This window comes from Fistularia commersonii, chromosome 16 (genome assembly GCF_037954325.1).
Source record: "Fistularia commersonii isolate RoL2024-O1a breed Wild chromosome 16, RoL_Fcom_v1.0, whole genome shotgun sequence".
Taxonomy (NCBI): Eukaryota; Metazoa; Chordata; class Actinopteri; order Syngnathiformes; family Fistulariidae; genus Fistularia; species Fistularia commersonii.
The window spans coordinates 9,934,342-10,162,913 of NC_141299.1; the positions used below are offsets into that span (position 1 = coordinate 9,934,342).

The 228,572-nt window shown below is 40.4% G+C and overlaps 5 protein-coding genes and 1 long non-coding RNA gene across 18 annotated transcripts; 3 read left to right on the forward strand and 3 right to left on the reverse strand.

Moving 5' to 3' along the window:
- Window positions 1–3,042: 3,042 nt before the first annotated feature.
- s1pr3a (sphingosine-1-phosphate receptor 3a) lies at window positions 3,043–6,418 on the reverse strand. 2 transcript variants are annotated; one of them, XM_086162300.1, is made up of 2 exons: window positions 6,180–6,418; window positions 3,043–5,600 (listed from the first exon to the last, which is right to left on the reverse strand). In XM_086162300.1, exon 2 carries the CDS (start codon window positions 5,511–5,513, stop codon window positions 4,314–4,316), a length of 1,200 nt encoding a protein of 399 aa, XP_086018426.1. In that variant the 5' UTR covers window positions 5,514–5,600; window positions 6,180–6,418; the 3' UTR covers window positions 3,043–4,313. The 2 variants fall into 2 exon arrangements, with proteins under 2 accessions (XP_086018426.1, XP_086018425.1); XM_086162299.1 differs by having other exon boundaries at window positions 3,043–5,603.
- Window positions 6,419–32,655: 26,237 nt separating this feature from the next.
- On the forward strand, window positions 32,656–50,278 carry mier2 (mesoderm induction early response 1, family member 2). 3 transcript variants are annotated; one of them, XM_086162326.1, is made up of 14 exons: window positions 32,656–32,741; window positions 33,807–33,972; window positions 36,536–36,649; window positions 36,875–36,983; window positions 37,466–37,545; window positions 38,234–38,300; window positions 38,397–38,486; window positions 39,158–39,309; window positions 39,424–39,505; window positions 41,113–41,207; window positions 41,354–41,484; window positions 41,833–41,975; window positions 46,349–46,445; window positions 47,784–47,920. In XM_086162326.1, exons 2-13 carry the CDS (start codon window positions 33,946–33,948, stop codon window positions 46,402–46,404), a joined length of 1,146 nt encoding a protein of 381 aa, XP_086018452.1. In that variant the 5' UTR covers window positions 32,656–32,741; window positions 33,807–33,945; the 3' UTR covers window positions 46,405–46,445; window positions 47,784–47,920. The 3 variants fall into 3 exon arrangements, with proteins under 3 accessions (XP_086018452.1, XP_086018449.1, XP_086018451.1); XM_086162323.1 differs by lacking the exon at window positions 46,349–46,445 and having other exon boundaries at window positions 47,784–50,278; XM_086162325.1 differs by lacking the exons at window positions 38,397–38,486; window positions 46,349–46,445 and having other exon boundaries at window positions 47,784–50,278.
- A 944-nt stretch (window positions 50,279–51,222) lies between these two features.
- Window positions 51,223–53,576, reverse strand: LOC147225866 (uncharacterized). The gene is made up of 3 exons (XR_015107317.1): window positions 53,541–53,576; window positions 52,010–52,065; window positions 51,223–51,735 (listed from the first exon to the last, which is right to left on the reverse strand). It is a non-coding gene; the product is annotated as an uncharacterized LOC147225866 (long non-coding RNA).
- A 15-nt stretch (window positions 53,577–53,591) lies between these two features.
- On the forward strand, window positions 53,592–74,275 carry plpp2b (phospholipid phosphatase 2b). The gene is made up of 6 exons (XM_086162455.1): window positions 53,592–54,133; window positions 66,727–66,878; window positions 67,118–67,380; window positions 67,501–67,558; window positions 68,679–68,855; window positions 69,824–74,275. Exons 1-6 carry the CDS (start codon window positions 54,058–54,060, stop codon window positions 69,983–69,985), a joined length of 888 nt encoding a protein of 295 aa, XP_086018581.1. The 5' UTR covers window positions 53,592–54,057; the 3' UTR covers window positions 69,986–74,275.
- Window positions 74,276–87,857: 13,582 nt separating this feature from the next.
- On the forward strand, window positions 87,858–125,394 carry tle2a (TLE family member 2, transcriptional corepressor a). 7 transcript variants are annotated; one of them, XM_086162456.1, is made up of 20 exons: window positions 87,858–88,406; window positions 100,145–100,305; window positions 111,017–111,080; window positions 114,369–114,413; window positions 116,251–116,313; window positions 116,731–116,835; window positions 117,244–117,454; window positions 117,752–117,771; window positions 118,535–118,630; window positions 118,943–118,987; window positions 119,393–119,554; window positions 120,281–120,407; window positions 121,271–121,470; window positions 121,669–121,748; window positions 122,312–122,561; window positions 122,653–122,900; window positions 123,941–124,088; window positions 124,229–124,379; window positions 124,637–124,713; window positions 124,922–125,394. In XM_086162456.1, the coding sequence occupies exons 1-20, from the start codon at window positions 88,383–88,385 to the stop codon at window positions 125,027–125,029; spliced, it is 2,385 nt and encodes a 794-aa protein (XP_086018582.1). In that variant the 5' UTR covers window positions 87,858–88,382; the 3' UTR covers window positions 125,030–125,394. The 7 variants fall into 7 exon arrangements, with proteins under 7 accessions (XP_086018582.1, XP_086018583.1, XP_086018584.1 ...); XM_086162457.1 differs by having other exon boundaries at window positions 117,755–117,771; XM_086162458.1 differs by having other exon boundaries at window positions 116,731–116,805.
- A 2,095-nt stretch (window positions 125,395–127,489) lies between these two features.
- tle2b (TLE family member 2, transcriptional corepressor b) lies at window positions 127,490–212,569 on the reverse strand. 4 transcript variants are annotated; one of them, XM_086162465.1, is made up of 20 exons: window positions 211,681–212,569; window positions 192,194–192,291; window positions 191,635–191,698; window positions 175,259–175,303; window positions 155,643–155,705; window positions 152,360–152,434; window positions 150,251–150,431; window positions 149,058–149,074; window positions 146,167–146,304; window positions 144,858–144,911; window positions 140,786–140,953; window positions 140,406–140,565; window positions 138,869–138,969; window positions 138,120–138,196; window positions 137,217–137,466; window positions 136,589–136,836; window positions 135,921–136,068; window positions 134,238–134,388; window positions 133,997–134,073; window positions 127,490–130,177 (listed from the first exon to the last, which is right to left on the reverse strand). In XM_086162465.1, the coding sequence occupies exons 1-20, from the start codon at window positions 211,702–211,704 to the stop codon at window positions 130,070–130,072; spliced, it is 2,247 nt and encodes a 748-aa protein (XP_086018591.1). In that variant the 5' UTR covers window positions 211,705–212,569; the 3' UTR covers window positions 127,490–130,069. The 4 variants fall into 4 exon arrangements, with proteins under 4 accessions (XP_086018591.1, XP_086018590.1, XP_086018589.1 ...); XM_086162464.1 differs by having other exon boundaries at window positions 138,869–139,038; window positions 150,251–150,428; window positions 211,681–212,568; XM_086162463.1 differs by having other exon boundaries at window positions 138,869–139,038; window positions 211,681–212,568.
- Window positions 212,570–228,572: the final 16,003 nt, after the last annotated feature.

Genomic DNA, 228,572 nt, shown 5'->3' on the forward strand with positions numbered 1-228,572 from the left:
GACCATCCCTGGGTTCAGCTGTTCATGTTTCTAATGTTAACATATTGTTGTTGTTTATGAACTTCTAGCCATTTAATCAAAGTGATCTCAGCAGAAATAACACTATCAGATACTACTTTACTCCATTGTCACGCATGTGGATGAAACATAAAACCAATTTGTTTTCTTTGTCCCCTGAACCAATTTAGGATACCCCTTTTTTAAGTTTACACTCAGGCAGAGACACAGGTAGTGCTAAGTTTAAAAGGGTAAGAAAAAAAAGGACATTTGCACGCAACATTGGTGAATGATTGATAGGGGTATTGAGTTATGTGCTAAATGATGTAATGGTTGAACATATAGGACATGTTATAAAAAATAGATGGTCGAGTTGCCCTTAAATCTGTTCCTGTGGCTGTAGTTAGTTTAAACTTATAAATCTGTCTGAGGTGAAAGGTCACTAATGAAATTTAAACATTGCCAAGGTTACTATGTTTTAATCTAGCTGTGCACAGACTTTCAAGCTGAGCTAATATTCAGTTATACTGTATATAAGCACTCATTGATTTTGCCACCTTTGGCTCTTTTTTCACCAAGTAAATACTGAACCCCCCAGGACTGCTTGCATCCACAGAGGCAGAGAGTTAGCCAGCTGTGTGAGCATGTGTGCACATGCGAGAGACAGGGCATGAATGTTAGACTAAAAGGCTGTCGACCTCCTTCTTATCCCTTATCCTAGACATGCTAATCCCTACAGTTGTGACGGGACGACATCAGAGTGATGGATTTGGGGTTAGACTGAGCAGGTGTGCTTATGCCTTGCCAGAAGACTGCAACTGGAGATGTTTGCAGAGAAGGCAGCTGCTGTTTGCAGAGATGTTGGGACAGTTATTTTGAGAAAGAGTTTTGGATCATTTATTCACTCCTGCCATCGTTGAGTTATTTAAAGAAACCACTTGCTGGTCACCTGCTATACAAAATAGTTGTTGAACCAATAACCTGGATTATAGTCAGGGAAAAATAATTATTGATGTTATTCTTTATAGCGAAACAATTCCATACCAATGAGTAAAAATAATCAAAATATTTTTTATTCATGAACTAAAGAGATACATTCAGAATGCCAGTATCATTCAATTCTGCGCCTTTTACGTCTAGCGAATCAATATTTTCTTTACTGAAGGAAAACGTGTAACATACTGTGGTGGTTACTGTTTTAGATAATAAAATAAGTCAGTTTGAAATATTATGAGTATTTCTTTACTACACCAGACAAAAGAATTGATGGCAAGAGGGAGAATAGTGGGAGCCTACCGAGCCAAATCTCTCGCAGCTCTTTCAGAGATCCTCCTTAGTGACCTTTGCCTTCACTCCCAAAATCTCCCTTCCCGCTGCTCCCTCTAGAAAGCCCTCTGATTCCTACAGAGCTTATCACCAAAGTCTGCTTGCGTCCTCACTTCTATTGTTCCAGGTGTAATTACATTGTATTGAGTGGGAGAGCTGTAGAGGTGATGGTAAAGAAAGAGAGTCATTACACAACAGAACGTGTGTGAGACATGCAACACCACTGAATCGAGAATGGCTTCAGCGGGAGCTCCCTGCAGGTGTAGTAGCCTCCAAAAGGGAACCCCTCGCCTTTCTCTGCCTAGCCCTACTCCAACCCTGAGCGGCTTCAAATAAGGGCTCGAGGGTGACAGAAGTGGTTCATCCTGGCATATTGAGTGGTCCGGGCCAGATGGAGCCTTTGTTCAATCCAAATAACCTCATGCAAACATACATATTTGTCTGCAGGAACACACACAAAATGTAGCACATGAAAAATACACAGACAAGGAAACACACTAACTTACTTACCTCACAGCTTTATAAAGCCAGGATCATGATGTCAGTGGGGTGTTTGATTCTCTTGTCCTCTGTCGTGTTCACATTACTCATATGCAAATCGGCATTGTGCTTTGAGAATGACATAAATCCACCATGTCTAAATCCTCAAACAGGACTGGTGACGGCTATTTAGTTAACATGATTTATCCAGGTATTTGACCCAATTAAGAAACAGCGCCATTTATATGTTAGGTAAGGAGAGAATGAGAAACTTGAGAGTATGTAAGTACGAAAATAGGAATATGTTTTCTAACTGCAGCCAAAAAAATATAAAAAAAAACGGTCTGGATCAACATAATGATAGTGTTGGAGCAAGGGAAAAAGGAAATCCAGCCGGACGTGAAAGGAAAAAATCAGGAGTAGCAGGAAAGGGCTTTACTGACAGCATTGACGCGACACCTCTCACACATCAAAACACTCCCTTATGTTCCAAATGTCATACGGCCACGATCATTCTTGGCAAAACCGAGGAGGAAGTGTTCGAACATTCCTGACAGGAAGCAATCGGAAACCTTTAAGCTGTAGCTTCTCAGCTTGGCTTGCTATGTATGCTTGATGTCTTTTTAAAAAAGAACAACAAACAAGAATTCGTGGAACAGAGACGCAAACTTCCAACTTCAACTGTAAAAAATATATTACTTTTGTCCAGTAAGTTAAACACGGTCCAGTAAGGTTTGATGTGAAAACTCCCAGGCTTTCAGTGTTTAATTACATATTTCAATGGCAACATAATCAACCAGTTTGGATATCTGATTGCAGAAATTGGCTTTGGCTCCCTTTATTTTTCCACTTCTCATTCAAACACAATGGTAACAAAACACATCGTACTGATTTACCTCTCAGGACTCAAAGCTTCCTGACCTCATCAGGCAAATACAATAAATATCAAGAATGTTTCTGCATTATTAAATCTGACCCGAATCTCCCTGTGAACGGAAATAAAATTACATGAGTCCCCTTCATGAGGGGTTGTTAAATACTGTAACTGGCTAAGATGAATGACATTTCTCTCCTCCTGTCTGAAACTGATAAATTACAGCAATAAAGTATGAATATATTTATGGCTTATATTTTAATGGGATCCTTGATGTCAGAGTGATATGTGTGAATGTCTACCATTTATAGGGATGAAAGGAAATGACAGATAAGGGGACAAAACAAAACCACAAAATATCAGCCTTTTGGATTTTCATTGTGGCTGTTTATGTAGCGGACTAACAAACAAAAGCTTGGAAGCAGGCAAGTCATAGATTTAGTATTACAACATGACACATATTAAAATCTCATAAAATAGACTAAGATCTTATTTTATTTGCTATATAATGGTACTACGCCACCCGAGGCAGAAAAACCATTTACAATCTACCATTATTAAATCATTCACATCCAACACTCCTGTTATCTAGTGGTTAGTTGATGTGAGTGGTTTCGAGATGTGCCGGTGAAATAAAAGCATAAAAAAAAAGTCAAAGAGTGCAGTTAGCCGTTAAGTTCAGCTCACGGTACGGCTCCTGTTCAGGAAGAGGAGCTTGGACTGATAAACGCTAAACTATCCGTGGGAATGAATTAAGTGGTAATGTCGAGCAGAGCTTGAAATACAGGTAGTCCCCTGTTCATCAGGTGAACCATTCTGATTTCAAGCAACATCACTCTTCCTCTGATGCCACCATCAGGTCAAACGTTATATTTTTACCATGCTGGTGGAAAAATGAGTAAGAAAGCAGTCTCAACTGGTAATTTGTTTCACCCCACATCATTTGTTTGAGATGAGCACATCTCTATACCTTCATCTATGTTTTCTCTCACAGTGTTACTGAAGTCATAACAAATTCAATAATAAAGTCCCAGTACCATAAAGGTTTTATGCACACAAAGCACAAAGTGTACCTTAACGGTTTATACTAAGGTGACAAATGTTTTCACAGAAAATAAATAGTTAACCATAGTTGTGGTGGAAAATGCATGTGTTGTTGTGCTAGGGTATAGTACATGCAAAATAAAAGTGCCCCAATGGTGTCTGTATGATAAATGTACTATTAAGAAATAATACCCATGGGCACGATACAAACAGAACGTATTCTTTGCTGATTCTTTGCTTTCGAGGCATTAATAGAACGTAGTTTAATTTATTCAACGAGAAAAGACTGCATACGAGACTTTTTTTTTTACCGTGAATCTATCTTGTTATGCTTCATAGATGTTAATAATAAATCACCATGTAGGTTAGCACAGTATTTCCTTCATTTTGGTAAAGTCATTTTGGGACTTTCTGCTACTAGTGGCTGAAATCAACAATGTGGATTCTTTTGGCTGTAAGGGTATTATCACAACTACATGTCATCCATGCGAGTTCTACCCTGGTGTATAAACTAGAGCTAGCCCTCAGCAGGGCTCTGTCAGTTTTTTGTCTACTTGTTTGAGGCTGGAAGGCCTCTTTAAGGTGCTTTTGCTCAGAACTTGCTTAGGGGCGGGAGCGCCCCTGCCTTCACCAGCACCGCTGAGAGTAGGTCTGCAGGCCCCGTGGGGTGTGGCACCGCGGTGGCCGAGGGATCTCCGTGCTTGTTGTCCGAGTTCATGGGCGCGGAAACCTTCCCTCTGTTTAGAGTAGATTTCTCTGGCCCGCTGCCACCGACCCCACCCAAACTTGTCTTGCTGTTCTCTGCTGTGGGGATGACAGTGCCCAGATGGGGGTTTCCCACCATCGGGGTCCCAGTGGGCTCCATACCGGTCTGGCAACAGCATAGCAGCCGGAAAAAGGCGGCTCTCATCTCCCTGCTGGACAGAGTGTATATGAGAGGGTTGAGGGCAGAGTTGAGCACCGCCAGGGCGATGAACCAGTCTACCTGGTAGAGAACTGGACACGCATGGGGGCTGCAACCCACATCCATTAGCAGCAGGAGGAAAAGCGGTGCCCAGCACATGACGAACACTCCGAGAACGATAACTACTGTTCGCAGCAAAGCCAGCGAACGCTCGGATGGCCTGCTGCTGACCCTGCGACCACTAGAGGTCACTAGGCGATAGATCCTGATGTAGAGGATGATGATGGCCACCAACAGGGCGCTGAAGACGCTGATGCAGAAGGCAACGTAACTCTTAGCGTAGAGCGGCAGTACTGTGGAGCAGGAGTTCAAATTGTTCAGGCAATTCCAGCCCAGGCTTGGCAGAGCGCTTAGCAGCACTGACACCAGCCAGCAGGCGGCCAGCAGTCCCAGGAGTCTCCCACGACCCGCCGTCTCACACGGACGAAGTCGCACCATTGTCATGTGCCTCTCAATCCCAATGGCCAGGAGGCTAAAGGTGGAGGCGCTGAGGGCTACGAACATACTGCCTTCCCTGGCGAGCCACTGCCCCGGCGTCAAGAAGTAGGTGTTGCTTCCAGAGGTAAAGATGTTGACGACATAGGCCACGCCGGCGAGAAGGTCCGACAGAGCCAAGTTTCCGATAAGAAAGTACATACGGCTGTGGAAGCGCTTGTTCCTCCACAGAGCCAACAGGACCGTGATGTTCTCCAGCACGATCAGCACGCAGATGAAGAGCAGCACGGCTGTCTTACAGGCGCCCCCAATCCGAGGCCTTTCCCACTTGCCCGTGTGATTGTAGTGGTTGACGATGACAGTGTTCATCCCCTCCTCCATTATGTTCGCCATCGTGCCTGGCGTTCCTCGATCACGCAGCAGAGGGCGCCGCAACACAGAGCAAAGCAGAGCCCGGCATCCTACAGCCTCCTCAAGGACCTGCTGTTCAAACGCAGTGCACGATTTCAAAATTAATCTTAAAATCACATTAAACGCTCCCAAGTTACAAAGGTTGTTTCTTAGAACTTGCTTGTTGCAGCTGCAGACTTTATTTCAATATCCAAGTAAAGGACGCGGCTGTTTATATTAAATAATAATAATAATTATTATAAAAAAATGTCTATGGACAAATCAGCCTGTCCTTTAAATCATTCTAAAGATGTACTGAAAGAATTGCTAGGCTTTTTAAAATCAAATATGAAACAAAAACAACTATAACACGAACGAAAAAAAGATAGATTTTGATTTTAAAAAAAAACAAAAAAACCCGAGGCATATATAACAATACAAGAAGAACAACAGGCATGTCTAACTTCCCTTTCAAGTAAATTATAAACTCAGAGCTGAATAAACTCTAAAGACGAAGTTATGATAAAGGATTTAAAATAACTTTAAACAATTACTATTCATTACTATATACTGCAATTACAACATGCTATTCAGTCCAAATATACGACACAGGTATCTTAATTCAACATAAAAAGTTATGAAATTTCAATAAATTGTTACTAATCCTACCTTTTCAAGTAATTCGCCTCATTGCAATATCCCGACAGGTTTGCACAACTTTTTTATATACTTCTCCTCAAGATTTGTTTCATCCACGTTGGATGAAAATAAGTTGGATAAGTTGGATGGAAAGCAAACGCGTATAGTTAACAGTCCGTGTCTTATTTAAAAAGTTTCCATGATTTCAGGGCAGCCAGAAGTTTCCAGACATCCAGCAACTCCCGGCTTCTCTCTGCTCTGAAAGCTGCTCCTGCTGGACTTCAAGCGTTTACACTTTGGGGCGGGATTTCCCCTCTCACCTCTCTGTCTTTTGCCATTTCAGTCAGAAAGTCTCACTGCCAGATACAAATTTAAGAAAAAAAAAAAAGAAAATGAAGGACGTAAAAGCTGGCAGTGCGAGTTTGGTTTAATTTTTGAATTTTTATTACTGTTATTAATACATTACACTGCAGTTGAATAATTTTTAAGTGCAGATTTGGTGAGTTTATTTTGATCGAGAATATCTACCATGTGTTTGGTGATAGTTACTTAATTGTCTGTCCCATTGTGAAGCAGGCCTGATCCTATGAATATTGCAATGTTACCCCCCTCATGAATCTTCCCAAGCTCTCACCTTGAAGAGGATGTTCCTTTTCCAAAGCACTTCAACACGGACGGTTAAGGGGAAAATTATTTTTTAGTAGCTAAATCGTTTCCCTGCTGGATCAGGAAACAGGTGAACTACCTTCTCAATGTGCCTGTCCCTGTAAATCCTTCACACCCCACCTCGTCTACAATTCCTTTCCATAAAAACCATAAAATTACATTAAAAACGATGGATGCGGATTCTGTCGTCGGATCCGAAGTTGCCCGAAATATTCCCAAATAACACAAACACGAGTGTCTAACTCCCTTTTTATGAGAATCAATTACCTCCATGACTCAACAACAAAGTCTGGACCTCTTTTATATCAATAATTACATGAGTCATTGTTTTTCGTGTTTATAATGAAAAAGATGACTGGTTCCCTTCGGTCCTTTGGTGTGTGAGATAGGTCAGACCTCTTCCACCGAAGTAAACTGGAAAGGACTGGACTGGAAGAGTCACTCAGTCATGCCCCCTTTTTTTGCATTATGTAAAAAACTTTATAAGACTCTTAAAGAGTATGTCAGTCTAAATGTGGCGTTGCCATATTTGGAGGTTTTGTCTGCAACTATTTGTGGATGCAAAGATCTGCAGGTTTCCATCGTGTCTGTTGATTTATAAGAATTATGACACATTCTGAAAAGTGAGATGACAACACGAGTTAATTGTAAACTCTTGTAAGAGCGCCGTCAGAAAAAAAGGCGAGTACATGTCACAGATGAGTAATTATAGAATAGAAGCAAAACAGGTTGTTTTGCACCATTTCACATGTCTTCAAGTACAAATACTTCTTGCCATTGTTTCTGTGAGAACCAATCATGTATTTTTTTCTGTTAAAGACCCAGAGGGGAACAAAAGAGTGACCACAGCTGGATAAAGGAAATAAGGAGCTTGCAAACATGCTCATGACCGTGTTAGACAAACGAAATCCCTGTGACCGCAATTTGTATCGGCTGCATCGTGTGTGGCAAAAAAAAGACATGGTGTGACTAATTATAAAGGCTGTTACCTCTCAGGGATGTTAGAATCATAGTAATTTCTGGTATTCAGCTAACTTTATCTTGGAATATTGTTTCAGATACCAACTTCCAGTGGAGGATTTTTCTCCTTCGGGGGAGATATGACCGGGAAATAGAAGGTTGATAACAAGACCAAAGTGACTTCTCTATCCAAGATGTTGGTTTGTGAAGGGTCTGATATTTTGAGTTATTTGTGTTGTCACATGCGTTGCAAAAGCACATGGCATTTTGCGGCCCAACTGTGCAACAGAGTCTACTTCTCTTTGTTAAACTTTAAAACCTCAACCTTACAGCTGGTGACAGATGAATATGAGTTCCTGCATTTCCACATTGAAACTGATATCCAAACAGCATGAAAATCAATTTTTTGAACTCCTTTTTTTTTTTTTTTTTTTTTGAAATGATTTATTTTCATAACATTTTGCTTCAGCACATAAAACAAAATAATCCCAAATGAATATAGCTATTTTGGAAAAAAAAAAAAGGAATTGGGACTTTCTGACGAAGAACAGATCTCAAAACAAAACGAATGATGGACGATAGTACTGTCAACAGTGAGTGACAGCTTAATAATGATAAATAAAAAAAAGGAGGAGGGAGAAAAAACAGAGTAGAAGCTGAGAAGAGGAAGGCTGGAGTGCTTTCTTGAAGTTTCTTTAAAATTCTGCCTCCTGGGTATCACTTATCGTAAGGTGTTACAGCCACTTCTTGCACATGTTGGTGGCATTGTAGCGAAAATAAATCACAGGACCTCAAGAGCAGTTGACTTTGCCCCAAGCAGTAAGAAATGTACAGACATGGTGACAACCCATTTATAACCATATGGAAACACTCTATAAGGACATCGGTGTGTGTTGTTGCAAGCTGGATACAGACTTCCTGGATGTTTGGTTCTGTGGTGCTGAGAGTAAATGTAGCTTCAGGCCAGGGCATCACTCATTAAATAAAATTTCAGTCAAGGATTTTGCCATCAGTGGTGATGACAGCAGTGGGTTGTTGTATGTGGCCTCTGCTCTTCTACGTTTGCACAAGTGTTGTGAGTCAGGGCACTGTGACGTAAGCCCGAGGGGTGAGTTAAAAGTTTGGGAATGCGAACTGCAGTGGGAACAAAGAAATAGCTGCGGTGGAGGAAAAGGAAGGCCTCTCGGGGCGTCAACTCACTGCCCCCTACCCCTGTATTTCACTCACACTCACAGAAACCCATCCGCAGGACTCATACAAGAATGTTGCCACTGGTACAGACACACTATTATAGCAGCATTATATTATAATACACACAATATACACACAAACTACACATTTAGATGTAAAGCATATTCATACCTCTTGGCAAAGGTTCAACAGCCAAACACAGATTATATAAAGTATATCGTATAAAGAACAATGACGATGATGCAACTGAAAATCCTTCTGCCAAAAGAGTTTGCTTGGTATCTGAGTGATTGTGGAGAGCAGAACCATAACTGGGATTATTTTGAAGCGTTGCTACGATATCAGGATGCTCATTTTTTCAGGGACGCCAAATTTCCTGGCAGCACCCCTGACTCTATGGAAAAGATGAGTTGGTGAGACTCAGTATTAATTGTGACCACATCCTGTTGATACTGGGCTATGACAAGAAAATACTCACACCAGAGCAAAACGCTTCAGTGACAGTAGCAGGTATCAGTGCCACTGAGCAGGAAAATAGAATCAGTAAACCAGAAGAACACAAGATTTTTTAAATTATATCCTAGATTCAATTTTAGGTTCTTTGACTGGGGTAGTGCAAAATTCGGGACCATTTTCCAAATTATGGCCAATCAGGGCCATTTCAAAAAAATAATAATGTGATTGTTATGACTTCACCTTGTTTTCCAAAATAAATTAGATTCCTATCCTGTTAATCTAAAAGAAAGTGGCATTTGTGCATTGTAATTATAGTTCGCTATTTCGCAGAGATCGCTATTTTGCCCATTTATTCTGATCAAAATTATCTAAACATAACACTTTCTACATAAGCTTACATCATCTAAACAGAAATGATCCTGTAATTGAATGACACACTATTTCTTAAAATATGGGGCATGTCTCTACAGGAAGTCTTGAGTTGAGCTCTGAGGGCTGATAATGTGTCTGATATCATGGTGCTACTGGTCGGTTATCTGTGGGGGTTTTAGATCTTTCAGGGCACAAGGTGACTGCTTGTCTGACAACCGGCTTTGCTCCTTCTATTAGATAAGCTTTTTATCTACATCCCGCTCAAAATAGCAGAGGAGAGATGGCTGGTGTGTGTGTGTGCATTTAATGTAAATGAATGACTTAGTTAAGGGTGGGTCTTTGTTGTGTAAAACTTAAACACTGTTTGTGTGAATTTTTTCTGGTTGTTTGCAGTAATGAGGGAAGTCAAAAAATTGAGAAATGCTAACATAGTTTACCACCACATTCCTCTATCCTCCAACCTTTTCTGGAAATTCCTAGCTTAGCACCCTCCTGGTGTGTGTCCCATCTGTGGTAACTCTAATGGTGGAACTGTGTCCAGACCCTCCCAGTTTAACACTGATAACACTGACGTTCATCAGGGCTCAATCCTGAGACATTTAGATTTATTTCTCAACATTAAAATACCAATCATGGATTCCCAAAACAGACCAGACTGCTTGTCCCTTCACTTCTCGATAATGGTGGGTCATCTCACGCCTTCATCACTGCAGGGGCTCAGAAGTCACTCATCCCAGGTAATGCTTGTCCTCGCTGGGAACATAGTAGTCATCTCTCACTTGTAAAGTGTTTTTGAGCATCATGAAAAGCGCTATTGAAAACCTATGTATTATTATTATTATTATTATTATAATTAGTTCTGATCTCCCTTTTTGTCCTATTGAACAGTGGAAACACTGCTATGCTTTCGACCAAAATAAAGGACACACCCCTTTGGGTATATAAGGACACTTCTTGAATGGTGTTCTTTCTCTTACATGAAAATTGCTTTGACTATTCCTTGTTATGACTTTTTAAAGTATTACCTGTTGAAGACTGTTGCACAAAGCTGGTGGGTAGTCAGTTAAACGACATAACATACCATAAGGATGTGAGATCTTTAGACTTTATATTAAGTGATAATTGTTGTGGAAGTAGATCAGTGCAGGCTGCAAAACTCCTGGTCCTTCCCTTTGACTGGGGAGGGGGTTGAGTGACTGAACTGATGATTTGATGCTGTGGCCACAAAAAAAGGGAACCTGTATCTGGTGGAAGCGCATGAAAACTGCAAGATTATTGGATACCGACAGTATCCAAACTGGTAAAAATGGGATTTGGAAGATTTTGAATGTATCCTGATACCACAAATTCCAATTTTTTTCTTTTTTGCATCAGTGACTACAGCTGTTTTGTAAGTATGTGATAGTTAGGTTTTCTGCCTGTATAAGTAAGTGTTAAGCATGGCAAGTTTTCTTCTGGAACGATAGGACTCTGTTCATAGAAAAATCTTGATATCATATTGATGCATTGATTTACAGACCAGTGTTAAAAACCTGCGCTTGAAACAAATAACCCAAGCGTGTGGTCTTTCACTGGACCTTCTCTCATAGGTCAACTGACCTGGTATGTCCGCTTGCAGAAGAAATGCTTGCAAAGGAACAAATAATTCCACTATGAAGCATAAAGACAAATCTGTAATGGTGCAGTGTGGTACAACTGAGAAAAAAGAAAAATGTTACTCTGAGTTGCAGCGTCTTGAAAATTCATGAGTGTTACCCAAATTCACATATGTACATAAGACAAACAACATGCACTCAGGGGGAATACATTGTTTCATGTTTTATTTATTTATTTGTTTATTTATTTATTTTCTTACTCCCAAGAAAGGAATCAACATAACATACAATCTTTTTTTTTGACATATTTCTGCTGATGAGTCCCTTTGTTTGTGCCTCGATCCCCTGACGTCTCTTACTCCCGTGAAAGCATTTCCGTCTTTTTACTTGGTATTCACTTTCTTTTGAATATCATTGTTATTGATGTTGTGGTGTATTTCGGCATCTCTATTAATTCATTATTTCAGTGTACAACCAAAATATGATGATAAAATTGAATGTGCTTTTCTGTTATACGCATAACAACTGGTTCAGCGTTGTATCTTGCCCGATTCTTTTGCAAGCTATGTTCTGCCACCTATAGGAACACATAATGAGTACCCGGCAGACTGAGCTTTGTTAGCCAGTTATGTTTAGTATGTAACTGAGTAGACAAAGTTTTTACTGTTCCACTATATTTGTCCCTGGAGGCCAATGGGCTAATGCAGAGTTCTGTAGTGACTTCTTACCCATGGATATATAAAACAATTTGGATTGAATGTCTCAGCTGGGTTCCATTCATTGCAATGAAAAGCTACTCACTGTTAGAAATTGCAGGAAGTGAAGGTGCCTCCATGTCCTTCACTTTATGAGGCCTATCGAGCAAGCAAACATCTTTTCTTCGCTTTAGCTGCTTTACTGGTGGGAGGATCATTTCATCTCATTAATTTTGCCTAAAAAGTTATTTGTGGGGTTTCACTTTCAGAAAATATTTTCCTGTCTTTCTGTCTTTCCTTCTCAAGCTAAGACTCTAAAAAATGTCTTTTGGAACCAGTCGACAATGACATACTCGCAATGTCACAGTTTGGCCACTTGAAATTTGCTAAACCACCCGTTGCTCTCTCTGTCACTAGGTTTCTTAATACACTGATGTGTGTAGAAGCCAGTGATCTGCCAAAGATGTTCATTGCAACCCCACATCAGACAGAGATCCACTGCAGGGATCCATAGTGGTCATGGGTCAGGTTTGAAACCTGAGCAAGACCTAAAGCAACATCTATTGATTTTCCTTTGTGCTCATTGATATGTCTTCCTTACACCAATACCGTTTGCAAAGTGCATCTTCTTTTAGCAACCCAATCTATCGTAGGAGGTAGATTACTGAAGACATGAGGTCGTAGAATGGACCGCAAGGTCAGTCAACTTCATGTTATCTGAAGACAATAAATAGAAGCTTGAGCTCAAACCTTTCCAAACGAAGACAACACAGTGACACTCTACAGAACCCAAAGCTTTCTCAGAGCTTATTTGGGGGAAAGAGACTTAGCTGTGAAAGACTAATTTGTAACATATGGATGACAATACTCCAAGAGGCCCTCATAGTTGCAATGAAAGATAACCAGAGCAGGCAGAGTGAAAAATGCAGAATGAAATATGCATACATTCATATCTCAAGTGAACTTTGTTGACTTGCTTCTGTGCAGTGTCTTGGAATCATATTGATAATGCAGTATTACCGTATATAAGTTAGAACAGTCAGATATCTGCATATGCTAAATCATGATGGCCACACTGACAGACAATATCTTTTTAGATGCAGACAGTGGGGCAAATATGGATGAACATATCTAACACAAGCTGTGATGGATTGTATAATTCAGCCATAACATCACATTTGAAGTGTTTACACTTCATATTCCAGTCATTTTGGTGTCAGGAGCTGCAGCTACTGATAACCTCAGGATAAACCCTGTAAGTATCCTTTAAAATAACTGAATTAACGCAATCTGACTCAGTTTTGTTTACAGAGGAGTGTTTGAAAAATACAGAATATTGCAAAAGAGAGATTAAAAGTCAGCAGTAGATATTTACATATTTTACAAAGTTTCAACATGAGTTTTATGTAGAAGCATTCTGGTGAGTTTTAAAGGCATCAAGTTCAGGCTTTAAAGATTCAGGGTGAAAGAGCACAAAACATTTCTGGACCACAAAATAATATAAAGTATGTGAGTGAATATGGGCTCTGAAGTCCTCACCACAGCGTGTTTATCATTAACATTTCACCATGTCTGCTCTCACTCACACAATCACTCTGGAATTTACAATGTCAAATTCTGTATGCTATTATTTATTTCCCTTATGATAGGAAACAACACTGGATAGACCTCAAGTCTTTGGCTTGCCAAATATGATGAAAATAACTTGAACCTCAGTCATGTAAACAATCATGCCCGATTTTCTCAGAAGTGCTTTTCTGATCTCTGGGAAAGCTTGTACAAGACTCCTCTCCGTGTGTGTGTGTGTGTGTGTGTGTGTCTGTGTGTGTGTGTGTGTGTGTGCTTGTGCTCATGATATCTTTGTGATGAGTTGTAAAATTTAGCAGTGAGGACATTTTTTGGAAAAGGGTGGATTTTGTTTTACACACCATACAACTTCTGTTTGCCATTAAAGATAGAATGTATGTGCATGTGTAATTGGACAACCAAATATTGTATAGCATATATATAATAAATATTGTTTCTAGAATGAGAGCGGCACAGTGGTCCAGTCATTAGCGCTTCAGGCACGAACGAACCTGGTTCGATTCCAACAAGGGGACCTTTCTTTCTATGTAGAGGTTGCATGTTCTCCCTTTGTCTGCGTGAGTTTCCTCCAGGTTCTCTGCTTTCCTCCCACAGTCCAAAAAACATGCAGGTTAGTTGGAAACAATTAGGAAAATTGCCCCGAATAAGTCAACGTTGTCTGTCTGTATATGTGGCCCTGTGATTGACTGGCGACCAGTCCAGAGTATCGCCTCTCACCTGATGACACCTGGGATTGGCTCCATCATTCCCCATAACCTGAGTACAGGACAAGTGGCAGACGATGGATGGATATTTCTAGATTAGTTGTTTTCACAGGGCCAATGGTCATAAGGTCTGCTTGGACCACATATTATTTAAGAGAAGGAATAAGCAAACACAGTGTCACTCACTTGTGCACTCCTATTTTGCAGCCATCCCACTCTATCCTATGTTAGGAAGTAAGCATAATGAAAATGGGGCAGTCCAGCTGGAGTGTGATACAGTGTAACAGCCAGATGAATAGCAGAATAAAATAAATATTATTATTATACTATCCTTTATTTTATTTTTAAAGAATTAAAAGGTATAGGAATCTGTGAAGGATTTTCAAATAAGCATGGATTTATTAATGAACATTTAATTCATTGTAAATCGTTAACATTCAACATTTTAGTCATACTGCTCAACTTCCATCCATCCATCCATCCATCCATCCATCCATCCATCCATCCATCCATCCATCCATCCATCCATCCATCTTCCCCCACTTATCCGAAGTCGGGTCGCGGGGGCAACAGCCAGAGCAGAGGAGGCTCAGACCTCCCTTTCCCCTGCCACATGGTTCCGCTCTTCTGCGAGAAACCCCAAGGTATTCCCAGACCAGCCTAGAGACATAGTCTTTCTAGCGTGTCCTAGGTCTTCCTCGTGGGCTCCTCCTAGATGGACATACCAAGAAAAGCTCCCCACTGGAGGCATCCAGGAGGCATCCTGACCAGATGCCCGAGCCACCTCATCTGACTCCTCTCTATACGAAGGAACAGCGATTCTCCTCCGAGCTCCTCCCAGATGACCAAACTTTTCATCCTATCTCTAAGAGAGAGTCCAGCCACCCTGTGGAGAAAACTCATTTCGGCCACTTGGATACGCAATCTCGTTCTTTTGGTCACCACCCACAGCTCATGACCGGAGGTGAGGGTGGAAACATACATGGACTGGTATATTGAGAGCTTCACCTTCTGGCTCAGCTCCCTTTTTAACATGACAGACCGGTACAGTATCCGCATCAATGCAGATGCCTGTCACCCTCATTCGTGAACAAGACTCCGAGATACTTCAACTCTTCTACTTGGGGCAGGACCTCTTCTCCAACCCAGAGTGGGCACGCCACCCATTTCTGGTTGACCACCATGGTCTCGGATTTGGAGGTGCTGATCCTCATCCCGGCTGCTTCACACTCTGATGCGAACTGCTCCAGTGAGAGCATCATGGCCGGATGAAGCCAACAGAACCACATCGTCTGCAGAAAGCAGGGACTTGATCCTGCGGCCACCAAACCAGACCTCCTCAACGCCCTGGCTGCACCTAGAAATATGGTCCATAAAAGTGATGAACAGAATCGGTGACAAAGGGGAGCCCTGGTGGAGTCAAACTCTCACCGGGAACAGGTCCAACTTACAACCAGCAATGCAGACCAAGCTCCAACAACAATCATACAGGGATCGCACAGCCTGTATAACAGGGTTCGGTACACCATAGTCCCGGCGCACGCCTGAGGGACACGATCCAATGCCTCCTCCAGAGCCCCAAAACACATGTAGTCTGGCTGGGCAAACTCCCATTCCCCATCAAGGGCCCTGCCAAGGGTGTAGAGCTGGTTCACTGTTCCACGACCAAGACAAAAACCACACTGTTCCTCCTGGATCCGAGGTTCAACTACCCGGTAGACCTTACCAGGGGGCTGAGCATTGTGATACCCCTGTAGTTGGAGCACACCCTCCGATCCCCCTTTTTGGGAAGGGGGGTCACCAACCCGGTCTGCCAGTCTAGCGGCATTGTCCCCAACATCCACACATTGTGGTCGAGGAGTGTCAGCCAGGACAGCCCTACAGCATCCAGAGCCTCGAGGAACCCAGGGTGGATCTCGCGTCCAGGCAAAGGACAATTGGATTGCCTTTGGGTGATCCTTCCAGGGGCATAAAGCCCCCGACAACATAGTTCCCAGGATCAGTGGGACACGCAACTGCTCCACTATGGTGAGGTGACAGCTGAGACAACTCAGCTCAACTTTTAATTATTAATTTGTGTGAATACCAATATCATATCTTTTACATGTAATATTAACAACAAATGTATTAAGAAAATGATTTTCATTAAAGTTCTGCATAAACAAGAAGAAACAAAGTAAAAAACAAATTTAAAACAAAACATTCATACATCCATTTATTTTCCATAACGCCTATGATGTAGTCAGGGACACTGTGGGGGTAGAAGTTTCAAGTTAACCTGCCACAAGTTTGGGTAGAAACCAGTCAACTCAAGGAAGCCTAAGTGGGGAGAACAAGCAAGCTCCACACAGAAAGACCCCCTGTCAGGACCAATCCAGGGACCCTCTTGCTGTGAGGCAAAACTTAAACTTTAAGGTGCTTAAATTGAAACATTATGGTAATAACAACAGAGCGTACAGGTTTGCTTGCCAGTAATGTTATGTTGTTGTTGTATTACTGATAATAGTGTTATGGTGCTGCTGAAGTATACATGGTGGCTTCCTGGAATAAAAACATAACACAATGGGACATAACCCCATACAAACAGAACTGAGTATATCTTCAAGGTTCAGTTATTTGATCATAAAATTTAAGTCCCCCCAGCAGACATGGTTAAACAACGTCTGTTTGTGACATTCAGGAAGAAAAAGGAAAACATTCCAAATCACACGGGAACTGAACAAGGCCGTTGTGTCCGGATATCAGGTGGTATAAAAAAGTAAACACTGTGAAATATCTTACAAAGTGAAGGACAATCTGTCAATTAAGTTCACAAATACAAAAAACAAATCACACAAAGATAGACAGGAGGAAAGGAAAGGCGTACATATAATGAGGAAGGGTTAAGAAAAGGGCTGGAAAGAGAGACTAAGCACACAAAAAAGAGGGAATTGCATTAAAAAAAACAAAGTTGTCCAACATTCATAAAAAACACATACCAAAAACTAAAATAAAAAATATGCGATTTCCTTGGTTGGAGTTGTCAGCATTACACTTTTTCAAACAGGTAGAACCCAAACATTTTACTGGAAATGATCTATCTCCTTTTTATTCATATAAATATATCTGTCAGAAGTCATTGAAAAAGCATCACCATAATACTTCATCCCCTATGCAATTTCTCCTTATGTAAAGTGTATGTGTTGTCTGTTTTCTTTCCTTTTGGCTTTCCCTTCCACTCCACACTATGCTAGATTCAGGCCTTGTACGTACACAAGACTGAAAATAAGCTTATTAACCCACCTCTTGTTTGTAACTTTGAATATTTTGACTGCCCTGGGGGCTGGGGAGGTTGAGGGTGGTGGGGGTGTCTCTTGAGACGAGAGGTAATGACCATGCAGTTGACTTGAGACCTCCACACATGTTCCATGACCTTACTCAGGGACCAAAATCCACCTCACCAGCAGAAACAAGCCTGTGATTACAATAAGCATCCGGGAGCCTGGTGCAGATAAAACACTATATTCCATATGCAAATGCCACCAGGATCCATTTTAACTTTCAAAGATATTTAGATGTGCCTTGATGGTACTCACCAGGTTTTATAGTAAATTTTGCAAAGTGAGATTTCAAGCATGCTCAGAAAGAAGGAAAGATATATTAAAAAAAAAAAGATACCAGTCTTTGTTTTAACTAACTGGCACTTGGGTAGCAGCACTTGGGTAGCTTCATATTAAAACTTCATTGCGGATCACAATGTCTAGTAATGATGAATCATAGTTTTCAAATAATAACCAGTCACTGAAATTTGTCAAAGACATGATTTGTTTCAGACATGCCCTCCTTCCCCCATCCTGTTTTACTACTCCCTTGTAGCAACACGATAATCCTTCATTAAATGACATGGAGAAACATGTTTCTACTAGCCTGAAGTAATGTATAACTACTTTCCAGTTGCACATGGCAGACAGCTAGAACAGGAATGGATGATTTTTCCAAAATATTTATTAAAAACCCATCCTACCACACGATGGCATCTATAAATAGAAGTCACCAAGTTCTCATCAACTTTTTCAAACTTTTCCACAGTCAACCTCATCTAGTAAACAGAATGCCCACAGCATGCAGATGTATTCTCCCACCATGTGATCCTGTTATGGTGACGGTATTGAAATGAACGGTGTATGTTTTTGAATGAAGTATAGTTGAATGGCAGTTGGTCATAGCTATGCTAATAGTTTGTCACTGACAGAGGGCTCTGAGGCCTGTGTGACGCGGTGATGTCGCACATAAAGAATGGCTTGATAGAGATCTGCAGAGGTAGTAAAGGCTACCATGGTGACCGGTCAACCAGCAACAACAGTAAGACAGGATGGCTATGGTGCATGGTCTTCCTAAAGCTCACAGGCTCTGGAGTCACGCTCAACAAAATAAAAGCTAAAAACACACACTTCACATCTCATTAGGCAGGCATACTGTGATAGCTGACCAAAACAGGTCACCCCCCCCTTCAAGTACACCCAACAAATGTATATGAGTAAGTTGAATGAATAAAAAAACACCTGAGCTGGCAGAGTTTTTGACATCAATAACTTCTGAAATTGCCATCCAAGTCCTGTTGCTTCACAAAACAGTGCTTCACAGTGCTCATCGCTAGGACAAAGCCTGCAAATTATTTTGAGCAACAAGATGTACTGGATTATTCAGTTTTGTTCAAAGACTATATAAATCTGAATTGTCAAATCATGTCTTATTTATAGTAGAGAAACTAATTTTCATCGCTTTTGAGAAAATTAGAGAGAAAATCAATAATAGAATCCCAAAAAATCGTGAAAAGTATATACACTTTCTGAATTGCAACATCTGATGCAGGTATATCTCTGGACAGAAAGGTACATCGCATGAAAAGCAAACATACATAGCTAAAGTGAAGTGAAGAGTATCTGGCCATCTGTACGCCATTTGTCACAAACACACACACACACACACACACACACACACACACACACACACACACACACACACACACACACACACACACACACACGCTACATTGGATTTCCTGGCCTAGCACTCTGTCGACACCCTCTGTTTATAATTCTGCCACATGAAGGTCCAGTGAATTACTAAGCTCACGCTGATTTCCTTCACCTCCCACACAGACCAACCCACATCTGTCCTCCCGCCCTTGCTGTGTAGGGTTTTTTGGGCTTGTACAGGTTCCAGAGGTGTCCCATACACACATGCATGAACAGAGGACAAGATAGGTGGGCTGTTTCAGCAAAGGGCTGTTTATTAATGGAGAATGTCTGAGCAAGAAATGTGAAGGTGGAGTGCATGACGGAAGGCAGTGAGAAAATAACCTTAACTGTCAGCAATAGGGCCAACAATTGTGTGTCAGATCCAGGTCTGAAAATTTAGTGCCATCTGTATAAACAAGATGGAATTGTCTCCACCCTGAGATCATCCTTTCCAAAAATCTGAAATTTGGACTCGGCCGGACCACTACACTGCCAACAACACCACATCCTCTTCATGTTAGAGCAAGTTGAAGTAAAAGTAAGAAACACATGCACAGAAATACATACACCAGGACTTTGCCTTTGCCCCGGGCCTGGGCAGCTTTTCCCTGGAGTCTTAGCTAAAATAATCAAACCACTAACACAAGAAATTTAACATATGACTCCAACACATTCCTCACCTGCACTAAACCACTGAAAATGAAGAGAACCACCAAGACACAGACATTAAAAACATGGTCCTCGCGGATAAGTTGATATTACAATATCTCGAAATGTAAGAGTTTGCAAATTTGATAGACATCTTCCTATTGTTGCTTGACTCTGAGTCTTCATATCCTACCATGCAACAACTATATTTATTTCAAACCTTGTGTTTATGCATATTGTTACTTTTTTTAAACAAATAATCAAAGTGGAAGGAATGAAACTTGATTGAAAGTTGTATTTTTGAGAAGTCTAATACTTATTGGGCTTAATGTTTTCTCTGCAGCTCTCACTCCGATGGATTGTTTTTCATGGACAAAAACCAAGAGATAAAGACCTAACCTCTAAATGGTTCGCAAGCACTTCAAGACCATCACCATAAAAGCACTAACTCACACATGCTCTTGGCATTCTTGAAAATGTCAGTTTAAATATAGGCTCAGTAACTTTTGAAAGGAGAAGACAGGTTAAATAAACAAATTGCTGTTGTTGACAATCACAGCTGATAGACCGGAAGGGTTGGTTTGTTTAAAATGTTGCTTTTGTGAATGAATATGGTTAAATTGGTAAAATTATCAAATACAGTAATGATAAAATGATTATCGGAAGATGGTTTGATGTCTCTGAGAGATCAAACTCCAACAGTTTTGGACACATTATCAATAACTCAAGTGAAAACTGGAAGGTATGTGGAATTGTTAGGAAACTTCTTTGTTAAAGCTAAACCCATGAATATTTAGTTTCATAGTTGGATGGAAAAACCATCACAAGATTTACCGGAAAAAAGTCTTGAAAACCACTGACCGTTGAAAAGTGATGTAACATTCTCAATATCCACTCCTTGGACATATGATTGTGTGGAAGGTAACTGTTTATGATTGTGGATTAACGGTGAATTCAGACAGACGGCTGGTTGTGTGCCGTATCTATGGTACATGTGTGTACACATCGGTGAGTCCTCACTGTGAAAGGACTGTGTGTCTGGGCGACCATGACTTAATGACACCACTTACTGGCCTAATTCACACTCAGGCTCTTGTGCATATTTGAAAAACAACATGCAAGGAAATCCTGCCAACAGTGAATCAGTTGTGTCTGTCAAAATGGAGGTGAACACTTTCAGAGTTCATGTTATATGCCCTTTGATCTACAATGGGAGGCAAAATGGAATTCCTTGTTTCCTACAGGCCCAATTTTCAAAGTTTCTCACATTTGCAACTTGAAAAATGACACTTTTCAAAAAACTGCACATTGTTCAAACAAAGACAGTCCCTTGTGAAGTGTATTAGGGCCATAAATGGCAAATATTGCCAAGGAAAGGAGGGGTTTAGAGGGTGGAAGGAAACTGAACAGAACAGAGCCACACATATCTTTCCGATCCCACGTAGTTAGTTAGTTAGTTAGTTAGTTAGTTAGTTAAATAATCTAAGCTTGTTGCATTTCACAGGAAATGCCATTTTCTGTTTCCATGAGGATGTGCACAGTAAAACAAGAGAGCAGATGGTATAGCATTGCACTGGTTTATATCCTGTTATTTTTTTTAATGGTAAATTGCTTCACTCAATCCTTGAAATAATGACTATCAGCTCAAAATTTCTTAATTCCTTTCTCTGGAATGTGTCACTTTCTCTGTGCTTGGTCCGAGGCACTATGTTGTGCTCTATTTTTTTTTTTTCCTTGAACAACATTGTGATGCCATGAAACAACTTGTTCTCATGACTCATGATTCAGATCCTGTGTTCCACAAGCCTCTGCCCAGGCGACTGATATTAACTGTCGTGAGTTCACACGCCACATAGCACAATACAAGGAAACCCAGATCTCCTGAGCCTTATGACCATTAATAAAGTGTGAACTATTCCACCAAATACCTCGATCTCCACAGGCTTTAATTGTTTGCAACCCTGTGCTACCATCAAACTAATATTGTGATTTCTTTTGTGCACAGCTGTCCTCACAATTCTTTAAATTCTACTCCTCTTTAATGAACATAGATGATGGGGCTAGCTTGAAAAAAAAAACATGGGACAGAGGGCAGCTCAAAAGTCAAGGCAACAACAGCTGAGGGGAAGCATGCTGTCGGCAGCATGACCTGTGTTTTGCTGTCTCTCGCTGTGTGTTGGTTTTGTGGGGACTCCGAATGGAAGCCCTAAATCCCAGTTAATCTGTCACAGCGTTGGGAGAGCTAGGCACTCGAAAGCCACGCTATCTGATCATCAGCTTTGTATGGTTCTGCTGCCCACTGAGACACAAACATCCTGTTTGAAGAGGGAGAGGGGAAAAGGGAAAGAAAGAAAGAAAAATGCCTGTGTGAATTGTCAGTATATTAAAAAGACTGGAACAGTGACTGGAATGTCTGTGCAAATATGCAATCAAAGTCTCATGGTGCAGTCTTTGCCATGTTAAAATTCATTGTTGATTATTGTGCCAGTTTTTAAAAGTTAAATTTACTTTACTTACGTTGATGGCTCTGCTATGTTCGCATGCATTCAGAAAATAACTGATCAAACAGTCACTACTTTTATAATTTGCTCAATCACACAATCTACACAGCTGGGCTTGTAATCTCCCTCCATCTGGGCCAGTTACGAGAAAGAATCAAACGGCAAATGTAGAACTAGCAGAGGACTGCAGGCTAACTGCTCACTTGAGACGATTACCACAGCATCAAACAGGGATTTGAAAATTTGCCCCCCGATTCCTGTGGATAAGTTTGTAAAACATGCAGGAAAACTTTTCTGCCATGTTGACATTTTTCAGTTCCTCAATTTTCCAACACAAAGGGCAGCATTGCCCCCTGGTGGCATGGTAGTTACAGCAGTTACAGCACCTTCAATCTGACAGCATTACAGTTTCATTAAAAATTTCAATAAAGCCTTTAAAATATACTGAATCATGGTATGATAACAAAAATAAGTACCGAACCTAGAAGATGTACATTCCCCCAGAGGCGGTGTGGCTCAGGGGACTAGAGCAGTTGTCCTTCGAACCAATCATTCCTGGTTTGATTCCCACGCACCTCCTAACCAGCAAAGTGTTGTCGAGCAAGACACTGAACCTCTCGCTGCTGCTTAGCTGCCTTCTGCTCATGGTTCATCCATGATTGGTTAAATGCATCGGTCTAATATCACTGATTTTGTTTTCTTTGTATAATGTGACAATAAAGGGATTGTGTTCACAGAAAGATAATTTCAAATATGCAATAATTTAATTCATACATTTTAAGACAGGTTCATACATATAAACAGACATGAATTTCCTCAAGTCCAGTTGCCAGGACAAGAAGATTTCGACAAGAATTCAACATAACATGAATGACTGAGAACCTCTACAGACATGTAAACAGATATTTGTACCTAATGTTAACCATATCTGTTGGATAGAACTTTGACAAATTCCTACGAGACAGAGATCCAAACTCTTGATTTTACTTACATGTTATACATGAACCCATCAAAACACTTTGAAAAATTACTTGTTCAAGTGAACAATTCAAAAGGTGGATGGTCAGTGCCATGTTGTTGCTTTTTAAACTTACTTTATGATGATGGGGGGCATAAAAACATACAGTTTCCTTTTTTAACATAAAATATTACTCAGTGGTATTTCATCGAATAAATGAACCTTTTTGTGTTTGTGTGCGTACGTGCCTGTGTGCGTGCACATGTGCGTGTGTGTTAGTGGGTGGGTGTGTATGTGTGATATAGTGGTTTTAAGTCATGCTTATGACTGCATGCTTGCTGAAGTCAAGAGGCAAAAAAAAAAAAAACATCAGTCATGTCCAGGAAGTCTGCTATAAGAAAGAGGAAATTACATGAATATATTCCCCTTTAAGATACCTACATGTTGTTCACATTAATGATCCCTAACTATGGTGGTGTGGCTCATTTTGAATTACGGGAATTACAACTGAATTAGTGAAGTACCTTTCAATTTCATGATAAATTATACAGCCTGGCAAAGATATGCCACATGGACAGATATATTTGACATTATTGTCGAGGTTAAATAGCAACAATATTAGTTGGCGGGACTAGTGTCACACAATATCATATTTTGTCGCGTATAAGACATCTTTCTGGGAACTTGTGACCGCTCCATTACTCTTGTGGTGACTTGTTCACAAGAGACATGAGAGACAGGAAAACTGTACTTTAAATCTCACAACACCAAAATTATGTTATTATTATTATTATTATCATTACCATTATCACCACTACTAATTAATTAATTGTGTAATTTTTGTTTTGTTGTCCTAGCAAACATACCTGAGTTTACAAATAGTATCTTTTGCTTTGGACAGTTGAAGGGATCTACCACAGATAACTGTCTGATTGCTAAATGGGTTTTAGCCACAGATAGTGGAAGTATAATTCTCAGAATTTGATATCTTATCCCTACTTCCTCAAGCACTGTATGCACATTGTATTTGGTCCTGAAATAGGAAAAAAATGCCCAGAAAATAAAATCACACAGCAACATCAGTCTATATAAAGTGTGTCATTCTTTCTGTCTGGGATTCTTATCAGTGCCTGCCAGTTTACCAGAAAAGTTGTCAAACAGATACTTGTTTTTTAGTTTCTATTCTTGTCTTACATTATGTCATAATGTATAGATAATGTATGTCAACGTGGATACATTAAACATTGGACAAAATAAAAGTCTAGTAAGTAACTACCACCATAAAGTTTGAGTGACGGATTTACAATTGTTGTAGGAGGTCTTACTGTGTGGTGTTTCCATGTTGTCTGCATGAGATTCCTCAGGGTTCTCTGGTTTCCTCCCACAATCTGAAAACAGGCTGTATGCAAATTGGAGACATCAGAATAAATTTTTTTTTACAAATTTTTCACCCAAATGTGCGATGCAAAAGTGAACGGTTGTATTTATCCATATATAGCCCTGGTGTTCAATTGGCATCCCGGTCCAAAGAAAGTCCCGTCTCTTGCCCAAAGACAGCTGGGATAGGATCAAAACCACCAGTTAACGGAACTGCTGAATAAGTGGGATAGATAATAAATGAACGAGTGAAAATGACAGTGTTATCACAGTTTGATACTTTATAAACATATTGTTTTTTTTTAATCTTAAGGCTCACAGGTGGAAAAATCCTTAGATTATTCTTCACCAATTTGAAGTTGCAGATGGTTTATTAGCAATGCATCAGACATTTCATCCCAAAAGTTAAAAAAAAAATTGTAGGCATTTAATATAACAGTATGATATTGCAGTAGAGGGGACAATAATGAGAATAATATATTCGGCTCGTACTTTTTCCCCTCATATTTAATGTAGCTTAACAATAAAACCAAGACTTGGCTGAGGAGATATACAATAATTGGTATTGAGGTGGAAGTAAAGCGGGTATGTTTGAGGACGCTTTGGGTTGTCAGCTGTATGTGGCTGCAGCTTCCCACATGCAAGTATTGCTTTTGGCACTGGCACTGGTTTTCCAGTGAATAGTGAAATCAAATTTGGTGGTTTTTTTGCTAGAGTTGTGCAACAGCCATTCAGAAGCTTTGTCCATGATCATATATATATCTGACATTTTCTGAGTATGGCTGTGTCATTTGGTTTTCATGAAGGTGTTATGTAGATGAAATGTGTAATTGTTTGTTGCACTCACGTTTATTCATATTGTTGTTGTCATTATAGAGCTCTTCATTATTGGTCTTTTGTTAACTCCTTGCTTGTATCATTTATTGTCATTCCAATTGCGTATCTTCCAAGAATTAAAAAGGCCACAGTTTGAACCGGAGGATTTCTATGAAAATGACTGTAACCCACATGTGGTTACCAAACTTTAATAAATGTAAACTATGGAAGCTGATGGAACATTTTGAGGTAGAAGTCCCAGAGGATGTGAGGTAACATGAACTAATGCTGAGAATTGTGGCTCTATGTTACCCTGAAAAAGAAACAAATTTTAGCACTGAATGAAAGAGCATATGTAAGAATCCAGGATGATGCAACTGCCAACAACTTAAAGGCAGATACTAAAGACGTAACTTTGCTATATAAATAACAGAAAATTAAAGAATTTGGGAGTAAAAAACAAAACATTAATGATTGAAAACTGAATAATTAACTGAATTAAGAAAAACAAAACCCACAGGAATCTCCAGTAAACAGGATGATGGAGCAAACATAGGTAAACAGAGGATCTAATAAATACAGAAATCCAATGAAGAGGACAGAAGATAAAGGAACACACAAGTGGCGGTATTACAAAATAAAGCAGGAAATAACGAGATTCGACAACACACAGAAAAAATTTAACCCAAAAATAACACCGAAAAAAAGTTGGGAAACAAAACCAAATTCAACCCTGCTGTGACCAGGTTGGCATTTCAGGCACAACAAACAGTTTTTATCAATATATTGGTAGAATCCAACTAACTGGCAATCCAACAGGCAGATACAATGGTTGCCAGTTGGTGTGAAACTTGCATGTGACAAACTCATGGGGGTGGAGGGGTGGGGGTGAAAACATGGCTGTGGAAATTCACGTTGAAGATGATGTGTTCATGTGTCTGTCAAGACCCGTTGATATACCTGGTTGGCTCTTCTACTGAGTAACGATGAAAAGAAACACCATTTGCTAATGTATTTTAGCTGGATCTATCAGGATGTGGCCAACCAAACCTAGAAGTATTAACAGGATATTTGATATGAAGCTTGGCATATTTTAACTTGTCTCATGTCTGTGGATGAATCATCTTCTCGTAGCAACTGGTCTTGATTGTCTATTTCTATTTGAAGAAAATCAAGTCCTGTTGCTATGGGAAAAAAAATCAAGTCCAGTTGCTACGAGAAGAATTTAACAAAAATTAAATTGTCTGACTTCACGTCTACTCCCGAAGAGCACATGAATGATTGCTTAAAGGGCTTAAAAGAATATGTAGAAACACTGAGTCAAAACAGCTTAAAAGAATATGTAGAAACACTGAGTCATCCAGTTTCATTTTTCATTTTTGCTTTTCATTGTGGGAGATTCTGAGTGAGTCAGTAGGTTTCATCTTCTCTAAACTTGACTTTATCCATGAGTGTAGGGGTCCGCTGGAGGTATCCAATGAACAGCTGCATCCCCAAGTTATTTAACTGTAATACAGTTTGATCCTGATATTAAAGTTTGCTTGTGGTCTGCTCGATCAGCTGCCAGGAAAAATCTTTTGCATGAGTAACTAGCCTCAAGTCTCATGGCATCACATCATGGGGCCCAAGGCAGCATAAGAGACCACCATTTGTCAACTACTTGGAGTTAGAAGAAGACCACATTCTGTCACATCTTAATTTTCAAGCCATTTTAGGGTTCACCCGGCCATCTAATACTTGCTGGTCTCAAGCAGAACTGAACAACGTTACAGGAATGGCCTCCCTCCGGTGCTAAACACTGTCTCAACCCCTGGATTTGGTTAGAGCTCAAGGGCAGTTTTGAATGTTGCTTTTCTTTTAGCAATAGCAGTTAAATTTTAGAGCAAATGTGTGGTAGAGTGGTCGTCCTTGAAACTGAACTTTCCTAGGTCGATTCCCGGTTCCTCCTAGCCCAGGGTTGGGCAAACTTTTTTTCTTCGGGGCTACATAAACTTTTAAAATTTGACATACGGACTGGGTCAGTACAACATATTATACATAAAAAAAAAAAAAAAAAACACTCGTCTGACATTTGCTTTGAAAATAAAACCAGCTTGGTTTTGAAGGCTCTGACATTTGCTTGCATTTCATGCACAAACCAGTTTTTCCCTTGTAGCTTCACGTCCAGCTCATTCATGTGTCTCAATATGTCCACAGTAAAGGCTAAATCACAAAGCCAATCTGTGTCATTCATCCCAGGAAAATTCTCAAGTGTTTTCAAGCAGCTCAAAATATGAAATAATCTCCTGTTTGACCTACCACGTTCATTAATTCAATCATTCACTTCAAGTATGAATTCTGTATCAATCTTTGGTGGGCCGGATTAAAAAGACCAACGGGCTGGATCTGGCCCGTTGGCCGTAGTTTGCCCACCCCCTGTCCAAGTGTTGCTGAGCAAGTCACCGAACCCCTAACTGCTTTCCTGGCACTGTTCCTTAGTTGGCTTCTGCTCATGGTGCATCCATGATGGGTTAAATTCAGTGGTCAACTTCCACTGATGTTGTGCTCTATTTATGTCACTCTATGTGACAATAGAGGCATTTCATATTCAAATATCCACTACTATGAGAAAATGCAAGTGCTGCAAGTTGTTACTTGATGTTGCCTGTGCTATGCAGGGGGTGGGTAATTCAAGCTGCATTAAAAAAAAAAAAACATTGGTTTGTGATTAATGTCAAAATTGCAAAAAAAGAGCAGCATATTGTCAAGCAGCCAAAGTAAATGTTGTAAATAATACAAATAAGTAATTATATACAATGTGCCCATTGTATAATTTAGTACAATAATCAAAATTTTGTTTGCAAAGCTGACAACATTCATCAAATGACCAGGCGTCCCCAAAACCCAAAGTTGAGATCGTTAGTACTTCTTTGATATTTGTAAGAGGAGGAGAAAAAAATCTAGACTCCTACACTTCTGGGAAAGTGAAGGACATAAAAATCGGTTTCTCTTTTCGCCGCAACAAGAAAAAGGAACCAGTATTTTAATTTTTTTTCTCACAAAGTTGAGATCGTTAGTACTTCTTTGATATTTGTAAGAGGAGGAGAAAAAATCTAGACTCCTACACTTCTGGGAAAGTGAAGGACATAAAAATCTGTTTCTCTTTTCGCCGTGAAAAGAAAAAGGAACCAGTATTTTAATTTTTTTTCTCACAGAATATTTACATCCGCAGTCTCTTGCTGTATCACCTGCTTTACTGCTTCTTGACATGTATGAGTTGAACTCTGTTCAACCTCATCAGGTCACTGACATAGAGATGAGATGAGATGAGATGAGATGAGATGAGATGAGATGAGATGTACTTTAATTATCCCATGCTTGGGAAATTGTTTAATACACCATTGTCTGCAACAAATGGATTTGATACCTCATGTTAAACTTCCACTAACTTTTGTTACCAACAAAGCTTTTGATGTGCACAATCAGCCCTAAGGGGGAGGGATATAATTTAGACACAGGCAAGTGAGTTTTGGCAAGTCATGGTTGCTACTATATCGACTGTCTTCTATCTGGCCCAAAAGCAGGGGGAAAATTTTGAATCAGAATATTGCTTTGAAAGATTGTGATAGGATTTCTTTGGTGACATTAGCTTCTATACATGCTTCATTATCCCTGGTCAGACATGGTACTGCACACTCAACCTACATATGGCGGATGTCATACAGCTGGTCCCAGATGATAATCTACAATTCATAATACCTGTACTTCAGATGTAGTCTCAGTTAACATACACCAACCCAGTTTACATCATAACATAATTTTTACATTTCATCACTCCTTTGAAAATATTTGTCCCATCCTATTTCAAAGTGGATTAAGTTTAATATGTTGTGCTTCTATGATGAGTGTCTCATGCCAGCCGTGGAGATTGTTAATGCTATACAGCTCGCCATTTCCGATAGTCATCTACTCACCACATCACCCCTTGATGAAACTGATTCCCTATTAAAGCTCCATATTATGTCATGGGAGGCTTTGTGACTAATAGCATATGTACTGTGATGTAAAATCCTCTTACAGTGATCGTTTGAATGAATGGAGTTAAATATGGGTAATATTACATAGTTTTAGAGTTTCACATTTATCTTCACTTTTCCTTTGACAAGAAATAACAGCTTTTTAAGTACACCATTGTTTTGAATTTGGTGTGCAAAGTTTTTCCCAACAGTAATGCAAGTCTACTCTGGTTTCTCTAGAATCAAATAAAGTGATCATCACTCGTGGGTATCCTGAAATGTTGGGATGATTTCATAAATTAACAACAAACAGCTATTGTCATTATTGGATTGCCACAGTCCAAGATGGAAGACCTATATGTCTTTTTTCCCTACCCACACTCCACAAACCAAAGATGTTAACTTAACCAGGATTATAGGTGTAAAGAAGGAAATATTAAAAGCTAGTTATTTGGACGCCCAGAAAAATTTGTTACTGTGTTGATCTTTGATCCTCATTGCTTCTATTCACGGCATAAAAGTCAATCACCTAAGGAAACTTGGTGCTCGTTTGTTGAGTTTGCCTATATATTCCAAAAAAAATTTGAAAAAAATCACCAAAATAAAGTAGTTGCTTTTTGACATCATTCTATAACAGAGCATTAATTACCGGTAATTGGAATAAGAGAGGCATGAATAAAATAACAAATGTATAACACTAGTGTGTAATGTGCTCTTACTGTCCACTGATGACTTGTTTGAATACTCTCCGATATCTCATCAGCAGACATGTTAAAATGTCTACCTCATCCAGTAGTTAAAAAAGCAGTCCCAGAAAGACGGAACTTGAAGCTGGCCATTTCCTTTCATCTAAATAGATTTTCTGATTTAAAATGTCCCAAAAATGAATGAGAATGCAACAAAATAAATGACCATCAAATTTAGAAGAGGTACTCGATTTTCTAGCATTTGCATCGTCCGCTATATGTCTTCCTACATTCCTTTGATGTTTTTTTTCCTCTCTCATCTGTCTTGTCTATTTAAGGGTTTAAGGTATAATTTGTAAGGGGATAATTGTACCCTGAACAAACTAGCGCCAGTGTGTCTTGTTTTGTGAGAAGAGAAATTCTTGAGGCTCTAAGTGTAACAACCATGGAATCTAAAGCCCAAGCGGAATAATGAAGTCCACCATTATGGACTTTACAATAACGGGGCAGCACAATGCAGTACACAACAGTAATGTGCTCTAAAGAAAGCGGAAACAAACACAGCTGAAATATGCAATGTTAACTTGAGGTTGGTGGACCAAAGTACAATTTTCGATTACTGGATTATTTTAATTGAAAGTACACTCTAACAGAATAAGAGGATATAATCTTCTAGAAGTGTCACAAAAAGGAAACTACAGTGTCTCAAGGAGACACAGAAGAATGCACAGAAATGTCAAGAATACAATGGGGGAAACACACATTTTTAACAATATACAGCTGTGTGCAACAAATAAGTACTGTATACAATGAATCAAATGAAACTGGCAAGAGAGGATCTATAATCTGACAACAAACTATATAGATACTATGCATATAATGTCCGCAGTTGAAAAATATTTCCTTTTTTGCTATGCAGGAAGGTTCCTACATCAGTGAAATATCCTTGAATTATAGGACAATTCTCACACCTGGCATTTCTGTCAGAGTACTATGACACCCCAGTGTCCACTTCACCCTGCAATTTTGCAAGTGTACTAAAGAATTTTAGATGGCATACCTTCATCCTGTTGTCATTCCCCATGGGAGCTATGTGTTTCTATTCTTGATATTGATTGTTTTGCACATGGGCATACATGTAATGTTGACATATTGTTATTTGGTATGCACCTTCTGTTTGAATAGAGTAATGGGAGAAATAGAATGAAATGCTTCTCTTAACACACAGCTGTGCTATTATTATGTTTGTCTCTCTACCAGCTATAAGGAGGGAAATTATATTAGCATCAGGCCTATTAAGTTCATAATTGATCTGAAAGCAAAGACCGTTTAGAAAGTAACGTCAAGACATAAGCTTAATGGCCTTTATGATGTGCACCATATCTTTTTTTGGTGCTTTTTATTTTTGTTTCAGATGTGTGTGTGTGTCATTTTGGCAATTTTGTTCAATGGCTGCAACAGTGAATGAAGACTGCGAAGCTGACTTGTAAAATAAAAATGAAATCATGGTAAATGATGGACATAGTAAAAGGGTTATACATTTAATAGTTCAGGACAGCTCTAAAGTGAAAACGTTTTGGTCAAACATTGCCTCCTATTTTTACCCCTTTACATCTTTTGCCTTTGTTTGAATGACATCCAGGAAAGAGCACCGCTGATGAAAAAATTGAGAAAAAAAAAAAAATTCAAACACAAAAACAAAAACTAAAGGTGGCATCAGACAAATGCGTGTGCGTCCATAAGGAAAGATGCAGATCATGTTTGTTTGTTTTTTTCTCAAGCTTATGTCCCTCTGGATTTCTCCAAACAAGTGATTGGAATTGGTTGATCAGCTGTCAATAATCAAACTAATAATAATCTTATAATTTATCTATACATCATAATTTTCTAGTATTTACTGACTCTGGAGAAGTTTACAGATTTAATTACTGTGACCAGCAGGTTCAATACCCTCATTCCGACCAGAACCTATAGAGTAGTGTGTGCTGGGGGTGTCGACTAATATTGTGAATTGTTTTTATGGATTAATTCAAAATATCTTACTTTGTTTAAAAGCCGAGAAATGAACAGTAGTTGATATCTTTGTGTGTGAGTGTGTCCCATAATATATTTGAAAAATGTAACAGCGGCAGACGCCAAAGTTTTGAATTGCCGCCAGTAGGGAGGGGTATTGGGAAAAAAAAGCGAAATAAAAAGGCAAAATATATTTTTCTCTTAACTTTAATTTTTAAAATGAGACTCCGCTACAAAATAAACTGCCGTCAGGGAGTCCCGTACCTGAACTAGCAGTGGCTGCTGAGTCGCAACAAACAGAGCCGTGGAGAAGAGTAGACCTACAACATCCGGGCAATACTCAGCTTACGCAGAAACGGAATGGCGGCGGAGGTAAGTGGGCGAAAACGAGGAATGTAATGACCCAGATGATAGGGGAACTGGCTCGATTTTCTAGGCTTGTGTCAAGAAGGACCGTACCCACGACCGTCGGCGGTTTCTCCGGGAAGCGAGCGCGGGGGGGAAAGAAAGCTACGGGGGATTTAGAGCTAGAAAGGAGAGGAAGAAATGGAGAAGCTCTCCGGCGTATCGTCTCTCTCCGCGTTCTTGGCGTTAAAGAGCCATTCCCCCTGCCTTGATAGTTACACCGTAGAAAACAATAGGCAGCCCGGCGGGGTCTAACACCGTGGTGCTGAACTATTTCACCGAGTAGGTCGGGTGAAAAAGTTGGGAGAGGGGACGTGACTTAGCAGGCTTCAACTGCGAACGACTCTCGCGGAGAAATTGAGAACTAGTTATTTCCTTCTTGCGCCACTCGGAGTGAGCCGGGGAGAGGAAGAGACGTTCAGCACCAAGTCACAGGAAAGCGCCCCTGGTCAGACAGACAGCACCCAACGGACTGGGACAGGAACTTCGCCTAAATAGTTCGGTTGTTTTACAACGATTCTTCACTACTGCTTCTCCTACGAAGAGTGGCGTCTAAAGTGCAAAGTAACTCGTGGGGTATGAGAGCAGCATTGGATTTACCTCAGTAACTCATTTCTCTTCGGCTCTGAACTTTTTTTGGCCTCACCTGCACGCCTCCTTTGTCGATGAATTATTGTGGTCTGAATTCGAGGTTGAAGTGTCTCCTCGTTTTTTGGGGAATAACTATTGTTAATAGCATATCTTTAATGCTACATGCATAAAATGCGTTGTTGACGGTGTTAAGAGGATTCCTAACGTTTGCTAAGTGACAGTCTGATGGGTTGGCTACACTTGTTTTAGCACAGAAATGTCATATAACAAGGATCAGAAATCAGACCCCCCCCACACACACACAATGTCTAAAATTGGATCCTTTATATGATATCTGTGTGTAAATGGGCATGCATGTGCTTCAGATGCACTTGGAGATTTTCATACATCCCTACACGCTGTTTGACACGACTTCTAATGTGGACTTTGAATATCTGTCAGGCCCAAAGGAGGCTGAAAGGCCTCTAAACCCAGCTGCAGAAGTCACAGCCCAGTAGAGATCCTGAGGCCCAGAAATGAAGACCCTCAGCAGGAGACGCGGAAGTCTTAATAATAGTTGGAGAGGATCTCTCCTTACCTCATGAAGATGGCAGCACAACCCCAGACTGTAAGTTCAATTCATATATTGTCTCTGTGCATAAGTTAGCTGCAGGATAAGACCCACATTCTCTTCACCCAAGTACCTTCTTTGAATACTGAAAATAGTTAGTTGATTCAGCTGCAGTACTCATTGCATTTAGAGTGGGTATTATTTTGCCCCTGGTTTCTAAAAACATGCAGTGGGTCCATTGGACGTTCTTATCTGCATGTTCTTACTTTATTATATTGAAAAAATTGTAAAATTCTCTCACAAGGCTTAATTTGACTCAGAAATTTCAAAAAATACCAAATGGGTTACCTAATAAGTCTGTGATTGCCATACAGAACATAACAAACGAACAAACAAAAGACATACAAAACAACCTGATTAATTAAAACCCTCTTATTCATGATAAAAGGGCCAACTTTAACGGTCAAATAAAGGTGACAGAGCAGAAAAATCATTGTATTACCTGAAATCTACCAATGGGATTTGAAGCAGTGTTTCAAATAAATCGTGGCATAACCAAAAAGCAGCAATAACCAAAGTAGTGGAAAACTGGCGCCAGACTTTATAACGGATACTTTTGTTTTGATAGAGAATTGCAAACTAAAAAACAATAAAAAATTTACAATTAAAATTTACAATTTTTTTCATTGATTTTTGTTGAATGAGACAGATTCGACAGGCAATTGTGAATCAACTGCAAATAAACCCTGCGGAGTGGGCAATGGTCCATGTCAAAATGCATGTTTTGCTTTGATATTAAATCATCCAGTGAGTCGTGAACTGTTTGAAGTGCAAGCATTTACAACTCACATTAAGGTATTCTGTGTCAGTTGCCCACCTGAAACAGTACCTCCTTGTTACATATGCAAATAAATACAGACACTATTTCCTTTTCCAAGGACTGAATGTGTTTTGAACCTCTGTGTTAATTTAACAAGTTATATTCATTTCAAGTTTAATGTAGGGGTCACATTATCTCAAAACAATCATATCATTTCTATTTCTTGTGTCAACTATCACTTCTATCCAACTCTAATGTAAAATTGTTTTCAGTTCTTCTCATGGAAGTTCTGTTGTGTTTTGATGATAGAAGGCTAAGAGAACTGGAGAAAGCTGACTGTCGATTGAGCTGGATTATATTCATTAATCAATAGTGACACATTGATTCTCATTATACATTTATGAATAGTCCATTCGAGAACTATTCAGACCCTCTTCAATTTTTCAATCTTTGCAGCCATTTGTGAAAGTCTTTAAAGGTCATTTAAAGTCATAAAGGTCAAAAAAATGAAATTCACATGGACAAAAGTATTCAGACCTTGTCCTGTGACACATTTTACTGTGGTGTGTTCCACTTCTTTTAAGCGTCTTTGAGATAAATCTAGACCTTCATTGGAGTTCAGCTGGGTTTAATCAAATTGATTTTGAATTATTTGGAAAGGCACAAACCTGCCGGAATAAGGCCATACAGCATAGTGTGTCTTAGAGCAAATAAGAGCCATGAGGTCAAAGGAACTGCCCAAAGAGCTCAGGGATAGAATTGTAGAAAGGCACAGAGCTGGTCAAGGCTACAAAAAAATTTCTGCCGCATTGAATGTTTCTAAGGGCACAGTGCCCTCCATAATATTGAAATAGAAGAAGCATGGGACAACCAGGACGCTCCCCTGAGCTGGCCGCCCAGCTAGACTGAGTAGTCAGGGCAGCTGAGCCTTGGTAAGAGCGGCAACCAAGACCCCAAAGATCACTGGCTGATCTGCAAAGGTCCCGTGTGGAGAAAGGTGGAAAAATACAACCATTACATCATCCTCCACCAGTCTGGGCTGTACCTGTACTTTGTGCTTGGCTGCATATACATGTATGATTTGAATTGAAACAACTTTAAATAAAAAAGCAACAATAGCACAGAGTTACAAAACATCTTGCCTTGAGTAAAAAGTTTTTTGAACTCCACAAAGCCTAATTTCACTTACATTTGATCTGAGCCAAAATCAGTCATGAACAAAAAAGGCAGGAATATAGCACAACAGTGAGTGGTCTTATGCAGTAAACTCTCATCCATCATTCATACATCTCATAAAGGCTGTTCATTCTTTTCACCTTTTATGTAATTACAGTGATAATATTTTTCAGTTTCGACTACAAATCCTTTTCGTATGGTCTGAACTTTTGGGTAAAAAAATATTGTTTTCTTAACAGCACCCTGGTATCACAGGGGCTTTGCAACACTGAAAGTAGTTATGAACTTCTTCCTTGTGCAGTTGTGGATGTGTTGTAATTCAGAAGTTAAATTGAGTGAATCTTGTGTATCTTGAAGCAAACACCCAGTAATCACCAGTTTGGATTGATGTTTGTTAACTGTACGTCATATTTCATTTAGTTGTGTTTTAAACATTTGTCTTCAGCATGTTGCTGAATTTCTTTGTTTAAAAATTCCCTGATCTTTCAATAATACTACAAGTTGAGAGTTCAGTGGAGGGTATTTTCAAGAAGTATGGAAAGAACAATTGTAAACCATATATTTTGGTCTAATTCTACATCTTCCCTCAACCATTCATAGCTCTCTTTCATTTGTCATTGGTAGGCTAGTGAGCTTCCCTTGGAGAAGCTGCTGGCTTTATATGGCTATACAGTGTCAGATCAAGAGAAGCAGAACTGTCAAGGGGCTACAAGTCTGCCAGACACAACACTTGACAAGGTGAGGGACCACATGAGGTGCACTATCCCATACCTTGCCCCTAAATTCCATTCATCCAATTCATTTACTTTATTCACACTGACTTAATGAATTCTGATTGTTGGAGGTCAATACATATATTAATATAAATATTAAATATATATATATATATTACAAATATATATATTTGTCTTGTCAATGGCGTTCTTTGATGGATTACACAATTTGGTGGGTCTGGTGTCTTAGGACCAGTTACCTGAGAACCTCTTTCCCAGAGGGAAGGAGGAATTATCAGCTAATGATCTCACCCCTTCGGTCACCTCAAACACCTCAGATCTGCTGTATCAACTCCAAAGTAAGTCACAAAAAGGTTAGAAGGTTTGCAAGAGCATTTCATTAACATGCCTAACACCAAACTTAACATTGTAGGCAATTTTGAAGTGAAATAACTCAAATGTATAGCCCAGAAAAATATCTGTTAAACATCTTAATTTAATCAGTCTGAGATGCTTTATATTTAAATACATACTACAATTCACTGATTTGACTTGGAAGAGTTTATAATGCAGGGTATTTCTTGTCTGTTTGTTTACTCCTTTTTTTATTCTAAGTTCAGACATTCTTTATGCCAACATATATGTTCTCTGCCCAAACAATTACATGACATCAGATTGTAGAAGTGCCAGAATAGTTGATAATATTTCTCTTTCTTGCTTCACTTTATTTGAAATTTAGTGTTTGAACATGATTTAGGAGTTTTTCCCATGCCAACAAAGCCTTGCTATTGCTTTTTATCACATGGATTTACTTTGTCTTCTTCTAATATTGTCTTTTCAGCTGGAGACAAAGACACCTTAGTCAGCTCATCAGAAGAGGACTCTGATGATGCCTCTCTTCCCACCAATGAAGAACACAAGGTAGATAAATGATAATATCACCCTTGTTTCTCACTGAAGTATTGGAAGGAATGATGTATGAATACAGTTATGCTTGTTATTCTGAGGCAATAAACATAAAAATTATATATGATATTAAAATCTAGACCTGAATGTGTCTGATGGGAAGGCTGACAAAAACTTTAGTACTAAGATTGAACATTAACACAACTTCTAAATTTCTCTCTAAACCTGGTCTCACTCACCTTGTTTTTCCTGAGTATTTTTTTTTATTTGGCATTGTCCTCTTGTTTATTCTTTGTTTTGAATACATTTCTGCTGCATTGAAATGCATTTAAGCAAATAGAATCTCTACTTATTACTACCGTAAATCAATCAATGATACAATAATTACTGATTTTACCAGCAGTGACTGGTTTGGATGCTTGAAGTTAAATGGAAATATGTTCTATTCTCCTGAACTGTGCATAATCATAGTCAGGAATAGTTGACACTTATGAAACACGGGTTGATGAAGTCTAGAGTAAATCTCCCTTCTATGTAGAAAAAAAAAAAAGACTGCAGAATGTGGCCCTCATAAACAGGACAATAGAGGATCCTCAGCACAATTTATAAGCCTATTGCTTTTGCAGACTTACACAATTTACAATACATCTATTAGTTATGATGCATTTTACTGATTAAACTATTCCTTTGATCTCCTTCATAGGAGATCATGGTTGGCTCTATGTACCAGGCAAAAATTCCTCCACTCAGTCTGTATAACCAAGAGAAAGGTGAGCAACAGTTGTGTTTTTTACTAGTGTAATGCAAAAGTGCTGTGCGTAGATTGTAGAAAATTCCAATGTGAATTTGTTGTATGACCGTTATAGAAACACAGTCCAGCTCAGATTATCCACAGGCTCCTAATGATGGTTACCAGGACAGTGCTTTCATCTCTCCATGCAACAAAAATATAAGAGGTTAATGAGGCTCCTATTAACAACAACAATCTCATAATAATACTAATCACACTATAAGTTGAGTTAAATTGCAGGCAGCACCATTTTTCTTATGTTGACAGTAGAAGCCAGCACAGTTTTTCTTGCGATGACAGTTGCTATAAGTTAGATTCGTGTCTTGAGGGTTTCCTGGCTGGTGGTCTGTCTCCATATTTTTGTTATCCTTGACTAAGTCATTAGGATAGTTATTTTTGATAGAGATCTTCATTTTTTTCTAAAGAAAAGTTAATATGCAGCAACTGTGTACTAAGTTTAGCAAAGCAAGCAGTGATTTTTTTCAGTCACATATGTCTTTTGTAAACTAAATTGCTGAAAAATATTTCTTTTCAAAAATTGATTTCCTCTGCATGCATATACTGCACTTGTGTACAATTTCTGTAAGAGATGCCCACAGTGTAATTATTGTCAAAAATGTTTGAACTCTGTAGAATCTGTGAGCTATATGTACATTATCTAAGCATCGGGAATTATCTCATAATTAAATTTGGCCATCAAAAATGATCCTACAAAAAATGTGTGATTTGAAAGACATTATTTTCTCTAAAAAAGCATTTTGTCCACCCTTTACCATCTAACTAGTTTATATTTTCTGTATTTCTTTGTGTCATTCTCTCCTCTTTTACTCTGCTCAGTATACCATAGTGAGGACCAGTTGTTGTGGATGCCAGATGTTCTGCCTGTACAGGAAGTAGAGAACTTTTTGTTTAATGCACAGCGACCCTGTGGCCAGGAGAGGGCACCCTATAAACAAAGCCTTGGCGACACAGTACGAGACAATGAACAGGTAGTGCTTTTAGAAGAGGATGCTGACTTTCAAAAATGATGATTTTCAATTCTATTTTTTTGTCTTGTGTTTGTTTTGGGAAATATCCAAAATTCCTTTTTTCTCTCTTCCTAGGCACTGTATGAATTAGTGAAATGCAACTTCAATGTAGAAGAGGCACTAAGACGATTACATTTCAATGTGAAAGTTTTCAGTGGTAAGATGCTTCTTCTTGTTCAAACTTATTTTTATACTCCATGCAAATATATTCAACTTGTCAATTTAACTCAGTCATCCCAGACTTTGTCTGAAGGGTTTGAAAATACTGAATTCACAAACTTCAGACTTGTCCAGTTTCCTAAAATTGCAGTCCAGGGTTGGCAAGTAAATTTAGAATTTATGGGACTGTTTTTTTTTCAAGTTGTCTCAAACTTACTTTGCAGGGGGTATTGACTAGAGATGACCAGAATTTCTATTGGGCTAATTATCAAGTGAATCACTGTTAAATATTAAATTGATGCCTCAAATCTACACTGCCAGTCGACATTTCGTCCCATAATTTTCAGTAGACTATTGACTGCTTCACACCATATGCTTTTTGTCATTACACTACTTTAAAAATTCTTGAATGGTTCGATAATTCTGTAATTCTGTAAAACTTAACCGAAAATCACTAAATCAAGTGAGTGTAAAATATCTCAATGTAGCATTAAGGCTGCTAATGTATTCTGTAGCCCAAATTCAAAGTCTTACTTCATATTTTAACAGCCCATTTTTTTGTTGCAAACAGTTTGGTGGTTTGTTGTTGCTTGAACTGAGGCTCTGTTGTGCTCTGTTGCTATTGAGGCATCCATGCAGTATTCATGCGGACACGAGTCAGTCACACTGGGCTGAGAAGCTCTCAATTGATCCATTGGACTGATTGATGAATGTACTTAAGCCGCATAACAGATTGTTAATTGCAATTAGGCCTGCTTTCTGCAACACATTTATTTTTTCGCCCTCAAGTTTGTCTACTTGCTATAGTGCCTATGTTCTGGCTGGAGTTTTTTTTACAAAAGAGGTCTCACAGAAATTACATAAGAATAATTTGTAATTTTTCTCTCCTGTTCTTTAACTCTAAATTTTGAATACCTTTTAAGTGTATTTTTATCACCTGCTCAAATAAGAAACATACTCCCATTAACATGCCACAAATAAGTAACACACAGTGGGTCTCAGACAGTTAAATTTACGGCATTTAATGTTTTATCAAGTAAATCATGATCTGCATAGTGCAGATGTGCATAGCATAGAGCAGAAACATGGATAGGAGAGTACTAATTCATGAACTGAAAGCACACATTTAAGTTTAGTAGATGATATGTTGCCAGTATTTGATACCGTAATATCCTCGAAGTCCAATGTGGCATAAAATCTGAACTTATCTTTGAGTTTGCAAAAATGCATACTGAAGAAAATAAATGGAATTTTAGGAGAATCGAGTTGAACAAATGACCGTTACTGCAAAATTTTACCATGTACAATCTCCTACATAACACCCGCTGCAGAGGAACAAATCACTATAATAGTCTTGCGGCCTTTTAATCCTGAGTCTCGATGGAGTTTATATATGAAGCCCAAGGCTGGAACTTGGGCAGTGAGGGTGGGGGACTTCAAGATATATTATGTAAATCAAAATGTAACTTAAGTAAATTAAGCAGTAAAATTGCCAAAGTACTTTTAATTGCATTTTTAAAATTCTTCTGTTTAATTGTTACATCAAGTCATTTCCACTGAAATTATATGTCCATAATTCTGAAAAATTTGAATTGCTTTCATTAGAAGAGCTTTGTGCCTGGAGTGAAGAGGAGTGTAGGAACTTTGAGCATGGCTATAAAGTTTACGGGAAAAACTTTCACCTCATCCAAGCGAATAAGGTAAGAGCTAAAGAGAGATTTGACAGTTTTCCTTTTACCTTTTCCTTTTTCCTCTGCTATTTTTTTTTGTGGTCTTGATCTTTGATGACCTAAGTATGTATGTGCCAAAGAGAATCAAAGGAAAATAGTGCTTTCCTTCCATTCAGGTACGAACGCGTTCAGTGGGTGAGTGTGTGGAGTATTACTACATTTGGAAGAAGTCTGAGCGCCATGAGTACTTTACACAACAAGCCACGAGGCTCAGTCGCAAAAAGTACAGCTTGCAATCAGGGAGCATGTGAGTATTGCTGTCACACTAATTAAATTACTGTCTAGTCATGCTGTATTCTGACTAATCATATAATGTGTGTCTGGCCTTTCTGATCTCTTGGAATTTTCCATATTTATTTATGCTATTCAGCATGCTACAATGCTGAAGGAGAGTCTTTCAAATAATATAAAGAGGGAACCCAGCATGCAGAGGGATTAGGAAATGATGAAGGCAGAGGAGGGGCTTTCACGCTTGGAATTATTAGCATAACATATACTTATTGTGTTTCAAATTTGAATATTTGATGTCATAAGGCAGAGCCTGGTATGAGGAATAGAACTTATTAGCTGACTCATGTGGTGTTTTGTGTTGCAGGGAAGATGGAGATCAAGATGGGGTGGCTGGGGAAATGGAGAGTAGCAATAATTCCTCTTGCTTATTGACTCATAGTGCAACAGGACCTGGAAAGCTACAGTCCCAATTACCTCCAAGGTCAAGTCTGGACCTGGACAAACAAGGTGAACCTTTGACAATTAAGCAGATTCCACTGGAACCTCATGTAGTCCCTAAAATACTATACAGAAATAAGTAGACTATCAGTATTAAGTTCACTAAGATCAGTCGTTAAAATCATCGTATAATGTCCAAATTCCATTTTGGGGAAAAGTTGAGTAATTGACTGTATTCTTCAATAAAGCATATATGTCTTACCATAACAGTAGGTGGGACTCTTCACAAGTCAAGGAACCTCAGGGTCTGTCCAGCTTGGAAAGCAGCCACCACAGACACCTTTTTTGTTTTTTTAACCAATTAAAGAAAAAGTGTATAAACTGGGATGCCACAAAAGTTAATTGGACCTTCACATACTACCCATCCACATAAGCTACTTTCATTACATGCTCGCAATCAATTTGGCCTTGAAATATTTGCACCCTTCTTTGAAGGGTCTTTATTTTTCAAGTTGGAACTGATAAGTACTTTTACGCATATTTACAGGCGAGGTGGGTTGAGTTATTCCAAATATCGGATACCGATAAACTTTAATTAACAGTTGCACCAAGCGTTAAAATTTATGTTGCAGACTTTCTGGCTTGGGGATCAACACAACACGTGGACAGGAGCTGGTACTCCAACATACTCAGTGGTCAGGTTATGGTTTGGACCCTGATAATTTGTTAATGGAAAAGGTTAAGTGAGCCCCCGTTCTTCCCTTTTCACACCCTAAATCCCTGTTGTAAGTGAATTTTCTTGAGTGGATTTGTTTCTCTTCAAAGACTTGAATGTCCTCCAGTCTGACAAGACTGGGGAAAAGCAAGTTCTCTGTGATGTTAAAAGCCTCACTTTGACCTGCAAAACACCACTTGATCAAGATTTTTCCTCTCTTATCTCGTCCACCTTGACCGTTGCAGCTGTGCGGGAAGCTCTTCTGAGTTGCCGGGGGAAACAGTCCAATGCAGTTATAATGGTGTTACGCAAAGGTTACTGTGCAGAGTACCACTAAAAGGTCTCAAGGGTCAACATTCGATCAGTCTGTCATTAGCTTGAAAATAAAAACATGTTTTTTTGTGGTTGTTGTTGCACCACATTCCTGAGCCCTCCACTTTTTTGCCGTGTGGTGTTACATTGATCTTGGTGGTCAAAAGAGTGATTATGGTTTCATCAGGTAGTTTAAGAATGGCGTTGCCTGGGTGTAAGGCATTGAAGTAACAAGAGGCATTGTTACAGAAATGGTATCGCCTGTGGTTTTGTCGTGATTGAATCTTCACTGAACAGGGTCCAGTTATGGTGATTTTGGGTTGATTTTCTTAGGACTTTGAACAGCTGCTTATGCTCGCCTTACTGGAGGTTCTTGTCGATCATCATGTTTTGAAATTATGGACATTTCTGGTGTTACCCCTCCTTGGGATCATCAAAGCATTTCTACTTTTTATTTAATTGTTTAGCTAAGCGTATGGAGATGAGGTGATTTGCTTTTTTGATTGTTTTCCATCTCTAATTGTCTGTTTTGTTATCCAGTTATTTCCTTGTCCGGATGCTGAAGAGAACAAGTATCCAGCATGTGATGAACTTTACTGTTCATCCAGTTCTCTTAATTTGGATTTTGTGAAATCAGTATTGTTGAAAGCGCATGTGGAAATGTTTTTTTAAATATTCATAATAGAATGGTATTTGGATTCCATAAAAACATCTGTCTGTTTTCAACGCGGTCTTGCAGAATGTATTGAGTTTCACCTCAAAGGAGTAATATTGATCGTTTTGAATCCTAGGGTTACCCTTGCTTGAGTCCTTTTTCTATATGATAGTTACAGGAATGGGAAATATAGTTTGAGATTCTGAAGTGGGGGCAAAAGCCTTTCTGGCTTCTGGCATAATGCTGTCGTCTTGATCCTGTGTCTTTTTCTCTTGAGAAACTATTGTACTAATAATTTTTTGGGGTGTAACATATACATTATCTGGTTTCAGGACATGTCTGGCATTTGTTTGTTTGTTTATTTTGTCATTACTTACCAATGAAACTGATGGCACGATCCAAAGTTAATTAAAGAATTACATTTATCTTGGTCAATAGTGATTTGCTATTGGTGGGTACAATCTCATGTTGAAAAATTAGTCCAGCAGCAGCTTAACTTGATAATGGGGGCTTTCTCTAAAGCAGGTGGACATCAAAACTGTTCACCCTTCCTCTGGTTTTTACATTTGTGTTCCACAAGTAAACTAGCTGCCTTGTGGCCAGTGTTTAAGCCCTAAACACAATGCCCTTAGACTTCTTCTTCTCCATAAATCTTCTCTTTGGTCTTTCTCTAGACCTCTTGCCTGGAAGCTCCAATTCCAGCTTCTGTCCACCAATATATTCACTATACAAAGGTCAACAGACAGGGCCTTGCATTTTGTTATATATGGACCTGTGTAACTGTAGACCAATACGCTCATGATGACCACTACCAAAAAAACCTACACTGGTTACATTACATTGACATCAGTGCGAGACCAGAGAGCAATGGAAGAAGATAGCTTTGGTGTATGAATCATGTCGATGATTTAGTGTGTGTGCATGCATGCGTTCAGGGGTCTTTAGTGCAGTGAAAGGTGAACTTGTACTTTAGTACTGTAATTTCCAGTCTATTGAGGGCATTGTAATATAAGTCGCCACTGGTGAAACAAATAAATAGATAAACATATATATGTGTACATGTAGAGGCCACAAGCTGCAGCTGTTCACATTGTAACATGAGATATTTATACAGATCTTTTCTTTTAATCAAATATATACTGGTAACACACATACTGAAATACTCTTTTCCAAGCAGTGCCTGCAACACAGTCAATGAAAAGATGGATAATAAATAACAAAATGAAAAGTCCATCTATCCATTTTCTATCCCTGCTTTGTCCTACTCCAGCTGATCGCTATCTTCATGTTCCACCTTTACACTAAAACCATTAAAGTTGTTTTCCTCAGTGTTGGAATTGAATGGCCTCAGAATTTCACGGTAATTTCAGTGGTCCAATGTGATGAGGCTAAATGTTTTGGTGGCATGGAGCTCATTAGCCCTAAACAATCCATAAATTAGCCGCATAATAGTTTTAAGCTGCAGCGTTCAAAGTGTGTGGAAAAAAGTAGTGGCTTATTGTCTGGAAATTACAGTACTTTAATGGGCATGTGGTTCATATGTTATGACTGTGTGTGTGTGTGTGTGTGTGTGTGTGTGTGTGTGTGTGTGTTATTTTGATAAATATATGACAAGTTACTTTGTGGCCAGTTGCTTTGTATATACCCGCTCTTCTAACTTGACTATTTCATTGATGGACTAAAGGATTCTAAGCCATGGAATACCCGAAATTGCAGTGGCCTTTATGGCTGCCCTTGTTTACATTGTCACTGCAAACAAACAATTTTCTGGTGCAAATTTTGGCCATTTCAGACCACTTATCTTATCCTGTATCATAGTGTGATTGCTGTGTTCTCAAAATCTAAATAAACAAATATATGGCCTAAAATACTAAAGGTTTTAAAACATGAGCTCTAAAAAGGGCCATGGTTTCCATCTTTCAAAGACATACTTTACATTCCCAGACACATTTTCATATACACGTATACATTTATTTTGCATGTTAAATGGGCTCTTGTGAAAAATGTTACATTCCTGTTTTGCTCAGGTGTCTCCTATTTTTGTATATTTGTCACATTTCCACTGTTTTTTCCAAAAAACCCAAACAGATATGAAGGGACATAATTAAAGTATATTATTTTGAAAATAATTACACAGTTATGGCCATGGTTCTGGGCTCTAGGGTACCACAGTTTGAGCCATGATCTTAAAAAGTGAAGAACCGAGATGAAGCACTTACATTTTGCCTCCCACTAACATTCATCTAAAAGTATAGTTGATTGATTCGTTAAAAAGTAGTAACTCGAATTAACATTTAAAGAAATTCTGGCCTCTTGTTCCTTTGTTAAAGTATGTATGGATGAAAAACATTTTATTTTGGTTATTGCTGCTGAACATGGCAAGGTTTTGGGGGAGGGAGCATTTTTTCATGGTTAGACATTGAATAAGATTTTACCATGCATCAATGGAATGATCGTTTAAAAGTTGTAACTTGTGTTTCCTTATGTCATTTTTATGTTTTAATTGTTGGGGTGATCTGAAACGTTCCAATTTTGCGAAAATAATCAAAAATAGAAGATAGAATACATTTTCACATCATTTCATGAAGTACTATGCATTTTAGTTTCTATTTTGGCGTTCCAAATTTGATTACATAATTTGCATTTTATTTTTACATGTATTCATTATCTGATTCATTTTATGTGTTGTGTTTTGTGCCTGCGTGTGTGTCTGTGTGCATGTATGTTTTTTTTTTCACACATTTTGACATGGCCTTTCAGACGAGGATGGCCGCCCCCGGCGCAGACGAACACCCCGCTTTCTCTTAAAGCCATGACCTTGGTCCAGAAAGGCACAGAAAGCAGGCTGGGCCTGCAGGTAAAGAAGGCTTGAAGAGAGAATGGGTCTCATGCAAGAGCCTCTCATGCCACCAGATGTCTCTCAACAGAGGCAAACCATGATTCATTATCCAGGAACAACTACTTTTGAATACGATTCAAATTAAGTCTTCTACAGACCTCCACAGTTAACAAGAGTGAAGCTAAACATGAAAAAAGGTCCAAAGTTCATACTTTTGAGTTTTATATTTTAGTATTAGAAGTTTTTTTTTTGCTTTAAGGCCAATGTGTATCACCACAGTTTTGTGTACTAACAGCTAATGTCCTGTTTTTCCAGCATATTCTGTGACACATATTTGATATGATTAATTCACGTCTCATATTTATCATCGGTCAATCCTATGGTGACGGATTCTCTAGCATCTAAATTCAAAGGAGGCTGTCTTTTCCCACCCCTTTTTGCTAAAATGGTGTGGCGCAGCCCCAGTGAAATCTAATTAATCACTCTTCTGTTATTGCGTATGTCTTAATTTGTTTTAGTTCGACTTGTGTCATTTCTGGCACTGCTGTGTTTGTTAGATATATCACAATAGCATTTGAATTTGTAGTTATAATTTTATGAATTAGATAATAATCAGTAAAAAAGACTTGAACCATCAATGGCACCCACACCACATCCCTCTGGGATTCTTGTGAAAACCAATTCCATTGTAATTTTTTTTTTGTTTTTCACTAAAGGGCAAGTTTACCAGTATGCATGGGATTAAGTGAATATCATTTTTGAATAAAGTGTAGCAAGTACGATAAGAATATAATGTTCTTGCATGAGGCCCAATGATAAAAAAGTAGATCATGAAGTGGCTGGAAATAAATAGCTTTAACTTTTATGTGCAAGATAATTGAACTGTCATAGTTCAACATCCCACTCTTTTGAAATCACCTTTAAGATGCACCCTTACTCTGCTTTTCATGCCTTTTTCACATTGTAAAAGGTGTCAAATGCCTACTGCATGTCCTGTGAATCCTCATGTACATAAAAAATACAATCGACCACATTTATATGAACTGCAATTATCAACCTGTTGATAATCCTGTTATAGAGCATAGTCCAATAGACACACCTACATTGATAGGAAGATAAGATGTTCCAGAATTTCCATTATTATGTTATAAATCAATTGGTAAAAAGCAGTCTCAAATATAACTACCTTAGTAAATATGACACAATAAATTATAGTACATGTAAAGGAAGTAATTTTAAAAACTTGAACTAAACATGTTTATGTTAATAAAGCAACAAATAAAACTGTAACATACTAAGTTAAAGCCATTTTGCCAAATCCACTATACTTTCAATTTTCTTTTTTGATATTTCTAGATGGTGAGCTGGTGATGGGGCTGTCAACAATGTGTGATGTCAGAAGTCCTCAACAGCTGTTTGCAAAGTCCCTTCTCTCTGCTGCCTGTGAAAAATCTCGAGGATTCTGTCTCAGGCACTTTTCTTCCTTCAGCTGGAGCCCAGCTCCGGTTCCAGCCCTACACACAGAGCGCCCATAGTGTATGCAGCAACCCTTTCTGCCGGCCTGATGATCACCACCTCCCAAGATCTTGCTTCATCCAGCTGCACAAGACTGATGTCTCCTTTACTTCAGGGGGTCCTGAATGCAGCGCTGCCAGGGATAAGACTGACTCCCCTGTAGAATACAGGTGGGAGCTAGCCTGCTGCATGCCTCACCTGCTGTCCCCCCATCCCACCTCAAGGCATGTGCCACCCTGCTGCACTCCACAACCGTCCAGCATCCCTGCCCTCACATACAGTGATCCGACATGGGAAAATCCAAATTGAGTGCGCGTCTGGGTGGTTTGCTCTAAGATCGTGGACCGGTTATACACTGGGATAAACTGAACAAGAACAAAGCCTTTTTTTTCCTTTTGCTGGAAAAAGAAGGATGCACCTACCTGTGTTATAGGGGAACTCTGTCGGACCCTTGTTTTTTTCCAACAACAGTTGAACCCTCATTCCTTTTTGGAATAATGAGGGTGTTAATAACTGCTTTCAGGTATAGACTATCTTTTGTTAGCATTTTATTACTGCAACTTGCAAATAGGCAAGCCTATTGATTGGCCATAATAAAGTTTGAACAGTGCAAATGGTGATGACTGCAGACACTATTATATCAAAAGAGAAGCAAATTTTATTCTTTTTTTTTTTTTTACATTTGTCAGTATGAGAAGGATTCTTGCTGTTCTGTGATAAAATGCGTTAACTGGACTTCTTTTCAAATTGTGAAGACGCATCGATATTAATTGAACCCTTCGGTTCTCCTGTTCAAAATTGTCCCTACTATGATCCCAAATAATTAAATACAGGTAAGGGTTTTCCTATTGCACCTGACTCTCGGTACTGCAGTACTTAAGAGGGGTCATAGGATTGTAGCGCTGTTTTACAGCTGCTGGAATTCCGAGTGCAGAGAAAAGTTTGCCCATCCACCTGGTTTCAAACTAGAATTGAAATGTTTCAAACAGATGGGTGTCAAGTTTCCTGTCAGTTCTTCACCTGTGCTTTTCTTCACTTTTAACCTCTTTTTCCACTCCTGTTGCTGTGATAGAGGCTTGAATCTTCCTCAAGAATTTTGTTTTGATGTGAAGAGCTACTCCTAAAAAATATATTCACCATTTAGGTTTGAATATGAACTTTGCTGGAACATAAAATCCATGTAGCAGGTTTTATTTGTACTTCTTTCTTATTTTTGAGTTTCCATCTTCGGCTCTTTTCTAAGATCTGTAGAGATTTATTATACAGTGCTTTGACATAATATATAATCTCCACTCCTCTTATGTTGACTATTAAGAGCTACTAAGAACCTTTTATTTAACATTTTGCATAATTCATATGAAATAAAATATGTACATTTAGAATTAACATGCTGCGATCGGACAACCACACACATCTTGCTTGACTGATTGAGAGTCACGGGACAGATATCCTCCTCGGGCCTGCCCAGGGGCTGTGGACATCACCTAAGCTACTCCCGCCTGCAAGTGTTTATGATGCACTTTTTCAGGAAAAAACAAAACAAAAATAAAACAAAACCCAAGCTTCTTGATAGTTTTGCATTATATACCGGCGTGTTCCGAGATATGGGTTGGAAAAGGTAAGCTTACGAAGAATGTGTATAAAATGCAAACCTGAGATCTTTAAAGCTGTCTTCACTTAGACAATTTTTCGGCATTCTGAATCAATTTCATCTGGAAAGTGATACACCCTTATTTATTTATATTTCCAGTTATATACTTCTATGATTAATTCCCAGATTCCCTGAAACAGGTCTGTAATTTGCCAGCAAATCCACTTCCTGAACTGGGGTACAATGGCAGGTGGATGATAAACAAGAGATTTGTTTGTAATAAATAGTTTAATGATTTAATATATTGTACCTGTTTCCGCTTACACTGTCCGTTTGGATCCTTGTATGTTCTTGTATGCCATTGTCAACAGTCATACTCAATGAAAGATTATAGGCTTCAGGGAAAGGAGGGATGTCATTGGTGGTTTAGACCTGGTCTTGTGTTCTGATCAGACTTATTTATTTCTCATTTTCAGTCTGTAAATATCTGAGCTTCCTCTGAGATTTCTGGCTGCTATTTACTTGGATTGTTTTGTTTTGTCTACCATGACTGGGTTAAAAGACAAGTCCATGAAAGTAGGAAAACGAATAGTGGTTGCCTTTCCTTGTTAATTTTTGACTCCTGTTTTTTTTTTTTTTTTTACCAATTTATATACTGTTGCACTGCAACGGTTTTGTCTATACTGTTATGAGGATAATTATGTTTTGTAATTAAAAAAATAAAATTAATAATGATGGACATAAACATGTTTGGCTTTTATTTGATTTCTAAGGCAGCTGCCTGCATTTGCTCAGAGAACAGTTTTGTGAACACTTTCAATGTGAATGTTGAATCTGAACTCTGCAGCAAAGACTTGTACATCTGCATGCTGCATGTTGCATTCAAGTGAATGTACTGTTGTTTCTATTTTACCCCTCCCTGCACAAGGCTGTTAAAATTCTGTTAGAAGAAAAAAGAAAAAGCTTTATCAGAGTCAGCATCAAGCTGCCAGAAGACCCTGTAACACAGAGAGAGAAATAAAACAATAATAATGGCCATTTCTACACCCCCTTCACTCACACACACACACCCAGAGAGGCGGATGATTGGTAAAAATAGTTATATATGAATCCTTGGAACCAGCAAGTAGTTGGTAATTTTGGGACGGTGTCTATGATATCCCTGTTATTTTCAAGTGCTAAAATGAGTATATAGGGTGAATGTGATTCTGAAAGAATTTCCATCTGATACACCCATTGTTTCGCTTTGGCAAATGTATTTTCTATTAGTCACAATCAAATATCAGAAAAGTTTAAACCAGGGCTTTAATTTTTTTGGCACTTCTAATGTTGAGAGCATCCCATAGATCATTCACAGTTAAATCGTGAGTTGTAATTCAAAAGGAACCTCTTGGAGCTGGAAATCAAACCCTTTTATGAAACACCACTTCACCATCCGAGCATATTACGGGCTCAACAGACAGCGGTTAAAGAAGTACACTTGACCCCATTTGAAGGTCTCATCATTATCCTTATGCTGATTTTATAAACTATTAACACACTCAATCTGACCTTGAGGTTGAGGACGCCTTTGAGGGTGTCATGAGACAAATGTCGCAAGATGACTAACAGAAAAAAAAAAAGATCATCAGCAGGAGGAAAGTCAACATTTTTAACATGTTGGCTTTTCACGTCTTCTTTGCTTTTTTTTTCTTTGAAATACATTTGATGGATTTTTAAGAAATCATCCAGCTTCTTGATTATGTCATTTGAGATGGAAATGGGAAAATCATTCTGACTTGTTTTCCATCACGCATGCAATTATGACGCGTACACGGCGACACGGTGGCAAAGCGGTTCGTGCATCAGCCTCACCAAGGAGCTTGGTTCTATTCCAACGTTTGGACCTTTCTGTGTGGAGCTTGCATGGTCTCTCCTTGTCTGTGTGGGTTTCCTCCGGGTTCTCCGGTGTCCTCCCATATTCCAAAATGGTTAATCGGAAAAAAAAACTGAGAAAATTGCCCTGAATGAACGAGTGAATGTTGTCTGTCTTTGCATGTGGCCCTGCAATTGACCGGCGACCAGTCCAGGGTGTACCCCGCCTCTCGCCCGATGACAGCCGGGATAGGCTGCAGCATCCCCCCCGTGACCCTGAGTGCAGGATGAGCGCCAGAAGATGGATGGATTGATGGATGATTCGTACACTGTAGAAAGCGGAGAACTCTGAAGATCAGGGGAAAAGCAAAGCAAACACTTTCAGTTTCCAACAGTCTCTGGCTACATGTGTCAGTTGCTCATCAGCTATTGATGACTACAGAGGTTTGCAGACAGTGATTCTCCACAAGTTGAACAATTTCAAAAATGTATAAGAAATTCATGTCAGTCAGGGTTCAATTATTCATAGTTTAATTTATTGACAATTAGAATAAACTGACCTATTTTCTTTTAAATCTGACCAATAATTCTATCAGTCCCTTTCTGAGTATTCCTCCCTCACCTTGCAGAAGTCAACCTTGCCACTCCAGCTTTTTTCAGCGGGTCAGTTGATGTCCTCTGCCAAGAAAAGAAGAAAATCATATCAATTCACACAGGTAATAAACTGAAGTGTTAGAGTAAATACATACATAACCAAATTGCGTCGGATAAAAAAAATCAGGTGAGATTATTATCCTTGTAAATCAATTGGTGACAGCGGTTGTGCGCACTCTTTTTATTGTGTATTTGTCGCCCTCTAGCGGCCACCGGGTGAAGGAGCTTTAACCCAGTTCTGTAAGGTCAGGGGTTATAGTTAAATGTGGGAAGGCCTGGGGTTATTATGTATTTATTCATTTTTACCAAACATTGTTGAATTGTCTTTGAAACTTTAATCTACATAATTCAATATGCTGATGTTCCTTCATCGTATTGAGCAGACATCAGATAAACATCTTTTTTTTTTAAATAATTCACTTGGCCTGTTTAACCCTAGAAATAAAGTCAAACTAAATCCATATTCTCACAAATGTGACTTTTCACAATATAATCATATCAGAGGAGCAACTTAAACACATTTAACTTATGATGTTGCCATTTTGATGACACAGAAACAAATGTAACCACACCCTCTCATGTTATTTGTTTTATTTCATTTTACCATGTAACATCTGTCAACATACACCGGACTGTTCTGTATTCTTACTAGACTGTGTCAAGTTAAAACATTATCAATAATTCAGACTTCTTCCGATTGCTATTTTGTTTTATTTTTATACTGCAGCAAAAAAAAAAAAAAAAAAAAGATTCTTACCAAACCTTTTGTCCTTTGTTGCTCTTACCATATCAATTGCTTACTTATTCTGGGATTACCGATACTTCTGTTTACTTCGTTTGCAATCGGTAATAAGGTCCATCTTGAGGTGATCAAATATCAAATGTTATTTAAACTGAAAGTTGTCGGCAAAAGCCTGTTATCGTGACAAACAACCAGAAGGGGGCAGATTAATGTCTTTGCCAATTTGTCTCTTTTACACTTGCATGGTGGATTTGTTCTGCACTTCGTCAAACTGCGGCGGACGTTGTGTGACAGTCAAACGTTTTCAAATGAACAGAAATCTGGTTCAAACGAATGTTAAAAAACACATGGGCTGCGGAATGATGGGTTTTTGCATGCAGAGCCCTTGAAGGCCTCACTGCGTCGGTGGAGTTTGAACATCCGTCTAATGCATTTTAACACAGAGAATGTCTTTGTTTACTATTTCAATTTTATTATTCTATTGCACTGGTTACCCTTGTGTTGCCAGAACTGTGCAGTTGGATTGCAGCCCCACAATATCTCATCTGTCAAGTGATTATTTTCAGAATTAAAGTCTATTCCACTATGTCTCATGAATCCAAACCCACCTTTAAGCCCCCGACGACAAGGGAAAATTTCCTATATGTAGATTTCATATAGATTTCTATAGTTTCAAGTTTATTTCCTCTTGATATTTAGTGTAAATAGAGATATTTATGATGCACACAAAAAATAAAAGAGGTCACCTCTTCTTCACCTCGTCTAACTTTGCGTGCCGGTGCGTTCAAAGCCCGTCGGACATCAGGAGACGCGCCAGAGGAGGAAGTCGGGAGGAGGGACCTGCACGGTGGCGTGGCTTCTCTCCGTGCGTGACTGGGGAGAAAGTGCTTCCACACCGGATCCTCCGGTCGCCTTCAGCGCCGGGAAATTGTAGGAAAATCGATCCGCTTTTATCTGTTTTGTTTTTCGTTTTTATTTTTATAACATTTCCCTAATTTGAATCGTCGCTCCCCGGAATGCGCGCTCGGCGGTTGTTCGTAAAATCGGTTGCGGGTTCGAAAGCAAATCGCACACCTTTGCTGTCAATGTCAGCGCAGGTAGACAAGAGGATCCCGGAAGAACTCGTAGTGCAGGTTTCCTGCTTGTTTGCATAGCCTGTGCCCCCCCCGCCCCCATTCAAAAAAAAAAAAAAAAGCAAAGCAAGCGCAGATGGACTCGTCCGCACTGCTCTGAAGCCTCTCCACCTTCCCATCTGATCGTTAAAAAAAAAAGACATGAAGGGGGAAAACATGAAGGACGCAAGGAAGAAGCGGCTGTACGTGCTGATGGACGTGCTGTGCGTCTTCGCCGGTAAGTTTTGGGACTAAAACACCCGCCAGCAAGGGGGGAAAGTTCCAAGAAAGTTCCCAGAATATTGTGTTTATCAGCCATGACGGCCACCAACTGCTGTGTTAGGTTTTACTGTGTGTGTTTGTTTGTGTGTGTGTGTGTGTGTGTGTGTGTGTGTGTGTGTGTGCGATGATGCACACTGGAAGGTTCTCAGGGTTCAACTTAAGCAGAGAGAATTGTGTTTAAACAGCAGGGGTATCAGTGTAATGCTATTTGTTTATTGGGATCCCATGGAAATATAATTTCCTGCGTCTGAAACGTGACAGGAAGTAACCTTGTTGCGCTGCAGGAAGCCGCTGCCAGCCCGCAGCTTCTGACTACCACAGGAAGCTGGATGTTTGTGGAATTTTGATAGACATCTTCTGTTTCAATTTTTTACCTCTTCCTGCCAAGTATCCGAGAATGTTCCACTTCCTAAAATTCGGTATATTTTTCCCTCTTTTTTTTTTTTTTTTTTTTTTTTTTATTGGCCTGATTCAAACAACAGTGGTCAAAAATCACAATGTGGTCATTTGCTGATGCAGATAAGACTGAGTAACTTCTGCATGGAATAACTTTTTTTTTTTTTTTCTTTTTTTTTTTTTAGTCTTAACTGTTTTTAGGCTCTCAGCCGTTTAGGGCTGCTTCCTTTGTGAGTATCACATCACATGCACCGGATCTCCGTGTGAATTAACAAAAGCAAGGCAGAGCCAATAGTTTTTAATGATCACAGAGTTCAGTTGGGCAACTCGACATGGTGAATATTTCATTTGAAGTGTAATTCTCATGCCAAAGTGCTCTTATGATGTTTTCCCTACCAGCTTCATCTTCCTGTCTGCCTCTCAACTCCATCGACTTGATAAAACAGAAAGGGAAGGAAGATTTCTATGCTCAGATATTGAAAATCAGACTTCATAATTCATTGCTCATTCCTGCTTGGAAACAAGAAGGCCGGTTAAATTATTACACAATTCTTTTCTAATCCAGGCACACAGTTACAGGTACACATTTAATTTTTCACTAATTTAGAAACCAACATTTTTAATATTGAAAAGAAGCGTAAAGTAGAACACTTTCTCCCAAATCCAAATTTTAAAAAAGAAGTTCTCATTGGGGAGGAAATGGCAGAAAAAAGTCATCGGTTACTTTTCGCTCTCGCCAGTGCCATCGGTTGTCATCAAACAGTTAAGTACGAGAGCTGGATAGTAGGCGATACATTGGCTTCGCCACTGTTCAGAGGATGTTTGCAGATGCAGAATGTACCACTATGATGAAACCACAAACCACTGACAGACGTATGTAGCGCAATGGTTGAGGTTCATATGTTACGTCTGGACCGATAGCGGTGAAGTGAGGGTGCGGATAGCGATGGACGTGATCGAAGCATGTGTGGATCTGCTCTGCTGTGCAGTTTCCACTCCCTGTGGATTTGCGAGAGCTTAGGGGTATTTTTCATCTTTTGGAACATTCACAAAGTGCTGAACTTGATAAGCCGCACCGTTTCACTGCCACAAGTCTGGGATTAACGTCTGGGTCGGGTTCGACTGGCACATCTACACGGTTGCATCCCCCACTTTGCCTCTCCCTTCCTTTCTACCGCCCATGTTACGCACCGAAAAGACCAAGATCAAGTCGACCCCAAGCCTATGTTTGGTTTCTCCCCTCTGTGCAATAATATGTCCGAACTTACAATCATTCCAACCATTAGCCAATTTGGAAAACCAGTTTTTGGTTCGACTGGTTTGTGGGAAGTTTGGCTGCACGTCTACACATATTCATGCATAGAAAAATCCATTTTAATGCAGTTTGGGAGACCCGGTCCATAACTAGGCTCATCTGCTTTAGCTGTTTGAACTGCTGCTCATGCACTGATGATTATTGTCCTAATTGCAAATTAGCCCGGATGGAAAATAGCCATCGCTTATTTCATAAATTTACAGCATTCCTATACCTCTCTTGTAAACAGTTTTTCTTAATTTCAAAGGCCAAATCAAGGTCGATATGCTTTTATTCACACCTGGTCCTGGTCAAACTGACGTGGTCTCCATCATTGGTGGGCGCAGCGTCTCATAATATTTTCTTACAATGTGTCTGACCTTGTGAGAAAATATTTCCTGATCCCCTTTTTTTAATAACCAGCTTACTTTGGTACAACGTTTGTTGCATTTTCTCTTTTTGTAAATATCTAAGAAACCCGATCGGGAGTGTTACCCTTCCTTTCCAAAAGTCTAGGATTGTTGGCCGCAGGGTTCTGAACAGTCGTGCTCGTATCTTTTCTTTTGAAATATTTCTCTTTGGTGTATCCCTCCCTTCCTCTCCCCTTCTGTGTTTCATGTAAGTCTACACTGAGCACAAATAGACGGTGGGTGTTGGCTCAGAGCAAAGAGGAAGGACTGGGGTTAACCTCTCCTTGCCCATAGTGTGCACTCATAGGTACAGTAGGTTTAGGCTGTGTGGTCATCAGAGGTGGAGCTCAGCTCACTGCCATATAAATAGGGATAGGTCACCGCGATACACAACATGAATGGCAAGGAGCTGCAATGAGTAATGCTATCGAGCCTTCTTAATGAGCGTGTGGCCTTCAGGCGACGCATCAGTACAAGCACGTGCTCATAGATCTGTTTTTCAATGTGCGTGCTCTTTGTTATGTTATGAAGGCTGTGCCAAACCAGTTCTGGTGACCGCCTGTTCTATGTCCGATTAAACAGACAACACACAAACCTGTACGTACACAAAAAGTACTGCACGTACAGCATGTCAGCACAGGATTTGCACAGAATAGATGTCACCTGTGGGTTGTGTATTTAGTTCATAAATTTCAAGCTAAAGACAAGTTCTTCTGTAGCTGTAACTGATATGTCATATGACAACTCCCTTTAAAACTTAAGAGCTTTTTTGCACACCTACATTTGTTTTTGGCTCTTTCCCTCAAGTCATTGAAGGAACATGAAAATTGGATTAGGTTAATTTCCGAAAGTGCTTATAAACCAAACGGTTCTAAGTATTCTATTTGTCATAGATGGATGGTTTCCAAGTCCCAGGAAAATTAAAAAGTAGCTTTTCCTCCTATGAATTTAATCAATTTATGGTTTTCATGCACAAAGCCCAATGTTCTGTTCTTCGACCTTGTCAGTTTGTTGGTGAAGCCGTGCAGGAGCGTCTCCAGGGAGCCGGGCCTCTTCTGTGGTTGTGTTGGGAAGGATTATTGTCCTAAGTTCTCAGAGAAAGACACCAGAGATGGTTGATGGGAATTGTTTTTCTCAGGAGAGCTGTGTCATGGAAACCGGAGCTCTTTTAACAAACACACATGTTCCTCCGAGATTTGGATGTTGTTATGTTAGCGTTTGTTCCAATGTGAAGGAATAAATGTAAAGTGTTTGATCAGTCATGCGCTAAATGAATAAAGATGTTAAAAGCATTATTTTTATTTATAGATTTTAAATAGATATCAGGGTGTCAGCTAGAAAAGTTTCACAGCCATGTGGGAAATAACTATTGGCTTGGATCCCAAGCCAAGCAAGAGACTGACTGCAGCATTGACGCTTATGAAGTGGTTGTGCAAATTTTGTTTTTCAAAAAGCAACAAAACATATCAAATGTTACTGCAATCAAAACTTCAAATGTCTTAAATACTATTCCGACAAACCTGTAAATGCCAGTAATGTTCAAGCAACAAATGATGTTGAAATAAGGATATTGACAGCAATGATATTGGCAGAAAGTACCTATTTTAGACGTTATTGAGTATTGTTAATCAGTGACCTACATTTACAAGAGTTATGTGTGTGTGTGAGAAACTCCGGCTTGCATTATTTCCTTTTTGGGGGTTGCCGCCATGTCTGAACTGGTCTTGAGCTCAAGGAAACAGCAAAAGCTGGTTGGGAAATGCACCCTGTCACAAACCAGACTGGTGCCGCATTTTCACCAGTGATCCTCCAGGTCAGACCTGCAAGATTAGAACGGGCAAGAGGATGCAACACTGTGCTGATTGAAATTGTTGTGATTCATTTTATTTTTTAACAACAACCAAATCCACCAGTCAAGCAATACACTGACGGAGCCCATGATATCCCTTTCATTTTTTTAAATCTCAGAACATAAACCTAATGTTTCCCAGAAGTCAGCTAAAAAAAATCAGTGGGGTGGAACAAAAGGCTGAAAGACAATCATATTGCAATAATTTTGACCAGTACTTTTATTTACAAATCAGTTGGTTCAAACATGCAAAATGTCAACAAGTATTTTGGAACTGATGAAAATACCAAAATTAGTCTACAACCTCATCAATTAAAATGAAAGTTGAGCAATTTTAGATGGAGAGTACAAGAGGGATGCTGGATGACATGCTTGCCAAGGGATTTGCATGCCCTGGGATAGTTCATGTACCAAGTGGAAGACTCTGATGCAGCATGGGCCAAAAACAACAACAAAAAAGACCTGAACAAGAGCATAATTTCATCAATGGCTTAGCTGGGCATCAGATTTTCCAAAAATAGATATCATGTTGAATATTTAAATGTTTCTATCCTATAGTTTCAGAGTTTTTAAAGAGGCTGGCTAGAGTGTCTGCAATAATTTTGAACAAGACCGTGTTTTGTGTGGCCTGCTTTACTCACACATGACATGTCTGATGGTTTATTACTAAGGGATACCAAGGAAGGAGCATTATTCAAGTTGCTTCCACACAACCTTCTTTCAACCCTAAATTCTTTCCATGATTTTAAAAGTTTACATCAAAGTGGGATTATGAGATGAATAGCAACTGCGCTTTTGGATTGTTAAAGATAAGATAAGATATATGTTATTGATCCCCATGGGAGAAATTCCTTTGTTCGCGATTATCCACTTGCACAGTGTATAAAGGATTTATAATGTAAAATTAGTAGATCTACAAGTCAGTTTATCATGTTAGAAATACTTTTTGTTAACTTATATCCTCATATTTGAAGATTTGCCCGCAAACGCACTAAAATATTTCAGCAGCTTTCATGATTTAACAGCTGAGGCTGATTTGAAGTTCCTCCACAGACCTTGATGGTTTAGGTTTAAACCTGTGTGGCCTGTTTCTCTGATCCGCTCCAAACCCAGACTCTTTGATTGCCAACTCAGATTTAGCTTCCCTCCCTCCACTCGCCCACGATCCCATCTCCTCCTTCACTGCTTGGGGTTAAGCATGCGTAAATGATGGACGGAGCAAAGCAGCAGGATTAGAAATAAAGAATGGGGAGCAGCAGTAGGATTTGGTGTGACTGAAGTTGGGTGTTCCTCTTGTGAATTTGAATTCCAGAGGCCAACGCCACAGAGCGTTGAAGGCTCAGCACATACCTTCCACATTAGTCAGTCCAGCTTGGGGTGAGACAGGCAGAAAGAGGGAGCTTTAAGATGTTTTGTCACGAGAAAGCCAAATCTAAAAGGCTAGCATCACCCATTCAATATTACTATAAGACTTTGCCACATTAGATTTACTGCTGTTATGTAAACAAATGTTGGAATTATAGTGAGAGACAGATAAAAAAAAAAAAAAAAAAGAGTGGAAATTGTGACTTAACAGTGACCTCCAAATGGAGGGGAAAAAATGTGCCTACGAGCTTGTCCAATGCTGGCAGTGATGAGAATATTTGGAACAAAACTAAAAGCAGGATCGTGTTAATGAGAGGCAGAGAGTTTTATTATCATAAGGGGAAGAAAGAAAGGAGAGAAGCGAGGGACACAGGAAGGAGGAACCTGGATGACCTTCACGCTGGCAAGACATTGAATGGGGGAAAGAAGGAAGGGAGAAATTAGACAAAGAAGTGGCATAGCCAATGTTCCATCTGTGACCCTGAAGGAAAGCTCTAGACCAAGCAGGGCAGGTTTGGGGCAAGTTAACCCCCCCCCCCCCACACACACACATCTAACCATTGTTTTGGGCATTTTATAATTCTGCATAAAATGAAAATGAATGAAGAATATTACCATTCATTTGCATGGTTATGCAGGCACCGCAGGTCTGTCTGAGAAATCAGGACTTGTCAGTCTCAGGTATTTCTAAACAACACGAAGGAACTGTCATCGTAGTTCGAAAACAAACTATCAATTAGGCCAGTACGAGGTAGTCTAGCAATTCAGGGCACTGAAGAGCAGCCAAGTCACACCTCATTCTTTCAGCCAGAGGTTTCCCCTTTACCTATTTCAATCTGTCTCTCCTCCATAGTCAAACAAGGTAGAGATATAATGTTACTGTGGGCCCTGGATAGAGTATTTCACAATGTTGTGGGATAATGGAATCATTTCCTAAAAATACACACCATGTGGTAGGGCCCAAACAGGAACAGCTTCTTATAATAGTAGAAATATGACTCCTGCTGAATGACCATCAGCTTGCTTATGATTCAGTTTTAAATATTCTGATTTTATCTTTACTGAAATATTTGAATGCAAGATATATTGCACTATAATGGCGAAACGTGATGTTGTATGATAACAGTAATCCAATGTTGTCAATTTAAGTCCCTCGAGCAATTTGATTTTACTTCTTAAACAAAGACACAACACAGGAAAAAGGGCATTTCTGTGATTTTTATTTAAATCCCCACAAATTTGTCCAATGTATTGTTTACTTCATTATTTTTCTGCCAGTCTGTTTGTGTAAAGTGGCTTCATGGCTGCTTCCATGTGACGGTTGCAGTCTAAGCTGAGGCACTGAGAGGAAAAGCAAGAGGAAAAGAAGGCAAAGAACTCAGAAACAAAAAGAAAAAAAAAAACAACTCGACAGAGGACACAACAGGCCCCAATTCCAGCCACAGATTGTGGTCCAAATGGTCCAGTATAATTGCACATCTGCCAGCTAAATAAAGCACCATTCCGTTGAGGCCTCTATTCCTACAAACAGGAGAAAAGTGTGGGAGGACACTGCAATCACAAGAGACTCAGTTGGAGTGGGTAAAAAGATGAATGAGAAATGATCAGGGGATGATGTGAATCTGCGGTGGTGAATGAATAAGATAAGGAGTTTAAACCTCCAACCACACTGATGCTTTATGGTGTCAGTGATATCAATTAATGTCCTGGTTGTCACTGATAGTATTTTGCTTTCCGGACTCTATCTGTCAGTTAGTCCACTTTCCATTGCACTAATTCACCCTTCATCACAGGGATACTTAGGGCGCCGCTGAGTGACTTTCAATTTGCTGCTAATTTTAATGAGAAGCCTCCAAATTCCCAAAATGCAGCCGAGCCCTCCAAATTGGATCTTCCTTCATTTGAGTCAGGAAAGGCTGATCCCCGCATCCTGTTACTTCAAACAAATGTCCATTAGGGGCTCAGGCAGGAGATTTCTGACTGGCAGTTGGAGATTAGCTTCCTGGCCACATCACAGAGCGGGAGGGTGTCCCTCCTTCATCCATAAAAGCAGGTGTTTAGGAAGAAGATTCTAAAGTCTAAATAAGTAAATCCTACCTCAAACTCTGTTACATGTTTTCTTTTGGATTTTCTGGACAGACAGGATCTGCTGTTGGTTGGGCTTAAGTCGAAGACACTGCATGGTCTTTAAGTAGTGGCAGCAGTGGAGTGATTTGGGTTGTGAGGTTGTCTCGTGGTGTCTTAGAGGCCTATTTTGTCTGCAGAACTGTCTATTTTTGCCTTTAAGTGGTGCATGTGTGTGTGTTTGTGTGTGTGTGTGTGTTTGTGTGTGCGTGCTTTTTCTCAACAGAACGTCCAGTATGTTTCCTGCAGATGTTATGCACAGAGCAGCTGCAGGCTGAGACACACACTTCAGGTTATGCCATTCGTTTTGCTATTCATGCCAGTTCAGACTCAACATCACGTGTGTGTGTGTGTGTGTGTGTGTGTGTGAGTGTGTGTGTGTGTGTGTGTGTGTGTGTGAATTTTATTAACTTTTTCATTTTGAGGGACCAAAATGACACAGGACAGAGGGTGATACATATTGAGGGATGAAGTGAAATATATATATGTATCATAAAACAAACCAATCCCACCATAATTATCCAGTGATTTTTATTTTTGAATTTAACATATCTATTTGAATACGGCTGCCTTTTAGCCAGCTGATCCAGTTTACCTTGTTTACAATATCTGAGGCCCTGTGGGATTTTACGCAAGCCAGGCATCACGGTTGCAGAAGTGTTTGCAGAGGAATCCCGGAATACTGTTTACGTCACGTTGATATTGTGCTTTAAGCTTAGAGATTCTTCAGTGAAACAAGAAATCCTTCCTGTAGAGCGAGCAATCTACATTATGTTGTTTGATTTTCCTATATTTTGTGTTTTCGAAACTAAAACTTCCTATTGTAGTGACAAATTACCTATTTGTTGTCATCCTTCTTGATAGAGTTGGTTCTGCCACCGCAGAACGTTGGAGCACAAATTTGCACCTGTGTGTTGAATTCTAGGTTGTTGAGTCATTGTTTGCTGTGCCTATTTTATCAAATGAATCATGGGTTTAATCTGGATTAACACGTTCATTTTGACAGTCCTAACATATATACATGCACACATACACACACGGGGGCGAGATGATAATTATGTAATACCTGTTCAGACTCCGCTCTGACCATCTGGAAAGCCGGCGAGCAGTTTAAGAGGATTTAAGACCATAAAAAAACTCCAAAAAACAGATGATTTAACTTAACAAATACAGACAGCCACGATATAAAAAAGGTAATGTTGATTATGGAAATGCAACCGCTACTCAGCTTTTGATGTGCTTGCTAGGTGGAAGAAGTTAGTCTTTCATTCGTTGCTGGCGCTCTCTGTTTAATGCGTATTACTTAATTTTTCTGCCACTATGATGAATGGAGACCCTCTGGCAGGACTTAAAAGTCTCAAAGGTAAAAACAGCACATGACTGTAGTCTAAGGAAAAAAAAGCTGTCTCTCTGCTGTTCTACAATGACATTTACCATGCAATATTACAAAAATAAACTTGTTTTCTTATTTTGTCCAGGCTGATCTTGTGCAAACATTTCAACCTTGCTGTCATGCAGCTATGGCATGTTTCAAAACAACCTTCCTCTGGGTTTTATTTGCAATTAAAACTTGCATTTATGATATGCTGAATGCAAAGACCACATTTCACATACAGTTGTCTCTTCACATACTGTTGCCATGAAGGTAGACATTTCCAGATTTATGTCAGGAGAAAGAACCTGCAAATTCAAAAAAATAGCATAATGGCAATTGTTGAAGGAATTTGCATATCAAATATTTTTTAAACAGAAGAGGCATGGAAATGTTCAGTATTATAACTCGCCGAAACTACTCAGTATCATTCACTTTGACCGCCCAAGGAGGAGGTCAGGTAAATCAGCAGCAGTTGTTCTTTGACTTTCTGATCTGTTTCTTGCCAGCTGGAAGAAGGATGCAGGATACAGATGCAGAGGTCACCATCCAAGAGCCGTGCAAGTAAACCCACATCAGGGTCATCTCCCAAGTGCCCGAGCGCTCAAGACAGGATGTTAGTTTTATACAAGAGGCCCCATATTGTGCTGTGGTTGCCGTCTTCCTCAGAGAAACATCTGCATAATGGGATTTTTTACACCCCGTTTACTGCAGCTTGACACTGCATACAGGAGTGTAAATAAAGGGACTGTGATTGGTTGCGAGTGAGATGCTACCAGGTGTCACCCATATGCTGCTAACAGAGGGATTGGCTGAGATGAACAGACAGATGGAGGGAAAACATGCAATAGATGCATCAGACAGATGTTGGCTGCTGAAATTGCCAACGGTAACAGCAATTAATTCAATAGTACATATTTGCATTGTTTGAAGCTAGAGCTTGACGTTTTGAGTGATACATTTGTTCTAGTTGAAATGGCTAAAATTGTTCATCGGCACGTCAGTAAGTTTTATCTTCCCATGAAAAAGTGCAATCAGGAATATGGCTTCAGTATGTAGCTACAAATTGAACAAAAACAAAGGAGAATCATTTGTTTGACTGTTCTAATTGTTACGTTAAAACACAATCAATGCAACTTCATCCAGTTCCAAGTTTTTATGGCTAAATTAATCTTGGTGGAAGTTGCTGGCAAGATGATTTTCAGCTTTTTAATAAGATTTAAAATCTTTTATTTGGGTATTTGGTTCGTATGAATATAGAAATTGTTTACGGATTTGGGCCTAAACCTTCATAACAGTGTGATGCTCTGATGTTTTTCCATTCTGATGCAAACCAAATAGGATTCCAGAAGACGCCACTGAAATAGACCACAGGAACGATCAAAATTGCAAATGATACAAAACCAAAATCCACTTTTTCCGAGCTTTAGAAACAGCGTAGAAGAATTCAGTTTATCAGATATTCTCTTTGCCAATCGAGATGAATCAAACCATTTCTGTAATTTATGTCTGTCCTGGAATATGTTTCCAAACAATGTACAAACAGTTCTGTGGGCTGAAGGCAGTGAACCTTAGGACAACATTTTTTACAGCAAGCCAGATAAAATGGACGGCCTGCATATCAAATTTGAATAGTCAAAAGTTTATGCAGTGTAGAGGTGCATACCCATGTACTTTGTATGGCCACAATACCCTTAATCTCATTTGGTAAGAATTATAATGTGCAAGGTTTTCCCTTTCTGGGGTAATAATCGTAACATTTGGAATATATTTGTTTTTTGGTTGTCTGTGGTGCTTGGATCATTGACCTCCTTTGACAGCAGGGTCGCTGACCAAATTAAGAGAACCATGCGTGCAAGAGACACGTAAATAAATCTTAAAAAAAAAAAAAGGGTTGGTTGTGGGAAAATGCTCCCTGTTTCTGATAACACATTGTGCATAAATGATGTATGGAAGGTCGCATTTCTTTGTCTCGCTTTCTTGTTTTTCTGGTGCAAATACAGCTAATCCGGGGTTTGGGTACCAGGAGTCGTCTTGCCATGATGTCTTTATCCTATAGAGTGCTATTGTTTTTTCCCCTCTGAACACAAGGAGTCTATTTTGCAGCTGTGTTTCTCACAGAGTCCCCTCTGTTTGTCTGCATTGTGTCTGAGACGAGCACGTGTGCACTTAGCATGTTACCACACAATGTCTGCGCTTGTATCATGTCACCTCGGAAATTCGATGTCGAACACATTCAAACATTAGGACAAGGCCTATCGTTGTTTCTGGATTTTCCCTGACTTCATTTGTTATTCTGAAAATTGTTGCAACTTTTTTTTTTTCTAGCTTTTGAATGATTACGTCAGTTGGCTATCTATAACTTTTCTTTCAGTCTGACTATAATTTGTTTTTCATGCATGTAAGTCCTACTTTTCATTTCCCTGTTTCACAAGAAATTTGAGAATGGTCACACCTCAATTCAGTACCAAAAGTCCAACATCTCACATATTTACTTCGTGCCGCCTCCTCTGGTCTCATTCGCCCTGGAATTCATCAGTGAGTTGTATCAGCTGCAGACATTTTCTTTTTGAAAGAATGGGAGGGGTTCGCTGCTCATTTACAGAGAAATATAATACAGTTGATGAGTCCACTTTCATGAGCATGCACTGCATTCTCACAGCTGTTATTCTTGCATTTAGTATGCCGAGGTCTGTTATTTCCACAGTGGCCCCAGGTCTTGGTCTACCGTAGCTGTCCTGGATAAATGAGATACATTCCTGACTAGACCTGTACCAAAAAAATTATTTCCCCTAATAAAGTAATTATTTCCCCTGCGTGTGTTTGTGATTGCTCTGCAATAATAATACAATTATACTTGAATAAAGTGATAAATGTATTTAGTATTAGTATTAGTACATCAAATAAGGTTATTATTCAATCTGCTGAATGTTCGACTACACATGGATGAGGTTACCTTAAAAAGTCTCTAAAAAAGTTTTTGGTTATAGTCAGATAGTGCTATTCTTTTTAATAGTAATACTTTATGCCAAAATACTATGTGTTCAAATGTTTCCTCACAACATTTTGAATAATTCTGGATATTTAAAAATCTTGTTTCACATACAAAGGGCTGTGAATTGAGCCTGTATGTCTGAGGTGAAGGAGAGAAGACGGTGTGCGGGTATTTCTGGAATGTCATGTTTCATATCTACTCAAGGGCATTGGTTAAACGCCCAGGAGCCACAAGGAGCTATATTTGGTCTTCATTTTGCATGCAGTTTTTTCAGTGTCTACCCTAATGCTTGAATTCACATGTTATTAGCTCTATTTATTTTTGTAATTCCTTTCAGCTCATTTCAAATGTTATTAATAGCGACCAATTTTTTTTCTGTCTTGTGTGTTATTTCATCTTTGAGATTTTAGAAACACGCTCTGAAAATCAGTCTATCCATAGATTAATGTTTTCACTTATCCGCTAGGAAATTATGACATGTCTGAAACCTCTGGAAAAAAAAAGATCTGAAGAAAGAAACTCAAACTTTAAAATCCATTAATTTGATTGCCCTAATCCCTTTTTTCTGAATCCCTTCTTGCTATTTTAACACATGCACCAGTTTTGTCATCTCTTTCAAGCTAAATTTGACAGGATCAAAAGTAATTAAAAGGGATCTCCTCTAATGATTCAGCTCATACAGAAAATTCTACTTCTGAGTTGTTGTTTTTTTTTAATTTTTCTATTTTTTTCTCCTCTTTCCAGCGGCACTGCCCTTCATTGTCATGACCATTGTGTTCAAACCGTACCAGCGAGGGGTTTACTGTGACGATGAGAGCATCATGTACCCACTAAAACCAGACACCATCACCCACGGCATGCTGGCAGCAGTCACCATCTCTTGCACAGTAATCATTGTAAGTAATGCCAGAGCGTCAGTTACCTCCCTGCTTACGAGGACTTTTTTTATCATTTCCCATCCCAGTAAGCTGTAAGTAATATTGAAATCAAACTCTTGGAAATCTCGGGCTCTTTACCCCCTTAATGACATCTCATGTAGTTTGTTCCATTACTGAGTGGTGACTGAAGTGTTCATGTGTGAAAAGGGAAAAATAGCATCATACTACCTACTTTCTCTTTTGCTCCCTTTTCAAAGATCTCGTCCGGAGAGGCCTATTTGGTCTACAGCAAGAAGCTATACTCTAATTCAGACTTCAACCAGTATGTTGCTGCGCTCTACAAGGTCGTGGGCACCTTTTTGTTCGGAGCGTCTGTCAGCCAGTCACTAACCGACCTTGCCAAATTCACAATCGGCCGCCCACGGCCCAACTTCATGGCCGTGTGTGCCCCCAAGGTTTGCACGGGCTACATGCAGCCGATCAACTGCACAGGCAAGCTTCAGGATGTGACAGAGTCAAGGTAGAATCTTGTGAAAGTTTTTATGGGTTCTGACTGGTGGAGAAATAATATGAAGGTTCATTTACCTGATACCTTAAAACACGCATGCCAAGGTTGTCATTTTTCTTTCTTTTGTCCCAGGTTGTCCTTCTACTCTGGTCATTCGTCTTTCGGAATGTACTGCATGCTCTTCCTGGCGGTGAGTCCGACACGTGAGCCTTCGTCCGTCATAAAATGTCCCGCAACACAATGTGTCCTTGTTTTTATTGAATTCTCTGTGATGTGTATGCAAAGTGAACCAGGTATAATAGTCCCCATATGACTTGCTCAAGAACAGGGTCATGCATTTTGATCAGTACTTAATGGTTCCTTGTTGAGGAGAAAAGCCTCATCGAGCTAGCCCGTGCCTGCGGACATAAAAAAGCCAAAGCATTCAGAGGAAGAATTCAGATATTGAAAGAAATTATCTGCAGGCGCCTGCTTCCTTTTTTCCCAGCAATGATGAACGCAAAAATCGTTGGCCGCGTTCTGCCTTCCAGGTCTATCCAGTTTATTACCCCTGGCCTCATCTCTCTGATGCTTAGTGGTAGACGGCGAGCTACAAGTCGCCAAAGCAAAGCAATACTATTCCCACCAAATAAAACCTAGAGGAATTGTCTCATTCTGTCATTGGCTCTCTCCATAATCTTTGTATTGCTGCAAATAAATACAGGTAAAATATAGTCTCCCATCTGCGCGCTCTGTTACTAAAAAGGTGTTGTGTAGCTCTTTGGCACTTGGGCTGTAGCTTGATGCCAAGTTTTGCACCTTCAGCACGTCCAGCAGAAGCTCAGTATAACCAGTTGGCACGATCATCATTTCTGGGCTCAGTTGCTTCTTTTGGGGGGGTTGGGGTTTCCTGGCAATTTTTAAGCCGACATCAGTATTTTTTCATCACCTGTTTTCAGTTAGGTCAGCCACTGCCTATGAGTTAAAGCAACATAAACCTGCAGTCTGATAACTTGATTAGTTAAGTTATTGATCTGCAGTCTGAATTTCTGTTGCCCCTGTACCTTTGTCAAAACATACACTTGACTTTTTCCCAATTTTGCGTTCCTTTCAGAATATTGCATTACATTCATATGATACTATATCAATGTGCCATTCAGGGAGTAAAACCACTAATGGCAAGTTAACAGAATAGTCTTGAGAGGAATGCCATCAAAAATATACAATCCTTCAGATACATACCTTCTATCTCTTCATTTCTTCCTGTCTCCCATGCTTCCCTCATCCTGCCATGAACCTCATCCTTCTTACTCTTCATATTCCCTTGACAGCTGTACGTGCAGGCCAGATTGGTGGCTAAATGGGCCAGACTTCTCCGACCCACCATTCAGTTCTTCCTGGTGGCCTTCGCGGTGTATGTGGGCTACACCCGTGTCTCTGATTACAAGCACCACTGGAGCGACGTGCTGGTGGGGCTTCTGCAAGGAGCGCTTGTTGCTGTGCTCAATGTAAGTCCACTAACCGGTGTCTCAGAAAAATTCTGCTTGCCTACATGATATTTCCATGGCTTGACATTCAGTACTTGTGTTAATGTTAAGCAGATCTTACAAACAGTCAAATCGTGCTCCAAAATGTCAGCTGTCATTCTGCATAATACGAGTTCCACCTAACAAGAGGTCTAATAACAGAGCTGAATGGAGGACCTTGTTTATAGACACGGTAATTTTAAAAATCCACACTAAAGAATGGCATGTCATCATCAGCTCTGTGCCACGGTTTCTTTGTTTTGGATGCTGTTTTCACTATGAAGTAACTCCAGCCTTCAACCTGACAACATTGTAGCAAATTTTTTTTTTTGTGGTCACTGGCTTTCGGCAAAAGAAAATCTGGGTGGTATTTTCCGGATCACAGCAGTGGCATTTAATGGAAATCTTCCTCTTTGCATTCTCCTCAGAGCGCCACACAAAAAACCACAGTTCAGCTTCATTTTAGCCTCACTGTAAAACTGTGCATAGGCAGGAAGTGGAAATGGCTCGGGCGGTAAAGTGTGACTTGATAAAAACCCACACAGTGATGCTGACAGGTTCTCAGGCCAAAGCCCAGTCTTCTCACTTCATTCAGCTTGGCTTTTTTTATTATATGAATACTTCCGTGTTTTGATTGAACGCCAGTCAGCACCATCTTGTGGAAACTTTGGAGTGGCAGCTTGTGTGCTTGTGTGTGTGTGTGTGTGTGTGTGTGTGTATTTGGGAAGTTAGCCAACGCCTTTGCCTTCACATTGCTGTGCTCAGTTAGAAACCCTCCAGGGCATGGGGGGGTTTTAAAGCCTGCCGGGGCCGTGTTCTGTGTTCCTCCTCACATGTGTGTTGATGTGTGAGCATGTCTCTGTGCAGAGCCATATCCAGTCAGAGTTTCCACTCTTTGTTCTATGAGCTCCTCCAAACCTTCACACCAGTCTCTCCTCTCTCCTTGGCAGGTGCACTTTGTGTCAGACTTCTTCAAAAAGCGTCCGCCACGTTGCACTAAACCAGATACAGCCGACAGCGAAGAGTCCGAGAGGAAACCTAGCCTGCAAATCGTAGACTCCGATCACAGCAACCATTACAACTGTCATCACAATCTTGGCCAGGTGTCATAAGGGTTGACGCTGGGTAACAGAAGCTGCAGCCTTTAGACTCCAAACCTCTATGACTGGCAACGCAGAGGCTTGGTCTGTTCAAGAAACTGTCTGGCTGATCTGAGGTCATGCTTTGCGAGATCATATGTGAAAAATCTTGTGTGTCAGATTTTCAGTTATAGTTTGTTTTTATGTGTTCTGCAACAAGTTGTATTCAGAAGTTGAAGCCAAAGTTGCAGTGTGTACCTCGCTGTCTCATACCCCACAGCTGTCTGTTGTCAACCACTCACACAACCCGTCTGTTTACCAGCCACTGGACTGACTGAGGGGGCTCCGTCTTATCGTGAGATGCTTCAGCCCCTTCTCACAGAAAACATGATGACCTCCTTTTCTCCTGAAAGAGAGAGGATCCTTTTGTTTTTGAGATATCATTATCGATGATGAGGTGTTTGCAAACATTAATCGAAAGACCCGGATTCCCCAGTGATGATCCCGCGATATATGATTGTCTCGTCAAATGCTTTTAACTAATGTTTTTGCAGGCTGGCTGCACATGCACGCAGTGCCATCTACCATAGAGAACTATTTGTTTTAATGGCCACATTATGAATGTAAATACATCATGTTTTTTGCTTTTTTCAACCTCCTTTTGTTCAGACCTGGTATACAGATGCACCTCCCATGACCACTTGAGATTGGATGTTTGCCCCCCTCCCCGTTTCCAGTTTATGCCTATTTTATTGTAGAGTATAAGGAAACACTGATTGTTATATACCAGCGTTTTTGAAATATATATATTACAAGCAACACAAGCAAGAGTATTGCTCTCGTCATGTGAAAACGAAATACTATCTTTATAAGAAGCTTTTGCTCTGGATTTCGTTGACCATCATGTCCATTCATTTGGAAAACATACATTTAAATTCTATTTATAGAAATAAAATCGGGTTTGGACAATCTGGCTGGCTGGTTGCAGAGAGACAGACACTCACTGTTGTCGGTTCAAATTTGTTTTAGAAGGAAGCCACAACACGAGATGCAGCAAGTCGCTCCCTGTCCATGTAAATCAGACGGAGAAGTCTGATTTAGAAATGATACAGTCTGTGTCTCGATGTTTGGTCCCTAAAACCATGACTCGCATCCAGATTTTCATGTTTTTGCCCCTGACCATCTCTACAATGGATTTGAAAAGCAGATTCAATCGAAGCGTAGACTTTCTCCTTTAATTCAAGTATTGGAGTAAATACTTCAGCAATTGATGAAGTTGCTGTTTTTTTGTGCATGAAGTCCCTCTCCTTCAGAAGCTCAAAAGTAATAATACAAAAGAAATTGATATTGGAGGTCTGTTGATATTTGGAGGAAAAAAAAACCTTCTTTAGGCAATTACTTCCAACAATTTGGAAACTACTGTTATGAAATTCTGAGTATTGCTGCTGCTTTGGGGTAAGATAGGGTGAATGTCAGCAATCAAGAAGATCCCATTCATTGCCCTTCAGAAACACTTGAGTTTCTTTTGCAGTATGTTTTAGGTCATTATTATCGTACCGCAAAGCATTTTGATCGAGTTTGCAAAATTTGTTACAGCTAAACAGAGACTTACCGCACGGTTGGCCTCAGAAAATGTCCTAATGCTTTTATCAGGAGCCACGTCATTAGTCAACACCAGTAATCCAGTTGTATTTGGGACTGTATTTGCCCGTATATGGCTTTTCCTCGATGCTGCTTGGAACAGGGCGTGGGACACCTCAGATCATGACCCGTTCCTGTCTTTTCCCATACTTTTCTCTTCCCGTCATTCCCTCGCAAGTTTATTTAGATATTGTCCGTCCAACAAATGTCTCTCCAAGCCAGAGAGGCTTTTAATGTTCTCTCTCAGACTAATCTGGATTTCTTGTTCTTGAGTATTTTGGCACATCGATGTAAGCTAAGTGTTCTTGACATAACATTGTGTTACAAGGGAGGTTTTCTTCATTAAGGGGGAAAAAAATAGCATCTAATATAAAAAAGTAGCAAAAAAAAAGGTCTGTAACTCTTTCGCAGGATCGCAATAAATATCTCAATTGAAAAAAAGAATAAAATTGATTAAAAACATCAACTGCTTCACAAATCCATTGAATAGGAAGGCAAGGGCAAATTTACAAAACATTTTGTGCTGTCCAAATACTTGGACCCATATCTTTGTGCTTTTCATCATTTTGGGCTGTGTTGAATAACATTGCGGCAGTTCATGTGCCAAAGAGAGCGTATTTTGACATAAACAAAGGTAATTCGGGGATTAAGCCTTCCTTGATGTGGCTGGTGCCAGATGCTGCCCAGGGATCCTCTGAATGCGATCAGAGCTCCATAAATCCTGTGCATTCAGACCTGAACTTAGAACCATCCAGGTCACCGGATCATTCCGGTTGCATTTAAATACCAGGTTTTAATGGGGTCTGATTCTCAGCGCCTTTCTTGTCATTCCGCTCTGTTACCACTCGCTTTCGCAGTGATCGATGTCTTTGTAGAGTGAAAGGGTGCATAATACTTTAATGGCATAATGCAAGTATGCAGCTGCTCTCAATGTTGTCCAATTGATTTCAACAGCATGAATCAGTGGGCAAAAACAAGGACCTACTGTATCACGGATCTTTGTCACTTGTTATAAGACTGCTGCAAGTGCGATCATCGGTTTCATGTGAAATAGAGGGATGAGGTCTGTATATCATGTCATCAAGATGGACGCAAGAGTGAAAAGAGCAGCTGCAGGTCATCTTTATGCTAAGTGACATCTGCAAAGCCATAGCGACACAAGGTAGTTCACCTTTAGCCAGAAGATGTTTGATGTGACAGCTCGATTAGGAGGCCAAACTATCATCTTTGACAAACACTTAATTAGTTTATAAATATAACCTTTCAAAAAGGTCTTGTGTGGCTATCTGCTAATCCATAATGCAGCCCAATTAGAAATGTATCTAGATAAGACTTCACCGTACACTCTGGTCTTTCCCATATGTCCTGAATGGTATTTTCAAAAGACACATGCTGAGTCATGGAATATTGGACAAACAGTTGTTATTATGAAGTAACTAGGTCCAAGATGTGATTTATGTATGTTCTATTGAAAAATATTACTACTTCTTGTGTAATTTGCTCCTCTAAAATGTATGACCTTTATTCATGTTTCTCCTGTGGGAAATGGACTGCCAAATAGATTTTAAGAACTGCATACCACTAGTATATTGCCCATCTACTATTAAAACATGGGGACTCCTATTTCTTTTATTCTTTTCATCTTTTCTACTTGTTAAATTTCAGTAATTGGAAAAATGTTAAGATGACTTTTAATTTATTGTAGAGAAGTTCTTTATTTCCCTTTTTTTTTTTAATGTTTTTACTCCCAGCGCTGTTCCGGTTATTGTGCAATCCCTCCTGCTTGTAACAATTCTGTATCTCCTAATGCTATCAGACACATGATGCTGTATGAAGGATGTTCACAAATGTGTACCGTATATGATTGTATGTTTACAACATAAATCTGTAGAGTTTATTGGCCGATTCCCTTTCTGATTCTGAGTTGTCACATAAGCGGATCTAATTCCTTAGTCCAAACACAAGCCAAATGCCTTGGCAGAGCTTTTAAAACGCTGTTGTAATGACAGAAGGTTACATACACAACTGTGTTTTCAAAGCTTGAACCGTTAAACCATTTCCACTTCAAATATTTGCCTGTGTTTTTATTTTCTTTTCATATTGATAGATGGTACTAATTTGTGAATAAGGTCTCCTGTACTGTTCTTGCCTAGAAGGCTTCAAGGGATCAGACATACTGCAGATGTGATGAGGCCAGGCTGGAAGTCGGGAAGAATCTAACCTGGTAGTGATTGGGAGGCCTTAAAGTTTCGCAGAGTCTTGGGAAAGGTGGGGTATTTAAAGGGGTGGAGTGCGGGGTATCCCATGGTAAACCTTGGTCCCGGGGGACTTCTACACATTCAAAACAGATTTACAACAAGAAACAGCTGGAATTGGTTTAGCTGAAGTACTGCACACTCCCTATATCTAAATCACTACAGCCACAGGAATAGCCCGAATGTACACGAGGATAAAGACAAATGTTTGATTTCCCTATAGCTCTGTGGAAATGAAGGTTCTTAGCTGTTAATGTGATTCCATGTCTGTGAGGTTTTACTGGATTAGTGCCTTTAAGTCGGCATCGGCTAGCCAATCTCCTGTTTATGTGTCAACTTGTTGGTATAATTCATGTTGTGTTTGCTTTTGCAAATAGATTTTATCTAGGTGCTAGACCAGAGAATTTTAAATAAAAGATGCAATCCATGTTCAGATACTGTTTTCTTCAAATGCAGCCATTTACTCGCTCCGGTGTTATAATTACAATAGACTAAATGATGCACATAATGATCACCAATTCACATTTAGCAATCATAACTTGTAAGCCTGAAGAATTACATAACAACAAATACATAATTGTAGCATTAAGATTGTAAATGTTCTTGACAAAATCTTGATGTATTCAAATCAAAGAACTTACCTTTAAGTAAAGCAATTTTCCTTTTCTCACAATGAACCCAGCAGGATGGAATATACCATGCACTTCCAGACTCGAACAAATTGGTTGATTCAGCATAAACTCCAAGGCATGTTAAAAGATGATTCCCAGTTGTACATGATGGATTAAAGCAATCCCTACTCTGTATACTATCCTTTAACAGACATCCCTGCCTGGAGCACTGAAATTCGCAGTTCTGTCTCTTAAGCACAAATCTCTAAAAAACACATCTGATTCTGATTTGAGGCTTTTGCCATTTAAATGAGTCAAAGAACAGAAACAGTTTGAAGACAAACAACTGCATGAGAATGGCAAAACTTGTGTGGAAAATCACAATAACTGACATGCAGGGCTGATGTGAGCGAGAACGTGAAAAAAAGTCACGGATTCAAATTGTGGGTTTCCGCTGCATTTGGCATTTTCTTTTTTGTTTTTAATGATAGAAAAGCACTGAGGACTCCAAAGGGGGATAATTAAAGCTCCCCTGCTGTGTCTAGAATGGAGAATGGAAGTCTCCACAACAATAACAATGTAATGGAGGGGTTTTGTTGCCATCACAAAAAAAAGTCACCCATCATTTAAATCAATACTATGTACTTTAGAATCACTTACAGTATATGACTTCACAACATTGCAACTGTTGTGACGCATCAATTAATTTATAAGGGCCCACTATCTTGCTGCCTTCACTGAAAAGTCTGTTTGTGAAATCTGAGTGCAGGTTCAATGATGGGAATCGATAATTTGGCAGGTGGAGTCATGACTGGTCACCAAAGAAGCTGCAAGAGCTTGTTTTAAGGACTCGCCATATACATCAAAAGTAGTGTATAAAGATTGATTATTGTGTGAGAAACAAGCTTGAAATAATGAATGGTCCAGTTGTTCTGTGAGTGACACACAGCCGGTGTGGTGAGTGGTGACTCTTGAGATGACTGGTTTGGAGAAAAACCTCAGCACAAGATGCGGAAAAGTATGACAGACAATATCTGGGTGCCAGTGTTTTGTTGCAGCAGTACACAACTCCAGATGATGTTTATTTAACCATAAAACTCACTATGGTTTATGCCCCAGTTGGTGATGGCCATGTGGTTACAAGCACTCGTGGTCATGAATAAAAGTAACGGTTCTGGAAATTCAAATCTCACCAATTAGATGATTTAAAGCCCTCATACTGTAATCGTTTGTAAATTTCCATTTTGTGTGTACATGTCCAAGAATCTTTCATTAATTCAACCCACTTGTGGTTCACATTGGCCTCACTGTATGAGTCTGATAGAGAATAGTTCATTCATATATGATAATAAATCATGGCGCGACATAAAATTCTAAGAGATTCATCAGCGCTCTCTAGAGGAGAAACCAGAGAAGGAAATCAGTGGACCTACAACTAGGGAGCAGAAATAAATTAAAAATGAAGTGTGGACTTAATATGTTGCAGCACCACAGATCCTGTCTTTTTCCCCAACCTGTTAATAAAATTAGCTTCATTAAATGCCTTGAAATAAGCTTGAGTGTTTATATACAATTTCCACCACTTTACACAGGAAATTACCACTAGAAAGTCACACGGGCATCCAAAATATGATTCAACACAGCTGTACTGATGAAATGCTACTGCTGCTCTATCCCCCTTCATTTGCCTTGGGGGGGCGAGGGGGGGTTTAGGGTGTGTCAGTGAAGCCGAGGGCGTCACATAGGCGTGCCAGTTCAGTAATTCAACAAAGAGACTGAATTAATCATCTCAGCCCCACAGTGCTTTCGCCCAGATGAGCAAATCCCCCACATCGTAGCCACTCGAATTACACAAGAGGCTATAATTGACAAAAGGCTCAGCTTTGCTCAAGTTTAACCAATTATTATTATTGTGCTGAAGATCCAGAGGTGTCGAGCTGGCTAACATCTGTTGCTTTCTCATGCTGGAGGCCGGTGGAGACGATTTTAGCCTGGCACACTATTCTAGCAATTTAAATGCCTTCAGAAAAAAACAGTTTGGCTTGTTGCTTTTCTCTTCCCATTATAGTTGGCAGCTGCTCCTCTTGACCGTTGCTGATATGACTCAAAGTTTTGCTCTGCACAAATAAGAATCCCTCCTCTCCACACACCAAAAATGACCACAGTGTAATGCACACACCAATATGCTGTGTGTCTTGCTTGTCTTTGTACATTGTTAACTTTTTATAATGTAGAAGGATACTTATTTTCATATTAAATTCATAATAATATATTACCAGTGCATTTGTTCAGTCATGTGTTTTTCTTTCTGCCTTTAATTATTTTTTGACATGCGTCATGCCTTCATATATGGCTATATATTCAACTAGCCCTGGGAGACAGCGCAAGAGAGAGAGAGAGAGAGAGATCTTGGGGGATTAGGCTAACAGGATTTGAAATAACTGTATAAATATATAAGCGGAACATTAATCCTACAGAGCCAAAATGTTAAGACTTGCCTGCTCAAACCCTTATTTCGGGGGAGTTAGTTTTCGGTATGTCTCAATCTTCTAGAATCCTGGCATTATTAACGTGATAGCCTACCATGTTTTGATAGACAGCAACATAATGAGTAAGCTTCAATTGTCTATATATACTTTTATAATCAATATTCACCATGTTGTTTTCTGATTTTATTTGTTTATTGACAGTGAAGAACATCCAATTTCATTCATAATTCACAAATGATTACACGGCCTCTTTCAAAGCACTTTTTTCCCTTTTGGACTAATTAGTAGAATTATATCATGGAAAAAAAAACTTCTAATCTTAAAGTTACTTGTGCTGGGATGATTTTTTGATGGAATTCATGTGACTATTGCTTTCATTATCCCATAACGTTGATCTAGATATCACATCACTCACTTATTCTAATTTTCTATTTTGAATATCACTACTGCTTTTGGGCTTGGCAATGAGTGACTGAAATACATGTGTATGACAGAGGTAACAGAAGAAAGGGAGCCATGATAGTGCTGGTGATCGTGGCTCATTTGTAGTTTATAGTTTTCTGGGCCCAAAAGTTCCTATTTAGCTCAGTGAAACCTAAAAATATTGCCCACCAAATAATATTTATTCTCATTTAATTCGTTGAAACCTAAAGATATTGCCCCAAAAACAGTATTTATTCTCTATTTGATCTAGCTCACTGTATTTTCTCCAATTTATGGGAAGTAATTACATATACATGTCACTGACAGTTAAATCCTTTTTATTAAAATGTACCAGATGTTCTGAAATATTCAATTATTTACTGACTGATTGGCTTAATAATCTGATTATAGCCTCATGATCATCTGAAGCTACTGACTGAGTTTGATTGAATTATATTAAAGAAGGGTTATGTTGCCGTGTGACCTAAACCCTGGCATCTCCAAGAGGAGCTTTCACAACAAGGGATCTTTGGCCTGACCTTTGCAGGGTTAACCCCCAGGTCCAGTGTGTCTGATTAGTATAACCCTGTAAAGCTTGCTCCTGGAAAAAAAAGGACAAATGCAAATCCGCTAATAGAGGTAGCCTTGAGTACAGTTAGTCTGAACTGTTCATCTGATCTGACTGAGCGTGAATAGATGGTACCAAATGATGGAAGCTCGCTAGAAATAGGACATGGCTTCTAAATAAAGAAGAACTCAAATTTTCACTGTTATTTTGGGTCAAACCATCCAAAGTATTTATATTACCTCATTAAATATTATATTATGTCATATTGTATTATATTGCCACCTATGCCCCCATTAAGAAGAAAATTCCAGAAAATAGGAGCATGCTATTGTTTTGCTTTCCACACTTTGCAACATTACATTTTTATCTGTTAAAGTCTGCTCTGAGTGTTTGTTTACTTGTGCAAGATAGATATTGGACAATGATTGGGTTCCCAAATATCTGTAAGGTCAGAAATCTTACTTTTAGGCAAGTCTGTAGTACAAATTAACATATTTGTATTTTTATGTACCAAGATAAAAGTGTACATTTTGAATTCTTGTCAAAACTCAATTCAAAATAAAACAATGCATTACAATTTTGAGAGTAATGCTCATTTGTAATGATTCGACTGACCTCCTGTGGTTAGTCCTTGAGTATCATTGCATTAAAAGCAATAGAAAAATCCCAAATCCCATCTTTGGAGGTCCCTTGTCTCCTGCCTCATGACCTTGGAAGATGTCTTGGACAGCAGTTTTATGCTAGAGGCCCAGCAGAGAGGGCCATTTTTGGATAATAGCATGTTTCTGTTGAGCAGAATACAGAAAGGAGCAAGAAAGAGAAGAGCAGAAGCTTCTTTGGCTGCTGGCCATGCACAATGCAACCAATGACACCAATGAGGGATTTATATATTTACACACACTACAAGGCAGCCAGGGGTTTGACGTCTCTCAACTGTGATGCTGCAAGTTGTGCTACTTCATAGATTTATGTTCGAAGGGGAAACTTGTCTCACTGCGGAATAGTACCGACACAGGGAATTGAATAAACTTTGGGTACATTGCTGGAGGCTTTGTATGACAGGGCAACTGTTGGGGAACAGCCCAAGGTCCTTTTTCAGGCCCCTATGATGTCATTCCAAAGGGAGCAGCACCTTATAGCGAAGTCCTTGTGGATGAATGCAAGCTGTCGTTACTTTATCATGCATGTGATAATTTGCAAAGGTGTCATCCATATACACAAGACAATCAAAGACTACTATTTTGTTTACATATTGGATGGCCATCATACAGGGACAACGCACAGAGTAATAAGAGTAACCGAACACGACAATATTTTACGTAGCTGTTTGGTCCAAGTTTCAAGACATAGATTTGTTGCATATCATTATACAGTATCATAGAGCAGGTTTAGCCTGAATATAATACCATCTATACATGAAATGAACGTACTGACAAGCAAGCCTAAGACTATTCAAAATCTAAACTAATTTTTACATTTTCATTGTGCTGAGATCCACAAATACTGGCAGAGAACGACACTATTGAGTACGTTTTTGTCAAATCCAAAGCTAATGATCTGACTTATTCACTCAAAGTGGGTTATGAGGATGTTTTATTTCATTCTCACTCAAAATGTGCTCAAATTCTTTCCCCAGACAAATAAAAATCTATTCCCACAGGCCTTTCCTTAAATACAACATGACAATATCTGTCAATGTGGAGAAATATCACATCAAATAAACACAAATACCTGTTCCTGTAACACCATTGCTCCTTTGAATGCTGTTCTTATCTATATTGATGTGTTATAATATGCCCTCTTTTGGATATAATGTGTCCTGGTTTAACAAAGCTCTTTATAGTTTCACAAATGTCTGTGTTTTGTATAAAAGGATATCAAGAACCAACAGTTTATGTTCTCACAGATCAGCTCTTTGCAGTAAATCCCAAAGGATCCTCACTTCCTGGCTCGGACTGCGAGGTAAATGCTCTCCACTTATATAGATAGCGCTTTCAACACCATGCTGTTTCAAAGCGCTTTACACTGGATCTCACATTCACCCCCACACACACACACATGCACATACACACTCAAAACTTGGGATTTAGCGTCTTGCCCAAGGACTCTTGGGCATGCAGACAGTCGGAGTCAGGAGTCAAACAGCCAACCTTCCTGCAAAGATCCTTGCGTGGGCTTATAAGATCTGTCATAGCTACCTCCCGGCAGCTGCACCAGCTTATCCCCATGGCACTGCTGCCCAGACCGCCAGGTCACATGCACAAACCCTGACCTTCCCAACCCCCCAGTGACCTGAACTTGAACCATAAAGCCCGAGGAGCAAGCTTTCCCTGTGACCTCTGCCAGGGAGAAACGTGTGGATATTAACCTGAGACGTCTAACACTGCCTTCAACATGAGCATGATGGTGCCCCCCCCCCAAAAAAAAAAACATACAATACATGGCATAATTCGAAAGCACTACACAGAAAGGCAAGGTCAGCTTATAATCAAATGTTTGAAAGATATTGATCTATTGACATATGCCATTAATCCCTGATGTTCTAATTGGACAGGATATTCCTTGCATGTGGCATCACCTGCAAGAGTTGAGCAGAAAACATGGTATGTCACAACACATGCACATGCACATGCACATGCACACGCACACGCAAATGCACATGCACACACACACGCACACGCACATGCGCAGATGATTACGCTGCTAATGATTATGCCGATGATAACTGTGAAATTTGCCTGAACCCTGTGTGCAGTTTCAGTGGTGGAAAGGGACAATAACATATTTCAATGCTACATTCAGTGATTTGCTTTATGTTTGGTATGTTTTTTTAGACATTTTAATCACAAATAACTTGACAACTGGCTTCACCAGTGATTCGTAATACTATGAGACACTCCAATGACTCACGGAGCTAAAGGCGGAGAAATGGTGTAGAGGAAAAAATCATGTGCCATGTGAATAACCGACTTTCATGTGAATTGAGCATACTTGATACAAAGTAGTTCAGAATAAGTTTTAAGCTTCTTTTAAATAAAGACTATTCCATCACGGAAGCATCTATTCACTGTGCTTTATCACACTAAAGCTTGTCTTTTTCCTTTTTTAACTCTCCAGTTATATTTAGCTTATCACACACTTTCTGATATCATGACGTCATCTGTTTGCTGTTTATTACAGATCGCAGAATGGGTAGATTTTGATTTTATTGCATTCTTACCCTGTATGTTCACTAAGCTGAAATGTCAACCTACTCACAATGAATCAGATAACGCAGTTTTGATGGGCGGTATTGTAGAGTGACTCAACTAAAGTGCACTTCTCCAATAAAACTCCATTTATGACAGGGTTAGGGCTGGGTGGTGGCTGATATTCTGCTATAACTCTCTGTTAAAATAGCCATCAATTGCCATATTTGTTTTAAATACTCCCTACTGAAGCTTTTGAGCTGAAATTTAATCATTATGGAAACAACTGTCAAGTTTGACCCCATGTTAGACAGGGTTTGCTTTCACAAATTGCTTGTAAGTAAATAACACATCCTGATGTGTTGGTTCAATGAATGGTACACATTCAGGTCTAGATCTGTGATTCACACATTGCATCACCCTCAATTATTGGTGTGTTTTGTGAGTACAGTTGGATGTGAGATTACTGATGTTAAAATAATCTTTATTTCCCTGCGTTGACGCGCTCCCCATCCCCCTCATTCACAGTCTATTTGCAACACCGTGTGGTGGAATATATCATTACAGGCTCCTGTCGGAAAATGGCGTCTCCCGTGCAATTTTAACCCCTGGAACCGTTGCGACAAGTTTTTACCATCCTGCTGTAAAAGTCACTGCACCGTCTTTCCTTTGCATTTGAATCATCTAATGGGCGATTATTGTCCGGTTGAGTCGTGTTTACGTGATAGACCCACGGATTCCATGGTTACAGGTAAAATCCTAACAACTAACCTTGACATGGAAACATTAGGCTCACATGTAAAATGTAAACACTAGGTTCCAAGTCCATATTCACTATCTTAAAAACACCCTTTTTTAAACCCATGAATATAAGACGTAATATAAGTGTCAGAGCTTTATCATAGGCTGCACTCCCCCTTCTCTCCAGCAGGGGGCCCTGCGTGGCTGCAGTTTCGGCCCCTAAAGGTAAAGCAGCAACATACTTTCTGGGCCCTAGATGGCATCTCCTCCATCGAGGACTCCTTTGGTAGAGTTATATTTATCCATTGTTTATCATTTCACTATCCGTTTCAGTTTTAACAGCAAGATGATGATTCTTCATTATAAACGTCGAGCCCAAAGAGTGACACAAAATTGTCATTATGGAGTGAACCCCTATCTGATCTCTCCTACTAACCAAAAACGTTTGTTTATTTGTTGTTTTCTAAGGCGCACATTGACAATAAGACAAGGATGGTAATTAAAAAGTTAATGAAATCAAATAACAAATAACACTGACAATAAAAAACAAGCCCAATTGCAGTTTTTATTTTACCTTAATCTGTAAATAGTAATTTCTGTGTGTTTGTTTTTTTTTTTTCCAACAAATTCATCTTATAAGAGCTTTCATTTGATAAGTAACATGCAAGTTGGTTCAATATTGTACTTGAACCTCTCTGGCTCGCTGGCTGAGTTGTTGTTCGTCAAAGATGATGCCATATTCATGAAGCCGGGGTTGCTGAGCAGGCCGGCCAGGTCCACGCCGCCAATTGCGTTAACAAATGTACTAATACCTGACCCTCACTCAGCTCTCCCAACACTCATGTTAAGAGGAGACCTGTGGAGGTAACTGGATACTCTTTTCAAGAGCGAAATACACCTCTGTGAGAAATGTTTGACAGTGCATGCAGAGTGCTGTTGGTAGCATTTGCAAGTCAATGCTCAGATTTAACCTCTCCACTCTCCCCTCAGTGCAGATCCGCTGTCTGAATTCAGAATCACCCTCTAAACAGATGCTTTTCTTACTTTTTGGCCCTCCAAAAAATGAGTCAAATTTGAGAATATAAACCATTGCATTGGCCTTGTTGAGGAATTCCATTGGCTCATACAAAAATAATCTCTTTTCAAAAAGATATCATGAGCAAACTCCACTTGCCAAGAGTCTTCTCCCTTCATCATTACAATGCAGGGGCAGCTTGGGATTTCAGGGCCAAATTGCACACACTGTTACTGATTTGGAAAGTCAAAAGGAGATCTTGTTGCACTTCACAGCGATGAGGCACAAATCACTCCATTGTTCTGTTTAATAAAGAAAAAATGCCAGTGAAAAGGAGAGGCATGCAGCACATTCCCAATCCCCAAGGTTATAACAGGTTATGGTGAAAACAGTGTGTTATATATATATATATATATATATATATATAGTAAAGATGTGGATCAAAATTGATCTCTTCGGTATAGTGCTATAGTTGTATTGGAGGAGGCTCTCGCAAAGAGAAACAACATTACAGCACAGCTCTGGAATTTCTGAGGTCCCATACACACATGCCTGTGGGCGTAAATGTGTCAGCGTCTGTTTTATGTGTGCATACGTGTGTATGTGTGTCACAGAGGGTATTTATTTGTATCTGCCTGCAAGAAGAGATGAGGTGTGTGCCTGTGTGTGTGTGGGTGTGTGTGTGTGCGCACGCGTGTGTGTGTGGGTGAGAGATAAAGAAAGAAGGAGAGAGAGAGAGACACGTGTGCGTATGTGTGCATGTGAGCATAGCTGCTGCTGATGTGGGTCATTACCCCTTCTTTCCCCCTGGGGCCATGCAGCGGGAGAGGACAGCAGGGGAGGGGAAGAGGCGAAGGGGCGGTGTGTGAGAGTGTGTGTATGTGTGTGTGTGTGTGGGGGGGTGCCCGTGTGTGTTTAAGTGTGAGGGGTGAGGGGAGAGAGAAGAGGGGGAGGTGAGAAAATGAAGGGTGGTAAGAAGAGGGCTTGTATATGTGTGTGTGTGGGGGTGTGTGTGTTTTTGTAGGTGTGTGTGTGTGAGAGTGTGTGTGTGTGTGTGTCTAGACCAGGTTACTCATGTTGAGGGAACATAAATCTCTTTTCACAGTCACATCAGTGTGAGGACTCATAACCCTCCCCTGGCCACCACCCCCACCCCCATACACATTCCCCTCCCCCATTCCCCTTTGGGGACCAAAAAGTCTTGATGCTGTAAATCATTAAATTTCAGGATGAATACTTGTTTTAATGAGCGATAGTGCTGAAGGTGAGAGTGCTTATATTGTGAGGATAAGTTTGCAGGAAATTAATTCCAGTCAGTGTAATGTCCTCTGAAAGGATAGAGACATGACTATGTTTGTGCGTGTGTGTGCATGCGCCTGTGTGTGTGTGTGTGTGTGTGGGGGGGGGGGGGGGGGTAGAAACCAATAAATCACTGTGCTGTCTCTACACTGACACCCAGCTTGTCTGATGAGGGACACAAGGATGGGTGGGGGCAAAGTGAGGCCACGGTGTGGGGTGAATGGGGAGGGGGTGTAGGGGAGTACCACCATGACAACACTGTGGCCTTGTCTTCCTGCCATTCTTGACCCCATCCCAAAAGCACTAGGGAAATAATGGGGGGGGCGGGAGTACTGGTGGGGCCAGGAAGGGTGCAAAGAACATAACAGATACTGCAAAACCCAAAGTTAATGACCTGAACCGCCACCTTCCACCGCCATTGTTTTCTGTTGTGCTGCTACTTTTTAAAAACAAGTTTGGCTGGTTTTTAGTGAGGCCAACTTGAATAAAATAAAAATAAATAATTCTTCGACCCACATACCCTGATAAATGATTTGTATTTCAGAACAGAAACTGTTGAGTCCAACTTGCTGTGATTATTTCCTGACCCCCTTGTTATTTTATTCATTTCCTAGGACTCTCAATCGTTTTGATACAGGTTTTTTTTTTTCAAATTAACATTAGATCGGCAGTGTGTTTGATGGCGCCATCGCACTGCTGTTTGTGCAGCTATACTGCTATTGAAAAAATTGGTTTCTTTGGTGTATTTGTACTAGATTCCCACCTTTATTGTTACATAATTATGGCATGTGGGAAGGAAGACCCCACTCTTTGATAATGAAGAAATGTCTGACAAATCAGATGCTTACCTTGAATAATTTACAGTTCAATATTTCAGTCATTAAAATCTGTAGAAGTGACCTGAATAGAAAATTCTAAGGTGATTAAGGTCTTAAAAACAACCTAATGTTGTCCATTCCAAAATGATTAAATTTTCATGAATTTTTCATGAATCATTATTATTTTTTTAAACATGAAATTGTGCACTAAGCTCCAAATTCAAGTGTAGGGATAAATCACAAGACATGTTGAGATGCATTCTGGGCAAATAATAGTAACAATTCCCCTCATTGTTATTCCTTCCAGTAATCAGAGGAGGAAGAACAACAGCACTGGATCATCATATAACCAATGAAATTTGTCCAAGTTTATTATTGCTATCATATCATCCCGGCTCTGGAGTTAAAATAATTTCCATTGCTGTTCGATTTTGGCAGTTTGCTGATCATTTGAGCAGATCACCAGCAGTACCTGGACTGTTTCATACAAGCTGTGGTTCTAGAGGGATGCTGCTGCCTTCCCCTGTCTTGCCCTTTGAGACATGTGCGTTAGTGATCTTGTGTTTGCTTATACTCAGCGCACATATGTCGAGCAGAACAGTCTGTTTACAACCTTGCAGGGTTGAGCTAAAAACCAAAATCTCCTGTAGCATTACGACCATTGTGTGCCCCCTCCCCCCCTGCATCCCCCACATTGTGGGGACCACTTTGATGTCCCACAGCACCAAGCCTCTGAGGAGGAGAGAAGGGCAACTTGGTGTATTTAATCACTGGAGCCCGGCCAACACACACACACGCCAAATACACACACATACAGTACACCCACACATACACCTCGCACACTCCTTCATCTGACCTGCCAATAGCAATAATATCTCTCCTTCAGTTATCATTTTCTATCATCTACATTATTATGCCCCCCCAGCATAATGTGCAACCTCATACATCCAGGACACCGAGGACACCACCTCTGCCCTTATAAATATATATATATATTTTTTTTTAAATACATATTCATACATATATATATAATAAATATTATATATATGCACACACACACGCGTGCGCATAATATAAATGTATATTCCAATGTGAAACAGCTCCCCGTGCAGGGGCAGACTGCACTGCATTCTGCATGACTTTTTATTCTAATAAATGTGATCCCAGAATCCAGGAGGGAGACCAGTGCTGTGCATTAAAATTCATGGGAGAAAATGGCAATAAAATCTTTCTTTTTCTCTCTCCCTCTCTTTCCCTTCTTGCCTCTCCACTCTCACCACTTGCTCCCCTCACCCTTCTCTCCCTTTTTCATTCTCTCACTTGTCGTCTGAACACACATGCATACAAGTGCACAGTCTGCACACGCACAGTGGCATGTACACATACGCCACACACAAGCACGCACACACACACACACACATGCACGCATTTTTTTCATCACTGGCGTGCACTAACCCCCCCCCCCCACTCCCGCTGGCTCGTCTTTCTCAGCATCCCCCCTGCTGTCCTTCATCCTTTATTCTCCTCCTCCTCCTTCCCTCCTTCCCTCCCTCTCTCCCTCCCCCACCTTCCCCTCTGTCTCTTTCTCACACACATACATACATACTCACACACAAACACTCACACATACACCCATCTATATATTCCAACTCCACCTCTGGCAGGCTGTGATTTCCACTGTCAGAAATTGCTTTTTCAATATCTCTCTCTAATTATGAGCCCTGCTAAAGGGGTCTTGCCACCAGAATACCAATTTTTCCACCATTTTTTCCATCTTCGCAAGAATAATTCTCCTTTTCCCAGGTACCAACAATGCAGATATTCAATTTATAGCCCTGCAAGCATTGCGACATTACCACTATTGTATTTCCTTGGCACAGTGAGGTCCTGGTGGGTTCTGATTTAGTTATATTTGGTCCTTTCATGTTTGGTCAGTTCCCCCTGGTTATGAATAATTTTCGACGTGTGGAAACGCATAGGATGACGCGGAGTATGGAGCAAAGTCCATTTATTCCGACATCAACAAGGATAAAATGTAAGATTTTTGAACGCATTGACAGCTTGTGGCGAGAAAAGGGAAAACCACTGAATCTTGATACTAGCCACCACTCAACTCCTCCTATGATTCTCTATCGCTCCTTCTCCCTGAACCAGGAAAGGGTTAACTTCGCAGCGGCGTTGGAGCCCACTTGATTGACGTGCAGAGCCTTGCGCTACCCGCATGCACCAATCAGCGTACGGTTAGTGCTCCCCACGTGGGATTTCTGGACGCCGATTGGTTAATTTCCCCAGCATTTATTGTGCTGAGGCCGAGCCCCACGTGGAGAATTCATTCAATCACTGAACAATTCCTCTTCACCCTAAATACTATTTCGCACTTTAAAAAAAAGACAAACAAAAACAACAACAATAATAACGTTTTAAACCAAATAAAATGCACAACTTTCGTACGGGTGCGCATTTATATTCCGACGAAAATAATTGCAAATACAACAATCGACAGAATAGTTCTCTATAATCATCATCAGGCTGATCGAGGAAAAGCCTTGCGTGTAGCATTTTTGGGTTGTGTTTGTTGCGGTGGTGGTGAGCTGGGGGTGCAATACAAACAATAATAATAATAATAATAAAAAGATAATAAAAGGTTATTCATTTTGATAAAACAAACAGTGGGGGAAGGCAGCAAACCGTGTCTTTAGGTCCCCCCCCCCATCCTTTAAGAAAGCTACTCATATGTTATGTCCCATTGAGGATCAGAAGGGGGGGACTGGGAGTGTTGTGTGTATGTGTTCGTGCGCGTGCATGTGTGCGTGTGTGTGTGTGTGAAAAGAGTGCAGGCCAACGAGCGAGACAAAAGAAGCTGCGGCTGCATTCAATGTGCCGGTGGTGTCCATCTCCGAAGCCACAAGCAAACCACATTTCCTCCCTCCGGTCTTTGTGCCACGGGCGGAGAAAGAACCCAAACCAATATATATATATATGTATATATATATAAACAAACATATATAGCTATATATATATATATGTACCGGAGTGGCAGGGGGAGCAAAAACGCGTTTTGGAAGTTAAGGACTCGGAGGAGAAGCTCCCGCGGACCAGGCGTTCCTGCTCTTCTCTTCCCCCGTCGTCGCGGCACGTCGAGCGGCTGTAGAACAAAGGAGCCTCGGCGAGCCGGAGCCGGAGCCCGCGGAGCAGCGCCCGAGAGCCGGCCAGATGCCTCACTGAGAGCTACCCCCGGCGGGCTACAACGGCTGCTAGTGTTTCTCGACAAAGCTTTCCGCCCGGAGGAGAAGAGGTGGGGGGGAGGGGGAGGAAGAAGGACATAAAGAAAAGAGGAGGAAAAAAAAAAACAAAAAACGGAGACGCACGTCGGCGGCTGAAAATGTTTCCCCAGAACCGACCGCCGGTAAGTAAGCTTCCGCGGGAAAGGGAAGGGTCTCAACGCGTGTTTTTTAGAGGGGTTTTTTTTCTACCCGAACCGCAAAATATACACATTAAACGCCACATTTAATCCAAAATGAGCCTCACTAATCAAGTGAAAGGTGGAAACGTCTCTCCTTCTCATCGTGGCTCTCGGGAGGTGGTGGTGGTGGTGGAGGGGGGGGGGGGGGTCTATTTTCTGAAGGATAATTCTCAGCCTTTGGATCTTGTTTGTCTGCTGGTCATATTAATGTGTGTCGTGTTTGTCCGAAGGTTAGGCAGATTGTTATCCAGGTTTATTGAGGGGGAACCCCCCGACACACACACACAAAACAATGCTTAACTTTGCTTAAATGCCTATGTGAATCTCGAACCTTTGGTTTTCCACCAATACAACCTCTCTCTCACCTTCTCTCCATGCCACGGTGGAGTTGACCCAGATGATGAAGTGTGTGTTTGTTTGTCCCCTTGCTCGGGGGCTGGAGGAGGAGGAGAAGGAGGGGGTGGTGGTGGAGGTTGGAGGGGTGAGTCAGCTTGGCTTGTTGACACCTTCTCTCAACGATCTGCCCTTCTCAAGTACCACTCCTTGTTTCTTTCATTTTCCAGTAGATCGGTATTGTGTATCATTTCTTTGGTTAATGGTACATTTCAAGTTATTTTCCTTTACTTCCTCTTATGTTGCTGTAGACAGGAGAGGGGAGGTGGTACGATGTGTGAGGTTAAGAGCTGAAAGCTGCGCGGCCTCAGTTTGTCTCGGTCAAGTTTAGGTGGAGAGCTTTTTAGTGGGCTGAAATACATAAACCCTGGTCCTCCAGCTGTGTGAAGTATCAATTAAGACATGCTCATTTGCCTAACCCTCATCTTCATCCCCCAGCCGTGCCACCCTGCACTCCACCTATAACGCCCAGTCACTGTTTTCATGTCGGCGTCTGTGCATTGAGACCAGTTCGAGCATTGAAGCTCATTTGTGTGCGTCAGGCTTGAAATTAATTCATTAGACAGGTGAAAACCCAAATCGTAATTTATTTTTTGTGTTGTGTTTCCCCCCCCGCCCCCCTCGCTGGTGGTCATGCTTAAGTGGCACTGCCGTCACATGTTATGATCTGCATTCCTTCCCGCACTTCCTTCTGACTGATCTCGTGAGCCCCCAGGACCCCCCAATTCCCAAACATACAACTCATACACAACACCAGCAGCTGTGTATGTAGTAAAACTGACTGCAGGAAGGCATGGCAGGAGGCAGACTGTGGGTCTGTGGTTTGTGCTGTAAACCCAATCCCTCTCATCCAGCCTTCCCTTGCTGTGTTCCTGTGAGAGCTCCAAACCACATCTTAATGTATGGGCAGGCATCCCAGGGTGAGAGGAGCAGACTGCGGCGGTGCTGGGTGGAAAGTTTAGACCAGCGGTCCTGCTTCTTTTCAACCCTCCACAGATCTCACAGTGCCATGCAAGACGCTCATCTCCTTCCATCACTTGTTTTGGCCACAAAAAAGGGCCAATCTATTTAGCATATTCTTTAATGGCAGACAGGCAAGGTAGCCAATCCACTATAACAGTCTGCTGCATTCATGGTGAGCACGCGGTTCATTGATTCTTTTGTCACCTGCATTTAATCCCACAAAGCCTTAATAACATGTGACTTTTTTTAGCATCTTACCATATTCTTTCACGTTTCTCAAGCAATGTCCACATACCTCTTTTCATCTCTGAGGTCTCACGATGCATTCACTGTATGTAAATGTAAATTACCTCACGCATCTTATACTGACAGAATATGCTTATGTTTAATTCTCCTCCGCAGGTAAAAATAATAACAACAATAATAATAATAATTTACACCAACGTGACACCAAAATGTCAAAATAAAATGAAACGTGCTCCTTCCTTGTGTGCTCTTACAATTTTGGGATTCAGCCTCATGCCAGGTACGTTCAGGAAGAAAGGATGTGGCAGGCGTGACACTTAGATCCTTTCTAAATCTGCCTCATGACGGAAACATATGTTTGTGTTGGTACCGGAAAGTAGCCAAGCCAGACAGTGTAAAATGAAAGTAGAGTAGCCAATATTTGCACAATCTACATTAATTTATTACACATTCAAAATACACCAAAGTCAGATTAAATCCATTACTTAAAAGGACCGTCATTAGCTGGTTAACTTAACATTACTGACAGTAAATGCCTTGTGTTCATCTTTGCTTGGTGAGGAAGAGGAATCCTTTCTATTTGCCACCGTTGGCCTGGTCTCTACAATTACAATATGTACTGTTTGGCCTTGTCAAAGTTTCATCTGATGAGCTGGATTTGTAGATGGCGTAGATAAATAGATAAAAAGAGTTACTCTAGTAAGAAAACTGGCCATTTACGTTTTTGCTCTGCTCGAGACAACAATATTGGTTGTAGTTGCTGACGTCATAGAAAATCTGCAACACAACAATATGACAATACTCAGTGTAACATGGTACATTGTCCAGGCCTAGAAAATAGCTTTTAAATTAATGCTCTCGCAGAAATATCTCAAGACCACACTAACACTTACTTTTACATTTCCTTAAGCCCTTCTATTTTGGTCTGAACAATAACTTGTGTTTGGTTAGGGAAGGGTTTAGTGAGTGGCTACCAATGTGAGATCTCTCTCTCTCTCTCTCTTTTTTTTTTTTTTTTTTTAAATCTGTTTTGTAACCCAACATCTGTGCAGACAGTTGGCAGGGGACCTCATTTGACATCCACCAGTGGTGCTACATTGTTGATTAATTTTTTTTTTTTTTATCTGTTTTTTGAGAAATGTCTTGCGGTTTCATCCTTCATGACTATATGGTGACAGAAATTATTTTCTGACCACATTTAGCTGTCCGTGTTTAACTTTTTGTGGCATCTTGCTATAACAGTTGAAGAGTTGGCATTTGTACTACTAATTCTGGCCGGGTAAAATTATCTCCATAATCATACCTTTTCAAATAGGTGGGATTAGATAATAAATAAATTGGATTTGTGAATGTCCTGTCGCCCAACTGTCGGTGTTGCCCATCTCAGTAGATTATATTAAAAAGCTGATCGTGGAATTCCTGTCGAAGGAATACGAGGCACATTTTCTTGATGCTGTATTTTTCAAACTGAAACAAAAATCTTTCCTTTTATCACATTTCATTTATAATCACACCCAACCTGTGTACATAAGGAATATCAGAAATCAAAATCAGACCAATTGCAGGCAATAACCTTAATATCGTTAAGCATGTAGATCATGGCCTGGGCTCTCAGTTCTGTTGTAATGCCATGTACACGGCTAGAGTCTGACATCGTTTCATACCAGTATGTCCTTGAACCAACACAGACCTGTGGGATTGTGCAATTTTCTTCATTTGAAAAAGTGAAACACTACATACAGTGTTCTCCATCTGAGTCTGTTTAGCGTTAATCATACCAGATTAACACTGTGGTGGTTTGTGGTTCGGATAAGTCACTGAGGTGAGGCTTTGTCTTTCCCATTGCAAAGATGAGGACAAAACGTAGCATGCTTTTAGCTTTTTCATCATCATTGTTGCCCAGTGGCAAGTTAGGCTATCGATCAGGGGAGGAGGTGAAGAGGAAAATGCAGTGTGTGTGGGGGGGGGGGGGCAGACAGGCTGAAGGGATTCTGGCTTACACAAGCTGTTGTGGAGGAGCATCTTGGAGGAAGGAACAAACGAGCCGAGGGGTTACCTAATAAAAGAAGGCACCTCCAGCAATTAAGCCAGCTGACAGGCAAACTGTGGCGCTTCGCTAATGTGGGCTGACAGCAGGGAAATTTGAATAACGAGGCTTGCGGGAGGAAAAGGAGGAATGAGGAGGTGGAGGCGTTTGGGGGAACAGAGGAGGGGGAAAAAAGATGTGTGAAACAGGTGCCTTCCAGCCCCTCCCATAAGAGCAGAAATCATTGAAAGATTACCAGCATGTTTCCCGGTACAGAGCCAAAGAGATGCCTGACATAAAAGGAGGTGGAGCGATAGATTTGTCTTTCTTCATCGCTTGAAGCCTTATTAACAATGCAAATGACTATTGAATGTTGATAGTCACATTTGATTAATTTTTTATGCAGTGCATTGACAATTTTGGTATGGGTGGGTGTGGGGTAGCCAGGCAGAGCAACACATACACAGATGCTATTCTAGTTCAGAGTGTCACTGAATTCCTGGTGGTACTTGGATGACAGAGAGGGAATTCTTGGTGGGTGTTAACTCTGATTGACTCAATGAGCAAGGAATGTAATTAGTGTTCCTAATTATGGGCCAAGCTTATATGAAAGGAGGCAGCAGCACAGCATTTCCCAGCAGGAGGTGATAATGGTGATGAAATGTTAGAAAAAAAAAAAGTTAGTCCAGGTGATGTGGAAGAAAGTGTTCAGAGTTTCATAAAAGCTTGCAACATTGGGCATTTTTCTAGTCAGTGCTTGCAACATGCGTCAGATGTATAGCCATCACATACAGTACATGACTATCTCTGGTCAGGGCTGCTGTTTCGTTTTCTGCCCAACCAGATTATGTATCATTCATCATATTGCCTTATCCACACACTTGCACAGTAGAGGTTGATGTCCACATTGCACAGTTTCAGTAAATTTTAATATTGTCAAAATCAACCCCAATATTTTCACAATGACATTTCTGTTGTAACCATGAGATGTTAAATTTGACATGCATAATCTTTAAATTAGCTCGATAGAATATTATAACATGATATTGAGTATTGAGCCTAATGTTTCTTATTCAAAAATGTGCACTGCTGTTCATGTTGGTACCGATTTTCCAATGGTGTTTTCTTTCGATTGATACAATGCCGCATAGACACAAAGGAAGTTTTGTGCGATGCAATACTCTAAGCAGCTTTCCTTTTCAAGCAGAGAGTTCATGGGTTGACTGGCCTCCCTGTTAAAGAGTTGACCGAAATGATCGGTTTTGTGGGTTGATCTGATACTTCCATGTTACAGATGGCATATTTGATGCAAATCCATGTTGCTGCCCCCTACTGTCTCCCCTATGTTTTGTTGCCTTATTTGAGATGCACTATACTGCATGTACATCCCTGTTCAAGATGGCAGTAGTTCGGTGTTGGTCGAGAAAAAGACAAAACAAATAAACCAACTCTAAATAGCTAGTGACAAACATCAGAAGTGCATATGCCATTGAACATACAATAAAAATTATATCAATGTTCACTCGACAGTGTTTAGTCATGGTAAAATTTGAGGCTCTCCTCAGTTCATTCAATCTCCTTGAGAATGCTTTTTTCAGCCTTTGACAGCAATGAAAGACTTAGTTTGCCTTTCATTGTTCCCTCATGTTACTCCTGTTGTTGCTTTTAAAATCTAGGTACATGAAACATGGAGTAAATCAGGATAAACGTACCTCTGACCACTTTTGTTCACCCCTCAGCTAAACTTATATCTTCACTTGAAATAGTTTTTTTTAAATCAATGTGTCATTATTTTCCTTCAGTGTGCATCTCCTAGTATAATTAATATTTTTTATGATCACGGTCTTCCATGCAGCCTTTTGAAATCTTGTCATTTGCTCCCTCTGCACTTAATGCTGGAGTTTATTTCTGTTGTGTCTTAATCCAACATTGATTATTCACCTCAACTGTTTGTGCTGTTTTTTGAACTCTGAAAACACAGGTGTACAGTTCACCTTTCATATGTGGATCAGAAGATACAATGAAAGATCCACAATCTTGTCATTGCAGTGAGTAGAATAGTCGCTCTGAGGTTTTTTTTTTTTTTTTTTTTTTTTGCAATGGCCCTGAGGTCAAAATTTTCACATCACCTTGGCTAATTCAATTTATGAAGTGTTGGAGAAAGCTTCAGTATAAAATGAAATTCATTCATCTTTCATCTCACTTATCTTGCAAACAGGGGTCTCTGTGGGTTTGGAGCCAATTCCAGGTGACATTGGGTCAGAGGCGGCATTCAACCCAGATTGGTTGCCAGTTGATTCCAGTGCCACAGTGTGACCTATAATCAGTTGTTCTCTCATTCACACCTTCAGATAGTTTAGTTTTCCATTTACCTACTGCATTTTTAAGGACTATGAGAAGAAAGAATATGGCAAGAACTCACACAGGCAACTGGTTGACATGCACTGTTTGTATAAACAGCAACATTTGACAAACAACCACAATTCAAACAGCATAATTACAGAATTAACTTGAAGAAACTAGGATATAATCAGCATCCGGATTGGCGTTCGGGAATGTAAAGAAACTGCTGACTCTTTACCAGTCAGTGTGGAGAAATTTCATTTGTACAAAGTCTGTGCACAAAGAGTTTTGTCCATCTCTTTGACAGCAGACGCCATTTCATTTTCACTGTTGAAAGTCGAAACAGAACAGGAGGATGTGAAAGGACTTCTAACAGAGACCAGTTTCTTGTATAACCCCTCAGGTACATGAACAAAAAAGACCCATTTTAGTTGCATTGTCACACAATTCACACACCCCCTGTTGACCTGATAATGTTAATGTTAATGTCAGAGCAAGTCCTGTGTGAGCGCAATATCGTATGTGTGCTTGTAAATACTTGCGGAGTACTGAATTGCGTGCACATCCCCTTCGTTTTTGTAGTGACTTGTGTGGGCGTGCATTCTTGTCTGGGTGTGTGTGTGTGAGTGTGTATATTTGGGTTCACATTTTATTTTTTTCACTGAGTTCAGGCTTAGAACAAGGATGTGAAGTCATCGTGGTTTGTCTCTTGTGGTGTAATTACTATTAATGCAAAAGAAAACAACTAGAGACTTAAACACTCTAAACGGCCACTTCAGATTTTATTTGTCTACAATACAGGTTATTTGGTCACAATGCTCGACTCAACTCACCCACCTCACCAATATAAACATGCACACAACTTTTACTGCACCCTTAATGTAACTCATTGGTGAGATACACAACAAGCACATGATAAAGTAGATAACTTGTGATGGGCAAAGTATTTACTGTCTATTACATAAGATTAAAAAGACCAAATAATTTTGTTTCGCTTATTCTGCAGCTTAGTATGCAAGGTTGCATTGGAGTCTGAGATCTCCTCCAATGAGTTCTTGTTTGAGATGGCAACTCATAATGGTCTAATTATTATGATAATTGTCTGTGCTCCTCCACAATCTCACTACCTTACCCTATTCACTACCTCACCCATTCTCACTTCATGCCCAAACTCTGCTGTTTTTCTTATCCTTGTTGGTCCCAGCCAACACGCATCCTGTCTATTTTTGTTTATTTATTTTATTCTTGTCATGGCCATTGTCACTCTATTTATATTGTCGTTTAGCTGTGGTTGTGTGTTTTTTACCCTTACTGTTCCTTTTATATTGTCTATTATTATCCTTGATGTTGTTGCCGTTGTTGTAGTTGTTGCTGCCTATTTATTCGTGGATGTCTTGCTACCTTTTTTCGTCTGTCTCTCTACATTTATATTCATATTTATTTTGCTTTTTTTATTTTTTGACATTATAACTGTTTCGCTGCTGTGACAAAGGAATTTCCCCTATGGGGATCAATGAAATTTATCTTATCTTAAAATACTGAAAAAAAGGAAAAAGCAGAGCAGCTCCATAATGGATTGTTTTCAGAAATATGTGCAGCTGCCTTCTGTAATGTTCTGTTGACTTTTAAATAAATTGTTTTTACAGCAACTCATGATTTTGAACTTCATAGATTATGTGAGTTTATTGCTTAACTTAGAACATGTAGAAATGAATAGGAAGATACAACTTCGCAGGGAAGGGTTTCCATTAAAAATTTTACACCTGTTTGGATCTCTATTCGCCAATAATTTGTATCGAAAATATGGTCCCCGTTCATTGACTGTTGATCTCTGACACTTGTCCTTAGCCAGTTATCTGGTAGTCATTAATCTGGCTCAGTTTTCTGACAGAACTTGACTTGATTGATCCCCGTAATATTAACGTAGAGCTTGCTCGTGACTTTCCCCCGCATCTTGTCGTCTTTGCTGTCTTGTGAAAACATCTTGTCAGCTGTTCTCTCGCATGTAAGTGACCTTGGATATAATGAGTGTACTGATTTTACAGACCTGTGCCTGCAACCTATTTGTTTATTTATATCAATCTCTCTTCCTGTCATTATTGGGAAGCCCCCACATATACCCGGTAATCAAAATTGACTGTGCTCCCTGGCCCAATAGTGAGGTGTGCGCTCATGCCTGTGTGTTTTGTCATATGTAGGTTTTGCTCCTGGAGCTCGTGCAGTGTTATGTAGTTAAAACCCTCCCTGATCTGTCTCAGCTACCTTCTTGGAATGGGCCCGAGAAACAAACACCAAGCTGATCAGGCTTGTTACTGAGCTCAAAGCACACAGATCTAGTCTGCACTTGTGTAACGGAAATTTCCGTCTATGTAAGCTTTGTTCAAGGGCAAATTGTGTCCCTTGTTTGCTTTTGAACCGGAACACAGGAAAGAGGGAGGGTATAACTCACTGTGGGATTATCAAACCCCGCTTGGGATCAATCCTAGAGGTCATACTCAAGTCAACTTGATGACCTGATCTCCTGCTGTAAACTCATATCAGCCGGTTCCACAGTCAGGATATGGACAGACTAATAGCTGTCATTCAAGGAATATGTAAAGAGTAAGGAAATGGCAGGGATTCAGTCAACGCTCATCCTGTATGTCTAAGACATTATCTGTCACATGCATCTGATTTAGTTTGGTGTGAATCAACATAACAATTCTGACTAACAGATTAGTTTTGCACAATGTCCTGAATGGCTGAGACACCAGACAAGCACTGTTTCCTGTGTGGAAGGCTAAAAAACCTTTTTCCACTTTGAACAACACATCTATCACCTCTCTCAGTCCAGCCCTCTACTCCCTGTGCAGGAGAAGGGCACCAGCTTTACTATCATGTTTAAACTGAGGACAAGGTTTCGGTGAAAAAGAAAAGCAACACAGGAAGGTTATTGAAAAGAGGATGCACATAATGATACAAAAGAGAGCAAGAAGATTGTTCTGTGCTTTCTTTCACCCTCCGTCCTTCTGTAAAATGGCCTTAGCGTCCCTCTTTCCCCATGTGAAGTTTAATTGCTTCTTGTATGTCTTCAGTCATGGGTGTTTCTGCAAGAGAAAAGGGGAGTGTGTTTGTGTAAGCAAGACTGAGAAATGTGTGTCATCGTGGGTATGCACAATGCTGTGTGTGTGTGTGTGTGTGTGTGTGTGTGTGTGTGTGTGTGTGTGTGTGTGTGTGTGTGTGTGTGTGTGTGTGTGTGTGCGCGCGCTCTAAAAGGGATTTCTGGCCGACAGATTGAGAGCAGCTTGTTAGAAAGAGGAACAATGAGGCCACAGCCCCTCTTTTCCCCTTTTCTTTACTTCTGTTCCCTATCTCTCTTTACTGGTATCTCCTATTTCCATGTCTCTCCTTTTTTTTGAAGAAACTCAGTTTTATGCTGTATGATTTCAACATCCCCAATCTTCTTCATTATCTTCTCCATTTGACCTTTCATTCTGTCTCCTTTTGCTGCCAAAAATACTTTCTACCTTTTCTCCCATCCTCCTCCTGTTCAATATATACACATACTGAGAAACAAATGTGTCCTTGTACTGGCACATTGTCATGCCAGCATGCAATTGCATCTTGCGTCTTCCGAATCCCTTCTTCTTTACAACAATGGGTTAGCATGATTTTGTGATCATGTGCTGGTTAGTGAACAGATCTATCGGTTAAATGTAGGGTATTGAGATAAAAGATCCTTTTGGCAAAAATGGAACATTACTAATGCCCTTCAAGTCTATCATCATGCATATACCTCTTCGTTTTTGTTTTATATTTAAAAAGGAAAAACATGTTTGTTTTCTTGAAAGCCATCTGTTCCCTCATGCACTTCTAGAAACAACGTCTAAGAAGACAACGGCTAACATCAATTGCTCAAAAATTGTCATATTTAAGCGTTCCAAGCTCAGCTTGATTCTAGAATTTTGATGGTAGACGCTCCACTAGTTAAGTTGTAAGACCTAGCAGATACAGCACCCTTTTCCCTTTTCTGTTTGTAAGGTCTCAATCAAAGTCATAACTCTCAGTGGAAAATGTGAGAAATGCTGAAGGGAGTAAAGAGATTTCACTAGTCTCTCACCTTTAGAGCTGGTTATTTCTAGGTTAGCCCTTGTATTTTATAAATTACAAACAGGCCCCATTGTGTGTGCTGGTTTGGTGATAAAGAGAGTTCTTCGCCATTTCCTCAGGTTTTTTTGAATGCTCTTCTCCAGGCTGCTAGAAACCATTAACAGAGTAGTAAATATCAAAGATGAACCAGTTTGCTATTGTAGTTCTGTCTCTGGAAAACAAAGCTGCTCGGAGGGATGTTTAGAAAAAAAAGATCACTTTAATGGTTCATATTTATTCCAGGCTCCGCAAGTAAGTTCGAGTACATTATAATAAATTCCCTGGCAGGCAGGCATGACAAGCCAGGCAAGAATTGTAAATTGAAATATTACCTCACCATGAGGAAGTACAAAAAGTAGAGAAAATAAAGTAACAAGCCAACGTCTAGAAATTCTGATGCTTTTTAAAAAATATTTTTTAATCCCTCTAAAAGAAAAAAATCTGTGTGCTAGTTGGGAAATTCATACCAGAAGTATCCTGGAAAATCTGATCAACTAGCCCAACCATCATACCTGTACATACTATTGATTAAAAGATACAGATTTTCAAGATTAATTATACATGTGAGAAGAATACCTGCTCGAAGAATATCTGCTATTCTGGGATGGAATTAATATTATGTAAACAAAATTTGGAGCTTAAGCAGCCTTCCATATCTGAAGTGGTTAACGGATTTCTTTCATACTTTTTTTTTTTTTTTAAATAAAAATTTGACAGTGTGAGATCGCAAATTCTGTTGCACAGGAAGCTGCTACATCTGGAGGCTCTGTACTCAAGATTAGGAGCAATAGTAACATGGTAGGTATTGGGGGAAAAATAGAGAACATAGTAGTGTGCTGTTTCATATTTTTTGTTTATAGATTGTGTGTAGAAGGAAGTGCTAACAGATAATCTTTGGTATTTAGTAGTGAGAGCTTTCTGCAAACAATTTATATCATTGACCTAATAGTTATATATGACCACCTCAAAGCCTATGGACTCACCCTCTCTGCCTCCCGCAGCTCTGTTACTTTGACACAGAGCCAGATAGACGGACAGACAGACAGGCGGACAGCCCCCTACCACCCTTCTAGCCCAGCTCTCTATCCCCTTTTGTCTATCTGTCTTGCAGCATTATGCCTGTGGTTGTAGTCTCCTAATTGCTCTGGACCCTGCAGAGAATGGGGACTAAAGACAAGGATTTGGAGTGGTCTACAACCATGATGGGGTGCTTTTTCCTCTCATTTTTGTCCCTCCCACTGCTATTATTTCTTTCTTCTACTCAGACTTGCAATCAAACAATGTGTGCTCATTTGGCCAAGAATCTCTTGTACTCTCTGCCCCCTCCAAATCTTGCTGACCCATTCACATCTGGCGCTGTTGGTGATGACACTGTCTCTGCAAACGCCAATCCCCCTGGGCTGGTTACATACTGCATGCTGGCATGTAACTACACATCAGGTCCCCCGCAGCGCCGCTGCTTATATAAATAGATTCGTACCTTCATATCTTATATAGTTCAGTGGGGGACATTATGTTTTCGGTTGTGCTTTTATCACACAAGATGTGTTAATGAGTGCGGAAATTACTTCTCTCTTTTCAGGCACCTCTACAGCCACCCCCGGGGTCGTCAGCCTCAGTGGTGGCAGCAGCGGCAGCAGCGGCAGCAGCATCAGGGACACCCCAGTCACTGAAACTAACCTACCCAGAAACCCTGGACCGAATCAAGGAGGAGTTTCAGTTCCTCCAGACCCAGTACCACAGGTGGGCAGGTCGCTGTTTTACATAGGTATTTTCTCATGCTGCGCAACCACACAATTAGACCTATAAAAAGCAAGATAACCGTATCAGTGTGGACATTTGTCTTAATAATTACCCAAATGAGATCATTATTAAGAATTAACAATTGTATACATTTTATTGTGCGACTCTGGGGTCATTTTTGCCCTTGTTTTAGATCAGTTATACCTTAACAGTTGTGTGCTTTTTTTTTTTTTAAACACTAAAGTCCACCGGGAATATGTTCTAGCCTCTCACTTGCACAGAGTGTTGACAGCTGACTTTGTATTGGCCTGTAGCAAAAGGTGAATTCCAAGTGGACATAAGTTTCTTACCCCATCTGCTGCGTGAATATATTAGTAATTACATTTGCATTCAAAATAAAATCCGGCATTTCTTTTTGCTTGAATGAATATGTGGGTGGTTGGTATGCAGTAATATGTCCAGAATGCCTTTGAATATGGGATTTGGATAGGATCTAGAGTTCCAGCCTTTTCCCTCTCTCTTTCTCTCTCACTCTGTTCTCTTGGCACACCTTCACAGGGTCTCCTCCCCTCACTCTTATCCTATCATCCTGCTTTGATTTTAGTTGGCGAGAATATCCCCTCCCTCCCTTTTTGTCCCACTCCAGCTTCTTTTGTACGGCCCCTTATCCACAGTCCTCTTACCCCCATGGCTTCTGCCGCTTCCAGTGCGTGCATGCGCGTGTGCACCCACACGCACACAGACACAAGTGTGCATGTACATGCAGCTTGGCCACAATTTTTGCTAAGACTGTTTTGAATTGAAAACAACTTTTTTTTTTGAACAAATTGAGAACCTAAAACAACTTTAAGGATATAATTTTGGTCCAGATACGGTCTGTTTTACTTTTTTTTAAAGTGATATGTGGGCATGTGTCTTGTCATATCTGCATACACCATTGTCTGAAGAAGCAATCTATAGTTTAAAAAACATGTACAATTGGGCATTTTAGATCATAGCTAGGTATTTATTTTTGTATATTCTGTTTGAACACTGCTGCTAATGGATACATACACAAGACTAGCAGCTGAGATACTCGCAGCTGCTTTGTTGTATTCTACTATCTTCTTTTTGAGTCCATTAAGTCACCTTCATATGGAACTTTTTTTTTTAAATGTGGGAGAAAAGCAAATGTGTCCAAAACCAAAGGCAATCTCATATTTTCATTTTGTGAATATATCTGAAAATGACAAAAAATAGGCCCCGTGAACCACATTGTGAGTAACATTGACCTAAACAGATCAAGCCATTCTCTGAACATTAGCCACCCTTGGATGTGCTGGTTGAGATTGTGTGATCAGCTCCTTTTGGCAGGCGTTCAACGTTAACCTTGCAAAACACCTGGAGCATTGCCCTCTCACACAGCGTTGGTACTGACAGCTAGCTAGCAGGATAAACAATAAATGAATGATGAGATTAAGAGCACGATTGTGAGCAAGAGTGTGCTTGTGACTCTAATTGCAATGCCCGGCTTCAAGACCAGCATGCTCTTGTAGCAGGCCTGGTTCCGGTTTCCAAGGAAGATTGTATAGCCTCCCTGCAGGCCTTTATTATGAACACAAAAGCACAGCAGACTGATTTTCTGTGTATGACTACAACTGAAAACTAATACTAGAAGCATGGACTGTGACAATGAGAAGGGATTGTGCTATAAGACTTCTATTCACACATATGCTGACGAATAACTATGAACCTGTTAATTGGAATTAATGCTTTGACTAGCTCACCTAACAAAACCGAGCTTTGTTATATTGTTTTACAGACAACCAGATGAGCCTGTTTACCGGCCTAACATCTCACAAGGCTTCCATAATAGAGAACATTGTTCGCAGCCAAAAGCACTACAGTTTGCACAATCTTTTACATTTTGTATCCCTGCCATGTTTTCAGATTCCTTCTCATTGTTGTATCTTATTTTGTGACACCAAGCAAACCCTTCAGTAACTGATGCCATATGTATATCCTCACATAAACAAATTTGTGTTTTAACATGGACTGGCATAATCTCAATATGACACAAATGGCGTGTTGGACCACTGGCCAAAACTACTGCGACTGCTACTTTTTACATTTCTAGTCATTTTTAGCAAAACTAACCTATATAACCCCATTGCTGAACTAAAATGTGGTCGTAATGCACATAATTCAAAATTACAGTATATAATCATACTTTGTAGGGCACAACTCTGCTATCCAGATATGACATGTAAAATACATTCCAATTTAGAATACTAATGTGTTTTCATTTGAAGGATTTATTCGTTTTAGGATTTAGTCGTGATAGTGTAGATGTAATTTTAAAAACTTTAATGCATTTCAAATGACAGCCACAACACTTACTGTATATGAAAGTGATAACGATAGTTAATTTTCCATTAACCCAGGGCGGATCCGTGTCCGTTGCCACCAAGATGCCTAGGCATGTTCTCCTGATTCATGCTATGAAAAAGTCATTAGGTATTTAAAGTTTGACTTTCAAATTGGCAAACAACAACAACCACTTGACTCCTTCAATAATCCACACAAGGCGGGTGTTGCATTGTAATTTTGGTACTGAAGACTGACTGAAAAAAGATCAATTTGGCAGCAGTTTTGGAAAAGAGCAGACATGGCTGTCTGTAGGATTAGCCATGACCTTGTTTGGTCCATCAGCAGACCACAGATACACATCTGATTGCAGGCTACACCTCATGTAATCAGATCCACTTGGCACTATTCACATTGCAGCGGATACAGGACTTGTGTACCTGTAAGACAGGGACTGTCACACTGGTCCTTTCAGACTGATTCCCAATCTAATTCATGTACTTACCACACACTAGCACACATGTATAGGCCGCTCCAATTATCTTCACACACACGAATAGATGTTGTCTAGAAATAGCAGGGCTCAGTTGAGTATTTTGGCTGCAGAGAAGGTGGCTGGATTCTTATAGATGTTGGATTAGACAGCAGGAAAGAGACGGAGGGAAGGGATTAGCGCTGATGAGCTACAACTGTGTGTGTGTGTGTGTGTGTGTGTGTGTGTGTGTGTGTGTGTGTGTGTGTGTGTGTGTGTGTGTGTGTGTGTGTGTGTGTGTGTGTGTGTGTGTGTGTGTGTGTGTGTGTGTGTGTGTGTGTGTGTGTGTGTGTGTGTGTGTAAAGCGATCTTCACAAAATATGTGTGTTGCTTGTTTGTGTGGCATGGTTGGTATGTGGAGACGAAGAAGATTACAAGAAAACTGAAGAAAGCAAAGGGTTAATTAAAAGGGGTGTTAGTTGCTCTGATTTTTGTGTGTGTGTTTTAACTAAACAGGCTGTAATCAGCAGACTGCGGGGAGACAGGAGGAGCTGCTGACACAGAACTCTCATTACTGTAATTTCCTCTCACCACACACACACAGATTGTTCTTAGGGACCTTAGACACACTGACAATGGTGCACGTGTGTGTGTTCCTGTGCGTTTTCGAGGGGTCTGTAGAGCAAGATGGGCTCTCAATTTGTCATTAACGTGCTGCCACTCATCTCCGAGAGACCCTCCACACTTCTGTTTAAATACTGCACACCAATAGTAACATGTCATCTCAAATTGAAAATATGTTTCTTCTTTGGTAACGGCACAGAATAAAAAGGATTTGCACGAGGAAAGGACTTGTGATATTTACAAGTGACCCCATTTCATGTACCTGCTCCTGCAAGGTCATCTCAGGTTTCTTTTATTGTCATTTAGTGGCTACAAACTGAACATCTCTCGTCTTTGAGCTGCTTCTTTTAAATGTTAAAATATGCTCACTGTATAAATAATGGTTTATTTGTTGACATTACATTACAGTCATTTGGCAGACGCTTTTATCCAAAGCGACTTACATTAAATTTGCGATCGTTCTTTTTGTTGTGATATGCATTGCAATTTCTTTTGTCATGGTAAACGTGTCTGCCATGTGTTGAATGCAGTGATGCCGAATGAGTGTAGTCTGATGGTTGTCATAGTAAAAAAAAAAATCAACATAAAAAATTCAGCAGCAACATCTCTCTCTCTCTCTCTTGATATCATGACTCAGCTACTCAGGATAATCACTAGACACCTTTGTCAGCAATTTCCTTGAGTTAACAGGGGCATGATTTCCTGAGAGATGTTGATGTTTTTTTTAATAATTTAAAAGAATTACCTCTATAGAAAACTAAATATATAATTTGGAACGGTGTGATGCACTACCCTGTTAGGATAAAATCAATTTTCCAGATAAGTCTGCAACCTACTCAACAGACTATATCTTTAAACCAAATACAGCTGGACTGGTGGGATGTTTACATATATAATTGCATAAAATTGTCAGGATCCCTCTGTATTTAACTGCTTGTCATCTACTGCCTAAATGAAAGAAAAATGATTTGGGGATCGCATTGGGTTGTGGTTTGTTTATTACATCTTTGTGGATTTTGTTTGCAATATTTGGGTTGGTTTTCACAATGCAACCTCTCCCAGATGTACTTGTGTGTAATGTGTGTGTCTCTGTGTCTGTGTGTGTGTGTGTGTGTGTGTGTGTGTGTCAAACATTTATAAAAAACAAAACAAAAACATGGGCTTTATAGTCAGTCTGCAATAGGCAGGGTTATGATTAGCCTGCTACTGTTCAACATGATCCTAGCTTTGTTTTATGTGTGTGTTTGCTCTTGTACACACCCCTGAGAGATAATGAAAGAGTACACAGTCAAGTTGGGAGGGTCTCTGCTGTGTATCCTTTGAGTGTGTATGCGTTTGAAGAAATGGACTGGGAGAGATGCCGAGTTTTTTCCAGAGGACTACAGACGAAAGGATGATCAATAGTTAATGAGCATACCTGGAGGCTGGAAGAATACTGCAGTTATTACTTTAGACCCGCCTTGGTTGTCTATCACAAGGTTTATTATCCGCAGAGGCAAATGATTTTTAAAGTATCAGTAGCGAATTCCGAGTGGTTATTCATAGTCAACATCGGTCAGCAAAATAATAGCCATTCATTTGTTTTCATTGCATATCTTTTGTAAATGAGTCCTCCAGTCAGTCAGCTAAAACAGAGTGAACGTTGGAAGGGTCACAAGAAATTATGATGGCCACTTGATAGTATTTTAATTAACAAATGACATTTAATTGACCAATTATAATTAGCATCTCATCCGGTAAGCAATAGTAGTTGTAACCGAACTGGCTGTAATTTAAACACTGGGGCTAATCTGCTCATAGATAAACCTACTGCGATATTTCAGTTTTTCATTACAATTAACACAGCTGTTTGTGCCTTATGAAATGTGCTTGACTAATAGCATTACATTTTTGAAAGCATATCTTTCTTTTTATTTGATATTTTCAATGCATGTGAACAGTGCACTGGCGAATCCTTTTACCCTCTGTTATTGTAGTTTGGACTCCAGTTGAAAGAATAATTTGCAACAGCTTTGATTGCCACCCAAGTTAAAAATGTAGGGAAAAAGAAAGCGCGGAAGGGAAAAATCGAAGTGGAACACAACAAATCGAGCAATCTTGCGGTTGATTTGGTGAGCTCAAACTTTAACAGAGAAAGCTTACGTAGTATTTCAGTGCTAAGAAGAACCCTGGCCCCCCACAAGTAACTCTGAACAAAAAGACCAGTGAGTTTCTAAAATGGAAAACCACCTAGTCTGTGGTTGACTAAGTTGTATTGTAACAGGTGAGAATGAGGGAAAGGACTTTGTAAAAAAGCAAGAAGCAGAATGAATGAGACCAGCAACATTTTAAGGAGCCCTAGTCTCACCTCTTGTTTCGGTTATCCACTGACATTTATTAATCATTTTAACACTGGAAGTGCCAAGATTCAAGGTTTAAACCTACATGTCAGTGACAGCTGTTCTATGGGAGGTTTGTGAGTCCTTCAGCTTTATCCAACTGGCCAAAAGCAAGGAGGTTTGCAGTCTGTCTTCTATTTGTCAGTCATGTGATGGTCTATGTGTTCTGATATGAAATTGTCTCTCTCCTAGTATCAGTTTGGATTGGCCTCGATTTCTCTCGAGCAAAGATGATGACTGGATAAGATTGTGTCTTGAGTTGCAAATCACTCAGTAACACATTTAACAAGCTTCTTTCCCTAAAGACAAACTTTTTGATTTATTTTTCAGTTTTGGGAGGAAAAAAACTGAGAATCAATCTTTGGAAAAAAAAATTGGATTTGAGACTAACTGACAAATAAAAGAGCAAAATATATCATGGACATTGTTAATATACCAGTGTCTCACATTGTATACACATTGACTTGCCATGACCTTGTGAAAGTCAGTGGTCTAAAATGTTATTGACAATTACCCAAATACAGTTTTAATCAACTTTCCCCATATAATATTGCTAAATTGTAGGTTTCATTCCGATATTGAAAAAACATACATTGCCCAAAGGTCATGTCAGTGTTTTCATGGCTTGTGTCCAAGTAGTCACCAAGAATAAAAATACTTTACAATCATAAAAACATTGTCAAAGATGGACTCAAAGATAGCTTTTGGCCTTCTTTCATTTATATGTTTAGATAATAAATTCATCAATAAAATGTAATTTTAAAAGATGAAATAGCTGAGCAGGGTGTTGATACCCAGTCCAGGTGCTCACAAAATGATTTTTTGTGTTTAACAGTGCACAAATGACCTGCTGAGAGAGGAGAGAAATCTTCTAAAACTTACTTATTTTGTGGTGAATACCATGTGCTCATTGTCTGAGAGGGAAAAAGTGTTATTCAAAGTCACTCACAAGCAGTATGCAGCTAATTATGTTTCATCATCAGGAAGAACAAAGTTTCTTAGCTGGCCTAATCTCATTTAGAAATGTGCCGGCATCCTTATCCTGCTTATGCTGATGCTTTTGGCCGGGAAAATATTAACATTTGCTTATAATCTATCTCTGTATGAAGAAGGAAAAAAACAGCCTCAAGCAGAGTACTAGTCTTTCATAGAAATAAAAAAAATGGTCTTTGCTCCTTTCAGCAAAATAATCAATGAGGGGGATAGTTAAGAAATTAAGATTAAGAAAAACAAACCTCAATAGAAAAAAATGACATTTTCTCCCCAGCAAACTGTTTCTAAGGTGGAGACTAAATAGGCATTTGGCACATTTCTACAAAAAGCAGTGTCTTAATTAGATGCTTCGCCGTCTGTAGGGTCTCGCGTACGTGCGTGCGTGTGTGTGTGTGTGCGTGCGTGCGTGCGTGCGTGTGTGTGTGTGTGTGTGATAGAGCGCTTGCGTCCATGTGTTTCTGTATTCATGCCAGTGTTTTTATGTAGCTTGAGTGTATGTGTGTGTGCAAGCGTGTGTGTGTGTATGTGTGTGGTTGCATATGTGTCAAATTTTGTGCGCCTACGTGTACTGTGTGGTGTATTGGGTGAGTGTGCTGCCTCAGTGTGTCCATGCCCGTGCGTGTGTGTGTTCCCTTGCAGAGCTACACTGACAGAGCTGTCTGAAGGCTGGCAGGCTGCAGATTTGTAGCGCGTTCGGCTGATCACCTTATCTCTTGTCACCGCCAGTGAAAGATTTGTGGAACCCCCCCCATCCCCACACACAGACATGTACTCACACCATTACACACTCTCTTCCCTTTTTTTTTCCTTACACCCTCACTTTTGTTTTCTCTGCGTTGCTGCTTCTCTCTCTTCATCCTTCCTGCTGCCCCCCCCCCCAGTAAATGGTGCTGAGCCAAAGACTAATTATTACAGGCAATCATTTCAACATGAAATACCCACTTCCTGCTTGCTGCTTTCCTCCTCATCACCCCAACCCCCACCCATCCCCTCCTCCGTTTATCCTCCTACAGTCACATAATGGCACACACACGCACACACTTGCTTCTTTCCTTGAAGTCCATTTTACAGAAAATAGTTCTTGCTTTCTGAGTGTGACCTTGTGGTCTTTCCTGTGAGCATAAAATATACCTTTTTTGTGTTTTCTACAAAATGTTGTGATGGAGTTGTTTCAGAAATGGAGAACAGATTTCATGACGCTCACCCCTTCAACTGCAAGCTACCGCTATGTCTTTATTCATTAGTTCAGCAGGTCATCTTGTCACCATGGTGTCTTAGGCACATTCTAAATGACCTGAAGTTTTATTTATTCATTAATTTTTTACTTATATTGACATGCATTTGTTTTTAAATGACGGAATGTTGTGTTTTTTTTTCTTTTTGGAAATAACTCAATTTTCCATTGAATTAAGTTTCACTAACCACCAAACCTATTTCTGCATCGAAGAGTAATTCTTGTCAGTCTCATTCAATATTTTTTTTTCATAAACTTTTGGTTTAAACTATGTCTTGCATATCGGGGTTTTCGGGGAACATCAAGGATGCCTTTGGCATAATGTCCTCTAGACATTTAGCCACAAATTTATAGTTTTCAATTAGGCATTTGGCGATTACAGACCATCTCTGTGGATATGGAAATGATTAAAGCAATGAAACAATAAATTTGCTTGATATATTTTTGGTGTCGTTGGAACCTTTCAATCTTTTTGGAAAAAGTTGCCAATATACTGCCAAGCTCGACTTGATATGAATAGCAGACGTATTTATCATACCACAAAACGTTTAATTCACCAATCAGTGCCGACGCTTTTGATCGCTGTTTCTTTACAATATTGCATTGCTGTTTTTACACTTTTCAAATGAACTCTTAAGTTAGTGAATAATTAATCCTTTGTCTTCAAGAAGGTTCACCAACACTGGATAGAAAGTTGTGTACTTGTCTGCTGTTTTTCTGGCATGTTCTCACTATGCGAGACAAGTGCTACTCTTGTCTGAGCTCTGCATTCCCGGGTACATCGTGAGGTTGTCCTGACATTCTCATTGCAGCTACGCACCCAAACCCAGACTAATGATAGATGCATTATTTCTCAGCACAGCTGAGAATGACGTCTGCCGAGGGGCAATTCCACTGTAATAAAATCATTGGAGAGGGGTGTTAATCCTTACCACCCTCCACCTTCATTTTCCAACACCACTGTCCTCCCACTCTTCGTGCTGCTTCTCTCCCTCGCCTCCCTCGTCTCTCTTCTCCTCAAATGGCTGGCAATGATAAATGAGTCAATTATGTGTGAGTGCGTGTTTGTGTGTGTGGTGCTGGAGAATGGGAGCGGATGGGGCCGTTATTACCTGTTGCGGCTGGGGGTAATGTTGCGGTATTAATCATATTCCAATTTTCCTCCGCCAAACGATCCTCCCACAACACCTCACCCCCTCATCAATCTATCTGCTGTCCGCAAACAAATCAGCGTAACCTGTCGAGGGCAAAAATATACTACCTCTTTTTTTGGGTTGGGGGGATTTCTGTCTGAGAGAAGAGTTTCACGGGTAAATAGGGAGGTTTCTGTGTCCCTAGACCTGTTACTCAAACAGATTTAGATATGTAGCATGTCTATTTGCAAATCCAGCCATAGGCATTATCCAATTTTAGAGTGCACCAGGAACTGGTTTGCATGCATGGGGAGAGATGGGCAGATGCAGAGGACAGACAGAAATATGTAGGACACATGAGGTAGATGTTAGTGAGAGAGCGAGTGAGAGTGTCATACATTAGGGCGGCTGTGGCTCATACCCATGTGTTAGACTGGGATGCTCAGCCTGAATGCCAATAACAAGAAGGTAGTGATGAGCAGCGTTGCTCCCATATTGCCCTGGGATTATCGTGAGTTACTAATTACTCCTTTAAAAAGTAATACAATTTATAAGAGCAAAGCTGTGAGATAAATCATATTTTTCGTTTTGGCTACATCATCTATGACCACTTCTTTTACTACTCCGTCCACTTTACATGACATAACAGTGACTCTCAGCTGTAGCCAGATGTACCTGGTTTGCAGCAACACTCTACATACAGCAACATTGCAGCACCAGTCTACATACATTTCTATGCTTCCAAGTGAAATGTATCAATGGATTAGATGTGTTATTAGATTTTTGGGGGGCAAATTGAACGCATTTTGCTTTTCGCACACTTTATTAGGTAAGAAGTGTTTATGACACAAACAAACCACGCAAGGTACAAGCTAATCGCAGCCTTGAGTGTGCTTCTGAGTTCCAACCTGTGCACCTGTGGGGAAAAAAACACAGTTTGCATTCTTGAACACTGGGCTAACAGCTGAAAAGGGCTTTGGTTTTGCTGGAAGTTATTGGAGCAACTTGTTATAATCTTAGATAGTTTTGTGTAAATGAAATGCCCCACGCTACATTTGACCCACTTAACCGAGAGGCTATGTAGCTTGGTTAAGACAGAGAAAGACAAACAAGCTGGCTGATAATTAGTGAAGCAACCACGTGGGTTGAAGTGAGAGGACACATGGGAAGATTGAAAATCGCCCAGAATGACACAAACCCCTTGAGCTGCTCTCGCCTGCAGTCTTGGCTGGGTTTCAGGCTTCAAGCGTGACTTTGTCTATTTCTGCTCTACCCTGAGCTGATAATGGGTTGCCTGCACACCACTCACTCTGGTTTCGTCTCCTCCACTAAGTATAGAAGATGTGGAGCAATGGAGAGGATGAAGTGGAGATTGAGATTTTTTTTTCAGTTATGTCACTAATTCCATGGTCTGTTTTTGTTTAAAATGCATAGCAAGCTAAGACAAACAGTTTACTTGCTCTTGTTGTGTTGTTTTCCAATAGGTTAAAAGACTCAACTCAATTACTTTTTTATTTTTTTTTACTTGCAGTTTGAAACTCGAGTGTGAGAAACTGGCCACAGAGAAGACGGAGATCCAGAGACACTATGTTATGGTGAGACACACGAATACAGAAACCACTTCTCTCAACATTCACTCAAACCAAGTGCAATGCCAGGCCCTGAGAATCCCTTTCATCCCCTAACAGCTGCCGAACACTCACTGAAAAACACACACACAAGACCACACACTCTTACCATCAGACTTCAGAACAAATAGCACTTGCGCAGGTGGGCCATCTTAAGAACTGTAATTACACATCTTGTTCTTCAAATCTCACATCTGTCCAGAGCTCGTCTTTAGATAATCTACTCTATGTACCAGTAGAGATAAGTATGGAGGTAATAATTAAATTAAAAAAACTAAACATTGATAAACATGGCACCCAAAATGAGAAAAAGAAGAAAAGGCAGTACTTCAACATTCTTGACTAAGATTGTTCAAGGAAATCAACAATTAGCAGCCCCCTGCCCCAGCCCACAAAAATAGCCCTTCAATACCTGCGGCAACGAATGAGAAAGAAGTCTGTTTTTAATGTTTCCCTTTCAACAATGTGTGCGACCACCATTTTCATTTATTAAAGTGAGGCATCTCCTCCCTGAAGAATGAGATTATTGATTGAGGCCCATGGAGCGCGAATGTTGTTCCATTTCTCCACTGTGCACAGCTCGGGTTCTTCCAGCGACGGAAAACATGTTGACATGCTCAATAGTCCTGAAACTCACAAATGCTTAGTCAGAAACATATCTTGTGATCATGATGGTTCCAACCTACTCACACGCCAGTTGACCTCTATAGGTTTAGCTTTTGGAAATGGGCCGTGGATATAAAACCTGGCACGTTCGTGATAGACTTTTATAGACCCCATCAGAGGGAACACCTGCAATCATGGCTTTATCTTGTCAAAGTAGAAATGCTCGCTGACTTTTTTCCCCCATCTTTTTTTCCAAATGAGGAAAAAAGACTTCTACTTTTTGATTGGGAAAATGTGTATAAACAGTCCGTGCACGGTGGGGATATTACAGCCATGTTATTCCTCAACATGCCCAATAAAATGCATTAAAAAAAGAACTAATGGGGGAAGAAAATTCTCTCGCCGAGCAGGTAGTAGAGGTAGACAGCCATAACAGTGGATTATTTTTTTCCTAGATTCCTACTCTCTAGTTGTACACATTATGCCTCTGTGGAGCACTGGAATGCTAGACAGACCCACGTGCAGGTATTGCAGAATCCAGTTTAAATTGTGGTGTCTGCCCAGCAAGGTGCTCTCCACCTTCGGTTCCAGGAAATTGTGGTTGTCGCAGATGTTACAAATTATAATTCACATCTTAGTTCATTTTTTTTTCAGAATGTATTGTAACTGTTAAATTTCTTGCTATTTGCAATCAAATATTCTTTTATATCGATACATTTTTGTAACTTATTTTGTGCTGCTCCGGTTCATGGACCCAACGGAAAAACGATATGGAGAAACCACAATTGCTCCCAGAATTTCATTATTTCTTACAGAGACGTCAGTGATAATCCACAATGGTGGACTGTGTAGAGGAGGTAATAATGAAGAGTCAAGTGTACAAAGACAGTGTGATGTGCCTGCAGAGTAAAACCATTAATCCCTATTTTGGGTATTTTGTAGTTTTTGTGATCATACGTGGCGTCACCAGGCACAAAAAAAATTCTTTTACAAATTTTTTTTCTGGTTCTGTTTTATCTTCCCACTGAGGGCAGACTCACATCTCTCCAAATAGTGTTTTGTGTCATAGATGTCAGCCAGACAAATGAAGCACACAAATCCACCCAGGTTGACTTTGACAAAAAAAGAAACACAAAACCCAGCAACTTTCCTCTGAGCCTCCTCTGCAGTGGTGCCACTCAAAGGTGTCCCATTGGATATTTTGGCCTCTTTGTTGATCACTTATCCTTTAGAATACAGACCCAAAGTCTTTAGCTCACAAATACCCAGCCTTGATTTATCTGCGATCAGGGATGGAACCACAGCTGACTGAGTGAAGGTTGCCCAGAACCTGCTTTGCCAAAAAGAGTTATGTGGCATTCAAGGCACAAAGTAGGGGACTTGTGAGGGAATTTCATTTTTTTTTTTTTTCTTTCTTCACTGATGAGCGGAGCATCAACCACAGGCTAGGTCTCCTTTTCTGGCTGATGAATTGGAGGAGTTTGGGTGTTGCCAGGCAACAGATGAAACTTGGCACACCAACTGTCAAGCAGAGCTGCCAGCTGCCAAGAAAGGCATCTTTTATGGAGGCACACAGACAAACACAGAGAGAGAGAGCGAGTGAGCGAGAGAGCGGGTGAGAGTGGAGTACATGCATCAAGAGAACACACACTCTGGGAAACGCCCTCGCAAAGCACACACCTACACAGTCGCAAACTTGTGCTACAGATGCACACACCTGCACACATGTGAGTGCCAACTGCCAAGAAGAAGTGTCTGGAGAGAGAGGACCCCTGCCATCTCCTCTCCCATTCTGCCAGAATGTTCCGGCTGCCCAGCTGCCAATCTTCGCTCCACAACCAGCCACGCTGAAAAGCAAATGTCAGCCTGTCACTTTTTCAAGGCATCTGACTTTAAAATGCTTTCCTTTTCATCAACCTCTGAAGGTAGATAGAGACAGAGGAAGGAAGAGAACCTCACCTGTCTCACTCTACCTGTCTGTGGCATTCATCTCTTCTCCTGCAGTGCACACAGCTTCTTGTGCTTTTTTTATAAGAGCCGGGGTCAAATGGCTCAAATTATACAGGATTATGGAATAGTGTTTCACCTTCCTCTGCCTGACTGAGGTTTTTATTCCTCCATTCCTCATGGCCTCCCAAACACATCCATAAGGGTCATCTCACTACCTCTGATTTGCAGTGGAAATTAGTGGTACTGTTCTTTTAGTGACCCATCGGCATGTTCAAATGTAAATCCTCCACTAGCATTCATTTTCACACAGCATCTATGTGGGTGTAGAATGATTTAACAGATATTGTTTTACGTGAACATGACTCACAATTCAAGCAATATAATGCCTGATCTGTTTTCCAGTAAAAACAAATTTTGATTGATTTGGCATTCATGTCATGAAAAGAAAAAATAAACCTCATTTGTAAGAATATTTTTTGCAGTTGCGGCATAAATGATTCCTGATACCTAAGATCATTTTTAAAAAATTTTAATAAACCTATTGTTTTGCTAAAGATTCAACAGGGGGATTCATCGAGTCTTTATAATTTTTTTCTTTATATCAATCCAGGATAAATAATGCAGTGTGAAATTTACTTTGCCTGCTCTACACAGTTTGAGCACCACCATATTGGTTGACTGTTCGTTTCTGTGTTTCAGTATTATGAGATGTCCTATGGCCTTAACATCGAAATGCACAAACAAGTAAGTAAACTTCATATCTCTCTCATCCTGGATGTTGACGCCTGTACCCTTATCGCTTCTCCCTCTTTTCTCTATCAGCTTTGCATGATTTTCTTGTAAGTCTGTCCCCGTCCTGTTGTGTCAGTATCCAATAGTGTAGCGCTGTGTAGGTGTTAATAGGATCCACAAACATAATTAGTTTTGCCAGTATGAACCCCCCGTGCTCCTGACCAGCCTCCTGTCCGGCCCATTACAAACCTCTGCCTGTTCCTGCTCCTTCTCTCCATTTATCCACCCAACACTTCCACTTCCATCCTGCCTGTCTGTTCTCCATCATTCATTTTTCCCCCATTTGCTTTCTCTCCACCACTACCCATTTTGAATGGCTTTCTATCAACTTCCTTGTTTCCCTTTCTTTTTATTGATTTATTTTTCTGTGTGTGTGTGTGTGTGCGCGCGCGCACACTCATGCACACCTCTCGCATACAGTACCATCCATGCTGAATTTCACTTTATAACAGGTCACTGCTTTCCTTTTGTCTATGCACAAACTCCATTCATTTCACCATCTTAATGGTTTCACTTGACAAGACGCTGCCACTCACCCCCCGACCCACTCTTGATTTTCCTCTCTGCCCTCACTCTGTTTCTCTTGTATCCTTCTGTCTCCCCCCACATCCCTGTTTCATTGTCTGTCATTTCAGAAACCAATCTGCCCTTTTCTTCTCCTCTTCCTCCTTTACTTCCTCCACCTCCTCATTTCATTTCCTCTGTTCCATTTTCTCCTCCTTGCTTCATCCTCCTCTCAATTGCTCACAGTCTCTCTCTCCCTTCGCTTTCTCTTGAAGATGTCATTTAGTAGTTGGAGTTCTCTAACAAGAAATCATTGTGTGTCCCCTGGGGGTGGGGGTGATGGATTCAAGGGTTGAAGGGGAAGAAGGGGGGGAGGGAGGGTTAGCACACGCTGCCTGACTGAAAAATGGAGAATGGAGGGAGGTAGACATGTGGGCAAGAAAGAGGAATGAGAGGGAGAGCAAGAGAGGAAGAACAAGAAAGAAGGAGGGGGTGGAAGTTCAGTCCAGCATCAATAAATCACTTAAGCGAGAGAATGGGGTGGGCAAAGCGTGTGTACATGTATACACGTATTCTCCCACATGCTAAGCTATTACACACACACACACACACACACACACACACACACACACACACACACACACACACACACAGTTTCTGTCAACAAGACAGCCCACGGCCATAATGATGCTGTCATGATCTCCACATGCATATTATTACTGGCCTTAACGGCCTTGTTGGATTGTGTGGTGTGTATGTGGTGTGCGTGCGTGTGCTTGCTACAGAACTTATAACACCTATTACCGTCCTAATGTGGGGAAAGGAGAAATGTAACAAGGCATTTGTGAAGAGTGATATATGGATAGAGATGGATGGAGGAGGACAAAATGTGGAAGGAGACAATGCTGACCCCTTGCACGAAAGACATACACTCACACAAGCGCAGAAATCAAACACACACACACACACACACACACACACACACACAAAGACACACACACTCTTTCTCTCTGTGTGGGCTAGCTGTGGCCACAGCAGATGCTGTCCATGAATATTTTAGCCAAACTCCCTGGCAGAGTTTCCATTTGCAGGGACCAGATGTAAGCAGCTGAAATATTTACCACACTGGCCTTGGTAGAAACAGGCCACAGCCACACTGTGTGTGTGTATATTGTTTGTAAGCTTTTATGTGTTTTTTTTGTTGTTGTTTGTGCTCAATCTGTGCTCTGCAAGTGTTTGTGTTTATTCATCAAAGTGACAGTATCTTTTTTTTTTCCCTCCCCAGACGGAGATTGCCAAACGGTTGAATGTGATCTGTGCTCAGCTCATCCCATTCCTGTCACAGGAGGTGGGATGCATACACGTGTGAAGGCGCACGCACACACACACACACACACACACACACACACACACACACACACACACACACAGTTCTGCATTCATCCACTTTCTATCCTGCTCTACAGCGGCCCACGCAGTGTATACACATGCACACACGCAATAAGCAGTAACAGACCCAGACAGTTACAGATGGATAGAACTTCAAAGCACGTTCATTTTCCTTGATGACCAAATGATTGTATCCGTTCATGTAATTCCCACAGCAAAGCATTTAAATATTCAACAATATGTTTGTGGAAGTATGAATATGTTTTCATTCTAATGACATTTAAATTAATTCAGAAAAAAAAAACCATTGGAATTTGAGCCAAAGTGTTTATTTTAGTTTAACTAGCCCTCACTGATCTCTTGGTTTGTTTCACAGCATCAACAACAGGTGGTCCAGGCTATGGAGCGCGCCAAACAGGTGACCATGGGGGAGTTAAATGCTTCGATAGGGGTACGTGGGCTCCCCCCTCTGCCTCATAGCGTGTGTACCTTATCCTCCCATTTATTAATTTTTTCCCCCTGTTTTTCCTTTATTAAAATTGAGGCATTCTTTGACCCCACTCTAAATTCACTCAAATTCATTGGCTATATGTTTCAAAAGGATGGATCTTTAATTCTAAAATGTTTTTTTCTTTTTTTAATGCAAATTTGATTCCTCCATATTTGTCACTTGATCTTCCAAACATACGGATTTGCGACCCCACCGAAAGACCCACTGCCCTGACCTCTGCATTTCTCCTTTTGTGCAAGTAGCACTACTTAGTTCCCTTTTTTCCTTCTTTCTCCTCTTAATCTCTTCCTGTCAAGCCACCTTTTCCTCCGCTTGCAAGTCAACCCAGTCTCCATCTGTCTCCTCTCCCCCTCTTTCTTGTTTCCTTTCTCTCTGCAGCAGCAGCTTCAGGCCCAGCATCTTTCCCAGCATGCCCAGGGCTTGCCAGTGGGCCCACACCCATCAGGACTGCCCCACCCCAGCCTGGCACTCGGTGGAGGGTCTGGCCTACTGGCCCTATCTGGGGCTCTTGGGGCCCAGTTAGCTGCCAAGGATGAAAGGGCCCACCTGGAGGCAGCAGCCGCTGCGGCTGCTGCAGAGCACCACAGAGGTGAGGAAACACCTGAAATAGTTTTTTTTTTTTTTTTTTTTTTAATTTTTGTTTCAGTTTTTGTGCTTTGGATGAAAGCATATACATCGTAGATGATACAGGGATAGTGGTAGACTGGATCGTAATTCCAGTCAAGCTAAGTATTTCTCAAGAGTAAACAAACACCAGTTCATCAGACTATTGATATTAATGATTGGCTTTGCATGACAAACATTCTTCCACTTTCTGTTCTGTCCCTTGTTGCATTTGCTGTCCTGCGGCCATCACTTGGGTGCGTTGGGTTATTTTGCCTGGAAGCAGATCGTGAAGCAGGACCAGTGAGTACAACATCATTAATCATTGAACCCACTCAAATCAAAGCATGCCCAATCTCACATGCAAAATACACTCATGACACCTCACCCTTGATAATTCCTTAAAATAATCTATATTATTTTCTGTAATGGAGATATAGAGACATAATTTATTTAAATGTCATGAAAAGAGAATCCACTACAAAATATTTTTTCACCGGGATGTCTTTTTGCAGCATTTTCTCAGGGAATCCCAGTAGTTTTAACTGGTGATCATTCAGTACAACTTGGTCTGTGCTGTAAAAGCAAGCGTTATTTTTCATTTTATGATCACAGGAAAGGTCTCAGGAGGAGGTTTGGTCAGGTTTTAGACAGTAACTTTTACTTTTACTTTTTAGACTGTGGTAGATTTCTCAGCACAAAATAATAGAAGACTTTTTTTTTTTATTTTATTTTTTTATAAAATGTGCAGCACATACAAAACTACAGATTTTTTCCCTCCCACTGCCTTAAAGAAATTGAGCTGCCGTCTTTCTCTCTCTCTTTCTTCGCTCCTTTAGCGTGCCTGGCGATCGATGGCCGCTGATATTCTTTTATATTCGTCTCCGCAGTTTATGACTCTGACATGATTTATGCAGTTCCTTTCACCTCATTATCGCCCTCTTCCTTACTTTCTGCCCTCATTCCCCTCTCTTCACCCCCCTCCTCCACACCCACCTACATTTTTTGCATTGCTCTTGTCCTCTTTCTCCTTCTATCCTCGATTCAACCCCCCCTCCCTCTGCAGAGCTCCCTGTCCAATGGGGATAAGGGTCGGCCAGCAGACTACCTCAGCAATGGCAAGAAACGAAAAGCTGATGAGAAAGAGTTCATGACAGACTATGTAAGGATGCTTTATGAAGACCCTCTACCCTATCCTCAAATGCGAAAGCATGCTATGTCTGTGATTTATTGTGAGAAGGATCAGAAGGGATTGCTTGTACTCAGGCTTTTATCTTGGAATTTCTTCCAACCTTTAAACATCATAAATAAATGTTTGAACTACAAATTTATTTCACATCACGGCGGCAAACAGGGATCACACGCCGGCCCCCGCATTTCTGTGACTGATGGCTTTTTTGTTACATTTTTGCCATGTTGAATGCCCATCAGACAGCAGTGCCAAATATCTAATCCTTTATCTTTGCTCTTGCAGGGCAGTGATGCAGACAAGAGTGATGATAATTTGGTGGTCGATGAGGTTAGTAGGCGTCTGCCTCATTTTACTGATTTTCACTTGCGTGGAAAGACATAAACACCGAGCAGGACTATTTGAATAATGATCATAATAAACCCCTCCGCCCTGCCTCACCTCTGCTTATCTGCACGTCCTCCTCTTCTGATCTACATAATAATAAAGAACTGATGTTCTATCCTTGTAGTTTACATTGTTTAATGTTCTTTTCCCAGAATGACTGTTTTATAAAGTGGGTGGGGAAAAAATGCTTTTGTAGAGGAAGGGGTGGAAAACTCACTGTTGTTGAATGAGCTAGAAGAGGTTGCCAAATTGCCAAGTTAGTTTAATATGATAAGAGTATCAAGGTGTCCAGTGAGCTCAGAACCTTTTGCATCCATTGAGTCTGATGAATGTGCTCTTTGAATTCAGGACCCGTCGTCCCCCCGCAGCGTTCAGTCCTATTCATCCAGGGAGAACGGCCTGGACAAGATGCCGCCATCCCGTAAGGACGGCCCCCCGCAGGCCAGCCCCACCTCCTTGGCATCCTCCAGCAGCGCTGCCTCCCCTTCCCGCACCAAGGAAGCCCCACAGGTACTGTGCACACTTATACACCATGCCGTCTGTGCTGCAGGGGAATTTAACAATTTTCTACACGCTTTGTGTCATTATTGCAAACATGCTTAACATTCCTCAGCGTTTGTCGCTCCCAGATTGTTTTGCTCAGTTATTGCCTCGTTCAAGCTACTGATTATGTATTCATAAAGAAACTCTGTGGGGCTTTTAGGGGCTTGGTCTGATAAAGGACCATGTTGCTCCTTTTCATCCAAATGACTTGACATATAGTTTATTTATTTATTTATGTTCTTGTTTAGTTTAAAATCTCAAGCCTCAATTTGATCAAAATGGGATTCCAAGGACTCTTTAGTGGAGTTTTTTTTGGTCTCTTAAATCGATATTTCTAAATGATTTGAGCCTGTCTAAGATGTAGATCTAATTTTTGTTAAGAGGCCTGTGTCAGCCTCTTCTTCAAGTTAGTATGCAACCACCAACAATTCTGCTAACACGGGTATGCAGACCAGGCACAATATATAAATAGGATGTCGGCTTGTCCATGCCATCACTGCTACTTCGTGCGGGGTCATTGTTTTCATTATACTTTCATTACCTCCCCAGCCGCACTGCACTGACCTGCAGTCAGATCCACATCTTGTGGCTCTCTCTGTATCTTCCTATAATTGTGCTGTACCTTCTACCATCCTTTTTAATGTTTCTCGCTCTCTCTTTCTCTCTCTCTCTCTCTCGTTATCTCCCCTCCAGAGGGAGAAGTCCAACACTCCAGGAATGAAGCCAGGCACCCCCATGTCTCAAGAGTCAAACACCCCTGGACCCAGTGGCCCCCCGCAGTTCCGGCCCATCCCAGGCAAGCCTGGCGTTGATCCCTTAGGTAACAACCTTGCACTTTCATCTGTTTTGCGCAACTAGTCCAAAGGAGTTGTAGTTGAAAGGGTCTTCAATGGAAATAGTTCTTTCCGCGTTGCTCAGGAGACTGAAAAGACAAATGTTTCCAGCCATGATGTGACCATTTAATTCATACAGGGAAGCAATGGAAAATATGACTCGGTAATTTCAGAGACGGGCCTGTCGTTTGTACTCGCCGTGTTAAATGTAATGATTCCATCAACATTGGACTCAATACTGAGTATGGGTGTCAACCGTCTCCCCACTACCGACCACCATCTGGACTTAATATGCAGCTGTGGGCAAAAATATTCAGCGCTCCTCGGTTTTTAAATGAAAAGATTAGGAGATGTGATTGACTATGACTGTGCACCGGTTCATACAGAGCATCCATTTATTCCAAAGTATTGCTTTCCCACATCACCTGCTGTCACTTTTGTGTGTCCACAAACACAAAGGCTGTGTGCGATGTATGCACATATATGCAATCGTGGATACATCTATTTCACATGACGAAAACAAATGCGTTGCACTAATATGTACACACTGGCTGCAGGGAGGTACGGTGGCCAGCAGGGGTCAGTAGCGGTCTAACACCGCCTTCATTGGTGCCTTTCATCACAGCAGCTTGTTCCCAGCCTGTCAGTCACAGCTGTCTGACATGTATATTGCAAGACTCTGCAGTCACCTAACTAAAATATGGAGCATATTCTAGCCTTCGCTGAAGTGATAGACAAAGCTCTCTGAATTACCGACACACATTCTTTCCCTTCATCAATAATTTCCTCTTTTGAATTATTAACAACAAATTAACTCTCTTGTCTTCTCCTCCTGTTTTCCTGTGAACAGCCCTGGGTCTGAGGAACCCGTTGGCAGTGCAGGGAGCATATCCTCCAGGTGCTTTTGGATTGCCTCCCCCAGGGGTGAATGGGGACCTGTCTGGAGCGGCAGGTTACGGAGCCGGCCTCCACTTGGTCTCCCCACAAATGAACGGAGCGGCGGCAGCGGCGGCAGCGGCTGCTGCTGCAGGCTACGGCAGATCCCCCGTGGTGAGCTCGAGTCTTTGTAGAAAATGTGTCTTTTCAGTCTCACTGTCATATGATACCTCAAACACAAACCCATCAGAGGGCAGCAGAGGGATATATCATCTGCTTGCATCTAATATTGTCCCTCTATGTTAGTATTGGCGAGGTATTTTTCAGTAGTTCTTGTTTTCTCCTCACATAAAGTACCCCTCTTTCTTCTAGGTGGGCTATGAGTCTCCACATCCACATATGAGGGTCCCTGGGCTTGCTGCCAGTCTGCAATCAGCTGCCTCCGGAAAACCGTAAGATTGTTTCCCCTGGTAGCCCTGAGCCAAATCTTCACCTATACAAAACAAACTGCACTAGAAAGCTCAAATTTCAGTTGCAAAATGCTAAACAACTACAAAAGAGACTTTGAATCTAAAGAATCAGTGGTAACAGTGTGAATTAAGTAATGACTTTTAATGCCTCATCCAAAAACACTTACAGCACAAAATAAATTAATAGAAATAAATGAAGTAATAAATAGGCAAAATAAATAGGCTAAGGCCAAAATAAAGGAAAACTGATTTCATTCTTCTTCTCATGACACCTTCAGTTCGATTACCATTAAAATACAGATCTTCAGATGTTAGTCATAACTGTCACATTAAAGCTTTCATGTGTGAATGACCATGTTCTAAAATGTTGAAATTATTAAGAAGAGAAGGTTTTAAGGAATAATTCTGTCATGAAAACACTGGGAAACTTTTTGTAATAGAATAAATGCTTATAATACTTATCAATACTTTATCTTTTACGTTAAATCGGCCTTTACCCCATTTTAGTTCTTCATCACTCTGGATGCATTTTTTTTCTCCTCCAGTGCCTACTCTTTTCACGTGAGCGCGGACGGCCAGATGCAGCCAGTTCCCTTCCCCCCTGACGCTCTGCTCGGCCCGGGAATCCCCCGCCACGCTCGGCAGATCCACACCCTGAGCCACGGGGAAGTGGTGTGCGCCGTCACAATCAGCACCTCGACACGCCACGTTTACACCGGAGGGAAGGGCTGCGTCAAGGTGTGGGACATCAGCCAGCCGGGAAGCAAGAGTCCCATGGCCCAGCTGGACTGCCTGGTGAGCTTTGCAATGTTTATTCTATGAAAAAAAAAATGGAGCTATTTTTTTTCAAAAACAATTCTTTTGCATGTTATTTCTATCCAATCAGAACAGGGATAACTACATCCGTTCTTGTAAGCTGCTCTCCGATGGTCGGACTTTGATTGTTGGCGGGGAGGCTAGCACGCTGTCAATCTGGGATTTGGCCACACCCACTCCTCGCATTAAGGCAGAGTTGACATCGTCTGCGCCTGCCTGCTACGCCCTGGCCATCTCCCCTGACAATAAGGTCTGCTTCTCCTGCTGCAGCGACGGAAACATAGTCGTTTGGGACCTTCACAACCAAACGCTGGTCAGGTGAGCTGAGACTAGCATGATCGAACCCTGCAGGTGGAAAAAAAAACTGCCGTCTCTTCCAAAAGGTATAAAAAGACAAAAGGAGAGGATATAAGAAAGGAGAGAGGCTGGATGATTTGCCCATTAGTGAATTTAAGAATTTCTCAATCCCTTTAGTATGGGTAGAGAGGGGAAACAAACCTGGATAATCAACAGATTGAGCAGTTTGACTGACCTCAGCCTAGGAAAAAATGGACATCCCTTTTCTAAAAATAAACTGTTATCAGAAGACGTTTCATAGCGATATGATTTTATCTGTTTTTATTACCCTCACCTTTTCCAAATGTACTCGACCTGCATTGAGATTTTGTAGTTGATGTTGATCATTTTACTCCCCTTAATAACGGCCCTTAATTCACACATTAGTACGTTACGACAGCTAAAACATTTTTTCTTTAATTAGATTTCATGGAGATACTCTTTATTTTTCTACTCCGTTATTTGGTATTAACTGCGACAGGTAAAGTATATTGAGCTCAAATGAACTGCAGTAAAATGCATCTTTTGCATACTTGAAGTACCTGTCATTAATAGAACCGAGTTCTTGGGTTTTTTTTTTTTCCTTTTTATGGAGCAGTTTAGAGAGAATTTCAAATTTGAATGTGTTTTGTTGGAAATAAGCTCTTTTAAGAGACCAAACTTAGTATTTGCTGGGGGTGAAGATACAAATCATGTGCTGTATAGTATACAGTAGATGTTTTGTATACAACATATACTAAACAAAGGTCTGTCAAGCGGTATATCGAAATCAAAGCATGTAGAAGAAATTCCATGTTTGTCGGGATCCAAATAAATAAATCCCCCTCCCTCACGGAGAAGCTGAAGCCGTTAAGATTTGTTTAGTGAAGCGTTTTCGAAGGGGCCAGAAGAACAGGGCCGAAGAGCGAGATTCCAGCCCTGGGGAGAGTGCGGAAAATGAAGCCAGAGGCTCGAAATCTGACTTATCTGAGGGCGGGGTAATGCATTTAGGTGGATTTATCTCAGATTTGTTTATTTTACAGGCAGTTCCAGGGTCACACAGATGGAGCAAGCTGTATTGACATCTCCAATGACGGCACCAAGCTGTGGACGGGGGGACTGGACAACACCGTCCGCTGCTGGGACCTAAGAGAGGGACGCCAGCTCCAGCAGCATGACTTCACCTCGCAGGTACGAATGAGATGCCAATAAAACTCATCGTGATCTCGACAGATGAAAGTGAAGCAATGCCAATGATACCACCTTCGTTTCGGCTTGTTTTCCCTCATGTCCCCGTTCTTTCTTTGTCTTATTCCTGTTTTTGTCTGCAGATCTTTTCTCTAGGTTACTGTCCAACTGGCGAGTGGCTGGCTGTGGGGATGGAGAGCAGCAACGTAGAGGTCCTGCACGTCTCCAAACCCGACAAGTATCAGCTGCATCTTCACGAGAGCTGCGTTCTCTCTCTCAAGTTCGCCTACTGCGGTGGGTGCACGTGCACACGCGTGCACATACAGACTAGATTGATTGTGATGGTTCGGTTACATCACATTACCTGCAGGTGTTTAATCACACCGAGGCGGTACAACTGTCTGGTTCTTTCATTTTTCAGAAAATTCTGTCGCTTCCTTTTCAAATCAGTTCCTTATAAGAGCTCCACCTCTTCAGAGGTTCCTCTATATCTCAGCCGCCCCAAGACTTTATCAGGTGACGGCTGTGTGTGTGTGTGTTTTGTCCTTTAGGTAAATGGTTCGTGAGCACCGGCAAAGATAACCTCCTGAACGCGTGGCGGACACCCTACGGATCCAGCATATTCCAGGTAGGCTGTAGTCGGTTGTATGCTCTATAAGTGGCCTGAATCATAAATAGACTGCTTATTATCAATGTTGTTGTTGGATTAAATCTTAAAAAAATCTTAAAATGAAAACATTATGCTTTTAGAAAATGATTTCTCAATCAATATTATCAAATTAGATCACAGACATTGTTTGACTGGCACTAATATCGGTTTCTGTCTTCTCGCCCAGTCTAAAGAGTCCTCGTCGGTTCTCAGCTGTGATATTTCCCCTGACGATCAGTTCATTGTCACTGGCTCCGGAGACAAGAAGGCAACAGTCTATGAGGTCATCTACTGAACCGACCAGCCAAAAAAGACGACAACTTTAAAAAAGAAAATAGCAAACCTGTAATCTGGGACAGAGCCGACGCTCCCTCCTGCACCAGTGACTGTACAGGGCATCGTTGGCATGGAAACAAGAGACACTCGAGTTGTAATTTGTTGTTTTTTGTTTACATTTTGCAAATGAATCGAAAGACAGTGAGAGAACAAGAGGCAACGGGGCACAAAGTCACATCTCTGGAAAAAACAAACAAAACTGTTTTTAATGCTCTGAGAATGCTGGTTAGTCTATAGCTGTGCAATTTGTGGGATTCCTCCAAAGAACTTTTTTTTTCCTCCTTTTTTTAACAAAATAAAACCTCTGTAGTGAACAAGAAATTAGCCAAACAAAAAAAAACAAAAAACAAAAAAAAAAAAATATTTTTTTAGCCTTCAAATTTTTCGTGAGCAGTTGGACTGCAAGGAATGGACATGTGAAGAAAACAAGACCAGTGACAGGGGGATTGTGGGAAGGGTTGAGTGGGCTGGACACGCCCTTAAGAAATATACAGTCCAATGTTCTGTGTACAAAGTCTCAGTGCTCAGCCCGGTCAGGCCCAGCTTGGTCCGCAACACGTTATGGCTCCTCGGGGAAAGCAGATGAGTGGCAGATTGCAGGATTGTGTGCTGTGAGGTTTCAGCTTTTTTTTTTTTTTTTTTTTTTTTTTTAATCCTCCCGGTTATGTTTCAGCAGCAACATGATTGTATCATCTCTGAACAAGACAGAACAGGGCTTTGTTTCCTAAAGTGCCCTGAGACTTCATTTGTCACTCTTTTTTTGTTTGTTTTCTCTTTAAGAAAGGACAAAGATATGCTCATGCTAGAGATGTTTTTAAGGACACCAGCCCGGAAAAAAAAAAAAGTCCGAACACAGAGAGGACACGAAACTTGGTCAAAAGACAGGTACTGGTTTTGGAGACCTGACTTCTTCTCCATCATCTTCAGCATCAAGTGTTTTTTCTATTGTATTTGTTAGGCCACATAGGCAGACAGGTATTTTCACAGCTGCATCATGAACCTTGCTATATATGGACATGTAAATAAAGTTCTCTAAAGGCAATCAAGGATGTTATCTGTGACTTGGATTTAATTTGGAAGGAACATGTGGAACAGGGCATTGTTCACCAGTCACTCCACCCCGCAATCTCCAGTGCATAATTAGACGTTCTTATATTAGCATCTTCTATGAAGATGGGAAAATTTTCTCAAAGGTGTCAGTAACAACATTGAAAAGTTCATAAACTTGACTGTTTGTGTCTGAAGAGTTCGGACATTGTTTGTCACCCATAGAACAGAGTCAAGCATAAGATAAACAAAAAATACGGACAACTAGCTGAGACTTTCAATACTTTTGAATTTGAAATGATTTGCTTTAAATCAAACATCAGAAAAGTTACGGCCTCACTCTCGTGATCTCCTGTAAATAATCGGGCCAGGTTTAAGTTAATGTAGGTGTAGAGAGACCTAGGATTATGGGAATAGGGATGTCCTCCTGAAACAAAAGGCTTTAAATGTGGCTGTAAACAGTAAGAGTCTATCTAATTTTCTCTGCAGAACCAAGTACCTTGTGTGCATGTGAGTAATTAGTGAGTGAGCTTTTTAATTTGTTTTGATGCAGGGACTTAAGGAGTTTTCTACTTTTTAGTTCAATATTTTGACCATTGGGAAGATTGAATCGACCATTATCACAGCTGTAAGGTTAGTATGGATTTTCACTGTAATGCATTAGCAAGTAGTGTGACAAAAATGAACAAAAAAACAAGAGCGGTAAAGAAACTAGTAACCACTTGATATTCTGTCAGACCAAGAACTATTGAAACGCAATTTGCATTCCCTGATTAAAGCTTCCTTACCGTCCAAGCAGGATTGTCTCACAGGGACTTGTTTAGACATGGCAGGTTTGGAAATATCCAATAAATGGTAAATTGAGCTTCCTATTAAAACACCACAGCCTTTGAAGATCTGGCGCGTCTGTTTTATGTATTAAAGAAAAAAGATGGGGGGCCAAACATGTCAGCATGTTTTTAAGATTCTACACATATGGAAATCAGCTCCAATATTGCTGCTCTATTTGAGGCCCACAATGTGGTCATGCTTCTGAAATCAAAATGGAATTGGTCAAATGTTTGTGTAATGTGTTTTTTTATTTTTTTATTTTTTTTTGTCTGTGTTTTGCAAAGCCAAAATGAAAAAAACAACCTTGCAACGCCAATTAGCCTTTTTGTGTTTGAGTTGCGGCACACCTGAGCTCTACTAAAGGAGCAAGTTCATATTCACCTTGACAGAAAAAGGTCTGTAGTTGAAGTGATAAGAACCTTTGAATCTAAATTAGACAAAAAGTATGAGGAGGTTTTAGATGGAATAAAAAAAAAAGCTTTTTTTTTTTTTTTTTTTTTTAATATATTTTGGGCTTTTCATGGAAATTGGCACAACATCTGAAAGGATGAACACAAGTTTGGTTTATTTTTTTTCCACACATAGTATTTCTTGTACAGCACAGGGGAAATGCATCTGAAGGGAAGACAGTGTGTTTTTGGGAGGGGAATAAAGACAAAAAAAAAGTTCCTTGGCCTTTTAAAAGATAAACTAAACATGAGTTTATTAAACAAAAGTTTTTACAGTTGGAACAGAAAAAAACAGGAGAGACGTAACTGACAGAGTAAAGTGATGTCCCAAATAATCACTTTATACGACCAAATGCATAGCCGTTATAAAGCAGCATTCTGAGTAGTATTAAGCTTGTTTTAGAGAGTGTCATTGAGGTCAATTGGGGGCTGACAAGCTGAATGGAAGTCTGGGTTGGGGTTGTGGGTGTAGGTAAAAGTATTTAACCGTCTTATTTGTCATTAGTACTGGAGCCATTGTTGAAGTCCTATTCCTTTATCCTCCATTAATGCTACAGAGAGAAATGCCTGGAATACAACTACATTGCATATCACCGGGTAAAGTTAATACTCGAGAGAAACATAAACTTTAGGGAAATTTAGATTTAGTTTGTTTCTCTCCAAAGTAGAAGAACTTCAGGGGCAAAAAATAAAAAACACATTGAGAGGTGGGACTTCTTCAATGACTACGTCAATAACATGTCCCAGCTTTTACCCACCAGACACAAATCGAGGACTCAGTGAACGAAAAGGATGAGATCACTTGAAAGATTAAATAAAAAAATGACCATAGATTGTATACCAACAATTTTTTTTGGGGGGGGGGGGATAGAAAGAATGTCTCCTAAATGCAGGGTCTATTATTTCAGTACAGAGTGGCTGATGCTGCAGACTCTGCCTGTCATCACCAAAAAGGGAAGGGGTCCACTGATTAAACAAACAAAATGTACATTTTTTTTTAACCCCACTTGATTTGAAATGCCTGTGTGTATGCGCGCGCACGTGCACACACCCCTTTCATTTTGCTCCCCGGAAACCAAAACACAGTCACAGGCAAACCCCCAACACAGAAACATATTACATTAGACAAGCAATCACTATTCATAAAAAATAAAGAAATAAATGTGAAAAGAAAAGCTCAAAAAATGTGCTGTTTAGTCTACACAATGGTGATGCGCCTTCTACTGAAGCAGCTCTAATGTACAGTTTGCCTGCCGGTTTGGAATATGATACAAGGATAGAAAAAAAAAAATCTGAATTGGGTTTAAGGTGTTTCGCATCTCAATTAATAGCAATCGATAGCTTATCAAACAGGATTCAGCCCGAGCACTTTGAACACTAACTTATCAGCACGCGGTGATGAAGATAATGACTCTGATTAATGTGTAATCCCATCTGACTCGTGGATGAAAACAGCGAGAAGTTGCATACAATTTTGAAAGGAATCCGCTTAGTTGCTGCTGATTATATTGTAATCGGGTTCTGTTAATTTGCCCTTTTGTCTGCCTTACAGTGAAAATGGCGTGCTCCTGCTTCATCTGGCTGACAGTGCCTTTAATGAGCAGGAGAGCAGCGCCCGGTGTCAGGAGAACAATCCAGAGGAATTAGAGGGAACAGCTCGTCTGATGTTCTGAGTTTGTGTCTCGGGGTCCTGGGAGAATCCCGTTGACGCCGCCGCTCATTAGACGCTGGCTTTGTCACACCAATATAAAATAGATATTAAGTAGTGAGACAGGGAACATTGCGATGAATGTTTAATTGGGTGCTGTGTGCGCGTGTGTGTTTTCCTTTTCCTACAATTGCCTCCAGGGGTGTATCCGAGTGTGTTTTCTTGCCTTGTGATGTGCATCTTGTGTGTGTCCATGTTTCATGTCAGTGTGTGAGTGTGTGTGTGTGTGTGTGTGTGTGTGTGTGTGTGTGTGGATATCTGAGGCGGCACTGTCTCCACTCACATCTACGAAGGCATCGCTCCCCAGCTCCTGACACCTCTCGCTGGGGAGAGCGTGCAGCAGCGTCAGCCTCATTAAGGCTTCCTCTGTCTGGCTAATGAATCGATTGTGTGGTATCAGTGCTCCTGGCTGGCGCTCCCACAGTACCGCTCTGCACCTCCTCTGGGGGCCTCCCTTCCACTGAGCTCTTAATCAGGAAACCGCTCTAATTACCCAGCCTCCCTCCCCCTTCCTCTCCTCCTCCTCTTCCTCTTTTACACATATCTTCCTCCTGCACTTCTACTTTTCTCCTCCTCCTTATATTTCTCTGTATCACTTTCTGACTTTATCTCTATGCTCCAGCGCCCTTTTCCTTTTGTCCTTATCTTGCTGCTTCCCCTTTCTGCTCCCCTCACTCTCTCAGAGGCAGAGGGGGGTGGGAGTGGAGGTGGGTGGGTCATGTGGTAGCTTCCATGAGAGCTTATGTCACAGCAAAGTGGGTGAGAGGGGGTTTGTATTAAGAATGAGGGTCAAGAGGACTCGGTGCTTTGGACGAAAGCAGAGCTGAGACGCAAGTGCTGCTGCCGCTGATGTAAGGAGAACTGGAAACGGTTGTCAGGACAACTGGTTGCTACCTCCCGCCCCAAGTCCCCCCGAAACCACCCCAAAGTCTATGTCCTGTCTCTTCCCATCTCGTCCCGGTCCTCAGTACACCACCTCATACACCGTGGCCTTCTTGTCCCCGGAGCCCGTCACAATGTACTTGTCGTCAGGGGAGACGTCGCAACTCAGCACCGACGAAGACTCCTTGGACTGGGAGCGAGGGGAGGAGAGAGAGAGAGGGAGAGAGAGAGTTAGGAAGGAATACGATTCATCACCTAATACTCCATTATACAAGACATATTTTCGGTTCAGAAAAGAAGGCAATTATTTCTAAACACAACTGTACTGCTCCAGGATGCTGATTCATTTATTCGCTTCAAAGTGAGTCTCTCTCTCTCTCTGTGTGTGTGTGTGTGTGTGTATGTGTGTGTGTGTATATATATATATATATATATTTCTCTACCCTTGCATCTCCCCCCTCTCCTCATTATCTGCAGATTTAAGCATTACTAGCGGCACAAGGCTCATGGTCTATATGAGCTGGCAAAAATCTACAGTCCTCTCTCCTCCTCCATGCCAGACCCGAACACCTGATATTCTAGGGCTCGCTCCTCTGCTCCCCCTCTCCCTCTGCTCTATCATCATTTATCTTTCCAGGCTCCCCACCTCCTCCACTCCTATCTCTCCAACCTCATAGGCTTTCCATTTTCTCATGACAGTTTCTCCTCAACTCTTCTCTCCACCCCTCCCTGCTACAGACACAGCAGGCCTGTCAATCATCAAACCACCAGCAAGAGACTCTTTCACACGGGGCTCCTTCTACTTTACTAGAAGAGTAGGCAGGGGGGTTGTGTGTGTGTGTGTGTGTGTGTGTGTGTGTGTGTGTGTGTGTGTGTGTGTGTGTGCGCCGTGAGGGGATGAGGAGGGGTGGGGGGGGGTCAGAGCGGAAGGAAGCTTTGACGAATCAAATATGAGAGCAAAGGATGGGGTTCCAGCCGTAATCGAAAAGGGAATCGCAAAAAAGCTGACAATTAAAATGTTAAATTTCCACAGATCAGGTACAAAGAAAGAAAAAAAAAAGTTCATGTTTCCGTCAGTGGTTTGACTGTTGATGAAAAGCTGAGAAAACGAAGCCTAGTCAGAAAGAGGTAGAGACGCTTTGAAAGCACTATTTAAACCAGCTTAAGAAAGCTGCTCTAACAGAAAACACCCTAATAAAGTTGCGACAAATGATCCTCATGAACAATTTCAAAGATTAATCTCCTGGTTTTATAACTAAAGAAAAAGCAGGAGTCAACAGATAAAAGTTTCTTTTTTAGCTTGACCAAAAGACACAAACTAAAACATTTAGGGGAAGAAATCCTCAAACAGACTGGTGAAACGGTGTTTAGCCATTACGACGTTGCACTGAGTCGTGTTTAATTCCCATTCAGCTTTGATGAGCATTATCACTGCAGCCAACAAGGCTGATCTGATAAAATAAAAAGAGACAGGAAAAAAAAGAAAAAGCTTTTGATGATGGAGTGAGAGTAACTGGAGGGCAGAAATGAACGAGAATAAGAAAGGATAGCGAAGCGGTGGTCTGCGGAGAGAAGCACTAAACAGGAAGAAAAAAAAAAGTCTTGGGATGAATAGAAAAAAAAGACAAGGTTGAAAAAAGGTGAAGGAGATATAGATAAAAGTTGGTAGCAAAGGGAGGGGGGAGAGAGAGACGGAGAAAATTGGTGTAGACGAAGCAGGAGAGGAGGGGGGGTGGCGCTGAGACATAAACCGGAAAGGACAGCAATAAGACAGAGAGGAGGAGGAGGAGGAAGACAAAGAAGAGGAGCTCCATTAAACACAGTGACAAGAGGGGGCTGTTTGGCAGGAGAAACATTTGGCATCAGGATTATAAAGCAGGGACGCAGTTTCTTCTGTCAGCCAGCGAAGACAGAGGATCCAACTCTGCTGCCCACTGTAACTGCAGAAATGTGACTACACACACACACACACACACACACACACAACATGCATTTAAACCTGTCGGTGCTTCATAGCTTCATATCGATCATAGACAGACAGGAAATGTTGCTATGCGTGTTTGTATGTCTGGTGTTGTGTTATAGGGGCATAAATCTTTTAATATTTTCACTTATCAGTCACTGTCTATAATTTAACAGCAATGTGAGTGGAGGGGCTGGTCAATGTGGCCAAAATAATTTCAATAAAGACCATCTATTACACTACTGCTGCTCTGACTTTTAAATGTATAAATATATCATATATAGATTAATGATACTGATTTATTTAAAAGTATACATTTCTGACGCTGTATTGGTTTATTTTCAGATAACACGTCATTTTTTTTCCCCACTTCTTTACGGGACTGTTTTATCACATGTAGAGTATCAGTGAGAATGAAAGGTAAAATGTAGAAGATAATGGTGAGATGCTGTTCAGATTCTCTTTGCTTTTTTGAGATTTTTCAAGTGCATGCAAAAAGAAAAAAAAAAAAAAGGAAATAAATTGTTAATTGAGAAAAGGAGACAAAAAAAAAATGTTATTTTTCTGGATCAAGACATGAAAATAATGCCAGTCTTTGGATTTAACAGAGAAAGTGTCTCTGCTTTTAGGTTCCAAACACGAGCTCAAATCTCCAAGATCTCTACACTGCACTTGTTTTTTCTTTTTTTTTTCCCCCATCCAGGCAGCAGTCGACATGAATGAAAGAATTTCTATGAATTTCGGGAAACGGCGGATCATCTCAGATCCACTGCATCCTCTGTGGTGGATGCTCATCAAAAAGGATGAGGTTTGGAGGAATATTGGGGAGAGTACAAACAATGTCGGAATCAAAAATCACTCTCTCGCACGCTGTGACTTTCAGCCTCACTGATGTGGGGTCTAGCTTCAGAAATAACTGAACACTACTTATGATAGATAACTGATACTCATTTGTAAAGGGAGGAAAAACAAGCCTTCGTCACTCCCTGTGGATCCAGACAATTTTCCACCCTTCATTTGCCAGAGTGTAACTGCTCGCCTGCGTGTCTGCAAACAGTCTTCAAGGGACCAAGTGAGCAAATAGCATGGTGCCCATCCATTTCAGTCCCATCAGGAATCAGTGTTAAGCAAAACAGTTGCTGTTTTTTTTTTCTCTTTTTATCAATCCCTGGGAAATCAGAATCATGAAACATGGGATGTGATATAAAATGTCCATTGCGCCAAAAGATGCTATGCATATTACTCGCCTGAGTTATATCTCACGGGAAAGACGTACATTTTGGGACACATCATCAGTAGCGTACCACTGAATCATGGGGTGTTTTAGCCTTTCAACACTAGACACCCTCATCAGAGGTGGCCAGCTACAGGGTGATCGAACCTGAGCTTGTGGCCCGATCCTGAAAATAACCGGTCTGTTTGAATGACACAGCCCACAGGACTATGCAAGGCAGGGGATGTCCTCTTCCTTGAGTCAAGCCTGGCGCTGACCACATACCTGGTTCACCCTCGTCATGGAGGGTCTTGGACTGGGTTCTAGGTTGCGGGGGATTAGTGAGCGGATCATGTTGAGGCTCTTCGGGTTCAGCGAGGGTCCTTCCTCTTGATCCATATCCACAGGCTGCTTCTTTCGGCCAGTTCAGAAACCGATCTAATTGTCTGTTGCAGAGCCTGTCTCTGAATGCCAGGGTCTTTCAGCAGCCCGATGGCGGGAGAAGCCACAAAACCTCTGCATCCGACGTCGATCGGATAGATTTTTACATATTATAGAAAGATTTTTGTATATTATCCAAAGCGTGTGTATGTGCAGTCATTGCAGTATGCGCCTTCTCCTTAAGATACCATGGGTCAAAGAATCTACATCATAAAACCCTAATTTCCTTTCACACTCTCTTCTCTTGTTCTGTCTTTTGAGTTTTCCATCAAATTTTGATGGAAAGATTTGCCGCTAGTCAAAGCAGAGATACCTCGTACCAATAAAAGGAAAACCTCGGCAACAAAGCAAGCACACAGGCAAAGTCAAGGGCAGCATCGTGCTCATCTCACCTGAAAAATACTTGCTCCATAAGGTGTCCTCCAGGCATTCAGCAGATTGTCTTTCCCCGTGCTCACGAACCACTTACCTGGAATGACACAAATCCAGGTTACAAAAAGGAAAACGGGGGACGGCGTTTGAACATACTGGGTGAGGTGAGACGTATGAATCATTCTAAGGAGGAAAAAAAAAAAATTCAGAGTCAGCAAGGAACCTGTTGGTAGGTGTGCGTCTGTGTGTGTGTGCACCCACCGCAGTAGGCGAACTTGAGAGACAGGACGCAGCTCTCGTGAAGGTGCAGCTGATACTTGTCGGGTTTGGAGACGTGCAGGACCTCTACGTTGCTGCTCTCCATCCCCACAGCCAGCCACTCGCCAGTTGGACAGTAACCCAGAGAGAAGATCTGCAGACAAGAGAAGGGAAGAAAAGTAATCCATAAAGAAGGTGAGTGAAAGTACAGTAAACACATAGGAGAATAAGACGCGAACAAAAGAGGTGGAAGGCTTAGTGATAAGAAGACCAAAAGGCGAAGTGGGTGAGAAAATGTGAGAAAATACAGGAACAAGGGCGGGAGGAAGATAAGGGTCAAGTATGAAGAATGATAGAGGAAGAAAAACAATCTAAAGAAGAAGTGAGGGCAGAGAAGCATTGATGGAGAATGGAGAATTACAAAAAGATGGGAGATGAAGGAAAGATAAAAAGGGAAAGTGAATGGGTTAGATGATGTTAAAGGTAAATATAGAGTGAGTTAAGGAATACGAATAACAGCAATGGGAGCGACTGAAAATGGGGGATGAGGGGCGACGGCGAACAGTCATTATGTGGCCGATCGAAACTCATCTGACAACAGTGGGCAGCTGGATAGCTCTGTTGTACGGCTGAAGAGGGAATGAGTGTCTGTGTGTTTCATGTGAGGTAAATGGTGTGTGAATGTGTGTATTTTGTCAATGAGTGCACGTTTTTTGATGGAAACTCCTTGTGTCTGCTCACATGCTTTTTTACATCTTTGCATGTGGTTGATTAAAGATGGAGGAGATGAAAGCGCATATGTGTTTAAATTTTGAAATACATTCTTCTTACTAATATTATCTTTGCTAAACATGAAAAGATTTTTTTTTTCAAGATGGCGCTAGAAGACGGCAGCCTGTCGCAGAAGCTCCTATTACCTTGAACTCTATCTCTCTATTTTCTTGAGTTATTTATGTACCTGTCCACTTTTCTTTCGCAGATGGGACTATATACTGTTTCTCCGGCGCACAGTGTTCCCCCTGCCAATACTGTTTCCCCACATCAACACCCCCATCCCCCCCCCCCCCCCCCCTATATTCTGAGGATGAAACCAAAACCTTTTTCCAACTTTTTTAAAAAAAAGTTTCATTGTCTCAACATTTCAAAAAAAGATGAAAAGGATTTGCTAATACTTAATACAAATCCTCATTGAAACCGTTACAAAAGTACCCGGGATCAATACAAACATTTTAGTCTTGGGAGGAGAGGCAGGCATGATAAACATCGGTGGTCCTTCATGAAAAAAAGTTTAAAAGGAGTAACTTTACTTCTGCTTTCTTTCTCTTCCTCTGATGCCCAAAAGAGTGGAGTGATGAATTGAGTCAAAGACCATTTATCTGTAGACAGCTACACTGACACCTTAATCTTAATATAACTTAAAAAGCAGAGACTATGCAGTTCCTCTGATGTAAGAAAGGTGACCTAAGCTGTTTTTTGGGTGGGGAGAATTTCTTCAGGATGGGGCAGAATGCGGTAAAAGGGGAGGATGTGAAAAGAGACTGAATCAAAATTGGAATGAATCATTTTGTTTTTCAAATGGGGCCCTTGCTAATTCAAATACAACTATGTGCAGCACAGATGCGGTATTTTATAGACACATTCAAAATGCCGTGTTTGTGTGTAAATCCGCGTGTCTGTCATTCGTACCTGCGAGGTGAAGTCGTGCTGCTGGAGCTGGCGTCCCTCTCGTAGGTCCCAGCAGCGAACCGTGTTGTCCAGTCCCCCCGTCCACAGCTTGGTGCCGTCGTTGGAGATGTCGATACAGCTTGCTCCATCTGTGTGACCCTGGAACTGCCTGCAAGGAGAAAAAACGCACAAGATCTCTTTAACACACACACACACTGCCCTCCCTTTGCTCCTTTTTTTCCCTCTTTATCTTGGATGTGTCGAAGCAAATGTATTTTAATCCTTCCCACCCTGTGGCCCCTGCTGCTCCTGCCCCACTCACTCCTGGTTTGCTGTTCTCCCCCTAAACAATCTTTCGTACGCCTAGTTTTCAATTCCTCTTTGTCCTACCTTGCCAGAATCGGGCTGTTTCATCCAATCTACATCCCCTATGGCTACTCCTCTGCTATCCTGACTATAGAATTAGAACCACCCCCCTTTGGTTTTACCACAGTTTTAAAATTTTTTTCCCACCGCTTCACTACTCCTTCATCTTTGAGAAATTTTTGAAATGTTCAATGTCCTTCAGTATTTTTGTTCCAGCCCTTCTTCCCTCATTCATCCGTGCCCTCCCCTGACTCGATTCTATTTTCACAGGCAAAAGACCAGCTTTCTCATATTATATTTTCCCGTCACAGCCTCCCTCTTACCTGACCAGCGTCTGGTTGTGAAGGTCCCAGACAACAATGTTTCCGTCGCTGCAGCAGGAGAAGCAGACCTTGTTGTCAGGGGAGATGGCCAGGGCGTAGCAGGCGGGCGCGGACGATGTCAACTCAGCCTTGATGCGAGGAGTGGGTGTGGCCAAATCCCAGATGGACAGTGTGCTGGCTTCCCCACCAACAATCAAGGTCCGTCCATCGGGGAGAATTTTACAGGAACGAATGTAATTATCCCTGTTCTGATTGGACAGCAGATAGAAACAAGTAATGATAAACAGATCACCAAAAAAAAAAAGGTTTATCAGATTTGGAGAAATCTCGGTGACAATTTTAAAAATTAAAAGGTCAATTTTAAGGTTTCCTGTGTATTTGCAAGTGTATTTGCAGTCCCTATGTCCTCTATTGTAAGTCGCTTTGGATAAAAGCATCTGCCAAATGCAATGTAATGTAATGTAATGTAATGTAATGTAATGTAATGACTGATTCGGGGATAATGACAGTAATCTAAAAAAAAAAAAAAAAATCAACTAAAGGATCAAACAAAGATCAACTAATCTGTGACTGTTTCTCTCTTTTCTCCGCCAGTGTACCTGTTTTTCTTTCCTTCTTCATGTCTTACCAGACAGTCCAGCTGGGCCATGGGACTCTTGCTTCCCGGCTGGCTGATGTCCCACACCTTGACGCAGCCCTTCCCTCCGGTGTAGACGTGGCGTGTCGAGGTGCTGATGGTGACGGCGCACACCACTTCCCCGTGGCTCAGGGTGTGGATCTGCCGAGCGTGGCGGGGGATTCCCGGGCCCAGCAGGGCGTCAGGGGGGAAGGGCACTGGCTGCATCTGGCCGTCCGCGCTAACGTGGAAGGAGTAGGCACTGGAGAAGAAAAACGCATCCAGGGGAAGAAAACCAATCAAATACAAAGAGGAGGTAAATGTAGAGTGAAAGTTTGAAGAGCAAGAAGAATTAAGCAAAAATGAGATGGATGGAACGAATAATCAAATACATTAACAAGAGGAAAAATTTGTCGATGCAATTACTATACGGATGCAAAGATTTTAAATCCACTTATGACCTTGTGAGTCCAGAAACATTTTCCTGATTTCAAGAAATTACTTGGCCCTGCTGCAGCTGCAGAGTGAGGATGATAATGGCAGATTGTGTTACAGGGCAGAGTCAGTGTGGCATTGCTAATGGCTGATCAATACTATCGAGGTTGGGTGCCGGGTCTGCTTTATGATTTTTAAATAGCACAGCAACGATAAATTGCTGCTCTGCAACAAATTATTAAGGAGATTTCGGGCAGTAAAAGGAAAATATGAGAACTCTTTGGGAATATTTTACATGCAAAATAATTGTAAGTAGTGGGGCTATTAAATGTTTACAGCGAAAGGAAATATCAACTGCTCCATTCATCCTTGCAGACACTCTCCTCACTCTCCTCTTATACAGCAACCCGTATAAGATATTGCACGCTGAAGTGGGACTGTAGATGAGCGCAGACACGAGGAAAAAGGAATCAAACTTACGGCTTGCCACCAGACGAACCCGGCAACGAGGACGACAGACCCGGGGCCCTCAGGTGAGACCGAGAGTCATACGCCACCTGAAGAAAACAAAAAAAAAAAATGAACACTTTCGACAACAATGAGGCCAAATATATGCAAATTCCTTCAACCGAATCAAATTTCTAAAAAGGCAATTTACATGTGACACAATGAGTACAGTGATAAGCTTGCTGCGAATGAATAAAACCATTCAACTGTGACAGAGAATTAAAACAAAAAGAGTGAATGGAAAATAAAAGTGGAGCCTGTCCCGTGAAGGCGGCTCTGGAGTGTGCGCTTGTCCTGACACTTGTGTGATGTAGTGAGCGCACTGCCCTGACCGATGGCAGGGTGTGGAACGGACACTGCAGTCAACCACCTGTATTAAGTCATGAAGATCCCCCATTACTACCTACGCAGAAGGTCCCACCGCAGCTGCATGGATGAAGTGATACTAAAGAACCAGATCGCTGTAAGTTGTTTACTTTCCCTCCTGTGTCAAGCATTTTGCGATCTACATAAGTCATTTTAATTGCAAAACTTCCATCTAAGGCTAAGTCTAAATGAATTAGAGGGTATAATCATGATAAGTATATAATCAATGCAATAAACTACCAGATAAAGTGCACCATCTTCAAATTCATTTGATATATTGGTGGGCAGGGGTTTAGCTCTGATGCTGCATGATAAATCAGGACTGGACGGGGAAAAATGATTTGGCATTTACTCACCATGGGGCTCCGGGAGTAGGCGCTAGCTGCCGCGCTGATTTGAGGGGAGAGAGTTAGAGCCCCTCCAAACCCCCCAGGGCTTGCCAGCTCCCCATTCAATCCTGCGTGGGACACCACGCCAAAATGAGCTGGGTATGAACCAGGGGGAACAGACATGGGACTGCGGAGTGCTGGGAAGGCAAGGAAAGAGGGAAGGAGGAGAAGGAGGGTATAGGGTGGGAAGTGAAGATGGTAAAGGACACATAATTCACAAGCACAAACAGAGTCACAGAGGGACTGAGAAGAATGGAAAAGCCTTTCTCTTATTAAACCTATTCAATCATACAGCGGCGCAGGCCAAGAGCGGGGAGCCGTCCGGTGTGACCATTGTCTTTACCGCTGGCTCAGACGGTTGCAAATTAATGAAACTGCAAGTGAATTTAGGGAACACAGAGATAAATAGTTCCAATCAGCCACCGCCCCCTCCCATTTTAATATTCAAATGACTAATCCTCCAGGTACGTTTTTTTTTGTCTCTTTGCGATAATCAGAACAGGAAATTTGGACACTAGTTGGTCATCCATGCACGACGAGGCAAAAGGAATGTCACAGCCTAAACAGATGAGGAAATGGAAAAACCGGGGGATGAGAGGAGAAAGGGCAGCTGTAACTTGAGTATAACAGGAGGACTGTCTATGTAAGTCCAACCGGGGAGTGTATTCTTGATGATCTAGTTTCTAAATAATATCACACAGCATATAAAGCAAAATAGGCTCTCCTTTCATACCACTGTATGTTTCTTCCAGGTGTATATTCATGTCTACTAATTCAAATTTTCCAACCTCAACCTGTCTACATCAGATTATGAAGTTGCCTGAGTTGTTTCTGGGGGGCTGAATACTAAATTTATATCGGAGACACTCGAATACGATAATTGAAAGAACTAGAGGGACTATTTTCTATGGGGCATGAAGCATAACATGAAGAGTTTTACAATTTATTAGTTTTACATTTTATTAGTATTATGGATTAGTATTTTCAAAACTTTATTAGTCTCTTGCGAGTAATTGTTAGTCATCTGCATTGAACCCATCATGGATGAAGCAGAAGCATTCATTCTTTCCTGTTTAGAGTTCAAAAGACAGCCATGAAGAAAGTCTGTAATCAGAGACAAGCCAAGATTTAATCCAGCACACGTTTCAAAGTGGAGATTTTTATTGGTCATATTGAAGAAAACCCCCAACTCCTCCACCTGCTAATAAACCATCCCATGTAATCCGCTCTGTTTACATGCTGTGGTCTCTGAACAAAAGACCCGCAATTGTGGTTTAACCAGCATTCATTAAAATTTTTGCATGGACAAACCCTTGCCAGTGATGCATTTCAGCAGTGAATGCCAGGCTATTTAATGAGACAGAAGCTACAAAAAGTATATATTAGCCATATTTTTCTTAACAATGACCATCAATCTCCTGACAATTGAAAAAAGTTCATTAAATGTATGTGCATTTATTTTTCCATTTCATCAAGCTCATAGCATCGCCTGGTAGAATCTTACCAAGTGGATCAGCAGCAGATGCTGCTTTGCTGACCAGGCGAAGGCAGGAGGTGCTGGGACCAGGCGCTCCCGGGGCCCCTGGTGCTCCAGGGGTAAGGGCCTCACGGTGGGATGGCGATGGCGTGCCAGACTTGGACAACGGAGACTGGGATTTGTCCATCTACAAGCGTAAATCAGTGAAATACAAATGACACTGGAAAACCGATTTAAAAAGACAGCATCCGCACAAGTAAACATGCTCTGAACAAATGGCCGGACCACAGGATACTATTATGCCTTGTGTACTATAGAGTACTAGCTACATCTAAATGCAAAAGAACATCACCTCACCATTGATGATGGTGGACCCAGTGGTGGGAAGGCTTAAACCATTATGTTACCTGTGCGGGATCCTTGGTCTTGCCAGGGGTGGGGCTGCATGGATTCGGGGTGGTGGGGGCCTCCCCTGTACCTGAGGAGCCTGGCAGCTCTTTTCTCAAGGTAGGGGCCCGATCTAACCCGTTTCCATGGGGAGAGTGAGGGGGGCTGCCTGCAGGAGAGTTGGGCTCCTAAGTTACAGCAAGAGATAAAAATTGAGTCTATCAGACTAGAAAATAATTGATGCTCCCTCACATCTAACATATGTCTCTTTAATCCCCTCACTCTTTCAGTAATATGTCATTATATCTATGTTCAGTATTTACTGTGACTTTTTTTTACACCTTACTTATGGTTGCTTTATCTTTTTCGGTCTAACAATCCAGGCTGTGCTATATCAAGCTGAACAAAACATCTCTGGTGTTTTTATCTAGGTGACGGAGTCATAGAAGACAGAAAAAAAAAAAAAAACAATTTAACAGAATTATACTTTTATACCAGAGATAGTCATGACTGTCCTCTCTTTAAACCGAAAAAATGCTGTTACTGTTGTTCCAAGACAATCCCATGCAGCAGGTGTAAAAGTGTCTGTTAACTGAGACGAGAGGAAAATGATCTCACTCGATGGAAAATAGATCAAGTCTAAAAGGAGCGAGGCCTGAAGCGTCTGAGATTGTCACTCTGACCGCTGCAGCAGTGTGTGTGTAGAGGCTTGAAGATTAGGCTGCGTTTACAGGCATCTTTCATCGCTTGAGCAACAGCTCCCACTGTTGAGACACGGCTGCCTCCCCAGAACAGAATGCTGGAGTAAGCACTTCTCACTGGGTCACAGTAATCAGCAGGCATTTCAGTACCTCTATGACACACTGACACACTGACACACACATGCACAGACCCCCCCCCCCCCCCACACACACACACACACAATTTCTCCTCATCTGTTATTCTAACATTTTCCAAATCACAAAAGGGTCTGGTTTTGCTTTTATGAGAAATATTAAACTAAGGAGGCTTTAGTAGTAAGAAGAAAACAGTGTATTTAAAAGAACTGCGTTATTCCAGAGGCATACACAGCTTTGCATATGTTAGATGAACCTGACTGCAGTCATCTAATGAGGGAAGAGACAAGAAAAGAAGGAGGAGGAGCTGCAGCGCGAGAGGGGGGAGGAAAAGTGAGGTGTAGAGACAGCGGAACTGGAAGAAAGGCTTCTAAAGGTTGGAAAAAAAGCACAAATAAAAACACAATAGGTAGATAAAGATGGGAACTAGGTGTGTGTATGTGTGCGTGTGTGTGCGTGTGTGTGTGTGTGTGTGTGTGTGTGATTGTGGACAGTCATGGTTCACAAGACAGCACAAACACTGGTGGCTGATAATGAGCTTACACAGGAGCTTTTCCTATTTACATGGAAACTGCAGCAGAAAGCTGAATTCTGTACATGCTCGCTGACGTGTCTTTCATTTTGATCTATGAACACACGCATAAATGAACAACAAAAAAAAGATAACATAGTAAACCTAACTGTTAAACAAAAGGAAAATGAAATAAAGCAATCACAAAAATGGAACGATAACAAAATTAAAATACAGTTTATCAAATGTAAAGCTGTTTTTTCATCATTTGTATCATCTTTGATAAGAAATGCATTGTTACAAGTTTCCTTTTCTAGATCTACAAGTACATTAAAAGACAATAGGCTGAGAAACCCTCAGTGACTCAAAACATTTTAGAAGCAAAAATCGACTTTTTGTTTTAGATGTGATAGGTTATCTAGCTATGAATGTTTCATGTTTAAGATGCAGCAGACTATGATTTCCCTTCATAGACGCTCACACCCCTGACAAAGCAGGGCTCCAGGGTCCAAACAAATGTGCAACTGTCCAATGGCTGAAATTAAAAATAGTTGTGAGTTAGAGGTAAAACTGACCTTATTTAAAGCCCAAACAAAAAAATATAGGAAAATGAGCACCCAAATCACCTATTTTAAAACACCAGTTTGAGGGAAACTGGTTGAATGATAAATTTTCCCATTAAGCAATCATAATATTATAGCGAGTCACAAATGTTGGGGTTTATGTTGATGCTTGTTTCTGTGTGATTTTGGAGTTGCTTGGAATTTTGAGGTGCAAGGAATTCATTTGTTTTTTACCTGGAATTGAGCAGGAACGGTTAGTTGTATTGCAGGGTTATGTGGCGTGGCTGTGACCAACAACAGCCATTGCTTATTAAACGGACGTTTTACCGGCAACCAGGTGTTTTCCCTGACTAAAACGCTATAATATATATATATATAGAGAGAGAGACAGGCTTATAATGTAAATGCTTTAAGGCTCTGGATGTAGTGGGACTGTCCGAGCTGACACGCCTCTGCAGCACTGTGTAGAAAGCGGGGAAGACGGGAACCAGTGCTGCTGGATTGGCAGACTGGGGTGGTGATCCCCATCTTTAAAAGGGGGATCAGAGGGTCGGCTCCAACTACAGGGGGATCACACTCCTCAGCCTCCCTGGAAAAGTCTACTCAGGGGTGCTCGAAAAGGAGGGTCCAACAAGTTGTTGAACCTCAGATCTAGGAGGTTTTCATTCTGGCCAAGAACAGTGGACCAGCTTTACACCCTCTGCAGGGTCCTTGAGGCACATTGGAGTTTGCCCAACCAGTCTACATGTGTTTTGTTGACTCGGAGAAGGCATTCAACCGTGTCCTGCAGGGAATCCTGAAGGGGGTGCTCCGGGAGTATGAGGTACCGAACCCTGCAATATGGACCCTGGTTAAGACCCAGGACACGCTGGAGAGACTATATCTCTAGGCTGGCCTGAGAACGTCTCGGGAGGAGCTTGACCAAGAGGCCAGGGAATGGGATATCTGGGCCTCTGCCCCGGCTGCTGCCCCTGCGACCCAATCCCGGATAAGCAGTAGGAGATGGATGGATGGAGAATGTAAATCCACATATATACAAGCCTAGAATCATAGCTTTTGGCTATAAAAGGGGACACAGGGCAAAATGAGGGGACATTTTAAAACTGTATTTTACATTTTGAGTTAAGCCTATTTAAAAAATGTTGGTTTAATATCTCAATGATCATGATATGGAAAAAGGACCCAATATCCGTATGCGCCAGAAACCTGCAGAGTTCCTGCAGAGTCCATAATTACCACGTCATTCCAGCATTGCACTGCTGCCTATCTTATCTTTCTTTTTGTCAAGCATGAATACCGGAAAACACACACAAAAGACTTACACACACACGCACTCACACACACACACACACACGCACAAACACACACATATTGGACTTCACCCCCAACCAAGTGGGTGTAGATGTTACTCGATCATGTCAGGGCACATAACTGTCAAAGTCTCTAAGGGATCACTGAGTCCAACATACACCATGTTGATATTTCTTATTTCTTTACAGATGATCACAATGGCCTTCATTCTCTGCGTGCATCATAACAGCATGCATGCGTTATGCATTAGTAAAGGAGGGTTGGTATAAAAAAAAAAAAGTCACCCCGGGATTACTTAGTTTGATATCCCATCTTCAAAAACTGCTACATATACTTTATCGGGGGTGTTTTAAGAATTGAAGAACAATATTAATTATTTTTATACATCACCAACAACTACAACTATTACTTGTCAAAACTGACCAAAATTTGCTTAATTTTTATTTTAAACTCCTGATAAAGGTTCGCCTATTAAATTACTCATCAGAAGATTACAAGCAACAAGAGCATTGCAATGAATTCATTCTTTTTGACAAATCTTGGTCAAATGTTCTTTTTCAGACTCCTGAGGAAAATAACTGGTTTGTTACCTGTGAGTGTGCACAGCGCTTACCCACTTGTTGCTACCAGTGTGTGTTCACTTTACACCCTATGCTTACACTGAGCACTAAATATAGACCAGTGGGCGCCAACCTCCCTGCCCAAATGAAAGAAATTGACCAAAGAGATGCTGAGAAGCGCTGTAAACCTGGGATTAACACTAGAGATGAGGGTGACTCTCATGATATAACTGAAGTGGTAGCCATTGCAATTATGATTAAAATTGTCAGAGCAGCTATGTATAAGTTCAGTAGCGATAAAGGCAACTTACCTCATTGGACACATCTACAACCAGATTGTCTTCACTTTTGTCTCCATCACTGTCCTGTGAAGACAGAGGAAAATATTGATGTATATGGCTCATCTAGATAAACATGCAAATATCAGGTCGCAGACAATTTTAAATAAAACCATGGAAACATCCATGCACGTATAGATTAATAACACAACCCGCTCTTCACTTCCTCTCAATGAATATCCAGGGTGCGGTAATTAACAGAGATAATATACAGCATATATTCTCACACTGTGCATCATACAAACACCATATTGATCTCTTTCTCGTACACTGTTGCACTTTCACCACCCACATCACATTTTTCTCCCTGCTAGCCATCTTTCTCTCTCTTTCTCTCTCCCTTTTTCTGGGGTGAGAAGGATGGCACTTAGTCACCATAGCAACGGTGCTTTGATATGATCACGGCCTGATATTCCTATTGACATCAGTGTAGAGTGACATCAGTTCCTATTTATACAGTCAGGCCCATGTCTACAGGTTTCTCCTCCAACAAAAACAAGGATGGAAGAAAAGGGAAATGGAAGAAAAATGAAAGTGGGTATAAAAAAAAGAGCGTATGGTTATAGTTGAGAAATTGAGAGATAGAGATGTAGAGACAGAAAATACAAACAAGCGAAGGCTAACTAATAGACATAAGAGCAGTGATGTGGCGTGGCAGAGAGAGAGAGAGAGGGAAGAAAAATATTCACAACATGGAAACTATCTCTGCTTGTTCTCTCTCTGAGCTAATGGGAAGATTGGACTTGTGTTGTAGATGCCAAACTGATTTAGCGAGAGGCTGTCTTACACAGACAGACTCCAAGTGTCAATCAATCCTCTAGACTGCAAACACACAGCCATCACATTCATTACGGCTATCTACTTTGGCCATCCCTCGACTGGCATTACATTGCCTCTGGCTCCCTGCTTTCCCCCACTGGACCCATCCAAAACAAACATGACTCTAATTGGCCGCTAGCCCCCGACCCCTGTGTGCACTATAATGGCATAAGCAATGTCATACATACACACTCATGCAACTTGTGCACACAAATGCATGCATGCACGTGCAATGCACGCACACACACAAACACACACTACACATTTATGGTGTTATACTGTGCTGTGAATATCGGTGTTTCCGAAAAATGACCCAGTAAATAATGTTCACACAAGTGAATCTATGGAATGGGTTTTCATGCTCATTGCTCATTTGAATACACTTCTGTTGTGTCTTGTTGTATTCTGAGTGAACCACATCTGACACTTTTGGCAATATGAACAAACAAACACAAACATGTACATATGAGTGTGTCGGCAGGGGCTCTTTGTCATCACAGCGTCTCCTCTTGGCCTCTGTTCCTCCCTGAGATGAGTAGCCTCCTGATGGACCCTGACGCTCCTCAGGGGGCTGGCTGTCTGTAGATGACACTGACTTACTCTGGAAAAAGAGGCAGAAGAAAGTAGAGGAGAAATGAGCATTCAGTGACTGGACTTTGGTGTCAGATAGATGTCACACAAAGAAGGTGGACTGGAAAAAATGTGACTCAATATTTGTATATATCATGTTGGTTTTTTTTGGATACATAAAAATCCCATAGAAGATCCTCATTTCTCTTGATTTATTTTGGTAATTTCTTGCTTTCTTTACGCACTTTCTTGCTTATTTTGAGGCTCTCACATGCAAATTATCAAGCATTTTATTTTTGAACTGGGGCAAAGGCCAGCGGTTTGAAAAAAAGGCCACTTTCTCTGTCCTCCTGCGGGAAGGAGAAGAACAGTAAGGTTTAACACAGCGATGAGTCACAGGAAGGTGCCCACAGGCTGACAGGAAGAAATACTGGGCAGAGGAGAAATCACACAATGGACCTTAGTACCGTTCAACAAACTTCCTTCTCTTCTTTCTTTCTCAGTCCCGTTTTCCTCTCCCTGCCCTTTCTTTCCCCTCCACTTAAAATTCCAAGATGTTTTACCAGTGCAGTTCCCGACCGGACAAACGCTGATTGATGTGCCCTCTCACTTCCTCACTCTTCTTCTCTGCTCCAAAACGTGATAATGCTTTGGCTATGTTCAGCGCAAATGTTAACTTTAAGACATTCTCTTTCCTGTTGTTCAAATATCAGGATTGTATTTGAATGAATTATGCTCAAGGATCATTGCAGAATGAGCCCAAAAGAGAGAAAAAGGCCTGAAATGATTATTGTTTTTTTTTTTTTTTGGAAACTCTCATTCCCAATCTTTTTTTTGTTTTATTTATTTTATTTTCTCTTGGTCGCGCCTTGCTTTTTCCCTTTCCCTTCCCATTCTCCAACCCTCTGCTCTCCCACTCTCCACCGTCACCCAATTATCAACAGTTACATTGATGAAGGCCAGCTGTCCACTGCAGCCAGTAGCCAGTACAGTAAAGTGTTCACAAGACTTACATCTTCCATAAAGCAGAGCAATTTGCAGCCAGCAAGAACAGGACAAGCCATCAACATCCAATGAATTTCAATCAGCCCATCTGCACTGCATTAATTCCTCAGGCGATAAATGGGTACATTTCTAGCTCCGGTGACAGGGAATATGCGTAAGCCTCCAAGGCCAAATGAACAAATGTATATATTTGCCATTCCAGTCCATTTTTCATTGTATCAATTATGGTAATATATATTTAAAAATACCTCTCACCTCTCACACTTTACTCAAAAAAACTGATTTATCAGACAATCTTTTAAGCCAAAAACTGTCCTTTTCATTGACAGCTCTTCTGAATAATGGCATCACGACAGCACGTTATATTGCTGTTGGTATTTTACTGAAAATACCACGAAATTGGTTATCTTTCTTCGCTGCTTATACCAAAGAGTAAACATCAGCGGCTCTCAAGAAAAGGAATCTTTTTCTTGCGGTCAGATTCCCCTTTATGGTCTAATGAAAGGTAAGTGCTACAACACACTCTCTGAGTTTGTGATATGCAACACTTGCGCAAGCATCACACTAGGTACTCCCAGCAGTCGGTCAGTTGGAGAGTTTGAGGACCGTTCATCAATTCACAATCCACAATACTTTGGTTTTCTTTTATAGCAGTTGCAGTGGTTACACTAAGACACATAAGCGTGACACTAACCCATTGTGTTTCCCTCAGTGGGAATAGTGGTGTTATTGTAAACCAAATATGAGGAAATCAGGATGCAAGCAGAGATCATTAAGAAAGATTAAAAAAACACATTACAAATCACTGGGAAATGTGACCCTTTTCAGTGTAATAAATAATATATGACAAAAGAATAAAGAGATATCAAACAATTCAGTGCATGTCGTAGTCTAGGTCTAAATGTTCGGCTAAAGACTACTGCAAAAAATTGTGATTACCAACATGCTGACGGCAGTTATGCCCTGACTAACAATGCATGCATATCCAAAGGGGTGCAGGTTGCCATTTATCTGTTAAACTGAACTTGGTGCACAAGCGAACAATTGCATGCCGGTATAGCTACAAGGCTAAAGACAAAAATGGGCATTTTGCAAAAAACATGGGGTAAATGACATTTACATCAACATTTTTATGCCACACAGGATTCAAGCAGATAATATAAAGAATTTCTTTCCTGTAATTTATTCAATATTTGCTGAATATGTGTTTTCTTTCTCCTTACTTGTTTTTTAATTACATAAGATTGGTCAGTGTTCAGTTTTTAGGAACCGATGAAATTAATCACTTTTGGGTAGGGCACATATTTGACGAATAAAAATTCTATAGGTTTCCTTGACAACACACACAAACACAGAAATAGACAAACACACATAAACATCGGATACAATCATATGTATTGTACAAGCAAATACTTTCAGCATTGCTCATTTTGGTAGACAACATGGAACAGTTTGGACAGTATTTGTCACAAAGGTTTTTTTTCAAGTCACACATAGGACATTGAATATTTCAAGTGCTACAGAAGAGCTTCATTGTTCACCCATTCATTGAATTTGTACTTTCCACCAGATAACAGTGAAAGCCTGAGAGCTCAAATGTAGAAGACTTGGAGAAGCTCGAGGTTGAGAGTGCTGAAGAACTATTGTGCCGGCGTTGAGCTGCGCTACTCCTGGCAGAGCTCCATCATTATAGGCCACTTTACTGTGCAGCTGTATTTCTCTCAGTTTTTCACATTCATAGACACACACGCACACATGCAGACACATAGTACTACTCACCCTGCTGGGTGCTCCCTCTGGGATGGTTTGGAGATAGGGAGGGAAAGAGAAGAGACACAGAAAAAGATAGAAAGAGAAAGACAAAAAGGGATAAAGTTTGACGTCAGTCCCTGATAATAGTAACAACAGTCCCCAGTCAGCCAAGGTTAGGCTGAACTGTGACTGCTCGCTCTAATAAATACACAAACCAGCTATTGTGTCTGATTCCAGTCACCTCTCCCCTCTCCATCTTCCCCTCTCTGTTCTCCGAGCGGGCACCGCTCGCTGTTTTCCCCTGCTGACTCTTTCAACTACCGCTTTCTTTTCACTCATTCTTTCTCTTGTATGTAAGAACCAAAAAGCACACAGCTGCAGACTTCCAAAGGCTCTCACCCAGATGTGTAATGCTCCAATAAGAACACATTGATCTCTCTGTCTCTCTCCTTTTTTACTCTCACTCATACCTTCTTTTTTTCCCTTTCTAGAGCTGTGTTTATTCATGAGAAAGTCTCTTGACACAGTGCCAGAAAAAGAGCAAAAGATAAGATATTCTATTGGGGGTGAATGAAAGTTCAGTGGGAAAAACGTTTCTCTTGCATTTACACAAGGACTATAACTACGTCTGTCCATATTATGACAGTAATCCAAACAAGGAAGTTCAAATTAAGTCCAATGGTTAGTTTCTGGACAGGCTACACCTGCACTGAATGATGTAGAGCATTGCTGAATAGTTTTAGCGCTACAATGATACTTTGAGATATTCATTAATGTGTAGCTATTAAGTTTTGATGATGAGTCCATTCCGATACGAAATAAAAGAGAAAACATCCAGCTGACAGAAACATAAAACAGATTTCCGGCAACTCTATGATTGATTTTAAACGATAAAACAAGAATAAAAGACTTTAAGAATATCACATTGTCTGGCAGTGATTTGCCTCTGACCACTATATTTATGTATGGTTTGGGGAAATAATGTCTCAATGGGAAAGTTGTTTTAACTCTGATTTATTTCTGCAGTCTTCATTTCAAGGTTCTCTTTGTTTTGCCTTAACATCAGAAAAAACGGATGATCTGGATCATATTTGGGAATAAATTTATATTTTTTGATTTGTTTTCATTAACTGGATACAGTCAGTTCATGGCAGGAACATACCTTCCTGTTTGAATACGGCTAAAAGAGAACACTTTGCCTTAATCTTAAATATCATTACCTCGTAGATGTTCAGGATCAAGGTGGTTGCGGTCATCTTTGGAGGCAAGGTGGGCAGAGACGCCAAGGGCTCCCGTCAGTGCCAGAAGCCCTGAGCTCCCCGCACCTAGAGACAGGCCTGATGGGTGCGGTGTCAGAGGAATGCCGGGGGCGTGGTGAGACAGGTGCTGGAGCTGCTGCTGCTGTGGCCACAGGGAAAGACAGGAGCGGGGAAGGGTTGGTTGGGGAGGAATGGTGTCACACAAGGGGAGTAAGTGGTTAGAAAAGATGGTAAAAAGAGAAGAGGGGAAAAAAAAATAAGCATAAAAGTCAAAAGAGAGTAAAGAGAAAAAAAAGGTTAAATGGAGTGAGGAAATGGGGTGAGAGAAATCGAAATAAGGGACAATGTGAATGAAATCAGAGCCACAAATTAAACAACAGTGAGCCAGAAAAAAAGAAAATAAAGAAGGATAAGATTTTAAAGTAGATTAAGAGATGAGAGAGACCCCCAGGATGAAGAAAAGCAGAGATTTAAAAGAAGAAAAAATATTATTTGTGAGTAAAGGAGTTGACAGACCACAAAAACACACAAAGGAGGGAGAGAGAAGCTAAAAACATGAGATGAATTGAAAGCAAAAGACATAAAGAGTGAGTAAATGAGTATGAAACGGAAAGACAGAATGCAGCAGAGACAGAGTGAAAAAAAGATAAGACACAGCAAAACAATGGGAAGGAAAAATTCAGGACAGTGCCAAAATAATGAAGAAGTAAATCGTAAAAGATTATAAAAGGATGAATGGAAGGGAGGGAGGGATCAAGAGAAAACAAACAGAAGGCAAAAAGGAAAAAAAAAATGAGAGCAAAGGAGCAGTGACTGATAAAGGAAGGCTATTAACCTGAGGGGAGCATTATAATGTGTTTTCATGTGCTGTTTTGTCAAGCCGGTGAGTTAGACCCATACACACACACACATACACACAGAAGCACACACCTTAGAAACAGTGGTGGTTGTAGTGTTGGAGGAACAAAGGGCTTTAAGTAGGCAGTAATGTGATCAGTGCTCTGACAAGCCTAAGAAAGCCCCAGCTACTACTGTATAAGCATGTGTGTACACAACCCATATGCGAGGAGAACAGTTTGTGTGACAGGCCTGTGTGGTGTTTTGGTATTGGTGCACGTGTCAAAGAAAGTTCCTTGTTTAGCAGTGAAGAACCGCTCTTCAGATTACAGTGCGAATTTAGCACACTTCTATTGAAAAAAATAAATAAAAACGCAACAATACAACAACCTTGCTTTCAATCTTCTGATGAGAACTATCTATTTATAACGACAGAGGATATACTAATTTGTTGAAGGACTGACTTGACTCAAGGACTTTTCTGTTATATAATTAAATAAATCCAGGATACAATTTAAGACAAATAATAATTGCCCGTTGAGGCGATGACTAAAAACATTTTAATGCTTCGTAATCTTAATTATAGTATTACATCAATTTGACAGTAATTGATTTAAATAAAACCTAAAAATATTTTTGAAATATATATATTTTTAACTATTTTAGCTGGACCGGAGATTTTTCCACCATGGAACATGAAGACCAAAGAAATAAGGCATGGAACAAATAATATCATTGTCATTTACATTCATCAATGAATGCCATTTAGCAATGGATAAATGATGCATAAAATTACAATCAACAAGCAAAACATACTGTACATATGTCTGGTTCTACATCCACATATTTGTTATCTTTTAAACTTTTTTTTACTTGTTGCAAAATATGTCGAAAAAACATCAGATATAAAAAATGATCCATCAAAGGTTGGTTCTTATTTAAGAAACACTATGAAACTGTCCATTTGCCTTGCTAATCTTTTAGCTTGCTATAAAAGCATCTTCTAGCGAAGATGATCTATGCCTGACTGAATCTTGATATCTGACTGCTATCTGGAGTCTGCATGCAATGCAGATGCTTGCGGTATATAAATGCATTGACTCTTTAATTAATATATTTTATGTTACATAGTATATATATATATGTATATATATGATATGATGAATTCCTCTTAAATATGTGCATTCTGTAAAGTATGTATTTGTGATGTTATCACGAGCTGAGGTGACTCACTCCGATGATGGCATTGAGCTCAGCCATGGTGACCTGCTTGGCCCGCTCCACTGCTTGGACCACCTGCTGCTGATGCTGAACACACAGAAAAATTCTAAATGCATATGCATATTAAACACAGGGGAGAAAAGGTAAGACAATATTACAGCATATGACTTTCAGGGAAATATTTGGCAATTATGAAAGGGAGTTTTCTCAGATTTGTATAAAGTAAAATATACTGTATATGTCTGGATTAGGTGACAATACTATTGCACATTTACAGTTAAGCAAGTCAACCATACCAGTCAGTGCGGGGACACACGTACTGTAAATACACACTCAAAGGCACTCCACATTTCCCAACCATCGACACACATACTCATACACCAACACAAAAGTACAGGTACACATGTCCACATCCGCACCCATGTACATGCACGCATGTGCAAAAACACACACATAAACAAAGACACACACACTGTCAATATTGATCAAACTGACAGAGGCATGACCTTCTAGTCTTTAGGGATGCACAATCAGCAGCACACACTCACATTCAGGCAAAAGGGGTGTGTTTGCAGATTTGTTCTTCAGTTTCTACACACCCATAAACGATCCACAGTCAAATATCCCCCCCAAAAAAAACACATACAGAAACACACACACACACACACACACGCAAGCACACACACACGCATGCACACACGCACGCACACGCGGTAAAAAAACAGTGAACTGAACTAACAAGCAAGAGATAAACATTCGTTTAAAGAATCATGACAACATATTGAAAAGCAGTCATTCTATTTCAAAATGTGTCTGGTTATATCAAGCGAGTGCAAATTCAACAAAGTATTCAAATACTAGTATATATGTGGAAATTAGTGAAGGCAAAGAGTAATTGCAAAAATAACGTTGATTCACAAGGCAGTCCATTTGATTTATCTATCGGTCCTTTTCTTTTTGTGAAATTTTTATTTGATTGCAAGATATTGGGCCCCAGAGTTTGTGACAACATAATTCCTTGAGGATCAAAACCACTTTTGTATTGTATTGGTTTCAGTGGCACTGATACTTCAAATTGTATTGTCCTTGGATAAACAACTTTGGTGAAAATTACAAAGTGTCAAGTTCATGGAGGTAAAAACAAGATGTTCTAGATTTGACACACAAACAATCTTTCTAGATTTAAAGCGTTTAGTGTGAAGTGTAAGGCAATTAACATGTTTCTTCGAAGAAAAGAAAATCCAAACTTTGCTGCCCACAGTGAATGCATTGTAATTGAGATTTGTATTAATAAACATATACAATGCACAAGGTTTGATTTGATTTCACCAAGCTACATTGTTATATTACTTGTATCAATTTTAAAGTTTCCAGGTTTACAGATTATATTTTGTAGGTTTAAAAGTGTTTTTACTTATTTCAAATACTCAACTGAATTTGAACCTACTGGTACCTAAAATACGCACCAACACCTACATTAGACGGTTTGAACATTGATGAAAAGCTGTTCTTTTACATCACTTAGAAGCACACCCTAAAATATCCCTCCCTCTCCCTCTCTGTCCCTTAGTATATTTGCCCTTTTATTTCATAATTAAAACTTTTGAGCTATGCGCTATTCCCTTGAATGAAATGATTAACATCACCTCCTCAACGGTGCAATAAATATGAAATCTCAGCCTGTGGATGAGTGGAATATTGGCGCAAAAGCTGCAGATAGCTCGCCTGGCCCCGACCAGCCAGAGGAATATCAGCCTATCAGCACCTCAATGTTCCGGGAGTCAAACAATCTACCCTTTGTGCTAAGCTAAGGGGCTGCCATGGTTACTGTAGCTCCACATTTTCCGAAAGAAAAAGAACCCAAAAAAACAAGGGTAATCAATCTTCTCATCTATCCGGCAGCAAGCAAGACAATAAATGTCTTTTCTAATATGATATATTGAGAGAGAAAAGACAGTAAATCCTGTCTTGTATTTCCCTTTTGTATCTATTTGTTTATTTGTCTGGGACGGTGGAAAAGACATTCTAACAGCTGGAATAAAAGGGATACAGAAGCAGCACATACTGTTTGGGGTTATCATCCAAGTGTACAATGTAGTTCCTGACTACTAGAAGGCTTTTCTAATCAAAATACTAAGAAAAGCTTGATTAAAATCAAATCTTGATTAAAATCAAAATTTTAATCACACTACAAAACTTAGTTTAAGCATTTATGAAGCAGTAGTCTTACACTGAAAAGTATTTTTGAGTTCAGGTGTGCACGTCTGTGCCTAACTAAAACTTCCTGGTTGTGATTTCAGGTAATTTTAAAAACTGCCACTTACTATTACTGATGTCCTTCTGATAATTCCATTAATTTCTATTATTGTAACATGTGAACAAGGTAAAATTGTTATAGCTTATTAAAAATCTCCCAAAAAACACCCTAATCCAAAAGTGGTTTCACTTTATCATTAAGAGGAATGTATTATATAAACAAATGCATAATGTAGAAGTACTGTTTGATAAATATTACTGTACTATGGGAAAAACTGCTAGTGCTAAAAATTAATTTCATAAACTACTGAGTCTGAGAATGTGTTACTTTTTAACTGTTGAAGTAGATCTTTGTGCAAATGCACATCTCTGTGACGACTGATAACATGTAAACTATTAACAGCTCCATCCAAGATAATTTGTTTCTAAACAACTATCTGAAAATTAGCATACAGTACTATAGAATATAGTATATAGAATACTGTATACTAAATTTTTTTCTGTGAGGAACAAGTGCTTTAGTAACTGATAAAGACAAACATTTTGGACACTCATCTTTTCCTCCTGTACTTCACTCATTTTGTTTTTAATGTCTTTTGCGCGCATTTCGTTTATTCAGAACTTAAAACAAGTCGCTGTGATCAGCTGTCAGGTTTCCTTATTTTATCTGCCGTGTATATTTTCATCTGCACTTTATAGTCTGGGCCTATTTAATTGTAGACAAGTTAGGAACCAATCAATTTTATTTATTCTGACAGGTAGATCTGGTCCGGCTGGGATCATGTCAGGGCTAGTTCCTCAACGTGAACTGTTACACTTGAAAAAACAATATATATATAATATAATATATAAAGAAGAGATGTGTAAAAAAAAAAAACAAAGAAAATTCAGTTACATTATCATAAGTAGCTGTAATCCATTTCTACCAACCATCATCCATGTAAATCAATGGCAAAAATCATCTCTTGATTATTTGTGGTGAGAGGACTGTATGTGCACACATGCTCACGTGTATGCATCTGGCGACAGTGACACTTACCTCTTGAGAGAGGAAAGGGATGATCTGTGCACAGATGGCACTGAGACGCTTCACAATCTCTGCCTGTGATGCAGGGAAAGAAGCAAGAGAGCCAGGAGGAGAGAGAGAAAAAGGATATTTGATCATGTCATATACTGTAAGATTATAAATACATAATGAACACAGAGCATATGATACACCTTCACAGCGCATTAGGACTGCGTGGCATAAAAAAAAAAAACATCATTCTGATGAATGATGAGACCTGTTAGTGCTGAGGAAGGAAAAAAATGCGGGGGTGTGTTGCAAAAGCATAGTTGGGAGAGGTACCATTAGGGCTTCCAGTCAGCATCCAGTCTTTTAGCACAATCACACTCTCGTTTAGCTCAGCCTCGGCCACTCTAACTTGCTTCAATCTTCATCTTCCTCGCTTTTCTCTCTTTTCGAACTCACAAGAGTGCAGGAGCGCATATGTTCATAAAAAGAACTTTGCAAATTTCTCTCTCAGGCTCTCCACTTGCCATAGTCTTTTTGGCACCATTACATTTCTCCATTTTCAAAACTTGTAAAGGAGCATTAAAATGTTTTTTTTTTTCTTGGTTTGGAAATGGTGAATAACATTTTGTTTTGAGTTTCATGCCGCATGTGCACACAGTACACACACACACGCACACACACGCACACGCACGCACAAGCCCCTCACCCACAAACCTAGCAACAAAATACAGCTAATTGCACACAACAAATCAAATCATAACGCACACTCGAGCTTTCTTTCAAAACACACACGCACGCGGCCACGCGCGCACACACACACACACAGACGGAGAGAAAGAGAGAGAGAGAAAGTGAGAGAACCTCTGCTGTGTGTCTAATTCTATCTGTCTGAGTGCCCTTAGCCTCATTTTGTTCTCTTCTTCACTCAGCCCCTCTCTCTTTTCCACAACAGCTCTCACACTGAGCCATTATTACTCTATTCATTCTTCCCCCTCTATATCTCTCATTGCTCTCCTCTGCCTTTGATGGCAGGGTCTTGTTTTCTATCATCTTTCTATTTTTGTCTATTACTCCTTCTCACCCTTTTTAAAGGTCCTCACCACACTCATATTAAGGCATAAAAAAAACTAAAAATCTCAATGGCAAGGATTAGAAGGACTATAATTTACCAAATTAAAAGCGGTCAAATGCAAACTTCTATTTCTTTCTTGTTTATAATTCCTGATAGTGTGCTTATGAAAATTTAATTTAAATTTCATGAATGAGATGTGTTTGTTGTTTACATATTTCTTCTGGTGTTTGATGAAAACTGCAGCAGGACGATGACTTTGACTATTTGTGATAGGACGAAATCCTGCTCGTAAGCATACCTCTTAAAATATGATTTTCCAGGAAAGCAGAGAAAATTGACAGTTTCATTACTGGAAGAGGACATTAACTTACTCTTTGTTCTTTCCCTCGGTGTGCTTTTTATTTCACCATAATTAAATTCCCTCACATTTTTTCTTGGTGCTAAAAATCTTTTCCCTTCAACTAAATAAATGCTTGCACCCTTCCATCCTCACCTTTATTTCTTTTACAAGTTCAGTCCAATGAAGAGGAAAACTATTTTTATTTATTATTGCCATTTTGTTCAGTGTGTGAGAAAAATGAAAAATTTGAAAAACACACACAAAAATACACCAGATATGCAGGTTCAGAGCTCAAACAGGAAACCGGTGACATATGCCTTTTTTCAAGACTATCTGTTTTAGATGACATATTTGTAGCTTTATTATGTTATGCTAAAAATCCTACATGTAAGGGTGAATGTGTTCCACCTACAGTTACAAGCATTACAAATGTGTGTGTGTGTGTGTGTGTGTGTGTGTGTGTGTGTGTGTGTGTGTGTGTGTGTGTGTGCTAGTGACAGCAATGGAGAGAAAGGCTTTCACTCTGGAAGGAGTTGAAATACACCAAACAAACTGAGGCTGATTGGGTTCCTGTATGTTCCACTGAGTTAATTTCTTTTGAAACAACTCTTTGCCCATTTCTTTTAATCTTGCTTTTTTCATTCAGTTCCCCTTGGATGCACCTACAAAATAAAATAGGGCACAAGGAACTTACAGGATTCATACGGTCCGCAGGGTAATTTTCCTTAAAGATCCTCACACAGTCATACAATGGCTGCATCTGTTCTTTGTTAAAAAAGTATCCCTCACAAGCTCTTTAGCCAAATAAATGTTTTCCAAGCTATTGGATCTGAGAAACAACTCATTAATAAGAACAATTTAATCAGTAAATTGACCGATACGATTAAAATAACTAAATAAGGGTAGGGTATCAAAAATTAGGCTGGTGTTTAACAACATAGACAACTCAAGCAAAACACATCACAGTAATTCTTTTTTCACATACACTGCAAATATTACACCCTTTTCTCGTGGTTTACCCATCATTTCTATCTTTCCTCACAACAACATATTGCCGTGGTTCATTTATCATTTCATATCACCTACTACATTGATAGAATCAATGATTTACAAAAGAAAAAAAAAGTACATATTTTAATCTAACAGCAAATAATTTTGCATCTTTCTTTTTAAACTCTAAAAAGTATTGAATATCTACTGTAATACATGTGTTTAGAGGACAATGTTGTCAAGGATACCCCGCCAGTTCCTGTCCTGGCAGGGACACACTGGATGATGCTGTGAGCGAATGCAGCCAATCGTCTGATGGGTTTTACAATAGAATGAAAGTAAGCTGGACTGAAAGCATCTGAACCAAGCCAGGTGTCAGAAACAACACAGCACAGTCTCGTTCCACAGCCCTGCCAAAGCAGAGCCATCGGGGAGCGCTGGCAAAGACTAGACTGATAGAGGGATGAACGGATAGAGGGAAGAAAAGATGGTTAGATAAAAAAAGAGGGGGTGGGTTGGTCAATAAACACCTGAGGGCAGATATGCTGCCAGCTGGAATGGGGACAAAGCAAAAGCAAGAAAGAGAGGCTTAAGCTGAAAGAGAGATAAAATGTAGGGGAGAGGAAGGAGCAGACAACGGTGTTAAATTTACAGAAGAAAAGATTCCCCAGATTATTCTCTTGAAAAACAAATAATCAAAATAGGGCCTGAGCTTGAAGGGCACGAGGAGGAAGAAGGAAGTAGCTGCAAGATAAGAACAGTCTGTTCTTCAGACTGCCGCACATATTAGCTTGTCAGAGCCTAAGGAACAAATGCACACACACATGCCCATATGCCCACACACACACACACACAACCACACACACACGTGAATGCGCACATAACCAAACGGGCGAGCTAAGACTTGTCATTCTGTCAGATAATTTACAGGAAGACAATCACACCCTCAAAACATTTATAAGATTACGGTGCCTTGATGCTTTGCAATGATGCAACCTGGGGTGTGTGAAACTGTGACACGCACGCACGCACACACACACACAAACACACAAATGCCAGCATGTGCAAAGACAGACAGAAATGTTACTCTGTGTTTACGCCATCTCACAATAAATACTTATTTGAGAATGTGACAAAAAAAAAAAACTTTGAGAACACACAAAGTGAACTTCATTTGCAAATTCAGAAATTATAGTCTGTTGTATTGCTTCCAAATGTATGAGCCAGTTGAACAGGGGTATCAATGCCAAGGACGAGGCGATGAGATTTTGTAGATTATCCATCCAAAAAAACAGCACATGGACAAAGTAAGGTCCAGAACAAATTCAGCTCTGTTAAAATACACGCTAATGGACACTTTCAAAGGTAGTGACTACAAGTGTATTCATTTAAAATGATTTGTTAGTTGAAAACACTAGAATCTGTTGCCAGCAGATTCTGCTGCAGTCCAAGGGGAAAAAGTAATGCAGAATTTTGGCCCTATGCAGTCGACACAGAAAACAGTCCGATTGTTCAAACACCTCAACGACAGAGTCAACAAGCTTTTACCAGCGAGTTGTCATTATAACTGTCTTTGGTTTGTGAAGGAATCCAAAGGATAAACTGTTAATTTGGCCAAAATGAAAATAACTTTTTCCATCATGAGATATTTTTACAATACTGTGTAAACTTCATTCATACTTTTACAGCATGGATTTTCTTCCCGAACACTTTGCACCTGTGTTCGAAGAGAAAAGCGACTGCACAAACACAAATCCCAAAAAGGAGACCAGAATCAAACATTGCTAAAAAAAAAAAAATCATCCCTTAATATGCAATTTTTTATAGCTACTGCTCACAGCACATTCAGATTTAAAACACACTGCAGGTCAAACTTTCCCCTGCCTGTTATGTGATGGCTGTCAAAATGCATTCTGGGAAATACATAAAATGACTAACTGAAGTGGGATTGGAAGAGACAGGTGTGTAGATGCGGCATTGTGTACACTTAAAAAAATAACAATAGTCACTCGAAAAATAGGCCACCGTCGACAGATGGTGAAGAAACATGGGCAAATTCAGAAGAAGTGTTGAAGAAAAAACAAACTCGGGTTTAGCTTTCAGTCAACAGCATTGTATCTGGTCCTGAAGCATGATAACAAGCAACAGTGACCGCATTCATCTTGCCAATAAAGCTTGGTGAATTTGAATGTGATGAGCATGGGATAAGATTGGCACAGGAGGCAGGAGACGCTGCCCAGTGCACTCTGTGCTCAGGCACTGCCAGCGATGCCAGCCTGAGCCTCCCCACGGCTGAGCTTTACGGGGAAAACGTGTGTGTTTTTGCGTGTCGGTGCGACAGTGATACCCCGCTCGGTCTCTCTTCACTAATTGCCCATAACAAAAAAATCTCTGCCATCTCACTTAGCTCCTGTTCTGTTACTATTCCTCCTGCTGGCTTGTCAATAAATAGCTGTTGGTTTGTCCAGGGACCGGGTGGAGAAAACGAAAGACCAAAACACATCAAACTGAATTCTTAATGCATGATAATAACAGCTAATAACTCATGTCAACCTCAAATTGATCAGAAGACTGTGAAACACTCAACCTTTTCTGAAAAAAAGGAAAAACAAGTTGCCCAAATTCTTGTGTGTGTAACATTGGACGAGAGGAGTGCAGTCAGGAGCTGTGATTTTGAGGTTATTGACCTCTTGCAGCTAAAACCTCCTAAAAGGTGGTGGAAATGTGGGTTCTCTCATTCCCTTTATGGAAAAAAACACCTCTTTTGTGCCAAAATGTTTAAGAGTAAATTTTACAGAACAGTGCTGATGCTGAAAGGCTTTTGCCAATCACATAAGACAACAAAACCTGGGGATTGGCCCAGATGATGATCAGTGTTAGATGACATTTGTTTGCAATCTAACAGCATCTCATTTTGCTTGGTGACTGAGGCACTGTGAATATGGAAGAAACTAGTGATATGTGGGCCTTTCCAGAACTTCATGAGCCACCCATGAGGACAAACAAAGACTACAATTCTTTGCTTTTGATATCCAATACCATAACCTTTTGCCTTGGCTGGGGTCAGGCGCCACACAAACAGTCCGCGGCATCACGCATCTACAGCAGTGCATTGATCTGCAGCACCAGATCAAGAATGAGTCACGTGTAATATTCAAACATTGCAGGTGACTTAAGCAAACAAATCACCCCTAGCAATGACACACAAAAAGAGCTCATGAGATTATAATAAACACTATAAAGTTATTTTACCAATGTGTGATAGTAATGGATTAAATGGGTTGTTTCTGATCATTTTGCAATTATTTTGTAACATTATTTTGTCTTTCTATTTGCATTTCAGGCAATTATTTAAACCAGACTTAAAACAATCTCTTAGCAATATAGACCCCCCATAAAGACGAAAAACAAGATCAAGTCTTCCCTTGTCCGGACGTGGGCCACCTGAAACCCCATTTGGAGCCGGGCTCGGGGGCGGGGCTCGATGGCGAGCGCCTGGTAGCCGGGCCTTCACCCATGGGGCTCGCCCGGGTACAGCCCAAAGGACTGACATAGGTCCTTCTTCCCCAGGGCTCACCACTCACTTGGCCCAGGAAGGGAGTTGGACTCTGGAGTTACAACCGATGAGAGGTGCCGGGCAGCTTTGGGCGCCTGTACATTGGGGTTCAACCCAGCGGAGGAGAGGGTGGCCTCCCTCCCGTCTTCAGGTGGGGGGACGGGTTCTGACTGTTGTTTGAGGCTATACACCCAACAACAGCTAAATTTACCACCCTTCTTGGGGTCCTGGAGAGCGCTCCTACTGTGGAACTACTGGGAGACTTCAATGCTCACGTAGGCAATGACGGTGCAACTTGGAAAGGGGTGACTGGGAGGAACACAAGTGGTGTTTTGTTATTGGACTTCTGTGCTCATCACAGATTGTCTATAACTAACACTACGTTCAGGTACAAAGGTGCACTTGGCACCAACGCACCTTAGGCCACAGTTCTTTGATCGCCCTTGAGGTTGTGTCGCTGGTTTTGCTGCTGCAAGTCTTGCGACACTCAGGTGAAGAGATGGGAGGAGCCATCAACAGATCACCCCCTTGTGGTGAGTTGGTTTCCGATGGTGGGGGAGGATACCGGTCAGATCTAGCAGATCCAAACGTAATGTGAGGGTCTGCTGGGAATGTCTGGTAGAGTCCCCTGTCAGGAGGAGTTTCATCTCCCACCTCCGGCAGAGCTACAACCACGTCCCGAGGGAGATAGGGGAAATTGAGTCCTGCTCCAGAGGCAGCTGACAGTTACCGGCAGGCCAAGCCGTATGCGGCCTGGGTGGCTGCTGAGGCAAAAACTCAACCGTGGGAGAACCATGGAGGATGACTTCCGGTGGGCGTCGGAGATATTCTGGTCCACCATCTGGCGGCTCAGGAAGGGGAGGCAGTGCTCCGTCAACACTGTGTACAGTGGGATCGGGGCACTGCTGACCTTAGGTCGAGACGTTAATTGGTGGGAGGAATACTTCAGAGACCTCCTCAACCCCGCTGAAACACCTTCCAATGAGGAAACAGAGCCAGGGGACGCACCTATTTCCGGGGCTGAAGTTGCTGAAGCAGTCAAAAAGCCCTTCAGTAGCGGGGCCCCGGGGATGGATGGGGTCTGCCCTGGGTTCCTCAAGGCTCTGGATGCTGTAGGGCTGTCCTGGCTGACATGCCTCTGCTGATACGCCTCTGCTGCATGGATGTCGGGGACAGTGCTGCTGGACTGGTAGACAGAGGTGGTGATCCCCCTTTTTAAAAAGGGGGATCGGAGGGTGTGCTCACACTCCTCAGCCTCCCTGGTAAGGTCTATTCAGCAAGTGCTGGAGAAAAGGTTCTGCTGGGTAGTTGAACCTGGGATCCAGGAGGAGCAGTGTGGTTTTCATACTGGCCGTGGATCTGTGGACCAGCTCTATACCCTCAGGGGGGCATGGAAGTTTGCCCAACCAGTCAAATCCGAGACCATGGTGCTCAACCAAAATCAGGTAGCGTTCCCATTCCATGTTGGGGAAGAGGTCTTGTCCCAAGTGGAGGAGTCCAAGTACCTTGGGGTCTTGTTCCCAAGTGAGGAGAGGATGGAGCAGGAGATCAACGGGCAGATTGGTGCGGGGTCTGCAGTAATGCGGAATCTGAACTGGTCTGTCGTGGTGAAGAAGGAGCTGAGCCAGAAGGCGAAGCGTTCAATTTACCGGTCGATCTACGTTCCCAATCTCACCTACGGTCACGAGCTGTGGGTAGTGACCGAAAGAACAAGATCACGTATACAAGAGGCCGAAATGAGTTTTCTCCGCAGGGTGGCCGGACTCTCCTTTAGAGATAGGGTGAGAAGTTCGGTCATCCGGGAGGAGCTCAGTGGAGAGTCACTGCTCCTCAGCATAGAGAAGAGATGAGGTGGCTCGGGCATCTGGTCAGGATGCCTCCTGGATGCCTCCCGGGGGAGGTATTCCAGGCAGGTCCATCCGGGAGGAGACCACAGGGAAGACCCAGGACACATTGGAGAGACTATGTCTCCAGGCTGGCCTGGGAATGCATTGGGCTCCCCCAAGAGGAGCTGGACCATGTGGCAGGGAAAAGGGAGGTCTGGGCTTCACTGATATGGCTGCTGCCCCCACAACCCAACTCCAGATAAGCGGGGGAAGATGGATGGAAAGATGGATGGATGGATGGACCTTAGTTGAAAATATAATATATTGGTTAGTATTCGGTTTATCAATAGTACCCAGTAAGGCGGCACTGTGAAAGGTGATTAGCGTTTCTGCCTCACAGCACAAGGGCCCTTGGTGAGATTCCCACATCGGAAAGAGGTTTGCATGTTTTCTTCATGTCTGTGTGGGTTTCCTCCGGGTTCCTCCCACTGTCCAAAAACATGCAGGAGGTTAATATGAATAAATTGGAAAAATTTCCCAGATGTGTGAATGATATGTGAATCTCTGTATGTGGCTCTGCTATCAACTGGCAACCGGTCCGAGGCGTACCCCACCTCTCGATAAGAGACAACTGGGATGAGCTCCAGCATCCCCGCAACCCTAAGTGCAGGAAAAGAGGTTGATAATGGCTGGATGGATGGATGGATGAGTACCCAGGCTACCCAGGACATCCCCATTTCTAACCAACAAAGATAAGATTAGAAAAGAGAAGAGAAGAGAAGATAAGATAAGATAAGATAAGATAAGATAAGAACAACTTTATTAATCCCGAAGGAAATTGTTGTGCCAGAGTTACAGAAAATATAACAGTAATAAATAATAAAAAGAAAAGGCGGAATTAGAAATAAAATAAACCATAAACTATAAAGTGTCTCAGTGAAACTATAAAGTAATCACAATTCACCTCCACACCCAGCCCCCCTTCTCTTAAAGCTCAAAAGATTGTTGTAGGAATCACTACAATATATGTCAGGGCCTCCAAGTTTCACTTGCAACATCTATTTATGCACCTTAATAATATGTTTTCATCAAAATCTAATCGTCTGTACCAAGTATGGAGGAGGCAGACAATTACATTGGCAGAATTATATAGCAAAATTTGTACATTCTTCAAAATGAAAAAAGACAGAAAGTGCTCTCCTATGTGTGTTGTTCTTTACAATGCCTGATTTAGTCACATGACTCCATCTGCAGAGCAGATTTTCCAGACTTACAGGGACACACCACTGTTTTTTGCTGTCAAGTTGAACCACTCTTCCCTTCCCTCTGTGAATAGTTTAAGGTAAATATTTGTAACCAATGACGTAGTAATCACCCCCGGTGATTAGGGCTGCTGGCACAGAGCCGTTCAAGAAAACAGCCGTCCCTGCTCCCTCCTCCTTCCAATCCTCCATCTCTCCTCTTTCCTCCTTTTCTTTACGCAATCAACCTCCCACTCTCTCTATTCTGCTGGCTCATTTTTCTGTCTTGCTCTCTGTGTCCTGTTGGTCCGTTTTCCTTCAGTGCACTTATAGCCCTGCTCTTTGGCACTCCCTCACTGCCACCTTCTCATCTTCTCATTCTCTTCCGTTTTTGCTTTATCTCTCTGCCCTGCCTCTCTCATTCCACACTCACTGTCTTTTCTTTCTTGCTCAGTCTTGTCTCTCTCTCTCCCTCTCTCTTTCTCTCTCTCTTTTCTTTCACGCTCTCTTCCAGGCAGCGTGCCAGCCTGTCTTCCCTGGTGCAAAGCCAACTCCTCTCCTCCACTTTGCCTCCTCCTCCTCCCAGGACTCCTTCCCTCCCCTTCTCCCTTAGCCCCCTTGCCTCTGATTGATGGCCCCTCTATTCTGGAAGGAAAGGCAGAGAAACTGGGAAGGGGAGAGCAAAAAAAGAAAGGAAAAGGGGAACAACATGTACACACAAGGGCAAAATATAAACACACACACACTCACACGCACGCACGCACGCACACACATACACACACATGCAACTAAATACACAAGTACAGTTGCAGAAATTCAAAGGCATACACACAAAAAGCAGACTATGTGCACATACAGATGAACACAAAGCAACAGGGGCACACTGAAAACCAATCCAAACAGAAAAGAAAAGAGCACACATACAAAGAGCTGTGTACAGAGCAAGCAGAGCCTCACAGCATGGGAACAACAAGAGTGTGCGCACACACACACACACACACACACACGCACTTATTCAACCATCAGAGCAGAACCAGTAGAAGCAGCAGAAGGTGCAGGAGTATCATTTAGAAAGGAAAATAATAAAAAAAAACAATAGAGAGGGGACAACGAGAGAGCAAGAGATGATGATGGTTAAGATTTGTGTGCCCTTCATAGCTCAACTTTACGTTTTATTTTTGCCTATTTGGCTCCAGAAAAGAGATCCATTTATGTTCCCACAGCATACAGAATAGTTGTGAACACAGGCAAACACATGCTTGAAAAAAAAAACACATATATAGGGCATCTGATAGTTATATCCAATTAATTCCATCACAGCTGGGATTGTAATTTTACAAACATGTACTTCTCTCGCTCTCTGGCTATATCATCCACCAAGCTATTAACCAGACTCGGACTGTGCCACCTCACCAGCTTGCATTGACAGGGTGGTTTGGTGCAAAACTAACTTCTCCGGCAATAAAACCAGACAAAGAGTTGCCAGAGATCTGAAGATGTTGATGCACACAAATAAAGTTGTAACATGCTACTGAATAATGTGCTATCATGAACCAAAGTTTTATCTGTGTCATGGAAGCACTGGAGTTCCCGTGTGGTGAAGGACAACAGGTCCACCTGAAGGATCACCTTGTTTCATCTTGAAATATATGTCATTGTTTCATTCAATGAGAGAAATGAGCAATGGAAACAGCATTGCTATATTTTTTTTTACGATGTTGTATTTTCAACTATGTCCCTGATGCCTTCACTATCATTTATACCTCACAGCAATCATGAGGAACAAAGAAAATGCTAGTCAAGTTAAGAAATCAACATATAATATGGCTTATGTAATCCAACAGTATACCACAACATTATGGGGGGTAAGGGGTTGCTTTCCTTCTGGTTATCCTAGCAATGTGTTTTTTGATTAAAAGTGTCATAAGATCTTATCTTATTTATTCAACTAATTTAGAGACAGTTCAAATGAAGGCTTGAGTTTCCATTACCACTGAGGGAAATATGAAATCTATGAATCTTTCAAATATACCAATGAAAAGGAATTCCAACTCTGAGCCATGGGCACGGGACAGGAAGAACGAGACCCATGATAAAGGCCCGACACTTATAGGCTTTAAGATTATCAACCATGCTGCCTGGTCAAACTGGAGCTTCTTTGTCCTGAGTGAGCGATTTAACCACAAATATGTAGTAGACTTAATATAGCAAACAACAAGCCATGACCTGCTTGTAACTTATAAGCCTTATGAAATGTTAACAAGAAAATTCATTTACATCAAATTCAATCACAGTTGCAATCTGTACTCAGCTCTTTGACTACTTTCTCTTGCTCGAATAATTCATGAACTTTTCATAAATATGATCCACACGTCACAAGAAAAAAAAGCAATGGCCATGGACTAAAGAAATCGGCATGAAAAATCTTTCATTATCGCATAGGTTTATGTGCATTCATTTTTGTTCTGTTGTTTTGAAATAAAAAAAAAAGCTGCAATCCATACAGCACGCACCCTTTCTCAAAGTAAGTATCTGAAGTTTCCCGTCCAAATGATGCTCGATTGTTTGCATGTGTTTATGAATTGTAATACTGCATTGAAATAACACATAGCAGATTTTGTTTTATCTGCTGACACTTATTAATATATTTTGCAAATCCAGGCAATGAGTTTGGACTGATCCAAACAGTGGTCACAAGCTTCTAAATGCTGCTAGAGTCACAAATACACACAAACACAAATACTCAGATAAGCCAATAAAGTCTAGTGCTACTCTGTGCTCCTTTGCCATGGAGACAAAGTCATTGTGGTAAAAGGTTTAGTTTACTGGGATTTTAATTATTGTTGTCCGTCTCTTCATAATTGTCTTCCCTCTTTTGATTATTTTTCTTCCCTCTGAACCTATTTTATATCACTCTTAAAGGGCTATATCACTCTATTCTACTGTCTATGTGTCATTATTCACAAATGAGCTCTGAGAGAGAGAAAGGGAAAAACATCAAAGCTGTGTACTCACTCACACAAACACACACACACACACACACACACACACACACACAGACACACACACACAAGCACAAACAAACAAACACACACGACGCAGATGCTACAACATTTACAAAGAGGGAACTACATACACCACTGATCACAGGAAGTGCAAATAAATGCCATAAACAGCCATACACATTCATTCGACCTCTGCAAAGGCTATTCAAGTTGACCCAAATATACAGGCCTGTGTTAGTCTTGCCTTCTAAATATAATGAGTTAAAGATTAAAAAAACAATACATAAACTGTGATGACAGTAGAAATGAGCGAGACAAGATGAGGGAGAGGGGACGGAAAAACAGACTGAAAATGAAAAGGTGGAATAATAGAGGAGAAAAAAACCTATAATGGCTCACTCTCAAGCCGAAAATGAAGACATTGCTTACTCACACTCTCTCTCCTAAAAGAGAAGAGGATTCAGGTCACAACTTTGACCTAATAAACCAAGACATGCATGAAGACCTCTATGACTAAATAGGCGCACATACACACGCATGCATGCACACATGTAAGCACACACGCATTTTCGACTTTTTTTTAAATGAAAACAGGCAGAAGTTCCACTGTGTGATCTTCCTCTTGTGCCTGTTCTCTTCTTAGTCTTCTTCAGTCTCTTTCATTTCAATTTGTTCCTTTTTTTTCCATGCACATCACTTCATGTCTCTTTTTCCCTTTAAAATAAAAAAAAGTTCCAGAAAACTGCAAAATGCTGTGCATTACCAGCAATACCATTGTTTAGAATATAACAGGAACTATCACATAAAAAGTGTGCAAAGAGCGATTCGGCTTTTCGCAGTTACAACACACAAACTCCCACACTTGGCCTCATGTTGTGGTGAAATCAAAGAGGGGAGCAGGAAGGAAGGACAGCCAGCTGCTTCATCTGTCCTCAGGAGTCCACACGGGAAACAGTCTGGCTGCCGAACATCCTGACTATCAAACACAGCTTCCTGTAATATCCTGCCTGTTCTTTGGACCATGCCGACTCTGCACAGAATTCTGATACAGTATGTAAAGACCGTATCCTGCAAGATTATGCATTTCAAACTATTACTGAAATGTAGCTTTTATGGCCATGAGGTTTGCATAATAATTACTTATGCAGTATGTTTTACATATTCAGCCATAAATACAGCTTTTATATATTGGTCCTATTACTGGAGTTAGTTACTAACTAGGAGTGACCCATCCCGCTCAAGGACAATATAACAAAAAGAAATCTTTCAGCAAAGTGACGGTTTCTCAAACATTTAAATAGTGGATATTTAAAAATGTTTTACCATGGGAGGCAAAAGACTGACACATTCTTCTTATAAAGGATGACATTTCACGATATTCATTCGTCAGATTGGATTTCTAATCCAATGTAATGTGAAAGGTCAAATGACATGAGCTGTCGCACTTGCATCGCCTGACAAAAAGGGAGGAAATGGGCACAGCAGATTTTCATTAATGTACAGTCGAGTGATGTACATTTTGTATTATCAACAATTTCCCTTTTCTTTGATCTCATTCAAGTTAACTTCTATTCTGACACAGTAGAAATTTAACTGATATGGCTTAAACCTATCTTGTATAAAATCAAATCTACAAATTATGTACATTGAAATACTCTTAGAAATAGCAACGTAAAAATACTATATATTTGAAAAATGAAATACAAGTTGTATTTGTGATTTGTGAGACTTAAGATAAGATAAACTTAAATTAGTGCTGAGTAGGACACAGTCATGTTTTGTTTTAGATTCTTTTCTTAGTTTCCCCCTGTATTAGAAAAATGTGTGCATGCTTAGCAAGTATTGTGATTTACTGAGGACCTAAAGTGTTTTTTTTGTTTGTTTTTTAATAAAATAAACCCCCCACAAGGTTATAGATGCTTTCAAGCACTCTCATTTCTCAGCTGCTGCTACTTTATGAGGCTACTAAAATGTGAACAGATTATGCAGCAGTACATCCCAAACATCAGTTAATTATCATGCAAATACAAATTCAATTTCACAATCCAATTTAAGTATGAATACATACCTTTAACACGGAAATGTGCACAGTTTTAACGCATTTACCCAATTAAGTAAATTTAATATTAAAGAAGGTATTGCCAATGAAATGTATAATCATTTTTGAGTTCATGTATGATAGATGTCTGTGGAGGTTCTCAGTCATCCAGGAAATCTGAAAACCTGAAATCAAAACATTACGGAACAACCCATTTTCTTGATTGGTACCTTTCCTTAATTTGCTTGTGATAAAGGAAATATCCTGTTCAATTGTGGGTTTTACTTTCTCACAATTTTCACATTTTCCACAGCTGTACTGCTATCAGGCAACAGCCCTCCGGCTGCATCAACAATGCCTTTTCTTTTTAGCTTTCAACATCCTACCGCATTAGTAACATCACTCCACTCACTTCACACCTGATGGAACACTCACATCTACATCCTTGTACCTGGAAGCTGCCTGACACCATGAGCAAACAATATACGTGAAGATTACAATTAGGACATTGTAAGGAATACAGGTAATGACTACCAAAGCCCCAGAAGTGCTTTGGCATTGAATACAACCACATCCAGCAGTGTAAAGTCCTTATAGCTGATCTATCTCCTCACTGAATAGCAGCACAGTATACATATGGGGTGATGATGAAAGTGAATCAAGTGAGATAATGTGATGGTAATTGGGTGTGGATGTGTGTGCGTGCTCATGTGCGTGCGCGAGACAGAGAGATTGCATGTGTGTCCCGGGCATCTTGGAGAAAGATGGAGGAGATGTTATCTGTCCCGTGCCTTCATATAGCTCTGATACGATCGCTTGGAAAAAAAAAGACGGAGAGGAGAAGCAGGAAGAGGGAAGGAAATTGAGAGGAAACAAGAAAGGATCAAATGGTAAAAGGAAAGTGAGGTTGTGGAAGATAAAGAGCAAGTGTGAAATTTAAGGAGTGAAGGAGAGAAGGGGAGCTGAACAAAGCACAAGAGAGTCAAAGGGAGGGTAGAAGGCACAAGATGACTGTTACAGCTCAATTAATGCCAGGACATGAGATGGTCCTGCCACTGATAATGACAGAGCAAGAGCAGGAGAAGGAGACTGGGAGGGAAGGCAATGGCAGCAAATCTCAGCAGGATGTTAGGGGGAAGGTGCCAAGGGGAAGAGGGGAAGAGGGGGTGGAGGAGATGAGGACGAGAGGAAATAAGAGGAGATAGTGTTAAATCAATTCATGATTCACGATTTCTCAATGCAGCTGAAAGCGCCCTTCTTCCTTGATGTCTCTTGATCTCCCTCTTTCTCCGCCAGCATCCCTGTGATCCTGACCGCAGGATAGGTGGTCGATAATGGATGGATGGATCTATGATCATCTATCCCTTTTCCTCATTTCTAAAGCAACTTTTTCTACTTTTCATCTCTTCACTATATCCTGAAATCGTTACAGGCTCTGATTTAATACCCATTTTTTAACAAAATGTTGTGCGAGCATGTAAATACAAAATATGTAAATCCATTTGGTCTGCATTTATAAAACATTTTTATTTTTACTCTTTTTATGCGGGCGTGTACGAAGGCATCTATGTGAGTGTGCTGGTGTGAGAATCGTGTGTGTGTGTGTGTGTGTGTGAGCGCCTCAGTCATACAGTGTCCTTCAGGTTGTAGCATGTTGGACAGAAATTCCCTATTCTCTTTGTACTCTAAATGTTTTTGATTTAGAAAAAAATATCTCTGTCTGGTAGTTGGGTCTTGTTGCCATGGCTTTTTGTCCCATACTATACAAGCAAAAATATATTTTGCTAACGGATATCCTTTTATTGCCATAAAATAACTTTTTCACTTATTTTTTTCCAATTTCAATTTTCAAGCAATTTTCTGTACCTTACAATTTGGTTGACAGTCAACTGGTGTTTGGAAAGCGGTAAGACTGGTGACCAGATACAGTATCTGAGTGAAGGAGTTCATCTCGGTAACACCACAGGAGGGTTTTATCAGGACTCAGGATTGAAGGCGATACATATTTGTTTTAATTTTGAAAATGTTAGCATCCAGGTTCACCCTGGTCTTGTCACCAATCCATCACAAGGCTAGTTTTTTTTTTCACCTTCTAAATCATCTTCCATTATTTTTTCCAATAAAATGAATAATGAACATGAGGCCGGTCGATACAACCTGCCTCACGATATAATAGCCTAATACATTCCATAACAGGCTAAAATACATGAAATGTATCTTTTGCCTTGTTCTCTAAGAGGCTACATTTGATTTATGACAAAGAGCTGTCCTTTGACATAACTCCTCTCTATTGTCCACATTTATACAGTATTTTTACATGTTGAGATATGTGCAGTATGATGGTTTCAGTAGTGGATTTGTGCAGTTGAAGAGCTGACTATTTGCCTTACTGAAGGTCTAGTCACTCACATCCACTTCTATACACATCCTTTTTCTCACATATGTTCTTTTTTTCTTCCAGTTGCACACACATGTACTTTTAGAAAAATGTCAATTTTACCTTTCTTCCTTCATATTCCCCTGACTCACTCCACTCATATCTCCCCTCACTGCTTCCTGACACCCCCCCCCCCTTCACCCCCTTTATTTATTTCTCTCTTTTATTCCCATTCATCTGAGTCTAACTTTTTCGGTCTGCTGTCACCTTCTGCACTTATCCCTTCTTCCCCTCTCTCCTTTCCCCTCTTCGGTCTCCCCGTCGCCCCCTCCTTCTTCCATCTCTCAGAGGTGCAGCCAGCACTACAGTCCATTTCTCTCATTGGTGACAAGAGTTGACAGTCCGACTCTGCCCTCACTTTCATTCTCTTTCCAGGCCTCCCCTCACTTCTCCCATTCCATCTATCCACCTTCCTTGGTAAAATGTTCTCTGCTTGCAATGACAGTAGTAATATTCTGCTTCCTGCTTCATAGTCCGTCTCATGACCATATTTAATAGCACTGAGTGTTTTAGTGGAATATTAAAATTTAAATTATCCTCCTAACTGCAACTCCAGATGAAGATAAAAAGCTGATTTGTTTACTAATTCAGTGCTTGCAGTGAGGTAATATTTTTCAAATATTTCAGATCCCAGTTGGGGAATAATTAAGACCTATTTCATCTTGTTTTATAATTACCAATGATAAGAGGTTGATTAAAGCATCGGTTAACGTAAAATAGGAAAGCAATTCCCTTCCACACAAATTTGAAAAACAGTGAGAGACCAGTTTTGATCACAAGAGGGCTTTCACTGTATTTCAACAAGAGTTTTAAATTAATCCACATTTCCAGAGCTCTGTCCTTTTTGGTTTTTAGGTCTTACTCTCTCAATTTGCCTGTTCGTCTCTTTCCACCTGAATGCTCTGTCAATATTTGTGCTGCTGCAGGGTTTGGGAATCAATAAACCCCATCTATCAGGGAGTTTCAGTGAGAGCTTGAGTCCTATATTTTAATAGTACAACAATTCTTACATAAATTCCCCTTGAGGTTTCCAGTTTTCAAATGTTGTTCATGTTTTGGATAAAAAACTTGAATTGGGATTTGGAAGGAACAATTTAGGCTCTTGACATTTGTCTTGTTTTGACATCCGAAGCCATTGTGTTTCTTCTACTGGACATGTGCCGACCGAACATTACCCTCCATGTCACAGCTAGTGTTATGTAATGTTAAATGGTGTCTGTTTTACATAGAATACAGTATTAAAAGTCTTTAATAAGCAAAAAATATAAATTCTCTGCACTCCAACTATTTGGACAAAACCCACTGTTTGATATTTCTGTGCTGCAAATACCTTGAGTGTGAAATGACACAATGATTATGAGGTAAAAGTGCATTAAGTGAGTTCAGGAGCTTTAATTTGCCAGTGTTTTCACAGGATTTTTCAAACAATGAGCTGGTTTCTTAGCCCACATGTCAGACATGTTGAGACCTCACTGTTAGGGAAAAAAAAAAACCCTCCATTAAATCCCCTCTTGTCTTCCAAGATACTCAACATCAGCACCGGGGGGCAAGTATTCTTGATGGTGGAAAAAGGTATGCCATAGGGCACTGAGAAAAAGAGGAATAAGCAGCAGTTTGACAACAAACTTCACAGTTGTCTGAGAGTTGGAAAGCTCTTGATACGTTTCCCCTCACTATGGACTGTTTTGCACATCCTTAGTGCTCCCAACCAGAAATTAATATTTTCGGTCAATCTAATGAACAAGGGTTAATAATGCTCTAGAAAAAGAATCTGATTCATGACACAACCTGGTAGTTGACATTTTTTAAAAGTGTACTGGGCTAATTACCTTCATTTTTTCATTCTTTTTTTTGTGGACATGGTAAAAACAAGGAGTCTCAAACAAATATATGAAAGAGATGACAACCACCAGCAGTTAAAAGCACCGAAGCCGGGAGTAATATATATAGTTGGTTTGTTCATCAAAAGTTCTATAGAACTTTTTATATCATAAATATTTCAGTAATCTGCAAGTACTGAATAATCAGTCCACTGCAGTATGATAAAATACCCCATGGGGTATTGATGTCTCTTTAAGAAGCACTGTTTCTGCCTGAGAAAACAAACCTCCTGCTCAACATCTCTAAATTCAAGATCACCTGACTAAATAAGAATAAATGCAAAGTAGGTACAATTTAACTCCACTGAACTCATATTTGGCCTCAGCATCCCTTTCAGAAAACCAGAGGGGGGCCCAGCTGGCTTGAAGTTAAGAATGTTAAGTGGCCTTGTACTGGCCTCAGTAATGATATTTATTAGCTGAATTGTTCTATAATGCTCATAAATGCTTATTTTCTCAATAATCATATACTGCCATCTCAGGATTTCGTTCAGCTGTCAATGCAAGCATGCAGTTTAACACACTTCTTTGAAAACACAAATTTCATACATACCCAGCAAAAACCAGATACGAGAGATTTGGTTTAGTCTTTCCAATCCACATGCGCTAACTTGTTTGTTTTTGTTTATAAGGAATGTTATTTATTTCTAGCTTTTAAACTCAATGCCAGGAAAAAATACAGGAACGTATATTTTAGTTCTTTCTAAATACAGACAAGTGCAGCAGTGGGCTAACAGCAAGTGAATCCAGCCAAGATAAGAAACCTGCTTCATTTTACTGAATTCTTGGGCCACAGTTTGATCGATCAATTGAATTGCTAGATCAATGTATTTGTTTGAGTAAATATTCAAGGATTAAAAATTTAACTTACTTAGGTTACTTAAAACAGTCTAATTGTAGCGATGACGCATTAATGTGGCTGACACAAATTTCAAAAGTATACTTTTCAAGTGCAGGTGTTTTACTGGAGTTCATGTTTTCCATTGGTCATTCTAAAATATTTCTCTAATTTATGGATGGATAAGCAAAGGGTCTTTTATGAAAGTACCAAAAATGGTAAGTTACGTTAAATAAAAAAACACCTACACAAAATACAATGCTTGAGTGTGTAAAATTCCGCTTCTCTCGCCTACACAATAAATGCAACTTCTAACTGCAAAATGCAACACACATAGACAATGTATCTCTCGCTCGCTCTTCCACACAAAGACACACACATAAACCCACAAAACCCCACAAACACAGTTGCTCTTACCTGTTTGTGCATCTCAATGTTGAGCCCGTAAGACATTTCATAGTACTGCAGAGAGAAGCACAAATGACGATAGGTCATTAGAAATGTTTACAAAGCTCACATTAATATTCAGTCTTTCTCTCTGTCTACCACTGAACATCTGTTGCTCCATAAAGCTGCATATGCTACTGTTTTTCAGTGAAATTAATGACAGAAGAGTGAGAAGATGGGGAAGATAGAAAGTGTGTGCAGACCTGTAAAGAAACATTACAAAAATGAGACTGTTAACATTGTATTCTTGACTATTGGCTTCATATTGATATATTTTTTTTAATAGAATTTAACAATGGTACCATGTGATCCATATCTTTGTAGCTTGGTATAACTTGCAAGGACTTTAGCTGTGATTATATGTCTAAGTTGGAAAGTGAACATTGATTGCTAGGTTTCAATATGTCCTTAAAGAGATAGTTTACCCTGCACATTGGACTGTAATTCACCCTTTTAGAATCAGATGAAAATACATCCTCCTACCAAGCAAATGCCATATGGTATCATCACCCCCTTGAACTCAACACAGCATGTCAGATGACAAGTCTGCCAGAAGATGTATGTGAACTAAATTTCCTCATAACATTTTATAAAATGGGCAAACGCCTTGTCATGCTCCTACCTGACTGTGCATCTAAAGTAGCAAGCATAAGCGATCACTGTGTGCTTGTTTACTAACCGCCTTCTGCTAACATCTCTGCATGTGTGCTTGCTAAATGTGCTGTTCTCACGCTGGTGTACATTCATAATCTGCTGTAATGGTGTTTGTTGCAAGCAGCATTCATCCAGCTGGATCGGTCAAGGCAGCCATTGCCACTGATGATGACCAAACACTTCTGTCTTTTTCTCTCTGCATTTTCATGTTCCTCTTCCCTCTGTTGCTCTCTTCTGTTTTACTTTTTACTCCCCCTGCCTCATAAGAATAGAAAAAAGCCATTTATTTATTAGCGTGCGATTATAAATGGAGCACAACATCAGAGAAGTATGACCACTGCATTTAACCCATCAAGGATGAACCATGAGCAGCAGGCACCACTTAGCCAGCACCTGGTGAGCAGTTAGGGGTTCAGTGTCTTGCCCAAAAACACTTGAACAGGCAAGGGATAGTTTGTCAATCGAATCAGGAACGTTACGTTCGGAGATGTCTGCCCTCGCCACCTGAGCCACACCGCCCCTAAAAGCTATCAGTCCACCTCTTTTCTTTTCTTTTCCTTTCTTCCCTTCGCTCTTTCTTCCCTTCGGTCTTCGCTCTCAAGCCATCACTTATTCTGTCAGTACTCATTTCCTGTCTTATTTAACTCAAATACTGTCTGTCTGTACCCATCTTATCAAATTCATATTTACTTTACTGGCATGAGCACAATTAAACACTATACCACAGGCCTAATGTACAAGATTTATATGCACCTTTTCGGTCGAAAGACAAAAATAGTATCACATGGTATTTCAAACTTTATACACGTAATATGATTCTTCTCAACCACATTACCTTACTATATAAAAAACAAAAAACAAAAATAAAAAAATCAGTGTATTGCCAATTTTGGCCAGTCAAAAAAAAGCATGGGTGGATGGATTGCTACAGTGAGTCATTCTGACACGACAGGAACTGCAATTTGTCTTGCAATGTTGTTCTCTCACTTTTCTCCTCTGTTGTATGCTATCTCTCTTCTTCCTCTCCTCCTTTCAGGATGGCTAATTTTTTAGCTTTTTTTTCCTGTAAACTCATAATAAGATTGGCATAAACCGGTTTTCACACACAGGCATACACAACCATTTTTGGAAGTCATTTCTCTCTCGCTAGTGAAAATACATATGTACTGCACATAACGCACTTGCAGCTTAAAAAACACACATGTGCATTTAAGGCACACACACACACACACACACACACACACACACACACACACACACACACACACACACACAAACATATTTGGGGCAGCTCTTTGTGTTCCAGTGTCCGCGTCTGCTCGAGGCCTCTCAACGTGAAAGGCATGTGACATCTCTCTTTGTTATGTTACTCTCCGTCTCGCCATCTCTCATCAGCCTCTCTCTTTACCTATCCATCATTACCTCTCCACACCATTCCCCATCTTTTTAACTCAATTCCTGTCCATCTCCCCTTATTAATTCTCCCCCCCATCTCTTCCATCAGCCTCTCCACCTCTGTCATTACTCTCCATTTCTCTCTTTCACTCACCCGTCTTTCATTTTCACCCTTTTCATTTAGTATTTCACGTTTTTTTTTTTTTCCCCAGCCGCACAAACAGCTTAAGAGTGCTCCCACCAGGAGGCTGAGTATCTCAATACAACCTTGGATATAACAAACCAGCCCACTCGAGCAGCCTCAGGTGGACGTCTTTACTCTGGACTAAAAAAGATGCAAGTGGCTGAATATATCTAGATAGGAATGTTTCAATATAGGCATGATGGGAGCGTTACTCTGTTACGCTTTACTACCAGAGTCCATGTGAAAGTCAGACTGAAGAGAACAATGTTAAGTTCAGTTCTGTAAGGTTTCCTTGAGACAGTTTAATTAAAAATTTTCCGTTCATCTGACTTTCTTTTCAGTCATCGAAAATGAGGCTTCTTTAGGTTTCGTTCTGAAAGTCAAATGGCAAGTTAACACTAAGGATTCATGCATTAGTATTGAATTGTGGATTTCTGCATTAACGAAGGCACCTGACAGGGGCCTGATAGTGACATCTAGTTATAAAGGATGATAACTAAAAACACAGCAATTATAGGGCTCTTACACAACCGCCAGAATCAAAATGCACTATTTATGACATTGAACAGTCTATTGTCTTAAATTATGCTATGGGTGTGTTTATATACACAAGTACAGCAAACCACTGCTGCTTAAGACTCTGCAGAAGTGGAATATGAGAGATTAATATCCATTAAAGGTCAAAGCTGAGAATAATGGATGTGTCACAAGTTCAAAAGTTTAATGCCCACATTTTATACAAAACATTCAGACTGTACAATTTGAGGACAACATTCCAGTGATGAGATGCCACAGGAGCAACTCCAAAAACCCATACATAGTGCATGCAGCTGCTTTTACTGTGCATCACTCTAATGCAACAGGTGCACTACAATATACTACATGGTGAGGTTTAACAGTGGTACTAAACATTGTGAATATCTGTAACTTAATTATATGATATTACATTTATATTTCTAGGTTCTTTCCTATTATAGACCTTTTTCAAATAACAGGTTCATCCTCTGTAAATTCAAACCACCCAGCCCCAACCCCCTTCGTTATATAATCCCTACTTTGCGCCGTAGCTCTTGTGTGTGTGTGTGTGTGTGTGTGTGTGTGTGTGTGTGTGTGTGTGTGTGTGTGTGTGTGTGTGTGTGCGTTTACGAAGGGGATACTTGGGTCTAAGCCTTTTGGAGGGGCACTGAGCCAACTGGCTGACATCACTAACTAAGAGCACACACAGTTGCCCACCCAGAGATCAAACAATTGTTTTGCTTTTTGCCACTTGAGTCATTTGAGATAAATACTGTATACTCTGGATGCAGCTTTTATTTTCGAGCTGCACATACAAAAAGAAACCATGCACTGATGGCAGAAAATGTACTACCATTCACATTCATGTGTGACCTTGAAGAGTCACTTATTTTCTCTGTATGTACTAAAAAAATAATACAAGATTTAGACAGAGGAGGGACAGCAGGAGAAGACTAGTTACGCATTTCTAATCAAAAGCATCTTAACGGTGTATATGTTTTAAGTGTATAGGTTGTATGATGTATAGTTCCAAGCGATTGGATAACCTTTTGCATTGTTCACGGAAAACTAGCTGTCGGTAGACAGACAGCAAACAAAAACAATATCCATCAACAATTTCTGTTCAATAAGGCTTGATGATTTTTTGTTATTTTCTTCAGACATCAGCTGCCCTGATTTAGGATTATTTTCCAATACTTTCATGCTTGTTGATGAGAAGTCTCAATAACTCATTTTAGTGCCAAATAATGATGCCTGGGAATCTCAAGACCTGGAATGATTTGAATCTAGATTTGGAACACCACGATTCAATGGTCATATAATCATAATTTTTGATTTGTAATAATTTTTCTTTTTGCTCTAATACCTGAATTGTAATGATCCACAATTGAAATGAAAAACAACTCTACTTTTTCTATCACAGAAAGAATTGTTGACACAAATGTTAATGCCAGTATCACTGTTCAGAAAAACAAATGAATGTAAGGAGTTTGGAGTTTTGGGACAAATCATTGTGACAGGTGATTTGCAAAGTGTATTATTTATTACTCTTGTTACAATTGCTACACTTGTCACACTTAGCTTAGGTCAAAACACAATATGTTGCAATACTATATGCTGTCCTGTTTTATCTATATGTGTTCTATATGTTGTGTTCTATGAAAGCTGACTTGACTTGACTATGAGTCCTACTACTTTGCACAGGTACAAAATCTCTCACACACCTCTGTGCGATTCTTTTTTTGAGTACTTTTTGTGATACAAAATGACTATCAACTCTTCTCATCAAAAACCAGAATCATTTTGAAAATAGCATTTAAATGTTTAAAATTGTAATTTATTTTTTTGCAAAAAATAAAATCTGAAGCTAACATCTCTATAACAGCAGGATATGATTCTCTGTTGCCTAATTTGGCATCTCACTTATTCTCTTACTTGCAAAATGGGTGTTGAGAAAGAAATAGAAAGAGAGTTTTCTTTTCGAGTAGACTTTGATGGCTCTATCTAATGTTGGCCAAATGCAACAATAGTTTTTTTACAGCAAAAAAAAATTGAAGAGAAAAACAGATAATACAGCAGCATTTATTTATGGATGTTTTGTTTAAGTGACACAATAAGAGAAGGAGGACATATTACTGCTGAACTGCACTCAAGAGGAGAGAAAGCAGCTTGAAATTTGGCTTATAAAAGCAGGGTGAAGATCAATTATAGGATGCACACTGATGGTGATACACTAGTCAGACAGCACTGGGGGTTAAGAAAAAGGCAGTTACTAGTGCTTTTCATCAAGCATCATAAAACATCACAATTTAGTAGCGATGGAACAGGGTCTTACTCTGCCCTTAAAGATACAAAAATGGGACCTTTTTCAACCGTTAACAAGATCTCTTATCAAAGAAAAAACTCCATCAAAATCATTCAGAATGTCTCACAAGAAGAAGCTTCTTTCTCTCAGAAAACACAAGTAATTAAAAAAAAAATTGATGTGTAAATCTTTACAATCAAATCCTATTTAGCCACAGTTTCCCCTCTGTCTGCCCTGGGAAAATGCTCGTATTCCACTTCGTCCTTACTGTTTTAGTATTTTTTTGTTCACTGCTCCACACATGATATGAAACATAAATAACCTGGAAACCTAATCAATACACTGGTCTCAGTTTCTAATCACCCAACGGATCTTAAAGGGCCATCTCTAATTTAGTCTTATTTACAACCGCTCCACCCCTGCAATGCCAGTCAAAACCACTTATCTTGTGCAGGGCAGGTTTAAAAAGAGGACTATCTAGTAGCCACTGTGTGATGTGGAATGTCACAAAGTCTTTTAATCTGATCAGTTGCAAGTCGTCTGATTGTGCCCACAGCAGTGTTTGATCCCCAACCATCCTTAGCATCCCCTGGATGATAAAACAAATTGGGGGAGACCAGACACATTCGCCAGGCTGTCATACATCACAGAGCATTTCAGTTAATGAGGCGGCGTATAAGAATCAGTCACCTATAATACATAGAGAAAATGATGCAAAGATGTAATGTCTGCATACAAATAAAATTGTGTCTGCAGATGAGTGGAATTCTGTCAAATTTCCAGAAAAAAAAAATCTAAACAGCAGTCCCAAGTAAATGACCACATTAGAGGAAAAGTGTGTGTGTGTGTGGGGGGGTTATGGTGATTCGTATTTTTCACAAAGAATGTGCTGAAGCTGCTGTCTCAAGTGCCTTCCTCACTAGCTTCATGTTTTTAGTTTTGTTGTCTATGTGTTTCTTGTTGTGATATCCTTGAAGATATAGAAAACTGAAATTACTGATATAAACACATACAGATCTCTGTCAAAAAAGCATTTAAAGGAAAAAAAAATAATAACAGGTGGTGAATTTGTTGATGTGTTTTTTTTCCTGTGCCCAGGGTTATTCATTAAATATTTCACGAGATAACATTAAGGCTGTGTGCATTTTAAAGGTCTGACATCCTTCTGTGGAACACTTCATTAAAAGTTCATGTGAGGTCCTAATTAAAAGGAGTAACATCTGCAGAACATTAATGTGGTTTCCAGAGTGAACTATTTCTATTTCGGTTTGTTACGTAAGTAAATGAAGACAAATGAGGATGTGGTGTAATTCTTGTTTATTTGATTGTCCTGTGACCTTCGACTGAACAAACCCGACATCTATCTGCCGCTAATAACACACACACAGCACATTATCGGAGCAAGACAGACAAATAAGTCATCCTGCATTTCTCTCACTGAGTTGGGTTGAGCTCTCTCTTTCTCTTTCTCTCCTCCTCTCTATGTTTCCATCCTCTTTCGACTTATCCAATCTTCAGGCAGTGTTTGCTCTTACGCACCCCCACCCACCCGCGCAGGGCTGACAAAGTGTCAGACCGCGGTGCCAGTCTCACTCCTCTCTTTGCATTCTGTGAAGAAAGCTGGCAGACTCTAAAATGAGTTTAAGGAAGTGGGTCTAATCCAAGGTGATTTATCTAAATGGGAAAGTGGTGTGTCTGTGTGTGTGTGTTCGTGTGCATGTGTGTGCGTTCCAGTTTTCATGCTTGTGTGACTTTCGGTATGTGAATGTTCTACTAACATGAATATAGTTAGAATTTATTCACACTGTTGTTGTTTGTGTATGAGTTTGTGCGTGGGAGATAATATGTGTTTGTGTTGGAAAGAAAGAGGGAGTGTCTCTGTGAATGTGTGTGTGTGTGTGTGTATTGCTTTATTCATGAAAATGCAGCATCAATCCTGGTTTGTATTCATTAAGGATGTGTGTGTTCTACTTACGAGTGAACAGTTTGGGCTTATTCCTGTATTGTTCATGTTCAACAGTGTGTATGTATGTGTCTGTATGAGTACGCATCTGTGTTTGTGTGTGTGTGTGTGTGTGTGTGTGTGTGTGTGTGTGTGTGTGTGTGCGTGTGTGTGTGTGTGTGTGTGTGTGTGTGTGTGTGTGTGGGCGGGCAGATGAAAGAGACAAGCTCACCCAAGAGACACTGATGAACAATGCATTTGTGAGGGATTTTACACACTCACAGGCACACATGTGCGTACACACATGCATGCACACACACACCTCTGACGTTAAAACATTTATTAGAATGCTGTGCTAACCTGCACCAGAGGTTGGGTTTGCAGGCTCTGACTCCTCCATTGTGTCCTGTCAGCAGGTGATGACTAAATCAGTCACTGCAGACGTTCAGAATCACTGCTGCTTCCCTTGCAGACGGTTTCATCAGAGGCAGAGCCAACACAACAACTGGATGGAGCTGACCTTGATTTGGAGTGGGTGTAGTGGGGGGAGACTTGGACAATTTTACTCTTGAAAACCCCTTTTCCTTCTCGTCTATCGAGATGCAGACATATTTCCTGTTGAGACAGTCAGTAATTTGGCCCTACTATAATCCCAAGGCAAGGAGAGAAATGAGATGCAATATCTGCCATCTTGCTTCCTGCTGTCATTCAACGTATTATTACCCTCTTTTTTCCACAAGCTTCGAATTCCTAGCCACCCACATGTTGGCATGCAGCGTGTTAACATTGTGTGTGTCAGCACCACAGAAACACCATCAATGGAAAGTCAGTAAGGATTCATGTTGAATGTTGGACACTAAATCGCCGGTTAAACAACACCATATTCTGAGCAGTAGATCTTGCTTGGCAGTTTTGGCAATTTCATACTATCATTTATTCACAGAAACTAGCTACTTAAATTACATTGACTTATCATTTGTTTGAAACATCTTTTTATGTACCGGTAGTTCTGACCTTTTTTCCCATTTTCAGTATACATTTTAGTTTAGATATTCCATATAAACTATTCCAAGGGAACCTGACCATACATTTCCAAAGACATCTATATTGATTAACAAGAGATTATGTAGTTTTACTGAAGTTGGGGCTTTGACAATGGATTTTATGAACTTTTATGAATGGCTTGATTGGGTCTTAAGCGCCCATATCTTAATGTAAAGTCCTCTGTTTCCACAACCACATTAAAATCCTTCCTTACGAAATGATTTGCATTGGTATTGTTTCCATGGTAACACATATTTGCAGCCCCCAAGTCATGCTGTCAGTTTATAGATTTTCTGTTGATTGCCAGATAAAGCTGCCTTTTGCCAAATTATTTTCATACAGAAAGAACATACATTTGACTGTACATATACTTCAATACAAATCTCATTATAGTCCTGATGTGAGGTTCCCAGAAAAATTAATAGATGCTTGAACACCCAACACCCTCGGAGAGGGAGAATGGATAAAGGTAATGGTCCACTGCTTCAATAAACTATATTCCTTCTCTGTTAAATTTAGACCAGTTGACAACGCATGGTCTTCAATGAAAACGCACTTCAAACATCAAGAGAGAATAACAAGGTGAAACAGGGCACTGTCTCTGCACACCAAACACCCAATTTAAAGTGATTTAAAAACAATCAACTGATAAATATATGAATGCATTTCTGTACATACAGTTTTAAGTGTCACCCAAATCACATAAAAACAAGCTGTAGGAATATTTGATTTTTAAGTGTGCCAAGAGCATTGCACCGACACACCATGTTATGGAATTGGTGTGTGTATGTGATTTGTGTGACATCAGCTACTTAGTCACCATGGGAGTCTGGACTCTGCGCCACAGACTTTTATTGATGATATTTAGAGAGATCAATCACATAAGACTGCACTATTTCCCCCTTTCCTAACTGCTGCTCAAGCAATCATAAGCTTAAAAAGCAATTTCCATTCATGGATCATCAAGTTTTCTTGCCAAAAAGCCAAGTCTTGAAAAATCTAGGATAAAACTTGAAAAACCCTCTAAGCAACCACAGAGTTCTTCAGGGAGGGGATGCAATTTACAATTTCACCTGCAGGATATCTCTAGATCCTACATCCTGGTCCTTGAATGACAATATTGTGCCGCTTGCCAAAAGCATAACCATTTATTAAACCAAACCTCTGTGGAGCATTTGTATGGCACTTAAACTTACGTGAACACATCTATGGAGAGGCCACCTAATGTGATTCCCTAATGTGTGTTGTCACCCACAAGTAGAACTGTCTTTTTAGGGATTACATTAAAGGGCACTCAATTCTGCATCAAGAGTTTAGTTTTGTGTTTGACGACGGGATGGAGAGTTGGGCAGCAGAGCACTCACAATGCAGGAGCTTTCGAAGACATTTAATCCAACGAATGAAATAAAAGGAAAAGTAGAGAGGCAAAGGACTACAAATTTGATTGAAACCCTTCATTTATGCTCTATCAAGATTTTTTTCATTTCAGGCAGAGGGGGAAGGAAGACAAGGGAATGATTTGATTACAATAGTGGCTTTGAATGATTTTATCAGGCATGACAACTATTTTAGACAATCCATTCTCATGCTTCAGTGTTTACTGCCGAATTCAACCTCGGGCCAAATGGAGTAAATGCAGCTGTACATTTGCCTTCCCTTTGCATATGACCCAAGTTGTATACCCTTCCATACTCCTGATTAGCAAAGGCAACATTACAACCCCCATTTGAAAATACATTGTGGAATTCCAGGAGACCGGTGAAATCTGAGAAATTCAACAGCAAGTGGGAAACAACACTCACAGACACTCAAATTTGTGACTTGATGGTTATTTTGGCAATCATTTAAGTGTCTAACTCTCGATACAAAGACAAAGATTGAGCCTGCCAAACATGCAAATGTAGTATATAGACCAAGGAGGAATGGACCAACTAGCTGTTTTGCAAATCCCAAGCATGTCCAAGTTGTACTCTCAAGTCTTCACCAGAAAATCCAAATCAGTGAGAAAAGTGTTTTGAAAATTCACAAGTCTGATACTTCAGGATCTTTATGTGACCTTACAAGCAGAGATGGATTTTTCTCAGGGAGAATAGAAAGTATTTCAAGTTGAAAGTCAGAAGTCCAAGAGATGTCACAAATCATCAGTGTTGAGTTGCAAGTCAGTCTGACTCATAAGTAATTTCTGGAAGTACATTTATACTTTCTCCAAGGGTCTCCGTTTGAAGTCAGTATAGATTAAAAATGTGACAATTTTTTTCCACCCTGGAAAAATCTGTTGTACAGTAATGACCTAAACATGACCTTAACAGCACAGCAGACCATTTCAGATGGCCTTGAGATTCTGCCTTGCCAACTGCTGACCCACTAGCTGCCTGGAAATGCAAGCAAAGTTGATCAGAAAATCACAAGACAAAGGCGTTTGAGATGTGCCACGTAGGAATAGTTTGGCCTGACAGGACTGACTGCAACATAACCAGAAAGAATTAAATTAAGGTCTACCTTTGGAAACTATGTTGTCTTATAACCTCATAACTTTACATACAGCAGAACAGCAGCTTCAACTGTGTAAGCCTCATTTGCCCTACTTAAAGCCTAAATTAGTAAAATATGAAGGCATAGGGATTGAATGAAAAAACATAACTGTCTTTTTATCTTTTGCATGACCGTATGTGGTTAACATTCATACAGAAATTCTGATTCGTCTTGACTATAAACATTCTTCTTCTCCTTTTAGCTTTTCGCTTCAGGTGTCGCCACAGCGAATCAACCTTCTCCATCTAACCCTAGCCTCTGTATCCTCCTCTCTCATACCAGCTACCTTCATATCCTCTCTTACTACATCCATAAATCTTCTCTTTGGTCTTCCTCAAGACCTCCTCCCTCGCAACTCCAATTCCAGCACCCGTCTACCTCCTCTGCACAGGACAGAACCATCTCAGTCTGGCTTTTCTGACCTTCTCTCCAGAACATCTAACATGTGCTGTTCCTCTGATAGACTCTTTCCTGATCCTATCCATCCCCGTCACTCCCAAAGAGAACCTTAGCATCTTTGTCTCTGCGACCTCTAGCTCTGCCTCCCGTCTTTTTGTCATTGTAACTGTTCCTAGACCATACAGCATCGCTGGTCTCACCACTGTCTTGTACACCTTTCCTTTCATTCTGGCTGATAGTCTTCGAACCCATAGTACCCCAAACACTTTTCTCCACCCATTCCAACCTGTTTGAACCCATCTCTTCATCTCTTACCACACTCTCTGCTGCTCTGGACTGTTAACCCCAAGTTCTTGTAATCCTCCGACTTCTTGATCTCCATTCCCTGTAGCCTCACCGTTCCACCCGGGTACCTCTCATTCCCACACATATACTCTGTCTTGCTGCGACTAACCTTAACCTTTCCAGAGCATACTTCCACCTCTCAAGATTTCCCTCAACCTGTTGTCTGCTCTCACAGCAGATCACAATGTCATCTGCAAACATCATGGTCTATAGAGATTCCTGTCTAACCTCATCTGTCAGCCTGTCCATCACCACTGCAAAGAAGAAGGCGCTAGGAGTTGATCCCTGATGGAGTCCCACAACTTCTCTCTTACCCCTACAGCACCCCTCACCACTGTCTCACAGCTAGGCTATATGTCCTGCTCCAGTCTAACATACTTCTCTACTACTCCGGATTTCCTCATACAATACCAGAGTTCCTCTCTTGGCACCCTGTCGTGCTTTTCTAGGTCTACAAAAACACAATACAGCTCCCTCCGGTCTTTTCTGTGCTTCTCTATTAGCATTCTCAAAGCAAACACTGCATCTGTAGTACTCTTTCTAGGCTGAAACCATACCGCTGTTAACAAATGCTGACTTCTGCTCTCATTCCAGTTTCCACGACTCTTTCCCATAACTTCATTTTATGGCTCATCAACTTCCTCCCTCTATAGTTGCCGCAATTCTGCACATCCCCCCTTATCCTTCAAAATGGGCATCTTCTACGGAAACTCTACCACTGCCTCTCCTAGATACTTCCATACCTCCACAGGTATATCATCAGGACCAACTGTCCTTCAACTCTTCATTCTCTTCAATGCCTTCCACACTTAACTTTTACTAATCTCTGCTACTTTTTGGTCTACAATCTCCTCTACCCTTGCTTCTCTTTCATTTTCCACAATCATCAGCTCTTGAAAGTACTCTTTCCATCTTCCCATCACTCCTCTAGCATCTGTCAATACATTTCCCTTTCTATCCTTAATCACCCGGACCTGCTGTACATCCTTTCCATTGCTGTCTCTCTGTTTCGCCAATCTGTATAGATCATTCTCTCCCCCCTTACTGTTCAACCGAGCATACGAGTCATCGTACTTTGTGTTGCCTTTGCTACCTCTATCTTTACCTTGAGCGTATCTCCCTCTACTCCCATCTATTCCCTTCAGTCCCCTCAGTGTCCCACTACTTCTTTGCTAACTGGTTTCTCAGTATATACTCCTGCACTTCCTCATTCCACCAAGTCTCCTTAACTACTTTTCCTTCCAGATGATACATCAAGTATCCGTCTCTCCAATAACATTAGCTGTAGTTGTCCAATCATCTGGAAGCTCTCCCTGACAACACAGAGCCTTCTCAACTCCTACCTGAAAACCATACAACACCCCTCCCTTTTCAGCTTCCACTAATTTGTCCTCTGCTCTGCCTTTGTCCTCTTGATCTTGCTTGTCACCAAAGTTATCCTACAAACCACCATCCTATGCTGTCTGGCTACACTCTCACCTACAACTAGTTTGCAGTAACTGATCTCTTTCAGGTTACCTCATCTGTACAAGATGTAGTCCCACCTCCGCTCTTATAAATTACCCTATGTTCCTGTCTTTTCTGGAAAGAAGTGTTTACTCCAGCCATTTCCATCTTTTCAGCATAGTCTACCACCATCTGTCGCTCTGCGTTCCTATCCTGTATACCAAATCTGCCCATTACTTCTTCATCCCCTCTGTTGCCTGCACCACAAGCCCATTGAAGTCTGGTCTGGACTATAAAGGGTACATATATATATATATATATATATATATATATATATATATATATATTCATATATAAGTGTATATATATATATATGAGAATACAGCACCAAAAACCTTCTCATCACATCACAAAATATGTGAGTGTATGTGAGTGAAGATTATTAAAAATCTTGATTTATAAATTGTTTAAAAACAGCTTCCATTCTTACTTCGTGACCCGGCAATGATTCAATTACTCCTATATTTCATGTAGTATCAGCAAAATATTCATAACTGTAACCCAGCTACCATCTTGGGTAACCATCTCCCTACTTTTCAAGCCCTTGACCGAGCATTTAAAGAGATTAAAACTGATGAATAGTTATTCAGTAGTGCAGAGTGGTGAGCAGAGCCCCAGCCTGTGGAAACAGGCCTCAGTGTGGATGACAGGCCTAACAAGCTAAATATAGCCTTCTGGGTTATCTCCTCTGTGGGCGCAGCGAGCCCGTTGTTGCTTCACATTATTTACGTGTCTGCGCCTGTACCCTCCTTCTCTCTCTCTCTCTCTCTCTCTCTCTTTCTCTGTCTCTCACTTTCACTCTCTCTCATACACTTGCTCTCTTCCTTATATTTTATGCCAACCCCACACAAACACATCACTATCCCTTTCTCTTGCACTGTTAAATATTCTTCCCTCCATTTCATCCCTTCACTACACATATATTTTTCCACACTCCATCCCTCCTTTCTCCAACTCTGTTTCCTTGTATCTCTTCTTTCATGTCTTCTTTCACACTTTCTCTATCATTTATGTATCACTTCTCTTTTTATCTCCCGTCTTTCTCTATCGTTCTCTTCCTCTCCTCTTCTATTCCCTTTATCTCTACCTCCCTTTGTATTTTCCCTCCCTCAGCAGCTCTTTGCTTTTTCTGACACTGAGCTTTCTCTCTCTCTCTCTCTCTCTCTCTCGCTCGCTTTCGCTCTCTATCTCTCTCTCTCAAGCTGTCTTTGCCTTTGAGCGGCTCTTTCACGCCCCTCCCTCTCATTTCTCTCTCTTTTCCACCTTCTAATTTCTAAACCATGCCTATGAAATAGCATTGCTCTGCATTAGCTATCCGCTCGACCACTGTTAATTCTGGTTAGAATAATATAGCCTGGAGTCCTGACTGCCTGTCATGCTAGCCTATATGCATATATCATCTGTATCTGCAACTGGCAGCCTTTCTGCAGAGGCAGCTGTTAAATATTTAAGCCAGGATTTAATCAAATATCATTGGACTCCACGGTGCTACTCATCTTACCAAGGATGCAATAGTCATACAGCCAATGACATTAAATAGACACAAAGTTTAAACCAATGTCATAGCCCTGTATGTGTCAGAGAGTGACATTTATGCTGCCCCATGTTTCCAGTCCTGGTTTGAGATTTGGTTGTAATGATTGTGGAAGGTGAATGTCTGGGCAGTTCACTGTTATCAGAAATTCAGTTTAGACCCCGGCTAAATTAAGGAATGCCTTGGTTAGATTAGGAGTGAGGTTGTTGTTTCTTGTTTGTTTTTGTTTTGTTGTTTTCTCAGTGACTCTTTGTGAGGTTGTTCTGTACCGTGCCATAATTATGCATTAAGACAAATATGCATTTTACCTCCTATAACAAATTGTTTAGGCTTTTTAAACAAGTGCTGATATTTACATAAATATACATGAATTTGATCCAAACATGATCTTCTGTTTTGATAGACCATTCCAGAGTTATGTTTGGGCAGTTCAGGACACCAAACACTAGCTTTGCAGGATACTGTGTTGCCTAATTTTGATATGTTTATACATACACTAAAAATAAAACACCTTAATCAACAAACCTTGAAGACTGGGAAGAATTGATAAGAAAATTATGCTGAAATTAAATACAATTAAACTACAAACTACAAAACCAAAACCACAACTTTAAGAACAGTACTATGATTTTACAGATAATCCTGAAAAGATGTTGCAAAACCACTGATGTTCATCTTACATGAGCAGAAATCCAATATTTTGACTCGTTTGATTTTGTATGGCACAAATGACAAACTCAGTGTGTCACAAGCATTAGTGGCTTGGCTGTGTAAATGCAGCTTCGTACAAAATGGGGACAGGGTCCTGTGTGTAAGTGCCAAGTCACATCACCTTGTTCTTTGTTTGTGTTTATCTGTCTTTATGTCTGCCTGTTTGCTTTGCTGACGTATGCTCTGCATGTCAATCATGAGTCTCTCAGTCGCTCTCTCTTTCGGTTTCTGTCCTTCCATCTGCGAGTCTATCCACCTCACGTGCCTGAACCTGCCTGCTTTTCCCAGGTTTATGAAAAGTGAGCAGCTCTGCAGATGGTGCATATCAAATTCTGGTCAACTCACTGTGGATTTTCTATCACAGTCGAAGGCTTACGATGCATGTGAGCCCCCAGCTGCACACACAAGAGAGACCTGAGGTTGAGCAAAAAGAATTAACACCTGGTGTTTGTAGCAGTTTTAATTTAATGTTGACCAATTTCCAGATTCATGTAACAAATTGTTGTTCGTGCAGAATTTCTAATTAAGATAATAACATAATGTCATGCTTGGCATATCATTATTTTGACCTGCAAAAATTTGTCTTCTTTCTTTTTTTTCCCTCCACATAGTGAACTCTCAATCATTTGAGGCTCAATATCAGGAAAAAACTGAAAACCTTGTGCTGAATGACAAGAGAGTGAGTTGGGGCTGGTCTAGTTGGTGTTAAGATAAAGGATGTGAGGGGCTTGAATCCCAGTCAATAAAAAGAAAAAAATTACCAAACCTAGACTAACAACACCCCTTTCTGAAGTCCCTTTCACATATCGTATCGTCACTATTCTCTGAAGTATTTCTCAGAAATTGTATCTGTTGAATTAATTAATAGATACAAGTGTTTTGCACCATCGTTATCATGTTGATCTTTAACCAAAAAACAATTTAAAAATGTAGGCACCTCATCTCTTAGTCAGGCACTTCGTCAGACAGTGTACTGTTAATTGTTGGAACCAGTGAGAACTAAATCAAGATTTCAAACATAAAACAAAGATGAAAGACAAGACAAGGCAAAACGGCAGAACATGACAAAAGTTCTGATGGTAAAATAGGGGGATATTTAAAAATAGAAATGAGAAAGGAAAAAGAACACCTTGATTCTAAAATCTACTGTATGGAATTTCAGCTATTTCAGAGCATCCTGCATGGATGTGAATCCTTTGCAGAAAACCATCATGTGCTTTTCAAAGTGTCAGAATAGCCCAATAAGGCTCAATCTATTTGGAGTTCTGCCTGGACTCACCATAATGTAGTGCCTCTGCATCTCAGTCTTCTCACTAGCCAACTTCTCACATTCAAGTTTCAGGCTGCAAAGGGACAGAAAAGGACAGTCAATTTAAGTTCTAAGTGCATTCAAATGTAAAGTTACTTAAACAGAGACTGCACACTACAGATATATGCATAAGGCCATTTATACGAATAAATATGTATTCCTCGATATAAACTGCATTCCATTTCTGCTTATGACTGCAATCTGTATCCCTGTATTTTATCAGTGAGACATCTGACACACCGCTCATAAATGCCACTGAATTAATGCACATTGACCTACATTATATTCTGTCTCCCTTTACAGATTTCTCTTTATTTGTAATGAAGGGCCAAATAAAGAGTAAAGAAAAAGAAAGGGAAAATAATGCATTACAGGACTACTTTGAGGCTGATGAAGTACAATACATTGGTACATTCATCTAGATTTCCTCTCAAACAATTTGCCATTTAACTTGTGCACTTTGTGTATGAGTGTGGATGTATCCTGTTAGTAAGTGTCAGTTTTGTGCAGTGTGTATATATGTGTGTACCTGTGATACTGCGCCTGGAGGAACTGGAATTCCTCCTTGATACGGTCCAGGGTCTCCAGGACTGTGAACTTGAAAGACTGGCCAGGCTGCAAGGGGACCTACAGAGGAAAAAAAAACAGAGAGAAATAAAATTACAACGGGAACATTTACTTTAGAATAATTAAGCATACGTGTATGTAACCAAGAACGTCCCTTTGCTTGTAAACATGGGAAATGTGTGTTATGCACTTGCAATACGTAATGTACAAGGTGTGTGTCTGAGTGTGTGTGTGTGTTTGTATCGAGTGAGCGAGTGAGCAAGTGAGCGAGTGAGTGACGAAGGCAAGAGGAAGAAAAAGCCAAGATGAAAGTGAGAGGAAAGGTCACTTCCTCTTCCCACACATCATAAAGCCTTGTCCTCTCCGTCTCTGTTCTCCTCCTTCACTAATGACTCTGCCTCCTTTCCACCACGGCCCCCCATCCTTTCTTCCTCTCTTTCTCCTTCACATTAGCATCCCCTCCCTTCTGTCAGCTTGCTAATGTATTCCCCGCTACAAAGAGCCGGGGAGAGAGGAAACGTCAAATGAATAAAATAGGGAATCGCAGCACCTGCTAAAAGCTAAAAAAGGACTGTCAAAACAAGCGCCCCACCCACACGGCAAAGGTCCCCCCCATCCATGTATGTCCAAAGAACTTTCAACAGAAATTTCTATCCTAGCGGCCATTGGGTTTGTGAAATAAAGGCCCTGCAAATGTATATGATTTTGTATTTGTTGGGGATGGGGGTCTAGGTTGTGGTGGGAATCATGGGTAGTGAGAGGTGATCAATGGTAGATTTTTGACACTTTGGATTTGTTTTCAAGAAAACACTTTTGGATTTCTCATTTTTATAATCCCCTTAATTTGGATAAGTTCCCATGTGGGATTTTGGGAGGAATGGAGAATGCCAGGTGGCCTTGTCAGGTCATTTACCTCTATCCTATCACGGGTCAGTAAGAAGCTTCACCTGTCACATAAAGGTTCACAATATCCTTAAAACTTTACACTCATAACAACATTTTCCAATTCCTTCTAATAAATATTTCATTCAATTTCAATTTTATTCAGACAATATTTTACCATAATAATTAGTAGCTGAACAGTTCTACTGCATGACATTTGCATGTAGTTTTTAGTTACTTTTCTGAATCTCCCATCCCATGACAAATTAAATAAACATATCAGATTATAATATCAATGATTATGATTATTGGTTGTCTGTGAACATGAAGGGTTAAATGTTTCTTTGTTGTTTGGAATAAATGTTCTCCATCCTAAGCTACATTAAAAACCCAATACCATTCTATTATAAGGTGGAAACAATTTTTTCTAAAATTCGAAGATACAACTTTAGTATTTGTTACTTTATTAAAGAAATAAGATGAGAATGGTCCACAACTGCAGATGTAATGAAAATAGGTAATATAATTACATGGCCAACAACGAACAGAAGCTAGGCGGGGCGTTGACATAAGTTTTAGATTTGATTGAATACGATTGGCTATGTAGACTTTTACCACTCATCTTGTGCTTTCACACTTTGCAGTTTCAAAGCAATTTAATCTTGAAAGCATCCACCCATTCACACACACACACACACACACACACACACACACACACACACACACACACACAAACGGCAATGGTGGCAGGGCGGTCACGCAAGGTCCTAAACATGCCATCGGGGGCACCTGTGTGGTTCAGTGTATTGCTCAAGGACACTTGGACATGCAGAAAGCAGGAGCCAGTAATTAAACAACCAGCCCTCCGATTGGATGACTAATCAGCAACTTATGCGCTTAACACTTGATGCAATTAAGCTTCTAAATGTATACGAACACAAAATTTACAGACCATACTATGTTTATTGATATAGTTACCCAAACCATCTCTTCATTTAAGTTTTAACTCACCAGTGTATCCAAAGTCAGCTGTACATTTTAATACTTTCTGTTTAGTTTGGTGGCTATCAGACCGGAGTTAAAAGATTGGTGGTTTCAGTGGCAGAGCTTCATTAGTCTAGACAAGCACAATTCAATTAGATTTCAATTAGTCCGACAGTGTAGGTCAGAGAGACAGTGGGTTCCCTAGTAATTAATCCGAAGAGCTGAGCTGAGCCGAGCTAAACTGAGCCATGGCAGACATAGTAGGGACATGCAAACGCCTGGATGGACACAACACACACAAACTCTCCGGGTGTGAGTGTGGGCGGGGTGGGGGAGGGGGGGAGATGGGTGGTGGGAGGGGGTAGGGGTGTCTGCCAACAGTTCCCTTCTGACCTTGATTTACACCACACACATTCAATGCTGGGGGGAGGCGGGAGGAAAGCGGTAATAGATAGTGATCCAGCACAGGCAGATACAAACATCCTGACACACACCCAGTCTCTCTCTCTCTCTCTGTCTCCCCCTTTTTCACTTCTGCGCACATGTATGCACACACACACACACACACACACACACACACACACACACACACACACATAGACCATACAGTCACCAACACATTGGAAAAACCCCTCAACAAACACACACACAATACCCAAGTATACACACATGCAGAAAGCACATAAGCCTACACAGAACACAAACTGGGTGGGAGAGTAGGGATGAAGGGATGAACCTAGAAGGAAAAAAGAAAGAGTCATCTGACAGACTGATGGATGGATGGATCGAAGGAGTGATAGACTAGTCTGACATTCTTACAGAGAAATGAAAGAACAAGCAGGGAGACAGATGATGAGAGAGCAGCATGACTGCTGACTGTGAGAGATAGCCGGTCATTCAGCCGTCTGACACCCAAGGGATGGAGGGAAAATGAAGAGACAGAGCGATAGCAAGGGAACAAGAGAGAGAGAGAGGGGGGGGGGTGGAGGAATAGGGTGAGGAATGTTGTAGTCAACACAGCCTAGTTGCTCTTCCCTGTGCACTGTCCGCCGGTAATGCTTCCACCATCTGCTACCATGAACACACAGACACAGTGCTGCTGGCGGGTTACATCAGCATCACAAAGTCGTATAACAAAGCCCATAGTCACAAATCAGGATTATACAACAGATCTGGGAGAGGCAACTGTTGGTGTCAACACGGCATCCCGTCTGCTGATAACAATTCAAAATTGTATCGTCTTTGGATGGGAAAAAAAAGAGAATAAAATAAAGCAGAAAGTGCCAATCTATATTTGACAGTTGCAGCTTTCTCAGGGGTTTTTAAAGGAAGGAAAGGAAATTAACTGACCCTCCCAAAGTAAGGAATTAGATGGTACTAAGAAAAGGCCTGAATTCGTCCGGAATATCTGAACAGGAAAGCTAAAATCAGACTTTGTGTGCGTGTGTGTGTGTGTGTGTGTGTATAACTGATAATAGGAGGCTCAGGCGATAAGTACAACTTCACTACTTCAGTGCAACCCACAATTTTTTTAATGATCTAAAAGGGAGAAGTGCAATTCTTAGCAATGTTTACAAAGGCAGAGGCATCTAGAAGTTATGCTGTACAATATGAACACCAGAGCAAAAATTTATTGTTAAAATTATGAGTGTTGGTCTCCTCTGTACAATGACAGATGGCAGTACAGACTGTTAGGGGTCCTATAGCCCGCCATGAAGAGACAAAAACAGCCTATCGCCTTCTGTGTTTTCATGTGTATACTTGTATTTGTGTGTGTGTGTGTGTGTGTGTGTGTGTTTGCGCATGTGCACGTGGGCTCTCTCATCATAAGGGATCCTGAAATCCAAAACTGATCCGGTTAATCTAGGAGGTGGATGTGTTGGTGGGAGGGGGGGGTCACTTGTGTACTTGTGTCCTCTCACACACCATGTGGGACTGCAGTCAATCACAATTTGGACGAGCTGGCACAGGCAAGCAGAGAATTAGGAAGGATTATCTATGGGGGGCAGTGGGAGAAGGGAGAGAAGGGTTGAGGGGTGCTGAGAAGGGTGAAGCCTGTTTCACTCTATCACTTAATGGGACAGAGGAGGAACCGGCAGAATCATAACCTTCTGTCTGTCACAGCCTATTCTGATTGTTTGACTTGAGACACAAACGGGAAAAGCTATGAGATAAAAGGAAAACATGATGGATACGATGACACTTAAAATCAGCCACAGAGACAGCTTTCCCTGTGTTTGGATTGTTTGAAAACTGTGCTTATAATTTGACTTTAAAACAGCAGTCTTTTCTCTAACAACTATTCAAGTTTCCTATTTGTCAGCAAAATGCATGAAGTCTGATAAATGAATTCACATAGAAGAAGCTTTATAAAATTCAACACAATATGCATCCATGACAAACCCTTCATTGTTTTTTCGTGGGCTCTTTCATCTTATTTTTGTCAACCATATGACAAATAATGACACAGCATAAATAAAGAAGAGCAAGACTGCACCTACAAGGAGTCATTTTCAGACTGCCATTCTATTCATGCTTCTGCTGTCTAACACACATTACAGTTTAAAAAAGAAGTGAAGACACTTGCTGTTGTATTTCAGCTTGTATTACACATCACGGTGAGACCATATATGTACATTAAACAAGAACTTACTATTTGAATGCTTTCTAAATAGCTTTGCTTACCATAAGAAATTAGCAAGCTTTTGTATTTTTCTCTTCATTGTCTGGATTAAGTCACTTACAGCTACAGTTTTACAAACTATTTTTCAACCCACTGCAGAATGCTGTTTTTTACAATTGTACTGAGTGAAGCCATACCACATAGTGCATCAGATCTACTTGATTTTATCAATTCCAGTCATTGTAGTGCAATAAGCTCAGATCAACTCTGTTATGCAGGGGTGGGCAACTATTTTACCATGGGCCATATGAGAAACCCAAATGCTGTTGAAGGGTAGAAACCAACAACAACAGAGAAGTAACACACTTGTATATCATGAACGTAACAAAATATTTTTTAATTCATGTGCGGGCCAGACGGGGATGCCCAAAATGGCCAAATGATAATGGCCCGGCTGTTATGGATCAGGATATTAAGTAAATCTCCCTCCATTGAGATTCTGGAAACCAAGATTGTAGGACGGTATCACCATCTCAAAGATAAAATTTCCACAAACTCTTAGCCAAATTTTTGTTAGCATTTCTTCACATTCTATGTGCACACTATGTCATCAGTCTCTGCTGGGTTTAAGTCTCTTTGTCTCTCTCTTGTTTTCTCTCTTCAGTTCTAGCAGCTGCCTGTATTTTCCACCCCTGGCAATTGCTGTATATGACAGCAACTGTGAAACAGATGCAGGTCTGGGAGTGATTGGAAGGAAATGATTCTGTCTGCTTGTCCTCCCGTCTCTCTCTTTAGCCCCTGGCACACTCTATCAACAAATGAGTGTTCAATCGGTATAAGCAGGCATGCCTATGCATGGATGCTTTCGTTTGGGCAAAAAAACTCACAAACAAAACATTTTCTATTTTTGTGCCCTTTGTCCTACAGTCAAATAACTCCCCAATTTTCCCATCATGTCAGTCTTTACTTCTCCTTTATCCCCCATTCTTTTATTCTTTTAGCATTTGTCGCTTTGAAACAAGCTCAGACACATTCAGACAGCACATGAAATAGTAATAGGCTGGTGAAATATTTAGGAAAAAAGGCTCATGAATATATGAAAAAACAAGTGTGGAGGAGGAGTGTCAGTTCTTCTTGCGGGTGTGTTAGCGTGTGTGTGTGCACACACATGCCTAGACTGAACTGAGCAGCAACATAGGTGCCAGCTCGTTGGGTGAGTGTAAGACTTGAGCATGGCAGGAAAAAATGGCAATGCAACTTATACTTCAGCCATTAGATAAGCTTCTAGCTATTTTTTTATGTTGTCATATTTTCACTTTATTTTAATCCATATTCACACTGGTGTTGTAATGCACGATTTATCTCGAAATTGACATGGAAGGGATGTCTGTCCATACACAAATGTCCAAATCAATCAGGATAGACGTTTAACAGAACTTTAGCAGAAAGTCTGTGTTATGTCTGTATAAAAGCCAATGCTTGAAGAAAGAAGATAGACGTCCAGAGAATTCCCAAGGAGGATGTGTTTGTTAATGATGTTTCTTTTATTTTACTTTTGCAAAAAAAGAGGAGAACAAATGCTTAAACTTACATTTAATCCCAATGAAACTATAGATGAGGTGAAAAATTGAAAAATTCCGACCCATTAATCATTAGGATAACATTCAAGAACTAACTAAAAGCAGGGACTGACACATACAGATACTTACTCATACAGCTCATTACAAGTTGAACTGAGAATTGATAATTGAGCATTTAAATTGCTAGATTCAGTTTAATCTGTTGATCAGATGATTTGACAGGGGATCAAGGTCCCTACATACATACATATATATACATATATATGTATATATAAACATACACATACATATATATACACATACTATACATACACACACATTACATGCATATATATACGGTAAATATGTATATACAGTTTTCTACATGTACATATATAGGGAATACACGCACGCACACACACACACACACATATACATATATATATATATATATATATATAAATATATATATATATAAATATATATATATATATATATATATATATATATATATATTCATATGATCTGACTCTTGATATGTTTCTGATGTGATAAAGCACATTCAACCAGTGATAGAAAACATTTGTGTTAGGTAAGAGATCAAAAGTTTTTTGCAATGCTGACTAATTGAAATTAGTTGCGAACGAAGACCATGACTATTGAATACCATCACTGAGTGCTTTCTTGACCTGTGATCAATATCTCAGTCCTGTCAACATTTAATTTGAGGACATTTTGGGACTTCTACTTATTGAAAACATGAAGGCAGTTTAGCAGGTTGACTGAAGGTCAGATCTTAAATAAATCTACATGTCATCTGCATACAAATTAAACTGATATTGTACCCAGTAGATGAGAAAGAGGGAGCATTGATGGAGCAATTCCTTGCGAAAATGTGTTTTTCAAATATCCTCCAGAAATCTTACAACCAGAGTAGCTAAAGGACAGGCAAAGTTTCATTTTCAATTCCCACTTAATTAAAGCAATGTGTAAAAATAAAAAGTGAAAGGAAAGTATATGTGCTCAGCATCTCAAAAGTAGATGGGAAATGTCTAGAGGTAATTACAATTGGAAGGGATCTTATGAGTGAAAATTTTAAGCAATACCTTTCATTGCACATCATATTTAATCCTGCAGCCGAAAGAGAGAAAGAGAACCTAACACTGGGATTTTGCCAAATGTTGTTGAAGTAGTCAACTATCGAGCTTTACAGTTATTGGCAGTATCTGCAGTTTAGGCCTGTGAGGGAACCCTACCTGGGAGGACTAATTGCCATGAATATGCTTTACTGTTCGTCTCATACTAGAATGAGTTGTTAAAGAAAGAATTGTTATTTTTTAAAAATCGCAATTTATAACACATTTTAATCTGCGGGCGGAGCCCTTGTTTTCTAGCGCAATGCATACTGAGTTGATGACACAAACTGGTTGCCTTGTGTTAACTTCAGCTTTCCGCTAGTACTTTTGCCCAGTACGGAATGGTATATTCAGTAATACTGTCACAATGTGCTGCTTTTGGGTGCAATTTCAGGTCTAAGGGAAACAGAGACTAATTTTTGTCTACATAGCTTTCCAAGGGACAAGACGAGAAGTAAGGAACGGGAAATTGCATGTGGACGTAGAGAAGTTCTTCAGGACCTGTAGCTGTGTTCTTGCCACTTCGCTATGGATGCATTGGATGCATTTAGCCAAGTCAAGTTGCTAAAAGACCTCATGGGTGCTGGTAGTTTTAAACAGAAACTGAAGCTAAATGCCGTGCCTATGGTTTTCTTTCAGAAGCATATGAAAGGTCCTTGGGAAACAAGTGAAGCCCGCTTGAAGAAACGCCGCAGGCAGGAAATGCTGGATGTTTTCCTACGAGGATGTCAACAACCCACGACTGCAAAAGCAGCATCTGATGACGAAAGACTAGCACAATCGCAGAGGAGTCTGACGATGAGTCACCCGGTCAGTTAATATAGCAGTCCGTAAATCTACAGTAAACACCTGATGACAAAAAGTGGAGCTCCACGCGCTATCTCCCTGTCGGCATAGCAACACATTTGCTGCACAAGTACCAGCGACTTTAGCCAACTCTTGTATCTTCACCTCTTTGTTCGTGTTCATTTTGAAGCTCATTTTTCCGCTTCAAATGGGAAGGATTGCACAGATAACATGTTTTTTCACCGTCTGATAAAATAAATGGGCCAAGCCACATGGCCTCACTATGGAGACAGCATTGTGACATAAACAACAATGGAGGCCAACAAATGAAAATGTTTTTTTTTTACAATTTTATAAAAGACAAAGATATGTTGACAGATTATTGGCGTTTTTATGTAGCTGGTACAAATATTGATCAAATAGGACAATAACGTCTGGGTAACCGGGGATGCCTTTAAGAAGGAGCAGGAAAGGTTCGAAATGAAGTAAAATTTTTCTGTTCTTCCATGATCATTCCATTTTGCAGACTTTTTACCTCAGTTCCCGGGTATTTTCATTCACTCGATTCTGACAGTGGAAAAAACAATTTTACATTTTTTTTAAACTGCACGTTGCAGGTTAAACTCTACTAAATTTGTATGTCATGGCACAAAAAAAAAAAAAAAAAAACGACACAAAAATGTATCTCCCTATTTTTTGCATTTGAGAAGACAAAGGATACAAGTTCAGCAAGATTTTCAGCAATCCCTCTGAAACAAACAAATTTATTTATTTAATTTCTTCTCATTCAAAAATGTTTCAGGAGGGAGTTTATGTCCGTCACCGTGTGTTCTTTTAATGTGTAGCAGCAGGTGATATTTAGAGAACGAGCAGATGTTTTTTTCAGTAAGGCTGTGGAAATTTAATTCCATACTTTTATGGCTGTCAAAATCATTGCATTGATAAAGCAGCTCATCTGAGAACATTAAATATCCAATTTCTAATAAGCTAAGGAAAGGTGCAAGTTTTTCATGGGTGCCATTTCTATGACAGCATTTACAGCACAAATCAATAGTGGTTTACTGTTTAACTGTCCTCCAGGGTACATTATGCATTACTGTTATCTATACTGCCTATGAATAAACTTTCCTCATCACATTTTGACTTTCTTCTTTTGGAGTTGCAGGTCTGCTCTCAATATCGCACAAACTCGTAAACAGTGAACAGTATGCACCTATTTGTTCTGAAATTTGCTAAATGAAAAAATATATAATGCACACAATAGCAACAGACCACAGCAGTTTTTTTTTTTCTTTTTTTATCCTCCTCATTGGCTCAGAGCAGCCTAAAGAAGAAATGCAGCTAAACAGTAATGACCAACCCTGATTCCTAAAGTAACAATCCAATTTTACAATCAATACACATGTTTTTTATGAGTCCCGAATATCAAAACCCACCCAAAATAGTGTGGAACAACAGTATGTGCTCAATAGTCTAAAGATACAAACTTGTTTGTAAGAAAAACTTATTTTTTCACAATGACATTGAAGTTCACTATCAACCATGAGGCAAAAGTTATGATCACAATAATTGTATTTGTCTATATGTATAGATATATATATATATACATTTTTTTTATTAAGTAGAGAAAAAGATTTAGATGTTTGTAGAGTTTATTTTTGTCTCCAAGGTATCCAATTTCCATTACTTAACCTGGACTCTACCATTCTATTTAGTTGCATGTCTGAACAAACCAAAAGACAGCATAGTCAAATGGAATGAGACAACCACAGAAAAACAAGAAAATCAAACTTCACTTTGAAAAGGCTAACCTCTCTCCTGATAGCACATGTCAAGAGGAGAAACTTTCGATGTGCATAAAAACATTTCTCAAATGTTTTGCTTGGTGGCTTGCTTGTTCATTTGCTTGTTTTCATAATTTTTATTTTTGAGTTTTTATATCGTACGATTGGCCAAAAGATGAATATGTGACCCTTAGTTAGGAATACATAACAGCAAAGGCTCAGGACAGTATATGTTGCTCCAGATTTTAGTAGATTGGGGACAGTGATGTGGTTTGACAGGCACTCTAAAGCAAATGAGTTGGTTCAAGAGGCGCACAGACACTGGAAGGGAGCCCAGACCTACAGGGATTTTGCACAACCACAGGAATCTTACTTTGAAAAGTGACTGACAGCAACTAATGTGTATGGTTTTAAGGGCTCTGGGAACAGACTGTGATGCAGCAGAGTCTGCCGAGGGCCTTGCAGATATAGCTGAATGATAAGGATGTCAAAACTTTTCATTGAAGCAGGGGAAATTAATAATTATACCCTGCTTAATATGTGGTCCATAGCACAAGGTGTGTTTATTTTTAAAAGTAGGGAATTAAAAGCATTCACCTGTGAACTCTGTGACTCCCTAGCAATCATACAAGCATTTTAACCGTATAAAAAAGGCACTGGGCGTCATTCCTGTCAAAAATGTGGTCTGCGAGATCTCGTTCATACAGAAATAGTGGGCATCAAGACTTTTATCTAGAGACTCTGCGTTAATCTTGTTGGATTAAATCCGATTCAAGGATAAGTGTGGGCTTCTGATAAAGCAGACATAATATTGTTTGCTGGTTTTGTGTCTGACGGGATGGTTTGACCTTAGTTGTGTGAGAGAGGAGGATACAGAGAAAAGGGTCAATGGGTAACTGAGACTCACTCTTGTTACTACTATCAATACACAACAAAGATGAGGAAATCTCGCTAGACGGTACAATTGAATAACTGAAACTGAAGCTTTGGGAAAATTTACACCTATCAAAGAATTCAGAGTTGCTTGTAAATGTGTACTTTCATATTAGGTGTGTTTAAGAATTAAATGGTTAGGATATTCTCAAGTGGGGGGGATGTCTGAGATGCTACTTTACCTCCCTTTTCAATTGCCATTGGAGGTCCGCTGCGGCTATTTAGGTAAAATTTACTTTAAAAAATTCAGATGCAGCTATTTTTCAATGTGCAATATGTTCTAAAGCCTTATCATACTGGCAATGCAAACTTGAAATGAAATATACGTTATGTCAATGTTGTACATGGCAAAGCAAACATCAAAAAAGGTCAGGCGGGACCTTAAATGGCCTCAGCCATCCAGCTCTTTTCGTTAAAGTCTGCGTTGTCGCTCATCAATCCACAGTAGCACTTTTGATTCACAAGTGTGTGTGGGTGGACAAATGTTTTAATGTGAACAGAGGAAAATGAAAAACATCCCTCAAGGATAATTTCACCAAAAATGAAGCCAAGTGAGGTATACCAAAGAAGCCAAAACATCATACTAGGGAAAGATGGTGCAACAAAGAACCTCACACAATACCTGGACCTCTGTACCACCTGCACTGTTGTGAGAATAATAGGGGACACAAAATATCATATAACCCGCTATACAATAGGACGAATTTTGTAAGTTGCTTTGGATAAAAGCGTCTGCCAAATGACTGTAATGTAATGTAAAAAATGTAATGAATACCAGTCACCAGATCATTTGCATGTGTACATTTGCATATGAACAATTCCACGTAAAACTCTTTGGCATGAATTTCCACATAATATACCCATGTCTTATGGAACATTTAGGTTCATGCACTTGGTTGGGCTGGCATTGCTCTGTAGATGGATAAAGACATTATGTTTAATCTTAGCTTTATTTGGCCGCTGAAATCCCAGAGAGATCTGTCTGGTCAAGGTAAACAGCAGATGAAGGGTCACACGCAGACAGACCCTTGGTTATGGGAATGTAATCTTTCATGGGTGCTGCTTGATGTCCTAATCATATAAATAAGATAGATTAGGCTGCTCAGCTGCAGCCCTTATCTGTATGGTAAATATATTCCTTAGTTTAGTGGTACAAGTAAAGATTTACAAAATTAGAAAAATTAAGATTATGCTGAGTTTATTACAATAAAAAAAATCTAATACTCTAAATAAAATGTGTGTTACAAAAGGAGTGACCATCCACAGTGTTCCTGGACACTCCTTCAGATGTTATGTAGTTGCTGTCCATTTGACTCCAGTACGGAAGGTCAAGAATGTTTATCTTTGTTGGCCTAACAAGAAATCTTCGGGCCGGGGGGCTCTCTTTTTGGACATTACAACAATATGTAAAACTATCAGCCCAAATACTACTGCTGTATAGACAGTTTTGGCCTGCAGGTTGCCTGTTGCCATAGGCAATGAACTTTCACAAAGACAGCAAAAACATACGACTTACAAGAAAGTTTATACGGATAAGATTCTACTCAATTCATGTCTAACAGTAATGCCTTGGTAGGTAAACACACATAAAAAAATCCAAATCTTTTCTTTTACATACAGCACTCCACTCCACTACAGATGGAGAAGAACCACATTGTAGAGGTAGAAGCTTTGTCAAATTCTTAACAGCCACAGAACCAAGCAAATCTTTGCCCCTCAGTCTTCAACAGTCAGTTTGTTGAGTTTGATAGCCGAATAAGCAACCGCTCAAACCAGAATTTAGTTGCATTTACAATTGAAATAACAAAAGTTGGGAAGAGGATCTCCGACAGTTGTTTTGTGTTTATGCACCCAACAGTTTGTCATGGTATCAAGCTTTTGGAAGATAGCGGGAGGTGAAGCACCACCTGGTAACTCCATAGCATTGGCAAATTTCGACGCACATCAACAATGACAGAGAAAACTGAAAGATGTATCAGGGGTGAATGTTTAAAAGTAATGGTCTTCAGATAGTAAATTTCTGAGGAAGGTATAGGCTTTGAAAAAAGAAAAAACATGTTGATCTATTGGGTTGTTTATAAGTGTAAATAATACAGAACTGCTTTGACCGACACCATTTACTAAGATCAATGGTGGACTTCATTGTCAGATCATGAGCGTCCCTAAGAATCCAGACTGTCAGTGATCACTATTACCGGGAGTGAGTTGGCTCAGGGAAACCCAAGGAAAGATGGAAGGAGCAATTTGGGTGACTCTGAGACCCAAATGATCCATGTGTGGCTGAGGTTTGTACAGAGATACCGAAGGCGCTTAACACTATGGGGCATTCTTGACAAAAACAACTTTTCAATGTTGCAGGGGGATCTGTGGCGGCGACCAGCGAACTATAGACCAGAGTAGTGGTCCTCATTTTTAAAAGGGGGGGCAAAGGCTGTCTTTTTACAACAGGAGGATCCCACTGCTGAATGCTATAGGGAAAAGTTACAACCAGTGACTTGAAAAGAGAGTAAATAGAGAGAGACCCATTGTCAAACCTTTCAATTAGGAGGAAAAATGTGGATTCTCTCCAGGTTGCAAACCCACATGGAGTCGACATGGAGTAAACATGGAGAAGGTGTTTGACTGTGTCCTACGGGGTATCCTGTGATTCTACGGAAGTATGGAGTTCTTGAGTTATTAGTTGAAGCCCTCTGGTGTCTGGTGTACAAACAGTGTGAGAGATGTGGCTCCATTCTACATATAACATCAGACAAGTTTTCAAGTGGCTGTTGGATACACAGATTCTTTGCATGATCTTTGTGAGCATCATTTTCAGATGGAGTCAGGCAAAGAAGAGTGTCTAATATGAGCACCTCAGGACAATGGCATGCTGTTGACCACACCACCATATGACCTCCAGCAGGAAGTGGGCTGGTTTGCTTCCAATAGAGAAGCCTTTGGGATGAGAGTCAGCAACGCCACATCACAAGTGTGAAAATAAGGTTTCAGATGCAAATGGATTAAAATGAGATTCCTCCACAGACTGTCTGGGCATAGCTTTAGAGAAATGGGAGGAGCAAAGATAGCCAGAGGCACTCTGGCTATGGTAAAGGTGCTGCTCCTATGTGTCACAAGTAGTGAGGTGAGGTGAGGTGAGGTGGTTCCAGGATCTAGTAAGAATGCTTCTTGGTTACCTCCAGTGGGATATTTTTCTGGGCACATCCACCTCATGGTTAACCTAGAACATGCTGGAGGCATTATATATCCCATCTGGCCCAGGAAACACCTTGATGTCCCCCACAGAGAGCTAGAGTGCATTGTTGGGTTTACTTCCTCAGTCTGCTACCACCATGACTTTGCCCAGGATAAGTAGTGGGACAATGATGATGATGATGAAAAATGAATGGTATTAATCACCTAATGCATGGATTACCTTCTCTAATTATATAAAAAACAATAACCCACAACTATATCTAACATTGTAAAACAGAATGATACATGATCATAAAGGTTTGTACCTCTTACAAATGTACTTATATGAAATGACTCAGAAGCACCCACTGAAAGGTGTTTTAAGAGTCTACAAAGGCAGCATTGAATACAACATTCCAAAGCAGAAAAATCCCTGTTGAGCCACTGTGTTTGCTGCTGGTTGGAACATTAGCCACTTGCTAACAAAGAAGACGCGTTTATACCATCAAACGGTAGATTCTGCGATATAGTGAGGCTGTGTGTGCCAAGAAAAGCAAGAGGTTGAGCGACATTTCAAAGAAAAACACTCCACCTGGGAAGGACATGGTCCCACGAGAGACAGTGAGGAAAGACTTTAGAGCAATGATTAAAACAATGAATTCCAGGTGTTTTGCAACTTAAAGCTTACAGAGTCAGAACCAGAATAAGTGTTTATGGCAGAGAGAAGTATATTTTGTGATTGCATTTTACTGTCTAACACTACTCTTACCTTCTTCAAAAGGCTCATACAAGAACTAAGATGAAATGATTTATACTGTTAATAACATATTTTTCTAAATAAGTTAACAATAAATTTCTATTTATTTTACTTTAAGCTTGCTCTTTGGGTCATCTGGGGGGCTGCTGCATTGTTGTTACTTGTCTTTTCACAATGTTATAGGGTCCCCTTTCAAATGTTGACTGAAATTAAATGTAAACAAGATTATGACAAAGGAAAGGAGAGGCAAACTTATCTATGTGAGAAAACAATCCCTTGTGTTGTCAAAAAGAACATTATTAAAGCCACAAATGCCACAACATGTTCAACAAAGCCTTGTAGCAACAACAAAGTTATATGCAGCATATGAGTGCCCACAAAAGACAATATCCATGCTACATTTGTCCATTCAACAAACAACAGTTTTAAAAACGGTGCTAACAAAGTGAATGAAAAAAGAGGTGATAGGTTTTAACCTAAATCATCCAAAAACCACACAAATAAAACTACACAGACAAGGGGAAAAATCCCAAACACTCTTATTAGTTCTGCCCTCATTAATGGAGCATGTGTGATTTCTGTGGCTACATATTTGGCATTTATTTGTTTACTTGGCAGGAAAAAGCAAGTGTTCCTCTTCTCAGAGGCAGAAAAAAAGTAAGCCCTCAACATGTACACAAGCAGTTTGCCCCAAAAAAACTGTTCTTCATTTCAACAGTTGCTTTATTGTCATGCATTTCTTTTCAAAGGACAGAGAAGCTAAATCACATTTTGCAAGCTGTTTTAGTAAAGATCTCTTGATAGGGCATCAACGATAGGATATTCATTCATCACTGATCAAACAAGTTTGTTCGTTCCTCGAGTCAGATTCATAGTATTTCCAATTTACAGTATAAATTGCCAGATCATCATCCTAGAGACTTCACCTGCTTAAACTCCAGGGGCTGGAGAAATGTATATGATCCAGGATGAAAATGTGCTTGTGTTTATTTCTTTTGCTCATCATATTTATGCCAAATATATGATTGATTGAGCCTGTAAGAGCATGAGTCATGGACCTGATCTGAGACAAAAAGGGCTATGAGCACAGGTTAGTCATTATAGACATCTGTCTTTAGTAAATAATGTGTTCATACATAGTAAATCCTTATACATGCACAAACACACAGCGGGGTGTGGCTGCCAATCAGGCGCATGTATGTTCACGGCAACAACAGAGGCTGAACTAGGAAATTATTTATTGTTATTATCGCTGGCACACAGTGCACACACACACAAGCGCACAAACTCTGTTTCCTCTTCTCTCGCGGAGTCAAACAGAAACTCATATGTACTTTTATAGCAACAAGACAAATACATCATCAAAACATAGAGCAAATAAACAAAAAAAGAAAGAAGTTCACTCAATAAATACCATACAAAATAAACATAGATGCATGTGTACACCAAAGCACACATTTTGATACCAAAAATATAAGACATTATTAAAAGTGAGTGTGTGCCCCAATTTAACAATAAACAGACATAAGTCCCATACACTAAAAATCCACAAACCAAACAACCACACACACACACAGACGCATCTCACCCATATACGCATACACATGCACAGTTCTGATAACACTTGCCACAAAAATCCAGTGAAACCAATTACAGCTTCACTCGCCTTGCAAATCAGCACTGAGTTTCAACTAGTTCCTCACACACAGTGAGGAGAACAAAGTCTGACATCTTCTTTGTTAAAAAATAATGCCTCCTGTGCCTTGGATGTATATTTTATCTATTTATACTGAAGCAACCTTCCTTATCGCTTTCAGAGGGACACAGAGTGGTTGAAAGAAAAACCTCTGTCCTCTCTGGCTGTCTGTCACTGGCAAGAAGCAAACCTCCAAGTTTGATTGACACCAGCAAGGAGGCACCAAGCCTGACGACTGAAGAGAGGTGGGTAATTTTACTGCAAAGTCACTCAAGTAACTGGAAGTGCCATAGTTCTGAACCTGGAGCATGACAGACATTCACTGCTGCTCGCTGACTTTATATGAGTAACAACCTTTGCATGAAAAGTACACATTTTTATATGAGCAATTTCCTGTTTTTAAGTCATTTGATTAGAAAGATAATGAAGCTTCGGGTTTAGTGTGTACAATGTGTGTACCTCAATGAAGACAACCTGTAGTGATCAAAGTTTGAAGCTAAACGTGAAGCGCGGCTTTGCATTTATATATATACCTTTTCATAATAAAAAAAGATGTTTTAAAACAAGTTTTATTTTTAATCATTAGAAACTAAAGTAATCTTACTTTTTTATCGTGCTTGCTCGCTCACTAAAAAAGCCAGCCCCCTCTCAAATGTCATTGTCAGGGAGGAAACTTACAATGCTCAAGCAAACAATTGGTAAATAAGACTATGGGATATCGAATACATTGAAGGAAAAAGAAGTGCTTCTGCAAAATGTTCATGTGAAAATGAGTAAAAGTGAGTGACAAAACCTCAGGCTCAGTTATGAATGACAGCATCAAATATGTAACAACACTTCCTTCGATGGACACGTTTCAACTCAGCAACAATGGACTCGTCATAGAGAACTGAGCATCAAGTGTATGACCTGGTTTTTGATTTCACATACAAATGAGGAACAATATTAGATGGTAACTCTCTCATGCTCTCTTGCTCTCTCTCTGTCCTATGTGTGAGTTTCTTCAACTCTATTTGGATTTCTTCCCGCAACTAGTATTTTATCAAAATAAATCAAATCATTTCAGTGAGATTCTCACTCCATTTGTCTTCTCAAGTATACTGACATCTTCAAATGATTGAAAAGTGATATTTGCAATTTTTCCCACAAAAGAACAATCAAGTGTATCCACATCAATTTCATACATTGACTTTACATTTTTATCCTAGTTGCTTGTATCTCACAGCCACTAAAAATTGAAGGCTGTGTTTAGAAGAACCGTAAGGCATACGGCGATGTGAAGTCATACACAGTAAACTGACAAAAATGAAAAACAACTAAAGCATCCTTGACATAATTTAAGAGACTGAATTTTAAGTATGTGTGGCAAACTAAATGTATAACATACTTTCAAAGCATTTTTTCTGTGTTACTGTGGGTAATTAGTGTACTTAATTATTGAGTAGGTATAAAGAAGGACAACAGAAAATTAATATTACAGTGGCTCTAGAGAGAAAGAAAGATGATGAAAGTAGGGGAAATTACATATTTCAAAATACTATGAAATTATGGGGAGGAATGGAAACATGCACACGCAACGCTACAAAAACATGTCCACACAGTCTATTACCCCCCCCAATCACACACACACACCATTCCTTGCACTCTCACACCTCTCAACAGATCACATTTCATCGAAACAGAAATAAAGATCCACTGGAACAGTGGTGCAGCAGAGGAAGAGGCAGAGAGAGAGAGAAATGGGAGAGAGACAGAGAGGGAAGATAGAGGCTATCGATCAGTTGGAGTTGGCTCAATCTGGGATTGAACTTTATCGCAAATGCAGAGCATAGCAGCGGGAAGTTCTCTGATACGTCTCTAAAGGAGAGAACAGAGAATTATTCACACTTTTTTCTTGCTGCGAATATCTCATTCATTTTCATTTCACTTTCCACCCCCGACCGTGCCTTTTTAAAGAATTCTCTCTTTTTTTTTTTTTTTTCTTTTCCGCACTCTTAAATCTTTTATATTCTTCCTTTGTTTTTCACTTCTCACTGTTTCTCTCAGCATTTCCCCCTCTCGTCTATTCCGGTGGCCAGCTGATTAGCATTATCTCTTTACGTGTAATTGATTCCCCTTGCTTTCCACTCTTGAAAATGGCATTCATAATTCCGAGTGATAGTTAGCTGGTATTCCAGCTAGTTGTCTGACTGGTTGGCTGGATGTTTGGCTGGAGGACTGCAAGGCAAAGTGGCTAATGACCCATTTGTAGCAGATACAAAGAGAATGACTACCAAATCTTATTATAGCAACCAGGCAGGGGTCTCTGTGAGGCGAGTGGCCTGTGCCAAACGCAGCCAAAACTGTCATTCATGCTTCGATGCTTTTAAGTGTGTAGATTTAACCTTTATATTACCCTGGCATGTAAATTAAGAGCAAATTCTCTTAGCTGATGAAGAGTAAAACAGAAGGAGGGAAGGGACGTCAAGAAGGAATTAAAGAGGAAGCACTCTGCACCCACAACCTTTCTTGGTTGTAATGGAAATGAATTAAGTGGAATTTAACTATCAATTAACTGTGTGTGTGTGTGTGTGTGTTTGTCCCAAATGAGTAGAAGAGCAGCTGACATACACACAAATTCTCTCTCCCTCTCTCTCTCACGCACACACAGGTAGCTGTTCTCAAACACATGGGCCCAAACACAAATGTGCGACACACACAACAGAGATGTTTTAAAACCAAGGAACTTCAACAAATTCACACAAGTACACAAGTTGAGGGGAGCAGCCAGGTAAGCACCTCGACAACATTTGTTTAAGCACCTCCTTGTAGCTGACAGAGATGAAGGTTATCTGTATGTGTGTGTGTGTGTGTGTGTGTGTGTGTGTGTGTGTGTCATTTGGAATACTAAGGTAACCTAACTACAAGAGAGAGGAGGTTGATGCAGGCTGATAAAACACAGACATAAACAAGTTAAGACAAAGAAACATGGTAGGAGAATCTGAAGTGTAATTAGGGCAGGATAAAACAAGATGTGAAGAGAAGCAGAAAGATTGACAGATGGAGAGACAGACAGACAGACGGACGGACGGACGGGCGGATGGTCGGACGGTCGGACGGATGGACAGACAAGCAAAGTAGACATAAGGAGGTACTTACCGGATGCCTGCCCTGAGGGTACATGATCCCAGGAGAGGAGAGGCTGCCAGTCCGTTTGATGGCCAGGTTAGTCCCCTGGCCCTCCACTCCTCTGCCCTCCACCGGTTACCCAGGTACACACAAACACACGCACAACCCTCCCCCCTCCCCCCCGACACACACACACACACTGACACACACTCAAACGCTCTCTCTCTCACACTCTCTGAGATTCCAGTCTTGGCTCTTTGGCTCTGTGGAGGGAAACAGTCCCAGAGTGTTCTTCTCTTCCAGTCACTCTGTCTTCTACAGCAAATTCTTGTTTACACACATCTGAAGAGCGTTCAGTCCGTCCGTTCGTTTATCCAACAGTGTCATGATAAAATGGAGCACCAGACTTTATTTTCTCTTCTTTCCTTTTTTTCTCAGTTAAACCGAAGTGTTCTTCTCTATATCTGTCCTCCACGACTCCTTCTCTCTTTCCTCACCCTGTGATCAGTCAAGGTCCAAACATAGTGACATGACACAGAGAATTTCATCAAGGCAGTTCCCCCTTCTTCTGCTCCTCCTCCTCGTCTTCTCTCCTAAGCTTGTGCCCCTTCACCAAGCCATCCAGTGGTGAAACGTACAAACATAAACACACACTCAACCTTGTTCTGATAGTCTTCTCCCCTGTTTTTTCCTCTTCTTCACCTTCTCTCTGACACAGTGAAGCCTCTGCCTTGACTGCTGCCACAGAAAAGAAGAGGAGGGATAAGAAGAGGAGGTGGTGTAGGAAGGAGGGAGGACGGGGGAGAGAAGAGAGAGTCAGAGCTTTGTTTTTAATATAAATGTGGAAAAAAAAAATGCAAGAGGAAAGCAGGAAAGAACAGCAGGTCAGTGGAGGATCCAGCGGGCTTTTCAGCAGCAAGCCCTAGACTGTAATATATTGTGCCTGTTGGCTTCAACACAAACACGACAGGCTGCTAAAGCTCCTCTTAAGGTGGAACTGAGGAGATGGAGGCAGTCAAACAGAGAGGGAGAGAGAGAGAGAGAGAGAGAGAGGGGCTTGGAGTGAGATGGGTCTCTCTTCAATTGTGGTCAGACAGACAAAGCAATCAGTCATGCACAAAGACTTGACTGATATGAATTGTGATTCACGCACACAGAAACACACAAATGCTCTGACACTCAGAGAAATTCATGACAGCTATCTGAACACACTGGTGATCTTGGTCAGACTCGCCCCCCTGTACGTAGGTACATTGGGGTAACTCATGGTGATAAGTTTATTACTCACTTTACAACTTCCATTAAAATGTGTCTTGGATGATTGGAAAACCATACTATTATGTTTAATCACATATAAATGTAGTTATAAACACGTCTAAGGTGCACCAAAGAGTAACCGGAGTCTGGTTGCATGAACCCACTGATATGGTTAGAGATGGCAGGTGATGAGTTAAATGAATGGCATTGTCAAACAACAAAATTCAATTCACAACTTATCTAAAGATTTCCATAAGTATCATTCGGGGGAAGGAAAAGTGCCGCTACTTAGTAACGTTAACTAGCTTTAGAAGCCTACAGGCAGAAAAGAGCCTGGAAAGATCATAACCCATAGTTAGTGTTTCAAGACCTTGAATTCAGGGCTGGTCAGTACAGTAGTGTATATCATGTACAATATTGTTTTCTTTAGTAAAAAATGTAACGCTTACATTTGTAGTCCATACAAATATACTGATCAAAAAATATTGATATAGTTTGTTTGTTTGTTTCCTTCAGAAAAATCAGGAAGATGTTCCGATAGAATCTGCAAAAACAAGTGTCAGCAAACCAATTATATTTTTTTTTATTTTCATCTACTAAATATAAGCCAATGACTGCAGTTGTGGAAAAAAAACTTAAAATCAACAAATGAATAAAATCTATAAACACAGAAGACCTGTTGAATTGCCAGAAACTAAATGAGGAGGAAATTTGTCATTTTCATATCAACTTTAAGATGTATATGTACAGGTTAAATACTGTAAGTGCTGGTGTGTCAAAATAATTTATATTCATATTATATTCATATTTACCTTTCAATCCTGAGTATAAATTGGGATACAGTATATAGAAAAGGTCTTTTAATCTTGTGAAATTCATTTTGTCATTCATCCCATGGTAAGAAACAATGCCATCAATCATATAGTTTGTGAAAGTACAGTAAGTCCAGCGTCAGTAGTCTCCCACCTCCAGACAACCTTCCGAAAACAAGTCGTATGCTGCCTGTGCCAGAGGCGATATGAATGTTTTACACCAAAGTTCAAATGCATCATATTTTGTCCAACCACCTACCTGCTCTGTAGATTTACAATCACTCAGACAGGCCAGGTTTCAATGGTCTTATAAATTGATATTGCATCATGACCTTAAAAAGGTTTCATATGTGCTCTTCTACCTGCTGTCGCCCAAAATACATTTGTTCTGTTTTGTTGGTTGTTTTGTTGCGTGTATTTTCTTTTTCTTTTAGTAATAAGACCATATGAAATCAATATTTCCCTCAGACAGTCCATCACTTGAGTGAATGTTTTTGAAATACATTGAAAGAAATGGCACTAAAGCTCATCGTGCAGCGACATCTTTATAGAAATATTACCGCAACAAACACTTAACACCAATGATGTCATCAAAATCAATAAATGAACAGTCCAGAGGATTACTGACACCAAATCCCTCAAACGCACAGCTAAAGGGTAATAAAAATGTCTGCCTTGTCTTCTTTTAACATGTTGGCTCCGTTACACATGTTATTTACAGGAGTGCCCAGAATGGACCCACTAAGACTTGGTATTTAAAGCCTCTCCATGTTCAGAACCCCAGTCTGGCCCGGCCGTCTTTTGGCACTGTTAATAATGACTTTATCCAGGGCAGCTCTGCCTTTGAACTTGATCAAACAGCCATTAATCCGACACTGTTGAATTGGACACAGTCAGTCTTGGCATCTGTGAGGGGTTTCCAGTAAGACAGAACTGCATTTGATAGCAAGCGGGTTAGCCAGGGGGCAGCCCTAAAGCCTCAATTAAGGTCACATACAGACATCCTATTATCCAGTTTAGTCTTACCATGCAGATCCCTTGAAGAAAACCTGATGCCACCTTTTATCGAACCTCATTTCTATTAATTAAGATTGCTTGAAGGATACGCAAGATGTCTTGCAGATAAACTTTGTCAAAACTTTTGTCTGGACATCAGAAGAGAAGACTATGTGAGGTTACTTGTAGATTATCTGGAATGCATCAGACTCTATAACAAATGGAGGGACAAAAGTTTGTATTTTAATGGGTCTGTGTGTTTTCTGGGTAACAAAGATCCACCGTTACAGTCCGGTGTTTTCCTTATTTCATTGTAATCCATCAATTAATGACATCATGAAATTATTCATTTTAGAGAGAGAATGATACAGAGAATAGGGTTAGATGGACGCGGTTGATTTGTTGTGGCGACCCTGAAGGAAGTAGCCAAAAGGAAGAAGACGATGAAAATATTTATTTTTAACTCTGAAAGAAATGCAATAGATAATGATCACAACATTTGAAAATTAATTCACCTTGAGAATTCAAGGTGAAAAGATAGAAAATAGTGGATATCAGAAAAATATGTGAAAAACTGAAACAGATTATAGACTTATACATAACTTGACTGACTTTTTTCTTATTAAGCAAAAAATGCACTACATTTTAATATGTTTATCATACTTCAACTTAAACTACTTCAAACTATTTTGGTGATAGTCACTTAGGATTGTTAGTCATTTAAGTCATTTTTAGCGAAATATTATCAGTCTTGAATAAAAAATTACACGTTGCACGCATGGAGATGTCTACGAGTTGAATATTTTAATATCACTAAATATGATAGGAGTTTTCTTAAGTACAGTTTATTTTTAGACACCCAGTTAATCTGGAAGTCAACTGTGACGATAAAAAGACATCGATTTAATGTCAAAAAGGCACCAAACACTATTGATTTATGTAAGAAATAGGCATAGAGCTGATGTGGAAACACCAACAAAATATTCACATGCAAGATTTCGAGCATGTCCCAAAGTGTTCTTTTATACGACGACAATTAGGATACCATGGATTTTTGGTTAGTTTAAGACAAAACTTTAAAAGCCACAGTGTCTGCTGCTGTCAGGACTATAAATTAACCAAACTTCCTCAACTGAGCGATCCTTCACATGATATGCAAACACACATATGTTCCACTGATATTTCCATGGTGATAAAATTAATCAAGTGATAAAATCATTTCAGTTCCTCGTTTATAAACTACCTTGTTTAGACAACCTGACCGAACCCCATCTTGACAACTTTGGAAACGCCGCATAGGTATTATTATTTCGTCTAATATTGGACACTTTCACACAGGGGTTTGTGGTGCAACTTTCAAACGGTCAGTCAAGATGTGGCCCTTTTTTGGGGCTTCTAGTCTGGCTCCACTGGTCAACCCCGGAGGTTGACGCTTTGTATTGACTTATCAGATGAGGAAAAGCACAGCTGTTTCTCATAACATTAACAATAGCTATGCTCTATTTCCGTATCTGCAAGCCGTGACGGTGGCTGTGTTGAGATTGTCAACCCACGCACCCACTCGTACTCTGAATAGCGACTAGAGGGCAAACAGCTGTTGGAACATTTCAGGCACTGTTTGGGTGTTAGACAGCTTCATTATTGTGCACCAGATATTGGTAATTGTTATCAATGTTGCAAAAAAACAAATCAGAAAAAAAAGAACATCTGCACCAAGTGAGTGACTCTAAAGGCACTCTTTGCTGTTTCTGGATACCAAGCAAGACTACAAATAGGATTATCCCATTAAAAACACTGGAAATAAAAATGAGCAGAAACACATTTGCAGGTGTCTCACAATCACCTCAATATTTCAGGAAACTTTTATCAACCCAAGCGAATGTTAGTTTAGAATAATACAGTATGTACTAGTCTTTTAAAACATTAATGGCAAATGAATGGAAAGCTGATCCTAAAATGTGGCGGTCAGTCATTTTGTCATTGTGGTAATGGCGGTTGGGGGCGTTTGGGCGCGCAAATAATTCCGATGAAGACATCACTGCAGCTGCATCTCAAACAGCTGGGGTGGATGTTGACCAATTTAAAAAAAAAATCGTGAAACTAGACAGAAAAAAATCTTGGGGACTTTAGGAGATGCTATTCATATCCTATTTTATTTATTTTTAGTGGAAACATTACTTGATTGAATCATGTCTCCAGCCTACAGTGTAAGTGAACTATCCTGCATGCAGTGCACTGATACTGAGGTCTTAGCCTGAGCTAACCTCCCATATGAGTCTCTGTCGCATGCGTTTAATCTCTACACAGAAAAGTTATGGATTATAGATAGCAGTTGACAGTTGTGCCTGTTGCACTCTGGGCCTGAATTTCCTCCCACTCACTTCTACATCTTTATTTACATATCATATGCCCCTCTGGTGCTGATCTACTGTCAACATTTCAGTAATTTCATTAAATGATACATTCTTAAGTGTTTATATGCATCCGCTTCAATTCAGGCTCTACTTACACTGTCTTCAATTTAAGTTTCATGAGTGGAAATTATTTTTGAAAAATAGATGTGATTGTTGGAGGATAACGTTCCTATTAAAAATGCCAGGCTAACTTATGGATGTAACCCAGTCCCTTACAGTTCCAAACTCTAAGCATATATATTCTACCACAGAAATCTGGGCACGATGGCAAGAGCTTTCTCACAAGAGGCAATAAGCTTGCCACCTCCTCTTTGTGATCGCTGTTATCCCTTATTCCAATATCAAAAACTCTCTTTGGTGGTAATGGGGTCCTGATTATCTTCTTGTAGCCCATAGTCTCTGTGGAAAACAAACTTCTGCACTTTAGTGAAGATTCACCAATTTCTCACACGCCCAACCAGCATCCAGCGCTCACATTGTCTATTATAATAAAAGATAAACAGATGGGAGATACACTTTAAGTCTCCACTAAATCAGCGTATTGGTTTTGGACCCAGCTCTTTTTCCTCATGATTCCTCATCATTTCTGTAGAGATGTCAGCCATGGTCGTTGCCATGACAGCCTGCCAACATCCAACGTTATCTTCAAAAGCATTCAGGGCCAACCTTTATATCTTGCTATTAAAGTGAATTAATAAATTACTTAAATAAGTAATTTAAGGTAAAAAGCTCACCAAAAAAACTTGGTAGTGGACCATTTAAACAAATACGACAAAGTAGGTGCATTTGGACAAATGGAAGTACCCAGTAAAACAAAACGTTTTCTTTTTTTACAGGCCACTGTAAGACAAATATTGTTTTGTGAGCATTTTAATTGTTTAGGATTCAACAGCTCTGGTGATTAATCCATGGAACAAGCCTTGTTGCGCGTTCCTTATTATATTTTAGCCGAGACCACTCTAGAGAGAATATAATAAAATTATGAATTTGAACATCACTATAATACAAGTTTATTCAACTTTAAGTATTTGATAAAAGGGGCTAGAGTAATTTCCAAAGGTTATCGGATGCTAGTTTGCACAAATTAGGACTGTGCAGCCGCAAAAACAGGATCCAGCCATCGCCACGTCAAGTCCATTAACTCCAAATCTGTGAACTGCAAATGCCAGGGGTTTTAAATGTAACAGGCTATCCCTAAAAACGTTATTCAAGCATCCCTCAGAACATAAAAGGGAAATGTCATTGCATGTAGTATCCATGACGGCATGTAGATTCAATAAATGATATTGTTTAAATCAAAAAAGCCATTTGGATGCCTCAGTTTACATTTCAAATTGTACCCATTTCAGAAAAGGACTTAATCTTGTGGAACAGTTTATTATTCAGGGAAGCTAGATTTGACCAGACCGGAAATTAGACTCTTCAAAACAGTTTTTCAGAAATATTTTTGAATATACAACATTAGCTGTGTTTTTCTTTTTTCCCTTCCATCTTTCTGTCTTGCTTTTTTTAAATTCCTGTCACTTCTGTGTGTTGGCTTAGCAGAGCTAATGTTAGCCAACTAACTCAGTTCAATAACTTGAATTCAGGAAAAACAATCAAAAATAGCAGTATTATTCAACAGCATGCTGCATGGAAGGACTTTTCCTGTTTTCTATTACTTTGACAGAAACTGAGTCATGATTAATACTGGATAATATATGCACGTACCCTAAATGTGGTGTTGTCACATGCTATCATGATTATAGTAACTAATCGGGATCGAGGATGACCTCCACGCGACAATTTTTATGTCAATGTACCAGCCCGCCCACCAAATCCTTGGAGTAACAGTGAGAATAAGGAAACCACATGCAGGAAGGCTTCAGCTCAAAGGTAGACTTCATTTGCATTTTTCTGGTGATAGTATAAATTAAATTAAAGACTAATAATTCAATACACACTGCCATTATATTTATTAAGAACGGTCTTGTTCTTCTTAGGACGAGAGCTTCTTCCATTTTGGCAACAATTTCCCAGTATTTTTTCCTCTTAACAGTTTGTCATTCATCCTATTTTATCACACACCAATGTCATTCGCACCGTCACTGGCATTCCCAATCTAGCTCTGTGCTAATCAGCATTATCTAATTATTCTAGAAAGGATTTTGGAGGTAATTATTCCCTAGAGTAGTCCCATGGGATTTCAGAGCTGAATGGGCAAGTATAGAAAAACAGGAGGAAAGTACGTGTCTAAGTTATAATTTTCAGAGGAACCAAGTGATAATGATCAATAAGGCTTTGTTTCTTCATGGCAATAGCTTGGGCGGTTCAGGGGCGTACATCCAAATAAAAAAATGTAATACAAATTGCCAACACTTGTGATATGTGAGCAAATATTACATTCAAATGCATTTTTGATACTGACAGAACACGGAAACGGCATTGGTTTCTACATTAGTTGAGATCGACGATGTGAACAAAAAAAGAAGACTGAACTTGAGTCGAACGGAGAGAATAGTAGAAATGTGTCGCGGAGACCGGGAAAAACTTTAGTTAAAATAGTTTTGAAAATAAAAAGGTAGCATTCAACCAAAATGTTACCAATCTCACAAAGAAATCTATTCCAATTATTCATGAAGGTTAGACAAAATAATAATTGGAAAAAAAAATCAAGCTACCTCATCCCAATTGCAGAAAATGACAGAAATGGCATTTAGAATATATTGGAAGGAATATGCCCTGTCGACCTCGGTCCTGGCGGAGAATACGAGATAAGGGGGGGGGGGGGGGGGTATTCAGCTTCTTCATGGACAGGAATTTTTTAGCAACTGAAGACAGAGAAGAACAGCCAAACGTGAACATGTCCCTGATTTCCATGCAGATGACACCTGCAGATAACCACAATCACTCAGAGAAAGGATAAACCACCATTCTGCAATCCCTATTATAATATAATATCCATTTACCCAAAGTATTCATTTACTTGTGGACCAGTGTACACGTTTGGTATTTTTATTTGACTGGATAAGACTAAGAATCCCTATTTGTGTACTTACGCAGGCAGGGAAGGTGGCTATCGGAGTGAGGAATAATAATGAGACAGCAAAAGAGGTTAATCTGGCTAATATTTAATTCATTCATATTAGAGGATGCATAAAGTAGCTACTGCTGCGATCCTAATAAAGGATTCATTTTCCTCTTGTGTGAGCTGCATAAAAGTGTGTGATGTGATGTGGGGGATCCTTAACTGCATAGTTCAGCCGCCTTTTTGCAATCCCTTGTCCTAAATTCTGGAGTGTTAAGTTAGCAAGGAAGTCAACAAGACTCAACCCCGATTGAAACACCACATGTGAGCGGTACAGCGGGATATTTGCATGAACTCGACCCCGACAACCTGGAACTTGTAGCCCGCATTCAGACCTGGTCACCTGTCAGTCAGGGGCCTTGTTCTTCCTACATCAACAGCAGGCTCCGAGGGCGAGGGGAATGTCGACTTTCATTCATACACGTCTCAATTTAGACGGCGAGTCTTCTCCCTGCGATTCCTTGGTTCCACCTTAAAACCTTTTCCTTGTTTCGGGGCTCTTTCCGAGCGCTGATTGGATAAATGATTCACGCTCGGACCAATTACCTTTCAGAAGCCCCCACGTTGGGTCGTGATGTCACGGGAACACCGGGCCAATCGCATCCGCCGGCTGGGTCTGAGCGGAAGGGGGAGGGGCGGAGGGAGCCTCTGGTCTGTGGGGATTGTGGGCATTGAAGTCCCAATTATTCTGCTGGTGCGCGTACATGGACGTGTATGCGCACGTGCACGCGCGCCGTCTGTCACGTCGCATACACGCCAAGCGAATTCCGCCGTTAATTTCAATCACGCCATTGCTGTGCGTGCAGTAAAGACTTGTCAGTGCAGAAAAAAGCATGATTTGATTTCTTTTTTTTTTTTTTCCTATTTTTAGGGACTTTTCTTATTGCACTTCAAACTTTACATGTCAGAGCTGCAGCATGAATGTGGACCTCTGGCCGGGGTCGCTTTCCATGTGGGATGTGGAAAGACTGGCTTTGGGATTTGAAATGTTGCATCCATTTTGTCATTTTTTTTTCCAATTTCCTCCTTTTACTTCCTTTCTGTTCTCCTTTTTATCTCGTCGCAACAAGTTCAACACGGCGGCTGGCCGGCCTCGGACGGCATTTCGACACATTGCAACCGCAGCGTAAATATAACCCTCGCACCGGCTCCCGTTTCAACCGTTGTCTTGTTTTTATTTCAGTTGATGATCTTTTTTTACCGTCACATTTATGAATGTGCTTTTAAATGCAACACGTCTGGTGTGGATTGACGTCCTCAGGTGAGTACGGTACAATCACCTGCAAGGTTCTGGTCTCAATAAATTTGACATTTCTCACAAGAATGTCATCGGAATTTGTTGTTGATACGAACGAGGCCGTGCGGTTGGGGAAGATGTATCGGAGGAAATCACACGAATGGATACTCGCCCCGTCTCATACATCAAAATTACACTAAAAATGTATGCGTGGACGGTGAAATACATTAATTTATTATCTGCTGTATGTGGGGAAGGAGTGCCCAGTGCCAACTGGCACTGGGAGAGAAAAGGGTTACAACCAAAGCTAATGAAAAGATCATACTCTGTCCTCCAATTGATTTACAACTGTGCAATAAATGAATATAGGCTTTAAAAAAAAGGGGGGGGGGGGTTCAAAGACATTGCTGATATGCATAAAAGTTAAAACTTTAAATCTTTATATGGGAGCAAACCCATATCCCATTATGATCAAAATGGACTTGTGGAAATGAATGCACTTTGATACAAGCATAATAAGGACTGAATGGACGAGGAAATAAAGCATCCTGCCCAGAGCTGTGAGACTGAAGAGACAGGAACTCTCTGCTCGTCCTGACAATTCAAAACCCTCGCATTTTCAGAGAATAATACACCTACATAACTGTGAGGCACATATTTTGAAAACAGTTTGAAAACCTATTGTATATTGAATCAAGACCCAACTACTTTATCATGCTGTCTTCAAAGAGCACCTTTAGGTAACTCAAGTAAGGAGTAGGGTTACTGGCCCCGTCGTATTGGCAATTAAATTTGCGAGCTTTATAAATATAATGTTTTTATAATGACTGTTTGCCGCATCTTCATTCAAAGAAATGGGAATGTATTTTAAGACCTCAGTTCAGTGATAAGAAGCCTTATAAAATACTGCTATTTTGTTGATAATTTTCTGGTGAGCAGTTCAATGAAGAGACATTAAACACAACCAAACTTTATGGGGTGTTAGGCAATGGATTTTGCAATAAAATGTTTGGAAACTCGGAATGAAAGGCTGCAATATTCCCCATAAAACCTTTGTGGATTCACTGTAATGTTTTTACTTACCTCAATCCTTTTCTACCCAGACATGTCCTTTACCTTTCTCCTTTTCCACAAAAACAGATATAAATGGAAAGATAATTATTTTATCATGCACAACTGACACAAATCCATCAGGAAAGAACCTCCGCCTGCCTCCTCCCAGCCACTCACACACACGCGCACACACACACACACACACACACACACACACACACACACACACACACACACACACCCATGCACACACAGAGCTGTCACTCAGGGAAACTGCGTGCAGTAACAGGAAACGTTGGGAGGGAGAAACCTAACCCCTGTGATGTGGGACTCTGGATAAACTCAGTATCGGTCTGATGCTGGACATGCTGGATAAATAGACGGCTATTCAAGTGGGGGCAAACATTAACAGAAGAACACAACTGTTTACACACACACACATAAACGTAAACACACACACATATGCACACATGCACATGCACGCACACAGGTAGATAAACAGACATGGGGTGACTATAACTGCCATCATGTGTATGTGTGTACCTGCGGTGTGTTACAAGCTTCAAAAGCCCCTGCAAACACATGTGATCTCCTGACCTTGCAATGCAAACATTTTGCTATGCATGTGTATGGATACGTGTGCGCGCCCCTTTGTGTTTGTTTTGTGTGTGTGTGCGTGTTTTTTGTTCTTTGACCTGACTGGGTGTGACGGGGTAACTGTACATCTTGCAGGTCTCTATATGTGGGACATGTGCAGTAACTCAAATCCATATTTAGCTTCTTCTCACTTATTTCCTGCTCCTGGCAGGAGGAAAGAACTGTGTCATTCGTGCAAGTGTGTGTGTGTGTATGTATGTGTGTGAGTGTGTGTGTATGTATGTATGTGTGTGTGTGTAGCCGGTACAACATTTTTAAAGGGAATCAAATAAAATGATGATTATCAAGTTAATATAGAGCTTTAGGGATGTTAAAAGTTCTTCATATCTAACAGTTAGCATAGATGGCTTGAGGTTTATATTATACAACTGATATATTTTGATTAAAACAAAAAGTTGGTTAGGTTGAGTCATGAAACTGCTGCCGTTTTGTCTCATCATTTCGAGCAGATGAGACCAGTGATGACAGTGACCCTGCAAACCTCTAAATTGTGTTTTCTGGACATGTGAAACAATAGACCGTGTCATAAAAGAAGGTTGGGTGGAGCATGAGGCTATAGAATTTGACGGAAACTCCAACATTTGACGATGTTAAATAGTTCATGAACACAACAGTATGCGGTATGGGACTTTGGGGAACTTGTAAAATGCAAGGGGAAGGGACTTTTAGCCATTAAAATGCCATGAGGTCCACAGGTTATAATCCCAATCTAATGCCAATGAGGTCAAATCCCAGAAACAGAACGATTAAAATGGGGCAACAAAATTAAAATAATAATAACATTAAACTGAGCATTTGTCGTAACTTTCTGATCAAGATTAAGAAATATTCTGTTTAGTGTTTTGTACTACTAATTATCAGTTACAAAAACATTGCCGATGCAGATGAATAAACACCTTGAAAGCAGATATAAAATACAATGCCTATACTGCAACACCGCTTGCACAATGAGTAATTGTCTTTTTAACTTGATAGAGAGAGCGGAACTGAGTCATAAAGTTGAAATCAAGGATTAATCTACGGTATAGCTCAAGTATGTGTGTGAAGGTACCAGGATAGTACATGTTGCAGTGGTTAGCACTCCTGCCTCACAGCAAAAAGGTTCCTAATTCAATTCCAGTGGGTGACTGAGGGCTTCCTGTGTGGAGTTGACATGTTCTTTCCAAGCCCACGTGTCTTCTCTTTCTCCCGCAAACTAAAAACATGCAGTAGCTTGATTGAAGAGTGTTATATGTTCTCTGGTGTGTGTGTAGGGGGGGGGTTGTGCGGGTCCATATGTGTCACTGAATTCAGCTGTCAGTGTACGCCGACCCTTGCCCAATGAAACCTGGGGTTGACTCCACCACCCGTGCCCCAAGTAATAAAGTAATAGCAGTAAAAGTACTAAAATAGGAAGAGTATAATCTACTAAAATGTTGATATATTCCGGAATGAATGTGTTCAGCTCAGACTTAGGCTCCACTGGGTTTCCCCTCTGATGTGTGAGACTCAGAGACTCCAGGTGGTTTGAATGCGGAGGTCAGTTCTTGTATCAGATACCGAGCACCTGGTCTGCCAGACGCTTCCTGACTGTGCATCGCTGCAGCTTTGCCCAATTAACCAAGGTTACTTTCTCATCATCCGTTTACAGCGGTACGGCAAAAAAACATCATCTCATCTGAATATGACGATCAAAATTCTTGCGACATGGAATTTTCAAGTTGTTGTGGCACCGGGGGGGGGGGTTGGTTTTTGGATGGTTTTTCTCACACGCCGGAATAGAATCGGATTAGATCGCTATGAAGGTGTCCTTGGTTTGATGTGTGTCAGTTCTGTTTGGTTGGAAATGTTTAAAAATAATGTGAGGCTCAACACTAGATTGGTTTGTTTCCTTTTTACAATTTCCACCGAGTGACCCTTTCGATTTAGGGGGCTGGAATATTTGTATGGCAATTACTGGGGAGTAACTACACTGAGGCAAATAAAACCCACCAATACAAAAAGAAAAAAAAAAAACTTTTGGAGGCCGTTCACTCCTACACAAGACCTGGGAATGACAAACGAGCTCTTACCTGAGCTGTGATGGTCCATAGATTTATGTCTTCCAACCTCGAGCAGCCAGTGAAACATGATTTAGTGCAAAGCAATGTTTCTCGGATGGTCTGTATTTATAACACTGGTCATCTGAGAATCTGAAGAAGTGGCGATGATTTGGAATGAAAGCAAAATGCTACCAGTTTAGCATGTAAAGGTATATTGTGTTACGTAGTAAACATGATGAGAGGACATAGTGGCCACATTTTATTAATGAAGTGCAATAAATCAGATAGCCATGAAATTAAGCGCCTGAGCATAATGAGGTCTGCATCAGTCTCTGCCGTGGTCCAACATCTATATTGGGAACGAGAGGGGAAGAAAAGGAGAGAATAGGGCGAGATATGCAGCCAGCTGGGCAAGTGCCCAGGGTTCTCCAACCTCGGGGGGCTTCTAAAGCTCCTCCGACTGCAGCCTCATACTGTCCTTTAACTACTATGAAAAATAAACTGAGCTGAGCAGTCAATAAAAACAAAATATTTTAACATCAGAGCTCTGGCACAGGATTAAGGATCCTACCTTTAAATACAAAATGTCAAATCCGAATAGTTTTCATAGTTTGAACTTTTTTTCTTTTTTGTCTTGCTCAGCGGCAATGACCTCTTCTTTTAATATTTTCTCGCAACTTATCACTTGTGTTCCTTTGTGTTCTTTTTGAGGGTATTCACGAAAAATAACGACGAGCAAACAAAACAGCAAATCAAACACGCCAGTGACTTGCTGGATTTCTTGCATCGGTGTCAAAAGCATCCGAATGAGATGTGGCCGTGTATATGGGTGGGGTAGCTTACTCTGTATTTTTGCAATCATGGGCCTTGTGCAGTCTTGATCCTGGGTACACATGAATGCTGTTAGTCCTGTATTATATAACCTGTCCATTGGCAAGGGTGTGTTTGCATGTGTGTGTTGGCACAGTACAGACACACCCTCTGTATCTTATTTCCAGGGTGTAAAGCCCCAATGTTGCGCATCAATCTGAAAGTCCCGGCCCCGCCACACACAGGTAGACTGTACAGATCAGCGAAACTTAGTGAAGACATTTATGGCTCGATGGAACGATATATGGATGGGCAGAGCTGTAAATGTTCATCTGACCTGCTCGAATCTACAAGAAATGTAACAGTGCTCCAGTACCGTGTATTTGTACACATTGCACAAGTCTACGTGCTAATATTGGTAACTGTGTGTTGTTTTTTAGTGTATTCTGTTTGTCCCTTGCTGTAAGTCAATAGCTGGAGGTATCATTCAAACTAAGCTTGTCTGAGTGAGTGAGTGAGTGAGTGAGTGAGTGAGTGAGTGAGTGAGTGAGTGAGTGAGTGAGTGAGTGAGTTTGCATTTGCATTTCACACATACAATAGATGTGTGGATAATTGGAGCTGAGGCAGATGGCAGTGAATGAAGCCTTCCCAGTCTCCTTCAGTCTCTCTCTCACTTAACCTTTGAATAATCATTTCTCCGATGTCTCCCGTCAAAGTTGAGTTCGATGCATTTGTGCTGTAGTGGACTTCCCTTTCCTGTGTGTCCTTTCAACCGACAGGTAAATGAATCCATGAGACTCTTTAGTTGTAATAGTGGGTCATTTATCTAGCAGTAGTAGCAGCAGCAGAGAGCGGTGGCTCACAGTCGCTTTTAGTTTTCATCTCTGCGTGTTGCTCTTTACATCCTGAATAACAAGCGGTTTACCTTGATCCCCCTCACTCTTCCTGGTTAGACGGGAAAATAGTCGGTTCGTTTTCTCTAATATCTTAAAAAGCATTTCTCCCATCTCTCACGTTCTCTTCCTCATTTTCCTGTGTGTTTTTTTTAAAGACTCTGACAGGGGGGGATGCATTATGTAAGTGTAATTCGTACTGGCAGGGGTTCCAGCTACCAGATGCAGTATGTTCAAAAAATGCAAAGACCGAGAGAGAGAGAGAGAGAGATGTGAGACAGGCTGAGAGAGAGCAGATGCATGTGAGCAAGGAATGTTGGATAAATGCGTGTATGTGTGCGTGTGTGTGTGTGTGTGTGTGTGTGTGTGTGTGTGTGTGTGTGTGTTTTGGTCTAGGTCCAGATGGTGGATGTCAATGTTGAAAAATTCATGATGCCATGTTTGGAGATTCCTGGGGGATATCTTGTTGTTCAACTGGCCTTAGTGAACACACACACACACAACCCACCCACCCACACACACACACACACACACACAATGTATAAATTCTATATTTTCCTATATCCATTTATGATCACAGAAACATTTACAGACACTGAGAGGTGAACATCTTGTTGCTATGATTCTGTGTGCTGAGGCTGTGTGTCGATCTCCGGAGGCTTCTTTCTCTCATAGTGTTCCCAGGTATTTTTCTAAATGTCAAGCGTGTATAACACAGAAATTTATAGAAAATATCACGTGACTTGTTTTTCAATACACCTGTAACAGAGCCAAATATATCCGCAAAATTATTCTAGGTTTTGAAACAAAGAAGATGAATGAAGGTCTGCAAACTTTATTAGTACCAGAAAGCAGTTTATACAAATATATTTAGTGACGTTGTACCACTGAGCTAATTACAGGATGACACATATGTTATTTACAATAAGCCCTATAGACAAATAAAATTGTATTCCTCACTGAAGAGTTAGTTACAATGTGTTGTCTGTCATGACTCACGTTGTTTTCATATATTTGTTGCGTAATGTCTATTTCTGGTTTTAATATACTAATGCTTCTTAATGTTTTTTTTTTTTTGCTGACTGTTTTGTCATTAACTGCAATTATAAGTCTGTTTTGTAACATCCAAACAGGCTTGTGTATCGTCTTTATTATACTATTATTACATTATGCCTAATGGTTGTGGTACTTCCTCCCATGTTGCACTTGGGCAAACTAAAAGCTACAGCGACTCACTATTACCTCTTGTGGTCAGTTATGGTATGAACGAGGATAACATTTAGCTTGTTTCCTTCACTTCGTCTGCGGGAAAATCCCTGAGTTCTTTCTGTTTAATTTAATTTTGTTGGAAAAAAAAGTAATTCATTCATTCACCATATTGCTCATCCTGCAGTCAGGGCTTGGGAGGCCTGGTGTCTATTCCAACTGGAATAATGACATACAAACAGTCACGCGTTTGGGAAATTCAGCCTTCAATGAACCAATGAGTTTTTTTGTTTTTTTTTTTGGGAATGTGAGCGGAAACTCATGCAAATAAGAGAGCACACAAAGGACTCCTGTCCGAATTAAACCAGGAACCTTCTGGCTGTGAGGCAGAAGCGCTTAACACTGGCCACCGTGCTGGAGTTGACAAGTCGGTCAGTTTGTTTATTTATTTCATAATATTTTTAGTAGCACAGTGGTTTACATTTCACGTCTCATATCA

Coding starts and splice junctions, on each gene's coding strand:
- s1pr3a (XM_086162300.1), bottom strand. CDS start 5,513: ATGGCGAACATAATGGAGGAGGGGATGAACACTGTCATCGTCAACCAC.
- mier2 (XM_086162323.1), top strand. CDS start 33,946: ATGAAGATGGCAGCACAACCCCAGACT. Junction 36,650..36,874: donor CAGACACAACACTTGACAAG/GTGAGGGACCAC, acceptor CTGGTGTCTTAG/GACCAGTTACCTGAGAACCT. Junction 41,208..41,353: donor ACCTCATCCAAGCGAATAAG/GTAAGAGCTAAA, acceptor CCTTCCATTCAG/GTACGAACGCGTTCAGTGGG.
- plpp2b (XM_086162455.1), top strand. CDS start 54,058: ATGAAGGGGGAAAACATGAAGGACGCAAGGAAGAAGCGGCTGTACGTG. Junction 67,381..67,500: donor CAGGATGTGACAGAGTCAAG/GTAGAATCTTGT, acceptor CTTTTGTCCCAG/GTTGTCCTTCTACTCTGGTC. Junction 67,559..68,678: donor ACTGCATGCTCTTCCTGGCG/GTGAGTCCGACA, acceptor TTCCCTTGACAG/CTGTACGTGCAGGCCAGATT.
- tle2a (XM_086162456.1), top strand. CDS start 88,383: ATGTTTCCCCAGAACCGACCGCCG. Junction 114,414..116,250: donor ACATCGAAATGCACAAACAA/GTAAGTAAACTT, acceptor TTCCCTCCCCAG/ACGGAGATTGCCAAACGGTT. Junction 122,562..122,652: donor TGGCCCAGCTGGACTGCCTG/GTGAGCTTTGCA, acceptor CTATCCAATCAG/AACAGGGATAACTACATCCG.
- tle2b (XM_086162463.1), bottom strand. CDS start 211,704: ATGTACCCTCAGGGCAGGCATCCG. Junction 136,069..136,588: donor CACAACCAGACGCTGGTCAG/GTAAGAGGGAGG, acceptor TTCTCCTTGCAG/GCAGTTCCAGGGTCACACAG. Junction 130,178..133,996: donor ATGGAGCAAGTATTTTTCAG/GTGAGATGAGCA, acceptor CCTCGCTCCCAG/TCCAAGGAGTCTTCGTCGGT.